Raw genomic sequence first — 288,358 nt, 5'->3', positions numbered from 1 at the left:
ATGGTGGGCATGCATATTGCATGTATCTCTTCTGCTCACACACAGGCTTCGTTTTTCCATCCTGCTTAATTTACAAAACACAAATTCAAAGAGAAAAGCATTAAGGATTTCTATATGCCAAAAGCCGAGCTGAAAGAAGGGTGGGGCTCCTCAGAGGGCGGAGGCGTGTGTGGCTGCACAGGCTGCACGCCTACCCAGAAGCTGGCCCTGCTACCTGACATCAACCTCACTGTTTACCCTTAATCGTTTGGTTAAGGGGGCACCTGCCAGTTTCCTCCATTGTGAACTTAGCACCTTTCCCTTGCCACACTCTACTTGTTAGAAGCAAATCCCTAAATCCAGCCCACACTTGAGAGGAGGGGAGTGAATTTCCATCTCTGGAGGGAGAAGTCTCAAAAAAATTAGGGACACACGTTGAAACCCCCATAGTAGTTAATAAGCATTTTGGAGTAGCTAATGCTGTTTGAATCCCATAACTCAAGGACCGATTTTGGTATCCCATGACCCACGTACCCCACAAGGCTGGCAGGAATGTAAAAGAAAAAGATAAATCTCCCTGCCCTCGGAATGCTGGTCACTCACCAGGAAGAGGGCCTAGGTCTTGGGACAGAAGTGACCCTCAACCCATTTTCCTTGGAAAAATCTCTCCCTTCATCGGCTAAGAGCAGCATGTGCTGAGATGAAGTTATATGCATAGCATCCTCTCCTCCAAGTGGATGCCTGGGAGTCAGTAATAATCGGCCTCAGTGCAGGCAGCTCCAAGCCCCCCATCACCCTTGGCCATCCCAGCATCTCCGCCTGTCCACATTTGCCTCATCTGTCAGATGCTGTCGGCACAAGAAGCTGAGTGCAGGAGAATTATTTCCATGACTTCCTGCTAATTTCAGTACTGTATTCATCCAAGGCTCTCAAAACTGTTAATCAACAGGAATCTGCTAACCTGAGGCTGGGTCACGGAGGGACAGCCTATAGATCTGGGTGGATTGGTGACAGCTGCTGCCCTCTCTCTGAAGAGCATTGGTGTAGATGTCATGGTGGTTGGTGACAAGAGGAGGGACAAGATGGTCTTTTAAGGTCTCTTCCAATCTGGGAAGTCTATGAATATCGCCGCCAGCTGAGAGTGATTCTCTATGCTTTATTCATCATGAAAGTGACGCAAATCCAGAGAAGCAGCTCTTTGAAAGCGAGGTGGCCACTAAACCAGGCAGTCAGACACTTAGCACTCTGAACACACATGCTGAGGAAAGTCCTTTAGTTTACAAAAAAAGGGGGTCATTTTAGGTAAAGATGGAAAAAAATAGTGTACTGGGTAACACATGGGAATAGACTAACTGCTTTTAAGTTCCATAGCAGTGAGCTGTGGCTTCCAGGGAAAGCTATTGTAATTCTAGAGTGTACTAATAGAAGTAAAATCTTTTGGATGAGGAAGGATAATGCCTCTCTATTCCTCCCTGATCAGACCTTATCTGAACCATGTTGCTTCATTTTATACCTGGGAGGTTAGGAGAAACTGAAGATTTAAAGAGGAAGGTACTGCAGATAGTGAAGGGTCTCGGAATCATGCAAATGAAAAAGTCAGGCATGTAAAGCCTGCAGAACTGGGGATGTGTGGACGTAGGACTGTCAGTGTCCCCGCTTGCTCCGTGGTAGGTATAACACACATGTCTTGTACTTGCTTTGAGTCTCCTGAACATCCATGCATCATGAGTCCTCGGAATCCTGTGCTCTTGGGGCATCTGAATGATGTCTGTAAATGGGATGGCAAAGAATGGTGGGCGTGCATATTGCATGTATCTCTTCTGCTCACACACGTGCTCCATTTATGGTGGGCAGTGGTGGCATAGTGGCTCCTATCACACTCATCTGAGGTGGCCTGAGATCATGTACATCATGGGTGCTGAAAAGGGATTTAAACAGCAGGGGACCTATTCTAACTGGAAAGTCTCAATAGTGTACAAAAACCAATTTTTTCCATATTAATCTCCAAACCTGTAACAGTTCCAATCAAGATCTTAAGACTGTTTTAAGAGTTTTCAAATATGTAGCAGAGTTAAAATAAGTTTGTATACCCACCACCTGCATTTTATTATTAATACATTGTTTGATAGCATTGTTAGGATACCATTCACATACCATACAAGTAATATATTTAAAATATACAATTCAATGCTTTTTGGCATATTCACAGAGTTGTGCAACCATCACAATTGATTTTGGAATATTTTTATCACTTCACAAAAACCACACCCATTATCAGTCACTCCCCTTCCCATTCCCAGTTCCCATGTCCTTGTCACCATCCCACAGCCCTAGGAAACCAGTCTATTTTCTGTCTCTATAGATTTGCATATTCTGTTCCTTTCATGTAAATAGAATCATACTATATGTAACCTTTTGTGACTAGCTTCTTTCACTTAGCAGAATCTCTAAGGGTCATCCGTGCTTCAGCCTGGATCATAACTTCATTGCTTTTTATTATCCAACTAGAGGCCCGGTGCACGAAATTCATGCATGGGGGGTCCCTCAGCCTGGCATCCCCCATCCTGTAATCCAGGACCGCTCAGGGGATGTCCGACTGCCAGTTTAGGACATCCCTCTCACAATCCAGGACCACTGGCTCCTAACTGCTCTCCTGCCTGCCTGATCACCCCTAACCACTCTGCCTGCCTCCCTGATCACCCCTAACTGCTCACCTGCCTGCCTGTTCACCCCTAACCACTCACTGGGGGGCAGCTGGCTGGTGTTAGGGGCCGTGGTTGTTCTAGTCTCTGGTTGTTCTGGTCATTCTGCCATTTTGGTCGCTGGGCTTTTATTATATAGAATAATGCTCCATTGTGTGGGTGTGCCACATTCCATTTATCTTTTCATCAGTTGATGGCCATATGGGTTGTTTCCACTTTTTGGCTCTTATGACTAATGCTGCTAAGAACATTTGTATACATCTTTTTGTGTGGACATCTGTTTTCATTTCTCTTGGGTTTAGATCTGGGAGTGGAATTGCTGGGTCATATGGTAACTCTATGTTTAACCTTTTGAAGAACTGCCAGACTATTTTCAAAGCACCATAACATTTTACTATATTTGTTCTATAAAATATGTACCCATCCGTTAATTGATTTTTTTTTTCATTTCTAAGGAAACTGCAAGCATCTGTACATTCATTCTAAAGACTTCAGCATTCATGGCATTAACAGGATTCAGTATTTACTTATAATTTTTTCTTTTGTTTTTAAATTGACAGGCAAAGCAATGCGCAGATCTTGAGGCATGCACTGAGATTTAGCAAATGCATTTCCCTGTGCAACCCAAATCCCTGTCAAGGGATAGAACATTCCCATTATTCCAAGAAGTTTCCTCATGCCCACTCTCAGCCAGTCTCTTAACTCACCCTCTTCCCAGGTACAGCCACTATTTGGGTTCCTTCCCACTACAGATTAGATTTGCCTGTTCCAGAATTTCTTATGAAATGACTTACATGGTCTGTACTTTTAAAAGGTAAGGCTTCTTTCACTCAGTCTATGGTTTGAGCTATCAGTAGTTCATTTCTGTTCATGGATTTGCTAGATCATATGGTGAGTATATACTTATCTTTCTCAGACTCTGTCAGAACTTTCCCCCATAGTAGTTGTGCCACCAAGAATGTAAGAGAACCTGGTTGCTCCACGTCTTGGATCATGTCTAATGTTATCAGCATTTTAGCCATTTTGATGAGTGTATGGTTACATCTCTTCTTGTGGTTTTAGTTTGCATTTCCAAGATGACTAACAATAATGAACTCTTCATCATTTGCTCACTGGTTATTTGTACATTTCCTTTGTGAAGAATCGACAAATACTTTGCTAGCTCTTTATTGTGTGTCTTTTTATTGTTGAGTTATAAGAATTTTTTTATTTGCCCTAGATAAAACCCTTTGAGTCTCTATGATTATTTTTTTCATAGTCTATGGCTTGTCCATTCATTTTTTTTAATGGTATCTTTTGTGGAGCAAAATTTTTAAGTTTTGAAGTCTTATTTATCGCATTTTTTTCCTTTATGGCTATGATTTCTATGAGCTGTTTAAGAAAACTTTGCTTATTCCTGATCTTGAAAATAATGTCTTTATTACTTCAGATGCCTTTTGGGTAAATGTTGACATTCAGGTGTTTTTTTTTTCCATGTGCATATTCAATTTCTTCACTACCATTTGTGGAAAAGTCTTTTTCTTTTACTATTGGATTGCTCAGGTGCCTTTGTTAAAACAAAAATAAGATGAATGTGGGTCTATTTTTGGACATTCTATTGCATTGACCTGTCAATACCAATGCCAGTACCATAGAGTTTGGTAGTTAGGTCTTCCTAATTTTTTCTTAACGACATATTTTAGTTTTCAGAATACAGATGTGATACATGCATTCAAAAGTATTTTCCTAATATTTTACATTTTTATGTTATTATAAGGGGAATTGTTTTTGAGTTTTATTTTCCAATTGCATATTTGTACATATACCAATGAAATTGATTTCTAAAGAAAGCCTAGAGTCCTACAATCTTGCTAAATTTACATATTGCATCTTGTAATAACTTTTTAGATTCCTTATGGCTATCTTTGTAAACAATCATGTCATTTCAAAATAGACAGTGTACTTCTTCCTTTCTAATCTTTATGCCTTTTACATCCTTTCACTGTTATTGAAAATGGTCAGGATTTGCAGTACAATGTTGAATAAAAGTAGTGAAAGTGGGAATCCTCATCTTGTTTCTGATCTTAGTGGTCAATACAATAACATTAAGGATGTCTCTCAGTTTTATAGATGCCCTTATATAGATTGAGGAAGTTTTCTTGTATACTGTATTTTCTGAGAAATTTTATCATAAATTGATGTTAGATTTTGTAAAAACCGGTGTTTTCTGCATTTACTGAAATGATTGTAGGATTTTCCCCTTTATTCTGTTTATATGGTGAACTACATGCTTCGATTATTTTTATTTAGGTGAAATTTACATATCATTAAATCAACCATTTTAAAGTGAACAATTCAGTGAATGTAAAATCAACCTTGCATTCCTGGGACAAGCCCTTTATGTGCATGGTAAATTATCCTGTTTGGGAATTGTATTTGACTTACTAATACAATTACTTTATTAAGGATTTTTGTGTCTATGCTCATGAAGGGAATTGGTCTGTAATTTTTTTGTAATGTCTTTGTGGGTATAAAAGTTATGCTAATCTCATACAATGCATTGGGTTTTATTTCATGTTCCTCTGTAGTTTAAGAGACATTGTGAAATATTGCTATTATTTTTTCTTAAATATTTGGTAGAATTAATCAAATAAAGACTTCTGAGCCAAGAGTTTCTATGTTATAAGGTCTTAGATTAAAAACTTAGTCTTGATAATAGGGTATGTTTCATCCATATTAATTTGGGTCAGCTGTATTATTTAAGGAACTTTTTTGTTAATTCCAAGTTGTCCAGTTTGTTGGCATTAAGTCATTTATATACTATTCTCTTATTACCTTTTTAATGTCTGTTAAGATCTGTAGTGATAACTTCTTTTTCATTCTATACATTTGGTAATTTGTGCTCTTGTACTTGTTTCTTAATTATTCTGGCTAAGAGTTGATCAATTTTGTTGTTCTTTTAAAAGAACCAGCTTTTGGCTTTGTTAATTTTGTATTCCATTGCCTTCTGCTCTTTGGTATTCCCTTTCCTCTATTTACCTTGAGTTTACATTGCTCTCTGTTCCTGTTTTTTAAGGTGATACTTAGATCATTGCTTCTAGGCATTTGTATCATTTTAATATAAATATTTAAAACTATAAATCCTCCTCTGAGCACTGCTTTAGCTACATCTTGCATGTGTGTGTGTGTGTGTGTGTGTGTGTGTGTGTGTGTGTGTGTGTATGTATGTATCAATTTGAAGTACTGGGAGAGATACTTGCAACTGATATTACAGACAAAATATTTATATATAGAATATGTAAAGAGTTTTTAACAAATCATTAAGACAAGGCCAAAAACAAATTTGAGAAATTTGTCAAAGCTATAAGCCAGCAATTAAAAAATGGTCAGTTACCATATGAAAAGCTGATCAACATCTTCACAATTAAAGAAATGAAATGGAAGCACAATGGAGATAATACTTTTCATTAAGCCAAGCAAGTCTTCATGTTGCATCTGTATCTGCTAGGCAGATGACACCTGCAAAAATGGTCTAAATTGACCTTCTCCTCGTCCTTATAGCAGATACATTGGTACATATTCTGTGTCTGTTGTCATTTCCTTGTACCTGGTGGGTAAGCAGGAGGGTGGCTCATGTCTCATTAAGACGGAACCAAAAAGAGACAATTGCTGCTCCTTCCTCTAGCACACAGTGAGGATGGGCTGTATTGGTTTTCTATTGCTAGTGTAACACATTACCCCAAACTCAGAGGCTTAGAACACAGAAACTTGTTATCTTACAGTTCTGCAGGGTAGAGGTCTGACACGGATCTCACTGGGCTAAAATCAAGATGCTGACAGGGCTGTACTGCTGGAGGCTCTAAGGGGGAATCCGCGTCCTTGTTCATTCCTCAGCTCATGGCCCCTTTCTGCCATCTTCAAAGCCAGTGACGTCGAATCTCTCTGAGCACTCTTCTGTGTACACTCCCTCTGACCAGAGTTGGGAGGATTCATATGATTAGATTGAACCCACCTAGATGATGCAGGATGGTCTCTCCATCTCACGTCCTTAACTGTCATCCCATCTGCTAGTTCCCTTTTGTCCTGGACGGTAACATATCCATAGGTGCTGGGAATTAGGACTTGGACGTCTTTGGGGACTATCATTCTGCCAACTGCTCGGAGGCTTCTTGCTAACTCAGTGGGACTTTTAATATGTTCAGATGGGATCACCTGCTGAAGGCTTCTTCCTGCAGGCTCTAGGCTGACAAACTGGCCCCCTCAGTGAGAACACTGCAGGTCTCCTTGCTGCTTTGATGCGAGTTAAATTAGTCCTCATGCCTTTAAGTTTGTGCTCTTTACTAACGTCAGAGGCGCTCATATCCTTTGCCTGTGCCTATTGACATTGCTCATCATAACAGTCCTGTGAAAACCACGCAACTCATTCAAATAGCAAAAAAAAAAAAAAAAAAAGAATCTTAAAAATTGATGATATTCTGTGTTGGTAAGGACTCAGAGAAATGGTATTTCTATATACTGTTGGTGAGTTTGTAAATTGGATCTGGCCCTTTTTTTTGGAGGGCAGTATGGCAGTAATCTACCAACATTCCAAACATCTGACTATTTCTTAGGTGTCTAATCCTACAGAAAACATTGTCACACTATGCGAAGGCGGGTACAAAGATGTTCTCCTTGACATTTGGTTTGCTAAGGCATCCAGTAGTTTCTCCTTATCTGCAGTCTCACTTTCCACTGTTACAATGATCCATGGTCAACTGCGGTCTGAAAATATTAAAGGAAAAATTCCAGAAATAAGCAATTCATAAGTTTGAAATTGCGTGCCACTCTGAGCAGTGTGACGAGATGCTGTGCTGTCCGCTCCGTCCAGCTCTACCGTGCTTCGTCATCCCTTTGTCCAGCCTCTCCATGCTGTATGTGCTCCTGACCCGTTAGTCACTTGGTAACCTTCTAGGTTATCAGATCCACTGTCCTGGTTTTATAGTGCTTGCATTCAAGTGATCCTTATTTTACTGAAAGGTACCCCCAAATTGCAAGGGTAGTGATGCTGCAGTGCAGGTGTGCCACAGAGAAGCCATAAAGCGCTTGTCATGTGTGGTCAAGAGGTCTCCATCCTGGTCTGACACTAAGCACAGTGCCTATGGCATTCACCCACTTCATCTCATCAAGGAGGAATTTTATTATCTCATGTCATCCCGAGAAATACAAGATGTTCTAACAGAGTGAGAGAGACCGCATTTATAAATCGTTTATTGCAGTATATTGGTATAATTGAACTATTTTATTATTAGTTGTTTTAAATTTATAAATTTTATCATAGGTATGTCTGTATAGGAAAAAAAACATAGTATATGTAGTGTTCATACATTCATGATCTCAGGGGTCCTTGGAACATATGGGTAAGGGGGGTACTGTATCTGGAAGAATTGCAGTGATCATTAAAGGAGCTAATGTTAAATGTACTCTGGCAGATTCACACTTAGGAATACAAAAGACTTTAAAAGGCTAAAATAGATCTATGTAGACCAAAATGAACAGACCAAGATATAGCAGAGTACAAGAGCAAGCTGCCATCTGAAAGAATATGGTCGTGTGTATGTGGAACACATGCATAAACATAAAGTCATGAAAAGATGTGGAAAGATAGAAGCAAACTTTCAACAACGATTTCCATTGTGGGGAGAATTGATTATGGCATTAGGTGTGAGGATTTTAAAGGCAGTCTTTCATTTTTATTTGTAATTTAAAAATTGTGTTATAAAATGTATTTTAAGATGAGGGAATTTAAAATGATGGCATACAATAGAGACAACAAACCCATCTCAGAATCATAGAATCAAGAGATTATTTCCACTGATCTTACTCTAGGGATAAGGATTATTATGAACTGACTTTCCCAATAACCCACAGCTCACTGATAGCAGACTTGAAGCTGGAAGAGGGATCTCAGTTCATTCATAACCATAGCCAATATGGCATTGCTTTCGAGCCGCAGGCACGGTTTCTAGACACTTTGCTGAGTCCCTGTGTTTTAAGTGCGGCCTCAGTTCTTCACTCTGCAGCCACACCATGTACTTTTGTTCCTCCCACAAAGGGTGAATGCTCTTTCCTGCCTCTTCAGGCTGAGCTTGACCATGTGATTTGCTTCGGCCAATGGGATGCTAATGGTCCCAGGTGTTTGAAATGCGCTTGTTCAGTGGGAATTGTCCTATTGAGCTGCTGCCATCTCCAAGAATAGAGCCTCCCCCAGGTAGCTGCTGTCCCTTCACACTGGGCTCTAGAATAAATGCCAGGGGAGCAAAGTCGCCCCAGGTGACAACAGACATGCTGCATGGAGAAGAATCGCCCCCAGCTTACCCACAGATCCATAAGTTAAATAAAGAGTTATTCTTCTATGCTCCTAAGACTTTGTGACTTTTTATATGTCCTTTATATCAATCAAGTTCAACCAGAGAAGCAGACCCCAGAGTACATATGCACACGCACACGCACGCACACATGTGCGCACACACACGTGCATATACATACAAATCTCTGTTACAGTATCTGACCTTGTAGAATTATGAGAGCTGGTTAAGCATCTTTCTAAGGTGTTTTCTCCACATCCATTGCTGGAGCCCAAAGCCTAGAGGGCTGGAAGTCAGGAGGAGAAGATGGATATAAATTTGGGGATCTAAAGTTGCAGGTTCAACTTACAAGCATAAACTGGACCCCATGAGAATGGACTGAAACCCTTGTTATTTCTGAACTGCCTTTGGCCTTGGTGATGTAGGTATTCTGCAGAAGGAATTGGCATCAGTTGTCACAGAGGCGAACATATGCACCTGGCCCAAGAGTGGGAGGCGTTGAAGGAGGACTCGGGAAGGCCTGCTGCTTATGACATGGCGCCTGCTCCCTTTCCGCCCTCCGGAATTGCCAAGGGTCTCCCTTGTGCCATATCGCACCCAAAATCATACAAGAAAGGGGATTCTGGAAAGAGTAGTTCAGACTAGCCAACATGAAACATTGTAGAGCCTTCATAGACTCTGAGAGTCCCATTTAATAGGTAAGGAAAGAGTGTCCTCAGGGGTGTGTGGGACATGACTCATACGCTGATAATTGGTCAAAGGAAAGCTTGACTCAAACCTCCTGATCAAGCACCATGTGATTCCCATCCCACAAATTATGAGTGAATCTTTCATACCATTTTGATCTGTGACAGTGTCTCATGAGTGAGAGAGGGGAAGGGTTGTTGAGGGGCTGGGGCATTTAGGGGAAGGCCGACCTAGGGGTGCAGGAGAGCAGGCCTCAGGAGCAGCCAGAGGGCGGTGGGTTTTTAACCCTTTGAGTGCCAGCCAATATCCTAGGAACTATGCTAAAATTGCCAAGGCATTTTTGCTGATTTTACAGCAGTTTAGGAAATCTGCACTTAGGTGCCATCTGTCAATAAAGAGTGAAATACTAGCATCTAATAGTGACCCTGCAGGAGGAGCATGATAGCGCTCCCGGCACTTTTGGCGAAAGACAGGAGGAGCTCGATGGTGCTCCCCGGCACTCTAGGGGTTAAGGAGTGAGCGATAAACGGAGAACACACCTCGGTCTGGTCCCTGTGTTTCTCCATCGTGCTGATGATTTGAAGTCTGATAAACCTTGTGAGGGATGGGCAGGCTAAGGTGACGTGCAGCAGGGGGAGGTGCAGTGCAGGAGGGATCGGTCCAGAGCAGCAGGAAAGACACCTCGTGGTAGAGCCAACAATGAGATAGTCAGTGTGGGGCCTGTGCAGCCAGCAGGGCCCCCTGTGAGCATGGTGGCAGAGTCTGTGGTGCTTGCCTGAGAGCCAGCTGTATGGCCAGAGCAAGAGCTGGAAGCGGATAGGAGTCCAGGGCTAGGTCTCTCACCACCAAGTAGAGAGGGAGGGAGAAGGAGTGTGCACTTATGTCTCTAACATCCTGGGGCAGGGGTAGGGGGGGATGTGCTGCAGGGTAGACATGCTGTAGGAGGGTGTGGGAGTCCTCACTGCTTTGGTTACCACTTTAACACTAATTAGCATGGTCCGCGGCATGGCACATGGTAGTCACTCAGAAAGCTCCTAGGAATGAATGACTGTGTATCAAAGGCTTTGGTACAAAAGAGCTTCAGATTCGAAATTCCAGCTCCATTACTAATGGGTTATAAATCCTTGAGCAGTGTAGGTGATCTGTCTTGGCCTCCATCTCTTTATTTTGGCCTCTGTTTCTGTCTGTAATATAGGAATACAGTGTCACTCGACATCTAGGTAAACAATGAAAATGCAAGTGGTAGAGGATGCATACAACATCTGGCTCATAGTGGATCAGGTTAATTTCCTGCCTTTCTGGTTAGAATCGCAAGTCAGGGGCCTGAATATAATCAAAAGACACAGTTATCAAAGCTGAAGTATTACACAAGGGCTTGGGTGCATGAAAAGCACCCAGTGGAGGCGAAGGAAAACGCTGGATGGGAGCTGAGTTACCTTTGGAGCTCCTGAGGGTTAATGAAGGACTCACGTACACTCCCCACCCCCGCCCCCACGTCAGGCTGGACCCAGAACTGGAGCAGGTTGGGAGCAGGCAGGTCTGTGCGGGTCCCATGCTCCAGAGCTGCCTGCCTCTGAGCCAGGGCCCGAGGGGAGGTGGCGGTGGCTGCGGCAGCCTGTGAGTGTAGGATGATGCAGTGGGGCTCGGAGCAGAGAGCAGCTAAGAGACTGCCTGGTGATTTACAGCCTTTAAATGGCTCTCCCCTTCTACAAAACTCTTAATTTAATAGACAAACATCTTGGGATAAGGGCTCACTAGAGACAGAACTGATGGGATAAATGCTGGAAGATTAAAGACCTGCAGAGGGGAGTACATAATTCTATTATGAAAATGAGAAAGAACTTTTTCTGCCAGGTAGCCTTCCCATCCCCTCCTCCCAATGGCAAACCTGAGACTGACAAGGGAGCCAGGATAGTGACTGTTAGGAGAACCAACTCACTTGTCATGCTAAGTTGCTGTATTGCTCATCATCTCCTCACCTGAATATTTCGCAGGTGAGGAAACTGAGTCACAAGGAGTTGAGGTGTCTCTCCAAGGTCAGCTGTCAGCAGGTTTATCCTAAGATTTTGGTGTCAGTCCATTTATTCCACAGTAGACAGTAAACTCCTCGCTCCATCTTGCACACTGCCATCCCCTCGGTAGCTAGCAGAGTCCGCACACATAGTAGGCTCTTCATAAAAACTTGGTAAAGAAATGAAGTATTTGTGGGGCTTTCAGGAACACCCCCTGAAAACCCATCCCCCTCCCCTGAGCAGGTGGCCTGAGGTTAGTGTGAGGGAGTTGACTGTTTTGGTCCTCATCTCTTCAGTGCCTGCTTTCCCATTTGAATATCGCCCACTTCCAACCAGCCCGTTGTTTGTCTCAGAGTTATCGTTCTTCATCCCAGTTACCTTTCTATAAGCCAGGCATCAGACCCTGGCCTGTACATAGAAGTTGGAGAGCCAAAGGAGAGGTGGGCTGGCTCAGGTAAGACAGTGGATCACCTAAGTTGACTATGAGTAGGATGGATGTGGAGTTGGAAGGCGATCCAAAGTCGTGAATTTGATGTTGTCAAGTTAATTTTCAGTCTAAACATTAATAAGTGTGTAGACTACAGACAAAATATATCAGAATTGGCAGGAATGATAGAACACACAAGATTAGGGGACCTGGAAACATTAAGTATGTAGAAAACCCAGATCAGGCTCTTTGGAGAGGAATCTGACCTAGCTATAACCCCCAGGGGTTCCTTTATTTGTGTGTCAGTAATGACACTTTGAGTCTTGATCTGGCAGTAAGAGTGTAGGAAGGAACCCCTCTAAGTTCATATACAGACGTTGGTGGACACTGGTCGCAGTGATATACCAAAGTTCAAGTTCTATGTACTTTGACTGTGTGCATGACCTAGAGCCATTTATGTAACCTATATGACGTTCCGTTTCCTGTTTTATACAGTGAGCATGACCTTAGTATCCACCTCAGTGGGTTGGGAGATTAATGAGATAGCAGAATGCCTGGCCCGCCCTGTTGCTCAGTGGGAGTTAGCTAATGTTAACACCTACATGTGGTGAGGGGCTGCTTTATTTTTGGTCTCTTCTCCCTCTTGCTCATCAAAGCAACCTCAGAAGGCCATCACTATTGGCTATCAGCCCAGAGCTATTTTAGGGAAAGTGCTTTATGGACCCTCCTAGTTTTAGAATGGGTAGTCTCATTTCAAATACTGCTACACCTTCCGGCATTTGACTTCCATTGAGAATTTAATTTGTCTTTACAACACTGCATTCCCTATCATCAACATTTGTCTAGAAGATTCTCTTATTTTTCTTGTGTATTTTCTTTTATTTTTTAGAAATCAGGTTATTTTGTTCATTGACAGGTGATAGGTATTCATTGACCACCTATTATGTGCTCAATGTGGTATCTTTTATATAACCTACAATGCCTTATCTTTGTACACTATAGTAATTTTGAAGATTAATAAAAATAATTCAGGTTATAATTATGTTATATGTAGACTTCATTCTTGATCTTAGTTTGTAACACGTTAGCTAACAGTAGGAGTACAAGGAAGGTTTATTGATTAAAACCTTCCATGGTATGAAGTTTGGAGGAACAGCCAATAATAATAATTAGGATTCAACAAATGCTTGGTAAGTGAGAACACAGGGTCAAATCTAAGTAGATCAAATTAAATATGGACCAATCTCAAGTATTCACTTGGGTTCAAATCCCCAACTCTATAAATATAGGCTGAGGAAGCTATTGTTTAGAAGAAAGATCGGTTAAAAGTCTGAGATTGTAGTTTTATGTAATTGTGGCATGAGTCAGCAGTGCACTTTGACTGGAACCAAAAGCCTCAGTGCTACTACAGGCCAACCTAAGAGTAATTTCATGCTTGGTGGAGGTAAGTGATAACTTTCTCTTACTTAACCTTGGTCCAACCATATCTGCAGTTCTGAGTTTAATCTCAGTTTAGGTTCAGTGATGATGAACCAGAGTGTGGCCACAAGTAGCAGAGGAAGAGGAAATCAGATACCCAGAATGACTGAAGGAACTTCAGATTCTTACCTGGAGAGGGGAAATTTTGGGAGAAGTAACTTGGTAGCAAACATCTGAACACTTGTGCAGGAAGATACTAAATGTTAGAATTGTACAATAGATAGAAATTGCAGAAAAACGGGTCAGCTCAATATGAAAAATAATTTCCTAAAAAATTAGCTTTCTGCTCCAGCAGTTATCTGCCTTTTCAGTCCACCAGTCATACAACCATCTGGTGTTACAGAGGGTGTTAGGGGTTATAGAGAATGTTGGAACAGAATTGTATAAAGTCCAAGACCATATCTTAGACATTTACATGCATGATACATCTATTTGTTAAATGGAGAATTAACAGCTAGCAAAATTGCTTCTTTGAGTAACTGATATGCTTAATTTTTTAAAAGGCAAATTTTCATTACCATGGAGAGATGGATTTTGAATGGGTTAATTAAAATTTTTCAATTGGAGGAAGGATGGATAGAGAAAGGTAGTTCAGCAAAGTTGAGGACGTGAGCCATACCATGAAGTGTGAACAAAATACCACTGATTATACACTTACATAGAGCATTTCAGAATTTATAAAATCACTCGGCTCCATGAGTTGTGATCTAAGCATCACCTACGAAAGTGATACAGGACGATGCTATCCTGTTACTGCCTCCTTTTAACCGATGAGGGAACTAATGCTCAGCCTAGTGCATGAATTGGCTATGATGGCGTAAAATTGAATTTCAAAGACTAGATGTTTTTGTGTTTTTTCCTAAATCCTAAGTTTGAAAAAAAACCCCACAAACAACTCTGAAGAGACCCTTCCTCGGCCGCCAAAATGCCTTACGTTGCCTCCTACCTGCTGGCCACCCTCGGGGCAGTGCCTCCCCCACCACCAAGGACATCAAGAAGATCCTGGACAGCGTGGGCATCGAGGTGGATGAGGGTCTGTGCAACAAGGTCATCAGTGAGCTGAACGGACAAAACGTCAAACATCGAAGATGTCATTGTCCCGGGTATCAGCAAGCTGGCCAGTGTTCCCAGAGGGGCTGTGGTGGTCTCAGCTGCCCCAGGGTCTGTAGCCCCTGCAGCTGGTTCTGCCCCAGCTGCTGTAGAAGAAGAGGAGGAAGAGGAGGAGGAGAAGGAGGAATCAGATGATAATTTGGGATTTGGCTTGTTTGATTAAGTTTCTCATTTCCCGTTTCTCTACAAATATAACCCTTTTTACATAAAAAAAAAAACAACAACAACAATCCCTTAAAAACAACAACAACTATCACACCAATATGGGACTAAAGAAGGGAGAAATTCTTTTTTTAAAAAAAAATATATTTTATTGATTTTTTACAGAGAGGAAGGGAGAGAGATAGAGAGTCAGAAACATCAATGAGAAAGAAACATTGATCAGCTGCCTCCTGCACATCCCCCACCGGGGATGTGCCCGCAACCCAGGTACATGCCCTTGACCGGAATCGAACCTGGGACCTTTCAGTCCGCAGGCCGACGCTCTATCCACTGAGCCAAACCGGTTTCGGCGAAGGGAGAAATTCTTACTTCTAATATGGCACAGGCTGGAAATAGAAGTAATTTCTAGACCTGTATTTTAAATAAAATAAAAATGAGGGTATCATTCCAAGCAAGAAAAGCTGAGAAACCATGAGGAGAAAAAAAATGAAGGAACTTTGGTTAAAAAAAAAAAAAAAAAGCATTCCTATGGCAGTTGTGCAGGGTGGGGAGCACAGCCATGAGGGGGCTGAATTCTAGACGCTTGTCCTGGACTCGATGCAGCCAGCCCACAGTGAGGCTGGAGGCGGACAGCATGATGCTTCCTTTGGGAGCTAGGCATGGCTGCTTTGCTGTGGTGAACAGTTAGTTTTGGAAATTATACACTATGGAGGCAGGTGATTTATTTTTTTATAAATTGTGAGCACTGAATTGAAATGGAAGGGGAAAACCACATCTGAAATGATTAGGAAGGAGTAACAAGGGAGTGTCTGCCTGGGGCCCATGTGACCAGAACCCAGTGTCACCTGAGGAGTCCCGCATGCTGGCCAAGAGCTTTACAGGATGGTTTATGCCTGAGTCCCCCACGCCGCTCCCTAGCACCTTCCAATCCGTTATTGTAGGACATGTCACAGTGTGTTATAATCACCCCCCTCTACCTGCCTGTTCTGCTTCAGCGGGGGAGCCAGCCCTGGGCCTCAGCCGGCTCTGGACACCTAACCATGGTGAAGACCAACTCTGTGCTGCATTGTTGGCGCCTGAAGAAGTGAATTGTGAAAAATGAATTTCTGGCATTACAGGTGGAGACACTGCAGGCCAGAGAAGAGAACTGCAGGGCTGAAGGAAATCAGGGGGGAAATGTATTCTGGTGCACTGTTTCCTGTTCAGTGGGGAGCCACGTTGACCTTACTCTCCTGGAGCTTACCTTCCGTGGAGCAGACAGGCAGGAAGTCAGTAGGGCAGTAATAAGCCCCGATGTAGGAAGTGCTGCAGGGAAAATTCAGGGCGGGGCGGGAAGGCTTCATAGGAGCCTGGAGCTTCAGGGCATTATTCCTGATGCCATACAGTCTGTCAGTGCCAAAGTCAAGGCCAGCTCCTCAGTCTGCTTAATGGCATGCAGTCATTCCTTATGCAGGGTGGGCAAAAGTAGGTTTACAGTTGTGAGTATGCAAAACACAGAGTTCATTCTTATATTACTATTTATTATTGTACTAGAGGCCCGGTGCACAAAAATTTGTGCACTGGGGGGGGGGTCCCCCAGCCCGGCCTGTGCCCTCTCGCAGTCTGGGACCCCTTGGGAGATAACGACCTGCTGGCTTAGGCCTGCTCCCGGGTGGCAGAGGGCAGGCCCAATCCCTAGGTGCAGCCCCTGGTCAGGCTCAGAGCAAGGCCAATTGGGGAGTTGGGGTGCCGCCCCCTGTCATGCACAGAGCAGGGCGGATCGGGAGGTTGCGATGCCACCCTCAGTCACGCTCAGGGTAGGGCCGATTGGGGGGTTGGGGCACCGCCCCCTGTCACACTCAAGGCAGGGTCAATGGGGAGGTTGCGACGCCACCCCCTGTCGTGCACAGAGCAGGGCCAATCGGGGTTGGGGCGCTGCCCCCTGTCACTCACAGAGCAGGGCCAATCAGGGGGTTGGGGCACTGCCCCCTGTCACTCACAGAGCAGGGCCAATCAGGGGGTTGGGGCGCTGCCCCCTGTCACTCACAGAGCAGGGCCCATCAGGGGGGTTGGGGCTCCGTACCCTGTCAAACACAGAGCAGGGTCAATCAGGGGGTTGGGGAGCTCCCCCCTGTCACTCATAGAGCAGGGCCGATCAGGGGGTTGAGGAGCTCCCCCCTGTCACTCACAGAGTAGGGCGGATAGGGGAGTTGGGGCACCGCCCCCTGTCACACACAGAGCAGAGCCAATCAGGAGGTTGGGGCGCTGCACCCTGTCACACTCAGGGCAGGGCCAATGGGGAGGTTATGGCTCTACCCTGTCACACACAGAGCAAGGCCCGTGGAGGGGGGTTGGGGCGCCACCCTCTATCACCCACATAGCAGGGCCGATCAGGGGGTTGGGGTGCCGCCACTGTCACACTCAGGGCAGGGCCAATGGAGAGGTTATGGCTCTACCCTGTCACACACAGAGCAGGGCCCGTGGGGGGGAGGGGGGGCTTGGGGCGCTGCACCCTGTCACACACAGAGCAGGGCCGATCAGGGGGTTGGGGAACTCCCCCCTGTCACACACAGAGCCGCAGGGTGATCAGGGGATTGGGGAGCTCCCCCCTATCAGGCACAGAGCAGGGCTGATCAGGTGGTTGGGGCGCCTTCCCCTGTCACGAACAGAGCAGGGCGGATAGGGAGGTTGTGGCCCCGCCCCCTGTCACACACAGAGCCGCAGGGCGATCAGGGGGTTTGGGCGCTGCCCCCGTCACACTGATCCCGGTGCCGGGAGCCTCGCTGTTCCGCTGATCCGGTGCCAGGAGGCATATTACCTTTTTACTATATAGAATAGAGGCCTGGTGCACGGGTGGGGGCCGGCTGGTTTGCCCTGAAGGGTGTCCTGGATCAGGGTGGGGGTCCCCACTGGGGTGCCTGGCCAGTCTGGGTGAGGGGCTGAGGGCCGTTTTCCAGCTGGCGGGTCACTGAAGCTCCCAACCGCTCCTTTTTTTCTTTTTCTTTCTTTTCTATTCTGAGCCAGCTTTAGCTCTGAGGCCTCGCTGCTGAAAACATTGATACAATGTTGCGGTCAGGCTGGCTGAAGCCCGTCAGCCGGTTTCTGGGGTTTTGTTTAGCTTCTATATTTGCAACATAGTTGCTTAGAGTTGCAGCTGAGAGGCCAGCAAGTTAGGCGGGGAACGTTGGATTCCGCAGTCACTGGAGCAAGCAAACCTCCCTGTTCGCTTCAGTGCATGGCTGCCAGCCGCCATCTTGGCTGACAGTTAATTTGCATAAGGATATGCTGATTAGCCAATGGGAAGGGTAGTGGTTGTACGCTAATTAGCATGTTTCTCTTTTATTAGTGTAGATTATTGTCCATACAAACAACTGTAAACCTGCCTGTATTTTTTTTTTTAAATAACTTTTAAAAATTCTCTTTGCCAAGGAGGTCACGGTTTGATTCCCAGGGGCACATGCTCAAGTTGTGGGTTCGGTCCCCAGTAGGGGGCGTGCAGGAGGCAGTCAATCAATGATTCTCTTTCATCATTGATGTTTCTATCTATCCTGCTCTGAAATCAATAAAAAATTATTTTTTAAAAATTCTCTTTGCTCTAAACTAGGGATTTTTAAGAATTCTGTGGCTCATAGGTCCCTCTGAGAACCTGATAAAAGATATGAATTATCTTTTAAATGCACATATATACCCAACATGTAAACTTGGACATAATTTGGAGGGCCAGTCATAGACATCTAGGCTTTGAATGTATGTTTTGAGCTCTTTTGAAGTGACTTCATCGACTCCTAGCTCTCCTTTCTTTTGGATCATTCCTAACCTGGATCTCCAGCTCAGCCATCTCTCTTGTAATGCAGATGCCTGGGCAGCTGTCTACCGAACAGCTCCCTAAAATTCCACCCGGCTGTACTACAATTAGGATGTAGCAAAAGCCACACTTGGTAAACAGTTATGTGTGCTGGGGTTGGAGGTGACAGTAGCATTGAGGGCCTAGGAGAGCAGATTTATGTTGATAGAAATCTTGGTGCACAGGTGGAGATGGCTAACAGGCAGTCATAAAATATGTGCCTGGTGCTCAGGAAAAAGCTAAGAAGAAAATGTCAAGCTAGGAATTGTTAGACTGAAAGTGGTAGGTTAAGCCCGGAATTGAGTGTTATCATCACAGGGGAGAGTATAGAATGGAAAGAGAAGTCTGGGGAAGAAAAACAGAGGAAGAGGAAGGAAAGAGAAGGAAAAGGGGAAAGAGGAGGGAAAAGTAAATTGAAGGGAAAGAGAGAAGGTCAAAGGTACCCTGGGGGAACATCAATACTTACAAAGTCAATAAAGGAAGAAGAACCTTTGTAGGAATCTAAAAATCCTAGGAAGAAATTGTTTCGGGAAGTAAGTTATCAGTACCAATGGCATAGACATCAAATAAGAAAAGAAGCCCTAGCTGGTTTGGCTCAGTGGATAGAGCGTTGGCCCTTGGACTGAAGAGTCCCAGGTTCAATTCCGGTCACAACCAATTGATGTGTCTCACATCAATGTTTCTCTCTCCCATCTACTCTCTCTAAAAATCAGTGGAAAAATATCCTCGGGTGGGGATTCACCAAAAAAAAAAATAATAAAAAAAAAATAAAAAATAAAAAAATAAAAAAAAAAATTAAAAAATAAGAAAAGAAGCTAAAAATGTCCATTGGGTTTTGCAATTAGGTTTTGAACGACCTTTTGGGAGATGAGATCTGATGTGATTGGGTTGGGGAATTAATGGAAAATAGGAATGTAGGAACAGTCAAGGTAGAGAACCTCTTCACACACTCACCTTTGAAGGACTGAAGAAAGCGGAGGCGAAAGGGGAGCATGGCTCCAGGTGTGGCTGCTGTGGGAGAGGTGGTTACTGAGAGGAAGACAGGAGTCGGGAAGGAGCGTCAGGCATCTCGGTGGAGTCCAACAGATGGAATGAAGTCTTAGAGGAGGGTGAAGAGAGAAGTTCAAATACATGAATCGGGGAAACTTAGGTAGCTCCAGGTCCTGAGCTAGGAGAGAAGGGAGTAAGCATAGATGCAGTTACATATGCAGGGAGGATAGTGAGGCGGCGGGTTGAGGAAGCTGCGACTGAGATCCGCATGGTGTCTGAGTGGTTGGAGGCCCCTTCCCTTGTCCCCACTTTCTCTTGCTGCAGCCGGTCCCTGCTGGGCCCACCACTGCCTTTTGTGGGGAAGGCGCTCCGTTTGCAGGGCTGCTTTTAAATAGCCCTGCAGTCTGTCTCAGAGTCACTGACTCACCATGAACTCAACCTTTTTAGAATACAACCTTTAAAGAACCTGTAAACTTTAGACATTGAAAACAAAGGGAAAAAATGTTTTCCCTGATGCTATTTGCAAATGTCATCGTAGGGCTGAGGAGTCCGGTTGGAAAACTGTGAACCCTGTTTTCCTTTCTGAGGTCCACTCCAAAGTGTGGAGAATCATATGCAAACTTCTGGAACTTTCCTTCAGTCCTTGAAGGGGCTGAAAGAGCCACAATTTCTGCTCCTGCACTGGCTGTCACTTCCTCTCTCTGGGTCTCAGTCTCCTCGTGTGAGCCCTGTGACACTGTGTGTGGCCATCTCTGAGATCTCTGTTAACCCAGGGGAAGCTTCTAAGACTTGAATCCATAAAAATCACTTGGTACCCAAAGTTTCCATGGAGTGGCACAGTTCGCCATGAGTCATATTTCACAAGATGGAGAAAGGAAAGGAAATGAAGGGATAGAACCCTGAGCAAGAAAATAAATAAATAAATAAAAAGTAAAAGCAGATGCTGGATCCTTATCGCATCTTTCCCAGCAAAGTTCAGCACTTTTTCAAAGCCTCAACACAGAGAAATCCTGCCATGTGCCGCTGACTCACAGGGGCAGACCAAAGCTCATCTTGAATCTGTTTCTTCACCGTAACCTGAGAAAGAAAGAAAGCTGAAGGCAAAAAGGGTAAGTACACAAAGGATCAGGCTGAGGGTGTAGGACAAAATGCAGCTAAGAAGGCCAAGGAAACCTACAGATCCTGTCTACATTTCCCATCATTCCAGGGGGCTTGAGATGGGGACCGAGGACCTTACTGCCCCTCACGGAGTTGTCATCCATGCCCTTTTTTCCACTTCAGGAGGAATTGTGAACAGGTCCCCGGGGCTGTGAATTAATTGTCTGAAGGTTTAGTTTGAAATCTGATTTGGCGGCAAAACAAACTGAGTGATCTTGGGCCACATCAACTCCTCAAATTTCCATTTTGTTAATTTAAATGGGAATAAAACATAGTTACCTTTCAGGATAATTTTAAAACCATATGGTATATGAGAAGTTTGCTGACATTGGACCCCAGTGGAACTGGATTTGAATTCTACCACATTTCCCTGATCCACTTATCATGATTATTTTGTCTTTCTTTTCCTCGCATCTCCAGCATCTCTCACTGATGTCTCACTCTTTGCTTAGACTTTGCTACCTATTTGACTAGGAAGCCAATGAGAATACCTGTGCACCCCACTTTCAGTACCAGCCTACTGGAATTTGTGTCCACACACTTTGCTTTCCCTCTTGTTACTACAGATTAGTTGTTCATACTTTTATCTGAGGGCCATCTGTCCACTTCTTCCTTTAGATATTGCTCCTACTTCTCTCCCACCCCCCTAGTCCAACCTTTGCTCAGGGTCAGAGCTCTTATAATCTAGAAAGCATTCTGGCTTTTCTGAATCATTCTTCCCCCCTTCTGGATAATCTTACCAATTAACATAAAAACATGAAACAGAGCCCTAACGGGTTTGGCTCAGCGGATAGAGCATCGGCCTGCGGACTCAAGGGTCCCAGGTTCGATTCCGGTCAAGGGCATGTACCTTGGTTGCGGGCACATCCCCAGGGGGAATGTGCAGGAGACAGCTGATCGGTGTTTCTCTCTCATCGATGTTTCTAACTCTCTATCCCTCTCCCTTCCTCTCTGTAAAAATCAATAAAAAACAAACAAACACGAAACAGTGACTCTCACGCTTAAAAAAAGTTCCCTGGAGTCCAGAACCACCTAGATGTCCCCCTGTATAGTCAATGCCAGCTCTGTTCTTCCAGTTCTTCGGACCAGAACTCTGGGCCCATTCTTGACTCTTCTCTCACACATTCTACCTCTAACCTGTTAGTAAATCCTATGGACTCTCCTTAAAAATATATTCAAAATACGAACACTTTTCATAACTTCTGCTGCTAACTACCATCTCTCTAGGAAGAGAACAAGAGGCCCTCATGGGTCTCCCTGCTGCCACCCCTGAGCAACTCAGTCCATTGTTTTTCACAGCATCCAAGTAATTATTTTAGAATATGAACCATATTTGGCATTTCTCTACTTAAAAACTTCCTCTAATTAATACCTTCTCATCTTATTCAGAGTAATAAGTCCTCACTATCACATACGTGGCCCTGCCAACCTGACCTCATCGGGGTAAGAGTTCTCCCTTCCTCTCATGTGCCTTCTTGCTGTTCCGTGACCCCATCACGCCCATTCTCTCCTTAGAACTCTGGCTTGTGATGTTCCTCCACCTACAAGCTCTTATCCCAGATGGCTTCATGTACTGGTTTCTCACTCGGTGCTGCTGCTCAGTGAAGACTTTGCTAGCCATCCCGTATAAAAATAGCACATTCTACACACACTCCCTGCACTCTCTATTTTTAAACTCTTTTATATTTTTTTCCCATGGCACTCATCACCTTTCACATGATTGATTTTTATTGATTGATTCGATCATGATCTATCTTTTCCCATGAGAATGGAAGCAGGCCACTTTGCTATATTCCTAGCCCCTGGAACAGTGCCTGACATATAGTGGAAGCTACAAAATTAAGAAAAAAGATAACAGAGTGGCTTCAGGTAATCTATTTAACCTTCCTCGATCTTGGTTTCTTCAACTCTAAGAGTGGATGTAATATTGGCCACTTTGTAAGATTGCTATAAGGCACAGAGGTGGCATACATGAAATGCATGGCACAGAGCAGGAATGCAATAAACATGCATTATTATCAATGGTGTGCCGATTAACTGGGTACCACATGCAAAGCCTCTGCCATGCTGTATTTCTCAGAACTAATATTTTGATTATTTACACAAGACTTACTGATGGCAGGAAGTCGGATGACAAAGCTCAGGTTTTGTGGCTGCACAACTTTGTTCACATTCTGATTCTGCTTTGAAGCTTTGCTATTCCTATATGCCAAACACTGAATTTTTTAATATTGTCCTCTCACTTAATTTTTTTCAAACTTTGTAAATTAGGTTTCTTTATGATTATCCTCCCTAATTTAGGGATGTGGAAGGCAAGGAGCAGAAACTTCCCTATCTTCTATACCCACATTTGGCAGAACTGGGAGCCAGGCCTCTGCTGTCTGCCTATCGGCCAGGGTTTCTCCATCTTGGCACTACTGACATTTTGGACTAGATGATTCTTTGTGTGGAGAGCTGTCCTGTGTATTGTAAGATACTTAGCAGGGTCCCTGGACTTGACCCATAGATGCTAGTTGCATGTCCTCCAGTTGTGACAACCAAAACAAATCTCCAGGTGTTGCAAATGTCCGCTGGAGGGGAAGGGTGGGCAGAACCACTTCCAGTTGAGAACCGCTGCTCTAAATCGTGCTTCTAACCCTCCTCATGACTCTTTCCTCGAGTGAGTGGAGCCAATCCTTGTATATGCTAGCAGCCTGAGAGGAGAGTAGGATTGAGGCAGAGCTGGGGCCGGCCTGGGTGCAGGCCCCACCCATCCAGCAGGCTCCTCTCAGGACTCACTCTTCAGCAGTTAGCCCTTCCTCTTTTCAGAAGCTGCAACCTCTGTTATGAACTCAGCCTCCTCTACCAGGTTACAGTCCGAGAGGAGCAGCCAGCTCTCCCAGGGCATGAAAAGATGGCCCCAGAGCAGAGAAAGCTCCAAGTTGGAATGGGTTTGCTATTGGTGGCGGGGAGCTAAATATTTCATCTTCATAAAATAAACATGGATTGTCTCATCATGAAATATACATAAAAATGTTTAAACATGTTAATTATTAAACCAATATTGATTCATATTGGATGAGGCATTAAGGGAAAATTAGCTAATGTATTTAATATCTCCTCCACGGTTGACTAGTATCAGAATTCATCATATCTAATCACCAATAATCATAAAAGTGGCAGGCGATATTTATGATCAGGCCTGAGTGAGTGCCGGGCAGGAAGTGACGGGGATGGAGGAAATATGAGAATCTAAAACACAGAGCCTGTCAGATGTCACAGCCCATCCTCAGGATTTCAGACATAAATCACTGGTGCAGTCACATCATCAAAGTTTGATCAACCTTTCATATTGGGACGGTTAATGAATATCACTTGGACCTGGCTTCTCTCTCAGAAATAACATGGGATGGCAGATGCAATGGAGAGGCAGAAGCGAATGGGAGCAGGGCTTAAAACCCTGAGTTTGAATTCTGTCTCACTGCTATTTTACAACGTTTGCCTCTATTTATCCATCTGCAAAAGGGGGTGCTAATATCCACCAGATGTCGTTTTCCTTTGATCATTTATGTGTTTGAATCTTTTTTTAAATTCTCACCTGAGGATATATTCTCATTGATATTTTTTCTTTTCTTAGAGAGAGAGAGAGAAACATTTTTTTTTAAAATATATTTTATTGATTTTTTACAGAGAGGAAGGGAGAGAGATAGAGAGTTAGAAACATCGATGAGAGAAACATCTATCATCTGCCTCCTGCACATCTCCTACTGGGGATGTGCCCGCAACCCAGGTACATGCCCTTGACCGGAATCGAACCTGGGACCTTTCAGTCCGCAGGCCGATGCTCTATCCACTGAGCCAAACCGGTTTCAGCAGAGAGAGAAACATTTATGTGAGAAAGAAACATGGATCAGTTGCCTCGCGTACACGCCCCAACCTGGGTATGTCCCTGACCTAGAATTGAACCTACAACAATTTTCGGTGTATAGGATGACGCTCCCACCAACTGAGCCACCTGGCCAAGACTATGTGTCTTACTCTTATCTCACTAGCTAGTTTTCAAATTCCTTAAGGGAAGAAATCTTTCTCTTGGTATTTTTCCCCCATATCCTGAAAGTAGGCTAATTTAGTCACTTAAAAACCTGCTCTGGAATAGGAAAATATCTGGAACTGAATTCCAGATCTTGAGAAAGTTACTCTTTTTCTTTGTAACTCGATTTCCTCACCTGCAAAATAATTCACTGACCACATAGACTTGCTATGAATATAAGTGGTAAAACATTAGCATGTAGGGGCTGTTAGATCTTGGATGATGGTTACTCCTCTATATTCCTAAAGCGATGATAAAGAACTGAACAGTTGGCAAATATTCTGTGAAATTCAGTAGATTTTTTAGATGAGTAATTTGTGAACTTTTAACACCAGAAATAACTTTAAATATCAGCCACTGTGAGTAACTCCTGAGTCGTGCAAGCAGCTTCTGGCACAGCCTGAGAGGGCCACGCCTTGGGAAGGACTCTGCTTGATGTGCCAGCAAGTTCTCCTTCCGCCTCCCCACAGGTCCCCGTGCGAGGGGAAGGTGGGAGCATGTCTCCTCAGAGGAAGATGTGCGTGGGAAGAGCTGCGTAGAGCCCCACCTCTGCCACCAAGTCACCTGACCTCTGTAGAAAAGAGAGCAGACGATGTACCTTGCAGTCTTATTGTGAGAATGAAAGGAAATGGGAAAATTAACACAACCACATTTTGCCAATCTAGACAGATCAGATAGCATAGCTTCTAAATTTTTAGATATATTCTTTTTTTTGGTCATTTTTTCAACATTTTTAAAATTGGGATATGTCTTACAGTGGACATGTACATTTATGTAGCGCTTATGAAATCACGAGTGTGTGTTATCATTGGAAATGTCCTCCAAAAATGGTGAAGCAGTATTGTTATTCATCACACCATAGGTGAATAGACCCTCCTAAAAACAGTGCCGACTTACCCTAAATCATCTACTCTGGGGTCACGTGGTTGCTAATAACTGGGGGTGGGGGGGAGGAGAGAACTTGACATGTTCTCTGATTTTCTTCTGCAGCAAAGTATATTGACTTGCTGTGGAACATTCCTCAGCTGGGAGGTGGGGACAATGGCAGACACATGGACATTTCCCACACGCGTTTTCCTTAGACCCATCGTGTCCTCTGGGAAAAGTTGATGAGAAGTGGCCTCTCGTTGTCTATCAGGACCCATCAAACTCTGAGATTGAAAACCTCATCAGCGGCATTCCTCAGCTACCAGATGTCGCACAGCTGCATTGTAAATTGTTATCAGAACTCAAAAGAGAATAAAAGAGAAGATTGTTGAAGCCATGAAGGCATATGACATAGTAAACGGTGCATTTAATTTCAACTTAATGTGAGAGATAGAGTGCGTTGGATAAATATTATCCGATCATTAAAAACATATTTATGGAAGTTTAGCAACTTTGTCAGGGATGTGTGACTAATAATACAGAGTTGTGAGGCCCCAAAAACATATTTGTCTTAATCGACTGGTGTTTAGTTTGGATTATTGACTGTTAAATCAAAATGAAAGTTTCCACTTGAGATTTTTGCATTTCATTTGTGACGGATTTGTCTTCATCCAGATACTCCTATTGGATACCCAGTTTGCCCACAGAAAAGCCCCCTCTAAAGAATCATAGAATTTCCATATTGGAAAAGTTCTTAGAAGTTCAATCTCCTTTCAGCATTTTTTTGGTTCCAGTGGTATCATCTGTTTTGAATTGCAACTACATTTTCTGGGTAAATGTAGTATTGCCACACTGGGGAAAATTTGGAAAAGAAAAAGGAAAAAAAATGTCAGCTATATTCCCTTCACCCTGACAATCCCTTCTCTTTCATTGTCTGTGTATCTCTGGGAGGGTTAAATAAAGTAATCCATGTTAAACATTTAAAACTGGAACACAATGAACAGTCCATAAGTATTAGTTAGTATGTTAAGTCACCTATGAATATTCTGATATATATTTTCCCCCAAAATGCTGAAACATGTCCTCAAGGGGAATTCCCATAAAATCTCATACCATGGCCCAGACCCTTTTTGATCATTTCCAAAGTCAAATAATCCGTTACCTCTTGAGACATTTTATTTCAATTATATATTTGATATGACTTTAATTATTGGGAGTTTCTTCTTCATGTTGAATCTGGATGGGTCTCCTACTGAATCCCATGCAATGACTAGGTTCTACCCTTGACTTAATGAAAATTATTTCGATACATTGAATCTCAAAGCATGTTCCTTGAGACACTAGTAAGTCCCCTATCCATGCCATTCAAGTTCTAATGATTCCACCTCCAAAATGCCTCTTAAATCCACCTACTTGTCTCTATTTTCATTGCCACCGCCCTAGGCTAAGCCACCGTCACCTCCAGTCCTGGTTATAGCAGTGACCTCCTAATTGATTTTTACATCTGCTCCTGGTACATGGCCACCAGTCTGGTCTTATACCAAATGCTAGTCTGATCACAAAATTCATCTATGCAAAGCATCCCCTTTCTCAGGCTCACATCTGAACTGTTCGTGGTGATCTTCTGAGCCGCACCTGAACTTCTGTCTTTCTCTCCTCTCTCTCCCTTGTTCCCCACAATCCAGCCACAGGCTCTTTCTCAAGTATCCCAAGCTCTTCATGGCATTTGTAAACATTGTACCCTTTGCCTGGAAATCTGCCCCCTTCTCTTATCTGGCCGTCCTCTCCTTATCCTTCAGGCCTCTCCTTCTATATAAAATAGGCCTTTCTGTTTATCAGAGCACCTTGCTAATTTCCCCTCAAAGTGCTCATTAAGACTTTGTAATCATACATTTACTTGTGTGTTTATTTGTATAATCCCTCAATGAAGTAATGATTTGCCAGCTCAAATGCACTTTTGTTAGTCACACCCGAAAGCAAGTGCAAACCATGGTCGGAGATCATTTAACATAATCTCTTCTCTGTTCCGAGAGCTGGAATGAAATAACTGCAGTGATGTTTTCTTGAGCATCGCTATGTTCCAGAACCGTCCTCGGCATTTTCAATATACACTTTTATTGCCTACGAGGTGAGCACTGATACTGTCCCATTTCGCATGTAGAAGGGACAGTAATGTGCCCAGGGTCACAAAGCAGGCAAGTGGCAGTGCCAGGATTTGAATCCAGGCTCACTCTAGGGACCATGTTTCCAACCCCATACTAGAGAATATACATGTTCAAGAACCGTAGCTTTGTATGGAAGGAAGACTCACAAAGCACGTGAAGTATTCTACCTTTTGCACACAACCATGAAGAGAAGTCATCCGTTGATGCAATTAGAGGTAGAATATTGAAAGGGATGTTAAATGAACATTTGAAGGTAAAGTGTTGTATGATTAAAGTGACATGTTTATCCCAAAAAAGAAAACATGAGATCAACATGTCAAAAAAGGAAGCACACCAGTGCTTTATGAATGACATTACGAAAGAATTGGCTGCAGTAACATATATGTGCAGTTAATTATTACATAGTGTGTTCATGTGTGTGTGTTTCTCTATATCCATACACATTTACCCCATGTATACATATAGAAAATAATGCAATAATTAATAATATTACAAGAATAAACTGTTTCATGTGCTCACAACTGTACACCTACTGTTGCCCCACCCTGTCTGTACATAGATATGGATATGTTAAAAGAGCTACTAAAAGGAAGAAACAAGGCAAATAAATAGATATTCGCTGCTGTGCCTTTTTTTAATAGCTCTTTTTGCTATTTACAAAAGTACTACATACTTAGTGCTTAATTAATCAAAATGTTTTCCAATCTTTGGGCCTCATGTGCTGCCAGTGTCTAGGGAGGGAAGGACTGTTATTACTTGGGGATAAGAGATCGGAGGCCCTGAGTGGGAAGGAACTTGTCTGAAGTGAGTTAAGTGAGACACAGCCCCAGCTCTGAGGGCAGAGGCAGGGAGAATGGTGCAGACAGGGCGGACCTCGGAATCCGCGGAGCAGTAAATCACTCGTGCTGAATCCTGGACCTCTTTAAACCTTCTGACCACTTTCTTCATCTGTATCGCTGGGTTTTAAAAAATATATATATCTTTATTGATTTCAGAGAGGAAGGGAGAGGGAGGGAAAAAGAGCAATATCAGTGATGGGAGAGAATCATCGATCAGCTGTCTTCTGCACCCCCACACTGGGGATAAGCCTGAAACCTGGGCATGTGCCCTGACCAGAATCGAACTGTGACCTCCTGGTTCATAGGTCGATGCTCAACCACTGAGCCACTCTACAGCAGCTTTTAATGCCTACTTTGTAAGGCTCCTGTGAAGATTGATTCAGACAATGTCTGGGAGGCACCTGAACCAAGTGTAACATATATTATCTGTTTAACATGTGAGGTTTTTTCTCCTCCCCACCATCCTGGCCCCTTTCCCCTTCTCTTCTGGCGCCTCCTTCCAAAACAGCTCAATTGAGATGATGTAATGCCTCAATTGCCTGACCCGGCCCTGCTGTGGGATCAGGGCCGTGGCCTTGCCTGATAAAAGCACTACATAAATACAGCTCCTGGAAATGCTGACATAACCTCAGTTACCAGCAGGTGACGCCTTGGAAGGAGAAAAGATGGATGGCTTGGTCTCAGCTTATAACTCTAGTCTAGAGGGAACTGGACATAGGTGCAGCGTCTTCTCCTGGCATCTCTGAACTCACGGCGTTAGTTAACCCAAGGCCCATTGCATCACATCCGCAGATAAAAGCTCTCTGTGGATGGATCTGTTTTAAGTTCACCCACAGTTCCTTCCTTCTGACCCCTCTTTATCTGCAGGGCATGTTTGGAGAAGTACAGAAAGGACAAGGTTTGGAAGTTCAGGTCCCTGCTCTGTAATAACTTGCTGGCTCAGTGACCGAAGACAAATGGCCTTCTTTCTCTAAGTCTCAGTTTACTCCGAGAGGGAGGACAATTGCCTGGGTCATGGGTTCAGTGAGATTCAGACTCAAAGCTTCCTCTGGAGGAGAGGGTGGGTGAGGTGTTCTCTTCCTCACGTGGTTTTATCAGGAGGGTATCCGATGGGGGTGACCCTGTGAATCCAGGTCCTCAGGTCTCTCTGGGTAAGAAGTGGGGGCCACTGTCCCCAGATATCTGAGCGTACGTAGGCCCTTTGGGAGAGGGCCTGAAGGGCCTCACTTTGGATCCTACCCGCCTGGGTAGGCCTGGACTGAGTAATGCAGACAAGGCCTCTTGAAGCCACGCTGCCTGGCTGCAGCTGGCTCATCCTGGGACAAGAGTCATGCAGACTTGGGAAAGCCTGGCCGCCTGGCAGAATGCATTCTGTCTTGAGTGTGCTGGCAGGTAAGTAATAAGCCAGGAGCTAAGGACCAGACTCAGCCAATGCCATGCACTGTGGATGGGGCGCAGGCCCTGAGAGGCAGGGCTGCACAGCAGTTGAGAGAGAGCTCTGCAGTCAGCCTGATGGGGTTGCAACCTTGACTCGCTCTTCTTAGCTGTGAGCCTTGGGACAGTTGTTTCACCTCTTTGGTCCTCAATTTTTATTTCTGTAAAATGGGACTGAAGAGGCATCTACCTCTTGTTTATTAAGATGTGTTACTACATATCAACCTTTAGAATAGCATTTGCGTCTAGTGACTATTATCTCATAACTAAGAGCTACCACCGACTGGCTGGGCCTTGGGTACCAATTTCTGGGCTAAGCCCTTGACCCACATTTTCCTCTTTTTTAAAAAATCCTCACTTAAGGATATTTTTCCATTGATTTTTAGGGAGAGTGGAAGAAAAAAGGAAAGACAGGGAAAAACATGGATGTGAAAGAAACACATTAACTGGTTGCCTCCTGCTCGAACCCTGACTAGGGCCTGGGCGGGGAGGAGTCTGCAACTGAGGTACATGCCCTTGACCACAATCAAACCCAGGACCCTTTGGTCCTCAGCCCTACGCTCTATCCACTGAGCCAAACCGACTATGACCACATTATCCTCTTTACTTTTTACAGCAGCTCCAGGAAGCTGGCTCTACCCGTCCTGTTTCACAGATAAGGAAGAGGAGGATAAGATAAGAGAGATGGCATCACCTGTCCAAGGTCATGCAAACCCACTTCATCTTGGTCTGATCCCAAAGCCTTGGCTTTGAACGCCTAAGCCATATGCAGTGGAAACTGATATTTTCACCTATAAAATGCTGATAGTAATCATCTGTTGTTTAAAGTCCTTCACATATATTCATTTATTTAATCTTCACAACTTTTGGGGGTCAGTGAGATTATCATTCCTATTTTTTAGATGAGGACGTGGAAAAAGTAATCTTGAAAGTTTTTTTTAAAAAAATCTGTAATTAAATTCAATGCTTTCTAAGGGTTTTCACTTTTAAGTTTCTCTATAAAATAAAGGCTTCTTTGACAAATATGTTTTGCAAATTCTGCCCAGGAAAGCCCCCTCTCAGAGATTCTTAGTGCATATTTGCATAGCACAGGGACAGAGGAGCCCTGGAGGGAGGGATCCTGTTACACTTTGTTTAACCCGGTGTTTCCCAAAAGGATTTGACCAGGGAAGCCTGCCACCCCCTTGGCTCCTGCCTCACACTCCTATACAACATCTGTCAACATTCTGCAAATCCTTTTGGCAAAGTTTATTCTACTTCAACTTAACCTGCATTCATGGAAGGTCAGGTCTGTGCCCACCCCTGTCACTGCAGGGCTTTAAAGGCACTGGGGGGAGTTCTCCTTTTCTGTGAGTTCATTATCACCTTGGTAGGAGAGAGAAATGTGCATAGTAACGATCCAGAATATCATCCAAATCATGAATTTAGGTGTTTGATGGCAAAGATGCCAGAAAGACAGGACTGTGGTGGGATGGAACCGAGCAGCCTGGTGGAGGAGGGAGTCAGGCTTCCTTTTTAGACCATGCAGAATGGACACCTCAGCCCGCTCTGCAGAACCAAGACAAGGACACCTCCCATTGTCCAACACTAATTGATCCATGGTGAGGGGAGCCCACTCCTAGGAGTGGAATGTTTCATGCTAGCAGCCACAGTTCTCCCAGGATTTCCAATAAAATCCATTCCTTATATTATCATTAGGATTGTAGTTATGGTTACTAAATTAGGTGATTACAGGGTTATAAAATCTGAACATCTTGAGCCAGTCCTGTGTTTGATTTCCTCCATGATTTTTCTAACACCAGCTCAAGCTTTATGACTCCTGCAGGCTTCTTACTTATCCTCCTCACTTTTGTCACCCACTGTTTTGATGAACAAACTCTCTAACAAAGGAGCTGTGTGAGTCACACAACCACCAAGAACATTCCCCTTTCTCTTTTCAGTGTTGCTCTTCATCATCCCTGTTGCTCTGAACTGCCATCACTTTAGAACCAATGGCCATTCCATGGAACTCACAGTTCCTAATTAATCCCCAATACTTGGAACTTTTTTCTTGAAAACTCTGGAGGATAAATTGCTCTGTTTGATTAGGTGATCAGAGAGGGTGTGTGCACCCACCAGTGGGACCAGCAGAAGCAGCCAACGCTGGGAGGTGGGAAATAGCACACCTAGGAGAGACTAAAGAAGGAAGGCCAGGCTCAAGTTCTAGGTGTGTGTTGCCCAAGGCTGGGATCCCCACTTAGCTTTGATAAGCTGCTGAGTTCATAGCAACATCTCACCCCCTGTCTGTGTTTCCCCACCGTTGCCCGCTTCTTTATCCAGTGGTTCCAGTGCAGCTACTTTCTCTGGACATATGTTCATCCCCTGACCTGTCTGTGGACACTGGTGTCAGATCAGGCTCCTCAATGGAGCTTTCGCCACATCCTGTCTCATCTTCTCCATGTTGAGTTTACTGATTCCAGTGTTCTTTGGAACTTTGGCACTAAATGATCAAAACTTTGGACCAACCTACATGGCTTGCAAGTCATAAAGTATCTTTATTTATTCAATAATTATTGTGTCTAAAATACAGCCTGTCTAATATATGTATCAGTTCCTGAGTGCCTAATCTGTACTCAGCTGGACACTAGAGATGTGAGTGAGAGTTTCTATCTTAAAGAATCATCAATTGGAAAGTTAGCCCATGTTTCTGACCTGATTTGATACATACTCTAACATAAGTGATATCATCTGAAATAGGAAGATAGCAAAGACGGATTCTGTCAGGAATGGATGCCCAAATTTATGTCAGAGGTCACATTCAATTGTGCAAAGAGGGTGAAGGGGAGAATGAGTATCAATAAACATACATGAAAAGCCCAAAGCACCTCCTTGCTTAGGGGCCCGAGAGTGGAGTACAGTGATGAAAGCAGAGGTTCTGCAGCCTACTGCCAGTGTTCAGAACCCTCCTCTGCTGTTAGCCAGCTTTGCCATCTGTAACTGGGGATGGTCAAACTCACAGTTCTTGGGAGCTTCAGTTTTCTCTCCTGTACAGTGGGCATAACAATAGCACTAACCTCATAATGTTGCTGTAGAGAATTACAATTAGTAAATGCACATAGGGCTGTTAGAACAGTGCCTTGGCATATAAGTATTGAGTAAATGTTAGCTAATATCATTAAACTTAGGAATTAAATAACAATTCTGACTATGGACCCGTCACAGTTCTAGGGGCTGGGATATTGCAATAAGACACAGAGAATATATCCCACTGGGGGGTGATGGGAAATAAAGCATTGTTTAAAGGTAATTTCTGATGATGCTGAGTGCTATGCAGAAACACGGGGTTCATGATGGAGCTGCTGTTTAGGTTGGTCAGGAACGCACTCCCTGCGGAGGTGACATTTGATTAAAGACCCCGATATAGTGAAGAAGTAGCCATTTGAAGATTCTGAGAACAGAGGGTTTTAGGAAGAGAGATGGCAAGGACATAGGCCTTAGGTGAGAACAGACTTTCCAGGTTGAGGAACGGAAAGGAGGCCAGGGTGGTTCAGGTGGACTGAGCGAAGTGGGAGGACGTGGTAGGAGATGAGACCAGGGAAGTGAACGAGAGCCCAGGCGGCAGGGCTCATGGTGGGCCAGGGGTATTGGCACTTATCCCCATCACGAGGCCAGCTAGCTGCAGAGTCCAGTGAGAAATGGGACCAGGCTCAGCAGACAGCGGGGCTGTTTCTGAGTGCTGGAGTTCACTAGACCTAAGGATTGAGTACATTTTTCTCCTTATTTGTTGAGCCACTTTGACCCAGTGGGAATTCTCTCTCCCGCTTCCAAAACCAGGCACCTTCCATTAATTAAAGTGAGACTATCAGTAGCCATTGCTCTCCGTTTAGCCCCGATTGTATGCCCTAGACGGGGAAGGGAAAGAAGGAAATTCTGGTTGAAATAGAACCATGCCTTTCCTCATCCTGTAGCCTTCGTTGCCATCCCATTAATCCCGCCAAGTATGGTGTAAGGGAAAGAGCTGACCTTGGAAGGTGTTGGCTTCATCCATCAGCCAGGGTCCTGGCAAGCAACAGCTGCCACACTTAAAGGAGTGATTGAAGATGGCTTAATGGGAGGGTTGCTGACAAAGGTGTGGGGAAGGTTAAGGGCACCACCAAGGGCCATAAAGCAGCCAGGAGATAACAACCAAGGGAAGCAGTTACCACCCCGGGCCTGATGGAACAAGGGCGGGGTGGGAACCAGAGGAAGCCTTCGCATAGGAGGGGACTGCCTAGCAGAGCTGTGGCCTGGACAGACTCGTGCAGCTCCTGCAAAAATACAGCACAGTAAGGAGAGAACAGGGAGCATAAATACCTGGACCCTGGACCGACCTCTCTTCCCTCCCTGATCTCTTGCCAGTGCCCGCCCCACTCCCCTATCCCCTACCCCCAACCCCACTGGCTGGACCCATTAGAAGTTAGAAAACAGGAGGGCCATGGGGTGCAGAATACTGGCTCTCAAAGATATCTGTGTCTTAATTCCCGAATCTGTGACTATGTCAGGTTGCATGGCCAAAGGGAGTTAAGGCTGTACGTGGAAGTAAGTTGCTAATCAGCTGACCTTAAGATTGGGAGATTATCCCTGTGTTGGAATCTGGGTGGACCAGTGTGATCAGAAGGGTCCATAAAAGTGGAAGAGGGAGGCAGAAGAAGAACACTGGAGAGATGGCAGCATGAGACTTCCACCAACTGGAAGTCTCTGAAGGGGCCAACGACTGCAGCTGGGAGCTGGGAGAAGCAAGGACATCGACTCTCTTCCAGAGCCTCCCGAACGATCAGAGCCCTGCCGACACATGACTTGAACCCGCAGACCCATTTCAGAACAGTAAGAGAATACATTGTTGTTGCCTTTAGCCACCGAGTTTGTGGTAATGTGTTATAGTAGCAGCCACGAAAGACTGATATAAAAGCCTACCTAATGCATTACATAAAAGGGCAGTGTAGGATGGGGGAGGGAAGGAAGAAGCTGGGGTACAATGGAGAATATTCTGCACCCCTGGGTTCACGTCTAGGCTCTCCCCTTACTATACAGCTGTGGTCAAGCCATGTCACCTACCTGAGCTTCAGGTGCTTGACCTATAAAGGGAGGGCCATCCTGGTCACTTCCTGTGCTTTGCGAGGATCAAATGGCAGAGTGGATGTGAAAGTGTTTTATAAACTAATGTCATGTGGATGTAAGTCTTCTGCAGTCTAAGGACCACAGGGAAAATGATCCAATGAGAAGTCGCTATTTTAGCCATTCCTGAGTTTAAAGCTGTATACCTCTTGCTTACATGATTTCCCCATTATGGCTTTTTTTTTTTAACGTGAAAAATTAGGACATGTCTCTAATGCTTACTTTCCCATGGGGCCTGGAGCCATCCTGGCTGGGCTATAAATCTTTTCTTGCCATGTAACGATTTATGGTTCTTGTTGGAAAAGATAGGTTGCAACATGCATACGCATAATCATGCACCCAGACGCACTTGCATGTTTTAGAAAATGAGACTGCCCCTGGGAGACATAAATAGGGAGTTCATGACTTTTTCATCACACATCCCACGAGCAAATCTAACACTTTCATGTGCATACATACACCACAGATATTCATGTTAATTTGTCTATTTCCCATAAAGGGCACCCAAATAATTGAACCTGCTGGCCCCTTTGAAGCACATGGATGATGGGGTCATAGATGCACATAGACCCTGCGTTTCCCTCACCATCCCTGGGCCCACAATGAATTTTGAGGCCAAATAAATGCTTAACACCAGCAGAAATGTGTCTCCTGTATGACAGTCATGAGGAAAAGTCAGATTGCTTTTCATGACTTTCAAAATGGCTTGAGGAAGACAAGTTGGTTTATGTATTAAATTTATCTGGAATTTACATTTTGATTGGCCAACAGTCTGGGCAAATTCCACAGTAACCTATCGATCTGACAGAGACATTTGACAGCCCTGAACAACTGCCGAAATGGCTTTTAAAACCCAGCCAGTGAGAGCCGGGGAAATCTTCCCAGAGCGTCATCTCATTCATCTCCCATCAGCTCCCCCACCTCCCCAGCAGCCTTGGGGTGGCTGGCAGTGAAGCCAATGGAGACGTTATTTCCAGAGGTGCAAGATGAAGTTCTTCCTGGAGTCTTCCTCCACTGTTCTCCTTCACTTCCCCCCCCCACCACCCCCCAATTTCACCCCTGATCACACTGGCAGACTTTTCCTCCTTGTGAAATCCACAGTAGTTTCAGGGTCTGCTTGCTCGAGACAGATGGAGACAGTAAGTATGTCTCCAAATGACCAGTCTGGCATCTTTCGGAAATGCTCTCTCATCTCTGTGACCCCAGCTCTGGACACTGAGCCAGGGATCACCCTGGTTTCTCTCCTTCTGTCTGAAACATAATCTGGCATCTAAATTGTTTTATTATCATTCCCAACCCATTGTGACTTCTTACACTGTATGTCTGTACCAGTCATTTCTCGCTTATCATACCTGTGGTTTAATTTGATGAAAAATTATCAGCTTCTATGTTTAGGATATTGCTAAACGTTGAGACAGGCCTTTTAGAACAATGGTTCTCAATGTGGTACCCAGCTTAGTAGCCATCAGCCTCACCTGGGAACTTGTTCGATAGGCAAATTCTCCAGACGTACCCAACACCTACTGAACCGGAAATCCTGGGTGTGTGTTTTAACAGAACTCCAATGTGATTCTTATGCAAGCTAAAGTTTGAGAATCAGTCCTGTAGTATTTGAGGCGTATTCACAAAAGCTGGTATTGATTTCTGTAGTAAAGGTGTGCTAATGGAGATTCAAGAGGAAAGCTTCATAAACTCTAGGAGGCAAGGTAGGGAGAATTTGGAGGACCACAGGAAGGCTTCAGAGAGGAGAGGTCCCTATTGTGTGCTGTGAAGGATGATCTAAACCAGTGGTCGCCAACCGGTGGTCCGCGGACCACTGGTGGTCTGTGAGGTCCGAAAGGTTGGCGACCGCTCCTCTAGACATTATAGACGAAGGGTGGGAGCTAGAGAGAGTGGGGAGGAATAATGCCAGCATGGCAGCTATCTAGCACTGGATCTGCCCTTGCTTATTCCCTGCCTGTGGCAGATGTTACTAATAGATCACAGTGCTTTTTCCTTTTGAGTGCTGTAATGGTCTCAGGATCTTTCTAAGCACACTTTTCTGGGTAGCCAATAGCAAACAATTAAAATCGGCAGATATCTGCCTCTGTTCTGTTTCTGGAGAAGAGTCAGAGACTAAAGGCATGTTCAGGCAATGGACCTTTTATTGGGGAGACTCGGAGGAATGAGGTCTGGTAGGTACTAGGTTACATTGGGCCACAAATGCCAACCAGGAGTTTGAATTTATTTCCACATGCAGTAGGGAAGCCATTAAGGATTTGATCCAGGGAAGTTATGTGGTCAGGACCCTTTAAGGATTAGTCATTTTGTCTTCCTCTCCCTTTGAATAGTAGTTTCCAAACGTGGCTGCCCATTAAAATCACTGGGGGAACCTTTAAAACTCCTGGTGCCAGACCACACCTCAGACCAATTATATTAAATCTCTGGGGTGTGATCTGAGCAGCAGTGTTTTTTAAAGCTCCCGGGGTGATTACAATGGGCAGCCAACTCTAAGACCCAGGAGTTTAAGTTATAAATGTATTGCAGTGGGGATTCTTTGTTATCCATCAACTCAGGTAGCTTGCATCAATCTGGCGTAGGAACGATTGCCAGTGTATTAAGTCAGCATCTAATTGGTTGATGAGATGTTCAGTTACCTTCCATATAGAATTGCCTTCCTTTTTCTGGTGGGGAGGTTTCAAAAGAAGCACAAACCAAACATCTTGCAATCATAGCTGCATTTTCACCCTAACCTTAGTGGTCCCCCGCTGAGAAAATCAGGGGCCCCAGAGTTCACCAGCATTGAACAGGCCATGGTTCTCTTTCTGTCCTTCTGAAATGGCTCGTGGAGAGTGAGAAATGTGGCAAAATGGGAGAAAGGGTCAGACAAGCTGAATGCATGGAAAGAATGAACACATGGAGAGGATTACATGGACGGATAGGTTAGAAGGATGGAGGAGAGGACGCAACTGGGAGCCAATGGTGTTTTCTCTTTGCCTTGTTTCTCCCTTACCCCCAAATCTATCCCCACATCTCATTGTTTACTACTTAATTACTCATCTCTCTTTTAGCATAAACTACCAATTTTTTTTTCATGCTTTTCCCCCCCTAAACAGATGATAATTTCCCCCTTTGCATCTCTCACAGTAGTGTTTAACCCTAAATTGGTGTTTCTCATATCTCCTGTTGTGGAAGTTGGTGCTACCAGGAATGCCCTTCCATGACCTTCCCCCAGAACCCACTTCCGGGAGCTCCAGTTGGAGTGTTTCCTCCTTGACTCCTCCAGACAGATCTGGTGTCTTGAAGCAAAGGCCTGTATCAAAGCTCTTATTCCATATAGTCAGAGGATTTCCCCACTTTCCTCTCTCTTTCTTGCTCCTGATTATAAAAGCAATATGTATATCTTTGCACATATACTTTAAGAAATGGAGAAAAGGACTTTAAAAATTTCGAGAGTCCTCAGTGATACTGTCTCCCAGATGAAATCACTGACAGTGGTTCCATGTTCAGAGTGTTTTGCTGTGTGTGTGTGTCAACTAAGTTGAGATCATAACTTACATGGAGGACTGCTGTCTATTTTTGAAAATGTGATATTAATAAAGACCTTTTAAAAAAGAAAAATCCTCCCCAAGTCTCATTTGCAATGCCTACATTAATTTCCATCATACGGAATGTACCACAATTTTAATCAGTTCTTTCTTTCTGAGTGTATTTTTGCTTCTAATTATGCTATTAGTCACATGTGCACACATAAGTCTCTGCAATGTATATCTCAGTGTATTTTTAGTCTGGGGTGCAAATTAGCTTCTTTGGATCTTATAAATGGGAATACTGCTTTAAAAGATTTCAATATATTTATCTCTGGGTACAATGCTTGAATTGCTCTCTCAAAAGATACATATTTATGTTCCCAGTAGCAGAGAGGTTGCTTATCTCACGTGAGGTCCCCATTTAAAGGAGAATTTTGTTCCCTCATTTTGCTAATTTGAGAGGTGAGGATAATAGCTCATTGTTTTAAGTTGCATTATTTAATTGCTAGTGAGGTTGCCTTTTAAAATCATGTTTATTTAGTATTTATATTTTCTTTTCACAAATAGCCTCTTGTGACATTTTATGGCCAGTTTTCAATTGGAATCTGAAAGTTCTCTATCAGTTTCCTTTATGGCTTATGGATAGCTCTTATTCTGTTATGTTTGTATAAAAATTTTCCAGTTTGCCCCCTGGAATTTCATTTTTGTCATTACTGTTTAAGTCCAGGTTATTTTATATTTTTACATAATACCTAATTTTTATTCTCGTGGGTAATTTCTTCCCTTTTTAAGTTAAAATATCCTCTTTCCCTTTGCCCCTCATATTGATTAATTCTCACTATTACTTAATTTTTTTCTCTCTTTATTGATTAAGACATTACATATGTGTCCTTATCCCCCCCCATTGCCCCTTCACCGCCCCCCCCCCCCACTCATGCCCTCACCCCCCTGGTGTCTGTGTGCATTGGTTAGGCTTATATGCATGCATACAAGTCCTTTGGTTGATCTCTCCCCCTTAACCCCACCCTCACCTACCTTCTCTCTGAGGTTTGAGCATCTGATCGATGCATCTATGTCTCTGGATCTGTTTTTGTTCATCGGTTTATGTTGTTCATTATATTCCATAAATGAGTGAGATCATGTGATATTTATCTTTCTCTGACTGGCTTATTTCGCTTAGCATAATACTCTCCAGTTCCATCCATGCTGTTGCAAATGGTAAGAATTCCTTCTTTTTTACCGCAGCATAGTATTCCATTGTGTAGATGTACCGCAGTTTTTTAATCCACTCATCTGCTGACGGGCACTTAAGCTGTTTCCAAATCTTAGCTATTATAAATTGTGCTGCTATGAACATAGGGGTGAATATATCCTTTATGATTGGTGTTTCTGATTTCTTGGGATATATTCCTAGAAGTGGGATCAGTGGGTCAAATGGGAGTTCCATTTTCAGTTTTTTGAGGAAACTCCATACTGTTCTCCACAGTGGCTGCACCAGTCTGCATTCCCACCAGCAGTGCACGAGGGTTCCTTTTTCTCTGCATCCTTGCCAGCATTTGTCATTCTGACAGGTGTGAGATGGTACCGCATTGTCCTTTTGATTTGCATCTCTCAGATGATTAGTGACTTTGAGCATGTTTTCATATGTCTCTTTGCCTTTCTTATGTCCTCTTTCAAAAAATATCTATTTTGGTCCATTGCCCATTTTTTGATTGGGTTGTTTATCTTCCTTTTGTTAAGTTGTATGAATTCCCTGTAAATGTTGGAGATTAAACCCTTATCGGTGATAACATTGGCAAATATGTTCTCCCATTGCGGTAGGCTTTCTTGTTGTTTTGTTGATAGTTTCTTTTGCTGTACAGAAGTTTTTTATTTTGATGTAGTCCCATTTGTTTATTTTCTCTTTAGTTTCCAATGCCCTAGGAGCTGTATCGGTAAAGATATTGCTTGGGCATATGTCTGAGATTTTGCTGCCTGTGGATTCTTCTAGTGTTTTTATGGTTTCCCGTCTTATGTTTAAGTCCTTTATCCATTTTGAGTTTATTTTTGTGTATGGTGTAAGTTAGTGGTCTAAGTTTGATTTTTTTTGTATGTATCTGTCCAGTTTTCCCAGCACCATTTATTGAAGAGACTGTCTTGACTCCATTGTATGTTCTTGCCTCCTTTGTCAAATATTAATTGAGCATAGTAGTTTGGGTCAATTTCTGGGTTCTCTATTCTATTCCATTGGTCTATATGTCTGTTCTTGTGCCAGTACCAGGCAGTTTTGAGAACAGTGGCCTTGTAATACAGCTTGATATCTGGTATTGAGATCCCTCCTACTTTGTTCTTCTTTATCAGGATTGCTGCAGCTATTCGGGGTCTTTTTTTATTCCAGATGAATTTTTGGAGAGTTTGTTCTAGATCTGTGAAATATGCTGTTGGTATTTTAATGGGAAATACATTGAATCTATAGATTGCTTTGGGTAGTATGGACATCTTAATGATGTTGATTCTACCAATCCATGAACACGGTATGTTCTTCCATCTGTTTATGTCTTCCTCTATCTCTTTTTTCAGTGTCCTGTAGTTTTCTGAGAACAGGTCTTTTACCTCCTTAGTTAATAATTTTTGTTTTTAACATTTTAAAATATTTAATTATTTTATAAATCTGTAACTTTAATGTAAATAGGATGGGGGAATGCTTCTCTATACTCCAAGACTTTTACCCCCTTGTAAAAGGGCCCCATAACCATGCATTAAAAGTAATTTTCCCCCACAAATTTGTGAGACATTTTAATGATCTGTTACATTTCTGAGTGTGTGTGTATGTGTGTGTATGTAGACCCACTCCTATTTTTGTCCATTGACATGTCTTTTTATGCCAAAACTATAACATTTTTATTATGTTTGCTGTGCAATATAGGAGGGTAAATCTTACTAATAATTCTTATTTTCCAAAACTGGCCTACCTCCTTTTACCTGTCACGATTGCAGATGATCTTCAGAATCATATTGTTATGTTTCCAAAATCCTGGTCAACATTTTGATTGGAAAATATGATAAACTTGTAAGTTAATTTAGGAAAAACTGATCTCTTTACATTATTGACCCTTCTGTCTAGAAATGCTGTTCATCTTCCTGTTTAGTCATGTACTTTCTACATCTCACAGTAAAGTTTTTTGGTTTCTTCATAAGCACCTTGTATATTTCTTGCTGAAGCTACTTATACGCACTTTAGATTTTCTATTGTTGTGAATAAGGTAAAAGTCCTATTTACAAGTACTGAAGGCCAGTAAAGAAAAACACTATTATTTTGGTATATTTACCCCATAACCAGTCTCTCTGCTGAGCTTTCCTATTAATTTTTTTTTCATTCTTAAAAGATCTTTATTGTTGAAAGTATTACAGATGTTCCCCTTTCCCCCCATTGACCTCTTCTAGACTGCCCCTTCCTATTAATTTTAATAGTTGATTCTCTTGAGTGTTCTAGGTATTTTTTGCAAATAATGATAATTTTGTCTCTTTGTTTTAAGCCATTATTATTCTAGCAAGGCTATCTTTATGCAGAGACTGGAAACTGACCCTGTACAGCACAGGGGAAGTGAAAATGCATCTGATGGGGGTGGTAGAGGCTGTTACTGAAAGGACAGACCAGGCAACACCATGGAAACAAGCCTACAGCGTGGTCTCATGGGAACTGGAGCTAGGCAACCTATGGAAACCAAAGCCACTCTCGCTGTCTCTTCAGAGTTACATGATATTTGCCTCCCTCGGCTTCTTGAGCCTCTGATTTCTCCTTGTCCCTCATCCTCTTTCTTAGAAAACTTTCTTGGCTGGCAGATGCACCTACACGTCTAAACTCTCCTAGTACCGACATGGAATATGGACCCGTGTTCTCTCCCATTCTGTTTCCAACAGCTCACAAGAGAAACTGTTAGCTGCTGGCCAGCCACTGGGTTAGCTGACTCTGGTTCAGGGGCCCTTACCTGGTCCAGGCAGCGCTGCCAAGGTGGGGGCTGGGCCCTGTGGTAGGAACATTGCCTCTGAAGTCTGTGAATCGTGTTTGGGACAAGTTTTGCTGATTTCAGACCATGAATGAAAGAACGGTTCGACTTCTCTGCCCTTGGAGCAGCTTCTAAAGTATAAGAATGATCTGCTTCTTGAAATGTTGAGTGAAATTACCTGGCAAAAATACTCTTGGGAATCAGCAGCCTTCGGAGAAGTGATTCCTTGATAACTCTTTCAATTGCTGCCGTAGCCATTGCTCCAATGAGACCGGGAGTACATCTCGGTTCGTTTCTTCACTGGACCATGGCCTCCTGACAGCCAGAGCCTGTTTCATTTGCCTGTTTGATTCCAGGCCCAATTCCAGCCCAGGGCCTGGCCCTAAGCAGATGTGTGGTTTGTTGAGTTGGAGTAATTTGAACCAGAGGTGGCAGAGACCATGAAAAGAGGCCTAGGTTTGGAGTTAGAGGACTGGAGTGCAAGTATTCATTCCGGTTTTTACTAATTGGGAGGATTCAGGTCAGTTGCTTCTCCCATGAGTTTTTCTTTCAAACATGTACGTACTGTAATGAAGTTTGGGAGGGGTGTGTATGGAAAGGGACCTCAGAAATCTCCACTTGGTTTTACCATTCTGAATTAAGCTTAGGTGTAAAACTGTATTTCTACCAGGGAAATTAAAAATAAAAACAACAACACTTTTCTGAATTCTTCATTAATCCTTATGGAGTCAGGGTAGTATTAATAAACAAGTAAATAAAGTAAATACATGAATTAGGTTTTATTTACCCTCTTACATTGGAAGATAATCATTTGTTAGTTCAAGCCCTGAGGCATTGCCTTCTAGAGATACCTGTGTGAAATCCAAACAGTTTTGTGAAAATTCCCGGCACAGTATCATTGTATGTGCCTGCTGTTTTAATGGAGGCTCAAAGCCTTTTCTTCTAGCAATTCGTTGTATTTGGAAATTTAAACTGGACCCCCAATTCATGCATTTCCTGAAGATGCTGCCTCGGTGTTGACATTTCTTGGTCAAATTGGTAGGAGTGTGTGTGCACATTCATAATCTCTTCTGAGTTAAGGCTGTTATTGTACAAGGGCCATATATACTGTTCTGGGTCTTGTGTGAGGCCTTTGTTTTCTCAGTCCCACATGTAGTTTGACTGATTGCTGTCAGACTGTGGGAAAGAAGAAGGAGGAAAATGGCCTTCACACATCACATAATTGGGAGTCTTCCTTGCCCCCTGGTGATGACCAAGGACAGTTCCCATCAAGGACACCTTCATTCACAGGAGTCAGCAGTTCCCTGCATGGAGTCACAAGATCGGGTCGCAGGAAACTCCAGTTGCTAACGTGCATTTCAAATCTGAAACATGAGCACTGATTGCAATTCTGAAGACATTTTCATTTCGCCTCAGGCCAGGATTTCTAATTTTAAAAAAATAATAATAAACCTGTCAAGGTCTGCAGGAAAGGCTCTTAGATATTCTGGCCAATTGTTTATTTAAAAATCCAATAATGCAATTTCCTCACAGCAGGAGTTAGAAGGCCCTCTCCTCTCTAGGCTGAATGTCCCAGGAGTGGATTGTAGCCAGATGCACAGCCCGTGAAACACAAGGGTCTTTACTAGTACAAAAGGGTTTCTACTTTGTGGGCCCAGGGCAGGATATTGTAAATCTTTGTCTAAAATAACTATGTATATTGGGAGTAAAACAACCTGGGTTTAGTCTCACTCATTATCCATGTGATTTGGACGTAGATACAAAATTTAAGTGTTAAATACAGAATTTTAAATTTGTAATAGACCCGCCAATCATCTTCTAAACCCCAGTTATGTATAGCCCCACAGCAGAGAAAGGACCTATCTGTGTACTATATAACCCAACCTGTTGATCTTAACTGATTGGCCCAGAGAAGCACCACTGACCCACTGGGCCAATCAGGCTGTATCTCTCAGAAATTTGAAATCAGTACTTGAAAAGGGGACTCAGTTAACTGTGGGCACTAGAGCTATAAGAGCCAGTTATCTAAAGGGCTAAAACAACTGTTTTGGAATAGCCAGGTGGATTATGGTTAAAATGAAGAAGCTGGTCCTTAGACAGAGACTAGAAGACATAAAGACAGAAGCAGAGATGGGAGGCCAAGGAGAGAGGGGAGAGGGAGGTGGAGAGGGGAGCGGGGAGAGGGGGCGCAGATACCCAATGAGGTTCTGGTTCCTGTGAGGCCTGGAAGTTGAGTTCTGTAAGAGTTCTCACTTTCTTCTTGATTTTTTCTGAGTGGATTTTTACTCCAGAAAACAACAAGAGAATTCCATGACTTTGTATCTGAGCAGACTTTAGTTACCTCTTATCTTACCAATTCATTCAATTCACACATATTTTTTGAACATGTTTTATGAACCAGGGTCTCTATAGAAGCTGAGAAAAGACAATGAACAAGACAATGACCTCCCGGAGTTAAGATTTAATGGGGGAAAAGCCCAAAAGCAAGATAGGAAAACAAAATTTATAAATGAACAAGTGAAGGGCAGCACATTAACATATGTAATAAATGAACAAAGGGAACGCGTAGAATTCTGAGGAATAGGTTGATGAGATGGACCTCTTTTCGAAAGAATGGACAGAGAAACTCTCAGAAGAAGTGATGCTGAAGCTAAGACCCAGCGAACGAGAAGGCGCTGACTCTGCAGAGAATTGGGGAAATTGAGTTTCAGGCAGGATTTATGGTGGTGCTTTCAGTGGAAATGAGCTCAGGTGTAATGACCCCCAATTTCAGGCTTTGTTCTTTCTCTTTGTGGGGAAGAAACAGCACCAATTTTGAGCCATATAGAACTGGATATAATTATTGGCTCTGCTATGGAGTCATGGGCAACTCAGTTTGTTCCTTAGAACCTACTTTTCTTATAAGTGTTGTAAAGGGGGATAAGGGTGCCTGACTGGCAGGTCTGTTATGAAGTCTAACAGTGATGTATACAAATATCTAACACAGTAGACAATAAATAGTTGCTCTTACTATTTATGACCATTGTTTTTGAGTCGGCACTCCATCAAAATGTAGGGGCAAGAAGTAACCTAACTTTTTATCTTAACACCCTGGGAAAACAAAACAAAACAAAAAACCTAAATCCATAGTAAGCAGAAGGAAGGGAAATAATAAAGATTAGAGAGAAGAAAAAAACCCATAAAGAATAGAAAATACAGAAAATGAAACCAAAACTTTGTTCTTAGAAAAGATCAGCAAAATTGACAAATTTTTAGACTGGCCAAGAAATAGATAGAGAAGACTCAAGTAAATAAAAGTGGGCTCGGCCAGAGTGGCTCAGTTGGTTGAGCATGATCCTGTGCACCAAGAGGTTGTCAGTTCAATTCCTGGTCAGGGTACATACCTGGATTGTGGTTCAATTCCCGGTAGGGGCATGTGCAGAAGGCAACTGATCAATGTTTCTTCTTTCTCTCCCTCTCTCTTTCTCTCCTCCCCCCTTTGCTCTAAGCATGTCCTTGGGTGAGCATGAAAAAAAAATTATATTAGGAATGAAAAAAGGAGCATAACTACTTACCTTACAGATGTAAAGAGGATTGTAAGGAAATACTATGAATAGCTGTATGCCACACATTAATAACCTATAATAAATGAACAAATTCCTAGAAAGACAAAAGCTACCAAAACTGATTCAAGAAGAAATTGAAAACCTGAATAACGAGATATCAAATTAATAATAAGAATAGAAGCACCTAAAAGAAAAGCCCAGGACCTGATTCACTAGTGAATATTAGCAAACAAACAAAAAAATAAATTATTTTATATATTTTTTCGTTTCCTTTTAAAAAGAATATAACATCAATTCTTTACAAAGCTTCCCAAAAATATAAGGGGAGGAAGTGCTACCTAATTCATTCTATAAGGCCAGTATTATTCTGATACCAAAATTAGAAAAAATATGTCACAAGAAAACAAAGCTACCAATATCCCTTATGAATATAGATACAGATATCCTTTTAAAAATACTAGCAAACATGATATAAATTGTTTATTCACCATGACCAAGTAGGATTCATCTCAGGAATGCAAGATTGGTTCAACACATGAGAATAAACCAAATCAATATGCCCTATTAATAGGATAAAGGACAAATAAAACCATGGGATAATATCAGTAGACACCGAAAAAGCATTTGACAAAAATACAATAGTCTTTCATGATAAAAGTACAACCAGCTAGAAATAATTCCTCAATCTGATAAAGGTCACCTACAAAGAACCCCACAGCTAACAGCACATTTAATGTTGAAAGAATTCAAAGAGAAGGTAACAAATATTGAGAAGAATGTGGATACAGTGGAACACTCACAAGCGGTTGTTGGGAATGTAAAATGGTACAATCATTTAAGAAAACACTCTGGCAGTTCCTCAGTAAGTTGGGTGGTGGGGATGGGGAGTGACTGCTGATGGACATGGCCTTTCTTTTGGAGGTGACGAAAATGTTCTAAAATTGATCATGATGATGGTTGCACAACACTGTGACTATCCTAAAAAACACTGCATTTTTTACTTAAATTGGGTACACTGTGTACTCTGTGAATATTATCTCAATAAAGTTTTTAGCAATATAGGGGCAGCAGTTGCCTTTTAGCAAAATTGTGTGACTGATTATTTGTTTGAATTTGTATTATTGTTGCAAATTATCCTAAATTGTTCTTAACCACCCTAGACTCAAAGTGCCATGCTATTTATAAATGGGGAGGGGAATTTTCTCTAAATGGATTGGGACACTCCTACACATGATATCCAACAAGCAAGGAACATTTTTAGCTATCGGTATTGGGAAGTTCCAAAACAAAGTGGAATTTTTTGTCTTTTTTTTTTTCTCAAATATTTGACAGAAGTGTGTCATAGATGGCATTTTGTGAATAACTGGGGTTTTGAAATAAGGAAATGAAATTGCTAATAAAAGAATGATAGGTATTTATATTTATGACTTTTTTTTTAAAAATATATTTTATTGATTTTTTACAGAGAGGAAGGGAGAGGGTTAGAGAGTTAGAAACATCGATGAGAGAGAAACATCGATCAGCTGCCTCCTGCACACCCCCCACTGGGGATGTGCCCGCAACCAAGGTACATGGCCTTGACTAGAATCGAACCTGGGACCCTTCAGTTCACAGGCCGACGCTCTATCCACTGAGCCAAACCAGTTAGGGCTATATTTATGACTCTTAATGGATGCTTGTGACATATTAAGTGAAATTCGGGCTATACAGGGATGTATTTGTATAACCTCTTTACATAGGTTATATTACTAACATATAAAATATATTTAGATATGCGATATTTGTGAATTACATATTGAAAATATTTGTGAAGATTAAGGTCTCTAAGTACTTATATAAAAATGCTAACTATCTCTGAGTGGATTTAGACAATGATCTTTTTACGTTTGTCTGTATTTTCTCATTATTTAAACACTCTCATTCTTGACTTCTGAACTCGTCAGTTCTCTGGATTAACCAATGCTGTCCATTTTCCTTGAAGATTTGACTAGAGCCCCTGCAAGTGAGCACCCCCCCCCCCCCCCCCCCCCCAGCTAGCAGACTGCTCTTGAATACTCCAGTGCTCTCCGCTTCCTCTGCCTTCCATTAACCTACAATTACAGATCCTGATCTCAACAGATAAGAGGGACTTTCCTGTAATGGGAGCAGGACAAGCGCCCGGTGTTACACAATTAGTAAATGGACTCCAGTCACAGTGGAGCTGCTTTTTGGAGCGAAAGAACCTCGCAGTAAGCTTCAGAATGACCATTCCACATGTTTCTAGGCAGTTATTGCTTTTTTTTTTCTTTTTCATTTTGTTAGTCTTTGAGATTTCCCCCTTTCCTTATCATTTCCTTCATATTGTTAGCTGTCACTCTCTGTAGGGGAATGACAGCAACAACCACCACAAATCAAGCTTTGGTCAGTTAAATCAGTTTGGTTAAAAGAGGTGCTTTAGCTATTTGGAGTACAAAGCCTACAATGGGTTCATCTCAAAAGAGAACACATTGGCGATATTAGGATAGTTTCATCTCATTTTAATTATTCAGAATAATTTGGAAATCCAGGAAAAGGCGAGAAGGCTGATGGCAGATTCATTCATTTTTGTTAATGATTATAAATTGCATTTCTCAGAAAAGACAACACATACACACCCATTCTCTCCAGGGAGCTCAGAGAACGACATTGCTTTTCCAAGGAAGGTCATTAGAGTGAGTTTTTCTCCTTAGGATAATAGATCTCAGAATGCCAGAGCAGAAGAGGCCGCGAAGTATTGAATCCAACGGCCTTATTTTATAGATAAGACACTGAGGCTGAGACAGAGGAAGGTGCTGACCTAAGGTAACAGAGCAAATGACTGACAGACTCCTGAACGGAGTCTCCTGACTGCTGGTCTAGGGCTCTTTCCATTAACAGGGTGAAGCAGCTAAAGGAAATGGGCAAAATTCATTAGAATCAGGCAGTAGGGGACGGTGTGGACTGTGGTGAACTGGAAAGATATGATCTGCCCCCATGCTGGAAACATACACACATCTACAGAATGGTTTGGCTCTTGGCGCTCAGTAAGCATACCCTTGCACACAAGATATCTCATGTAGAAACTCCAGCACATTTATAAATGGCTTAGGTTATTTACACTCAGTGGATGACTTCATGGTTTTAATGAAAGGGCTCTGGAGATCATTTAACTCAGGCTCCAATCTTGTGCAGTCATCAATCTCAACTCCAAACCTTTCAGTGAAGGGGAACTTGCTATCATATGATTTAGCACATTTGATTCGCAGACGGCCTTTGTCATTAGAGTTCTCCTTATCAAAACAAAACAAACTTCTCCGTAACTCCCACATCCTGGTAAAACTGTCACCTTTGAAGCCAAGCAAGAAGGAGTCTCATCCATTTTAAGCTTTTGAAATACATGAAGATGTTTTGCATGCCCTTCCCCATTTTCTCATCTCCCCTAACCATTCTTCATATGATATAGGTTACTCAGCTGGGTGGTGTGTTCAAAACGGTGAGCAAAATAGCTTTTCTGATAGTCCATCATCATGCCTAAAATTAATCCAAGATACTAAAGTATTCAAAGAGATGTCAAAAGAAGTGGAAGAAAGGTTCAGAAAGGAAACACGGGGTGGGTATTTGAAGTTAATATTAATAATAATGACATCTAACATTTATCAGAATCTCACAACATGCTAAGAACTCTGCCGAAATCCTGACACATATCTTATCATGTTCAGTGTGATCCCAATAGATAGGCACTTTGTCCCCATTTTATAGATGAAGAAATTGAGCCTCGGGGAGGTTCACTGACCTACCTGAGGTCACTTAACCCCAAAGTGGCAGAGCCAGGATTTAAATTACATTTAATTCTAAATTAATTTCTCTGACCTGCCTTTCTGCTATAAAGTATTGAGGAGTGTACTGAAATTTGAGTCACAACCCTTGGGGACAAAATCTACCATTGGCTGCCAACCTGAGCAACTTATCTTGCCTCTTTGAGCCTCTGTCTTCTCACCTGTTCTGCATAACTTGTTTCAGTTCTCTCTCTCTCCTTTTCTATTTATAATGATCACTTTCCAGATGAGAACTGGACATTCTTCTATTAAGAACTTTTTGTGGTTCCCATTGGCTGAGGGACAGAGAAGGAAAATGTGTAAACTTCTCTGCAGGAAACGAGGACCTTCTGCTCTACGCTCCTGCCCACCTCTCCAGCCTTTTTTTGGTAACGCTTCCTTCAAGCGCCTTCTCAGTACACTTAATTTCTCGCCTCCAGCAAACTTGCTGACACGCTCTTTCCTTTGTGCTTTTCTCTCTGCCTTGAATGGCTTTTTCTTCCTGGAGAAATTATATCTAATTTTCAAATTGGAGCTCAAATTACCACCACCTCCTTCCCCCTACTTTTACGTACCCTGATCCACCAGCACGAACCCATTTTCTTCTGGCTTCTTAACTGCTTAGTTAATATCTTTATCATCCCAATCCCCTGTGCTATGGTCACCATATATCCCCTAAACTTCACATATTGGACTCCTAACACCCAGTGTGGTGGTCTTGAAGGAGGTGATTGGGGCATGAGGGTGAAGCCCTGGTGACTGGAATTAGTGCTCCTGTAAAAGAAACTGCACAGAGCACCCTCGACCCTCCCACCACGTGAGGATCCACTTAGGTCTGCATCTGGGAAGAGGGCCCTCACCCCACCACCCTGGCACCCTGATCTCAGGCTTCCGGACTCCAGAACTGTGAGAAATGAATTAATTTCTGTTGTTTAAAATCTGTAACAGCCCAAATGGACTAAGTAGACTATTTACCAGCTCCTTTTAGAATATGAATTTCTTGAAAGCAAGAGGCATATTGTGTTCATTAAATTTTTATTTGCAACCTATAACACGGTGTCTTGCACATAAAAAAAATGAAGTTAGAACCTACTCTGTTCAGGATGCAGTGCCTACTACGCGCTGTAGTACTTGACGATTTCTTTCACGAAGGAGCGACTGTACACAATAGAAAGACTAGGCTTCCTTCCTTCCCATCAATTAACATTTTATTAAAGGTAATGAATTCTATTTGCCACAAAACAACGGCCTTTAAATGACTTTCATTTGGATATAGAGATGTAGTTTCACGTTCAGAGAGCAGAAGATAAAATCAGGTGCCCTACCATTATTACCACCACTGTCATTACAGTTATGATGATGAATATGAGATTATTATTATTTTTATTATCTTTAGCAAATGAGTTTTCTTGCTTCCCCCGGAGCTTCCTGGAACATTTCTCATGTGTTTCCAGCTGCCCCGTCTTGTTTTGACACTTCTGCCAGGGAGCCGTGTGGTGAGGGGAGAGGGTGTGGAGGCTGACCTTGGGCTCCGGGCAGGCCTGCTGGCTGCAGACTGCCCCGCGGCTGCCGCCACCCTTGTCTCTCCCTCCGCTGCACTCAAGGCCACCATTGATCAGCTCACTGAGCGCTTTACAGCTGCAGCCTTGGACAGGCCTTCAGGGAAATTGATTGCAGTCGATTCCCAGCAGATTGAGCCACATCAACTTGTCTCCCGGCCCCACCAATGAGCACCTTGACTTCCCTTTTTAATTACCCCAGTAGGCCTCCTGCACAGTGGCCAGGGCACAGGTAGGAGAGAGAGAAAGAGAAGGAGAAAGGCAGAGAGGGAGGGGGAGAGAAAAGCGGGGAGAGAAGTGGGGGCTAAACTGAAATAGCTGTCCCCAGAGTGGAGTGCTTTCTTAACTTGTGCCAGGAAACTGGGTCACATTTGTTCGTTGTGAATTTAGTATGTAGATTAGTAGAGAACTTGATGAGAGAATCAGAAGTGAATTTGAGTTCGAGACTTAACTCAGCCAACTAATTTGGTAAACTTGGCAAGGTATTTCACATAGCTGGGACTCAATTTCACATCTATAAATGAGAAAATTAGGAAGACAACCTTAATAACTAGAAACATTCTTAAATCTGAATGAAACCTTCACCGCTGCTACAAATATGATGAGGACAAAGGTAGTGGCTACTGCTGTCATCTCTTGAGCATTCAGAGGCCCTCAGCCCCATATATGCTTTACGTGGATACTTTTTCTTCTTTTTGTAAACAATCGCTCTATCCAAGAATGGAGGGAAACTATTTTCCTCCATTTCCTGTAAGTGGACCTTCAGGCTAAAAAAGCGTAGGCTATTGTCTGAGTTTACAATATCAGGGATCAAACCCAAGTTTCTCTGCACACAGAGCCCTTGTCCTATGTTTTCTGTATAAAATCCCACTCACATCAGTTCCCCGAACCGCATGTTCAGCCTGCAGCTCTGTGGATGCGTAGGAGGAGGTGATGCATTCGATACAGGCACTTTGGCTTGATAGTCATGCTAGGAAAAAGTCCCTGATCGATCTCTTTCTCACAACAAAAGGAATTCTATGCCCCTGGTAGTTATCTCTATAGCCGCATCTCTGTTTGAAGAGAAACCGGAAGTGTAGAATGATAGTTGCTTCTGCCATGTACATCGCTCTCACCCAGGTTTAGAATCATGCAGTGATGGATTCTGACGGGATGAGCAGCAGACTGCCTGCCTCCTGTCTCCTGGGCACTTGTTGAAAACATGCTCCTGGTCCCCTTCCAGGATTCCTAGGGCAGGGACCCAGGACACTGCATTTAACCAGGGCTCCTGGTGATGGTTAGCAGCACTAATGTTTGGAGAACCGCTGGGAATGAAAACCCGTGCCTCAGCCAGAGCTTGAGTTCAGGGCAGTGAATCAGCCTCCCTTTACCCCAGCGGGCTCTGCGTGACGCCATTTCATAGAGGATTTTAGTATCTGCCTCGCATTTTATGTGACCTGAACTCTGGTTTCCTACCCACCAGCCATCCCTTCCTCCCTTGAACACCTGCTTCCTTGCACATCCTATTCAGTTTCACTGGGGAGAATGTACCCCGCCCTAGAGGATGAATCATGATTTTTTTTCAGAGCTGTGATATCTTTTATGTGAAATGACAGCATGTGACTTCATAAAGTGCCCCATTATGTCTTTTTTCTTTTAAATTTTATTTTTCAATTATAGTTTACATTGAATATTATTTTGTATTTGTTTCAAGCATAACAGCATATAGTGGTTGGACAATCATATACTTTATAAATCGTTCCCCTGGCATTTCTAGTTCCCACCTGATACCATACATAGTTATTAAAACATTATGGAATATAGTCTCTGTTCCCGTGACTGTGTTGTAGCTAACAATTTGTACTTTTTTATTCCTTCACCTTTTTCACCCAGCCTCCCGACTCCCTTCTTCTCTGGCAGCCATTGGTCTGTGCTCTGTATCTAGAATCATGATTTTTCTCAGCCATTGGGCCCTCCCGTTCTCCTTGGCTGGTTACTGGCTATGGCTGAAAATGTGATTAAATTCTGGGTTAGGTGAGACAAAGTCTTCAGGGGGCTTCTTGGAAACATTTTTATTCCTCATTTCTTAAAAGAAATAAGGGGACGGTCTTTTGCTCAATCCCTTTCCTTCCTACTTTGGACACAGATCTGTGATGATGTGATGTTTGCAGGTGCTACATCTGTCTTGGAACTGTGAGCTGACCAACACAAGAATGTGAAGCCACCCTGGTGTGAGGGGCAGGGAGGAAAATGCAAAGGGTCTGTGTTCTTGAAGACAAGTTTAGAGCCACTCAGTCTACCCTGAGTTCCACTGACTCTGGGTTAACTGTATGAACAATGAATGTACTGGGTTACCAACTGGAAGTCAAGATCCTTTATTGTAGCCAAAAAATCTCAACTTTCTCTGTTCTCTGTCTTTCCCTGTAGCATCTCTTCCCCTTAAAATTTAAGAAGAAAATTTATTTTGAGGTTTTATCAGCCTCGCGTGCTACCTGTCCATTTAATTGGGAGAGTTAAATGAAGAGACAGGAACATGGGCATTTGACTCTGCTGTCCAATATCTGATGTCGTAACTAGCGTTTGGCAGATTCTAGGTTGCAGTAAATTGATGGTAGGATCCTTAAACCAGAATTGGTCCTATAGACCAGGGGTCAAGAAACTATGGCCTTGGTTAAATTAGACCCACTGCCTGTTTCTCTAAATTAAGGCTTACTGGGCTTCAGCCATCTCATTTATTTACCTCTAATATATGGTTGCTTTTATGCTACAGTAACAGAGTTTAGTGGTTACCACAGACACCAAATGGTCTAAAACCTGAAAATATTCACTATCTGGAAAAGTTTGATTTCTGATAAAAATAATCAAGTCGCTGATCAAAGAGAGACTCTTGTGTTTCATGCTGGTGATTTCTTTACTTGTCTGTGTTGTAGATGCCAGATGGGGAGGAGGCCACACAGTCATCCCATTGGAAGACTTGAAGAATAAGACCTTTACTCTCATCCAAAGAGAAAGGTAACCCACTTCACCGCAGATGTAGATGGCGGGGGGCTGGAGGGTGGTGTCTGCAAGCAGAACCAGTATTTCTTCCCCTAAAAGAACCTTAGATCCTCCCTAGGCTCAGCTAGGCAGAAGGGTAGAGAATAGCCAGACTCAAGCCTGGATGCTGACCAGAGAAGTGGCAAAGCCCACCAGAGACATGAGCACAGTCAGGAGTGAAGCTGGATCACTTATGGAGATTCAGAAAGGGATGGTACCTTGAGCTGAGTAGGTGTGGCTTCTGGAACTAGAAGCCAGAAGCTACAGGTGTGGGGAATCAGAGGTGGTCAGGTAGGCCAGCCCAACGCTGATGGACTACGGATTGTAGGTTTGGAGTTGCCCTTTACCTTGCTATAACAGGGTGTTCTAGGGCCATCCTCACATAAAAATAGCTATTGTGAATTAAGTTGTAGCTGATGGGGGACCCACATGTCTGGGTAGCATGAGAGACACTATTTGAACCCCATATTTTTTCTTTAAGGGAAGAATCACCAGGTAATTTTTGTAGGCATCCAACTAAATATCATGTTTTAGGCAAAAGACAAGTTGTCTTTGAAAGGGCATTTAAGGCCACCAGAGCCACGGGTGAGGCTTGGTTCAGCTGTGTAGCCTGGGTAACAGCGGCACCTCTGACCCTGTTCTCTGGTCTGTGAACTGCAGCAGAAGGGGGGAGGGGTATTGATAAAGTATACGTTCACGTGCCATGACATTCAGAGACACATGTAGAAAGTGCTTTCTGCATTATAAGGTGCTGTGCAAATGCGAGGTGTCACTGTTATTATTAAATATGGCTACATCCTGATGGGCCTGCAGAATGAGCTGACCAGGAGAGATCCCCTAAAATAGCTGTCTAAATTAACCTGTTGAATGGGGATAATTGGCGACTCCCTTTAAAATGTTATAGAACGTCTGCCAAAACGGGCTCATTCTGCTCAGTGTAATTGACACTGAGGTCCTTGTGACAGTAACTAGTCACCAAATTCAACCTCCTCCAAAGACCGCTCCCTGTCAGAGATAATAAAGCAGTAGTACCTGCGTGGTTGTGCATGCTCACTTTTCTCCTCTCTATGGGGAGCATGCATGCAGCTTGGCCACCTAAGAGCTCTAACATGCAAGTCACAGAGCTATAAAGCTGTTCGAGACCAGAAGTGCATCCATGGGTACTAGGATGCTCATGGCAGCACTATCCAGAAAACTGGACACTATACTAATACCCAAAACAGGTGAAGGATAAATGCCCAGCCGGCGTGGCTTAGTGGTTGAGTGTTAACCTATGAACCAGGAGGTCACGGTTCAATTCCCAGTCTGGGCACATGCCTTGGTTGCGGGCTCAGTCCCTAGTAGGGGGTGTGTAGGAGGCAGCCAATCAATGATTCTCTCTCATCATTGATGTTTCTATTCCTCTCTTCCTCTCCCTTCCTCTCTAAAATCAATAAAAATATATTAAAAACAAAACATAAATATATTAAAAATAAAAAAGAGTTGAAGGATAAATAGGTTGTAGGGCCCTGAGCAGGCTGCACCTGGCAGAAGCTACAGGGTTATGCTGACCATGGTGTCATGCCCGGGGAGGTCAGCGGAGGTAGAGGGAAACAGGCAGCATCTGGGTCATGGAGGTCAGAGAGTTACAGAGACAAGAAGAGTGAACAGGGTGGGACATTTTTGACTCTTGGGCAGAAACAGTTCACTCTATTCTCTATTTGGGGTTCCCGTCTTTCTGAAGAAATTCTTTGAAATATTTTCAAATTCTTAATCATGTGTGTAAGCTTGTGTGCTTGGATTTAGACACAGCCTTTAAAATAACACATGCACCAGGTTTTGAACTTAAAGGGTGTCAGCTGATCCTCCCTCCTTTTACTTTTTCACACATGTATTGCCTGCTTATGTGCACAGCACCAACCCTGTCTCTCCAAGTCTTGAGTGCTGTGATGTTTATTCAGATTCGTAGACTTTCTATGTTGAAGCTTTGCACATGGCCAGGCCCATCCAACACAGGACTGTAAGTAATTCAACACCAAATGCTTACAGCCATGAGAAGGAATGATCTACAGTTGTAGGCAATGGCATGGATGAATCTTACACATATATCTTGAGCTAAAGAATATAGGGACAGACGATTCCATTTTTATCAAGTACAAAAATCTCAAAATAGCCCATGTCATTGAACACATGAGCACAGGAGTCATGTGTCATCAAATACACTGAATCACAATGGTGGTTCCCCTCAGGGTAATAGGAGCTAGAAGTAGCAGCGGAGGGGTCTGGGGGTGTTTTTCTTATTCTCTTTCTTGAGTTAGTTCACAGGTATATTCAGTTTATACAAATTCATCAGACCATGTGTTTATGACATCTCTACTTTTCTGTGCATGTTATACTTAACTAATTTTTTAAAAATAAGTAAGGAGCCATGGATATAAGATAATGAAGCTCTTGAGCTACTCAGCCAGGGACTAACTGTAGCACCTTGGGGAAGTCGTGTTACCTGGCTGAACCTCAGGTAACTCCCTTTAAAGCATTATCTCATTTAATCCTTACTCAGAGCACAGTGAACATCATGGTCATTAACCAGGTTCTTACTAAGTGCTAGGCACTGTTCCAAGTTTTTATTCGTATTTAATGCGTTTCATCCCCACAAGAGTCCTGGGAGATAGGTGCTATAGTTGTCTCCAGTTTATCAATTAGGAAACTACAGCAAAGAGATTAAATAACGTGTCTAAGGCCACACTGCTATCAAGTGACTGAGCTGGGATTCGAACCCTGGCAGCCTGACCCTAGTGCCATTCTCATGCACATTATGTTACGTCACCATTCGGGTTATTTTTATGCCCATTTTCACATGACTTAACTCAGCAGTTGAATCACTTGTTCAGAGTCAGAAAGAGGGAAATACTCTGGCTTGTGTGACGATAGGTTTATGCTCTTCCTCACTCATCTATCTGCTCAGGGCACCTTCCCAACCATGACTGAGAACAAACAAAACTGCAGTCAAATGCCTTAAGGACGAAATGAATAGCAGTAACTATAGCAAACATTTATGGAGCACTTATGTGCTGCTAGGACATTTGTATGTGTCACGTGTATTACATGTGTTAACAACTGCTAAATAACCTTTATGAAAACCTATAATGAGAAGTACAAATGAGGAAACTGAGTCTCAGAGAAGTCACAAACCTAGTAAGAAATCCAAAATTAGGTGTTGGGCGGCTCAGCCACACAGCATGCTGTTATCCTGCCACTCAACCGCCTCTCAGCCCTAAGGAGGCTGATCCCAGGAGCTGCACCCTCCCTCCCCACCCCCATCCCCAGCTACTTCTGTGTCCTCAGTGGTGCCTTGGGGTAGTTTTAAAAGCATTCCAAGTCTTCATCACTGCAAGGAATTCTCAGCTCACCTTTCCAGAGCGGGCTGCTGCACAAATTCCTTCTCCGGTTAGTAGAGAGCCCCAGGCCTCCCAAGAGCAGGTGCTTGCCTAACCCGTGTCACCTGCATCTGATCGATCTCATCCGCCTCGGGGAGAGGCACAGTCTGGCGGACTCCTTCTCCCCGCTGAGCCTGGTGCAGTAGCAGGAGGAGCCAGGGGCCTGCTCGCAAAGGGGCTGGAGAAGCTCCTCTTCCAGGAGCAAAGGAAGAAGACATGGCTCCCCTCCCTACATGCCTCGTGAACACATAGGGCTCTGTTATGCACTAGGAAGGCCAGCAGCCCAGCAGTGCCGCCAGGACCAGCCCTAGATGCGTGGCCGGCAGCAAGAGGAGCTCAGGGCTCCCTTTCCATAAATGTCTCCACTCTCAGTCTTGTCTTAGAGTCTGAAATCCTCCCTACAACCCTTATAATCAAGTCTTTGGGTAAATGACTTGTATTAATCAGGGTTTGAGCTGACAAAGCAGCAACAGAGCCAGTAATGTGTGTGTCTGTCTCTGTCTATCTGTGTATATGCAGGTCAGTAGTGGATCTTCTAGAGCAGGATCTGCAGTCTGTTAATAGGATCGCTTTTCCTCTTAAGGCCTTTTACCTGATTAGATAGGGCCAACCCAGATTATGGAGGGTAATCTCCTTTGAAATCCACTGATTATCCATGTTAACCACATCTACAAAATACCTTCATAGAAACACCTGCATTAGTGTTAATTGCATAACTTAATCTAGCCAAGTTGGCACGTAAGACTAACCATTGCATTCCTCATGGTATATTGGAAAGGTCAGCCAGATAGTGGCTATAACTTTCTGTTATCTTGGGCAAGTCTTTTTTTTTTTCTCTCTCTCTCCCCGAAACTCAGTGTTAACTTCTGTAAGTGGGGGGAGTAAGAAAGTGAAGCATGAGGAAGGCATGAGAGTTGTCCTTGGATATTTGGAAGTGTTGGTCATGGAAGGAACACCTAGGCTTGTTCAGAGGGCAGGACCAGGGCCATTCCTGGAAGGAAAAATGAAGATTTAAACGTCATAATGAAAGTGTGCCTCACAATGAGATTCCACTGTAAGAGGGCTGCCTTGTAAGATAATGACCCCCTTGCTCCAGGAAGAGTTTAAACAACTAAGGGAGGATTTATCAGGGGGAGAACAATGGAGAAGGCATTACATTTTGGACTAGATATATCCCAAAGTGCCTTTCAGTGTGACTATTCTCTTTATCTCCCCTGGGACCCTCCCTGCTCCCAAAGATTGTCAACGGACTTGCTAAGCAACATAAAATGTAAACACGTCCCGGAAGAAGTATTACTCATTGGCAGCCATCAGATGCATTCTCTAGGTTTATCCACAAGATTAACTGTCTATCACCAGGGTAATCTCTAAAACCAATTTAGATACTCTCACCAGCAAAAGCACTGAAAGATGCAGCACTGTAACATTTTTTTATTTGATGGGTGAAACCTGATTTAGTAAAACACATGCGGGTGACCACTGTATGCACCACACTGCTTTGTGTAACGACCTGACATGAACTAGGCAAGGCCCCGGCCTCAGACATCACTGTGGCACAGTGAAGTCCACGGCATGTAACAGATGTACCGTGAGAACTCCAGTTGGATGGGACCACGGTTGGGGACAGATTAATTACGAGGAGGACCAAGAACTCCATTTTCATGAATGGGCAGTTTTAGCTGAGGTGGAAGATGGGAAATCTTGGACAGATGGGTATTCTGGAGAAAAGCATGATGGATGGGGAGTAGAGGTGGTAGAGTCAGGGTTAGTAGGTATGTGCTGAGCTGGATCTGGACACAGTGAGAGAGAAAGATATCGCAAGGGCTGCGGGAATAATAATGATGTGGTTCTTGTAGAACTGGGAGAGAAGATGGGGCCTACAGTGAAGGGGGAGAAAAAGAAAAAAAAGTGGCAATTCCTACTTTTGAGAAATTACCAAGGGACAGCCTTTTGCTAGGTTTTTCCTTGCTATCTGTAAATGCCTCTTATCTGAAGACTAGAGGCCTGATGCATGAAATTCATGCAAGGCGCTCGTTCCCTGCTACTGCGGCAGAGGCCTCTGCCTCGGCTCCCCCCAACCCCCACCATGGCTTCGTCCAGCAGGTCATCCAATCTAATTAGCACATTATGCTTTTATTATTATAGATATAAGGGACTTGCATGTGGCCAAAGACCCCTGTGGCCTTGGTTACCTCTCAGAGCCTTGGTTCCCCAACCTGTGAGATGTGTGTAATATTCCCTGCTCAACAGACTTTCACAGATGCTACTTTGTAAGCTGTACACCTCTGTGCAAACATTCATGTGCTCAGGGACAGATTCTGTTAGCCCAGGGGGAATTTACAGCAGCTTGAGACCAAGTTCAAAACCAGCTACATTTTGCCATCAAAAAGAGAGTGGTGTCAGAGACGTCCAGCTTTCAGCCATCAAAGCCATGTGCTGGGTGTCTGGAGCATGTCAGCTGCTTGGATTGTTCAGTGTGAAATTTAATTTGGGCTCCTGGGTGAGCAGGGAGGAGGGTGTGAAAGATATGACACTGGTTAATTTCATGTTTTACAGGCCCAACAACCCCGAAAGTACATTTCTTGGCGAAAACTGAAAATGTGCAGGCCACTGCATGCAATGATATGCAGTCCAGGGGGAAAATGGAGATAGTGAGAGAAAGAAAAAACACACATAAAGAATATATCATTTCCTGAAATCAAATAAACTCAACAACCTTCCATCTCAATGGGTTAGATTGACAGGCAGAGAGAAAAAGGCGAAAGAGGGTTTCTTTTAACTCTTGCCAATACCTTTTCACATAACTGCAAACACTCCTTAGCTTGACGTTCGAAGCCCCTAGTGACTGTCCTAATCCATCTTTCCCAGGGCAGATCTGGCTTTTATATTACCCTTGCTCAAAATCTTCCTTGCCTGCTACTAGACTATAGCATAAAACTCAGACTCCTCATCATAGAACAAATGCCCTCATGGTGGCACCTCCCTTTACCTCCTGCATCCAACAGAGCTCACCCCCACCCAATGCCTGCTCCACCAGCAATGTGGATTGGTGGGTTCCCAATCTGCTGGCTCTTCCACATCTGTCTGCCTTTGAACATGTAAGTTCCTCCTCCTAAAATCCCTCTACTTTGGATCTTTCCTTGATTTCAGAGAAATTCAGGCCATACAGGGAGCAGCTAACAGCCAAGAGTTTGGCATCAAGTAGACTTGACACCGGTGACTTGATACACTGAATGCTGGCTCCCATCCCATCCTACCGCACAACCTTGACAAGCTATTCACTAGCTCTGTCAGCTTCTAAGAGGGATGGACGAACAAATGCTCACCATCTTTCCGGGTTGTTGTGGGGATTCAGCACAGAAAGCATGGAAAACAAGGCCTGGTATATGGAAAATACTCAGTAAATGGCTTATTTTCATTATTATTTTAGCTCAACTGTTACCTCCTCTACAAAGCGTTCTTTGAGTCCCACATGCAGACTTAGGTGCTGTTTCTATCATTCCACAAATGATTCAATTGCACCTTGAATGTGCATCAATGACTGCAATTATAGCATTGAATGTTACATTTAATAGTCACTTGTGTACTCCCCCATTACACTATGTTTGTGGGTACACAGATCAAGTTTGGCTCTCTCTCTATGCCCAGTGCTTAACCAAATTCCCAACCCAGAGTAGCGATTTGGTACATACTGGCTGAATTAATGAAAGGTAGGATGAATGAATGATCGTATACCTGGACCATCCTGCAAGGCCTAGATCCAGTGCCAGCTCTCCTGTGATGTCTTCTCAGACCCTCTCAGTAGAGCAAAAGGTCCCCTTCTGTGGACACATCTCTTTGCCAAAACCCTCACCAAATCATGATCATGTGGTTAGTGTCACTTAGGAGGCTGTGTCTTATTTGTACCTGTCAAGCCATTAGCAGGGGAGCTGAGACATGGTAAGAACTCAGCATATGTTCTTCTTCACCATCATCATTCTCTTCCTCCTCTGTGTTATTATTATTATCCCCAGGGTGGCTGACCAGGGAGATTTCGCTGTTAGGATAGGGTAGCCACGGGACTGGGTTTAATGCCCAGACCTAATATACAAATGCAGATTGTGTCAGGAGCCTCTGGAAGATTGCCCACGGAGGCCACACAAAATCCACATCCAGGAGCAGCTGTAAAAAAAAGAAAACAGAAAGTCCTTTTCCTAGATGGGTATCCATGAGCAAGAGGCCCGTGTGAGCTTGTGAGAACAGTGTCATAGGCTTTGGTTCTGCTCAGGAAGCTGTCAATTGACAGAGAATTTTGGAACAAAGAAAGGCTTTGGAACCATTCCAGGTAAATAAAGCAGGAGGTAACAATAATTGTTGGATTGGTGCATGTATATTTGGAACTATTTGTAGCATGTATTTGAATGTGAGGGAAAACAAGCCTAACACAATTTAGTGCACATCTATTCCATGCCAGGTACTGTTCTAAACACCTCACATGTATTCACTCATTTCATACACCCAACAACACTATAAGATGGGCATCACTCCCATTTGAAATATGAGACTCGGGTACAAAGAGTAACTTGCTCAAGGTCAAATGGCCAGTAAGTGGTGAACCCAGATTTGTACCTAGGCAACGGACTCCAGAACTGAGGTTGTCAGTGTCTGTAGAAGGGGTCTCTGTGTGTTAGGAATAACTGAGAGGCATGTCTATCGCACACCTACTATTTGTCAGGCCCTGTGCCAGGTTAATAAGGTGATACCTAAATAAAGAGGATGCCGCAGTCCTGCTTTCAAGCTGGTGAGAGAGCAGGCAGACTTGAAGGTGTATATTAAGAAGTTTAATTCAGTTTAATAAACTATTTTTTATCATTAATTCTGTGCTTGACAATATGCCTGGCCCTGGAAAATAAGGAGTAGGACATGACCCAGGCTTTCAAGATGCTCAGAGAATGTCGGAACACGGTGAGATTTATAATAAACACACCAAATGTCCCATGCTTGTTGGGTTCTGACTTCCTCACAGTGGAAGCTCAAAGCCTACTGTGTTGAGCCCATTGCGTATTACCCCAGCCTCCGACGACGTTGTTTTATCCGTAGAAGGAACCCCCTTTAAAGTGTGGGTTTTGGTCCTTGTATTGGCTCCACCTCAGTGGTTGGGATTTTTCCAGGCCCTAGGCCAGTGGTCGGCAAACTCATTAGTCAACAGAGCCAAATATCAACAGTACTTCTTCAAAATAGACTCGCCCAGGCCGAAAACCGACTTCTGTGCATGGGCCACGAAGTTTCAATCACACTGTACGTGTGCCCGCACGTGGTATTTTGTGGAAGAGCCACACTCAAGGGGCCAAAGAACCACATGTGGCTCATGAGCCGCAGTTTGCCGACCATGGCCCTAGGCCTTATCCTGTGTGGATAACCAGGCTGCTAAGGAGCACACCAGTTATTGTGTCCCCTGTGCCCAGCCTCCCCTTCAGACAACACTGCCCACTTACAGAGTCCTGTTTCTTTGGGGCAGACACTCTTTGCATTAGGTGTAATCACCTGACATAGAAGAATTAATTCATTGGCTGGTCGGGAAGCATGAAATAGCTTGTCCTGGGAAGGTGAGCCGCATCTATCAAATGTCTTCTTGGAGAATTCAAACTGGAAGGCCAGAAATTGTTCGTTGGAGGCAGACAGAGAAACAGACCCATTAGATGCGTTGTGGAGCACTTGAGTAAGGATTCGGAAGGTTGCATTACTGCATTGTCTATCAGCTTGAAGGTGGGATAACCAATAGTCCCTGGACTTCCCACTGTGGATCCCTGAAGGAAGTCCCCAGATTTTAATTATCTCCAATGGTTTACTCTCCTTAGAGCCAGGATTGGTGGACTGGACAACACCCTTCCAGTTCAAAGGAGGCAAATGTCAATAGGCCCTCCCTGGGAGCCTCTGTTGATAGTTTGATAGTTGTTGACAGATGATCATCCTCCCCTGCACGCGCACACACACACACACACACACACACACACACACAGCCATTCCTCCTCCCTCTGCTCCAACCTCACCCCATGCCATTCTCTCTCTAATGATTTCAACAGGTGACTAGCCTAGCAGGTTTATTGGGTGTTCGCTCTCCTAAAGACAGCAAAAGCACTTTAAGAGGGCTGTGTAGGAGCAAAAATAATAAAGTATTTCTTGAGCATCTACTGTAAGCTAAGGATACAGAGATCAAACCAATGCCCTGGAGGACCTCCCAGACTTGCGAGAGAAGCAGCAGATGCGCAGTTACAGTCGAGGATGCAGGGAGCTTGGTGGAACAGAGACCTGGGGAGGATAGGTGTGAGTACATGTCACATGGCTGCTCAAGGATAGTTCTGAGGGAGGTGACAAATGAGCCAAGTCTTTAAACATGTTAGAGGTTCTTAAAGCAAAGGACAAAAATGGGCCAGGACATCCTTAGGGATGGGAAGAACATATGCAAACACTTGAAGTTGCAGGAGAACATGGCTGCTCTGAGAACAGCAGAGATGAGCTGCAGAGTGGGCAGAAGGGAGTTTGTAAAGGGACTGTGAGAGCCCCCGGGGAGGCTGCCTTTCCTGAGCGCTGTGGGCTGACTGGCAGCAGGGACGTGAATACCAGGTTTGGGATAGTACAGGCCCTGGATCAGGGTGGACACCTGGCAGCAGGAACCCTGGCAGAGTTCTGTGGAGCTTCTGAGGGTATAAAGAGGGACTAACTTGATCTGAGATGGTGTATGTGCACCTCTTCCGGGGGAGGCAAGGTGTGTGAGCAGATGGCTTGAGGCCAGCCAGACCTGGGTCAAATCCCCGCTCTGTCATGGCCTGAATGTGTACGGTGGGGTAGTCCTGCCACTTCTCAGAGCATTCGTTTCCTTTCCTGGAAGTTGAAGGAGCCTTGGGAATGTCAATTTTGAAAGGCCTTGATGTGTTTGAAAAGGCTATTCATATGCTGCCCATTATCTATTGGTTAATTGTAAGTAGGTGAAGTGGTTTGGGTGAGGGAGGGAGTATGTGTGTGTGTATACACATAGATGAAGGAGGTTTTGTGCAGTTTGAGGGTGAGCCTGACAAGTAGCTGGGATCCAGGTGTATCTCCCAGGTAAGTGGACACACTCTCCTGAAAAGCCCGATTCTCACTCTCCATACAGCTAAACCACCTGCTCTCTCTCGAGGATCTCGTAGACAAATGGGGCTGACGCCAGGCTGCCTCAAGTTCTCTTCATTAAGCAAAGCCTCTGGTGTAGGCAGGTATGTAGACATCATCCACACTTTCATCATTGTAACCACCGGATTCCTTCAGAGACAGTGCCTCTCAGGATGGGAATGACCCTTGGGGGCCACCGTGCAGTGCCCACTTTCCTGACCTCTGCCGGCTCCCACATTCTGGTGAGAGGAGCTTGGGTCCCACCCCAACAGCCAGCCTCATCTCTCCCCTCCCCTCTCCCCCCTCTCCCCCCTCTCCCCTCCCCCCTCTCCCTTCTCCCCCCTCCCTCCTGTCCCCTCTCCCTTCTCCCTTCTCCCAACCACTCCCTGCCAGCAATGCTCCCTCCTTCTTCTTGGGGCCTCTCTTCACTTCCTGTGCCTCCTCCTTGGAACATTTATTCCTGCTCACTTCGCCCAGCTGAGTCAAACTCACCTTTCATGCCCACACACCCATCTCTTGCATCCCAGAGGCCTTTCCTAACCCTTCAGCCCTGAGTCTGGCCAGCTTACCCCAAATGTAAACCCTCACAGCTCCCTGCCCTACTCCCTCACAACATGTACTTGCTCGTATAGTCAGTTTTGTGATTTTTTTTAAAGTATCTTTCATTCTCCAGTGGTCGTCAATATGGTGATTTCGCTCCCAAGGGGCACTTGGCAGCATGTGGAGACAGTATTGGTTGTCACAGGTGGTATGTCTAGTTAGAGACATTGCCACATCACATGCCCTGTAATGCCCAGGATAGGCCCCCTCCCAAGGAAGAATTATCTGGCCCAAAATGCCAGTGATGCCATGGTTGAGAAACCCTACCATGCACAGATGGTGGCTTCCCCTGGGTGGAGACCTTGGCTCTTATATTCATAGGCGCATCTCCTGCATTGGACCACATACACATTGACCGACTTGTTGATAGACATGCACACCCTTGCATCAATCTGTGAACAAACCATGTTCATACAGACTTCCCTCTCAGTGGTCATGCCTATTCTTCTGTATACAGGACCCTTAGGTTATGAAGCAATATAAAGCTACACCTTGTACACACCCACCTCCTTCCACCTGATGTACAGTTCACCTCTCCCTCATCAAATAAGTCCTCTTAGCAGTCTCCCCCCACCAGCCCAACGCCCACAGGCACACATGCGTCTGCACATGTGTGTGTGCACCTGCACAGGGAGCTGGCGCGCTCCCGCTCACCTGTACCTCTTCTCGTGAGACATGCCAATTCCACAGCAAAGGCTTTCTCTTTCATGTCACATGAAACAGGCTCAAAACAACAGGCTGCACAAGCACATGAACACATGCGCCAGCACAGAGGAGCAGCAGGCAGGGCTGGGGGTGTGAGGCCCAGTGCGCGAACAAAAACTCCCTGTGGCCCCATTCAAGCCATGGGACTGTGAAAACATGTGCCGTTAAAACTAGATCTGAAACCAGACTTCAAGCAGAGGCATCAAATCCAACTCTTATGAAAATCTCTCTCTCTCTCTCTCTCTCTCTTTCTCTCTCTCTCTCTCTCTCTCTCTGTCCCTCCCTCCCTCTCTTACTGTTCATTCTCTCTCTCTCTCTCTCTCTCTCTCTCTCTCTCTCTCGTCTTTCACTCTCACACACACAGCTTTACAAATTTTCTTTTTTTTTAAAAAAAGGCAAACTTCAGAAACAATTTTAATCAACATCATGCCAGTGTGGGCTGAGGGTGAAATAGGATATTAATGCTTTTATCTCTGCTGGGGACATGGCTGACTTCACCACCGATCCATTCGAAGCCGCACCCCAGGTGTGTTCCCGTAGCATTTCTGCATTAAGCAGCTGCAAGACCAGGTCTAACATCCTTTATTATCTCGGCAAAGCTGCACGCTCCGAGTGGTGGGGCCATAATGAAAAGATCCAATACCCCATTAGCACAGCTAAATATTTGACTTCTAAACTCAAGTGGAAAATGAAACTCAGAGCCTGGAGAGAAGCGGGGAAGGGGTTGCAATGTCAGGGAACCCAACACAATGCTTTCCCTCTCACAGCACTTTACAGTTTACGGAGCCCTGCAGATGCATCTTTCCACTGAATTTTCCACTTGATGTCGGCGTCATCCTCCCTCCTTCACAGTGAGGGACTAGGGTTGGGAGAGAGGAAGCGACTGTCCAGACCCCGTGTGGGCCCCAGGCAGTGGTGGTGGGTAAAGCACGTGCCACAGTAGCCTTTAATCTATGTTGGTTCCCTTTTCTTCCCCTCCCTCTGGCCCAAACATTCAGTGTTATATTGAGAATTTTCTAAACAGAAAATATGATTTCAGTTTCATATTAGGAGGAATCTTCCTTCTGTCTTGCCTTCTTGCCTTCCTTCTCTCCTTCTTTTCCAACAGAAGGTATTGAACCCCACCCCTCCCTTATGCCCACCTACTATGTGCCAGATCTATGCTAGATGCTTGGGAGGGAGCATTGAGCAGATGGATGCCGTCCCTGTCACTAGATAGGAAGCTCGGTCTATCAAGAAAGACAGGGCCATTTCCAAATCGTAACAGAAAGTGGAGGAACAGAGACATCCAAGGGCTGGAAGGACTGAGGGGATGTGAGGGGTGGGTTATGGACACCTTCCTAAGAAAATGAATCAAAGCCGAAATTCAACTGGGAATCAGCCATGAGGAGGGAGGGAGGGGAGACGGAGAGTTTCCTCTAAGAAGTAACATGTAAATGTGCAATGGTAAGGGACGTGCTGCCTGGGTCACCCAGAGCAGCTCATTGTGTCTGGGAGGGGAAACTGGGAGCAAATTGTCTAGCAAAGTAGGCCGTGGCTAGCTCTTCAGGGCTTACAGGGCGAAGGCTCCTGTGCTGACACAGGACGGGGTTGGTGGTAGCTCTGGGAAAGAACAGAACAGAACTTTCTCACGTTTTCCTGTATAAAGGAATCACCGAGGAGTGCAGGTTCTGACTTAACAGGAGTAAGAAGGCCTAGATCTCTTCTAACTTAAGGGCCACTCGCCACATGTGGCTACAGAGCAGCTGACATGTGGCTGCTTCAAACTGAGATGTAACCTGAGCAGAATCTCCACATCGACTCCAACTACACATTGATAGAAAAAAGTAACAAAGGGATCATGAGTAATTTTTTATTGTTTGCATGTTGAAATGATATTTTGGGTTAAATAAAATATGTCATTACGATGAAGTTGACTTGCTTTTACTTTTTGAATGTGACTACAAAAGATTTAATGACATACATTAATTACATGCTTACCTATTTTGGATCTGTTGATGGAAATAATGATGATTAAGGTGGATTCTCCCTGCTTCTTTTTACTTTTCTAAAAGTGGATACTGGACATTTTAGGTCGCATGTGTGGCTCCCACCATATTTTTACTGGACTGCACTGCTCTGGACTCCCTATGGCTTATTTTCTCATTGTTCTTTTTTTAAAAATATATATATTTTATTGATTTTTTACAGAGAGGAAGCGAGAGGGATAGAGAGTTAGAAACATCGATGAGCAAGAAACATCAATCAGCTGCCTTTTGCATGCCCCCTACTGGGGATGTGCCCGCAGCCAAGGTACATGCCCTTGACCAGAATCGAACCTGGGACCCTTGAGTCCACAGGCCGACGCTCCATCCACTGAGCCAAACCGGTTAGGGCTCATTGTTCTTTTAATATGAGGGGCACCCTCCTGCACTGAGACCTGTCTCCACTGGTCCCCTTCTTAGAAGGACCACTTGGCTATGAATATTAGCCAACTCGTTCATCAGAAGGTACTGGATCACCTTGAGCTGAGTTTCCTAATTTTGAAATCATCAAATCATGGAGGAATTGATGACCTAACCCTAGTTGGTTCTGATTTACACACTTCACCCCAGGTAATTCTAATGTGTATTCCAGGTTCAATACACGACAGGAATATTAACCCTGACGGGGAATTTAGATTTAGTCCATTCTTATTTTGCAAGTGATTAAAACAAGGCTCAGAGATGGGTGTTTAGTTAAGGTCACACAGCAACCCAGGTTTATTGATCCTCATCACTAATCAATCTCCCTTGTAGCCTAGAGTGAATGTCATTCACTGTGGCAGAGCGGCTTCTCCTTCAGTGGTATTTGCATTTGAATACCTCTGTCATCTGGGAAGGAAACAGACAGGGGCTCCTGGAGAGGTGGCCAAATACCTCCACCTATGACCACCATGTCTGAAAGATGGGGCCGCCAAGGCCATGTGCCAAGTGGAGAAATGCCCAGAGGTGTTCACATGCATACATACACACGCAGATGACACACACAGGGATGACTGTATGTTTATTTTATTTTATTCTTGATTATTTATTTTTAATTTTTTTGTGGTTAGACAATCATATTTTACAGAGTGGTCCCCTGATATTTCAAGTACCCCACCCCTGGCCTGTACATAGCTATTACAATATTATTTTTTTCCTCCAGTGACTTCCCACCCCCAGCCACTCCCACCCTTCAGCACATGCCCTCACCCCTCTAGTGTCTGTGCCCATCGGTAATATTTATATGCATGCATACAAGTCCTTTGGTTGATCTCTTACCCCATCCTCCTCCCCTGCCTTCCCTCTGAGGTTTGACAGTCTGTTCGATGCCTCTCTGTCTCTGGATCTATTGCTGTTCATCGGTTTATGTTGTTCACTGTATTCCACAAATGAGTGAACTCATGTGGTATTTTTCTTTCATTGACTGGCTTATTTTGCTTAGCATAATGCTCTCCAGGTCCATCCATGCTGTTGCAAATGGTAAGATTTCCTTCTTTTTTACAGCAGCATGGTATTCCATTGGGTAGATGAACCACAGTTTTCTAACCCACTCATCTGCTGACAGGCACTTAGGCTGTTTCCAAATCTTAGCTATTGTAAACTATGCTGCTATGAACATAGGGGTACGTATATCCTTTCTGATTGGTATTTCTGACTTCTTGGGATATATTCCTAGAAGTGGGGTTGCTGGGTCAAATGCGAGTTCCATTTTTAAATTTTTGAGGACTCTCCATACTGTTCTCCACAGTGGCTGCACCAGTCTGCATTCCTACCAGCAGTGCACGAGGGTTCCTTTTTCTCCACATCCACACACAGGGATAACTGTATCTTTTACTTCATTGGTCAATCATGTAAAAAAACAAACAAACCTGGGGTGTTTCATGAATATGAGGCTGCTGGTTGGAAGGCCCTGGGTACAGGGGATAGGCCCCACCCCGGACTCCTGAGACTGCCATGCCTTGCGGGCTGCCACCTGGTTTGCCAAATCCCTATATTGGTTACAGCTCATCCCCCAAGCTGGTCTCTGTGCAAGTTTCCCTGTCTCCTCCCCTGAGCCCTGAGGGACCTTCTCAGTGATAATCTCCTGAGGAATTTCAGTCTCCAGCCCCTGGTGCCTCCACTGGAAGGGCCCCCTTTCTCGGTAGGCTCCTATTTTAACGTTTGACAAAGAATATTTAGAGGACTCTTCATTAATTCTAATTTTCCATAAACACCCTTCTGGGCAGGAGAGGGGTTTGTAATGTTGTCTAATGACTCCTAATAAATCAGAAGTTGTCTGAGGCTGACATTTGATGGGACAGTTTGTGCCCGGGCTGCATCATTTCAGTTTCATAAAACTCCAGGCCTGGGAAGGGCTTTAGACGTCATTGTTTTTTATCTCCTTATTGTACGGAGCGGGGAACCTCGCCCAGAGGTGAGGTGACTTGGTCAAGGCTACAAAGGCAGTGGCAGAGCAGGAAAGAGTCCGATTTCAGGCCCCCCACCTGCCTTCATGGCCCCCAATGCAATGTTGTTGACGTAAGACCCACGCAAAGATGACTTCAGTGTTTCTCAACCAAAGAGAAACCAAAATGAGCAAAGCATGACTCACCCTCAGCAGGTTTAAATTCTATAGGAATTTGTAAGTGCAAGTGGAGTTGTGATTCCCTCTCATCTTGTTATGTGGGCTTTAGTCCGTGAAGGGCTTGTCTGTTTTGTTTACTCCTCTGTCTCGCTCTATAGCAGTGGTTCTCAACCTTCTGGCCCTTTAAATACAGTTCCTCATGTTGTGACCCAACCATAAAATTATTTTCGTTGCACCCTGACCGATTTGGCTCAGTGGGTAGAGCTTCGGCCTGCAGACTCAAGGGTCCCAGGTTCGATTCCGGTCAAGGGCATGTACCTTGGTTGCGGGCACATACCTAGTAGGGAGAGTGCAGGAGGCAGCTGATTGATGTTTCTCTCTCATTGATGTTTCTAACTCTCTGTCCCTCTCCATTCCTCTCTGTAAAAAATCAATAAAATATATTAAAACACATTGTATGCGGGAAACGTATTTATACGTTTTATGTTGACTGTAAGTAGTAGAGCCACCTGTTACTACCCGCATACAATGTGTTAAAAGAATTATTTTCATTGCTACTTCATAACTGTAATGTTGCTACTGTTATGAATCGTAATGTAAATATCTGATATGCAGGATGGTCTTAGGCGACCCCTGTGAAAGGGTCGTTTGACCGCCCAAGGGATCGGGACCCACAGGTTGAGAACCGCTGCTCTATAGCACCTCCAATGGAAAGATAATGTGAATCGCATCTGCTACCCAGTTGACAAAAGTAAAAAGGAACAGGTGAATGTATTTTTAAGAAATATATTTGAATTGATTTTAGAGAGGAAGGGAGAGGGAGAGAGATAGAAACATCATTGATGAGAGAGACTCATTGATTGGCAGCCTCCTGCATGCCCCCTGCTGGGGATTGAGCCCAAAACCTGGCCATGTGCCCCAACCGGGAATGAAACTGTGACCTCCTGGTTCATAGGTTGATGCTCAACCACTGAGCCACGCCAGCCAGGTGGGCTGAATATAATTTTAAGAATACATTTTCTTTGAATAAATGTATCCAACATGTCACTTCAACATACAACCAATAGAAAACAGTGTTAATGAGAAACTTTGCATTCCTTTTTTCATACTCGGTTTTTTAAATCCAGTGCATTTTATGTTTACTGCACAGGTCAGTTTAGGGCAGCTTCATTTCGGTGCACCGAAGCCACATGCGGCGGGGGCTCCCCCATCAGACAGTTCTGTTCCAGCACTTAGAACAGTGCCTGACACCTGGTAGGAACTTAGGCAAATATTTGTGAATGAATAAGTAGATTGGAAGAGCATCTTGTAGCTCCCCTAATACGGTTCACTAGTGACAGAGAAGGGAACACAAGGCCAGAGAATGGCAGTGAGCGTGTAGTAATTCAGTTACTTGCCTTCTCCAGGACCAGGAAGTACATGCGAGGAGCAGGCCCAACCGACCCCTTGACCGTGGTTCCCCAGGGCTCAGCACAACCCCTGACATATAGCAGGTGCCCCGCGAGTGTGTGCCGAGGGCAAGGTCACCTCACTAATTGGTAAGAGAGTAGAGCAGAGGACCTGGGGCTCCTGCCTCGGGCCTGGGGCTCTTCTCTCTGTAGCCTGCTGTCATGAAAATTGATTTATATTCAGGACCTGGAAGAGTGCATAACAATCGCATCAAAGAGGCGCTGGTGGGGTGCGGGTGCTGAGGCGGTGATTACTGTTTAAATTTCTTTGTGAATAGGTGTCCAGTGGGCACAGTTGGAACTCTTTGTGTCGGGATCTGAATTTGCCTGCAGTCGGCATGCTGGATGCCATTTACATAGCAGAAGACAGGCACCTGCTACCCTGTTCCTTTTAAACAAACATATGCTTTGGGATGTGCCTGGAGCTCGCTGGACTCCAAACCTTCACTCTTCATCCACAGGGGGTCAGGCTGGGAAAGCTGCCCTCTGAAACCCCCTACCCCTTCCACATTAGGCCTCTCCGATCTCCCCGTCCTCAGGACCCAGCCAAGGGCAATGCCTGTGACCCCTTCCCAGCTCCTCCCTGTGCAGCTGGGAGCACTCTCCCTGCTCTGCTTTGAGGAGCTGGGATCCCATCTCTCCAACTGCCCTCAGTGCTTTCCACCTTATCTCACAGCAGGACTGCGTTCCAGGGGAGGTCATCTCTCCAAAATTAAACAACGCAGAGCCATAATCTGAACTCAGATTATGGCCCATCTTCTAAAGCAGCTTCCCAAACTCAGGTGTTTGCATATTACAAATTTCCTTCCTTCCTCCCTTCCTTCCTCCCTCCCTTCCTTCCTTCCTTCCTTCCTTCCTTCCTTCCTTCCTTCCTTCCTTCCTTCCTTCCTTCCTTCCTTCCTTCTTTCCTATTGATTTCAGAGAGGAAGGAAGAGAGAGTGAGAGATAGAAACATCAATGATGAGAGAGAATCATTGATCGGCTGCCTCCTGCACGCCCCACACTGGGGATCGAACCCATAACCCGGGCATGTGTGCTGACTGAGAATCGAACCCTGACCTCCTGGCTCATAGGTCGACCCTCAACAACTTAACCACACCACTGGACTCCCAAATTCTTTGTCATCGCCATTGTTGCACACACAGTAATTCCTTTCCTCTAAATCTTTCTGCTTGCTAAAGTTACATGAATTTATTTCTGAAATAAAGCAGTAATATCTCTGAAAATAAGCACAATGTGCACATCACATATATTCTCCATATAAAAAATATATAGCTATTTTACTGTAATGAAAATATAGTTAATATTTATATGTAACTGTCTCAGTGTATTTCCTCAAACTGACTGTGCCTCTACCAGGGACACCTGTCTCACTCTTAAAACATTTTTTTAGGACCCTGGCTTCCCTGGACAGTGAGGAGACTGAGCCTCAGCTGGGAGCAGGTCCCACAGGATTTCGGTGGCAATGCTGGCTGGGTACTCGGACCTGCTGGCTCCGGACCAAAACCCTATCACATTTTCTCCTTCAGTCCAGCAGCCAGCAGTGAACTCCATGCCTCTGTCTGGCGTTTTAAGAAAACAGGGCCTTCCAAGTCATAGGTTCAGATCCCAGCTGTACATTCGTGGCTGCTTGAGTTTATGACAAGTGTTTAACCCTCCCCAGCCCATGTCCTTTCACGAAGTGGAGATGGTGCACAGCTTGGAGCTGTGGCAACATTTGCATTTTGATGTGGCTGACGTAGGACCCCATTTCACACCCTCGCCTGGCGCTGTCCAATACAAGTGAAAGCGTGACACCAGGTCTTTTGTTTTTTGACTTTATTTTTATTATTGACACTATTGCAGCTGTCCCCATCCCCCCCTTTGCCCACCACTCCCCAGCGCCTGCTACCCTGGCCCCCTTCCCTCTGGCCATCGTCACACTCTTGTCTGTGTCTATGGGTTGTGCATATATGTTCTTTGGCTAATCTCTTCACCTTCTTTCATCCAGGCCCCCTCCTTCCTCCCATCTGACAGCTGCCAGTCTGTTCCATGTATCCATTCCTCTGGCTCTGTTGTGTTTGTCAGTTTATTTTGTTCATTAGATCCTACATATAAGTGAGATCCTATGGTCCTTTTAAACTTTATAATGACCTCATTAAAAAAAGAACAGGTGAAATATATTTTATTCAAAATATTCTCATTTCAACAGATAATCAATATGAAACTATTAATAAAATGGTTTCCCTTTTTTACATTAAATTTTCAAAATCCAATGTATATTTTATAAGTAAAGCATATCTCAGTGCAAACTCTAAATTAAAAAACTTGACCCAGATTTAGGTTTCATAAGATTTATACAGTTGAAAAAGTAGATTCATATACCTGAGATTTCCAACTATACTTAAAAAAATTGTTTCATTAACAATTTTTAAGTATCAGCTTTTGAATTTAAATTTAAATTATTTAAAATTAAAAATTGAATTCCTCATCACACTGCCAACATTTCCAGCTCTCAATAACCACATGTAGCCAGCGGCTCCCATCTTGGACAGCACAGGTGTAGCATTGTACTTTGTTTTTACATTTATTTCCTTGTAAAATAGTCATTACATGTGTGTTGAACTTGAACCTGTGATGGTTTATTTGCTCATCACGACCACTGATGAGACAGGCTGGACAGACACTACTGTACCCGCTGTAGAAACAGCAGAACTGATGCTGAGAGAGGTTAAATGGCTTGCCTCGTGTCGCACAGGCAGTAAACCCCAGAGCCAGGTCTGGAGCCCAGCCTTGCTGATTTCCAGACCAGGGCTCTGCTCAGAATCCTTAATGAAAATTCCAAATTCACCTCCATCCGAAGAGCAGTCAGATTGAAAGACCAGCCTACCCAGTTTACTCCTTTAAAATGCCTATTTTATCACAGAGTTGGCATTATGTGTTAATAGTTTGTGCCCATTTTTTTTTTAATCTAATGGGAACAGAGATGAGGTTATTGCCAAAAATCTGAACTAATTGCCCCTGCCGCAGGTTTTCTTAGAAGGCTCATTTTAGCAGGTGTATTATTTAAGCATCAGATAACTGATTTGTTAATAACTCTTTTCCTCTAGGGAGTATAATTTTCTTTTTGGGGTTCAAAAGGTAAAATTTTCACCACACAGAGGCCTGATTGTAGGGCTCCATCTTTGATCAGGTTTATTCTTATACTAGGTTTCCTGGTTCTCTTTTTCTTTCTTTCCCACAGATTGCAGGGTGTGTGGGAGTGCTAATCTATATAGCATCTTTTTTCTTCTTCTTCTCTGTTTGTGTTCCTTTGACTGTTTTCTCTTGTGAAGGCAAATACAATAATAACATCTTACTTTCTAAAGCTCTTTTCATCCTGATCGAGTTCCGAGCACCCCAGAACACATTGCATTTCAAAACTTATGGAAATGCAGTCTTCCAGGTTACAAATTTAGACAACATGAAAAGTCAGACGCACAGGGCTCTTGAAGCACATTAATTCACTCACAACATGCCCTGTCCCCTGAGCAGCTACAATTAATTGTCTCTGAGCCAAGCCAAGCCTTTTGCTCAAGGTAGCACAGCCTCGTTAAGAGAAAGGGAAAGGCGTTTATTTATGGGTCTACATTTCCATGGGATTATTGGGAGCCCACGCAGATCTGTTGGGTTTAAACCTGCAGTGCCGGGAGAGGTGCTTGTACTCTCCCTGCAATCTTGCAGACAAACCAAGCATTTGCATCTTATTAAAAGCTCCCTTCTCCTGTTTCTTCTCTCCAGGGTTGAGGAGTCCGTGTTGCTTTTACAGGCTGTGCAAAGGCTGCCTGGGACAATTTAGAAAACTACAACCCAGATGCCTACCTTCTTGTGTGAAGACCTATTTGCATAGTATTTCCAAAGGATGCATCCCAAACTATGGATATCTCTCTCTACCTCCATCCACAGTGGGACTTTAAAATCAATATTTGTATTGATTTCAGAGAGGAAAGGAGAGGGAGAGATAGAAACATTGGGGATGAGAGAGAATGCTTGATCGGCTGCCTCCTGCACGTCCCCTACCCGGGATCAAGTCCGCAACTCGGGCATGTGCCCTGACTGGAATTGAACTGTGATCTCCTGGTTCATAGGTCCAACCTCAACCACTGAGCCATGCTGGCTGGGTGCACAGTGGGTTTTTGTCTGGAATGAGCTCCTTTCTGCCCCCAGGCCCTCTTCTTGCTTCTGTCTGTACTTCTGCTGCTGGCTCCTTCAAATCTCCCAGGTCTGGGCTCAAATAGCATCTTCTCAAGTGTACCTGCTCTGTCCATCTGAAAAATGGTATGTTTTCCTCTATTGCTTCTCTTGCAACTCTTCACTATGTGCTTTGTTGTTGTTGAGTTGTTTGATTGTGTAGTGTTTAGTCCTCTTCATTGGAGAATTTTAGCCATAAAATTGAATGTAGAGTGGAAGCCCCAGGAGGCTGTTCTCCTCAGATGCATCACTCTTGCAAAGAGAGCATTTGGGGTTACTCACAGGGGTCTTTACTTAATGCAAATGTAGTGTTTAGGGCTCAAGAGTAATTTCTAAATCTATCTTTCACGTTGAAAAGAATTTTAAAGGATAGCAACTGTACCCATGTCTCCTCCAGTTCGTGGCTGAAGAAATACATTGCTCAGCGGGTCAGATTGATAAGGGAATGTGGCAGGAAGATTTCAAATCACTGACTTCTCCTCCCAAGGCCTTGCCATTATTTTCTTTTGGAGCATCTTACTCAGTGCCCATATTTATAGCTAATTCCTTTCAACTGTATATAATGGGAAGAGAATTAAAGAACTCAACATAAATCCCTTTCACTACACATTAGTTCTACATCAAGATACAAGCTGATTTTTGGTAGAAGAAACGAGCTTGTACTATGCTACAGCCACATAAACTTTGGGGGGAGAGAAGGAGATGGAGATTGGGAAATAGAGAAAATTTACCATTCTTCTTTCCCATCCATTGTCTCATTTAATCTTCAAATAAAGCTGAAATGGAGGTTATCATCTGCATTGTCCAGCTAAACACTGTGGGACACAGACAGGGAAGTAAAGACTTGTTTTGGAAGATTGAAGGATTGCTATCCATACAAAAGGTTGTGTGTGATGGTTTCAACCCAAGTGTTTACTCTGACCTGTTGGTAGTAACTGTGGGGACATCTGTTAGGAAGGATTCTGAGGCTGTATCAGAGTTTAGCCAGAAAGTGTGGCGATTGATTAATAATGTCTGTCAGGGACATGGCATTGGTGGTGAGAAAAGGCAGAACACATGCCATATAATTTAAAAACTTGGTAAATTATAAGTTCCAAAGTACTAGCCATCTGTGTAATCTGGGTTTTGAGTCATTGAGACACGCGGATTCTATTTCTAACTCCTCTAATAATGACCAGTGGGTCTTCAAAGGGTCATTTCCTCCTCGAGGGTCATTATGAGTCTGTAAAATTTGAATATTGTAGTAGATGATTGGTAAGGTTTTATCCAGCTGAAGTAGCCTGTGATTTTATAGAAAGTTTATAATGACTAGATTATTAAAACATGCACCCTCATATAATAGCACATTCCATCCTGGGCTGCCAGTACATTTTTCTCCTCCCTTTCACTTGTATAGATTACTTAAATAGGGTATTTACTCGTATAAACATTGTAGCTATTTAAAATGCCAATATTGATTCATTTTGCGTAAAATGTGAAGTGTGTCATGTGTTTCCTCTAACATATTGGGAAGCAGTCAGATTCTCATTTTTTCTTATTTTTCATGGTGACAACGGTTGACCTACACAATACATTCTGAACATATGCCAATGGTTATGAAAGCTGCACAGTAAAGAAGCAAACTTACAAGAAAAGAGGATCAAACGACACCATGATCCTTGAAGTTATAAAGATTTTTTTTCTACTTCCTGTGACAAAAATAAAACATGTTAATTGGAGAGAGATTAGAACACTCAGAGAAGAAACGGGCAGTTTGAGTCCCTGATACCAGGAACTATGTCTTACTCGCCATCCATTGTATCTCCAGTGATTTGTAGAATTTCTACGACTAATTAGTAAATAGATTCTGAATATATGAATAATTAGATGAATGGCAGTGAGAAGACAAAAAGCACACCTATTGCCAAACCACAGAAATAATATGAAGTGGACCTCTACCTCGACTTTTCACTGACAAACATATACGTGTTTATTTTTTAAAATCAGCTTTATTGAGGTATAATTTACATACAATAGTCATCAAGTTTAAGTATACAGTTCAATGAATTTTGACAAATGTCTAGAATCAAGATTTAAATATTTTCTTTACCTCAATTAATCCCTTGTGATGCTTTGTAGTCAATCTCTGCTCCCTTGAAACGACTGAGCAATTTCAAAGTCATCTGGAATCACACAGTGTGTAGTCTTCATGTCTGGCTTCTTCACATAGCACAAACCTTTTGAGATTCATCCACATTGTTGGGTATCATTGGCTTGTTCCTGATCCATTTTTATGGTTATAGAACAATTTGTTTATCCACTTACCAGTTGATGAACATTTAGCTTTCCAGTGTTGCCTATTGTTACACAGCTCTTAACATTCCTGTACAAGTCTTTGTGTGGACATAGGTTTTTCTTTCGGTTGGGTAAATATCTAGGAATGAAAAGGCAGAGTTAAATTGTAACTGCATATAAAAATCCAGAGTGGAAATTTTCATTTTCTGCAGCAGTGTGAGAACAAAACTTGCTGACGTCATTGTTAATTTCAGTCATTCTAAATAGGCATGGAGAAATATCTCATTGTGGTTTCATTTGTCTTTATCTAGTGCAGGGGTGGGCAACCCCTGGCACGCGTGCCAAACATGGCACGCCAGTAACTTTTGCTGGCACACGAAACCCTCTCTTATAATCTTCCATTTACAATTGTGAATCTTTGTTCTCAGTCATGAATTTTGTTAAGTCTCGTAATAGGAGTAGCCTGACCTGACGGATGAAAGTAGTAGCTCGTGCATATCTCTGAAGGTCACAAAATATAAACCTGACGTAAAATCTCTGTCATCAGTGATGCAGCAGCAAAAATCCCACTGATAATATCAAACGGAGTCATAAAGTTTTCTGTCGGACTATCAGTGTACATGTATACATTAAAAAATAAATGTATTTTTCATCATCATATACTGTGCTTTTGTCGCTCGAATGAATTTTATTATTTCTTCAAGGTTCTTCCCATACATACACCTTAAGAGATATCAAGTAGGCGTAACATGCTCTCAAAAAATTAGGGTTGGCACGCAGAAGAATTTTGAGTCAGAGATTTTGCTGGTTTTGGCACGCACTCACAAAAAGGTTGCCCACCCCTGATCTAGTGACTAATGATACTGATTATCTTTCCCTGGCTTATTTTGCCATCTGTATATTATGTTTTGGTGAAGTATGTGTTCAGATATTTCTTTTTTCCTTTTTTAAAAATGTAGTTGTATACTTTTTTTTTTTACGGAGTTGAATGGGTTATTTATTTATGCTGGATACAAGCCCTTTATCAGATATCTTATCCTAGTGTGTAACTTTCCTTTTCATTTTCATTACAGTATCTTTTGAGGAGCAAAGAAGTTGAATTTTGGTGAGTCCCTATTTGAAAATTCTTTATAGTTTCTCCTTTTGGTATCCTATAGTCATCCATTTTTCTCTAACCCAAGGTCACGAAGATTTCCATAGATATTGTCTTTCAGAATTAGGTTTTAGCTCTTACATTTAATTTTATGATCTATTCTGAGTTAATTTTTGTGACTGGTGAGGTAAGGGTTGAGGTTCATTTTTTAATATGTGCATATCCAATTGTGCCAGCACCATTTGGTTGAAAGGATAATACCTTTCTTCATTGAATTTCCTTGGCTCCTTTGTTAAAAATCAATTAACCAATTATGTTTGAATCCATTTCTGATTTTGTTTTGTTCCATCAATATTACATGTTATCTTTTTACCAAAATAACCCTGTCTTAATTCTGTAGCTTTATAATAGTAAGTCTTCTGTCAGGTAGTTTAAGTCTTCCAACTTCGTTATTTTTTCAAAATTGTTTTGGTTATTCCGGGTTGCTTGCATTTTCATATATGTTTTATAATCAACTTTTTAAGTTCTACAAAAAGTGCTTATTGGGATGTTTATTGGGATTTATGTGCATCTATTGATTAGTTTGGGGAGAATTGACAGCTTAAAATATTAATTTTTTTGATTCATGAATATGGCACACATCTCACTTATTCACATTTTAAAATATTTAGCAACATTTAAAATATTCAGTGCATAGATATTGTCATATTTTGTTAAATTCATCTCAAAGTGCTCATGCTTTTTGATGCCTTTAAAATCATATTTTTCAAAAATTTCAGTTTCTAGATATTCATTGCTGGTATACAGAAAAACTATTAAAATTTTTAAAAATTTATTTTAGAGAGAGGAAGGGGGAGACTGAAGAGAGAAGAAGAGAGAGACAGAGAGACAGAGAAAGACACCCTATATACCCCCCAACCAGGAATAGAACCAGCAACCTGAGTTGAGTATGTGCCCTGGAATCAAACCTGCCACCTTTTTGATGTATGGGATGAGGCTCCAACCAACTGATCAACGCTGGCTAGGGCTAGAAAAACTATTTCTGTACATTTTATATACTCACTTATTAGTTCAGCTTTACAATAGGTAGGGGGAGGTATACTAGATAATCATGTCATCTGCAAATAAAGAAATAAAGAGAGCTTACTTATTTTAAAATCTGAATATCTTTTTTTGTTTGTTTGTTTGTTAATCCTCATCCAAGGATATTTTTTCATTGATTTTTAGGGAGAGTGGAAAAGAGAGAGGGAAACACAGAGAGAAACATCGATGTGAGAGAAACACATCAATTGGTTGCCTCCTATACGAGCCCTGACCAGGAACCGGGCCCAGAAGGAGCCTGCAACCAAAGTACATGCCCTTGAATCAAACCCAGGACCCTTTGGTCTGCAGGCCAACGCTCTATCCACTGAGCCAAATCAGTGAGGGTCTCAATATCTTTTTTTTAAAACTCTTATCTTAGTGCACACTATAAGACCTCCAATACAATAATGACTACTAGTAATGAGAATTAACATACTTGCTTTGTTTCTGGCCTTTTGAGGAATATATTCATCCAGTCTTTTAGTCTTTTACCATTAGATGATCTAATAACAGGATTTTCCTAAATGCCCTTTATCAGGTTGATAATTTTTTTCCTTATTTGCTGAAATTTTCTTTTAATCATTAATAAGTATTGAATTTTTTTCAAATACTTGTCCTACATTGAAATAATCATATAGACTTTCTTGTTAGTCTATTGACATGGTAGATAACATTGATAGATTTTTGTCCCTGGCTCTTGGGTTGGAGAATTTCTAAGCCTTTGTAATTTCCTGATTAATAGGAATGTCTTATTATTCATGGTGGGTCCCTAGAACCAAGCCTGTGTTTACATTAATGAGGTGATTCATGATGAGTGCCTTGATAGTTTCAGGATGGGGACTGGCCTTGCTGGAAAGACCAACCATGTTATTAGAAGCTTGAAGCAGATGATACCAGCCTGACCTCTAGGGAGGGAGCAGTGGTTGGAGATTGAGTTCAGTCACATGCCCAATAACCCAATCAATTCCAGATTTATTAACACACATTGCTGTGGCAGATGCCATGTCCTGATTCAACCGAGGGGGGCCATGGACTCTCCATGTTCAGCATCCTTCCAAACTTGCTCTTAGTGCTTGCTTCTTTGGGCTGGTCCTGATTTGTAGCCTTTAAAGTAAAGTTATAAGTATAGCACTTTACTGAGTTCTGTGAGTTGTTCTAGTGAATTATAGAACCCAAGGTGAAGTGAAAACCCCTGACTTTGCAGCCAGTTGGTCAGAAGTGCAGGTAGCCTGGGAACCCTGCAAGTTGTGGCAAGTTTCTGAAGTCATGGCAGTCTTGTTGAGGACTGTGCTTTTAACTGGTGAAGTCTGTGCTCACTGAGAGTAGTTGGTGTCAGAATGGCTTTGCAATATTACTAACGTCAAACCAACTTTGTATTCCTGAAAAAAGTTTTCACCTATTCATAAAAATTTATCCTTTTAAGATATCACTCAATTCATTTTGTTAATTTTTTATTAAATAATTTTAGTCTATATTTATGAGAGAGATTGTTATATATTTTTATTTTTCTCTAGTATCTTTTCATGGTTTTGATAATCAGGATAATGCTGTATTCATAAAACAGATTGGGAAGCATTATATCTTTTTATATTTATCTGAAGTATTTGTGTACAATTGGTGTTATTTCCTACTTAAATATTTGGATGAAGTCACCTGGGCCTGGAATTTTCTTCGTGGGAAGGTTTCTAAGTATGAATCTATCACCTTTAACAGATATAGTGTTCCAATTATCTGTTTCTTCCTCAGTGAGCCTTGGTTGTTAATGCCTTTCAATCCTTCATACATTTTATCTTAGTTGTCAAAATTTGTCTCACAAAGTTGTTTGTGATATGATATTCTCATTATTTATTGAATGTCTATAGGGTCTATAATGATGTCTCATTTTTCATTGCTGACATTAGTACTTTGTGTCCTCTATCCCTACTAAATCTGGCTAAGTTCTGTTAAAATGTGACCTTTCCCAAAGATCAGATATTTGTTTCATTGATTTTCTCAATTATTTGCTTGCTTTCTTATTTTTTCCAATATTAAATTTTAACTATAATGTGCATGATGATCTTTTAGTTCTTTGTTTTCCATTCTTATCATTAGTATTTCTTTTTTTCCTACTTACATTAGATTTCTTTCTTTTTAAAAAAACTCTTTATTGTTGAGAGTATTACAAATGTCTCCCCTTTGCCCCCCTCGACTGGGTTCCTGCCCCACCCCACGCCCTTACCACCCTATTGTCTGTGTCCATAGATAATGCATATATGCATGTAAGACCTTTGGTTAATCTCCTCTAGTTCCCCCTTCCTCCTTCCCTCTGAGATTCATCAGTCTGTTCCATGTTTCCATACCTCTAATTCTATTTTATTTATCAGTTTATTTTGTTCATTATAGTTCTTGTTCGTTTATTTTGATTTTTAAAGATTCAATTGTTGCTAGATATGTATTTATTGCCATTTTATTGTTCACATTTTTTTATCCTTTTTTCTTCCTTCCCCTTCCCTTGCCCTTCCTCTTCCCCTTGCTCTTCTTCTTCTTCCTCTTTTTAAAGAATACCCATCAACATTTCATATAATACTGGTTTGGTGGTAATGAACTCAGCTTTTTCTTATCTGTGCAGCTCTTTATATGACCTTCAATTCTACATTAGATTTCATTTGCTCTTCTTTTTCTAGTTTTTATGTAGAAGTTAGAGTATTAACTTGAGACTTCTTTTCTAAGTTAAGTATATAATTCTATAAATTTCTGTTTAGGTAGTGGTTTACCTGAAAGCCACATTTTTGTCATGCTGTGTTTTTATCTACTTGAAAAGAATATGGATTCTGCTGTTGTCCTGTGCTAATATTCCTTTTCTAGGACTACTTTATTTGATCATTAATATAGATACTATAGTTTTTTTTTTTCAAATTTAATGTTGGGGTAGTATACTATTTTCCATTATTTTATTTTCACCATATCTTTAGCTTTATATTTAAAGGGTTGTAGGCATCATACAGCTAAATATTGCTATTTTTATGCAGTCTATTTTGCTTTTTTTGGAGTTTTATTATTTATATTTAATTAATGATATGAATTGAGTTTATAGCTACTGTTAGACTTATTTGCTTTCTATTTATACCATCTGTTCCTTGTTTACTTTTTCTTATTTACTTTCCTAACTTTTATTCTCATTCTCTAAGCATTTTCTGTGATTCTATTTCATCTCTACTATTTGTTCACCAGTTAATCCTCATTTTGTTTATTTTAGTGGTTGCTCTAAGGCTTATGATATACATCTTTAACTTATTGCAGTCTATTTTCAAGTAATATTATATCAAATTGCATATTGTATAAAAACCCTATAACAGCTCTAGCTGGTTTGGCTCATTGGATAGAGCATTGGCCTGTGGACCAAAGGGTCCCGGGTTCAATTCTGGTTAAGGGCACGTACCTCGGTTGCAGGCTCCTCCCAGGCCTTGGTCGGGGCTCATGCAGGAGGCAACCAATCGATGTGTTTCACATTGATGTTTTTCTCTCTGTCTTTCCCTCTCTCTTCCACTCTCCCTAAAAATCAATGAAAAAATATCCTCAAAAAAACAAAACCAAACCAAAACAAAACAAAAAACACACACAAAAAAACCCCCAAAACCCTATAACAGCATACTTCCATTTCTCTTATCTCGGCCTTATGCTGTTGTTTTCATAAATTTTATTTCTATGAATATTATAGTCTCCACAAAATATTACTAACATGTTCTGTTTTAAAAAGATAATTATCAAAAAAGGTAATTATCATTTAACAATATTTTAAATTATGAGCAAAAGAGTGAGATACATGAAAATTACATGATTCATTAATTTTAAAATTTATTGTCTAAGGCATGATCTTGCATTAAATTAATTTAGTTAAGTTACCTTTCCTTTCTCAACTTCCATGCCTATAACTTAGAAAAAATGTAAAGGACCCTTTTAAGACAGTGGTATTTATAGTACTTAAAATTTTGTTGTTGTTGTTAATCCTCACCTAAGGATGTATTTTTTAGAGAGTGGAAGGGAATGAGGGAGGGGAAGAGATAGATAGATAGATAGATAGATAGATAGAAAGAAACAAACAAACAAACAAACATCAATATGAGAGAGACACATCAATTGATTGCATCCCACATGCGCCTTGACTGGAGCCAGGAATCGAACCTGCAACTCAGGTATGTGCCCTTGACCAGAAATCAAACCCAAGACCCTTTGGTGCATGGGCCGATGCTCTAACTACTGAGAAACACTAGCCAGGGCAGTATTTATAATACTTTGGTTAGTGCATTCCAACAGTAAAATATCATCAATTACATTCTCTATATATGTGATGTACTTATTCATAAGTGTTATACACTGCTACACACATCTATTACATTTATCATAACCTACATACATTAGAAAATAAATTCAGAGGATGAGAAAAATAGAATTTTAATTTCTTCTCAAAACTCATAATGGATTTTTCTTGCCTCTCTAAGATGTATGCTTACCCACCTTGGAAACCACTACTCTCAAACTAAAGTAGTAAAAATATGGCATGAACAGTCAGGGTAACCAACTTGATGAGTTGACATAACAACTCAAATAAGAACACATTTTATTATTTACATTTTATACATAAGGAAACTGAGGCTGAGATAGTAAGAGTTCATCTAAGATGATATATAAGGTAAATAGAAGAGTCCTATTTAAATATAAGTCTCCTCATTCTGGGTCTAATGTACTTTTCTTTGTACCGCTGTGTCCCACCCTTTGAAAAATGATACTTCATGCCTGATATATATGGACAACATTATCCAACAGCCTCATAACTACCATTAACTCAAAAATCCTTCATAATATGATTAAAACTTTCATTTCCAAAACAAGCCACATAAGATGTTTTATTAAATTAATGCTATTTAATAATGATAAAAGTAACTATATTAGAATATACAGAGATGACATTTAATCCTGTGTTTCTGTATCATTTACTCTTATTTCTTTCTCTCATTTTGTATGAGAGGAAGTGAGGTCAGTGGGAATTAACTTTTCATTTCCAATTAATAAGGGAAGATTTGGGGAGGGGGGAGAGAATTAAGCCTAGAAGAATGCCATAGAATTGGGCTAGAAGGAGGGAGGGAGAGCATTTGGAGACTAGAGAAATCTTTGGAGAATGCCCCAAATCCCAGCTTCTATCTGCCAAGTAATCATATAGAGCAGACAGTGAAAGACTGGACCAGAATCAGTCACTGACCTGGAGATGAAATTCTCCGTTTTCCATTATCAACTCGGCCAGAAACCCACTCCCCCTGGAGCCATACTTAGCCAACTTGCTGTCTCCCTCTACGCTGGCTGGTTCATAAACACAGACTCAGGCATGGAGGTGCACAGACCAGCACTCTCTTCCCAAAGGGCAAACTATTCTTGTATATCACCAAGCCGAGTTCAGGGGCCAGAAATGGTTGTAGTAAATAAAACAGCAATATTAAATCCTGTTTGCAGTTCTGTGAGTGATGGGCAAAAGGAGATAAGAGAAGATGAAGAATCAAAACTAAAAACCCTCAGCCTACTGGCGATGGTAGAGTAAACACATTTTATGAAGGTACAATCTGGTATAGGAGAGAGAGCATGGGTTTGACAGTGGAAAGACCTGTGTTTATGCGCCCAGTTCTACCATTTCCTCTGGCTAGATCTTTAGCATAACACCCCAACTCTATTGGCCTCAGTTAGTTGATATTTCAAATGGAAATGCAATAATTGATGTTACCATAGAGTTGTTTTGCATATTAATGGGAGAAGAAATATGAGGTTGTTGAGTTACCATTTATTATTTACCTTCTACACATTCTCCAAGGCCATGACTAAGCCACTCTGCCCTCTCAGGATCTGATCATTCCTTTGCCATCATCTAAGTGACCATTCCCTTTTCCAAAGTCCTTTGGAACAGCTAGTAGCCACATTAAAAAGGGGGAAATGAAATGGATGAGATTAATTACAATATTTCCTTAAACTCCATATATCAAAAATACCATCCTTTCAATGTGTAAATAACATAAACCTATTATAGACATTTCATATTCCTTTCCCATTCTCTCTGAACAAATGGTATATATTTTATACTCACAGCACATATCAGTTCAGACCAGCCATCCTTCAGTTTCTCAATAACCGCATATGGCTGGCCACTGCCTCTTCCAAGAACTGGTCCAAGAGGAGCCAATGCTTCTCCTTCCTGTAGATGGGATGATTTTCTAAGGGTGGTCAGTCTTCAGTGGCAACAGCCATTCAGTGACCGAAGGAACACTCCATGTTACCAACTCAGTTTGGAGTTTTAATTTTTTGAACTATCATCCCTGAGAGCTGAGGTCCAAACTGTCAGATTGAAAAGGGGATGGAGCAGAGTGCAAGACTTGACCTTTAGAGGACATCGTAGCCTTGATTTAGTGCCCTGTGGATACTGTAAGGCATCCCTCATCTTTCAGATAAATAACGCTGCTGGGAAGAGATGCTTCAGACCAGATTAGAGCCCCATTGCCCTACATCCTATCCAACAATGTTCAGGGGTCGAAATGTTGCTGGATTCGGAGGGATTCTGTTTGTGCAGCATGATTGCTGATGTGCCCGAGTGTGTAAGACCCTCGCTCAGTCTACCACATCCTGAATTTGGCTGGCTCACTAAGGCAGTGAGGATTATGCAGTTTGAATTGGATGAATGTGGTGATGGTTGTTAAAAAATATCATCAACAACAACAAAAATTAAAGACAAAAAAGATTTTATGTTGCACCAATGAAATATTTCATCTCAGCTCTCAAGACTAGACCAAGATCTCCTAGAGCCAGACAGTCCCTACTGGATCTGTTAATCTTGGAATTTTGTAGCTATTAATGTATAGAAAATATGCTTTTGGATTTCTAAAAGCACAGAAACCTTGGGAGAGGTCTGGCCTCACCTGTGTTTCTGCAGGGCCTTGTGTGAGGGATCCATCGCCATGACAATTTAGGAGACAGTCAAGGCCCACTCATCTTTTTGAAGGTAGAAGGTAAATGGCAACACCCCAGGAGAAAGATGTTTGCGCAATGATTTCTGGGCAGTCAAATAGGATCACCACTTAGAGAGGTATTGTTTGCAGAGGAGAAAGGCAGTTTGCATTCCACTAGAGACCTGGAGAGCCATGGAATATCAACACAGCTCTCCAGGAGCCCCCTGGCCTGAGCCCCTGATGGACAGTATAACCATTCCCTACTTGAAAACAATGCATACTGCATAGCTTGAAAATGGGCTAGAAAAATGCCGCCCTGCCTCTTCCCAGATCCCAGACTGCTTTCCTGAAAACAGTAAGAGGAACAAGAAACAGGGTTTGATTCTAGCTCATTGATCAAGGTATGTTGCCACTAGTCTTGTCTATAAAATACTTATGGTAGCCCTGGCTGGTTTGGTTCAGTGGATAGAGCATCAGCCTGCGGACTGAAGAGTCCCAGGTTGGATTCTGGTCAAGGGCACCTGCCCGGGTTGTGGGATTGATCCCCAGTGGGGGATGTGCAGGAGGCAGCCGATCAATGCTTCTCTCTCATCATTGATGTTTCTATCTCTCTCCCCCTCTCCCTTCCTCTCTGGAATCAATAAAAATATATTTCAAAAAATAAAATAAAAAACTATGGGAAATGAAGGGTTTCTTCTTCAGGAAACCCTTTGGTGGCCTTTGGAGATTTGCAGAGCAGGCAGGACCTGTCTTGGCCCATCCTGGGCCTGTCGAGGGTTTGGGGCACCAGCCAGAGTTTTTTCAACTCCTAGGTTCATTTCAACTTACAGGTAGTTATTTTTTATTTTTTAATATTTTTGATTTCAAAGAGGAAGGGAGAGGGAGAGAGAGATGGAAACATCAATGATAAGAGAGAGTCATCTATCGGCTGCCTCCTGCACACCTCCCACTGGGGATGGAGCCCAAAACCCAGGCATGTGCCCTGACTGGGAATCGAGCTGTGACCTCCTGGTTCATAAGTTGATGCTCAACCACTGAGCTACACCATCCCAGCTACAGGTAATTATTTTTTTAAAGAATGAAAAAATATACTCTGTTAACAGAATGTAAAAGAAAAAAAACTATTCTTCCTCTCATATGCTTTGCCTTCCTCACTGTACACAGTAAGAAATGGTAACATTATACATACTAGGGGAGTATTTTTCATTGTTTCACTAGTTTGTTATCTAGGCTACTGTACCAAGCAGAATATATATTCTGGTTGCTTGTCGTATGTTAGAACTTCTAATCCTTTTATGCAAAAACAAAAAGAGGAAAAAGAAGACTAGACTAGATGTTGAATGTAGGTGTGTTGATTTTTTTCATTCATTCACTCATTCACTCAACTAACATTTAGTGAGTACAATTCTCTATGCCAGATGAGAATTTAGGTTCTGAGTTTTTATCTTGGATCTACCATTATAAACCATGCAGTGTAAGCCACTCTGTTAACCTTAATTCTCTTGACAATGAGATAACACAATCTGATTTCATCATTCACTGGACTGAGAATTAAAGGTGTTAGGCATTTTGCCAAGCAGTAGTAGTTTTGATCTTTACTCAGTTCCCTAAACTAAATATTATGGGGCCCATTTTACTTATGAGAAAAGTGGTACTCAGAGTGGTGAAGCAATTATGGCCCAATGAAATGAATGACAGAGGTTGAATTTGAACCCAGGTTTGTCTGGCTGAAAACATGCTCTTTACCACTATGTGGAAATCTTTATAACCACACAGAACTATTTTCCTGCCATATTTTATTATGGTATATCTAGTTTCATATAGTAACTCTCAATATCTATATGAGATCTTAGGAGTTTTGTGAGTGCTTCTACCAGACAGCTTTTAGAAGGTTGGTGATGATCTGGTAAGAGAGAAGTAGATTGCTGTCATCTTTAGGTGCAGTTCATCAGCTGAGATTCTGTTGCCATAGCGCTGAGACCTGGGCATCAGAGTCTGTGCTAATCACAGGACCACGTGGTTGAATGAATACAGAAGCCACCAGGAAACTATGAGCCTCTGAATGTAATTCTTGGCTTCTTCTTACATGCCAGTTCCATAGATCTCTCAATATATTGATTAGACATCGCCATCCATGTGCTTAAAGCAATCAATATACTAGAGCTACTGGTGGAGATAAGAGTGGGAAATGCCATATGCAGGTTATTGCTCATTGTTTTGATATTTTCAATACATAGATACCTGGATTATGCTCTGTAGTCTCTTGAGACAGGAGAAGGAGGCAATTAAAAAACAACAACACATTTCTAGCTCCCACTTTCTAATCACATGCATTTTCTCCTGTTCTTTGTAATGCTTTTGAGTTTGGGCATGTAAATTTATAAAAAGGGATAAAATCAATTTTTACTATCTTTGGTGATGTTTAATAACATCATTAGAATATTTGAAAATTAACTGTGATGGTTGAATTGTAAAATGTGGAAGGTTCAGCAATATTTAAGCTTCTCTCTGTTAAAGTTCTAGGATGCTAAAAGAACCCTAGGAAAGATGTAAGAAAAACATGGTCTGCGTGTTGAAAAAGAGGTATGGGTTCTAAGAGATGAAGATACTGATTCTAAGATTCTGAGGTGGACAGAACTATCCGTGAAGGTGAATATCCTGAGCATCCACTGTTGCTTTTAGGTGAAATATTAAAAAAATTATTTAAAATTTAAATGTGTTTTGTGTGTTTGTGTGTATGTGTGTGTGTGTGTGTGTGTGTGTATTCCTAAGGGAGATCAGCAGCCAGCTGTGATTTGGGCCAAATGTGTTGGGGATGTGGACATTTGTTGCTTTTGTATCACTTATCTTTTTCCCCATATTTCTGCTGATAGCAACCCCAAATTTTCTTCTGAGGAACCACCGTTTCCCCTTAATCGATCTGACTGAGGCAATTGTGAGTTATCCTCTGGATATGGAGCATAGAACACCATGCTAAAGTTCAGTGATGGGGACACAACCCCATTGCAGCCATTTAGACTCCCAGTCTTGGGATTTTTGCTGGGACTTCCAGGAGCAGTTAGCATTCACTCTTCAGCTGCATGTAAAGAACTTCTGCTTGACCACTTAGCCACCCAGAGGAACAAGGAACTGAGAGAGGCAGGCAGGATGGGTCCTGATGACATGAAGTCAAATCCAAGCAAGTTCTGTGTCTTTCTTTTTTCAGTTACATGAAGCAATACTTTCTTTCTTTTTTTTTTTTTTTTTTTTTTGCTGCAGTTAGTTTCATATGAGTTTCTTGTCATTTCTAAGCAAGAGAATGCTAATTGATACTGCCAGTTTGATTAAGTGCTCCTGTTCAAAGCCTGTCTGAAGAGTTGTTGCAGCCCCTGGCGTGTACAGCGACCCAGCAGGATGATTCGCATGGAAACGCACATGGCTTGGTTGGATCCTGGTGTGCTTGCTTAACAGTGTTCGTATCAGCAACAACTAAGGCAGGCACCTGTCCTGGCAGAGAAAAACAATGCCTGCATTCATTAACTGTGGCTTTGTTTACCCCCTCATTGTTTAAGCAAACAGACATTAATTTGTTTCTTGGGCTACCTGTCCCTAGGAAAGCCTGCAGTGCCCACATCCCAATGAAATTAGGTTTGATACCTACAAGTGTGTCTGGATTTCATAAATATTGTATTTTACACAAGCTAGCAGTCGGGACCCGGGCTCCGTAAACAGTTTTTCTGCGCTGACATCTGTAATGAGACATGGGGGAGGGTAAAAGTGACACTGTGCTTGGCCTTCAGGATGGAAAGAGAAAGATATCCTTAGTTCACAATTTAGATAATTCTTTCTATTTGATCTTGCCATCAGACAGGTATGCTTTTATCTCTAGCATCTACAGAGGGCCTTCACCTGTCTCAGCAGAGAACATGCAGGGCTGACACTTGGGTTTCATCTTCCGTGACTAGTCTAATTGATGGGTAGTTGTTGCTGCGAGGGCTGCACTGAAGTGTTTGGGGGTTTTGTGGGAGGGGGTCTCGCGATCCACTGGCAATGGCTGCCCCAGGCAAGAGATAGACAAGAGGTAACACTAAGGAGACACCAAGAAATATTGAAAATCTAAGCATATCTGGTGGTTTGAAACAAAAGGGTGGGGGGGGTGGAAGCAGGAGGGGGGTCAATGGGAGAAAAAAAGGGGGACATCTGCAGTACTTTCAACAATAAAGCTAACTTTTAAAAACAAAATTAGGATTAGCCAGCTAAACTCAAGCTAATTGCAATAGAAGTCCATTATAAACACTGGCAAAAGGATATTTATGTCATAAAATAATAAGACAACCGTACCTTCTCAGGAACAGTGATGCTGACATTGAATGAAAATGTGTTTCGTTGCTACTTTAATGTCACTGGGCGCAAGTAAGTGGGGCTTGCAGTCCTGTGTTACAGTTTGCAAAGGTGCGACCTAGCATGGCTGAGTATAGATAAGCACAGCAATTAAGAACACAGACTCATGGGGTTGGGATTTCAAGCCAAACGTCAGCTCTTGCTAGCTGGGGTTCTTGAGCAAATCATTTTACTTCTTTTTTTTAAAAAAATATGTTTTTATTGATTTCAGAGAGAGGAAGGGAGAGGAAGAGAGATAGAAACATCAGTGATGAGAGAAAATGATCAATCGGCTGCCTCCTGCATGCCCCCTACTGGGCATTGAGCCTGCAAACCTGCACGTGCCCTGACCAGGAATGAAACCTTGACCTCTTAGTTCATGAGTCAACACTCAACCATTGAGCCACACCAGCTGGGCTTATTTCACTTCTCGGATCCTCAGTTTCTTCATCTATGAAAGTGGAGAAAACCTGTGACTCATGGCTTTTATGAAGCTTATTTTAATCAATGAATTTAGTTATATAATATTTGCGAAGCTCTTAGCAAACTTCCTGGCACATTTTGGGCATGAAATATGTGGCAAATAAAAACAATAAAGAAAAACAGCAATGCTAGTGATAGCATTTTGTCTGACCCAGTCAGCCCAGTCAGTGATGGTAACTTGCTCAGAATCTGTCATGTAAGGGGTACTCACAGTATATAAAATTGGGGTATAGGGAAGGATTCACCACTCAGAATGAAATATGTAAACAAAACAACTCTCTCCCTTATCCCATCCCTTTTACTTTAAAGGTATCAAGTGAAAGAGGACAGGGAATCATGGTTAAGTGCATTGAATTTTGGGTTCAACTATATGAATTTATGTCTTACTAATTTTTTTCTCTTTAGGGATGATAGTCATAGCACCTACCTATTGGAATTTTTATGAAGATTCTATGAGTTGACACATGGGAAACAGAGAAATGCCTGGTCCAAAGTAAGTGCTCAATAAATGCTCTTATTAATATTTATGTGATTATTAGTGGGAGGTATAACACCTCTAAGCCTGGCTCCCATTGATGTAGGTACCATATATCAGGCTTTAAGCGCTTATCTCATTTAATCATTACAACAATCTTGCTGGGATAAGGGTTACTTCCTAATGAGACTGTATGCTCCCAAGGGGAATGATCCGTTCACTGCTCTGGACCAGATGTCTGGCTCAGAGAAGGGACTCGATAAATAAATTCCAGGTAAGTTATTGGATCCCCATTTGTCAAAGGAAGACATTGAAACTTGAAGGGTTAATGCTGCATGTGTACAGTTCCTGGTAAGGCTTACTTTGTGCCTTCCTGGGGAATGGTGATGCCAGGTTTGGGTCCAAATCTGTTTGACTTCAAACTCTATTTCTCACATCCACTATACTCACTGACTTGAAAATAATGAGTATTTATTCCCATCGAAGAAAAAAAATGATGTCACCAGATCGGAAGACTGTCTTCCTGGTCGAGAGCAAGCTATGGGACAAATAGACACTTGCTTTCACTTCCCCCACCCCCAGCAATCATGTGTATCCAGATGGAATTAACTTCAAAATTATAAATCAACGGGGCAAGGAAGCACTGGTGGGATAGCTTTGCAAGCTGAGTGGGAGGGATTTTCCCTTCTCTCGCCCAGAAGGTATTTGTGAATAGATGTGAGGTAGGCTATCGGGCATTGAGATATCGTATAGGAACCTGCAGATATTTAGCAGCAGCAGATACTGTCACCTGATCGTGCATGGTCAGATCTGAAAGGGGAGACTGACTGTAGAGATGATTTGATACAACTACCCAAGTTATAGATTATAGTAATTTTCTGTTGGTGTGCAACAAATTCCCACACATTTAATGGCTTAAAAAATAGCCCACACTTACTACCTCACAGTTCCTGCAGGTCAGAAGTCCAGGCATAGAGTGACTGAATTCTTTACTCAGGGTCTCATCAGACTGAAAGCAGTGGGGGAGCTAAGGCTGTGACTGTCATCTGGAGCTTGGTGTCCTCAGCTCAGACATTGTAGGCAGAATCCACTTCCTTCTGGTTGTAGGACTCAGGTTCCTGGTTTCCTGCTAGCTGTCAATCAGAGACCTAGAGACCACCCACTGTTCCTTGCTAGATAATCTAACATAATCATGAGAGTTATATCTCATTATATTCACAGGTTCTACCCCCACTCCAAGGAGAGGGACTATATGAGGGCCGGAGTCCTGGGGTCAGTTCTAGAATTCTGCCTGCCAAATAAGTTGAGAACACACGTCCCAGAAGGACAAATAGGCTTGTTTTGTCTGGAGCACAGGGCTTCCTGGAGACAGAACCAGACTGTTGGCTGGTCACCTGGCTCCAAGTTCATCTCTCTACTTCTGGTCTCTGTAAATCAAGGGCTTCAAGGTTGTGTATCTAAAACTCAATCATCCTGATGGATAATGCTATCAGGATACATTTGATAGTGAGTGACAAAAAGCCAAGCAAACTGGCTTAAATAGAAAGGAATGTTATTGGCTGAGATGGTCAAGTGTCCGTCTGTGACTCCAGGTATTTCTGGGTCTATCTTGTGGATAAGCCTTTCTCCGTGTTGCCTTCATTCCCCGTCAGGCCTCCTCATTGTGGTGACAAAGGTCATCGCCAGAACTCCAGGCTTGGGTTTTAGCAGCTAAGTATGCCCATTCTTATCATATTGTTTTTATGAGTTTTAATAATGGTTCCAGTAAATGTGCCTGGCTGACAGATTGTACCCATCTCTAAACCCACCATAGTGACCACTCGGACAGAACACCCTGCCTGGCTCATCTTGGTCATATGCCCTAGTGCCAGGGCTAGAATCAGCACCCGTAGAACCACATGGACTGAGAGACTTAAAAGGCTGGTTTCCCAAAGGAAATTAAAGGTGGTGTTAGCACAAGAGGAAAATGGATGCAAGGCAGTCAAACCCTACCAACAGCCTATGTAGAGCTCCCCCTAGTGGAATGTGGCAGAGAGTTAGAGCTGGCGTAAGGCAAGCCTATTATTACAAAGAGGAAGGTGAGAAGACAGAGGAGAGTGGAATGGATTGATCCTTAAACCACCAAAACAGTGTTTAACAGAGAAACAAAGAGAGAGCCAGTCCACCAGCCTTGATGAGTTTGAATACCTGGGTCAAGCTGTGGGTCCATCATTACAAAAGTGTGTTCCTCTGTGAGTCATACCACATTCCTGAGCCTGTTTTCTTTTCTGTAAAGTGGGGCTACCTGCCGTGCCTACCTCATCTTTCAGTCATTGCAAAAGTGAGGTAACAAAAAACAAAGCGAAACAAGGGAGCAACTATCTGATATTTCAAAAGGGCTTACATATGCTGAGTTACTAATTCACGTGGACTACTGCAATTGGCAATAGGGTTATCCTTTGACACTAAGCCAACAGGATAGTGTTTTTCTGGACGTCTTTTTAAAAAAACCCTTTTTAGAAATCATATGCCACCAAGGTAACAGCCATGGCAAGCTCGGGATTCAGGAAACAGGAGCTTTGGCAACATGGAAGAGAGAGGGAGTTGCGAGAGAAAGCTAGGCATATCCAAAGAAAGAAGCCTGCACAGTGCTCCTGTCCAAATGCATCCATCCTCCTGGCCGAGGGAGCCTGTTGTGAGACCAGGAGGCATGCAATTCCTCCTCAAGGCATTCGTAGGTGAGGGCATGGCTCCAGAATACCAGTGAGCTTGCTGAAAGAACACAGCCAGTAGCCAGGAGTACCAAGATCACGGTTCACATATGCAAATAGGCATCAGAAAAGGCAGAAAGTGAAGGGTAGCAATATTCTCAAAGATTGAAGGGTTTACGAAGAATTTCTGTTTGTGCAATAAATATATTCTGGGCTCCTCCCATGCAAAGTCCTGGGGCAGCACAGTGGCTATGGGCATGGCTTCTGTAGCGAGGTGGCCTGGGTTTGAATCTTGGATCAGGTATGTGATACTGGGAAATGCTTTTAGCCTCCCAGTGTCTCAGTTTTTCTCATCTGAAAATGGGGCTTATAATCATAATAATAGTACTGATATCACAGGACTATTTGAGGGATGTGAAATAACATTTGTGAAGTACACCGAGTACTTCCTGGGCACACAGGGCACAGTTAATACCTTTTCACTGTATTTTTTTTATGTGCCAGAGTCTCATTGTGAATATAACTTTTAAGCCCTTGAGTTCTTGTTCTAGCTCAGGAAATACATGTTAAACAAATAGTATCACCCATCACTGTTTAATTACAATGATGATACGTGTTATGACAGAGACTTCAGGTGTGAGAAAGCTGATAATAGGGCACCTGGTATCATGCAGAACTAAAGGGTTACTGGGGAGAAGAAGACATGAAAGTAGAAGGACTGGATCTAATTAGGGCTCAGGAAGAGGGGCACTTGGAACTGGAAGCAATGAGGAGTTAATTTTTGTTAACAGTGAATATACAGGGATGATAACTAGGTGTAAATAATACAGTAAAGAACACCAGCCAGAAGATGGAGGGCATTTAATTCTGGGCAGAAAGGTTCTGATTTTAGTACTTTGGTTTGCAATGCAAAATCCTCCAGGTTTTGGATAAATAGAATGGTGGATAAGAGTTGTGTTTTAAGCTTATTGCCCCAGCAGGTTAGGGGAAGGGTGACAGTGAAAAGGAAGGGGTAGGGAGGGGGGAGCAAGAGAAAGAGAGAGAAGACTAAATGGCATATCTCATTTTTATTCAATTAGGACATGCTAATAAAAATCTAGACGAGAAATATATGAAAGGCTTGAATGTTGCTCATACATAGTAATCACTCAGTAAATATTAGTTCTTATTAATTCAGCTGCATTTAAAACAAAGTAAAAATAACTCTTGCTAGGTGCAAAACATTGCATCTCATATAAAGGCAAACCTGTTCTCCTCTTAGCTTCTGCAGCTTTTCCTGTAGATCCTGCCATGCCAGCTGCACACTGTGGTACATTGTGATTGTTTAGAGATAAGTAGGGCTCAGTAATGGACTTGGGCTCCTAGAAGGCAGATACCAGGGAGGATATTTATTTCTGAATCTTCAGTAGGCACTTAACACATGTGGGCTTAAGTTGTTCTGTCTGTTCTGAACCCAAAGAACCCCAGATTAAGGTATTTTAACTCCTTTGAGATTTGTCAGGAGTAGTAAACTTAAGCTTCTGAGGCAGTGGCAGGTGGCTCAGAGTCCTGCACAAATAGGGCTCAATCTTATCTTTATTTACAGAGGGGGAAGTAAAACCTCCATTTTTGTCACTGAACATTTATCTGTATTTCTTGTCTAGTTCTACAAAAAAGGGCTGTTTACCTGCTTTTTTATTTCCCTATTGGCTTCCACTTTCCAAATTCTCAAGCTCAACTATAATGAAGCAACCTATAAAATTTAAGGTCAGGCTGGAGAGCAGAAAAATCATCCACTCTAGAGATCTTGAAGCTGGTTCCAGGTAAACATATCCATGAATGAGACTGGCAAATGAAATGCCATGCAAAACTTTGTAGGCATTTTTGTAAGTATATTTTTCAGAAGAGAGAGGGTCTATTGAAATTGTGAGGTTCTCAAAGGGGTCTATGACTGCAAATATACCATGCTTATCAAATCATCATAATGGGAAAATAAAAATGAACCATCACATTGTCTCATTAAAATGTCCTTGGCAAAGGTCCCATTTTATATCACCCAAGATCTAAAGACAGGAAGTTCCTTCTTAAGTCTACCCCAATTCTTTGGCAGCTTCTCCACATGCAAGCCCTTGGTAAATTCAGTGGAAATAGCAAACAGCTGCTCACCAACTCCCACCCCAAGGAAAGAACAAGACATTTCTCACATATCTCAAGCTGCCTTAAATGTTCTTTCTTTGGCAAAGGAGAAAAAAAAAGAAATATATTTTTGGCCTCTAAACCTTTTCCCACCCGTGTGTATTTCTGCAGAAATGTTACCCAGATGGTCCGGATTGCTTTCTCCATAAGTCATTAGGAATGCTTTACACCGAGAACTTTTCTGATGACCAAGGGGTCTTTGGAGACTTTTAAAAATGGCTCTCTTAGCCTTTCTTCATAAAAACGGGAGCTAAACAGAGCCACGTGCAAATGAAGTAAGACCTGGAAAGGTTGGGGTTTTATTCAAAACTCACAAACCATAGGGTTTGGTTAAGCCTTACATCTGTCCATGCAAAGCCTTCACCTCTTCCTGCAGGGACAAGAGCTGATAAACACTCCATTGGCACAAAGGATGCAATGGTCTCAGCCATTTAAGTTGATATTTATGGTTGAGTGTGGTGGCCCCATTAAAATTCTAAGCTTTTCCAATTACCCAAATGCTTCTCCATTATTTCCAGAAGCCGCAGTAAAGATTTTGGATTTAGACTGGGTGTGGAATTATGCCTTGGCACGCTACTCAAGTGTTCCCAGCTCCCATTTCCTACGACGTAAAAATGGGATAGTATTACCTACCTCATACCTCACAGCATTTTGAGAATTATCAAATATAAAATAGGAAAGCTGCAAATGAAATTCCAGGTGCATGGTAAAAGTTCAAAAGCCCTCTCATTCCCTCTTCTCTTTTATTCTCACAATAGTTGGAACTGGGAAGGGTTCTGTGTTTCCTGAGGGAAATACTGGCTGTGTGGGGTGGAGGAGAGGAAGAAAGGGAAATGTTCCACAGTGTGAAGTCCTCTCTTTCTAAGGCATCTGGACCACAGCCCATCTTGGGAGGTCGATTAAGAGAGAAGAGCTAAGAGGAATCAGTCTGTAACCCAGGCCTCCTCAGAAGCTGCCTAACTAGGTTGTTTCAGACTGATTTCAAAACTACATTCCCAGCAGGGCTGCTGCTGCCTACTCTCACTCAAGGAGCGATGATGGAGAAACACAGAGAAAAGAAGGAAAGAATAAAGGAAGGGATAGGGTAGAGAAAGACGGAGAGAAAAGGCTTGGGAGAATGAAAAAAGGAAGGGGGGAAGACCAGGAGACGTTAACCTGGACAGGAGAAGCAGTGTGTTATGGTGAGTGGTATCTCTTTGTGGTTGGGATCAAAGTCAGAGCTGTCTCAGGAACCACTGCACAAGGTCTGAACCTGGGACAGAAGCCCAGGGAAGGGGAAAAAAAAGGTCCTAAGGAAAAAGAGAAGTTTTCACCTGGCAGAGAGAGAAATCAATCATTGCCATGGTCAGTGGCTGGAGAGCTGTCCGTGGTGCTGACTACCCCTCATTCGGATGAGAATGAAGCCGAAGCAGAGAGGAGCTTTGAACTGTAGCGTTACCCTCTTCTCCCTCCTCCTCCCCCTCCCCCCAGGCCTGTATTGCTGAGACCTAGGCTCATTCTGGTTAGTTCTCTGTCTCCTCCTCATTTCTCACTCAAAAAATGTATCTTCTGTTTTGTTCAAGACTCCTCTTCCTCTAATTCACTTAGCCCCTTGGTCCTTCTGGGTCTCTGTAGTTCTCACACCTCTCCTAGCCTCCTTTGCATAATAATGGCATTAATAACACTAGCAATCATAATTACAGATAACATGCTTTGAGTACTTGCTAGGTGTCGGCAGAATTCTAAGTACTTTTAGCTACATTAACTCATTTCAATCTTACACCAACCATGTTAGATAGGTAGTTATACTCTCTCATTATACAGGTGAGGAATTGAGGCTTAAGAGGTAAGAAGTGTGACCAAGATCACATTAGCTGCAGGATTCCACCCGGTCTAGAGCCTGCACTTTGACTGAATCCGGGATCCTTTAAATTTCTCATCACTTTTCCCTTATTGCTCCCCGCTCCTCCATCTGGTAGCTTCACTGGCGCTGCCTACAACTGCCTAAGCTTCCAGGGGCTAGGAATCGTCCTTGCTGATTTAGTTGATGTTTAAAAACGAAGCGAAGGCAGCGAACAGACTGAATGTGCACCGTGTGAGAATTCCGAGTGTCTACTGGCCTCCTTTTCTGCCTCGGGCAGAGGCCCCGTGTCGGCCACGGCAGCCTGCATCTCAGGCTCCATCCCGTCTCTTTGGCTGCCTCTCTGCGAATGCCTTCGCCCCCGCAGTACCCTCGCCCTTTCCCTGCCTCTGGTTTGATTCAGAGAACTTTGCGTCCCCTCAGCTTCTCACGCCTACATCCTGCCCACCTAGAGAAGCGCTTGCTTAATTCTGGGAGGCTCCGTGGGCTCCTGCCTACACAATCAGAGAAACAAACCGGCTGAAATACTCGTAGAGAGGCGCATAGATACAAACGGACCCACACGGGCACCTCCCCAGACAAAATCGCACTCAGATACACACAGACACACAAGCACCCGCATACCCAGAAACACGCAGATAGTCGTGACTCGCACCGCTACGGACGCGCTTTAAGAACATCACGATGCAGGTTTCACAGTCCCTTTCGCTGCTCACACACGGGGCCGTGCCACCCCATAGCCTCAGACCTAAGAGAGTCCCCAATGGCCCAGCCTCAGCCCACCCAGGCCCCCCCTCCCTCCAAAGAGGCCTCTCCCCTCTCCTCCTCCTCCCCCTCTTCCTCCTCTTCCTCCTCCTCTCCTCCATCGCCTAAAGATGTACAAAACACTACTCAGAATAAACCGGGCTCTGGGATCCTCCCTTCCCACCCCCCACCCCCACCCCCGTCCCGCTCCCCCATTCATTTTCGCCCGTCTCCGGGTAAGCCCCTCCCCCGGCGTAGCCCGGCCTCCTCGCTCCCCGCCCAGAGACCGCGGCGCACTTGGACTTCCCTCTCCATTCGCTCGCTGCCTCGCTCCGGGTCCCCACGGCTGCGAACTGATCTGGCGCGGGGGGAGGAGGGAAGCGCAGGCGAACGAACGCAAGAGAGAGAGAGAGAGGGAGAGCGAGCGAGAGAGCCAGAGCGAGAGAGCCGAGGGGCAGAGGGACTAGTGACCGCCTTCCGGAGCCGGGATTCATGCCTGTCCTCGGGACCAGCCAAGGGGACTTGACGGCTGAGTATGAGCCAGGCTGCTAGGAGCCAGGTACCCTCACGCCTGCAGTCCCCTCGCCGTTCCCGGGATGCGAGCTGGACGCCGGGCTCTCCCAAGTTCCCACCGAACCGAATAAAAAGCGTCCGCCCGCAGCTCTCCGCCAAAGACGGACATTGACTCCAGGTAAGGCGGCCCGGGCGCAGCGCCCCGCAGCCCATCTGCCCTTGGAGACGCCGGGCCCGGCCGCAGGAGGGGCGCCCCCGCCCGCCCCGCCCCCGTTCCTCTCGGCACCTTTCCCTCTCCCCTCGTCTGCCGCCTCCGAGTCCTCTTAGGTTCCCGGGAAGGGGGGTTGGGGGGGCCTCTGTATTCTGGGGTGGAGAGGGTTAAATGCGGGTTTTAGGAAGTGGCATGTGTGCTCCCAGCGCGCTCCCGACGTGTGTACCATGGTAGGAACTTGATGTGGTGCTCGTGTGTGTTTGCGTGTGCAGCGTCGTGCGTTTGATGCGTGTGTGCTTGGTGTGTGTGTGTGTGTGTGTGTGTGTGTGTGAGAGAGAGAGAGAGAGAGAGAGAGAGAGAGAGAGAGAGAGAGAGAATGTGTGTATATACGTACACGGGAGGGGTGAAGAGAGGTCCTATAACCTACTTACGCGGCACGATGTGTGTGTGCATGTTTGTACGTATGTGTTTGTATGTGTCTTTTTAATTAGGTCTCCAGCTTACACGAAAATGGGATCCTTACTATGGGATCACGTAGGCTATTGGGAAACCCGCTGTGGACTTCCTCCTGGGGCTCTGGGCTTGGGGTTTGGGGAGGATTATGGGGATAAGGATGGTGCCTTATTTAGCCCAATATTGGTACCCATGAAGGAAATTCTCCAAAGGATGGAGACCTGCTAAGGCTTGGACTCACCATTTCATATGAAAGAAATGGCCAAACCTTGAGGCAAGGAGATGCTGTCACTTTAAATTCCACACTAGGCGGACTCCAGCATTCTGATGGGAATTGGGAGTCACTGGATAGTGGGTGACAGAGAAAGGGGGAAGTCAGCAGTGGGCTCCTTATCTGGGGCTTGACAAGTCCGGGATAGAGTCTGCCGGCTTCTTCATTTGTAATTGTAACAGCACCTTCGGCTTCTGGTGCTTTGGGGGAGGATCTGGGCAAGTTTGCATGGATCCCCCTAAAGGAAAAGGAGAAAGAGCCCTCAGGGACTTGCTCATCCATCATAGTTCCACAGGATCTCAAATGCCTGCAAATTTCATTGGGGGTAAGCGCTGGGTAATACGAAAGGAGATGGATGGGGTGCTTCCCCACGACAGATCCCTTCTTCCCTTCCCCATTTCAGACAGGCTTGGGGAGCCCAGAAGAATATCTTCTTCCTAAACTGTTCCTCCTCATGGTTCCCCTGGAGTTAGGAAGACCCTGGGAGGAGGCAGAGAGGCAGTGTGTGTGTGTGTGTGTGTGTGTACTGAGGGAGACCTACAATTTGGGAACAGGTTGTGGGTGGGAACTCGTGGCAGGATATGGCGGTAATTGACTTAAATTGCTGCCCTCCTGTCTGTTTGCACCTCACATCTCTTGCTAGGCTCCAAAATACTGCCAAGGGCACAGGGGTGGTGGGAAGGCTCTCAGTAAGGAAGACAGTTCAGGCCAAGACCCTCTCTCCTTTTTCCCCCACCTCCCAGGAGGCTCTCTAGGTAAGTCCCTGGGCCACCCTGGCTAGGTCCTGCTGGGCTGGGACGTTGAAGCCAGCCATTGATTGGATTCCTGGCGGCCTCCTAAAGGCTTGCCCTACTCAGCAAAAATGCTGAGTTTTACTGCTGTTCATGGCTTCCAGATTCGGCAGCTGTTACTTTTCCAAGGTAAGAGGCAGCCGTTTGCCGCTGTTCAGCTCTCAGAAGCAAGGCTAGGGGAGGACAAGGGCTGAGGGGCTGGGACATAGCCTCTTATCTGGCTAGAAAGGGGCTGCTGAAAAGACCTTTTGGGGAAATAAAAGTAGAAATATACATGTCTTAAAAATCATTTATATGTATGTATATATGTATCTTCTGGGGAGAAATAAAAGCAAACGTGTGTTGGCAGGAACCTGCCCTGACGGGTGGGTGGGGGTGCTACCTGCAAGCACTTGCAGACACACCATTCTCTGGCCAGAGGCTGATACCTGAAACTGAAGCCTTCATAGGGCTACAAGGAATCTGTTCCAGAAACTCCATCAGACCAGAGCTCCCAAGTTCATTCTGGGTGGGAGTGTGAGGCAGAGGAGATCCTATGTAAGGAGCTGCTCACATTTTCTCTCTTTCAATCCATAGACAACCAAATCTGGAAGGACTATTAAAGAACAGACAGGCAGGACTCTGTGGCCCAGAGAGGGAAGGAGAATTCTCCAACATTCTCTAGGGAGTTGGTGGTATGCCCAGGGCTAGAACCTGCCACTCAGATCAATGCCACGCTGCCCAGGGACTATATCTTGCTCCTCACCCCTATCCTGCCACTGTGCTCTTACCCAAGACATTCGCTGTCTTCCCTCATCAAACACTTTTCGGAGACGCATTTCAAAGCTGCTCCATCTGGAAACATGATCCGGGAGAGAAAGGGTCTAATGCCTCAATCATTCTCCTCACTAGACATACACACACACACTCACACTCACACATAAACATACATTCTTTCTCCAATGCCTTCAGAGGATTGCACGCAGGCAGGGGTCCAATACGGGCTGTGATTGTAGAGCATCTGAACTGTAACTGAGCTCTTTATGAAGGCATGACTGTGTTCCATAGAGCCAGGTGTATACCCATCCACTGATGCAAATACTTCAGGCAAATTAATGCCTTTATGTTATTGAGAATCTTGCCCTTATGCATATTATACATGTCCCAGTCACAGGAGCCTATGTGGGCACACATGCACTCATATAGGCTTGCACACACAGATCCAGAAACCTTTCCTACTTGCTGTATTCTCCCAAAGCGAACTGCAACCTCCGCACCAAATCGTGTTCCCCTATGTAAAGGCATCACCCAACAGGAAGATGGGGACTCATGGTCACACAGAAGGAGAAATATAAAGGCCTATGAAAGATAGGCTTTTGAGAAGTCAGAATCAGGCCCTCACAGAAGTATGTACCCAGACTCTGAGATGAGTGTTTCGGGGTGCAGGCAAGCACTGAGGGAAAAAATGTGCGGGTTTCAGGACCATCTGCAATAATGCCTTTTGCACACAGGTTTTTCTGGGGCTGGATGGCACTTTGGTTCCCAGAAGGGGGAGCTGTGACTCCATTTCAACCAAGGAGAAGCAGCTCAGAGATTCCAAATCAGCTACTGGGCCCCTGTTGAGTTTAGATGGCCCAGCTGAGGCTGCAATGAATTTATTTGAAGCACTACAGGTGGGGACCTTAACAACACTCTCCCCTGCTCAGTCCAGATAAAACATCTTGGGCTTGCAAGAGTTTGTGCCATTGACCACAAAGACATCATATTTGTATGGAAAGGTCTTTCTTTGCCCAAGGGGCCTTCAGGTGTGTGAAGACACATTTTGTGATTTGCATCCTCTAGTTTGTCCCCTCCCAATTCCTTAGACAAAATCATCAGCGTGTATCCCCTGAACAGGCCATTAAGGTTAGACATATCCTGCCATTCTCTCCCTGCATCACACTTGCTGAATTCCAAAGATTGACAAATTGACCAGTGAAACCCTGGTAATCATGGTTAAGGACAGGTAGGGGTCATGCCTTCAGAAGTAATTCCCCAAATAATCCCCTCATTGTTTTCCACTCTAATCCTTCTGCTAGGAATACCTTTATCTTGTCTCTTCCATTTCTCAACCTCTGCGTCTACTTTTAATAACCCTACCCATATTTCAACATCCAGCTCAAATGACCATTCCAAGAGGTCTTCCCGAAATCTTATTTTGGGATTAAGCTCTTTCTCCCTGGTTCTTTCACAGAAATGTCTCTGAAACTCCATTTTAACTGTCTCTCTCTTTGCTTTGCTTTATAGCTCTGTGGGTGTATGTCTAGCTTGCCCTCTTCCATATGGTCTTCTAATGAGCATTTTTTTTAATCCCCAAGGACTGACACATAATAGTTGCTTTATAAATGTTTGCTATTGCTATTTTCCAGGCTCAACAGAAGCTATAATCTCTCTCTCTCTCTCTCTCTCTCTCTCTCTGCTTCATATTCACTCAAAGCAATGCAATCATGGCTTTAAAATTGTGTCACTATGCCCACAACATAGGGATGGCAATGATGATACAGAAGGTAAAATTCTGTCCTGCTTGAAGAGAGCATTATCCTACTGTGTTCTAGGGTCTTTACACTTGGGTTGCGGGAAACGAGTTAAGTCGGCTCGCGTGAATTGCCCGTACTCTGCGGGAGCCGTCTTAACTCGGTTCATATAGATTTGCGGTGGAGTGCGGGAAACGTGTAAATTCGGGCCGATTGTAACTGCGTATTACCAAATATTTGTTTCAAAGATACCTACCTGCGTATGCGAACCGTTTCATACCCATTTCAATCGAACCCATACTTCAAAAGATATAGGCATTTTAAACTAACTCTGATTTTGCGCGGGAAACCTAAATAATTGCCCGCGCCAGCTTATATTTTGGCGAGAAATTCACCCGACACCGGAGTGTTTAGTTCTGTTCTCATTATCATCTTTCTTCTCACGTAGTGCGGCAGATATAGCCCCCTTTTCACAGGACAGTGAACTCGTGCTGGCTAGTCCCTGGCCCAAGGTCACATAAGCAACAGAGAGAGGATTGGGGCCTAATTCTTGCTTCAGCATCTCTACTCTTTCCAGTGTACCACTGACTTAATGGTAACCACTGTGAATGGCAAACACGATTGGGTTGTTCAATAGATGCTAGGAATAGCGAGGGGCTTATTACCTCTTTGAAATTGATGTTATGGGGGAGTCAGGGAGTGATTGGATCAGAGAATCTGTCTTTTCTAGTTTCTCAGTAACCAAACCTTCCTCCTCATTCAAGAAGCAGGACTCCTTTTCGTAATACCCATAACATATGGCCACTCAGTCTCATTTTTAGTACTTTTAGCAGCAGCAAAGCCATTACCACACAAACCAGCCTTGTGTTGTATAGAAAGAGCTTTATTGGAACCTTGACCCTAAGTCTGCTTTCTAAGTCTGTGAAGTCAGACAGCACAAGTATAATTCCCAATAATCCACTCTTCAGATACTATGGCAGCATGACCATATCACCACCAGCATTCTCTTTTAGACTCCATTTCATAGCCTCTTCTCCTGCAACATTCGTTTGGGTCCCTCACCAAGCTGGAAGTTGTCTTGTGGACATTATCTAGGTTATCTCACTTATAAGGGTTAGAAGCCACAAAATTGGGGAGGGTGACCTGAAATTGAGAGAAGATTACAAAGGGTCATTGATTCATTCATTTATTCAACAAATATTTATAGGGTGCCCACTATTTTCTTTGTTCTAGGTTAATACTGTGAAATAGAACTTTCTGTGATAATGGATATGTTCTCAGGGCTGCCCAATATGCTAGCCATTAACCACATGTGATTACTGAGCACTGAAATGTGGCTGTATTACCGATGAACTGCATTTTTAATCTTATTGATTTAATTTTATTATAATTTAAATAGTTCTATGTGGCTCATGACTGCTGTTAGTAAACAACACAGATCCAGACATGAGAGACATCTCATGGACATAGTCCTATTCTCATGGAGCTCCTAGTCTAATGGGCAAGATGGACAATAACTGAGTCAAAAATATATAAAATAATTTCATTTAATAGTAAATGCCCTGCAAATAATAATTTGGGGCAATAGGCTAGAAAGGAATGTAGATGGTATAATGTTTGATAGGGTAGCCAGGAAAAAACCTTCTCTGAGAGGGTGGTGTTGGAGCTCAGATCTAAATAGAAGGAACCAGCTGTGTGATTATGTGGGGAAAGGATATGAGAGGTAGAGACAAGAACAGAGATGAAGTCACTAAACGGGGGCAAGCTTAGGAAATCTGAGGGGTAGTGTGAGTGAGCTTTTGTGTCATAAGATAAAAATAAGAAAGGTAAGCAGGGGCCACATCACAAGATGAGGCCTTATACAAGATGAGGGGATGAAGAGTTGAGACATTCCTCTCCCCGCTCCCCCCCCCCCCCCCCGCCCCCCGCCCTTGGATTCTCCCCTTTTGGGAAGCAGGTAGTCTGAGGACTTAGCTGAGCAGAGTTTGGAGATTGATAGAAGATCATCACCAAATACTCTCAATGGCTTTTCCCCGTGTCCATATTTCATCAGTCATTTCAATGAACTTTTCTAATCTTCATCTCTAGTCCTGCTCTGAATGCTGCTACATGCTCTGGAAATACCTAACTCTAAAGGGAGGGGGAGAAGCTGGTAGAGGGGAGATGGATAGGAAATGAGGAAGAGAATGAATACCAGGCAAGAAGGTAATTGAAATGAAATCTGGTGAAAAAGGATGAAAGTTGTTTGGATCGGCGAATATTTATTGCATATCTCGTCTGGGAAAGGCCTTGAACACAGTGACTTGGGGGGTGTGGTGGTGAATCCTGCTAGGTGCTGGCAATCTAATAGAGGAGACCTGCAAATTTGTAAATAATTATCATTCACAGTTGACTGGTAATTGTTATTTCTGAAGTTCTCAGAGAGTTTGGGGAAGTGGAAGATTAGCAGAAGTTACAGAGGTGGTGATGGTGAGGAGGAGGAGGAGGGAGGCCATGACGATAAGGTCTTGGAGATCAGAGACTGTGTCTTTCCATTTTATATCCATATTCATTCTAAATGTCAGGTAATAAGAGAACAGGGACTCGGGGCACCTGACTCTAGTCCTGGCTTCTACCACTGTTTATCTGGACCATCTTCCGAACATAACTGCCCCCTTCCTGGGCTTGCCTTTTGCAAAATTGCGATGGACCAAACTATGGCCTCACTATGGAAGGGGCTGGCTAAGCTCTTTGGAAATGTTGCATGATGACATGCCTGTAAACGCAGGGAGAGACACACACCATGGCCCTGCTTCATCCTGAGAGTGAGATGTCTACTTCAAAAGCAGCCAGTCTGAAGGAAGTCATAGCTCAGGGCACATCCTCTGGCTCAAGACAGGGTGGCTGAGTGGGGTGGATGTGCTGCTATGGTAACTCTCACCATCAGAGGGATTGAGTGGTAGCTTGAAAACCACCGTCCTTCTAGAACACAGTAGCCTAAAAAGGCTGCCTGGAAATCCGTAGACAGTCCTTGCTACTGAGGGGGCAAAGAAGACAATTAAGAAGATAATGAGGCTGAGGAAAAGTCAGATTAATTTCTTCTTTTTTTTTTTTTTCATATGAGGGTGAAGGGGATCTTTGTCTCTCAAAGGAACTCTCTTTTAGAAATTGCAGGTGGACTTCAGGAGAATAGACTAAATAGACCGAGTGTGAGAAAGTTACGAGTGGTAAATTACCCGGCCTGTCTGCTCTCCAGCAGAGGACACACACAGGAATAAAGAGAGCCTGGTGAGGGTTCAGAATATATCATTCTGAACAAATCCCGTTCTCCATTGGCAGAGATTTTTCTCCGGGGTGCAGAGCTGCATGCAACGAGGCTGGGACCATCTTGGGAACAGCTAAGAGACTGTCTCCCCCAAGGACATGGAGGTAGAGTCATAAGGCAATTAAAACAAACACTTTTGAGTCAACTGCTAAGGTCGAAGCAGTGGGGGGTCCAAGTAAATGACCCATCTGAACAGCTAGAACCTTTTGTGAGGGTTAGCCCAGTACTGGCCCAGAGAGGTTTCTGAGCTATAATTTATCTTGCCGTCCAGAGGTCCGGCAGCTGAACCAGTGGGAACCTCTGGGAGAAATCAGGGGTCCTGGCGTGATGTGGAGCAGCCGAATTACTGATCACAAGCTGCTTCAGGTGGACAAGGAGCAGGCATCTGGGATGATTGCTTTTCAAAGGACCCACACCTCCAAGCGGTCAATTCTTAGTCTCCATTCCAAGAATATGTGGCCCACAAACATAGGTGGAACCCTGGGGGGCTGTGGAATTCCTAGAGACCCTGAAGCCCCAAGATACACGGAAAGAGCCCTCTGAGAGCTGTGGCACACATCTGCCTTAAGTCCGTTTCCGTTTACAGGTACATAGACAAGCTACATTTCTTGTGGAATGTGATGGGCTCTGAGTTTATAGCCACATCAGGGGCGGGGGGACCAAAAGGAGCCGTGGCTGGCACTTATAAACATCTGCACAGGGACCATTACAACAATAAAACCAGTGTTTTGGCCTGCTTAGGAATGTAGGGAAAGATTGAAAAGTACCTGGCAGGAGGTGGCAATACAGTTTTTCTGCTGGGACAGATTTTGGAGGGTTGACCCTTTGAGATAAAGTGGTTCTCACCAGATGCCATCGCCAGAGACAGCGAGGCAAGGGAGGGCTGAGCGGGGTCATAAGAATTTTATTCTGAATGCGCATCAACAGGACAGCCTCGTTCAAACTCCAGTGAAGCCTTACACATGATTCTGAAACCGTTACCTGATCAGCCACAGTTTCACCTGCCCTATCCTCCCTGGTTCCTGGCAGTGAGGATTACAGATGTAGGCAGAGGGTAGGATGGAATATGAGGAGGTTCTGGAAGGATCTTCTTCCACAATATTTAGAGGTGGCTGAAATGCCACAAGTATGAAACCCTTCTCGGGAGTGGCGAAGCGAATGCGTGTAGCATGTCGTACATTCTTTGTGCCCCAGTGTCAGCCACTCAGAGAGGGCCTCCCCGCCCACCTGCATCTCTGTTATGCTCATCTGACTGCCCTGTGTTTACCTATTTATTTTCCTCACCACACTGTCAGCGCCAAGGAGGCAGGGACAGGTCAGTGCTGATCACTGCTGTGTTTCCAGCTCCTGGAACAGTGTCTGGCACAAAATAAATGTTCAATAAACAATGTTTGTTTGTTTTTCAATGAAAGAACGAAAGTCACATTTCCTAAAAGTCTGTGTTCAATACAGGTTTCCTCCAGTGCCACACAAGAGTGTCTTTTTCCTTTGCATTCTTGCCAAGACTGAATTAAACAAAAAACGAGCAAACAAAAAACCCAAAATGAAAAAAACAACAACACAACACACAACCTATTAATGCTATATGGCGCCACATTGCTGTTTTCATTTTTTATTATTAGTAAACTTCAGTATTTTGAGGTTTTTAATAGATTTATTTGTATTTTTAGCTAGAAATCCCACCCCTAGATCACATTCTTATAGTAGATGAGCTTAGGATCATATCTGCACTCAAGTTCCACTAATAGGGAAGAAGAACTCTGCCATGAACCTTTCCCTATATCTGTTTTTCTTCTCCTCCCTACCTATTCTTAACCCCATTCAATATTCCTTTCTTTATACATACCTACGCATATATGTGTGCATGTATATTTAGAGAAACATCATACATATATTCATATATATATATGTATGTGTGTGTGTGTGTATGTGTATACACACACACACACACACACACACACATATTTTTTCTTGCAACATCAGGCTGTCACAATTCATGCCACCTCCACCTTGCTGCTTCATAAGCTGCTTTTAAAATTGCTACTGTTACCAGAGGTGGCTTTGGTGATTCCGTTCCCAAGAAAAATAAGATCTTAGCTCTGGCCCAGAGTTAGAACAACTGGTCCTCGCCTCAGCAGCACTTGAACCTCCACAGCTTAAAGGCACAAATAAACACACAAAGCTAAGGTTTGCTGCCGAGGCACTGTGAAGTTAAATTACTATTTTAAGAGACTATGAAGCCGGCAGCCAGAAAGCACTGGAAGAGGGGAAGATATTCATGGTGTCGGCAGATAAAGGAGAGAAAGGAAAATTCAGGTCTTAAGGAGATTTAAGAAGCCACCCTGCAGTGGCGCCATTTATAACATCCCCTGAAAGGTGTAAGATAGATGCCTTTCTCATTTAGATGCACAGAAGACCTGGATGCAGGGCACGGCCTGAGTGACAGAATGGTGGAAGATTTGCAACAATGGACCTGACCTAAGACAATATAAACTCAGCAGCAATCATCAACCTTGATTTGGGGAGGCCACCAAGCTGCTAAGAGCTGGACGGATGCCTCAGAGGGGTGGGTGGCAGGAGGGCAGTTCAGTGAAAGAACATTATGTCCAGTGTCTGATGATATGGGTTGAAGACCTACTGCTATCGTTTATTGTATAACTTGGAGCAAATCCTTTCACCCCTGAGCCACAAGGCCCTCGTTGGGAAAACGGAGAGAATAATTCCAGCTTCACAGTGTGACAGGAAAGGCAGATGACATAAAGCACGTTAAGACATGCAAGCACTTGGTGAAATAAATGGTAACAATGAGGAAGAGGGGAATCGTGAGGGAAAGGATGATAAACACAGTTCACACAGAGCGAGCAGCAGGCTATGCTGTCGATCAGCCGCTCTCCCTATGCACTCCTGAATACGCTGCTCTTACGGATTAGAGCACCAAATCAAGAGCTACAATGACATAGGCTGCAGAGGGCTAGGGTATGAGAACCAGCTCAGATACTGTGGGATCTTAAAGAGAAAATAGTTTATATCTAAAAAGTAAGAGACAGTTAAGCTGGACTATGATGAAGATAACTTTCAGCTCCAAAGGCTGATGATCCTATGCCTCTTTCTGGTGCTGACCCATGGGAATACAGAGAGTAAAGACATCTGCCTCAGTTATTTAACATCTTTCAGAGCCTTTTCCTACTTTTAATCTCTCCCCTGATTACTGGTATCACATGGCCATATAAGGGGACAGGGGATTGGTACAAATGATTGAGCAAGCTCCTTTGCAAGGTAGTGCCTCGAACCTGGTAATGATCTCTTTCCTACAAGATATTTCCAGTTGGAGAACATATCTGGGGTCATGGGCAGCATTTCATCTAATGCAACAGAGTGTAATAATAATACAAAGTAATAATAGTTAACATTTATATAATGTTGGTGATCTGCCAGGCAACGTTTGGAGCACCAGTCATATAGACTCATTAAATCCCCACAATATCTCTTTGAGGAGTTGCTATTGTCACCCTCATTTTATAGATGAGGAAACTGGCACAGGAACATCAGGTAATTCGGCCAAGGACGCAGAGCTCGCCAGCGGCAGAGCTGGCATCCAAATTCGAGCATCCCAGCTTTCACCCACACCTTCAGGTCGCACAGAAAGAGTCCAAGTCTTTGGCACATCACTGACTCAGGGTGTGGACTTGGGCAAATGGAGTCACTGTACTGAGCCTTGGTTTCCTCATCTCGAGATTGGGAGATGCAGCATCTGTGCATGAACTTGTTGAGAATATTCACCAAGTCATTCAGAGTGGTCGTAGAGGAGCACATTTATACATTAGAGAGAGGAATGACGATAGAGAACACGTTCTGGAAAATGGGGCTAAGAAATACCTGCCTGGCAGTCTTGAATGTTACATATATATAGCATTTAGCAACATGCCCCATATATAGTAAGTGCTCAATAAATGATTCTTATGGCATTTATCAACATGGACATATATGTGTACAAAATACTATGTATAGCATGGCTGTTTTATAAGATGCACTTACCATTTGGGTGGTTATCTTGGGGTGGTAGGTTAGGAGGGAATTCCATTCTCCCTTTTATGCTTACCTATATTTCCTAATATTTCTCTAATGAACGTGTATTACTTGGGTAAGTAACATTTTAAGTAGTAGAATTTGGGGCATCAGGGAGCCAGCGTGAAATCATACAGAGTAGCTGGTGCTGAAATTGGAGCCACAGCATGTTAGGGAGCAGAGATGAGGTCTGTCGGTGTGAGCCACGAAGGTAGGTGGAGGAAGGGCATTCCATGCAGAGAGTGGGAGAGGAAATAGTTCCATGTGACTGGAGGGCTTGTGAAGGGCTGGATGCTAGAAAGCTTTGGAGCTCATCATAAGTAATCTGTGTTTAGAAAATTGTTGGTAGCTGTTAAGAAAATGCTTGACTTGATTAGATCTGGGATTAAGGAAGATGAGGAGGTGGGGAGGGGGGAGTCTGGTGGCCCTTTAGCAGGTAATGGTCACGGTTCAGATGGCAGAAGATGTCCTTCCAGACAAGGGAGTGGACGGACTGGGGAAACACTGATGTGGGACAAGGTAGAGGGAGGGTTTAAGACTGACTTCCTTGGAGGTTATGCAACATCTAGGCCTGCTTTCTCTAAATAGTGCTTCCACAAACAGCAGGGTCTCAATTATCTCACCCTGGGCTGTGAAATTCTTTAAAAAAATGTTCTCAAAACAAAATTAAGTTTAATTAGCTTTAATTGAAAAATAAACACATGCCATGTACAGCACTCTCAGGAGGAGGAGAAAGAGCTGGGAAATGAAATGAACAGTTGGGTGTGGTAGGCCTTCCATTATTGGAAATCCTGAAAGGAGAACTGGTATTGATTGAAAAGATGAATTCAGAGTTAAATTCAGGGATGGGAGGTGTAGGCCTTCTCTTGAGGCTTTGGTTTTTGGTTTTCGTAATCTTTTGTGAAGTTATTTGTATTACGATTACGAGCATGCTAAGGCAGCTGCGGGATAAACGAAGGAGTGAGTACTGAGCTTGGGGTCAGAGAATTTAGTTTTCATGCTTTCCCTCTCATTTTAATTGTGTGATCATTGGTAAGTTGTTTTATTTGTTAGCCTCAGGCTACTCATCTGTAAAATGGGGATAATAAACCCAGACATCATTGGATCCCAATGAGGGTTATATAAATATTACACATGGAAATTCTAGTGTACTATTAAGAGACGATGCAGAAAGAGGAGGAGGAGGATGAATGAGGAGAAGAAATGAGGAAAAAAGTGGAGGAAGGTTAGAAAGAGGCATGGAAAAGCAAGAAGAGGAAGGGCACTGCAATGTGTCTAATTGCCTCATTCCATTACTCAATAATTATTGAGCGCCTTCTAGATTCAGGCCTCATGTTGACACAGGGGATGAAAAGGCAAGCAATAGCCGAGCCTTGCCTCTGTGGCAACTATATCCTAGCAATAGATATTCTCAATCTCTAGGCCATGGAATGGAGTTCAGGAAGAAGATGGTACTAGATCAAGTGTTTGGAAAGCCTTGAGATATAGTACAGGAGCTCTTATTGGGCATTTTTCTCTCTTTTCACAACCATTCTGTCTTTCCGATTCCTGTGTAGATGCTTGGACCCTGACTTAGGTTCTCTCTGTGTCATGGGGAAGAGTCTGATAAACACATTTGCACCCAGGCATTGGAATTGCAAGCTCAAGATGTCAGAGTCTTATAATGTTGGTATCTGACAATCATAGTGGTAGAATTTTAAGAACTATCAAACCTTGGAATCAGAGAATCTTAGGATAATAAAAACTCAGAGTTAGAATCTCACAGACTCATAGAATATAATATTCACAGAATATAAAAAATAAATCTTAGTACTGCCACATCTTAAAAATCACAGAATAAAAAAAAAAAATCACAGAATCATGAAATTAGAGTGTTTTAGAAGAAAATGGTATTTTATGATTATCTGGTCCACCCTCCTGCCCAGTTCATGGGAAATACTAATATAGCATTAAAAAAATACAATCATTCTTGAGCATCTTGATACAGGAAAAAGGTGTCCATAAGGAAAATAGAATGCTTAATAGCACTAACGTGACTATATTGGCCAGAGGCACTGATGGTGGAGACAGGTGGAGTTTCTGAATATTGTAAAAGTTCATGGTGAGATGACTGCTGACTTTACTGACATCTGCAACAAACACTTATCTTGATAGAAAGTGGAAGCAAGGTAGGAATGAATGACTTTGCTCGCTGACTATCCCTGCTGTAATTATTCATGGGGCCAATCTTAGCCATGCTGTCATTTTGGAAAATAGTCCCCTAGATATTGGTCTCCTTTCTTTGGACTGTAAGCTCCAGGAGGTTAGTAGTGATAGATGTTTCTATATGGCACCTGTAAAGTTCTAGAAGTGTTTTGTATGGGGGTGGGGGGGCTTTCCTGGTGTTCAGTCTTCCTGTCTTTTTCCTCAGAGGTTCCTCTTGCATACACATGGTGCACTATTTGGTCTGCATCCTTGCTGATGTTTCCTCTGAAGTATTGGCTTGTTTTGTCAAGACTTTAAAAAAAATTTTAACCTGGCACCCATTTTGGGTATAACAGTGGTTCCTTCTCTCACAGCACCTCTGATCAAATGTATCGTTTGACAAGTATAGGAAGCACCTGCTTAAAGAAGTGTGTAGGGTGTGTAGAGGTCTTTGCGGTATGCCATGGATGCTGTGTGTGTGTGCGTATGTGATTACGTGTGTGTATGTGCTGCTCCTATACAGTGTGAGTTTGGGTATTTTCACATGAGTATGCAATTGTATTTGAACGTATTCATGAATTCCTATGTGCATTCATATGTGGATAACCTTATGTGGAAAAGAAAGTGCTCATGAATAGGTAAGATATGTAAATGATTATGTGGCTTTTGGCATACCTTTGTTGAACATCTACTGTGTTTCTGATAATGAAGTACGTGCTTTCATGGATGCTTCTCTATTTGATTTTACAACTCTGAAGTAGTTCTTGTAGGCATTACAGTTTCTATTTTGAAGAGGGGTCAACTAAGGCTCTTAGAATTGAAGTGATCAGGGCTGGTATTTGAAATGGAGTCTCTCTATAAAGACTTTTTTGTTTATATGTGTGTTTTTTGCATTTTATTAAAAAAATTTTGTATTTATTTTTATTTTCTTTATTGATTACGGTATTACATATGTGTCTTTATCCCCCCTTCCTCCTCCCATACCCCTGCTCATGCCCTCACCCCCCTGGTGTCTGTGTCCATTGGTTATGCTTATATGCCTGCATACAAGTCTGTTTATATGTTTTTGATTTGAGTGTGCAGGTGTGTGTGTGTGTGTCTCTGTGTGTGTGCATGCGCACTAATGCTCATGGACATGTGGGTAAGCATGCATTTCTTTTTTCACATGCATTTCTTTGTATGCATGGATGTGTAAATATGTGGATATATATATAGCAAATATATATACACCAGCTGAAGCCGTAATCACCCAGCAAAGTAAATTATGTGCTTGGTCTTGGGGGCCAGGGAGTGTGGATGGAGTGAGCTGTAGGGGAGAGCATCTGAGAGACAGGATCTGTACCCAGGTTTTCAGCCCACATGCTTCCCCTCCCCTGCACGTCCCCTCACAATATCCTGTGCTGGGGTTTTCTCAGGCTCCCATCTGAACCCACATAAATCTCAGGCAGTCTGACACCCCGCCAAGCCACATAAACATTCTGAATTCACGGCACTGACACTCCAAGGGGCTGAAATAGAACTTTGAAATTCTCCTTCACTTTTAATTAAAAAAAGATTTAAGCCAACCCTGGGTTCCCGGTTCTATTTAACTGCGACTGCTTTTAACCGGTGTTGTATTTTTATTGTTGCAAATGTGACGCACCGATCCATCTTCCTTGTAACGCTTCTCCGTTTCGGCTCCATCTGTTGAAGAGAAAACATTTGCAGAAATCTCTCGGCTTCTCTCCAGGGGCTGGAACTTCAGTGTAGCAAGGAATGCGGTGCAGGAAATGGGGGTGGCCATCAAGTGACATCAGGAAATTGGAAAAATCTGTTTGAGATATCTTTTTGATTATCCTTTGCCCAAACGAAAGGTTCTCCCGTATACCCAGCCAGTGCCAGTGTGTTCCCCCGTGTATGCTGGGCACCCCACATTTCGGTTTTTTTTTCGTTCTTCTTTTGCAGTGGAACCATCAATTCTGGTCTCATTTTTGTTTGCTCCCTATTCTAAGCTAGATCCTATATAGTTTTTCTAATAAAATATTAGTTTTTAATAAGGACAGTGTTTGTTATGGAAGGGGAATTAGGCTAGGCATTGGAGGACTAGAATTCAAGTCCTTATTTCGCCCTGTTTGAACCTGGCAAATCACTCAAAATTGAGTCTTCATTTGCTGGGAAAGCCCCAAGATGTTGGGAGAATCAAATGGTTCAACTACAACCCAAATGCTCTGTAAAGTGTGAAGTGCTGCACTCATGCTACCCATATCTAATCCTGCTGTTTCTCTGTTGGTTCTGTTCGTTTGTTTGTTCTTTCATTTAGTTATTATTTATGGGAGGTTGCTGGATGAGCACCATGCACCAGGTCCTGCTCTGGAGTGGGCGATGCTGTGTGAACGAGGCAAAGTCCGTACCCTCCAGAAGCCCACATGTATGGCAGCATCAGAAGCATTGACACGGATGCATGCATAGGCTGTGGTTTCCTCTTCCTGGGAGATCACGGGATTCTTCAATATTCAATTCAAGGAGTGACTTTGAACTGAATATTAAAGAATAAGGGGTTTATTAGGTTTGGTATGGGGATAGGATGGGAGAGCATTCTGGGCAGAGGGATTGGCTTGGGAGAAGGTAACAGAGGGGTAACACAGATTGGGACATGCTGAAAATATCTGCAGGGAATCCAGAAAGCAAAGGCGGAGATGCCGGGAAGAGGCATGGCTAATAATGGGGTAAAGTGACACCAGCTACTAGTAATAGTTGACATTCAGAGGGGGGAGGGAGCCATCATAGATGTAATCAAGGAAGTAACCCAATCTGATATTGTGATTTATAATAAGAAATGTATATTTGGTCTGCATCCTTCTTTCTGGCACAGAACTTCGAAAACTCTTGGGATTTCGTGATGAGAGAGATATAGGTGTCTTTTGTTACGTTAATGAAATGATTTTCAGCAAAACATGGGTGGGTGCTGGTTGCCAGTGAGCCAACCTCTGATGAAGGGTTGGAACTCTGAGCTCCACCCCACTGACCTCAGGAAGGGAGAGAGGCTGCAAGTTGAATCACTCAGGAGTGGATAATGAGTGAACCAATCACGCCTATGCAATGAAGCGTCTGTACTAGTGAAAACCCCCAAAAGGACAGGGTTCTAAGAGCTTCCAGGCTGAGGAACATGAGGAGGCTCTGGGAGGGTGGTGCACCTGGAGAGGGCATGGTGGCTCCGTGCCCTTTCCTCATACCTTGCTCTGTGCATCTCTTCCTGAGCTCTATGCAGCTCTCGCTGTTCCTGAGTTATATCCTTTAATAATAAACCAATGATCTAGTGAGTAAATGGGGTTCCTGAGTTCTGTGAGCTGCCATGGCAAATTAATCAAACCCAAGGAGGGAATCTTGGGAACCTCTAATCTATCGCCTGTCAGTCAGAAACACAGGTGATAGCTCAGGCTTGCAAATGACATTTGAAGTGTTGGGGGTTGGACATTCTTATAGGACTGAGCCCTTAACCTATGGGATCTGCTGCTATCTCTGGGTGGATAGTGTCAGAATTGAGTTGAATTGTAGGACACCCAGCTGGTGTCCAAGCATTGCTTGTGGTTGGCATAGCAGCCTTACCACCACCACCCCCCTACCCCCATCCCACATTGAAATAGGTCTCAGCATACCAGAAAAAGGAAACAATCATAATGATAGCTGCATTTTACCAAACACTTCCCTATATTTATGGCAGACACTGTGTTAATGATTCACATTAATCATGTCATCATCGAAGGCTCAAAAAAGCAGATGCTGTGGGAGAGGTACCATTCTGACTGATGTGGGAACCGAGGTTAAAAGAGTTGGCATGACTTGCCAGCATAGACAGGGGGCTCCACTGTTTGAGCCCTAACCAGGCCTGTCTGCCTGCAGTGTCTGCTCTTGTTCTCTTTGCTATGCAAAGTGGCATTGCAGGCATCTCTGGTTAGCTCTGGAAAGGAGCTTCAAAAGAGGGAGAGGCTGAGCAAGTAACAGTTATGGTTACTCCTAGAGTGAGAGATTTTCTTAGAAGTCTAAAAAGAAGTGACTCTGATCGTGGAATTTCAGGTAAAATTTGCAACCTCTACAGGGAGACATTTTGGAGCGAAGAGGAGAGTCTATGTGGATAACTTCCTGGTGCACCCAGGGCAGAAGATGGAAATTGGGAGGAAGTCAGGTCTTCTGGCTTCTGTTAACTAACATTCTGCGCAGTGACTGTAGGGGGTTCTTAGGAGACACCTGACATTTCTGGATGATGTAATGGAAGCTGCCTTCCTTGGCAATTCACCAGAGACAGAACTCCAAAGTGAAAGGGCCATAAAGCAACCCATACACTTCATTTTTTTGTCCTTCGGTAATTACATTTTTATAGCATTTTTTAAATCCTTGAAGGAAGAGCCATAGAATCATATCCTCTGTGTTTTGAAATGATTCTGAGATTTTTAGTCTCTTTCTCGATTTATGAATGCCAGGGTTCCCACCCCTTAGTTTCACCTCGGTCTATTGCCACCATCTCTGCCCATTGGACTTGCCTTTTTGCATGCCTTTTTGTGCTCTTCTCCTTTGGTCAAGACTTGTAGATTGATGGCACTTAAATGCTGGTCTAAAATGTGTGTCTAAATGTGAGGAGCAATCTTCTATTTTGAGATTATGCCCTCCCTATTTTATGTTGCTGGATAAAGTGTATGTTCTCTTATAAAACACTGGTAATAGTAATTGCAACTTCTGTTTAGTTAAATGACCTTTTCTAGAACAAGAATATGTTGATAACTTCATGTTGGTCCCCAAAAAATTGGTTTTATAAATTTGACTTGGCTATGGAGCTTGAAAGACGGATACTGATGCTATAGTCACACAGAATTAGTCTGTTTCTCATCCCGCATTCAACTCCGGAACACTACTATCGTTATCTTTATGTATTTTATCATCTCCTGTAATATCTTGGTAATGTTTTGCCCATGGTAGGTCATCATTAAATGTGTGATAATGTAAGTGATCTCCAGATAATCAAACATGCATTATGTTCCGGGCTGCTTTATGTAGTGAAACATACACAGTAGTGTAAATGAATTTCAGTTTGATATGAAGCTTACAGTCAAGACTTCAGAGTTGAGTAAGTTAGTAGTGAAGGGCTTAGAGCAGGGGTGGGCAAACTTTTTGACTCGAGGGCCACAATGGGTTCTTAAACTGGACCGGAGGGCCGGAACAAAAGCATGGATGGAGTGTTTGTGTGAACTAATATAAATTTAAAGTAAACATCATTACATAAAAGGGTACGGTCTTTTTTTTTTTTTTTAGTTTTATTCATTTCAAACGGGCTGGATTGGGCCCACGGGCCGTAGTTTGCCCACGGCTGGCTTAGAGTCTGGAACCAGCCTGCCTGTCTCACTTGAACTGTAAAGTGGGTATAATAAATGCCTCATATAGAGTTTGTTGTGAGTTTACTGAGGTAAAGATGTTAGAGCAGTGCCTGATACATAGGAAATGCTTAGTAGATGGTAATCTCATCAAGGGTCACATGATCAGAAATGACAGAGTTGGGAGCCCAGGTTGACTTGGATCCAAAGACCAGGTGCATGTTCCTGCTCCATAGCCTGACTGTTGAGTAAACTTGGAAGTCACCTAACATCAAATTCAGAACTAACAGCCAATAAAACTTTTGAGAAAGCTAGTGTGGGTGGGATGGAGAAGTAGAAAAGCCTCCATGAAGAGGAACCTTAGAGGATGAGCATGGTATTGCTGTAGAGGAGGCAGTGAGGTGAGTGGGCCAAAAGCTGATGTAGCCTGTGGAAAAGATGTAGAGCCACCTAGTTTCCTCTTTCCAGAAATTTCTTGAAGAATTAGTCAGATTATTCATTGCACTTAAGGTAGAAGATATTGAAACTATTGCGTCTTTTTCGTAGTGATACCCCTAAATAGAATTTCCATTCTCCCAGGCATTGACTACCCTGATGAAGACCCTTCTTATCATAAGGGGCTGATGAAAAAACGAAATGCACGTTGACAGTGGAATGAAGGGAACTCAGATTGTTCAAGTGTTGTTCAGGGTCTGGAATTATTAGCAAGTACACTTAAGACGGGATCCGTCTGGAAAGGGCTTCTGCATGATGTGCGTGGAATCAGATGTGTGTTTGTGAATATTCAATAAGACAGAGGTTGTGGCTGCTTCCCGCTCTCTGGATTTTGTTTGTTGCCAGAGATTAGGCTGCCATCTGGATAATACCTGCCTCCAAGATGTTGCATGGATTCTTGCTGATTTTCAACAACGTTGGTCAACAGTTCCCTTTGTTTATTTTTGTGCAGAGAGGAAATGAATGCTGGAACATGACGGTGATGAGAGGAGACTGGGGTGGAGGCAGGAAGCCTAGACTCTGTTAGTTATGTGCTTGGGGATCTTGATAAGCCACAGCAGGGGTTGAGATAAAAAAAAAAAAATTAGGCATGAGCAGAGGCTGCTGAAAGGATGATCTGATTAGAACCCCTCTTAGGAAAAGAAAGGCATTTGCACAGTTGCATGGTGGCTGTGGCATTTGAGGTTGAATGTGTGGTGAGAAACTGGGAGGTGGGGGTTTGTTTAAAACCTCAGCACTGGGTATCAGGTAAGCATTGCAACTAGAGCGTCTTGGAAGTCCGTATGTATGCTCAGACATTCACCTGTTTATACAGCGAGCCTGCGTGGAAAGGCTCCTCTTTGTGCTAGAGGCTGTGGTTAAAATGATACCTTCCTGTCTGGAGTTGAGTCAACCGATAAATATATATCATACACAGTAGGTGCTGAACATCTACTGTGTGCTAAGTGCTGGTGATAAAAGTGAGCAAGACAGTATGACTTTGACTTTTAAGGAGCTTACAATTCTGGAGAAAGATTAATATTAATCAGATAGAGGATAATATGAGAGTGCTAGAACGTGAACATGTATATATATACTCCAAATAATAATAATAATAGTAATAATAGTAATAATGTATATTTATTAAGCATTTGCTATGTGCAAGGCACAGTACTAAAATATTTTGTATGTACTGTCTCAACTAATTTTCCATGCCTCCTTCTGAAGGAGGTAGAAAACAGTTATCATCCCTATTTTACCAATAAGAAAACGGTTTCAGGGATGTTAAGTAAGTTGCCCAAGGGAACCAAAGAATAGCAACAGAGTGGGAAACAGACAGGTCTGCTGACTGCAGTGCCCGTCCCCTTAGCTTCTCTCCATCTGTCCTGACTCCCCAACATGTAGTAGGGACTCTGGAGGAAGGGACAACTTCATGGTTGTGTTCTGAGATGAGGCAGAGGCAGGAAAAATGCTTAAGCTGAGCACTATGGGTTTAGTGAGAGCTCATTAGACATCTGGAAAGAGCATTTCATGGTGTGGGAACCACGCAGAGGTCTGAACCATCCCAGACCTTCGAGGAAGAATAATTAGTTCTGAGTAGAAGTTTGGGGGCAGCCAGGGAGTCTAAGCAGGAGAGGGACATTCCAATCCCTCCACACAGCGCAACCCTGGGCAGGTGACAGTGTCTCAGGATCACCGCTTCGGGACCCAGGGAGGGAGAGAGAACTCACTGACCCGATTAGGAGCTACCTCACAGAGATGGAGATAAAGAATGAGGAGGCAGATCTTACATGTAGAAAGATGGGCTTCGGGATTTAAGAACTCCTTTGAGGAGCAGGGGCAGCTTTCAGACAGGGTGCTGTCAGGGGGAGGATACATTTAGGAAAAGTCAGATCCCTCAAGTTCAACGTAAACGCAGTGAAAGTGGGAAATGCCAGTGGATGAGCAGGGGGAAAAGGCTGCGTGGTGCCAGGCGGAGAAAGGAGCCGTTGTTAAGTTCAGGGTTTATGACTTGAAGAACGTGACCCAGATAGCCAGCTTGCTCTTACTGATTTGCTTTTAATCGGATGTTCTTCTAAAATTCACCCTTCGCTGACTCCATATCTCATTCCCCGGAGGCAGTGCGGAGCGATCTGTTTGCATCTGCACTTTCTATAGCTGAGGGTCCTTCTCCTGTCACACCTGGTGGCTCACGTCTTGGACACAGCACAACAGTCGAAGGACCATTATGCTGAATGACCCAGGGGCAGCTCGGCGTGACATGACACTGTGCCCTGATAGTGCACCCTTCCTGTATTCCTGGCGCTCTGCTCGCTGCTTTACATGCATTAATTTATTTGATCTGGGCAGTAGCCCGCTGGATTATATTAATCTCTATTTTATCCATACGTAAACTGAGGCAAAGAGAATAAAGCAACTTGCCAAGGTTACCTAGTTAATGACAGGCAAGCCTGGGATTTGAACTGGGGATGTCTCAGTTCCCGAACCATGTGAGTCATCTCTAGTATATTGTTTGCTTGATGCTGTAGATTTTCCGGGGAGGGGGGAGGGGGAATGGGAGGGCCAGTTTTGAGTAGTGCTGTAATGATAGTTATGTTTTGAAAGGAATCTCAGGTCTTCACAAATACCATTGAGTTAATTTTTCTCACAATTTGCCAGTCACCCATAGGTGGAGTCTTACTGGTCTCATGTCTAGAGATCTCCCAGGTGCAGAACATCTTAACTCAGGGTCTGGCTCCAGGCCATGATACAAAGGCAAGGGAGATTCCCATTCTGTGCATATGCCGATGGAGGCTTAGATGGGAGATGTAATACGCCCAAAGTGATTGTGGTAGTTGGCAGGTTGGGGGTTCAAACTAAGGCTAATATGGCTCCAAAGCCCATGTTCTTACATGGTATTTTGTGCAGGCCACTATCCTTGTCTTTGTCTCTGTTTCTTTGTGAATGTTTCTGAAATGTCAGTTTTCCAGGTGCCACCTTAACTTCCGTTCTCTTTTTGTCTCAGCTGTACTTTTAGTGTTTTTCCTTAAATTAATCCACTTCTTACAGAAATGCATACATTTACAAAGGAAACTTCCTATCACTACCACTATTTTCTTTTTTTAAAACGTCCTTGGCCAAATAGATGGTACAACTGTACAAATAATATGAGTAAAACAAAACAGTGCAATGATATTCTAGTTTAGAGCCTCGCTTCTATATTCAGCCATATTCTCCCCTGCCCAAGGATCTGATCTTTAGGCCTGCTTTCTTTGTGGTGAAAAGGAATATTTGAAAATGTTAGAGAGAAGCTAAAGATGTAGTAGCACCAAAATGAACCTTTCTCTTTGCCTTGATCAGGGTTGAGACAGAGTAACAAAGGGATTTTTTTTTTTTTTTCTATGTGAGTTAGTATGTGAACCAGTAATCGGGTCTCCTCTTAAAACCACGTCTCTTCCAGCCAGCGTTGACAGCCACAGTTCTATAAAATACTGGACATCTTCTCAGCCCTCGCATTTTTTCACTCTAAGAACTTGCTAAGGGTCCTCACATACTTCGAGATCCGGTTTGCAAGAAGTAGGCTTGATTGGATGATGTAGTGAAAGGTCTGAGTCTAGACTGAGACATGGAAGAAGGGAATAAAAAGAGAGCAGTCGCTATGCTGTGGCTACCATGAGACATCCAGAAGGGAAGCATGGATTGGAGTCTCTGGAACACCCATTCGAACCATCAGCTCCCTATTCTCTATGGCCTTTCCTATGATTCTTACCTACTTTCTCTCCCTTGTTCACCAGAGACAAATGATATCAGGGCTGATATCCATTTTAAAAGCGATGTCTGCCCTGGCCAGTATGGCTCAGTTGAGTGGAAGTCATCCTGTGCACCAAAAGGTTGCTGGTTCTATTCCTGGTCAGGCCACATATCCAGGTTTTGGGCTCAGTCCCCAGTAGGGGGCATGCAGGAGGCAGCTGATCAATGTTCTGCTCTCACATTGATTTTCTTTTTTTTTCTCTCTCTCCCCCTCTCCCTTCCCCTCTCTCTAAAAATCAATAAAGATAATTTTTAAAAAGCTATGTCTAATAAAGATTTTAACAATTATGTAGGAGGAATTAACAAGAATCATGTGTTCTCTGTTCCCATCTTTGGTTGGGCATTTGTCGTATAGAATTTCCCTTCCCCCAATAACTCAGTGAAGTAAGCAAAGGTGAGCATCTCATTTGACACATCAGAAAGTTCGATATGGGGAATGTCAGTCAAGTCCCACAGCTTCTGAGGCCTACAGAGTCCAACTATCTCAGAACCTGTGCTTTCTCTCTGTTACTGTGACGTGTTGAAGATTTTCTTGGATTGGGGAAAAGGAAGCTCTTGGATTGGGGACCTATCCCTACACCTGGGGGTAGGGCACAATGTCACACCTCTCATCTCAGCCTATCTTTGTTCACTGGTGGAGGGATGATGTTAATGAGATCCTACTCATGGATTTGTGCCCCTTGGGGGCCAATTAACTTCACTTTACTTCAGCTGCCAGGAACCTCAAAACTGAATCCAGATCAATTAGCTCTTCCCAGGAGCCCGGTAGCATCTCTTCCTTCACTCATTTTAACTATTCTTTGCTCCAGTTTTATTTTTAATTGTCTTGATTTATATCTTATTTAACTTCGTAATATCACTTTAGCCATGTCTAGGGCGTAGGTGGGGTATGAATTCTAAGTAAATAAGTAAAAGCATTTTAGAGCCATCTCTGGAGAGGAGAACAGCTTTCTGGTCCTCTTCTGGATGGAAAAGCTGAGGTTGCTCCCAAGAGGGTGACTTGGGGAGGTGAATCCTTTCTGGAGGACAAGGTACTTGGGGAGGGGCCAAACCTGGCCCACTGCCAGTTTTTGCTAATAAAGTTTTATTGGAACACAGCCATGCATATTTTATACTGATTGTCAGTGACTGCTTTCATGCTAGAATGGCAGAGCTGAGTAATTGAAACATGGACAGTATGGTCCATAAAACCTAAAATATTTACTATCTGGCCCTTTAAAGAATATATTTACTATTCCTCCTCTAGAGGAAAACAAGATTTGTAGAAGCTGCTGTCCAGGTTTAAAAAAAAAAAAAAAGGAGCTAAAGTTTTCTTTATTCCCCCCGCCTCTATTTAGTGTCTCATTTTTTTCTTTCCTCCCTAATTTCTTTTCTCTTCCTTTCCTTTTTTTCCCTTCCTTTCCTTCCTTTCTTTCTCCTTCTTCTATTTTGATTTTATTTATTAAAAATTTTTATTTATTGATTTTAGTGTTGCATAGGAAGGAAAAGCAAGGTTAGGGAACTAGGATCCATTTAGTTAAGGGTGAGGCTTGGGTGTTTAATTAAGTTATTTGGACTCGATCCTGTAAGACCAGAATCACAAACATGCATCTTTTCGCACTTGGATGTGTTGTATTTGACCCTCACCTGTCAGGGGGAAAGACCATTTGTCCATGCTTAAAAATGGAGAGATTTCATATAAAAATCTAGATTTCCGGCTTCTCCCAGAAATCAGGTGAGTGGCAGCCTAGAAATATCATCCCCACATGGACACAGCCTGCTGTCCTGGACAGGATGGTGTCGCCATACTCCCTTCTTAGGCTCCAGACCTCGCCGCCCCGTTCCCTCTTGTTTATGTCCTGGGCTGTGGAGTTTACATGAAGAAGTGGTGATGTGCTAAAAATTCGTCATTATCGATGTGATGATATCAGTGTCAGAGGCTGTTTATTTGCTCATCAAACATTTAGTAAGCATCTATTTCCAGCCAGGCTTTTAAAGGGAAGGATTCATTCAGGAGATGAATTAGGAGGCTGGTCCAGAGGTCCAGACGAGAGAGAGGATGAAATCTGCTTGGGAAGAGACCATGGTGATGGGGAGGAGGTTGGGCTCTTTCCCTTCAGTCCCCATAGTCCTCCTTTTAAAGAGAACCTGTCCCATCCCATTTCCATAGAATCAGGTACCTGTCCCTTTAGCCCCCTTCATCTCGTTTCTTTTATATTATACTCATCTGAGAAGAGGCATCCATCCTGCTTCGTTCTCAGATCTTCTCTCCCACTCTCATTCTCATCTGGTCGAGTGGGTACATCCCGCCTGGCCCTGATTCCAGGCAATTCAGCCCCTGCATACAGAGTAGATGGCCATCAACCTCCGCGTGCCTCCCAGACCTGCCAGGAAGAGCCAGGCTGGCAGCATCCACCTCAGAGCTGCCTTTCAAATCAATACAGCTGCTTTGTTTCTGTCTCTGCATCTGACTGCAGCATTCCCGTTCCCTCTGCTCCCCAGCGTGCTGCTTGCTCTGCATGTGGCTCCCACCCTCCCAACCCACCCTCGTCATCACCTCTGCAGGGTGTCCCCCAAAGGCCCAAATGTCTCCCTCCCTCCGGTACATCGCAGTATGATTGCTCTCAAAGTAATGAGTTGCTGAATTTGGGGAAGTTGGCTTCACTTGGAAATGGTCTGTATGCTAAAACAAAACAAAACCTTAACAAAAAATAAATAAAAAAATCAATGCCTGCAGGAACAGGAGAGGATGCTAGGAGTAGAGAATAGTATGCAGGAGGAGGCACGAAGGCTCTGTCTTTACTCTTGGTGTCTACCATTAACTAGCTGTGGGACATTGGGCAAGCCTTGGTTTCCTTTTTCCTAAAATGAAGCAGCTGGACTTGATCCTCGGTGAGAGAGCAGACCAGATTTCTTTGGGTCCTTCCCCACCTCAGGGGAGTGTCCATAATCTCACAGACCGCCAAATTTAGGCTCATGAATGTCAGTTACCTAATCCCCTAGTATGTTACTTGGCCCATGAAATGTGTCCCACAAGTACCTGTTGAATGAAAGAAAGTCACTGGTATTTGATCATAGAAAGCCATAGAATGCCTGCATCAGAGAGACCCTTAGAGACTATTTAAAACTTCGCACTGTTTCCTACATGGTCCGTGGACAGGATGAGCCTTGTCCCAGACCACACGGACCGACTCTCATTGCATCGCACATTGTCACTGGGCTCAGTCTCAGGTTCACCATTTCCAGGGGCCCTTGTGGGTTTTGCGTTAATGATCTGAGTCTTTTGGGGGGAGGCTGAGCTGGTGAGTTCTCACCTGCTCCTGGGCTGCATCTTTCTGTTGGTTGCTGCCAGGAGAACATGATCATTTCTCCCTGCTCTCCAGCAGCACACGCCACCCATCACTCAGGCTAACAGACCCTGCTGGGCACCCACCGTGTATCTGGAAGCCATTTTCTGTTGGGAAGTCAGGGGCGGCCAGCCAACATTTCAGTAATATTTGCTTTCCTAAGGCTTAGGCAAATCAGATCCAGCCACTTCTTCACACACTCTCTCGTCTGGCATTATTTCCCTGCACCCAAGGCAAAGCAGAAGTGAGCATGGTTCTCTCCTTCCCTCTTTCTTCTTCTCTCTCTAGTGATATGTAAATTTCTTCCTTCTTGCACCAATATGGAATCATAACCTGAAACAATGTTAAATTTTGGAAGAAATCGCCCGAGCCCACCGCCCTGATGCTAGTAAGTACAGAGACCAGGTTCCTGAGACGCGGGGTTATGTTACCCCGTCTTGCTTCTGCAGTGGGATTGGCCCGGGGCTAGAATTTAGACTCAACCTAGTCCTGTCGGGTAAACCTCATGGCCTCCTCTCCTTGATCCTCCATAAGCAGCGCGGCCACAGGCTTCATCTCTGCTGACGGCCCGAGAGCTGGGGTCCCATCAGGAAGGAGCCGAAGACATGTCCACAGAATCTCAGACTTGGGGACTTCAAGTCTCGGGAGCTGGATTCCTTGTCTATGAAGTGAGGGCTCGGTTTCGTCACCCGCACATAGTGAGGGGATCAGATGGAGTCCTTTGTTCCTGATGGTGCTAGGCTGCTAGGCCTGCGCTTCTCCTGCTGCTTGCGGTCATTGGGCCTCTCCCGTGAACGGGGACTTTCCATGTTTCACAGTTGTGTTTATTCTCTAAGGAGCATGGCAGCGGGTGTGGTATTTGGGGGCAAAGCCTGTCTTTCGGGAGCTCTCTCCTTCATCTCCCTGCCTACTGTATGCTCGGCCTGTCCCAGCCCGGAAGCAGCCCTCCTCTGGGACTGCATGAAAGCCGCCTTGGTCAGGGGCTGTCTCAGCCAGAAACAGACCAGTGGTTTCCTTGGAAGTTTCATAAAAATGGATCCTTTGGGTCAAAGGCTCCTTAATCTGCAAAACACAAGCTGTTTGCCTGACTTGCGGCCTCAGCAGACTTCCTAGGCACCAAGGGGCTTTGGTATGGAAAAATGGTTTGTGTTTTGAAGATTAAGGGCCCTTTCATCCAAAAGATGCATTTTTTTTTTCTTATTTCCTCAAGCTCCCAAAGAAACACTATGTTCCTTTCTGGTTTAAACGCTGCAGCCTCCTTTTGTATGCGGAGATGGATTAGAGTGCGCTGCACACTCACGGGCTGTGAGGAAAGAACTCAGTGACCCCCCAGTCCCCCCCCTCTTTTAGGACTGGCCCTCCTCTCCAAGTCCCGGTCTGGGCCAGTCATCCCTGCAAATGCACTCAATCATCTGGGAGTGTTTTCAGACGGCAGATTCTGGGCCCTCGCCACCAGAATTTCTGATGAGTCTCAAGGAGAAAATGCATCTTAAAAGCAGAGACTGCTTGGGACTCCAGCGTAAAGATAACCTGGCTTGGGGACCAGAGCCCCCAGCCCAGTAACTGTCAGTGCCGTGTGGTGGTGAAGGGCCTACGCTACGGAGAGATCTAGACTCAAATCACAGCTCTGACTCTTACTACTCATCATGTGACTTGGGACAAATTACTGACCTTCACTGACCCTGTTGCCTCAGTACAAAATGGGAATTGTGTACCTGCTAGCTACCCTCCCACCACCACCACTGCCGATTCAGTGGCCTTAAACAGCTGGCATCTATGATCACAGCTCATGCATCTGTGGGTCAGCGAGGGGCCTGCTGGTCTAAGCCAGCCTTCATGGTCTAGGGTGGGCCACTCTGGCTCCTCAGGTTCAGCAGGGGGCCCTGCCCTAAGCTTGGCTGACTGAGGCACCTTAGCAGGTTGGTCTGTTCCACATCCTCATCCTCCTTCTGAAACACCAGTCACATCCTTCCTGTGGCAGAAGAAGTACAGGAGGTGATGCAGAAGCCCACGAGGCCTCTTGAGGCTCAGAACTGGCAGGCCATCACTCCTGCCTCATTCCAAGAGCCACAGGGACTGACGGCGGTGAGCTTCAGCGGGAGGAATGGGGAATAGCCTTCACCTCTTTAGTAGAAGTTCAGGGGAACCTCATGACAAAGTGCGTGGTCACAGGGAAAGGTGAGGACGGAGGGGCATTAATGTCTCACACCTATTCCATAGGTGGTGGTGAAAGTCAACTGAGATCATATCTGTACAGTTCCTGACATGGTTCCAGTCAAACACTAAATGGCCTTTAATTGTCTTCATCATGGTCATGACTATAGAAAGGACTCAAAATGGTGGCTAGAATTATTAATCTAGAGTTTCCAAATCTCGCAACACAGATAGGAAAACAGGTGCTCAGAGGGGTGATGAAGCTTTCTCAAACGTCACACAGATGCGGCAGGTTGAGCCCTTAGAAATCAGACAGCACAATGCTGTTTTCTTTGGGATTTGAAGGACGATAGGAAGGACCTTGGTTGTAGCTTATTGTGATATCTGACATTCCAGCAATTGCAAGGCATTTCTTAGAGTTAGGCAGTGGCCTCAGATGATCCTGCCCGTCTCCCTTCCCTGCCAGGACGTGGGTCTTACAAGAAGACCTGACTTTAGCATACACAATATTCACCTGGGGCATTGATTTAAAATGCAGGTCCCTGTACCTTTCTTGCTAGGGATTGCAATTCAGTAGGTCTGGTGAAGGGTCCAGAAGATTAAATATTTGTTAAGCATCTCTAGTGATTTGGACAGAAGTGGTCTGTGACCACTCTTTTTTGAAACCTGAGGAAAAGAAGTACTGAATCACTTGTATCTTTTTCTGGTTAAATCTCACATTAATAGGACCAGAGATCATCTATGGCAGCAGGACAGCTCTCAGATCTGGGGGAGCTTAGAGAGTGTTGGAAAGAGACAGTGGTGATAGAGGAAGATGGACTTGACCATGCACATACTTACCCAGGAACTCTCATGGCAGCAGGAGCACCCCAAAGCAAGAACCACAGAAGGGGTAATGAAGTAACATTAGCTGAGCAAATTTTATGTGGGTTGCAGATGTGTGTTGAAGAATCACTGTTATCTGTTAGGCCTTCGTGTGTTGGTAGCAATAGAGAACCAAACTCACACTGGATTAAGTTTTAACCCCTATAGTGCCGGGGAGCGTGATCGCGCTCCTCCTGTCTTTCGCCGAAAGTGCCGGGAGCGCTATCAAAGCTTCGAAATGGTGTCCAGTTCTAAGTCTGCTTTTGTTAGTGATGATGATATTGCTAAATATGTCAATGTAGTAAGGTTTCCTTAAGTTTTAATATGTAACTTCATTTACTTGTGATTCATAATTTTTTTCCTAAACTGCTGTAAAATCAGCAAAAATGCCTTGGCAATTTTAGCATAGTTCCTAGGATATTGGTTGGCACTCAAAGGGTTAAAGAAGCAAAACAAAATAACACACTAGCTTCCCATAAATAAATTACTGCATCTTTTTGGACCAGGTTTCCTCTCCCATTAAGTGGGAATAATAATCAAACCTTCTTTGGAAGCTTATCTTAAGGACTAAGTGAATTACGTGTGTTTTATTTAAATAATTCACTGGTGTTATCTCGCTGAAGGTTTATTTTCTCACTTCTGGAATGAGAGGTAGAAATCCCTGCCCTGTATATGTTGACAGTGGCTCTGAGATCAGATGAGAGCTTAGTCCCTTTGCAGTATGAAGTCTTGCTGGAATGCAAGGATGGAATGAGGAGTGTCTTGAAAGAGTGCAGGCAAGAGAGGGCACTTACAGTATCCAAAGTGACCATGTTTTTATAACATTGTTACTGCCAACCCAGTAACTGCTTAAATATTCAGAGTGTGTCCCCTGCCTTCTGCCGTGGGTTCCATGATTGTCATGGACAAGCAGCAGTGGGAGCAGTCCTTTTAGCTCATCATTTAAAAAGCGCTGCATAAGAGGATGAGCCCATTGCACAAAACTATCTGAGCCCAAGGAGCTTCCATCCAAATGCACCCGCCAGGAGCCTTTCAGCTGTTTTCTTTAGTGACCTGTTAGAAACATCAAGCCGAGGGTCAGAGCTCTTGATGAGTAAATGTTGAAGTTTAGGTTCGGAGGGAAACTTAAGTGTTTTATTTATTTGCTCCACTGAATATTGGGAATAGATTAGCCACAGGGAAGAATTTAGAGCCATTAACTCAGCAGAGCACTGTTTATTTATTGAACAGTTATATTTTGAGCACCGGTGTAGTGCCAGTTCCCGTCTGTCTTGGGCATCTCATTCGAACTCCGGGCTCTGTAGTATGCCTCTGTAGAGAGAGCATCCTTTCCGTACTCATCTCTGTGTCCAGTGCGGCATCTGACTTACTGATTTGCATATACTCGGTGGGTTTGCACGAATCGATGCCTTTTGCTCCCACTGGTCCCACTAGCTGAAATGTCTTCTATGAAGTCCTTTTTCTCCCTTCAGCTGGAAGTCACCACTGAGCCATCAGAACCCGAGGACAACCTCAGCACCCCTGAGAAACTTTGAACTGGCTCTGTTTGAATTACTTTTCCCCTCATTCATTCCAACACTTTGTTTAGGTCTCCAATAAAACTCAATTTGGCCCTTCCAGTGTGGCTCAGTGGTTGAGCATCAACCCATGCACTAAGAGGTCGCTGGTTTGATTCCTGGTCTTGGCACATGCCAAGTACTAATTTTCTTTCTCTTTCATATTTTTATTTTCTTCTATAGCTATTCTCTGAGTTTATAAATACCATCCTCATCTTTCTAAGGAGGAAAAAATCCTCCATGGACTCTTTGCTTCCTTCTCTAATGGAGGGAAAGGAAGCACTGGCTACTGCCTTAGGGGTATTTTTCTTTGCCAAGTACTCTGCACTCTATGCTTCCATTTATTCATGTCCCATTCATTACTTAATCTCTTTCAATGAATCTTCAGTTCCCATTAAGACATTGAAACGCTGTCAACCACCTCTGGATTCTTAAGTGCAAGAGGCATTTTGAGTCCTTCTCATGTTGTACCACTCTGCAGTTTTTTGAAACTTGAGACCCTTCTCTTCTTAAATGTTTCTGTTCCTCTTGCTTTGTTGATATTATTCTCTCATGGTTCTCCTCCTCCTCCTCTTACAATCTTTTCTTACTGTACTTCATGGGATTCTTTCCCTTTTGATTCTTCCTAAACATGAGCATCGCTCCATAGTTGTTTCCGCTTCTCTTGTCTCACATGTATTCACTGGGTGTTCTCATCCACCTGCAGAGCTCTAACACCACTAGTTCAAATTTTTTTACAAATCTCTATCTCTCCGTTGGCCTCTCTTTTGGTTTGGACTCAAGGAATCTTCAGTCTACTGAAAATTCCGACTTAAATGTTCAACAGACACCTCAAGCTCAACAGGTCCAAGAGGGAACTTGTCATCGTTTACTCTAAACCTATTCTTTTTTATTATTGTTTATTAACATAAATGACATCGTCATCAGACTGATCATCAAACCAGATAGAGGAGTCATCATTGGCATCTTTCTTTCACTACCCCATCCACCCAGGCATCAACTCTTGTTAATTTTGCCTCTCCATCTTTTTTCACTCTGTCAAATGTAAGATATCTTGTTCAGGCCATATCTAGCATATCTAGCCCAAACTATCGTGATATCCTCCTCCATTCTATCCCCGTTCCTCTAAAGTCTACCCACTACCCCTACAGTTGGAGTAATCCATCTAAAATGGAACTCTAAGGTAGAAATCCTCTGTTTAAAAGCCATCAATGGATCCCCATGATCCCACAAGGCTCATCCTGGCTCTAGATTTGTTCAGTTCATTCATTCTTTAGGTACTGATTTAATGCCTACCATACAACTTGGACATACATAGGAGGAAAGAGGGAAGAATCTATATCTTCAAAAAACTACCAGTCATGCATAAATATCTATCTATCATAATAATAAAAGGCCAAGAGGCGTCACGACCAAAACAACCAAATGACCGGTCACTGTGAAGTGCATGGAGCACCTCTCGGCCCCTCCCCTGCAGCCCATAGGCTCCAATTGCAGCAAGGCTGGTGGCTGGTGGGCAGGTGGGGTGGCAGGTGGGTGGGCGTGGCGAGGCGGGTGCAGCAAGGTGCACATGGCGAGGCAGGCACGGCGAGGTGCGCGCAGGTGGACGGGGCTACGAGTGTAGCGAGGTGTGTGCAGGTGGGCGGGGCTGCAAGTGCGGCGGGGTGGTGGGCATGTGGATGGGGCTGTGAGCGTGGCGAGGCGGCAGGCGGGTGGGCAGGGCGTGCGCAGGTGGGCGGGATCGTGCGATTTTGTGCACTGGGCCTCTAGTATATATATAAAAGCCTAAGTGTCTGAACGACTGGTTGACCAATTGCTATGAACTGCACTGACCACCAGGAGGCAGATGCTCAATGCAGGAGCTGCCCCCTAGTGGTCAGTGTGCTCCCACAGCCAACCTCCCGTGGCCCCTCTCCCTAGCCAGCCTGCCTGGGCGGGCCAGCAGGGGGAAGGGCTGCAGGAGGTTGGCCACTGGCCCCCATTAGGACTGGACGAGATGGCCCCAATAGGCCCCGATCACTGGCCAAGCCAAGAAACCCTACCTGTGCACGAATTCGTGCACCAGGCCTCTAGTATGATTATAAAACAAGTCACCCCATTTAGCTTTTTTGCATTATCTCCTGTCACTCTCTCCCTTAACATTCCACTGCAGTAACTTTGAAATGTTTATAGATATTATATTCATACCACACTTTTCCATGATTTCACATACTTTTGTCCTGGCCTGAAATGCAGGGCCCACATGTTGTCACCTCACAAAGTTCTTATCCTCTAACCCAGGGGTGGGCAAACTTTTTGACTCGAGGGCCACAATGGGTTCTTAAACTGGACCGGAGGGTCGGAACAAAAGCATGGATGGGGTGTTTGTGTGAACTAATATAAATTCAAAGTAAACATCATTACATAAAAGGGTACGGTCTTTTTTTTTTTTTTTTTAGTTTTATTCATTTCAAATGGGCCGGATCCAGCCCGCGGGCCGTAGTTTGCCCACGGCTGCTCTAACCCCTCACCTGGATGCCATCTCCAGGAAGCATTCCCAGAGACCCTCGCTTGGGGCTCTGTGCTCCACGAACACTGTGTACACCCTGTGTTTGTCCTGTTATATTTAAATTACCTGTTTCTTTGTCCATCTCCTACTGTGGATTGGGAGAACTAATTAAAATAGTAGGGACTCAACAAACATTTGTTGAATTTTATCAAACTGACCCAGAAAAGACATTCCAAAAATGTTAATTTCACTTTCCTTTTTGAAAGATCTCCTGCAAAGACTGTTGATAATTTGAGGGAAAGCTTAAAAGGCAGTTGCCCTGAATTTAGATCTTTGCATTTCTAAATGTGGCTCAAATGAAATATTTATGAGGGAAATTATGCTATACATAACTTATAGATGTATTGTTAATTACAAAAATATAGAGAGAGTATGATCAGGAAAAAAAAGTTATTGATTCTTGTTTCCCACTCTTGAAACTTATTTTTGGATCAGGCATCCCTGTTATTTGAATGAAACTTAAGACAAGGCCATCATATTTTCAAGTGACATTCAGCATTTTTCTGTTCACCTCTATTCCTCACATTCAGTCTTGGTTCAGCAATTAAGGTGTCCAGTTCAGTATATTATAACAAATCAAATTTTATTTAAAGGGGAAGCTTCACTATTCCTCCAGATTTTTATGATTTTGCCTTATCTCCTCAGTCTTGCTGACCTTGATCCTGATTTCTTCAGGGTCCAGAGTTTTCTCACTATACCGAGGCAAAGAGGTAGCAAGAGTCTTCCTACACTAGTACTTTCTCCTCAAGTTAGCATCAGTGCTGTGAGGGCTTGGCAGGTGTTCAGGCTAACGTTTTTCACATGCAGTGTATTTTTGGTGGCATCTGGAGCTTCTCTTTGTCTCTGGTGTCACTTGTGATTCCTTTGATGAAGGAAAATGCACCTCTTTCCAGCTGCTCACTGACCAGTCATTGCTGTGTCCATTGTAAATTACAAGGCAATTTCAGGTCCTTTGGCTGGGATCCCCTTTCCCTCCAGGTCAGGTTCTAGGGTGACCTCTCCTAGCTTTCTGTTGCATGTGGCCCACTCTGATTTATGGGGGACACATCCTTTTACACATGAGCTAAGCAGTTACCTCCCAAATGGCAGCCCCCCTCTGCCACCAGGCCTCTCTTTAGCTTTCCCTCCGTAGAATTCTTTTTTTTTTTTAGATTTTTCCTGTGTGAGTCAGACACCAATGCACCCTGTTCCCCTAATCTACACGGGGGCATTTTTAAAAAATATTTTTTTTTTTTATTGATTTCAGAGAGGAAGGGAGAGAGAGATGGAAACATCAATGATGAGAAAACCATTGATTGGCTGCCTCCTGTACACCCCAAACTGGGGATTGAGCCTACAACCCGGGCATGTGCCCTGACTGGGAATCAAACATTGACCTCCTGGTTCAACCATTCAGGCACACCAGCTGGGCTCCAGGGGACATTTATCATGTTGATTGTGTGGTCTTGTTGAAGCTCATGGTGAGGGGCTTCTACCCTGATTGTGCCCCCAAGTTGTTTGGGGATGGGCAGGAGGATTCGCCACATGCTGTCTGTTCTCACTCAGACGCCATTTGTGATCTCTGCCATCATGTGACGGGAAGGTTGAGAATCTCAGAAAGCTCATTTTGGCTACCTTTTTAGAGATCCTAAATAGTGGTCACCCACCTCTCTTTAGAATATGGTATCTATTGTCTTGGGATTCAACTAAAACCAAGACTGAAATAGTTGCATTTAAAATCCTCTTTAATCCTTCTCTGAACCCCACGAGGTACTCAGCCTCCTTTTATTGCCCTCGTTTGACAGATGTGGAGACTGAGTGCTCATGGTCACCCGGCTTTGTAGGTTTGTGTCTCCGGTGAGGAGTCTTATCCCGAGATCCAGGTTTCAAAGGCGAAGCCTGGATGAGGTCATCAGGTTGACCCAGGCTCCAGGGGTAGGCACTGTGGGTGATCTCAGATCCGGTGACTTGCCTTAGGAACCCTGAAGGTGGGAGACAGAGGAGGCAGTCCCTCCACCCTTGGCCCAGAACGTGGGCCACGGCTCTGCAATGCATACAGAACCAGCGGAGGAGCTTGGTGACAAAGCTACAGAAGGCCCTTCTCTCATCTCTCCTGCGTGCTCCTCGGATGTAAATAATTTACAGTGGCAACAGTGAGAGAATGTGCTCTGTGTATGATGAGCCTGATTCCCTTTATTACTCTATAGGCTTCTATATAGCATGGTTCAGCTGAGGGTCCCACATGCCCTCCATTCTACAGCCCTTGTCAGTGCTCCACATCTTCCGGGACACCCTGCAGTAGAGGCCTGGGACTCACAGAAAGTCACGGGGGGTGGAGTGGGGATGGGGGGCAAGGATAGCACTGGGAATAGAAACAGCCTCTCTTTCACAGGCTCTGAGCCCAGTGGCAGGAAGTTCCCTGTATGATTGTTGGGAAAACACCAGCTCTGAAATGCATGGTGTATATATCCAGGCTGAATCTAGGAGGTGCAGATTGGGAGGGGTGGCCCTTGAATGTGGAAGTGTTTGTTTGTAATGTATTTAATGTCTGTCCATTTATTGATTTTGAAGGAAGGAAGCAAGTGCTCAACCAAACAGTTGCAGAGTGAAACAGGTCCTCGAAATATTGATAGTAACGTGGAGGTGACCCTAGCTGGTTTGGCTCAGTGGATAGAGTCGGCCTACAGACTGAAGGGTCCCAGGTTCGATTTCGGTCAAGGGCACATGGCTGGGTTGCAGGCTCGATTCCAGTAGGGGGCATGCAAGAGGCAGCCGATTGATGATTCTCTGTCATCCTTGATGTTTCTATTTCCCTCTCCCTTTCCCTTCCTCTCTGAAATCAATAAAAGTATATTAAAAAACAAACAAAAACACGTGGAGGTGGATGAGTAACCTTCTCAGGTAGTGTCATAGGGCAGATCATAAAGGCACATCTAGCCCCACACTGTCCAGTAAAAGTAGAATACCATCTACATATATAATTTTAAGTTTTAGCAGCCACATTAAAGCAATTAAAAATATACAGGTGAAATGAATTTTAATCATGTATTTTATTTAATCCAATACATCCAAAATAGTAATATTTCAGCATGTAACCAGTATAAAATATTAGTGAGATGTTTTACATTCTGTTACTCCTACTAAGTCTTTGACATCTGGAGCTCTGTATTTTAAGCTTGCAGCATACCTCGATTTGGAGTAGCCACATTTCAAGTGCTGAGAGCCACAGTGGCTCCCAAACTGGGCAGTGCAGACTCCATCCTAGCTCTGCCATTTGCCAGCTCTGATGTGTTGGACCAGTTACTTAAAAGTTCTGAACCTCAGTTTCCCTCCTCTCATGTATAGTATGGAGATCATAATCTCTCATAGTATAGAGAGGAGGTCACATGTGTAAAGCAACTAGTGTGGTTCATGGTATATAGTAAACGCTCAGTTAATGTGTGGTTCTTTCCTCAAACTGATTTCCATGGCAACTAAACTGTAAGCTCCTTGTGGGAGATGGACTCTATCTAGAAATAAACCAGTGCTAACCCTCTCTCTCCCTGTTCCTTCTCCTGAAATCCCCGCCTCTCCCTCTCCCCACCCTCCTACCCCCGCAGGCATTTGCACCACTTGCCTTCACTTCCTTTAGGTCTCTGCTGAAAAACCACTTAATCTGAGAAGCTTTTCCTGAACACCTTGTGTGTAAAGTGGCACCCTCACTCTCAGTTTCCTCTTATCGGCTTTGATTCTTTGATTTTCTTTGGAGCACTTCTCACCATCATAGATACAGTTACTTCTCATTTGTTTATTTCTCCCAACCCAATAGAAAATAAACTCCCAGCGGGCCAAGGTTGCTCTGTTTACTATATAATGTCCAGCTAAATATGTTAATGGATGAATGAATAAATTTATTGGACATCCCCAGTGCTTTGTCCTTACCATGTAGCACTGAATTGAAATACACAAGTCTTGCTTGATGAGAGAGGAAAAGAGAAATATGGTTGATCAAATGCCTCAGGGGCCCTTATTCTCACTAAAACTTCTGCTACCCTGTGTCCTACCCTCTCCTACTCCTAGACTTGTTTTATGCCACTTGCCCCGCTGGAATTTCCTTCACTTCATCTCTGCTTAACAAAACCTCACCTGCTATTTAAGGCCCTGCTCGAATACCACCTCTTCTATAGGATCCTTTTTAGATCTCCTGGTTGAAAACATTATCTCTGGCCTCTCTTCCTCCACTGGATTTTTCCCTTTTGCTCTAGTATTTATGACAGCATGTTTCACATTCCAATTTCTCGTAGATGAGTGTGACTCCTCACAATATATTGAACCTGTGGAGGGAAGATCCTGACCTCAGCTGGGGTGGGATGCGGGTGAAATTGTACAGTCTTTGTGATGAGAAACCCAGGGGTTAGAATCTTCAATCTAATACTTCAGAGTTGTGGGCTTGGGAAAGTTTTTCAATGTCTTTATGTCCCAAGGTGCTCATCTGTGAAGTGGGATAGCTGTGGCCACCTCATGGAGTAAACCTTTGTTAAGATCTACTCTGTACTGAGTGCTTTAATTACTACCAAGATGGCGGACACAGATCTAAGCACACAGTAGTTGCCCAATAAGTAGTCACATGACCTTTACATGATCTCAAATCTCTAGTTCAACAGGTGCTAATAGGGGTTTGTTTGCAGAATGGGAGTCACAGTGTCTATGGTAATACTAGTATAACATGTAGGTAACACATCTATTGGCACCCACTAGAATGAATGGCTCTTGTTCTTGCCCACTAAAATATCTGCATCTAATGAAATTCACTGTATAGAAAATTTTGATTTCACTTTTGGTGTTCTGTGGATTATTGTGATTTTTCTAAGTCACTAGAGATATATATTCTGACTCCTTCCACAAAGCACTCATCTCTACTTGCTCCAGTGTAGATTTTATCATAGGCTGCACAAAGGTTCACACACAGCCATACACACCCACTGCACTGTTGAGGCAACGTGCCAAAATGAAAACCAGGAGCTAAAAGGTAGACGTCTAGTACAATTGGCCTCTGAGGTCATGATCTGTAAAAATTAAAATGCTGGATTAGAGCAGGGCTTTACCTTTTGCACCATTGCCATTCAAGCCCAGTATTTTTTGTTGTGGGGAGCTGTGCATTTGTAGGATGTTTAGCAGCATCCCTTAGCCCAGCCGTGGGCAAACTACGGCCCGCGGGCCAGATGATTCAGCCCGTTTGAAATGAATAAAACTAAAAAAAAAAAAAAAAAAAAAAAAGACCGTACCCTTTTATGTAATGATGTTTACTTTGAATTTATATTAGTTCACACAAACACTCCATCCATGCTTTTGTTCCAGCCCTCCGGTCCAGTTTAAGAACCCATTGTGGCCCTCGAGTCAAAAAGTTTGCCCACCCTTGCCCTAGCCTCTACTCACTTGATGTGAGTAGCAACGCTCAGTCATGACAATCAAAGCTGTCCCTTGGGAGACAAAATGGCCACCACTTGGGAAGCACTGGGTTAGATCTTTCAAACTGCAGCTAATTCTAGGACTGCGGGCTGAGGGCTCACTCACTGCTGTTCCATGCATAGCTTCCTTCCACGTTGGAAAGCTGCAGTGTTCTGAATCGTGTTTCCTTACAAACAGTGTAACAGCCAAGCATTCCCTCACAGGCTCCCACCCACACCCACTTACAACAGAAGCCACGTGGAAGGTTTGTATGGGTGACACACTGCGATTTCAGTGTGTCGTAGCTCCCCACCGAGATCTCTGAGCAGTCGCCTCCACCCCCTGCTTGCCACTCAGGTGGGCCTGGCAGACAGTTTTGGCAGCTGCAGCTGTTCCAGTTCTGCACTCAACACGCATGGCTTTGTTTGAGGCTCTAAACAAAACTTCAGGCCACAGCTCCTGACAGCCACTCCTCTGCTCACGTGCCTCTCTCCTGGCCGTTGACAGCTATGGCTCGCGGGGCCAAGCAGATTTCTGTGGCTCCTCATAATGCAATTGGGCAATGGAGGGAAACATCTAATTGAGTAGGAAATTCCTATCTCCTTTTTATTTTCTTTAAAAAAAATATTTTTATTGATTTCAGAGAGGAAGGGAGAGGGGAAGAGAGAAAAATGAGAGAGAATCATTGATCGACTGCCTCCTGTACGCCCCACCTGGGGATTGAGTCTGCAACCCGGATATGTGCCCTGAATGGGAATTGTACCATGACCTCCTGGTTCATAGGTCGATGCTCAACCACTGAGTCACACCGGCCGAGCTCCATCTTTTTTTTTTTTTTTTTTTCTAGCTTGGGTTTTCTTCCCATTTCAGTTGGAAGCGTAGACAAATAAGATATCATATCTATTCGTGTTTATACATCCATTTTACGCTTGGCAAGATGTTTGTGTCCTTGCCGCATTTTAAAATAAAAATCTAAGATCTAGAGAGAGGACATAACTGTCCAAAGTCACACCACTAGCCATGAGTAGAAACAGTCTTTTAAAGGTTCTTGCCAGATACAGGCTTACAGCCCAGTGAGCAAGGCAGACACAAACAATTAAGTGTAATGAAAGATAATAAGCACTAACATACAGTTATATAAAGTGAGCAACTAGAGTGGGGAGGAAGGACCAACTAACACTTCTGGAGATGAATAGAAAAAGGAAGTGACGTTTGAGGACCTGACTCAGCTGGCTACTACAGGATGAACAGGACGTGGCTGCGCAGGGGGACACTATGAGCAAAGACACTCCCAGCAGGAAATGAGCGGACACCATCAGCACCAACATTCATCATTATCATCATCTTCATCATCACGGAGCACTTGCTACATGCCAGCCACTGGGTAGAACGCTTCACATAAATTGTGTCATCGCATTTTAACATTAGGTGCTATTGTTGTTGTTTTTTTTATATGTATTTCTTATTGATTTCAGAGAGGAAGGGAGAGGGAGAGATAGAACAGTGATGAGGGAGAATCATTGATCAGCTACCTCTTGCACACCCCACATTGGGGGTCAAGTCTGCAACTCGGGCATGTGCCCTGATTGGAAATTGAACCCTGACCTCCTGGTTCAGAGGTCCACGCTCAACTGCTGAGCCACACCCTCAACCGCTGAGCCGAGCCAGCCTGGCCTTAGGCGCTGTTGTTAATCACATTTTACAGACAGGGAAACTGAGACTCAGAGAGGTTAGATGACTTGCCTGAAGTCATACTTTTTATAACTGACGAGACCTGGATTCAAAGCTGCCTTTCAATATGGACTAAAATGAGCTCTTCTAGAATAAGTGGGGTGGGGGACATAGACAGCACAATTATAGGCTAGCAAGTAGAATTTTGATGAAATGATAAAAACAAAATTTATAAATTTTCAAAAGGCAAGGTGTGGCCATGTAGTCTCTCTTCTCTTCTCCCCTCCCTCACAAGGAGCCTCTTCTAAGCTCCCCTTTCGTAAGCATTTCTCCAACAAGGCGCCACGGTGCTACTCTACCATCCCCCCAATAAGAGGTGGCTAAGGCCCTACCTAGTTTCTGAGCATCTGGGAACCTTGAGGCTCAGAATCACCAGCAGGTGAATCTCAGTCACGTTTCCTTTGGGGTGAGCGAGGGCCCCTACTGAGCCCTGTAGAAGTGACTCTAACAGCTCCACAGACGCTTCCCCTGTAGGCATCCCACCCAGAAAGCCATGCTCATAATCCGTCCGAGATGGTGTGCATTCATGTAGTCGTGCAAAGTGCACATTCAGCAGCTACGTGTCTGTGTGAGAGGAGGCGAGAAAGGAATGCTCATTTACCGAGTCCCTGTCCTGAGAGGCGGGTTGTTTGTGAAGATAGTGGGTGGGCCAGACACTTGAGTTCTGTCTCCACATCCCTGAGACTCGGTCTCTGCATTCGCTCATTTCATACATTCTTTCAGCACGTAAGCCTTGAAGGTTTTCCATGTACCCAGTGCCTAGATATAGCACTTAAGCTCATCCTATGTTCTGCAGGTGAGGAAACTGCATTCCTAAGAAGTTAAGCATTTACATGTTCATACAGCATGTGAACAGCAAAGCAGGAACGTGATGCTGTGCTCTTAACCAGACACTGTACTGAATTTTGTAAACCTTAAAGTACTGTACTGATGCAGGATAGTATTAAGAAAATGTGTTAATACCATTTTCTCCTTTGTCTTTCTTCTCTCTCTCCCTCCCCCCCTCTCCCCGTCTCTCTCTCCCACCCTTCCTCCTTCCCTCTCTCCTTTCTCCACAGGACTCCACAGAATGGAGCAAGAATGAGAGGAAAAAGGCCGGCAGAAAAGCATGAACTGGAGGTTTGTTGAGCTCCTCTACTTCCTGTTTATATGGGGCCGTATCTCAGTGCAGCCCTCCCACCAGGAACCAGCTGGGACAGACCAACATGTCTCCAAGGAATTTGATTGGCTCATTTCAGACAGGGGGCCTTTCCACCACTCCAGGAGCTACCTATCCTTTGTGGAAAGACACCGTCAAGGATTTACAACCAGATATAAAATATACAGGTAAGCTCGGGGCTAAGCTGGTCCTTGCCTTTCTTTCATTCATAGAAAGCTTCCGGGCTCAGCCATTGGCACAGGCCTTACTGTAAGGGGGAATGTCTGGGCCACGGAACCCTTCAGCAGGCTGTCAGCCACTTCTTCACTCACTCATTTATTTATTTATTTATTTATTTATTTTTCACTTTGCACAAGAGATTAGCAATGACAATGAGAATAACAAAGAGTTAACATTTATTGAATACTTACTGTGTTCTGGGCATGATATATACTATCTTGTATAAACCTTATAAACCATCAGAGATAGGTTCTGTCTGTTCTCTATACTTTATAGATGAGGTGACTGAGCTTCAACGAGGTGAAATAACTTGTGTTAAGTCACATTGGAAATGGTCAAATATTTTTAGTCAACCACATCAGGTGTTGGTAGTGTTGTTTTACAAATGCTGTCAATGCATCCATTAACCTACCCAAACACATGCACACATTTGGACATAAGAGAGGACACTCGGTGAACCACCTTTTCTTGAGAAGATCTGAACTGGTTCTTGGCCTCTTGGGATCCTACTCATACAATAAGGACTTACCCCAAATTCTTTTCTGCTTAAAACCATCTCAGAGTCTCCTCATTCGACTGGATCACCCTCTCTTTGGTATTTCTATACTTTTCTACACTTATACCTCTTGAGTTTTAAACCATTTGCAATTACTAGTAGAGTGCATATTTCTTTCTTACCTAACTGGAAACTCTTTGAGGGCAGGGTGCATATATATATATATACTAGAGGCCTGGTGCATGACATTTGTGCACTGGGCGGTGGGGGTATCCTTCAGCCAGGACTGCACCCTCTCACAGTCCGGGACCCCTCAGGGGATGTCTGCCTGCTGGCTTAGGCCCGGATCCCCCTAGGGCAGTGGTTCTCAACCTTCTGGCCCTTTAAATACAGTTCCTCATGTTGTGACCCAACCATAAAATTATTTTCTTTGCTACTTCATAACTGTAATGTTGCTACTGTTATGAATCGTAATGTAAATATCTGATATGCAGGATGGTCTTAGGCAACCCCTGTGAAAGGGTCATTCGACTGCCAAAGGGGTCTCGACCCACAGGTTGAGAACCGCTGCCCTAGGGGTTCTTAGCACTGCCTCTGAGGTGGCAGAGGCTCCTGTCACTGCCGCTGAGCTCGCCAGCCGTGAGCCCAACTTCTGGCTGAGCACACTGACCACCAGGGGGCAGCTCCTGCATTGAGCATCTTCCCCCTGGTGGTCAGTGTGTGTCATAGCGACTGGTCATTCCACCATTCAGTCGATTTGCATATTAGGTTTTTATTATATAGGATGTAAAATTTCATTTCTAGATGCCCAGAGTCACTTTTGTTCTGCCTTGTATCATATGCACATAATAAATGTTATGGACATAAGTGAATTAGAGAATGCCTAAAGTCTCTAGAGGTGTGGTTTTTATCTTAAAGCTCAAGGAAGAAGGACAAATCCCTAATATTTCTGGGCCAGTTAGGATAAGACAGCCAGGAAGCATAGTGAAGGCTGTAATCTTGGCCTGCAGCTGGGAAAGCATGGCTTCAGGTCTTATATCTTCTATATACTTGATATGAAAATACTCATGTCTCCTTTGCACATTTTGTGACATTATGGGCTAATAATGGGTTATTCATGAAATTTCTACCAGCTGCCAATACTTCTGCTTTTATGCTGAATATTCAAATTTTAGTTTGAAAGTTGGCCCATTAATGACTGGGGTCTTGCATTGGTTCCATTCGTACAAGTTCACAGATGAACTTTCTGTGAGCCTTGAGGAGCTGTAGAGAATCTGAGTTATTGGGGGGAGGTACTCTGGGCATGATGAAAAGCAGGGTCACAAAGGAAAATGAATAATGGATGTGCATGAAAAGAAAAAGAACACAAGGATGAGAAACGTGGTGCATCTTCTTTCAAAAGAAAAGAATATCAGAACCTGAAAAAAATAATTACTGATTCAAAAAAATATAGTTATTGAATATAAACTATTCCTTAGGAGAACTATTTCTAAATCACCCCAGAACAATAGTTATCTACTTAATTTCAAATTTAGATTCTTAAAATAGTTTCTGACACAATACAACTATTGCTTTCAGTGAATATGCATAAACTAAATAAGGATGTTCATTGATTACTCAACCAAATGCTTCAATATCTGAAACCCCTGGTATTGGGAAAGACATTGGCTTGAAATGTTGGAAGAGAAGAAGTAGTAAAGCCCCAGTTATTTGTGATTTGTCAGATAATATTGACGCCTTGACTTTATCTGTGCCTTTCTCTTCCATGTGAGCCTCCTGAGGACAGTTTAGAGTTGGGATAACTGGGGCTCAGATTTCCATTTTAAAGATCAGGAGGTGATTGACTTGAATAAAATTATGTAGCTGAGAAAAGTTGGGGCCTGAACTGGAAACAAAACCTGAGGATAGGTTCATCCATATGAATAAATATGCTAGAACTAAAAGCATCCGTTCATTGTTTACAAATGTTTCTTAGCAACTATGGTGTGCCTGGCCCTGTGCTAGCCAGTAGGGACAAGTTGGTCATGATTGACAGGTGATGGTCACAATGGAGGCTCACAAGGGAGCTATCAGGCTTGTGAGGTGATGAATCTGTGTTTGATTGCTGTTGAAATAACCTAGACTTACACCGGCATCCTCAGTAGAACCACAGCTCCCAAATGTTCAATAGCAGCAACCTTTTACTGGGAGGTCAGTCAATTCTCACACCATCTTCTGTGAGATGAGCAGTGTCTTGGCATTTTACACGTAGGAAACCCAGGACTTGGGGAAGCAGAATGCATTGCTCTAGCCCAGTGATTTTCAACCTTTTTCATCCCATGGCACACATAAACTAATTACGAAAACTGTGCAGCACACCAAAAAATGTATTTTTTTTTTTTTGCTGATCTGACAAAAAAAAAAGGGTATGATTTTGACTCATTCTCGTTAGACAGCTGTTGTGCTGGATGCTCTCATTTTTTTATTTGACAATCTAAGGGAAAAGTAATCAGGGCCTCTGACTAAATAGTCAGGTATTGCATGTTTTACAAATTCTTGCGGCACACCAGGGTGCCGTGGCACACCTGTTGAAAATTGCTGCTGTAGCCCATCTATCTGGTGACAGGTGGAACTGGGGACCAAACACAGCCCTTCTGTCACCCACTCCTCTTCCAAACACTTTTTTCTCACAATCATTTTGTCACCATTTCGGCGGTAGTTTTAGAGATGCTAAGAAGTGAACGGTTGCTAATGAGGTTGGGGGTCAGGACCTCTGGGTACTCATTCCCACTCTGCAGACACTGGGCTATTGACATCAAGCAAGTTCCCTCCGTTCCGGGATCCCCCTGTTCTTACCCATTAAAGGATAGGTGTGATGTAGGTCAGATTGTTTTCCACCAATGCTCTTTGAAATCCTGAGGGTCAATAAAGAAGTCAAAGGAGCCTGGCTGGCGTGGCTCAGTGGTTGAGCATCAACCTATGAACTAGGAGGTTCGATTCCTGGTCAGGGCACATGCCTGTGGTTGTGGCTCGGTCCCCGATGTGAGGCATGCGGGTGGTCGCCGATCAGTGATTCTCTCTCATCATTGAGGTTAGGTCTCTCTTCCTCTTCCTTCCTCTCCGAAACCAATAAAAAACATTTTTTAAAAAGTCATAGGAGCCAGTGTAATGTGAAAACACAGGCAAAAGGCAGGAGGCCGGCAGGCAGGATCCCAGGCCTTCCCCAGCCCCTCGGTGAGAGGTTTGCTGCTTCTGCTTCTGTGTGCAGGCTGTACGCATGCTTTCCTTCGGATTCCGCTGCTAAAACAAAGTGTGCAACCCCCCAACATGCTGATTTCTAAGCTCCTTTCTAGCTCTAAAATCAAGTATAAGCTTTCGCCAAGGTCACATGGTTAATTAAATGATGGAGTTCACCCCAGAAGTCGGGCCCCTGGTCATCTAGTTATTTCTTCCTTCCTTTATTTAATCCTCAAATAATTACTAAGCACCAACGACAGGCCCAGTGCTGTTTTGGGGCAGATACAATGATGAGTGAAACAAACATGGTCCCTGCTCAGAGGAGAAACTAACATTAATTAAACACACACACACACACACACACACACACGCACGCACACGCAGTGTTACAAAGAAGAAAGAGCAGGGTAGGCATAGCTGGGACAACAGTAATACCATCCACATTGATCTGGAACCTGTTATGTGCAGAGATTTGGTGGGGCTTCTGTCATGATCCGCACATGGACATGCAGATAGGGACCCAGAGACCTATGTGCCTCTGCAAACCGGGTTCAGACCAGAGCAAAAGCCAACTAGTGCATGTTCATCAGGTGGCTGTCAATCAGCACTTCCTCCCCATGGCATGCCGCTTTGTTGAAACACTAAAGCATGGCCCCCCGTGACTTCCCCTGCTTCCTGTGTGCTAACATGCATGTAGCACATTAGAAACTGGACATCCGCATCAGGAAAGACAGGCTTTCCTACCAGAATGTGCCATGTTGTCACATGCTACCGAGCAAGCCCCATGGAAATGCTCTAGACCTCAAGTTCTGGCCAGTTTCCCCCGTCCTGAGTCCAGGCTAGAGCCCTGAGTGATCTAGAAGCTTCCGAAAGACGCTGAAGTATCCCCTCCTCATTTAAGTGGGTTAAGGCCATCTCCATCCTCATATATATGCACACAGAGGCCGATTTCAGCTCAGAGAGTCCTGCTGGGGGGACAGTACCAATGGCAACACTGAGAACCTTGCAGATTAAATCTCAGCAGAAGCCCTCTCTCATGTCGCTTCACAAACTGAGCAGTAATGTGTGCACCAGCAGTGATTTGGGTGCACGAGGCACACGCTCTGTCACGCACAAGCCTGAGCTGGCACGCGGAGGCTGGGCGCGTTTTCTGCTGGCTTCTGCCAGGGTGCAGTGGCAGTAACACTGATGTGGGCTCAGGGAACCCGGCACTGGCCCTGGTCACTCACCTCCCTGATGTATGATTTCAGCCAAGTAATGGAACATTTTTGTGCCTCTGTTTCCTCATCTGTACAATGGGATTGTTAGTTAAGGTGGTTTCCAGATCCAGGTCTGAACTTCTATGATTCTGTGAAATATTGCCAATTGAAAACAGAACATGGGGTAGCAGAGAAGACCCTGGACTTGGGGTCTGGAGACTCCGGTTTTGTTTAGTTTGGAGCCGCTTTCTGGCTTTGTCAACCTGGGCAAATTCATTCATTCACCATTCAGAAATCATTCATACATCCATTGCTTTAGAACCTAACACAAATCATACGTTGTAAGTTGTGCTATGATTGAAGGTAAAGAGTTGAGCAATAGAAAACACTAAAGCACACACACAGGCACACACAGGCACACACACAACACACACACACACACACACACACACACACAGTGGAGGGTAGAGGAAAAAACGATGCCATAAGCAACTCCTCAGAGACTCAGTTTTCTCGTCTGTAAAATGAAGACACTGTTAAATATGTGGTTGTGGTGAGAAATACCTTAGCTACCAAGCATACTGAGCTTGGAATTTTGCAGGAGCTGCATAAATACAAGTTCTTTCCTCCACGTGGGAGAACTGATTGCATTCATTGCTAGACATTATTTCTTTCTTACGCAGGTGAATGTAAAAGTCAGCTTGCTCCAAAGGTGTTTCCTGTGTTTCCACTGCCTTGTTGTGTTTTATTGGTTTGATTATTTACCCTGACTTTGAGATCATTAGTTGCTATAGATTTAGCAATTATTTCAGAGGTGGGTTTCCTGGGGGTAATGTGGTACCCTCTGGAGGCTTTGGTTCTGGAGAGCCAGGGCAGAGGGGAGGGCTTGATAATGGCAGTCACTGTGCCATAGAGGTGGTTCCGTATAGAGTGGTTTTCCATGTGGGTTGCAGAGCAAGGTTTGTGGCTTAGGGTACACCTTTCTTTGAGCCTTAACTAAGTACCTAAAACTTGAGTATAAACCAAATCTTGGCACACCAAGTCTGATTACCTAACTTTCTTGCACCTATTCAGTGTTGCATTAAGTCTCCGTTTTAGTCTGCTCTCCTGATGGTGCCTCATGTGTTTCACAAAAATATCTCAGTAGGTTTTGTGGTGAAGCTACTAAATGAATGGGGCTGGGGCTGGGTGGATGGTTCTATTGCGATACATGAGATGTGGTCCTTACCCAGAGATCATTCAAGTACGCAGGCTGGATGCTGTGCGCAGGGGAGATGATGATCACAGGGGCTAACAGACAGGTGGTGGTGAGAGAGAAGTCCATCCCAGCACCCCTCAGGATGCTTGTGGTTGAACTTGAAAGGAAACCACCAACCTGTGGATTCCAGTTGGAATCTAAGTATTACATGGTGCAAAGGTTGTATTTCTATTCGTGAGGCTAAAACTAGTCTAACTGAGCACTTCTTAAAGCACGTTATATGGATCTCTAATGTGATTTTAAAAGATGTTTTCTGGGGGGAAAATGATCCAATAGTCAAATAAATAATAACAGTAATGATAATGATAAGTTGGTTGCTAAATGGAAAGCCTCCCAAGTGCTTAGCATGGACACAGTCTATAAAAATTATTCCAATTGATTGATCCTCACAATAATCCTGTGCCTTAGGTATTGCTGTCATCCCCATTTGCATAACTTGTCCCAGGAAAGGGCTAATTCACAAGCAAGCAGATTCCAGAGTCTGCATGGTTAACTATGCTCTGTTGCCTCCCAAGTGACATAAATCTATTTGTTGGAGAAACGGCTCACTCCTAGAATATCTATAATAATAAAAGCATAATATGCAAATCGAATGGCCGAACAGCAGAACGACCGTCCGGACAACCTTTCGGAGGAAGCCAGGGCTGCGAGGTCTGAGGCAGCTGGGGCTGTGAGGGCCAAGCCCCTTGCACGAATTTCTTGCATCGGGCCTCTAGTTTAATAATTTTTGACTAGACCTCTTTGACTGAACAACCACCTCTCTTTCTGAGAATGATTGGAGTTTGGAGAGCAGGTTTGAGGGGTCACTGGCACTCCCTGGCATTGGCAGCTCGAATGCAGTCTCTTTGGATGCCAGCCCATGTCAAAGCGCTCTTAAAGGGCCATCTCTGCAGCTTGGGAAGCTGGCACCTGGCCTAGGAGGCCACCCTCCCTGTTGAGCTTTTCTTTTGAGCACTTTGGACTCAGTCTACCTCCTGGTTTATAATGAGAAGGAATGGAATCGGTAGCTTCAGTTTTCCTCTCACCGGAATCGCCTTATCTTTTCTTCTTCTCCCTTTTCATTGCTTCTGTTTTTGCACTCTTATTTCTAAGTTTGGCTTTCCACCCTGTGGTGCAGGGAGAGGAACTTCAGCAGAGGCCACAATTGAGGAGTAAGGGAAGCAAAGAAGTGGCTCCACATTAGAATCACCTGCCAAGCTCTGAGAAAACACCAGTGCCTGGGTCCTTTGTCATGTGTTTGGATGTCATGGGTCTAGGACAGACAGGAGAACCTCTGACCTAGGGCAATGCTTGTCAATTAGGGGTCATTTCTCTTCCTGGGGGGGAGAGGGGGTATTTGGAAATGTCTACGGACAGTTTGGGTTGTGGCCTCTAGGGGGCTGAGGCCAGGGACCAGGGACACTGCTAGCCACCCTGCAGTGCGCTCCGGCCCCCTGCAGCCAACACTATGGCTCACGGTGGCTCCTGTAGAGGTGGAGAAACCTTTCTCCAGGGCAAGTGTTTTGGGACAAAAAGGAAAACAGGGTGGTGGGAAGGATATTAGAATAAATGGTCTTTGATTCGGGTCATGAGTTTGAGTTGGAAGGGTTGAAATACAGGCACCAGCATACGGCCGGGTTCCCAGCGAGTCTGGCTGCAGGACGGAATGAGAAGGGGTTCCCTATGTTTTCAGACGTGGCCTCAGTCGGGGTGGCCCAGACATTGCAGAAGGGGAGTCGAGTTTTGCTTCCCGCTGCAGAGAGGGAGCATGTAAGGGAAGGTGGTTTTCCACCCCAGATAAAAGTTGCCCTTCCTTCCAGAGATCCGGGAGGGCTGGTGGCTTTCCCCTTTGGCTGCAAATTCCATAGGAAATAAGAAGTTCAGACTTTGTAGGATGTTTCAGATACGCATTGCCTGAGTCATGCTAAAACACCAGCCGGGGCCAGGCCTCTGGGGCTCAGTGGTTGAATGTTGAACCACTAACCAAGAGGTCACTGGTTCGGGTCCTGGTCAGAGCACATGCCTGGGTTGCGGTTGTCCAGCTTTAGTCAGGAGCAGCGTCTGAAAATAGACCAGCTTGCACGCCGCCCGCACATGGATTGATTGACTGACCCCAAATACGGCCACCATGTGACCTGGGAAATTAGGAGGAGAATGGAAACAAACCTTTGGGGCTTAGGACACTATGTTGCAAATCTCTGTTAAAGAAAAGAGGGACTGGATCCAGGATCTAAGTACCTATTACATTCTCATTCACTTGAAAAATCTTTGCTGAGTTGCAGACTTCTACTACCCAGACTCTGCCCTGTTTCCCGGGGAAAGGAAGAGGAAAATCTTGACCCCTGCCCTCCAGGGACTCTGGGTATCTTGAGGAAAACTGCCTGAAAGACAACTAAGCACAGTGCCTCCTGCTGAGCTGCCTGACTGGGCGTGCCCTGGATGCTGTGTTTGGGTGGGGGAAGGGCATTTCCTCCAGCAACGGAATCTGCAGGCGGGATGGCTGGGAGGAAAGGCAAAGCTAGGAAGGCATCCTGGAGGAGAGAGTGTTGAACCCAGGCTTCAGGGAGGATTCCATTTCCTAGGAAGGCTGGAGGGAGAAAAGCAATCCTGGCAGGTGGGGCAGCACCTGCAAAGGCAAGGGGGCAGGAGAATGTGGGATGGCAAATTGATTGTAACCAACCTTCAAACTGGTTCATTGTCAGAGTATTACCACGTAGCTATTTAGAGCAGCGTTTTTGTTTGTTTTGCTTTTCCATTTCTTGACCCTAACTCATGCAACAAAAAAAATGCATTTTAACATTGGCACTCAATATACCTAGAGAGATGTGAAATGAAAATTCATGAAAAAAATCATAACTTACTACCTGTGATGAATCTCAATATTTCATATTCTATTCCATTCTAACCTAATCTATTCCTTTCTGATTCATTTATTTTAAAAAATGCAGGTGTGCACTAACCAAATAGACTTGAGCCTCCACTAATGGGCTGGGCCTTACCATTAGAAAAACACTGTATCTATGTTTCGGTCACATTTTTCTCTTTTTTTTAAAAAAAAATATTTTTTTAATTGATTTCAGAGAAGAAGGGAGAGAGAGATAGAAACATCAATGATGAGAGACAATCATTGATTGGCAGCCTCCTACACTCTCCCTCCCCCCCCCCCCCCCCCAACCCCCAATCAGGGATCTAGCCTGCAACCCGGGCATGTGCCCTGACCAGGAATTGAACCGTGACCTCCTGATTCATAAGTCAACACTCAACTACTGAGTCATGCCAGCCACTGTGGTCACGTTTTGGCTCAGAGGAAAACTGTCCCGTGTTCGGCTAGCAGAGTGTGCCATGGGTCCAGGGTAAGAGGTTAGAACCTGAGTCTTCTCTGACTTGGGCAATAGGAAATCAACCAAGGGTCTGAAACGTGAGACAGGTATGGTCTGACAGGCATTTAGAGACACCACTCTGCCCGCAGCCCGAGGAATGCATGGGTGGGAGTAAGAGGGGTTAGAAGCCCGTGGCAGTGATTTAAGAGAGAGAAAGGGAGTGCTGCGACAGCAAAGATGGAGTTCATTAACTCCCAGGTACCACTCAGGGCCACCAACAGAGCTGCTTGGTCTGCCTGTCAGGCAGCTCGCTTCCTCCACCGCATCCGGGCTTACCTGCCCCAGTTCCATCCTGGGCACCCCGTGGCTGGATGCCTTATTTTATGTAGCGTTCTACCTCGGCTGGATACTTTTGTATCTCTCATGAAAGGAGCCAGAATGCCCAAGCTTCTGCCTCTAGGCAATTTCTTTCTCTCTCAAGGCCTTCTTTCTGGGCATAAGAATTACTGGGTCTCATTAGCAGTGGATTCCCAGACTGGCTTGGAGGAAGGCCTTGGATTCCACTCTTTACCTACCCCTGACTTGTCCCTGCAAACCTTGATGGAAAGTTACAGCCCCAAGTTAGCAGCTAAGCTTGTGTGAACCCTGAAACAATCGCTGTAGCTTAGTGATGAAGAGCTGTTCTTTAGGTTCAGGCCGACCTTGGTTTGAGTCCTGGCTCTGCCACTTCCCACTCATGCGATCCTAGGCATGCTGCTTAAACTTTTTGAGCCTCAGTTTCTTCATCTGCAAAATGGGGAGACATTCCAAGATAGTTGTGAAGATCTAAGCAGGCAGCCTGTGAAGGCATTCAGCAAGGAGAAAGGGCTGGAGGACTGCTGTCTGCAGCACCAACCCCTGGACATTCAGCCACAAGACTGTGTAAATGCTTAGGAGACTCCAACAGGCGGGAAGCTTGTGTGCTGTGTGGCTTAGTGCCCTGTGGAGACAGCGTTGCTCCCTTCTTAGACTATTGTTGGGAGGAAGATGGAGAAAGGGGAGCAGAGAAAGGAAGGGTTCTGATGCCCTGGGGCACGTGGAGCAGGAATCCAGAGGCCTCCACACTGGCACCGTGCCCTTAAGCTGGCAGCTTGGGTTGACTCATGTAAACAGCACACGTCCATGATTTGCAAGCGTCTCATCTATTAATCAGCCCAGGTGAGGGGAGCAGTCTGCGACATCTCATCTCCAGTTCCCATTGCCTGGAGCCCGCCAGGGTGTCTTTGATGTCTAATGCTCAGGAGACACTGTCCCTCAGGGATGGCTCTTCACCAGGCACCTTCACAGCAATCACCCACATTGCAGGATGGGGTGTGTGGGCGGCGGGGGAACTCTGCTTCTGCTCAAATCACAGGCGTGTTGTTCAGAGCAGGCAGCAAGGTGCAGCCTTCATCCTGAGCACTTGCGACAGCCTCTCTGTGACTGTGGCGTGACACCCGGGTTATAGCGCAGTGATGGGGGAGTGTGGTTTGTGTGAGAAGGAAGGGGGCGAATGCAAAGGATAGGGATGTCTGGGCACTGCTAAATGGTTGGGGATGGTCTGTCCATGAATTCAGCAAGTATGTGTTGAGTCCCTACCATGTGCAGGGACTACATTAGCCTCTGATGACACGAAGGCATTACTGAGCTGTGCCCTTGAGGAGAACCATAAAGAGCCGGGAAGGGGAGGCCATGAGCAGTGGATTGCTGTCCCGCATGAGGAGGGCTGGTCATAGCACAGAGAAGGGCACTGGAGTGGGCCCTGCAAGATTAAGGAAGGCCTTCAAAAAGAAGATCTTTTTTTTATTTTTTTAAATATATTTTTATTGATTTCAGAGAGGAAAAGGGAGAGAGAGAAACATCGATGATGACAGAGAATCATTGCTTGGCTGCCTCCCGCATGCCCCCTACTGGGGATCGAGCCCCCAACCCAGGCATGTGCCTTTGGCCGGCTACAAACCCAGGACCCTCCAGTCTGCAGGCTGACACTCTGTCCACTGAGCCAAACCAGCTAGGGCTGTTTGATTTGTTTTAAAGTTGAGATCTGAATAGTAGGAGTTAGGTGAAGGAAGGTATTGGTGTGTGTGTGTGTGTGTGTGTGTGTGTGTGTGTGTGTGTGTGTTCTCAGGTGGTGTTTCAGAAAGGGACAGACATAAGTGATAGGCAGAGAAAATGTTCGCTGCTGGCCAGAGAAGTCGGGGAGTAAGCTGGGATGGAGCCCGGTGTCTATTGTATAAAAGACTTGGAGCTTTATCCTCAGATGGTGGCTCCCACACTTGCTCATTTCAGGATGCCCTCTTAATGTCTCAGTGATTTTGTTATGGGTCCCCTAGGCCAGAGAAATACTAATAATTCTGCTTATTAAGTAGTTAGGACCAAACAACTTAATGAAGTGTTTATGTCCCAGTAAGTTTAGTGGCTATTTGACAAGTAATACATGCAAATCTAGAGAAAAACAATGTTTTTCTTTTATCCACAAATAACCACAGTTACTACTTCTCAAATCGTGCAGTTGGATACTGCCACCCTCATTTCCTGTCCCTCATTAATTTTTCTCAAGTACTTGGTAATTGTACCAACTACCTAAAACCCAGCTTCAGAAAAATATGCCATCATGGAAAGATTCCAGAGTGTTTTCATATTGAAACTGTGCAAGACCTCAAGTTAGTAGGTTTGGGGATGCCCAATAAATGTCAAGTATAGCTCATTTCCCTTGAGCATTACAATGGTCCTCTGTGCCCTGTCATGTGCCATGGTGTCAGCACACAATGTGGGAACCAGGGCCCAAGGCTTTTGCCCATAGACAGAGCAGATTCAGGTTGTCCTCTTAGGAAGATCACTCCTGCTACACAGGAGAGAAGTGGACTGATGGGGGAAAGTTGGGCGAGGGTGCAAAGTGTGTGGCAGGAAATAGAAGGCTATGGCAGTGACCCAGGCAAGGAGGAGGAGTGTCTTAGACTAAAGTGGCTTCCATGGGGATTTGAGATTTTTCTTTTAATTTTTATTTTGAGCCCTGGCCGGTGTGGCTCAGTGGGTTGGCCATTGTCCCATGCACCGAAGGGTTGCCGATTTGATTCCAGGTCTGGGCACATGCCCAGGTTGTGGATTCTATCCCCAGGAGGGGGCGTGTAGGAGGCAGCTGATAGATGTTTCACTCTCACGTTGATGTTTCTTTTCTCTCTCTCTAAAAATAAATAAAAAATATTTTTAAATGTTCTATTTTGAAATAGTTGGAGATTGGCAAGAAGTTGCAAACATAGTACAGAGAGGTCCTATTTACCCTTCACCCAGTTTACCCCAAGGGTTACAGGTCACGTAACGGTGGCACAGTAGCAAAACCAGAAGATTGACATGGGTGCAATGTGTGTGCATGGTTCTATGGCACTTACCACATGAAGATCCATGTAATCACCACCCCAGTGAAGATACAGATGGTTCCATCACCACAGAAATCTCCTTTCTGCTGTCCCTCTATGGTGACACCCCTTCAATCTCCCCTACCATCCCCAACCCTGACAGCCACTAATTTGTTCCCCATGTCTATGATGTCATCATTTCCAAATTGTTACACAAATGAAATTATAGCTGGAGATACTTTAAGGAGAAGGAAGACTCCGTATTTGAGCATGAAGGTGGAAAGGGAGGGAAGATTCGGAAAGTGGGGGACTTGGCAAGATTGCACTTGAAGTGACAAATCCTTGCATTTGGCCACATAGGAAGAAGAGGGGGACATTTCTTTAACTTGGTCAGCCAGGTGGGTGGTGGTACGTTCCATCAAGCTAGGGAGCCCTGGAAGGCAAAGAGAGACTTTTGGGGGTTGTGAATGTTTGAAGATGAGTCAGCTTTGGAAATGTTGAGTTTAAACTACCTGGAACATCCAAATAAAGACTTCGTAGGCAGTTGTTTTATAAATGGTTCTGACCCTCCAAAGAGAGAGCTTGGATGAAAAATGATGGTATTGAGAGCCATCCGGTTGGCAGTGGTACTTATAGATCTATCTCCCCTGGGGATGTGCTCACTCATGGAGGAGCCTATTTAGCATGCGCAGAGACAAGCTCTGCCGCGTTGAGGAATGGCCAGCGGTAAAGGAGGAAAATCAGGGACATTGGGTGCCCTGGAAGCTCAAATAAATGAATGTTTAAGAAGGAAGGTGTAGGTAATCAGAGCCATGGTTTCTGATATATCACATAAGATTGGAACTGAAAGTAATCTTTTATACTTAAATCTTGACCTTGGCAAGAGCTGTTTAAATGGAACATTAGGGGCAGAAGTCAGATTGCAGTGGGTTGAAGAGTATGTGAGAAGCAAGAGAGTAGACATTTCTTTAGAAAAGAAGCATAGCTATGAAAGGGAGCAGAGACTTGAAATAAAGAGGGTTTCTTTTTGTTGCTTTTCTTCGGTTTCTAAGAGGGAAGAGACCATTAAGAGAGGAAGAGATGCTGAGGGGCAGAGTAGGGTTATTATTGAAGAAGCACTTTCTCAAGAGGCAGGGAGGGAAAGGATAACAGCACACAGATGGCGGTAAAAGGAGGGACACCTTTCCAACGACACAAGAAGAAAGGGGGAAAGAGGTGTGGGTGCAGATAAGTCTATTGATTTTACTCGGGGTTTGAAGGGACTTCCGATGCTTCTGTTCTTTTTGTGAAGTGGGTTGTGAGGTCAATCACAGAGGAAGGGGTACTGGAAGTGCAAATAAGGTTGGCAGTGTGTGGAGAAACTTTGAAATAGTTAGTCTGCAGAATCATAGAGGGGTCTGATTAGGGAATGTAAGAGGATCACCAGGAAGCAGTGAGGACTTTGATAATGTTGGTGGCCACCACTTTTTAACAGCTATAGGAGATTGTTCTCTATAAGAACTTGAAACTTTGAGAAAAGGAAATGGGTGGTGGAGGTGGGTTCAAACCGGGCTTCGGTTTGTCAAGGAGATGGAAGGACAATGGGTAAAGGAGCTAAAAGAATTGGCCAAAAGTAAATGTAGAGATGGATCATTGGGTCGAAGGCAGTAGATAGTAGATAAAGGGAAAGGGGATTGTCATGGGCCTAGAGGTCTTGAAGAGGTAGGGAGCAGGTGTTGTGGTAGACAACAGAGACTGGAATGTTTTAATACAAGATGTCAGAGTTGGAGGGGCTTTGGTGATGATGCATTCTAGGAATAACCATGGAAAGAAGAAGGAGGTTGGAAGAGGTTGAGGGTGAAGATCAATCATTGAGATGGAGTATGAGAGGCTGAAGGTATTGGACGTTAGGCACTTGGGGTTAAGGCACAGTGTGAAAATTAAGTGCTGAAGCATTCAATTAACATGAAAGAATACCTTGAAAGTTGGTTATTGAACACAAGGAAGAAGTGAAGAAAGAGGATGGGGTGGAGGTGATCTCACTGTGCAGCAGAAGATTTGCATTCACTTTTTTTGTCTTTCTAAATTAGATCTTTGAATAATGATCCATCCCCACTGAGCCTCCCTTCCCTTCACCTTAAATAGAAACTTACCATGTTTACCTCCTTGTAGAGTCCTGAGGCAGGGAACATGGAAGGAAATGTGCTTGGTGAGCCCTGCACCTTAGTGTCAATACGGGCCCTGTTGTTCTTGCTTACAGGCACCCAGCACTCACTTTAGATTCCTTCCACTGCTCAGACAGAAGCAATCATTTGGTGCCTAATGATTGCACTTGAATGGCCTGATTTCAGAATATCACTTCAGGGTAACAAAATGAACGGCAGCTGTAATATTGGAGAGGGCTGTTAGATGTGCAGAGTGAATATGGGAGGACAGTTGACCCAGACAGATTGACCGACGAAAGGATAACTTGTGCTTTAACATAATGAGCTCAGTATTTTTTTGGTTTACAAAAAAGCACTGGGCCCCCCGGGCCCGGATGCTTGTCAGCAAAAGAGAAATGTAGAATGTGTTGCATTTCCTATGGACAACAGCATTCTCACTCTCTAACAGCCTCAGCCCAACCTCCTTTTAAAAATAATAGCAACTGTTGTTAATAGTTATTGTTATTAATAACTATTATTAAGATGCAGTGCTTCACCTTGTACATGCATAAGGATTCAGAGGTGATATTTAAAAGGAGGAGGAATGAGGCATATGCAGTTCTTACCTGGTGTGGTTCTGTGGGTCCCTTGGCTTCTCAAAGATTTCAGAAAATTAACTCGCAGCAAGTATCATCCCCTGAATCTAAGAACAGAGCATTTTTTTCTAAGCTTGTTTTCTTAAAATGAGCAGATTGAAGTGGTATCATTCAAAACAACCAACTCACCACAGTTAGGGTCTCTTGATGATGGGGGACAGAAGACATGACATGCATAGCTGTGCCTCTTACGCCGTTCTGTTTCAGTCTACACTATAATTCTCTCTCTCTCTCATTTTTTTTTTTTTTTTTGGAACTTATTCTTTTACCAAGCACCACCCACCTACTGCTGGGAGACAAGGCCATGTGAAAGACATCTTCAGATGTCTCACCTTCCTCATCCCCTTGTCAGTGGGTGCTGGATTTTCAGGAGTAACTTGGAAGCCTTGTGTACAGGCAGGACTCTGAGGTGCAGTTCGTTTTCTTCAATCTTTTTTCTCAAAGAGAACCAGAGAAAGTAGCCCGACACTGGACCAATGTCTACTATGTGCTGGACGCTGGTGAACTTATATCCCCAGAGCCTAGGATCAGAGAGCTCCTCCCCGGCCAGTTCCGGGAGAGAATTGGTAGTGGTCACTGGAAGGCAGTCTTCTGAGTGAGAAGTTTGTTGTTTTTCTTTTAATTTTTATTAACTAATTAATTAATTAATTTATTTATTTATTTAATCGATTTCAGAGAGGAAGGAAGAGGGACAGAGAGAGAGAACCATCAGTGATGGGAGAGAATCATTGATTGGCTGCCTCCTGCACACCCCACACTGGGAAGGGAGCCCACAACCTGGGCATGTGCCCTGACCTCCTGGTCTAAAGGTCGACGCTCACTCACTGAACCATGCCGGCCAGGTTACACTTTCTTGATTACTGGCTGGAAATTTCATTGGGATTTTGTTGCATCTATAAATTTGGAGAGAACTGGCATCTTAACAGCAAGTCTTCTGATCCATGAACGTTGTTTATTGCTTCATTTATTTAGATATTTAATTTTATTCAGTAATATTTTACAGTTACTAGTGTGTAAGTCTTGTACATGCTTTATTAAGCATATTCATATTTGTAATGGTACTGTAAATGAAATTCTAATTTTTATTTTTAATATTTTCATTTCTAGTATATAGAAATATAATTGAATGTGATATATTGTATTCTCCAACCTTACCATTTTTACTAAGTATTTTGGTAGCTTTTTTTGTAGACTCCTTAGGATTTTCTACACCATCTGTGAAGAGTTTTGCTGCTTCTTTTATAATTTGTATGTCTTTTATTTCTTTGTCTTTCCTTATTGCACGGGTAACAACCTCTGGTAAAATGTTGACTAGACGTGTTGATAGTGTAAATTCTTGCCTTGTTACTGATTTGGAAAGGAAATCTTCTATTCTTTCACTACTAAATATGATGCTAGCTGTAGGGGTTTTATTGACACCTTTGTTTCTATCCTGCTTGAGCTTTATCCGCTTCATGTAAGCTAATGTTTTTAACCAAGTTTGGGGAGGTTTCAGCTATTATTTTCTTAGATATTTTTCTCCTCTGTTCTCTCTTTTCTCTTTGGTCCTTGGAGTACATGTGTCTTGGACTACTTGTTTACAGACAGGACCCAGCTGCAGTTCCTTTTCTTCAATCTTTTTTCTCTCGTTCATTGGATTATATACTTTTTAATGATCTCCTTTCAACTATATTCCTTTCTGTCATCTCAGTTATTCTGTTAAGTCTCCATTGTGAACTTTTAAAAGTGTGTGCTTTTAATTACTGTTCTTTTCATCTATAGAATTTCCATTTTTACCCATAGTTTCCACTTACCTATTGTGTTTCTCTGTTTATTCATTGTTTTCTTATTTCCTTTAATCTTTTAAGCATATGTCTTATATTTATACATGTCTTATATTTATAGTTGCTGCTTTGAAGTCTTTATCTGATAAGTCCAACTTCAGGGTTTATTTGAAATTCGTTTCTATTCCCCCCCCCCCCCCCCCCCCCCCCCCCCCCCGTTTCATGGATTACATTTCTTTTTTTCTTTGCAAGCATAGTCATTTTTGGTGGAAAACTAGACATTGCAATAACATGATGCAGTACCTTTGGATCATGTTGTATTTTTCTGGATGTTTGTCATTGTTCTTGTATGCTGTTAACTTGTCTGAACTTATTGCTGCAAAATCTGTCTCAGCTATGGCGTGCAGGCACAATATTGCTACTTCGCTTTTATGAGTTCCAGCTACCGCTTTCTCAGCTTGGCCCCCGCAAGTCTTCTCTGTACCTTGCAGTTTTGTGGTCAGCCAAACGTTTGGGGAGAGGTTATAATTCAGTTTGGAGGAGCCCTCTTTCTTCGGCTTTCTTGTTTCTAAGGCTTCTCTCTACATTTAATTTCCAGCTGTTCTGCCTAGCTTTGGTTTTGTCTTCTGAAACTTCAAGCCCATGAGGATTCAAACTTTGCCACTTAAAGTGTGCACGTATAGAGTATGCACTTAGTATTAAAAAGCAGCCAATGGACAGATCTTTCCCTGCGCAGTTCTGCGACTAATGGGGAGATTCTTTGCTGTGCTCGGCCATCTCTCTCACCAGGTCCGTAGGGGTCTCTTCTCCACATGTGTCCTTTAGCCATCAGCTAATGATTTGGGCAGATTTTGGTTCTCACAGCTTTAGCAGTTGTTGCTGCCAGGACTCTCCCTTACCGTTTCCCCCTGCTCTCCCATTCCTGACCTCTGTTCTCTGTTGCAGATTTCCAGCACTTTTGCCTTGGGGCTGAGGAGCACCCTCAGGCCAGAAAACCATTGACTTGAAATTTTTAAGTTTCAGTTTTTTAAGAATAAACTTTAAGATGGCTTTTGTCTGCTTTGGCGTACTTTCCATTATCTTTAAATAGTTGTTGTTGTGTTTACTTTAAAGCCTATCATGTTTTTCTCATTCTAATCTGGAGGAGACTTTGCTTGATGACTGTCCACAGAGGCTTCTACTGCAAGTTCCTGAGTTAGGATTTAAGGGTCACTGTAGGTAAATCTACCAGCAGGGGGAAACTATAGAGTGTAAAGCGCGGGCCAGGTGAGGCTGTCAGAATTCCAGGCGGGAGACAGTAGTGGTTTGGACTCAGTGATTTAGAGGAGTTTGCGAGAAACCATCTAACTCAGAACGCTGAAGATGAAAGGATTGCTGCGTCAAACCGTGTGGTCAGTCACAGGTGGAAAACGCCACAGTCTTCCGACTTGTATCCTTAGGTCATTGGCAAACGCATGGGTTCTTCAAGGTTTCTGAGCTGATGAGAACTTAGAACAAGTAACTGTTGGGACACTCAGCACCCTACAGACATTATCTGTGGTGGCTGAGGCTCTGTATGAGATTCTATCCTTAAGGTGTTTGTGCAGAAGATTAATTGAGACCTTAAACATGTCATATGACGTGGGGCATCAAACACTGCTGCTCCTGATTTCCCCTTTCTGCCCTCTAATTCCCCAGCCCTAACAAATGCTCTCAGCGTCTCTCAGCCCCATAGGTACAGTGGTCTCCTAGTTAGATACCTCCTTGCACAGAACAGCTAGACTTCACCAATTTCCTAAAATCAAGCTCAAACCATCCTTCTCTATCATCTTCATTGGCTTCCAGTACTTACAAATATAAACCCAAATGTTCTAGCCTCATCTACCAGTTATTTCCTTACTATTGCATTTCTTTACAGAGGCAAGGCCATCTCTGGTCACTTACCACTCCCTGAATTTCATTCTCACTGCTCTGCCTCTGTGCCTTTGGTCATCCTGTTCTGCTCTTCCTCCTTCCTCTCCATCCTCTGCCTTTTGAAACTGTATTAGGCTTTAAGAACTGGTTTAAATTACACTCCCTCTTTGGTGCATTCACTTCCTTATATTTGGTTCAAATATTTTACTGAGCACCTATTATGTGCCAGGCATTGTGTCCTGTTCAAAGGCTATAAAATTGAGTAAGAAGCCCTTTCCTACCACTTACTGAAGATATCACCAAAAAATGGCTTTTCTCCTCTAACTCCTATTACTCTCAGCCTTTGTTTTACCTTTGATACATAACACATAGGTACTCAGTGCTTGTTGCTCAATTAAATGATTGCTGAAAGACACTATTTTGCTTTCTGTATTATATTTTTGCTATTCTTTTCCACCTCTTCTCATCACAAGGAGTCTATTGGTTGATGAGGTCAAGGTTCATGTTTTAGTTATCCATTTTTTTTCTCCAAAACATTTAGCATTATATTTATATGCATCAGATCACAAAGTTATATTTCAGCTTTGCAAAAGTTTTCCCCAAAAAATGAAATAAAGAGAGTACTGAGTGGTGACTGTCACCTCATATATTCGGCGTCCAGGAGTCACATACTGACAACATCATTCACAGTGGATTATTAATAGAAAGCTACTTAGAGGTTGAAGTCATTTGTTTTCCTTGAATGAATCTCTTCAGATGAGATGAGAAGAAAGAAGGATGGTGGGAAGAAGTCCTTGCATGCAAATAGACCAGACATTTAACAAACCACCCACGCAGCTGTTCTGGTTCTGCAATGTAATATGTAGACCTTGACCCAAAGACAGGACGTGTTTTTGCTTGGCTCATAGTGAGTTTTTAAAGGGAATGATGACAAATCCACCTATCCTTTGATTGTCGTTTTTGATTGGTAAGTCTGGCAAGTTTTTGTCATTATTTGTGCATCTTAACAATGGGCAGGAACCCTGTTACAGCTGTTGCCTTCAGATGTGGATAGTGATCAGACTTTACCACTCAGAGAGTGGAAAGTTTCTATGCATTTGAGCACCACTTCCATGGCTCTGAAAGCCTTGGAGATTTTTGCTTCCTTCGGTTATTTGTATTACCTTATTTATAGGTCTGTTTCTGTGATTTTCAGGGAACAAGTCCGGTGTAGCAGGCTCAGTGTTCTGATATATATCACCAGTCAAATAATCATAACTACTCTACCACAGAGATAACATTTCTACTGATGAGGTGTTTACAGTTCAGAGAGGTTAATCAACTTATCACAGGTAACACAGAAAATAATGAGGAGAGCTAGGATTCAAACCTAGAGCTGTCTACTCCCAGAAGAGTATGTGGAATAAAAGTTAAAAATGCGAACCATCTCGGAGCAGGGATAATGAGGACATTTCATCTTGCAATGATATGTGAAGGATGTTATTCAAGAACTGTTCCTTGGAAGCAGGTTCCTCTTACGAATGAACACTCTCAAAGGGGAGATCTTAAAGCACCATGTGTGAATGATGGAAAACTAAAGTGCTCTGTACCCTGTAAACAGAATTTCGAATAATCTAAGATTGGGTCCCCAGAGAGGAGAGATAAATCAGATGAGATCTGTTAGTTGGGTTTTTCCCTCTCCTGTCTCAAATTTCTCTGTGCCTCTGATTTCTTTAAGGTGAAATCAACCGGACAATTTGGCTTTTTTTTGGGGGGGGGGGGGGCGGGGTCGGGGAATGCAGCCAACCATGTTAGTGCAATTCAAGTGTTTGAAGAATGTTGAAGAGTCCTTAGCCTTAGAAAAGAATTTAACGTCTATCTAGTACTTATTTTCCATTGAATCAACTGAGATAAGAGTGGTTATAGATGACTTGATCAAAATTCTTCATGTATGAATGACAGACACAGGCTAGTATGGCCTGCCTAGCAAGCTTCCCCTGTCCTCTTGGGTAGCCTCTTATGCAAGTGGACTGTCTCTGATCTTTCAAAATACCAAAACGCCCTCTTTGACATTTAGAATCAGACCTTGTATTGTTAATTATCTTGCCTGTTATGCCCAGATTTCAAGATTCCCAAGAAGCCACCAGGGAGCCATCCAATCCGATGCAAAAGCAAAGAGTCTTTTATTTTAAGCCCGGGCTTAGCTCCTCTACCTTCCTTACTGACGCAGCAGCAGGTGGCAAAGAGAGGGCAGTCTGCTCGAATCAGGGGTTTCATAGAGGGTTGGAGTAGGGGCGGGAGAGGGACCGCCGATTGGCCAGGTGCAAGCTGGTGACCCATTACACAGGCACTTCCCTTGATTTCCATTGGTTAGTCCAGAGAAATGGTGGGTGTGGCTAGCAGAGGCTCCTTCCGAGGGGGAAGGAGCCTTCGCTGAGCACATGGTTCCATACAAAATGGAGGTCCCTTAATGGATGGGAAGCCAGCCACTCGGCTCCCATGCAAGGCCTGCCGCCGTGGGCGTCACCCGGGAGGCGGGCCGCCCACCACCCCACCTGGCCCTTGGGTCGCCCGCTGCTCGGCCATAAAGTGACTCGGAGGCCGAGGAGGGCGGCCCGGGTCCTTCTGGGCGTCCGCGGGCCTGCGCCTATCTGGTCAGGCGCTGCCTCGGCCATGGCTGCCCGCCATCCTCCCTGTCGGATGCCTGCGGGGCCACGTGCCCCGCCGGCCCTTTCATTCCCCCCCTTGTCTTGGAACTTCCGGCTCAATCATGAGACGGACTGCATTTCTATTTTACCAGAACTATCAACTGAATTATCCCTATAAGCTTAACAAATGGTTCAGTGGAAGGGAAAGAAACCATTTCAGATTTAATAAATTCTATTGAAATAGGATTTTTCTTCTTAAAATTCCTCCATGGCTATCAAAAAGCCAAATCAAGATTAATCCCGATGTTTGCATAAACACAACAAGAATGGTGACTGACTACCTTTGCTGGAATCTCATGGTTGAATCTTAATGTGCCCCGTAGGGCCAGGAAGCCACGCCACCCAGCTGCCATCAGGCCCGCCTGCAGTATCTGCTGAGTTAGGTGAACCCCTCACCTGTAGCAACTCCACCTGAGCCCACGCTCCAGGCTTTAAGGCCCATCTCAGTAGCCCTCCTACCTGTTGCAGTCCAGAGTGCGTGGGGGTTCCGCAGGAACGTAGAGGCATCCCTACTGCTCCCCTTCTACTCTTACCAACCGCCAGTGATGGTAGGGCATCGGCCTGACACTCCAGCGCCAGCCATCTTCAGGGCTTCCAAGCAGGATACCAGGCTTTCTTCGTGGCATTCTTACTGGCTTCAAGTCTTTAGAGCTCAGACAGGGCTCTTTAAAACATGATACTCCAGTCAAAGTTTTCCGTTAATAAAACCACTATTAGGAACCGGTCTTATTGAATCTATGCAAAGAAACGTATTGCCATGTTAGCATTGCCAAATTTCGGAGGAATTACATAAGAAGAAAGACATATTGATCTACTCTAAGATTTTCTGACTTTCCTTGCCAATTCTTTTTGATAAAACAGTACTTGTTGGCATTAAATTTTCTTTCTATGCATAATCATACCTTAGACCTTCTATTCTAATCAGGACTTTTCCAGCTTACTACCCCTGACATGGGCATCGTCACAAAGGCCTGCAAGACAGTATTACAGGCTGCCAACTGTTAGCTGTCTCTCAACAGAGACCAAAACCTGATGGGCACTGTTCCTGCCCAGTTGGGCACCTGCCCTCTTGGCAGCCAGACACCCTCTACTCTTGGGGTTCACCCCACACAGTCCCCTTCCAGGACAGCCAACATAAATTCAAACCTGCAAGAGAATTAAAGGTTAATGTGACATATCAATACAATGAAACATAATATAGGCATCATGGCCGCTTTAGGCAGCCACATCTTCTGCTACTAAACATGTGATACTAAAGTCTATTCTTGACCTTCCTATGAATTGTCCTTGTCTTTTTGGAGCCATGTCCATGAAGACGCAGGCATTATCTAAGTCTATTCAATGTTACCAGCATCAGGCAGGTCGATCACGCCGTAGCTTGACGAAGTCTTTCCGGATCATGGATGGGTCCGCTGACCGGACGTGGGTGTGATGGACCCAGGTCGCACGTGCAGGGCTGCCAGGGCCTCGTCAGGCTCAGGACTTTCTGGCAGAAGGCTGAGGCTTCGGGGCTGGCTCCCGGTCGGCGTAGCACACAGATGGGCACCAGACTGCAGATGAGTGTGAGCACCAGCAGGAGCACCAGGGCCCCCAACTTCACCTCCAGGCCCACAGGCAGTGGGGGAGCCGAGGCTACTGCCTCTGGGCGACACACCAGGAGCTCTGGTTCTCCCCAGGACCCCATGGTGGCCGGCTGCTCCAGTGACTCTCAGACCTCGCGAGGGTTTCACTCCATGGCCCTCACCAGGTTCAGCAACCAGGCCTCTTTCAAGGGAATGCGCTAGGACCAAACCCTTTCAGTACATTAGACCAGCTTCATTCCCGCTTATTTTTATAGATTTCAAGGCCCATTGTTTTCCTTTACAGGCAGGGGGAAAGGCCCATTAAGTCTTTGCCTTGGGGAACTGTGAGCCCCATCCTTAAATGTTACTAGAAAAGCCACAAAATACCTTTTAAATTACCCCAGAATTCCAAAATCCCAACCCAGCACAGAATATCACATAGAAAATCAAAGTTCCCAGTAAACAACAGAGATGCTTATAAACATCAAATAAACATTTACACTTACACCTTTTCAGTGAACAAGTATTTTTACAGCCTTGGGCTCTTGAGCAGATAACAGGAACACCGCCGGAGCCCCCTGATGGGGGCCTGACAGGAACAGATGTGAGGGTCTTCCCTTTCCCACATCCCAGGACAGGATTCTTGACCTATGTCTTATTTAGATAGAAACGGTATTTATCACAAACAAACAAACAAATCCAAAACCAAGAAAATCAAGGCCAGAAGTACCCTCTGATGTTTTAGGGGTACCAAGGAAGGAGAAGTTAGGCAGTGTCCAGCCCTTCTCACAATCCACCACCAGTGACCAGTTCCAGCTTACTGGCCTATCATCCATTTAACATTTCTTTCCTCCCATCACACCAAAGCCATGCTTTCCAGTTAAAACTTTTAGCCTTAATTTTTAGGTGACATGTAAATAATTAACATTCCTCAGATTAACAATACATTTAAATTTAACAACAAGGATACATATTTAAGCAATAAGGACAGATCAATTTACAGAAACCAGTTTCTACCTGAAATAATTGTACTTTTACTTTAGAAATTGGATTCAAGCACACTTCCTGCTTCACAGGTGATTTGAACTTAAAAGTTTTAAGTTTCCAGCCAATAAGCCTGGCATAGCTGCTAAATTTCAAAATGGTCACAATTTTCCTGCTGGGGCAAACCCCATAGCTATCCACATGTAAATTTGACTATCAACTTCCTGGTGGTTTTAAAACTTTTACATTTCTAGCTGGGGCGATCTCCATGGGAAGAGGCCGGCTAGCATCCAGAGCCGCAGCCGCCCCCGGCCTCCCGGGTGTCCGGCCCGCAGGCTCCGCGGGGGACCTTCCCCCGGACCCGATGCCGACGGGGGCCTTCGCTGCTCCCGCCTCCCTTGAGCGACGCGCCGGCCCCGCCCCCCGCGCTCCACCTGGCTCCAATCACTTGCCACAAGCCCGGGGCCAACGCCAGCCAACGCCGGCGGCTGCCGCCGCCGCCGCCAGGCTCCGCGAACGAGTCCGCGCCCGGCCGCCGCCGCCGCCGCCGCCTCTCCCGGCCTCCGGCCTCTTCCAGGCCCCGCCGCTCGGGCTCCGGCTCCGGCCCAGCGCCCGCCGCCGACCAGGCCGGAGGCCGAGCCCCCAGGGCCGCCGCCGCAGCCGGGCTCTGGGGCAGCCGCGCGCCGCTCCTGCACGCCTGCCCCCGACTGCAGAGCAAGCGGCCCCTGCGGCCCCAGGCACAGTGATTCCCAGCTCACCTTCCCTGCCTGGGAGGCGCGCGGGCGGGGAGCCCTCCCCTGTCTTTACATTCACATATTTTCACCAGACATTCATTTAGAGTTTAAACAATCCATTCAATTCCTAACAACTTCCCAATTTCTGAGGGAGTTCTAAAGCCTCCCGCAATCTCCTTGAACTGATCAATCACAATACCCGAAGGACCAGTCTGAGTCCGTCCCATAACATCCGTCCAGTCCACAGAAAACAAAAACACAGACAGACAAACAGGGCCCCAAAGAACAGCCTTTCAACTCCATGGAAGTAACTAGACGATGGCATTACGCCAAACCCGGCGGGAGCTAACCGCCTCGTCTCGTCTCAAATCCGCGAGAGGAATACACATCTCTCATGAGGGGGATACACATCCCTCGTGGGGAGCAGAACGTCTTCTAACTCTCCCCCGCCTGTGGTCGTTCACGGGCGCGTCCGCCCTAGACCCCCTCAGGCACCGATTCCAGAAGTGAGCTCACACAGAACAGAATACACAACATACAGACACTTACCGCGGCCAAGCAGACTCTACGGATTGAGGATCCCTGCATGGTCCTGGGAACCCCGGGCGAGCCCCCAAATGTTATGCCCAGATTTCAAGATTCCCAAGAAGCCACCAGGGAGCCATCCAATCCGATGCAAAAGCAAAGAGTCTTTTATTTTAAGCCCGGGCTTAGCTCCTCTACCTTCCTTACTGACGCAGCAGCAGGTGGCAAAGAGAGGGCAGTCTGCTCGAATCAGGGGTTTCATAGAGGGTTGGAGTAGGGGCGGGAGAGGGACCGCCGATTGGCCAGGTGCAAGCTGGTGACCCATTACACAGGCACTTCCCTTGATTTCCATTGGTTAGTCCAGAGAAATGGTGGGTGTGGCTAGCAGAGGCTCCTTCCGAGGGGGAAGGAGCCTTCGCTGAGCACATGGTTCCATACAAAATGGAGGTCCCTTAATGGATGGGAAGCCAGCCACTCGGCTCCCATGCAAGGCCTGCCGCCGTGGGCGTCACCCGGGAGGCGGGCCGCCCACCACCCCACCTGGCCCTTGGGTCGCCCGCTGCTCGGCCATAAAGTGACTCGGAGGCCGAGGAGGGCGGCCCGGGTCCTTCTGGGCGTCCGCGGGCCTGCGCCTATCTGGTCAGGCGCTGCCTCGGCCATGGCTGCCCGCCATCCTCCCTGTCGGATGCCTGCGGGGCCACGTGCCCCGCCGGCCCTTTCATTGCCTACCCAGCCACATCAAAATTTCATCTATGCAAAGACTGTACACTTTATTTTTTATATTCCCCGTGTGTAGTAGGCTTGCATTCAGTGTGATGCTCTTTGTTAAAAATGATCCTGGTGGTGACACTCTTGATGCCCTCAGCTCTGCAGAGAATAGATATATTCTTTATGTCGAATAAAGTTGCTGATGATAGTAATGTTGGCGAAGACAGAGAGTAGAGATGGCAGTTTTGTTGGTGAAACAGTAATACCTGCAGCTGGTTCCAGTGCTGATGTTCATATTAATGATGGCAGAAGATGATGGCAGCGATGGTTTGGGAGGTGCTGCTATTGGAGGAGGGTGATATGTATGATTCTGTTTCCAGGTTGCCCAGCTTTTTGCACAGGCATGTGTGTGGTTCTGTTGGAACCCACTTGGCTCTCCTTTCTCGTACAAGCAGGATCCCCACTTCTAAAAAAAAAAAAAAAGAGTTGGCACCGTACCACTGCTGAAAAGTCAGAAGGAGGGCCCCCAGCTGGAGCCTCTAGGAAGTTGAGTTTCTTACTGAATGATAACAGATATCATGACTGAGGGATCAGAAATCCATGCGGGACAGACACAGAAAGTCTGATGGGTACTCAGAGGAGGACACATGGAGAATCAATAGATGAAGAAGGAAGGTGGGGGGGGGGGGGAGGGAGGGAGGGAGAGAGAGAGACAGAGAGAGAGAGAGAGAGAAAAAGGAAAGAAGGAGGAGGTATAAAGAGTCTGAGAGCCCAAAGGCCTGAATTTGAACTTCTCTCTATGGTATTAATCCCAAAGGACAAAACCTTGCCAATCCCATGAGTCATTAGATTAAGGTTTCGGAGGACGTCTCTGGAGTCAGAAATATCTAAATTGAAATTGTGCCTCTACCACTTCCTAGCCGTGTGGACCTTGGGTACATCCATTCGCTGCTCTGAGCTCCGGCACTACCCTATCCACAAAATGGGGACATTCCCATTGAACCTGCCTGCTGGCGCGGGTTAAATGTAGGTAAGTGCTTGAAGCCAGTCTCCTTAGTGGCTGCTACAGGCTGCACTTTCCTCATTGCTTTCTTTCCCGCTGTGGTCCCTGTTCTATTTTGAGTGTGCGGGTCCATTCTGCTCCAGCCCCAGGAGAACCAAGAGGCGCTCTCTCACTGGTTTGTCCATGATTCTCTGGAACTCTCTCCTGCCGCCAAGGACTGATTAGTATGCGGAGGCGTGGCCTGCCCACTTGTCTCTGCAGCAGGAACCAGGGCGGTAGGAGCAGAGTGAGGCCTTGGGAACTGTGCTTGCGTTCCCAAAGGCAGAAAAGCAGACCTGGACAAGCAAAGCTTTGCTTGTTTCAAACACTCCGTCGTAAATTAACGCAAAAATGCTCTTTTTTCCTTTTTCCTCACCAGCCAGAGGGCGGCGAGTTGCAGTTGGCAATTAATCTTGGCTGATCTATATTAAATATTTATCTGCTGAAATGAGCCCAGGATTGTCGTGTTATTTTTCATTATAGAACTTTGTCATTTCCAAAGAGATCTCCATGTGCCGGCTCCCTTGTACATACGAAACCCAAATTTCCTGTGGAGTGACACATCTTTCTTGGCGACAACCTTTTCTCTCTGCAATATACTAGCTACTACTACACTGGAATTTACAGGGCGATAAACACATTTATTGAGAAGGAGGGAGTGAAGCGATCCAGTATTTGCTTTCCTAATAAAGCCCCCAGGGACAGGCTTGGGGATGTGGAAATGGGTGCCCTTATTCAGCAGCAGGGGGTGGGGGGCCAGGAATTGAGATCTGCTCTGGAAACAGCCCTGGGGAAAGGGTGAGGCAGTGCATGGCTCCGGTAACAGTTATCGCCACTCCTTGCATTTGAATAGGGTCTTTTACATTCATTTCCTTCATCACATTTTATTCTCACAACCAGCCCAAGGAAAAGGCGTGATATCTCCATTGTAGAAAGGAGGCTCTGAAGGTTAAATGCTTTTGTCAAACACGGAGATGGGGCCCAGCTGGGACTGGAAGGAAGGCTGAGTTCAGGACTCTGGCCTGTACCACACTGCCTCCCACAGGGAGAAGAGAAAAGTGCAGCTTCAGGAGCTGGCCCGTCTGAATACGAGATCTGATGTTCGTCACTGGACAGTGTGCGGCTTGTTCAACGTGATAGTCAACCCAGGTCTCAGCCGGGCCTCTAGAAAGCACAGGCATTTCCAGGGGTGGCTGAAGGAAAAACAAGAGTGGTGCAAAATGAGCGCCGAGGAATCAAGAACGGGAAGGAAGGAGAGAACAGAAGAGTTCTGGTGGCAGGTTGCTCACACGTGAATGTGTGTTCACATCAGCTCCACCTCTTATGAAAAATGCAGAGTTGGAATCAGCGGTCCGGATGACAAGGACGCTGTTGGTCCCAGGACTCGGATTTAAGCAGCAAGGCGGTGAGACACGGGAGGAAGCAGGAGGGATGATCACACCAGCTGTCACCCTTAGCCTGGAAGACCCAAGGCTAGGAAAGTGTTTCATGTCACGCATCTCCCCTTTTTTGAAATCCTTAGGGCTAAGCTTGGGTTCCATGAAATTCACAGGTACTTTTGTGGTCTTTTGGTTCAGCAATCCTCAAACTTTAGCCTGCATCACAGTCTCCTGGAGGGCTTGCTTAAACAGCCGGGCGGGACCCCACTCACAGAGCTCCTGAGCCAGTCGGTCTGGGCAGGGCCAAGGGTTGTGCATTCCTAGCAATTTCCCAGGTGCTGCTGCTGCTGCTGCCGTCCACCCAGAGACCTTGACAACCCCTGTTTCCTTTCAACCCCTTCATGTGAGAGAACATCAGAGGAGGCCCAGAGAGGGGAAATGACCTTGCTTACAGTTGTGGGACCAGTGAGGGTCGGATTCAGGCCTCAAATTCTGTTAACGCCTAGGTGGCTCCTTATGTATCCTTGGTCAGGTGCTGGCATCGATTTCTGCCCCTAAACAGGTTTCGGAGGACCCTAAGCAGGGGTGGCCAGTGAGGAGGGTGACTTGGGCCGCTGTGATTCATAGGGCCTTGAAGGGAAGAGAACCCGCCTTCTTCCGGGGCAGAGCCCTGCTGTGTCCGAGGTTCACAGGGAGACACAGGGCGTGAGAGGCGAACTGTCACCTCGCTGCCCCCCCCTGTGACCAGCTATTACTCTCCCCTTGGTCTCGCTCAACATGAAACACGTTATTTCTGGGCAAAATTAAAGGAGGGGGTTTTAAAAATAAAAGAACAACATCCTTGTCCCTGACGTCCCTCCCAGAATTCCTTTCTCTTCCCTCCACAGGTGATAGCTCCTGGCATTGCTCCTATTGCATTTTTAAAAGGCTTTTCTGTAACAGGACTTATTCTTCACTGCTTCCGTTCTTTGGCTTCTCTGTTTTTCTTTTGTTACCCATTTTTCTTCTTTTTCTCCATTACTTTTCCAAGTTCCTTTCTCCCTCCCTCTATGCTTTCTCTCCTTATTCCTCTTTTTCCTGGGATCACTAGCTGTCTGAGCCAAAAGAAACCCTCAGTCATCAAGTCCAACTGACTTGCCTCCTAGGTGGAAAACCCAGGTGCAGAACTGTCAGCCCCAGCTGCTGGACCGTCCAGAAGGGGCGGGGCCAGGCTCTCAGCACTGCTCCGCTGCAGGGCAGGGCCTGACCCCGGTCTTGGCGCCTTCCCACCTTGAGTCTCAGCCATTTCCCATTCAGCACCGTACACGAGTTTAGCACACTCCTCAACAGGACGTCTCTTCTACATGTGCTAATTCTCGGGCAAGGGACACGGGTGGGGTGAGATGGGGTGAAAGGCCTTGTCGGAACTTTTCAAACCTTTAGGATGTGGAGAAGCCAACACTGCCAGCCTCTACTGCGAGAGAAGTGCCGATCTGTGCTTTGGAGAATTCAGTGTCCCTCCCTGGTGGCTCTCTAAGCCCACTTCAGGAATCACCAGCCAGAAATGCGATGCACACAGAGATTCGTCCTCCCGGTGTCTTTTCCTCAGCATTGTTTGTACCAGCCAACAAAGGACAAACATGGGAACAACTTTAATGTCTCTCAGTAAGGACTATTCAAATAAATCAGGCCCGTCCTCATAATACCACAAAGCCAGAAAAAATAATGAAGACAGTCCATGTGTCCTGATCTGGAAAGAATCATGATAGAACGTCTTATGAAAAACAAAGCATGTGGTACATACACACATGACTTGATTTTTGCTAAAAGACAAAAAAAAAACTGTCTATAGGGATAGATGCTAGATTCATATATGCTCAGGTAAAAGAAATAAGAGAATGACAATGTATAATAAACCAGTACAATGATGAGTGGTTTAAAATGTTTTTCCAAAGCCCTGGCCTGTTTGGCTCAGTGGATAGAGCATCGGCCTGCGAACTCAAGGGTCCCAGGTTCGATTCCGGTCAAGGGCATGTGCCTTGGTTGCGGGCACATCCCCAGTGGGGAGTGTGCAGGAGGCAGCTGATCGATGTTTCTCTCTCATCGATGTTTGTGACTCTCTATCCCTCTCCCTTCCTCTCTGCAAAAAATCAATAAAAAATATATTTAAAACGTTTTCCCAAAAATCTGCCCTCCCCCAGGCTTCCTATTCCTTGACAATGCTGATTGATTCCCCCTGGCCCGGAGAAAATCCTATTTAGCCCTACTGTCTCTCCCCGCTCCCTCCTGCTCTCTCTCGCCATCTCTCCATCTCTCCCTTCCTCCCCCCTCCCTCCCCTCTCACGCAAGCTGCATAAGTGATTTCTGAAGGCTGGCATCAATGCTAAAAGACCCACAGAGGAAGAGCACTGGTTTCCTGGTAGCTCTTCCGCACAGGCAGGCTGATGGATTGCAGATTGCACCCAGCTCCAACTTTCTGTCCCAAATGACAAATGAAGAGCTCTTCCAAACAGAATAAAAGATCCCATATGAGGAGAACTGTCTCTGCCAGGCCAGGCATGAAAGGCAGTGAGCAATGAGAACCGTGTGTAATTCCCGACCTACCCGTAGCCTGTCTCATTTCTACACCCGCGGAACCCGTGTTAGCGGTGCTGGCTGGGCTCCTCGGCTTGGCTCTCAGGGTCCCTCCACCATTTATCCCCAAACCACAAGGATCTCCATCACCTCCCTTGCCTGCGCCCTCATGCAGGTGGCTCTGTGTGTGTCCCCTTTTCCTAGACCACACTCTGTGGCTTCACTCACGTGGCTTCCATCTGTTAAAATCCTAAGCAGTCTTAAGACCTGGCTGACTGTTCCTTCCTCTGTGAATTCCGCTTTCAGGATTAAACCAAACCCCACTTGCTCCATTGTTAGAGCAGTTATTAATGTTGCCCTGTATTACATTCAGTTGATGCCAGTTCTTCATCCCAGATTGTTCTTGAGGATAACAATCACGTCATTGCTGGCCAGTTGGGCTCAGAGGTTAGAGCCTCTCGGCTTGTGGACTGAAGGGTCCTGGGTTAGATTGTGGTCAAGGACACATACCTGGGTTACAGGCTTGGTCCCTGGCCTCGGGGTGAGTGTGGAGGGCTACCAATCGATGTGTCTCACTCACATTGATGTTTCTCTCTCTTTGTCTCTCTCCCTCTTTGTCTCTCCCTCTCTCCCCCTCCCTTCCACTCTCTCTAAAAAATCAATGGGAAAAAAATATTCGTAGGTGGGTGAGGATTAGCAACAACAGCAAAAGAGAATCACATCATTTTCTTTGTATCCTGAGTGGCTCCTTATACATAGTAGATGTTCAACGAATGAAATAAAGGGTGAACGAGGAGGAAATGATTAGGCAATAAATTGAGTAGCGAGATTCCTGGTTCAGTTAGGCCTACTACATAATTACTACTAAATTTCAATTGGGCTTAAATTCAAAAGCATTTTAAAATACTCTCTGTTTCACTCATGTCGCCACTATTGGAAACCACTGGGTTCTTTTCCCTTTCATGTCACCATATAGCCACAGCTCTAACATTAATTTTCTCAACACTTGCCTGGGTTCAGAAAAGTCTCTCCTGAGATGATCTCCCGCTTTCCTTATGTGGGACATTTTATTTTATTGCCATCTTTTCAAAATTATAACCGTGGCTGTTATGATCCTCCTTGTGCACATAGCATTTTTCTTCTTTTGAATTATTTCCTTAGGATAGATTCCCAGGAGAAGGATTATTAGGTCAAAGCATATGAACGTTCTTACAGACCTCATTCATTTTGACCCCACTGATTCAGACCTTGTGCCGATTTGGGCAGGTAGTGAGCTTTCTCTTACTCTCTCTGGAGGGAAGGCTGCTAACTAATAAATTGGCATGAACACAGTTTTCAAGGTGCTATAGACGGTATTTCATGCCAACATTTTAGGCATTTTTATGGGCATCTCTTTCTTGCATATGGAATTGATATGTTAATTATAATTTATTCTCATCAGTTCATGAGGGCAGCCTTCAATGCTCAACACTTGGTTAACTCATTCCCACCTTTTTCTACAGCATTGATGTGCATGAGACATTGGCTACCTGTGTTGGGTCCCCCACTAGTTTCATGGATACACATGTATTGAGCACCCTAGACTTGCTGGGTACTATTTTAGGTGCTGAAAACTGGTATATAAGACAAGGCCCCTTCTCTCTGGGAGCTCACATCTCCGAAGGGAGACTGGCAGGCAGACAAATGCAGCACCGTGGGTGAGAGAAATGGTGGATGTGGGCAGCACCTCTGAGGGCACCTCACAGAGCCAGGGGCCAGGCAGAACTCGTGGCTAGTCCTGTGGCTGAGCTGAGCTCTAAAGGACTGGAGTTGACTAACCACAGACTTTAAATGGGACACGTGTTTCAGTTACTTTCTCTACTCAAAGATGGTGTTTGCTTTCAAATGTTAAATTACTTTCCCCAAACAATCTGAATTTGTAATGCTTTATTTCCTCCACAAAGAACCTTGGGGAGAACCCTAAGATCACAGTTCTAAGCTTTGCTCTGTTATTGATCAGGGTATGAGTCTGAACCTCAGTTTTCTCATCAATAAAATGAAAACCTGTTTCTTTAGTTGGGGCATTATGAGTACAAAAAAGCCATAGAAAGAAAAATGCTTTAAATGTATAACAAATAGGCAAGGGAAATGCATGTCTTAATTACTCCATTGATACAGGGCCTCCCTAGCTCTTCATGAATCCCTCATCCTTCTCTTCATTTGAAGCTCCCTGTTGGAGAAGGATCGCAAATATCGCCTGTGGAACGTGAAACTGGTTTCCTAATAAGCTCTAGATGAGGCCAGAGGAAAAGTGCCAAACAAAATCAGCCAACAATCAGTCAGGGAGGCAGCGCTGTCTCTGACTGTGTGGGGAATGGTTCACTGCTCGGGAAGATTAGGCTCTAAATACAGCCTGGGCCTGGGTGCAGAAGGGCTAAAGGAGGGGAGGGGAGGCAGGGAGGGAGTGAGGGGCTCCCCGGGACAACTGGGGTGGGGACTCAGGGGTCCTGGCAAACAAATCCCAAATTGTAAATACAGAAGAAGGTCGGGGAGAGAGAGAAAGAGAGAGAGAGAGAGAGAGAGAGAGAGAGAGAGGGAGAGAGGGGAACAGGGACAAGATTTGTCTCCTTGGCCCAAGCACTGGGCAGAGGAACTAGGGGCCAAGGACATGGGGTGCAGCTTGAGTCATTATGGATACAGTCTGGTCCTGAGGAGGTCCCGAGTTGCCAGCTCCTCCCCACCGCCAGGTTTACTGAGATAAAATTGCCAACTATGAATTACGTATGTTTAAGGTATACAATGTGATGGTTTGATACATGATACATTATGAATGACCTTGGGCACATCACTCTCATGTCTAAGCCTCCGTTTTCATGAATATAAGTGGAGATATGATTTAACCCACATGGTCATGATGAGCATTAAGTACTGTGATTGTGTAACATATGTGTTTGTGTGTGTGTGTGTGTGTGTGTGTGTGTATAATTACATAGATATTTTATACAGACTATACGATATACTTTTATTTATATTAAAGATATAATACTACATATATACTGTATACACAGTATGTATTATTGTATATATGCTACATATATATTTTATATATAGTACTTGTATACATGTTTGTATATGTACTACATATATAGTATATATGTGTGTAGTATGTGTATATGTATGTCTATATGTCCATATCTACACCTATACCTATTTCTATATATCTATATCTATATCTATATCTGTATCATCTATATCTGTATCTGTATCTATTTCTATATCTATCTATAATTTAGTTAGATCTTCCAAGACAAGTGCTGATTTGCTCTCTGTGACTTGGCACCACCCACTCCGATGCATTATGATTCTGACCGATCACTTACCCCTCTGAGCCCATTTCCTGTTTTGCAGCTTGGCTGTGCACTTGATTCCATGCACATCTCTCACTTGCCCTGGTAGGCAGGGCTGGACTACCCCTCCCACTTTCTGGAGAAGGACCCTGGTGCACAGAAGGGACTTTCTCAGGGTTGTGCTCCTCCGGCTCTGCACATGGTCTGTCCCAAATCATCCAGTGAAATGAATGCAGGCCCATCCAGCTCACCCACTGGCAGGAGCTCATGGGCTCCTAAAGGCTCTCTGTCATCTCCACCACACTCATCCCTTAGCTGCTGTGGTAGAGCCATTTAACTTTTATCAGTCATTGTGTTTTTCTTATTAGAGTTTGCTTCTCCCTCACGTGTCCTCTCCTGGTGCCCTGCTTTCCAGGGCTGGGTCACTCACGGCCAGAAGAGGGAAGCTGGCTTCTCCCTCCACCCTCATCCCCTGCGGTGTGCTCCCTACTTGACTGGGCTGGGGAGCACCTGCCATTCAGAGAACATAGCTGGTAGGTGCGGGGGAGAGGAGGGCAGAGGTTTCCTCGGCTGGGCAATCGAGGGAATGACTCAGGATAAACAGACAGTGATGGACTCAGAAGGGTCAGCTGCCAGTCACATTCACTCCCCGCTTTCAGCTTCCAGCCTCTGCTGGCTCTAGTCTGCCCAGGCATCCGCTATCCTCTCAGCTTCAACTCTGGACCAGGCCCTCGGAAGACAGAGGTAAAGGTGGCTTGTCCTGGGGAGCTCTTCATCCTGGGGAAATATAAGCCATGGACACACAGAGTGAATAGTCACAAAGATCTGGTCTAACGGGTGACCTTGGGCAAGTAACATCACCTCTGAGCCTGCTGTTTTTCCCATCTTCATCCTGGCCTTTTGGCTGAAACAGTTGAGTGAGACACTCTTTGAAACACGTGGCTCAGGGTGGGTGGTCAATAGTTGGTATCGACTAATGTGTAGGAAGGAGGTGAACTGATTGTAAGGCACCAATTCTGGCTGGAGAGGGAGCGTGGCTGTTGGAGGTCTGGAAGGCTCCTGGCGGAAGTAGCACTGTGCATGGCCTTGCAGCGTGACCAGGACAGAGTGGCCAATCCTTGCATGTCGGTTTCACCCCTGCCCAGCCCTCCCCCATGTTGCTTTCAGTTTAGCCTCTGTGCCTTGCTCACAAGTCTCCCCACCCCTGACATTTCTTTACCCCTTTTCTTTGCTCACTCAAATCCTCACCAGCCCCCAGACCCTTCTCCTGGATGTTGCTCCTGCTCTAGCCCTCCCTTCTCCAGTCAATAACCCAGGGCAGTGTGCATTTCTGTTACATTTACTCATGTTTAGAAGTAAAACTGAAGTGATTTGAGCTGGGGGTAGTTGTCAGGTCAGAGTATGTGGGTCCCCGGAGAAAAGTGCGTAGGAAATTTCAGGTCCCTCCAAAGAGCAGGTTCTGAAATCACACCTGCCCAGCGGCCTCGGGTGGGCCCTGTGGTTCCCAGCACAGTCCTAGCAGCTGTCAGCACCCACGGCCCAGGGAGTAAGTCAGGCACCCGAGACATTTACAATCCACACAAATAAAACTCGGAAAGCTCTGGGAACAGAACGAATCCAGAATCCTCCTTCTGGTTCTGTCATCAAAGAGTTCTGTGAACTTGGGCCAGTGGTTTCTTTTTTTCTGGGCCTCAGTTTCCCATCTATAAAATCGAAGGTTTGAATAATATTTCCCTGAAGTCCTGGTCAATATACACCATGATTCTCTGACACCATTAGAGAACAAATGCGTGGGAACCTTGGGGAATTCTGAGTATGAATCCAAAAGGAGGCCCGAGAAGTTCAGACTGGCCAGTGTGGCCGCCCAAGCCCATTTGGCCACTGGGAAAGCTGGTTTTTCATGTTTGTTGCGGGAGCAGGAAATGGTGCCGGAAGAAAATGACTGGAAGTAGCAAGTTCAACCCACACAGGGGCTGGGTCCCGGTGGGGCTGCCCCCCTGTGCCTGGGTAACTGGTTTCCTTCTGCCTCCTCCTGGGAGCTGGCTTGTCAGGAGTTGCCGGTGGCGTCCCTGAGGCACTTGCACAGCAGACTGGGAAGTGATGGTTTTATCTGCTGTTATGAATTCAGCACAGGTCATCCTCACACTCATTACAACCTGGATACCCAGATCAGTCCCCTCAATAGGATGTCACTTTGAAGTGCAATGTATATAATTGTCTTTAAAAATAACTTTACTTTGAAAAATGTTTTTAAAATATTTCCACAAAAGTTGAAAATTTTGAAAAATTTTGAAAAAATGAAAGAGAAGAGATATCAACAATTGTATGCACTTTACTAGATTTGAGAATCATGAATGTTTTGCTACATCTGCTTCCTCTCTCTCTCTTTCTCTCTCTCTCTCCCTCCCTTCCTCCCTCCCTCCCCCTCCTCTCTCTCTTTCTCTCTCCCCCAAATCAATGGAAGTACAGACATTATGCCATTCCCCATGCAATATTTCAGCACACTTCTAGGAATAAGGTGTGCATAAATAATAAATACATTTATTAAAATAAATAATACATCCTCTGATAAATATGGAATGCATACATTTCATAATAATTATATCAAAAAAACCTCTTAGAAACTAGAAATAGTTCCAACATGCAATCTAATAACTAGTCTATATACTTAAATATCCATAGTGTTCTCCAAGACTATTTCAGTGCTGTTTCTCCTTTTGGACTCAAAGTTCACACATTGCATTTTTGTGTGTGTGTGTCTCCAGTCTCTTTCAGTCTGTAATTGCCCACACCAGCCTTGATTTATGATTTTTTTTTAAATGACATTGACTTTGTGAAAAATCCAGAGCAGTATTATATAGTGTTCCCATTCTGGATTAGTCAGATTGTCTCCCCTCTGACCCCTGTATTTCCTGTAAACTGGACGTGAGATCTAGACTCTTGATTGGATTCAGTATATTCCGTTTTGGCCTGGATACTTCATGGGTGATATGATGAGTCTCCCAGCCCATATGTCTGGGGCTCTTCCACCGTCTCTTATGACATCACCTCTCCTGCTGTGTGCACATCTACTGAACATAAACTCTATATCAGTTGCCACTGCCTTCAGCAGAACATGCTTGTCCCACCATATAAATTCCCAATATGAATCCCCATGCTTTCTTGTCTTAAAAAATATTAGGGTGTGTTTCCATAATATTCATACTGAGGCTAAGCTCTGGGGATGATGCAGTATGCAGAGCAGTCCTGGTGGTCCCTGATGTTACAGAGCTTAGAGTTTAGCTTTCTCTACTGGATTCAGTTCCTTGTGAAGGAGGATTGGTCTTTTGGACCTTTATGGTCTAGTATTCAGCAAAGAGTTTGCTGGCCAACACATAGTGGTCATCAGCTGGACCAGCCATATTAGTACCATTCTCTAGCGCAGTTCCTAGTGAATGGTAGGCATGTATTGGTTGGTCGAATGAGTCAGTCTTCACTAAGATCATTTTTGAAAGTGAGTGTGTGTGTATGGCGGGGGGCGGGGGGTGGGGTGGGGATCAATAATATTTCCTGCTTAAACCTCTCAGGAAACAAATCCAGGTTTGTACACCCAACTACACACTGGACATCTCACCCAGATGTCAAGGGGACATCTCAAATATATTGTGTTCAAACCTGCACTGCTGACGGCCCCTCCCTGTTACCAGCCAGATCTATCCTGCTCGTAGTTTTCCCATCCAAGTTCATGGAAGATCCATATTTGCAGTTGCTGAAGCCGAAACCCATTTTACTCTTCCTTGATTCCCCTTGTTCTCTCACATCCCTCATGCATTCATTGGCAAAGTCTATTTCTACCTCCTTGAAAATACAAATCGAGAATCTGACCACATCTTATCTCCTCTCCTATTACTCCCCTGGTTCCTGTACCGCCCTGGACTGTGGCTGAAGCCTCCTGCCTAGTTTCACTGCAACTGCTCTTCGTCATCCTATCCGCAGGATGGAGTGATCTTGTAAAACTTGGTTTAGATCATGTCGCTTATTCAGCTCAACGCCCTGCAGTAGCTCCCCATTCATTTCAGAATGAAAACCAACATTCTCACAGTGGTCAGGAAGGTCTTCAACAGTCAGACTCCTGTAGCCGCTCTGACATTCCCTCCTGCTACCCCGCCCCCAGTCACTGCTCTCTAGTCACCAGGACTCCTGGTGTCCCCTCTGCTTGGAAAGCTCTTCCATCAGGTGTCAGTATACACAGCTCACTCCCCGCCTCCTTCAGGTCTTTTCTCAGTGACACACTGACCCTCAGCATCCTATTTGAAATTGTGCCTCCTTCTGCGGGCACTTCCAATCTCCCTTACCCTGCATCACTTTTCTTTCTTTCTATACCACTTATTATTTTTTTGTATGTTGATTCCCCTTAGAAAAAAAGTTTCACATTTGTGACAGTTTTGTTCATTGATATTTCTCAGGCGCATAGAATAGTATCTGGTGCGTAATCAATTATTTGCCGAATGAGTGTGGGAATGAATGAATGAAACATTCAATGAATTAATGAATGGCGTGGCAAAGTGGAGAGAGCCGAGAATTCAAAGCCACATGTACCTGGAGTCATGTTGCCTATAGAGCTTCTGTTTCTACATTTTAAACATGGAATAAGTGAAAACCTCTACACATAGAACAGCTTGAGGATTAAATGGAGGTATTTGAAATATTTGCAAACTAGAAAGCATTGTATAATGTTAGCTTAACGGGGGCAGGGGAGAAAAAAGAATAGGAAGAAACCAGGAGGTAGGCGTGACCAGCAGGGGACTATGTGGGCAAACTCCCACAGTCCCAAGGAAGCACGGAGGGGATAAGACACTAGTAAAGATGAAGTGAAAGAAACACAGGCTAAAAACGCTTCCTGCCCCCAGGAAGGGGAGGCCGATTCATTCTATAAGCGTTCACAAGGAATTTGGAAATTGCAAGTCAGTGCACTCAGAGTTGAACTGGTATTGATGGTTTCACAGTGTTTGATGGGGTCAGTCCCCACATGGAAAAGAATTGCAATCCAAGGTCATGAGCGGTTCAAGTGCCTGCTTGGGGAATGCAGAGGAGGCAAGGATAATGATTAGGAGATAATGCCCTTTATGGTCACCTCTGTGTGGCCAGCCCTTTATGTACATTTTGCCAAACAGGAAACCTGTGGAGGAAGGACCTTTATGATCCTCATGGTACAGGAAACAAGCTCAGAAAAATGTGTGAGGGGTACCGAGCCACCCAGCTGATTAGAAGCAGTACTGGGGCTTGGACCCCATTCTGTCTTGATTTCCAGGCCTGTCCTCTTTCTGCCACGTTATTGTCTCTCGTGTTTTGCTTTGAGATGGAGGTGTTAGGGGAATTTCTGTAAATGAAGCAGGATTTTTCTTTTGGGCACCTCCTTAGTGCTGGATACAGTTAATAGGCTCATACAACGAACAGTCCAGTGAATAAGACAATGTTTTTATCCTGGAGATTATGTTGTAGGAAGGGGAAGGGCTGAGGCCTGGAGAATATATGGCCTCTTCTCTACATGTACCTGTGCTTTGATGATCTCATGTTCTTATTTGTTCTCGTGGCCTTACATGATCTATCCTGACGATTCAGATTTGTATCCCCACAGTCTAGACCACTCTCCTGAACCCCCAGACTCCTATACCCAACTATTTAATAGCTTTCTTAACTGTGTCATATCAAATTCTGAATTCTTGGTTTCTCCTTTCTAATGTGCTTCTCTACCAATGTTTCCACTGTCATTTAATGGCCTCACTATTGACACAGTTTTTGCACCCCTGGCCTAAGGCATTCAAGACTCTTCTCTGGCTTCCATATCCCAGACCAGAAAATCCTATAGGTTTTACTTATAAAATACATCTGCAGTATTATTGCCATCTTGACCACTGCCACCCTCATCCTGGCCACCGTCAGCCTCCGTCCGGACCGCTGCAGTGGCCACCTGGTGCCATCCCGCCTGTTACTCGTGTCCTATCCCCACCTTCAGCTCTGCTCACTAAGCAGCCAGAGGGATCTGAAATAACTCACCTTCTGTCACCCTTCCCAGGCTCCTCAGTGGCTTTCACTACACTAAATACAGAATCCAGAGTCCTCATCAGGCTTCACCAGGACCTACTTCAGGTCGCCCCTGCCACCCCTCCCCACCTCTCCAAACTGACCTTCTGGGCATTTTTCACTTACTCTATGTTTACTCACAGCATTGGGCATTTTGAAGTTGCTTTTCCCATTGCCTGGAACAGATCTGAATCTCCTTTACCTCATTCAGGTCTGCAGTTGTATTTCTCCTCCTTGGACAAGCTTCCACTGCCCCATATAAAAATGTACTGTCTCTATCCCTGTTCATTTTCTGTCCTTTTACCTTGTTTTATTTTTCCATGAGACCTAGCATTGTCTAGCACTTCATGGCATATTCATTGCTTTATTGACGGGCACTCCTACTGGACTATAAGCTTGACAAGGACCACAGTTTGCCGTTGTCACTGCTGTGTCTACTTCCTATAGAAGACTGCCTTTAACATAGTAGGCGCTCAAATGTTAGTGGGCTGAGCGAATACCTGGGAAGTCATGGAGCCAACATGACAGTGACACGTTCATTCTTTCCTCAGATATTTCAGACCTACTCTATGCCCGGCCTCCAGCGAGGTGCTGAGAACACTCTGCACAAGTTACCTCTTTTATTCTCATGCAGAATGCATCATGTAGCAGGAACAGAAGGAAGTAAGCAGGCAATTGTAGTGCAGGGTAATGCACACTTTCATTGGGGAAGTGCAAAGTGCTATTGGTGACTAACAGTGAACCAGCAGAAGCAGGGAGTTTTTTCAACAGGTGGGAAAGCCTGGAGGTCAGAGTGGGTTTGCACACTCAATGGAGCTCAATAAAATAGTAACGAACACGCTGTGTACCTGCGGGGACCAGGGGGAAATTAGGTGTTAAAATGAAGCGGGAGGGTCTCGGCAGGACAGGCCATGGAAGGCATTGTACTCAGAATTGCGTGCTTTGGGCTATATTTCAGGTAGGGGCTAGTAGTCTCTGGAAGTTCGTTAAAATCTAAGGAAAAGGTGAAGGTGGGTCCACAGAGCAGTTCAGTTTGAGTGGAGTAAGGCTGTGGTAATAGAGGAAGGAGCTGGCAATCTGAGGTTCAACTCTGGTCATGGGGAAGCTTGGATAGGAATTGTGTAGACAGCGGGGATTCATTGATGGTTTCTCAACAAGGTGGAGGAGGTGTGATGAGCCAAGCCCTACTCTGAGAAGAGAATTCTGGCTGTAATAATGAGGAAAATTGTAGGGTTGTCAAGGTGGAAGCGGGGAACCAGGTGGGTGGCAGTTGCACCTCCATGTGTCTTGGCTAAGAACCTTGTTTTAGTTAATCCCATAAGAATCTATCCTGCAGATCTTTGGATTTATTAGACGTGCTACTGATTAGAAAAGGGGAAAATGAAAGCACTAGGGTGTTAAGGATTAATTCCAAAACTTCTCACTCCTGAGGCTTAAATTGCCACCTTTATCTACACATGGAACAGGGTACAGTCATAAATAGAAACAGGAAGTCACTGAAGGCTTGGGCAGTTTGAAAACAGAGTCCTAAGTTAACTTGCCAGATTCCAGGGGCTGAGCGTTGGCACGGAAACGATCTGATTGTGGGTGGTGCCTAGAAACATGAGTTTCTTAATGCTGGAAAGGAGACATCTATGCATAAACTCACTCGTGCTGTCTGCATTTATTTAAGAATTCTTTATTGGGCACTTTATACGTTCCTGGAATGTACTAGAGCTGAGCAAACTAGATATAGTCCCTGCCCCGTGGAGGGGATGACAATAAAACCATCACAGAAGAATATCATTGCCAGGTACATTCAGTGGTTCGGGGGACATGAGCTTGCTGGGGGCGTCGGGAAAAGTTCCCTGCAGAAGTGACTTCCAGCTGAGGCTCAGTGCGTTGGGAAGGAAATGACTACGAGGGGATGCAGGAGAAGACAATGCAAAGCAGGGGAGACCTCGGGGGGCCCATCAGTCCTGAGGTTCTCAGTTTTACTCTGCAGAAGCGTCCCTCAGCACCTTGGTCAAAAGGCAGAGACAGAGCTCTGACTTGCTGGGGGGAGTGAGCTCTTGTCTCTGTATTTTAACATGGATTTCCATCGAAGTCTGATGCAGATGGCCTGGGGACCTCATTTCACAAAGCACACACAGAGTCCGACTCTGATCGGGCTCCGTAGCCTGAAACATAGGTGGTGAGGGGAGAGACAGGGTTCTGTGTCCCTCCCCATTCCCAGGGAAGTTCTACTTATGTCTACTTTTCCTACTTTGCAAAATATGTATTGAACTATTATTATTTGTGTTTTCTCCAGCAAAATGCAAATTCGTTGTCTATATGGTTCACTTCTGTCACCAAGCACCTAAAATAGAGACAGACAGATGCTCCAAAATAAACAAACAAAAATACATACTTGAAAGAATGCATTGATGAACCAAATGTTTCAGATCTAAATAAACACTTGAGGTCCACTAAGCCAGTCCAGCTGTCCATTTTACAAATGGGAAAAGTGAAATGCAAAGAGGATGTTTGTCTAAGGTAGCCCAGAGTATCATCGTGAAGTAGACGGTGGATTTATGATGCCTTTGCTTGAAGTTCAAAGCTTGTTCCTCTGGACCCGATGTCAGCCTTTAAGGAGGCCAAAATATTGGCAGCACATTGCCAAAAATGCAAGATGTGGTTTAAGAACAGTTCATATATATTTATGGACTTGAGGTTCATAATAGGCAATGAGTTTGCTAGACAGAATCTTGGGTTGAAAGTCATCATAAGTCAAATCTAGTGCCCATAGTGTCATAGAGTTATATCTGGCTGGGTCCTTGAACCCTAGTTTCTTCATATGTGCAAGGGAGATGATTATAACCATCTCCCAGGGTGCTTGTGAGTATTAATGCAAGGCAGCTGGCCCATATTAGGGGCCAGTATAATTTATGCATAGGCATATGGATGTGAAGCATCAAGCATGTCCAGTGTTGGAAAATAGGTATTATTTGTGCCTGAGTCTGTGGAGTTAGGTGTCTAAGCCTCTGCGTGAGAGAGGGGTTGGTACTCCCTGGAAAGTACCAGTGAGCTTGCAGTGGCTTTCATAGGATGTGGCCATTGAAATGTTCTTATGCCCAAGAACAATGACATTTGCTAGTCGTTTGTGGGGATAGCAAAACGGAGGACACAAAGGACCACTCAGTGGAAAGGAACCATCTTTATGTGCTTTAGGAGAAAGAATAGAATTGAAATTCAGATTCTGGGGGAAGCCATGGGGTAGACCGGGGCACTGACCTCTCAGTGTGTTTTGGACTATCATCCCACTAACCGGAGCTAAAAGCAGAAACATAGGGACTCTCTCCCATAACTGTCATCTGTCACCTGGTGTGCCCATGTGAAACTAACATACCTGTCAGCGGTTACAGTGACAAGCTCCCGCTGAAACATTTCCAGTTCACCTGGGCGCACAGAGGACAGTAACTAATGTTCCATACACGGTCTCTTTCCTGAAACTCCTTGTTTCTCCAAGTCAGTAAATACAGCAACAGCAACATTTCCAACCACCCTGTGGGCTCTGAATTCCCCCTAATAAGCATCTCCACCGATCAGTTACTCGATCTCCACTTCCATATCTTCAGACAGGGGTCTCCCTACTTCCCAGGGCAAGCATGTCAAACTCGCGGCCCGCGGGCCCCAGGCCTCATTTATTTGGCCCGTGTTAGCCTTTGAGTTTGACATGCTTGTCCTAGGGCATCCTGCCCTCTTCTGATTCAGAAAGACTTGCTTTCTTGAGTGGGGCTTTGCTTTTCTGTTGGTGTCTCCCAGACCTCCTAATTCTGGCTGTCAGAGCCATGTTTTCAGGGCCTCACAGTGTGCATTGGGTTGTAATGGAAAGTTGGTGCTATCTTTCTTCTTCTTGTGGTGTTTGGGCGAAGACCTTTGAAAGTGCCTTAGGCGCCCCAGATGGTATTGTTTCATCATTGCATACATTAAACCAATTACCATGTTTAATCATCAAATCATAAATTCCACTTGAAACAGGTTTATTTCCATACTCAGGTGTTGTGATCTTGGCATTTTTTTCGATCAGTTCCTTCTAATTTATATTTTAAAGGGTGACTTTATTTAGGCTCAAAGGTGCTCCAAGCAGGCGGTGTGGGAAAATATCCTTGTTTGTTAATTTGCTTTGGTCCAGTAGTTTTCAAATATTTTTAAGACAAGGAAGCCTTTTTTGTTAAAAAAAAAAAACAAAAAACAAAACCCCACAGAATTTACTGATCTACTTTTTGAGTAATTCAATCTATAAATCTTTGACCTGGCATATCCTTGGTATTCCCTTAAAACACATTATTTCACTGACTAGGTCAATGGGATAAATTAGGGGCAGCAAACTGTTCCTGTAAAGGGCCAGAGAGTAAATATTTTAGACTCTGTGGGTCCAGTGGTCTTCGTTGCAAGGATCTTTTTCTGCCACTGTAGTGTGTAAGCATCCATGGGCAATACGTAAACAAATGCAGTGACTGTGTCTCAATAAAAACGTATCTACACAACAGAGAGTGGGACAAGCCTGGTCCGTGGGCTACAGTTTGCCAACCCCTGAGTTAAATCGTTTTTGAGGATTTTGATGCATTTAGGTAATGGATGGCTTCATATCCCAACTTTTTGACATAAGACGAGAAGGCCAGTGAATGCGTTGAAGAAAAAGATATTTCTTCACTAGTTTAGAGCAGGGACAGGGGAGCTTGTTTAACTATCAAATCATAAATTCTGGAGGGAAACCAAAGAAGAGCCTAAGTAGGACTGTGGGTGTGGGCAGACTCTGAGATGGCAGCACACCCAGTGGAATATTTCTTGCTGGGGAAGAAGCTGCTCATTTTTTCTCCTAAGAGATGCACTGTGGCCGCGGGAAGCGACCAGAGGTCTGTGTGGGCATGAGCTCGGTTTTATTCCTTTATTTTTATTTTTAAAACATATTTTTATTGATTTCAGAAAGGAAGGAAGAGGGAGAGAGAGATAGAAACATCCATGCTGAGAGAGAATCATGGATCGGCTGCCTCCTGCAAGTCCCCCACTGGGGATTGAGCCCACAACCCGGGCATGTGCCCTTGACCGGAATCGAACCTGGGACCTTTTAGTTCACAGGCCGACGCTCTATCCCAGTGATGGCGAACCTATGACACGCGTGTCAGAGGTGACACACTAACTCATTTTTTTGGTTGATTTTTCTTTGTTAAATGGCATTTACATATATAAAATAAATATCAAAAATATAAATCTTTGTTTTACTATGGTTGCAAATATCAAAAAATTTCTATATGTGACACGGCACCAGAGTTAAGTTAGGGTTTTTCAAAATGCTGACACGCCGAGCTCAATAGGTTCACCATCACTGACTGCTCTATCCACTGAGCCAAACCGGCTAGGGCATGAGCTCGGTTTTAAGCCAGCTCTGCCCCTCACAGCTGTGTGTCCCTGGAAAGTCATTTCCCCTCTCAGGGTCTCTGAGTTTCCATCCGAAGATGGAAGGCAGCACGAAGACCTTCTCTGTGGTCCCTTGGAGTTCTCAGAATTTGTGATCTGAAAGAGAGAATCTGTATAATTGCAGTGTTTAATGGGATTTATGATAATTGGAAAATAATTGCTGCTCCAAACTTTTATTAATCTATATTTAGTTATGAGTCATGCTTTCACAATAGATGCTTTGGAAATAAGCAGAGAGACAGATCGAGAATTTTAAATATTTTATTTATATGCAGTTTGTGTAATCCCTGGAGCCCATGGGCATATTAAGATTATTTAAAGGATCCATTAAAAGTTATGTGTTATGCTACAAACTCCCATTTTAGAATGCCTTGCCAAGGGGAAATAGTGAACATTTATTGAGTAGCTACTACTGCCGGATTAATTGCATTCATTATGCTCACTCCTTCCAGCATCCCTGCCAGGTAAGATGGGATTCCTGTTGCATGGACAGGAAGCTCAGAGACACTGAGCAGTGTGCAAGGGGTCACTCAGCTCATGAGTGGCTTTCTGCTGGGATTCAAAGTCAGGCCTTTCTGACTTCAGGCTTAGCTCCTCCCACAGTGCCAGGTCTCTGGGAAAGGACCTGTTGTGTGTCTCCTTTTCAGATGCTCAGTGAACGAGCATTTGCTTTTTTTCGATGTCGTGTAGATCACCCTTCTCCTGCAGAGCACAGGAGGGGCTCCAGGCAAGGTGGATTGGGAGAGCTAACACTGCCCTCCAGGGATGGTGACATGTGTCTCCAGTGGCCAGAGGAGGAGGAGGGAGCAGGAGGAAGCAGGGATCCTTGAATCTGAGTTTCTGGCCCATCATTGGCGTGGGTTTGCCATATGGCCTTCTTGGGCCTGGGCCTCAGTTTCCTCCACTTCCGATGGGGATAGCAGTACCTTCACCCCCATCTTCCAGGTTGTCAGGAAGATGGTGTATGTGATGACAGAACTCTGTAAAGGACCGAGTACTACAGACCCCACAAAATCGAGGTGAGGGGATAGCACAGTGGATGGGGATGGAGAACACTGGATCTGAGACCAGGAACCCAGAGCCCGGTTTCTCTTACCCCTGATGGTGCTGTGGCCTTGGGCAAGTCCCTTTCTCTCTGGGCCTCAGTTTCGTCTTTTGTGAAATGGCTGTGATCTCCTTGGATGATGACTCCGAAGCTCTTCCATCTGGCTGGATTCTGCATGCGGAGCAGGGAGGCAGCTCAGCTGACTGGGGGCCTCTCAGGAGACTCCAGCCCCTCCGAGGAAAAGAAAGCAAGCTGCTTTCCCGGGATGAATCCCCATGACCCCCATAGTGGCTCCTGTCCTCAGTAATGGTGCTGCATGGAGAATCCCCTTTGCTCTTCTGAAAATGGTCCATTCGTAGGAGAGTTGGGTAGCTCCGAGTGTGCTTGTTGAGTTTCTATTGTTCCCTCTCAAATCTCTGCTCAATGAGAAGCAGGGAACTCCTTCCAGGAGCTTTCCTTGGATGAGCTTCCCCCACTTCTCGGACCTTTATTCTCCCAGCGCCTTCAGAGTGGCTGCTGGGGTTAGTGTGGCTCAAAGTGCTGTTGCTGAAATGAGCACACTTTAGGCAATGGGAAGGCTTATATGCATATTGTAAGCAAGGGTTGTTAAGCCAATGTTTTTTAATTAACATAAAACTATTCATATGCATGTCTCCTCATCCCTCTGGGGCCAACATGTCCCAGAGATCTACCTGGCTCCCACTTGTGTTCTGGGGCATGGAGCAGGCAAGAGATGTGTCCCAGGCAGGTAGCATGTTGTTGCGGACTCCCTACTTGTTAAGATGTATCATTTCCACTTCACATGTGCCCTTGGGTTCACCTTTCCCCAAGTGTGTCTTTCTCTCTCTCTCTCTCTCTCTCTCTCTCCTGCCCTTGTTCATCTCTGGGGATAATTTGCTGTTCACAATAACTGAAGTGGTCCTAGGGTCCTCACCCCCAGCACTCCTTGTTCAGAGGCTTGTTTTTATTCTACTTCCAAGTGATTTGTTAACACAACCAATGGGATAAGCCGCCAGGAGTAAACAGTGCAAACATCCTATAACCGTAATCAGTCATGCTTTCAGTAAACATTTATGGGGACCACAGTGTCTATAAACTGCTCTAAAATGTACCCTTGGATTAAATCAGACCACTAGAGAGCTACATATTTAGACTGTAATACATTTGACTCTCATGGAATTGCTCTACTGTATGGTTGCTTTGGCATATGCATAAGGCTATAGTGAGCCCATCGAATAAACAATGGGGTATTGTTGAAGACACCCCCTACTGGCATCCACTACATCCACTTCTTTATTTGAAATTATGGAAGACTGTTGTGTCCTAACATAATATCCAGAACATCTGTGTTTCTACAGCAACTTTGAGCAACTGCTCAGTCATCTTCTAGACCAGCGGTCGCCAACCTGTGGTCCGTGGCCCACTGGTGGTCCATGAGGTCCAAAAAGGTTGGCGACCACTGGTTTAAGGAAACCTTGACTGTGTGGCTCTTTTGGATGGAATTCTCTTTTCCCTTTGGCTGCAGGGAAGCTCGGAGACACTTGTAGTTCATTTTGATCAAGTGTACAGGACTCCATAGACTGAATTTTGCATGTTCATCTTAACCCAAAATTTATTTCATTTTTCTCTTTATTTTTTTTTCATTTTTCTGTACTTTGAGTCTATATGGAATGTGTTTTTGGAAATCACCTCCAATTATTTCCATTATGAGATCAGATTTAATTAAAAAACAAGCTGCAAAACATGCTCTGTCAAGAAGAGCAGAGCTTCCCCTCTCTTCTTCCCTCATCGTTAGTAGCCTCAGTTCTGGAGGAAACTCACATTCTCCAGCACTCACCCTGGGGGTGCTCTCTCAAGGCCCCAAAAAGTAGAAATTGTCACCCCCCATTTTTCAGGAGGAAACACAAAAGGAAAATATAAGCAATAGAAGCATTATTATACATGTGCCCTATGCAAATAATAAAACAATACCAACAGCAGCTTACAATTGTGTGTACCCTGTTGCAATTTACCAATAAGTTTTCCAACCATTATTTTATTTAACTCAGCACACTGCGTGGAGATGCTTGTTGTTGGTCTGCATGGCATATAGGAAGAAACAGGCTGGGAGGGAGCTTATAAACTGTTGGTGCGTTCCTTCAATTCAGACTCAGTACTTGTACCGTACATCACAAGGTTCAAAGCCCACCTATCCCAGAAGGTCTACCTACTGATGACATTTAAAAGATCACAGTTGTTTCCCTCTCTCTCCCATCCCACCATCCATCCACTGTCACCCAACTTCCCATTGTAGCCTCTCCTGTAAGCATAGTGACAGCTAGAATATTGATAATGCCTTTAATGCTAGAGTGTTATTGAGGCCTTATTATGTTCTAGGTACTGACTGTGTTTCATGAATGAATGCAATTCTAAACCCATCCCTCTAGGGTAGACATGCGTCCCCTGGATCACATCCACATTTCACAGACTGTAAGCAAACTTGTCCTCTCTCTCAGCGCTCGCCAACTGGTGGTCCGCAGACCACTGGTGGTCCCTGAGGTCCGAAAGGTTGGTGACCGCTGCTCTATCTCACAGATTTCTCCCTCCAGATCCCAAGCTAAGAGATACAGAGCTGAAGCCCATCTAATATATCAGCTTATTTCTCTAGGGCACAGAGCCAGTTCCCAGTTCTCCTGTCTGTCTTACCATATTTTCCCCTTCAGTGCCACCTCATGCTCAGTGTGTCATTGAATGGGTGTGTGTGCATCTATGTGTGTGTGTGTGGGGGAGGGGGAGATGCACACACGCACACAGGAGAACAGAGCGTTGGTAAAGAGGATGAGTGAGCTTTCCTACCCAGGTGATGCTAAGCGTTGGACTGACCATCTTCTCTCCAACCTTATCTGAAGTCCTGCCACCTTGACCCCAGTCTCCATCCATCCTCTGCCTCTGTCATCAGATGCCTCCAGCTTCCACTCCCTCACTGGGATGGGCCTTGCTGCAGCTACCCCCTGCCCCCCATCCAGGATCCCTTTTTAATCTCCATCTAATTGGTATGCCTGTCCTGCTGGGAGGCCTAATTGGGCATGAGTCCACAGATCCTATGCCTTTGTGAGTGCTCCTTCCCCTCCAAGGGGAATCGACTTGCGCTGTGGGCGCAGAAGGAAGGATACATGTTCCATTGTGCTCAGTTCCCTGAGAACTTACATGACATTGTTCCTGGGCCAGCAGAGCAGTTGGGCAAGATGACGAGCAAGGCTTTATCACTCTCTTTTATTTTTTACGTGTGTGTGTGTGTGTGTGTGTTTTAAGGTGGAACATTGCAATGGAAAGGGCACTATAGTTGGAGTGTTGAGGTAAGGTCTGATTTCAGCCCTGCCAGTCATTGTTGTGTGATCTTGGGCAAATAACTTAATGTCTTTGAAATTCAGTTTCCCCATTTGTGGGTTGAGTGAGTTAAATTTGATGACTTCTGTGAAAGGCGTCAGTGATGCTTTTAGAACAGGGGTCATACTCCCTCTGGGCCAAATCCGGCCTGCCATCTGCTTGGTAAATAAAGTTTTATTGGAACACAGCCATGCTCACTTATGTATGTATTGTTTATGGTAGCAAAACCAAAATATTTACTATAATGGCCCTTTACAGAAAACAAGATTGCCTGCTCCTCTTTTCAAACATAAGTGTGATTGGCTCATTGTTCAAAACTTTCTATTGACTTTCTATATTACTTAGAATTTAAAAATAAAAAAATCTTTATCAAATCTAACTTATCTTTTTGAGATCTTTTAATTCCATATTTTGAGGGGTTTTTTCCCTATAACTGTTTCTTTCATCTTATCTTGACTTATCTACTCATCTAGACCTGCCTGCTCAGTGCTCCCTAAACCTAGCAAACACATTTCTACCTCAGGACCTTTGCACCTGCTTTTTTTCTTCCTAGATCACTCTTCTGCCGAGTAACTCCATGGTCTCTTCATTTCCACCAAGTCTCTCCTGAAATGTCATCAAATCAGGAAGGCTTTTCCAACCATCTATATAAAACCACACCTTCACCCACCCCTGGACATCCTAATCTCCTTCCTCTGCTTTTTGTCTTCATATCATGTACGTCCCTCTGACACATTACACATTTGTCTCTTTGTTAGCTGTCCACCCTCACCTGCATGCATGATCCTTGATAGCAGGACTTTAATTTGTGTACTGCTCTATCCTCTGATCTGGGAAAATAGTAGGCACTCAGATTTTGAAAACCTAAATCCATCGGTTCAACTCCAGTGTTGTTTAATTCAACTTCTTAATGGCTCTGGGTCCCATAAAGCCCTTCACCTGTGTGCATTTTGGTGAAGAGTACACAGTCGTAGAATCCTCTGACTACCAGTCTTTGCTCCAACATCCCTATGATGTCAGAGTCACGTGAACTTATTCTCTGAAAGGTGTTAGTCTGGATTGTTGGCCAATAAGAATAGTTTACAGACAGAAGTCTAATAACGAAGTTTGGCACACAAGGCGCTTTGTCATGTGGTCCCTGACAACTTGTCTGTCTCTACCTCTTATCATTTTATACATCCATGCATACACACACACACACACACACACACACACACACACACACGAATGCTGCACACACACACAAATGCTGCACACACATGACTGCTGCACACACATGCATCCCTCTCTCTCCAACTATCTTACCTTCTCTCATTCTCCTCCATTTTTGCACATAGATCTCATTCTTCCTAAACCATCCTTTCACTATCCTTGCCCAAACCCTACATGCCCTTTAAGATTCAACTTATACAGAGAATTCTTGGACAGGTCTGCTTCCACCCCAGCCCCTCCTCCCGACTGGGTCAGGGACCCTCCTGTCCGATCGCTGTGTGACTAAAATGACCATTGCCAGTAGCACACCGCTGTCACGTGGCTATCCTAGTCATCCCCCTTTTCCAGGAAGATGGGTTCCTTAGGCTCAGAGCTCCATTGGTGATGTTGAGCATGGAGAGCCTGACACAGAGCCAGCACTTCATAACAACCCACCCCGAGACTGGGCCCCTCCCAAGAGCCTGGCCCTGCTCAGCAGGCCACCACTCCCCCCGCCGCCACCCCCCCCCCCCCCCCCCCCCCCCCCGACGCCTCAGGCCTGACATCACCTGCCAGGAGGAGTGGGAACCCAGCCTCAGCTTCCTTCCTAGTTTTCAAGGAAGCAACACAGAGGGCAGGCCCTGGCGTGGAGCTGTGCATATTGGGAAGACGATGGAGGCTGTTAAAAAAAGCCAAATGGGATTGAGTCGCAGGCTTGTGCTTTGGTGGTGGGTGGCAGATTCCTTTGGGCCAGTCCTGCTTCTACTGTGGTTTTCATATCTACCTTACAGTGTCTACATTGAAAGGGTGATTTATGAATCAGGATACCGGTTTCCTACTTTCAGCTCTTCCACTAACTGGTAGAGTCTGTGACTTTTGTCATGTTGTATAACCTTTCTGTGTGTTAGTTTTAAGGAATGTAGACATAGTCACATAAAAAAAAAGTAACCCAGGGTCATAAGTTATAAATAAAAGTGATATGTATGTGATATAGTATTATAATGATAATATATAACATATAAAACTATATATTCAGCTAGTATATGTCTATGTAATAGTTTCTATACATATATATACACATCTATATATACATCTATATATATATATATATATATATATATACACACACACACACATATATATATATATATAATTCCATAGCTAATGTATATAATTTAATAAATTTCAGGGATAATCTGATGAGGAAAGAATATTTTCTTCAGAAATATCTGATGATTCTCATTGCTTTATATTTTTACTCCTACCCAAGGATATGTTTCTTTTTTAAAAAAATCAGAATTATAGAGAGAGAAGTGGCCATATTGTGTAACCTAATCGTGAAAGTAACATTCACTCTCCTTCCTATTCTGTTCTTTGGAAGCAAGTTGCTGGGTCCACTTGTGCCCACACTCATTGGGAAGAGATTGCATGGAGTGTGAACACCAGGGGCCTAGGGCCTGGGATTCATGTCCAAGCCACCTACCACACCTATAGAATTCCTCTCCACTAGCTCTCACATCCCCATATCTGGTCACCCCGCTTGTCCCATCTTGTCAACATCTTCACCCCTTCTTCCTGCATTCCCATATGCGTTATGTATCCCCCTCGCACTCACTGTGCTCCTGCCCTTTCCTCCACATGCTTAGCTGTGTGTGTTTCCTTGTGTTAATAGCATTTCCGTTTGTCTCAGTCCCGTGGGAACTTCAAAACAATAGTTTAGGTGTGACCTCCTCTCTGGAGCACCCCCAGGAGACCTGAGACGTCTGGGTTCCTTCTTCTGAATTCTGTAGTCCTTGATTTGCAATAAATTGGAAATTTCTCTTCCCTGCCAGACTGTGAACTTCTTCAGGCCATGGGACCGTGACATGCCCATCCACCTTTTGTAGACATGATCCTTTGTGCCTTGCAAGGGTTCATTGAGTGCAGCGGATTGACTTAATAAGTACCCATGTCTACGATACTAAGCTCACTTCATTTAGAATTTGAACTATGCTATGAATTGTGGACAGAGATTCCTTAAGCAGACATAGACTGTAGCTCTGAGGCTTGGAAACTTATTCCGATGTGAAAGCTTTCTTCAGACCCAGTCTCCTCTGCGTCAGGGATCAGACGCCACCACTGAATTACCTGGGCAGGTCCGGCAGGATTCCCACACTCTTCTGCCTCTTCTTGCTCCGTGCCTCGTCCTTCATTTGTCTCTCCCATCCTGTGGCAGGAGAGAGAGACCTTTTCATTAAACTCCGGTTCCCATCGTTTATCTATGCTGACCTGACACTCCTCTTGGCTGGTCTGTTTTTCTCAAGGGACCTAGAGCTTGTAACTCAGGCAGGTTGGAGAGCTGATTATTCCTGGGTAACTTCGTCTTTGGTAAGAACGGAGGTCATTACTAAAGCAAAGGGCACCTGAACCAAGGCCCCTTAAGTTCCTACTGGGATTCAGTGTGCATGCTCCTTGTCCATCATCCGGGAACCTTTAATGATTTTGGTGTCTGGAATTTGTGAGGGAATAATGCTATGAAGCAATGTTTCACACTGAATTAGTGCCTGGCAGTTTCCAGAGGCATTTTCACACCCTATGCTTCATGGAACCTGTGCTTCACAGGAGAGAGATACTCTTAGTTGGATTTTTTAGATGAGAAAGGTAGGTCCAGAGAAGTGACATGCTCTGTTCAAGATCACATCACAGTTTACAAGAGGCAGAGTGAGAGCCTGCTGAGTTGGACTCTCACATTCAGTGTTCTCTGGTCTTGATCCATCTTATCATTAGTGAAGGGAAAGACCGAACCCCACCCCGCAGCCCCCAGGCTTCAGAACCCAGCTTAATTTCTTCTAGATTATAGTTGCTCAATGAATTCATGTTAATTTTTTTAATTAAACTGAGCTCTGTGTTTATTTGATTTTGTAATTGTCTTAGAATAGGTCTCAGTTTGCTTGGTGCCGTAGATCTTGTCCATTGTTACATAGCCTGCCTCCCCCTGCCCCGCCCTTCTTTCCTTTCATCCATTCATTTGTTGGTTTATTCATCCAGTTAGCATTCTCATGAGTCCTACCATGTAACATGCACCATGTACCTAGGACTATCCCATTTCTGTGGTATCATTCACAGTCTAGTGAGAGAGGTGGATAAGCATGGAGACAACAGTGATACGTTTATATCCCGGCTGCTCTGTAAGCTACGTGAGAACACGCCTGTGTCTCTGGTTCACCAAAGTCTCCCAGGGATGAGAAGTGTGTGCAATAAATATTTGTTGGCTGAAGAGGATTGAGAGCTCCGGCTCTAAGTATCACTTGACAAATATGAAGAACAATTGTAGTCACTCTCTCCCATAAGAGGGGTGTCTGGATGGTGGGTAGACTTTGGCTTGGGGTAGAGGTGGTAAGTTGCAGAGTCTCACTCATCTCTCCTGCCCAGGGAGTTTGCCCGTTGGAAGGTGAGGAACACAGCCATCGAGAGGAGAGACCTGGTCCGTCACCCACTGCCCCTCATGCCGGAGTTTCAGAGGAGCATCCGCCTGCTGGGTAGGAGGCCCACCACTCAGCAGTTCATCGACACCATCATCAAAAAGTACGGCACCCACCTCCTCATCTCTGCCACCTTGGGAGGTAGGTCAGCAGCCACGGGGCCAGAGACTTGTCATGACTTTGGGTCTGGGACGGAGAGGAGGGTGGGATGCCCTGGGATCAAAGCTGAACTGACATCTCTGCCATGGCCCATCTCTCCAAAGCGGATATCACCACAGAAGCCAGGTGGTCTGGGTTCTCGTGGTCCTCTCAGAGCAGTTGATTCTGTTGTCTGGGACCATCTACCTTGACAGTTGACTAACTTCCGTGGAAGCATGGCTCCGCCTTGGAATTAGCTCAGTTTGTTGTTGGGAATGCTCAATTTGGTTATTGTATTCGTTCCTTTTGCAAGGTAGTCTAATCTGGGGAAATAATTAAAATGCAGGTGTTGTTTGGAGAATTGCCTGTGTTAATTTAAGTCTGCTTGAGGGACTGATAGTTTGAGGTTCGAATTTTACCAAGGGGGTATCGTTTGCATCTTCTTGGAGGAGGTTACTAGGAAGGCCGATTAGCTCCACCCTGCTCAGCCTTGCCCATCCCTCCCAAGTCCAATCAGTCTTTAGGGGGTAAGGAGAAGAGGGGAGGGTAAAAGGCAGCAAAGAAATGCAAAAAAAGGGGGGACGGTAGAGACGACTGCAGTTAGATGCTCATGGGTCTTGCCTGCATGCATCATGTTATGTTGTAAACTGCCATCCCTCGGTCATCAGTTTTCTTCTACCACAGTGACGGGGTCCACTGAAGTTTGAGAAAACCCTTTGGTGGTAAGTCACCATGCCACCTCCTCAGAGGTGCTGAGTGGCCTTTGGATAGGGCTTATGGCAGCTACACAAGATACTAGATGTCTTCTCCTTCAGAGGAGGGGTGAGCATCATGGGCCGCCGTGGTTCGTACACACGCAGGGAGGAAGTGGCTGTCGGGTGGACAGGAGCTGACCAGGTAGAGGGCAGGAGGGAAGCTTTCTAGGCTGAGCAGGCAGTTGCATTTTGAGGAAGATCAGATTAGGAAGTTGATGATGTGAGGAACGTGGATTGGTTTGGCAAATTCATTCATTCTCACAGTAATAGCTACTAATATTGAGTACATACTCATACCACACATTGTATATTGTCTTTCATCCTTCAAAACTGCACGTTAAGTCAGATTATCTGCATTTTACAGATAAAGAGGCTAAGACTTAGAAGAGTGTGGCTAGTATGTGACAAAGCTAAGTTTCTTTTCTGGTTTGGTTTTTTTTTTTTTTTTTCAAATTCAGTATATTTAAACAAAAACAGAAAAGTTAACCCTTAGCTTTTAATTTAGGGCTTTCAGTCCACAAAGACTGCACTAGTTTTCGACCCAACACCAGCCATGCATTGGTAATTCATCCACCAACCCACCCACTCCCCAAAACAGCCAAGCAGCCTGGATTTGTTGCTTGTTTCTAGTCAGGGATCAGGTGAAGTCGGACTATGAATGTTAAATCATGGAGTATAAATTCTATTCTCTTGTAAAGTGAAAATCACTTCTACATTGAGTGTTGCATTAACCTGTAGCCCTTTTTTTAAACTTCTCCTACATCCCATTTTACCTGAAAAATAAAATTGTTGCCACCAATTCAGTTCTTCCATTAGAGGCTGTGTTCCATCTGAGTCTCTGGAAACCCCAAATGACAGACCTTTCTTTTGCGGTGAAATATATTTTTAATTTTCCAAGGCGAGGTGGTGAATTATTCACAGAGCCTTGCTCCTCTCCTGTTTCCACAGCACAACATTTTAAAATATGCGAAGCTTTGGAGTGAGTTTTGGTGTTGGACAGCGGGCCCTAGATGTTCCCTCCACGTGGAGGAGTGGGCAGGGGGAAGGGAAAGATTGACTGTTGATTGAACACAAGGCACCAGGAATCCTGTGAGGTCCTTCTCACACCATCATTTCATTCATTCATTCATGGCAGAATATCTCTTAAGGGCCCCCTCATGCAGAGGGAGGGGAGGGCGGTGGTAAGTTGTAGTGAACGAAGGGGCAGGCTCTGGGGTTTGATAGCCTGGGTTCCCACCCTCCCGCCTGCTCCTCACCAGATCTGTGTCCCCTTGGCAAGTTACTCTTCCTGTAAGCCGTGTCTTCCCCTTGTATAAATAGAGATAACGGTAGTACTTCCTTCATTTAGATTGTGAGGATTACATAAAATGATGCATCCAAAGTGCTCAGTGCAGTGTTTTGCACCTAACAAAGTGTTGCTATTGTTGTGGGGATAGTGATTGTTGATATTATACTTAGCATTTAGTGGGCTAAGGAACCGCTCACTAGATGAATGGGAGACACTGAACAAATCATTTTTCTGTCCGGATGTGAGTTTTCCTGTCTAACTATAGGAGTTGTAGAAAATTTTATTCACTGTAATTTTTCCCAAGGAGAACTCTGTATCCGTTTAGGAGAAATGCTTTGATAAGCTGTTTGAGGTGTCGGGTGAGTTCCTAAGGGCAAACTCAGACAACAACTGCAATCCGTAAACTGTCACACGTGGGACAAGGAAATGCATTTGTATGGCTCTGAGGGAGAGGAAGTGGAAGAAAGGGAGTGAGAAAGAAGACGCGGAGGCGGTGGGAGGGCTGACAACTAAGACAAATCCATGGGATCCTCAATTTTTTGCTGAGATCTATTCAACTCCTAAAATGCTTGGCATGAGTGATTTTCTTATGGAGGGTGGTGAAGGGAAGTTTTGGGGGTGGAGGGTGACTCACAGGAATACCGGTTTCCCTTCGTTCCTCAAAAGATCATATTTTGGCCCAAAGGAAGCCCCCTGGAGCCTGGGTGTGTCTGTGTGATGTGCATGATAAGCTTGCAACACGCATAGACAGGTGTGTGCACATGCCTACCTGCGCTTGGATATAAGTCAGCCCGTGTGTGGACCTCCCTGCACACTCAGTGCACACAGGCTCACTCATTGGACTTGTGCTTGTGGGTGCAATGTCCACATATGGGTATATGTGAGCTTGCACATGCACATGTGTGTACATTGCATGAATGTTTTTTTATGTGCCAGGGTTCATGTTTTTGTACTTGTGTATGTTTGTATGTCTACTCATTTTCCACCCTGCATTGTGGGATATCTCCCCTTGGCTAAGAGGAAGGCTGAGAATAAAGTCACAGGGGTTCTGCAGGGAAGGATGAGGGGTACCCAGAGGCTACTAGTAGAGTTCAAACCCCCACCCTCCATCTGGAAGTTGTATCCCCTATTGACTGAGAAAGCCAGGTGCTCAGCTCCCACCTCAGCCTCCCCCCCCCCCCGCCCCCCCGCCACACCCTCCAAAGTGGCTGAGTCCACTTTTTTCCCCTCGACAAGTCTGGCTGCAGAGAGAGAGGCAGGGCTCCCCGAGGACAGATGCCTAGGAAAGGCCTCTGTGAGGTGAAGAGGCAATTTGCAGCAATGCCCTAATGGGAAAGCAACTCTAAACAGAACATTCTCTTAATAAACAAGAAATTAAGTCTTAATAATGTAGCGAGAAGCCCATTAACCCCTCCTGATCTAAAGTTTGCTGCTGCCAGTCCTCAGTCCAGAGGGACCTGGCTGATTTCACCTCCTCTCTCACAGGCCCTTAGAGCCTGAGCTTACCCTTGGAAGACTTATTTCCTCTGCCGCTTGCCTCTACCTTCTAACATATTCGTTTAACTTAATCATTTACCTTTCCACCCATCTATCTCTTCATCTACTCAGTCAATCATCTATCCACCTATCCATCCATCTACCCATCCATTTATCCTTCAGATGATAATGGAGCATCGGCTCTTCTTCTGACCAGGAGAAGCACTGAGTCTTTGTTCCCCCAGGCCGCCACCCACCACCCACCACCCTGAACTCTAAGTCTGATTGCATCTAAAGTCATTTTTAAGCCAAACCTCTTCAGGCCGCTATGCTGTTCAAAGGATGCAAGATCATGTCCTCTTTGATAACCAGTGAGGGCTTCATGGGAAACTGCAGACAGGAGTGTCTTATTCTGAACTTAACTCAAGTGGAGGCATGGGAAACCCAGAGAGGAATTTTGATGTTGGTGAACCTTCTTACTGGGATATAACCTCTTCTCCACTGCACTCTGAGAAATACAGTGCCTCGTATATGTAGGTAGTTAAGGAAAAAAAAGATTAATTATTTACTACTATCTACGATATGCTGAGTACTGGGCTTTGTACAAGGGATAAAGAATTGGCTAATATAGTCAGTGTCTGACTTCACAGAGCTCACAGTTTAGATTTTTTCTGTAACAAGCACATTTTTTTCTATCTCTCTCAACTATATCTATCTATCTATTTGTCTATCTACCATCTATCTATCTCTTTGGCTTTCCACTATTCCATCCATCCATCCATCTGTCCATCTAGGAAGGGGTAGCAGAAAGAGAAGGAGAGAAAGGGAAGGAAGGAAGAGGTGAGGGGAGAGATGAGAAAAGGAAAAGGAGGAACTTGATGATGAGGAGGAAACAGAAGGAGGAAAAAGGAATGGGAAGGGGCCATCTATGACAAATTCATCAATTTACAGAAGAGACTGAACCTCGAAGAGAGGAGGTGAGTCGTGAGATGCTGCTGGTAAGAAATACAAAGTGGATTAGTAGGAGTTGGACTGGATGACTAAGAACTTTTCTGTGATCTTTGTCTCAATGGGGCTTAGTGCTCAAAGCACCTGTGGTCTATTTCTCTTTCATTGTGCTCTTGATTTTCATTGGCAGAAGGAAATTTGGGCGAAATCAATGGGAGGCTTGAGGGTCTTTTCAGCCTCCACGGTCTGGAGCTGTCCCTTCCACCCCGAGGCTAGTAGGGCTGCCTGAGCTTCCTTCCTTTCTGTGCAGGGGAGGAGGCCTTGACCATGTACATGGACAAAAGTCGCCTCGACAGGAAGTCAGGGAATGCCACTCAAAGTGTTGAAGCTCTGCACCAGCTTGCATCGTCCTACTTTGTGGACCGTGATGGCACCATGAGGAGGCTCCATGAGATCCAGATATCAACTGGAGCAATCAAGGTACAGCCTGAGGGTGGGCTGGGTGGCAGGTTCCTAAGACAACAGCACTGCAGCCCAGTGTTCTGAGAGTTGATGGGCAGATACAATCCCTGGCTTCACCCCCAAGGACCTTAACAGTACCCCCTGACTGATGTGGTCAAGTGCATGGGCATTGTCATTGGGATGACCATCGGTACTGACTCACTGGGACAGCCCTGGCTATGGCCTTAGCATACTTAGCAACAATCTTGTCATTCACTCTCAAAGTTCTCCTGTATGGATGATTTCCAGGCTCTGTCCTAAGAGAGGAAACTTAGGCAACAATGGGTAGATGATTTTCTGAAGGTCACAGAGCTACTGAATTACAGTAATTTCTTTAACATTTGCTCAGGGGTTCATGGATAGAGAGTACCTTAACAGGGACTAGAACTCTAGTCTCTAGACCAGGGGTCAGTGACTATTTTCTGTAAAGGGCCAGATAATAAATATTGGAAGCTTTGTGGGTCATATAGTCTCTTTGCTACAACTCAATTCTGCTGCTATTACACAAAAATTAGCCATAGACAATATGTGAACAAATGGGTGTGGCTGCATGCCAATAATACTTTATTTATAAAGACAGGCAGTCTGTCAGGCTTAGCTACATGATGCATTAGCCAATAGAACTTTCCAAGATGATGGAAATGCCCTGTGTCTGGTCTGGCCAAGACAATAGCCACCAGTCATCAGGGGTCGGGGAGCCCTTGAAATGTGGCTTCGGAGAAACTAAATGTATACATTTATTTCATTTTAATTAATTTTAATAGCCACACTAAATAGAGCAGCTGTAGACTTGTAATTCAGTGCCTTACTGCACGGGAATTTAAAAAAAAAAACCAGATTCCATTTTCAGTGCAATAAATTCAGGGGTTTCCTTTATAAAGAGAATAAGGGAGGAGGACCTTTTTGATATAATTAATCAATTCTGAGAGTTTCAGTGCAGATGTTTTGCCTCTCAATTTTTTAAAACCACATTATACCTGCCTTGTGCTTCTCAGTCTTCAGTCTAATTTTTCCCCTGAATAAAATGCAGACCTCGTCTGATATTAAGACTTCCTACAATGTCCCTAGGAAAAAAGTGTGTGTGGGGGGGGGGGGGGGGGCGGGAAGGGGGGCTGGGCGGGGGGCAGTGTACGGGAGACCCGGTCAGAAGAGTCAGAAATTGTGGCAGGCAAGAGAAAAATGTGGCGGGAGAGAGTTGCTGAAGAGGGGGAGGTAGGAAGGAGAGAAATAAATCAGTTCAACAAACAAAGAGCCAGTTATCCTCGAATCTCCTGTACTGGGGGATTATGTGGTTGGGGAACTTGGCACAGAGAAGCGGATCTTGATGAAGCCGTCAGAGTCAGAGTGAAGCAAAGGCCTGGTTTTTATTATCATCAAATGGTTCTCTCCCCACTGGAAGGGGCCGGATTGAGAGATCGAAGCGCTGTCACCGGCTAATCCTCTTCTGTGCATCCAGGAAGTGCAGCCGGAGCGCTTTCTCAGAGAAATCTCAGCCCACTCACCGAGCCCTTCCCACAGGAGCCCTGTCTTCCCCACTCACCTGGGGCCTTGACTTTCCCTGACATTTCTTGACACTCCCTGGAGACCCCACCGGCTGTAAGACACACGGCTGACCGACCCGGTGGGGAAGTTTTCCCCATGGTTTCCTTTCCCTGGGCATCTCTAGCAAAATGAATTGGTAGTTTTGATTCTCACTCGATAACAACTATGTTCTAATTACTACATTATTATTCTGCTCCCAAAAAAGGCATGATTTGTTAAAACCCCAAAGCGAATGGTCCTGCATTTATTTATTGATTTCTAAGAGCTAGACACTTCAAAAATATGATCCCTTTACTTACTGAGGTGAGTGAGAGTATTAGTGACATTTTGTAGATGGGGACGCCAAGGCTTAGGAAAGAAAGTTCCAGGTCCAAGGCCCCACAGCTGGCAGGGGCAGAGCTGGCTTTGGGAGGTCCCTGAGGCTGTTTCCCAAGTCATCACTTCCTACAGCAGCCAACGTTGGCTTTAGAGTTGGGTGCAGATCTCAAAGCAGTTCTATAAGTGCCCGTGTTAAATGATGGGAAGTGAAGGCTAAAGGGCTGACGAAGCCTCTTTTTTTCCCACTAAACTGTTCCTATTCCACAGTTATCTTTCTGAATAGCTGCCCTCCCCTCCCCGCCCCCCAGTCCACCACCTCAGTTATTCTAGGACAGTGTTTTAGAAACACACTAGCAAAGCATCAGACGCTTTGTGTTGCTGTGGTGGTGATGGCGCTCCTTGCTGAGTTTATTTTTAAATGGGGACAATTTGATTGTTCTCTCCTGATAATAATGCATATGCGTGTATTACAATTTCCAGAGACTTTTGGCAGTAAGATGCCCATTTTTGAACGAATGTCCTATTATCAGGCACTTACATCCATCACATCTAATCTCGCCACCTTCCAGGTTAGAGAAGTGAAGTCATAAGTGGACCAGCTGGGATCTAACACTGGTGCTCCGGATTCTAAAGGCCGTGCTTTTGTACTGTACCGCTTTCACTTACTAGTTCCCATATTACTTAAAGCGACTCTGTGGAGTACCATGGACAGAGCCTGTGCCTTCTGCCTCCTGCCTGCCTGGCCTGCCTTCTTGTCCTCCACTTGGTGACAGCAGGCATGGCCCTTGTCACAGGCAAGCTGCTCAGGAAGCAGCCGTGGGCTTGGGGCTAGGGTCTTTCTCTGCTGGCTTTGCTCTGCTGGGGTCTGACTTTGTACAAAGGGTATATGTCTCACATCTGTCCCCCTTGATGTCCACTCCAGGTCACAGAGACACGCACTGGGCCCCTGGGCTGTAACAGCTACGACAATCTGGACTCTGTGAGTTCTGTCCTTCTGCAAAGCACCGAGAGCAAACTTCACCTTCAAGGTAGGTGCTGGTGGCAATGGTGGGACCAGAGGGTGGAGAGGCAGCCTGGTGGGGAGGCAGCCTGGGGAAGGCAGGCTGTGCTGGGAGAGTGAAGAAGAAGATGAAAGACAGAAAAACAATAAAAACTGAGACGTTTATGATGTAAAGTCCTTTAAAAAATTTAACATGGACAGGACATGAAACTCATGGTTATTCATTAGTTTTCAGATACCAAGTATGGAAGTGCGAGCTTTATCAGATTATTTTGATGAAAATGTCTAAACGGTGTTATTGATAGATGCTCTAGATCTAATATATATTAAACTTTCCTATCATATCAGCTGGATTTCATATGTTATGGTGTTTGATTTTCAATGTATTTTGGCAGGTGTTATTTGAATTCTAAGAGCTATAGGAGAGTTTGAGGAGTTTTTGGTTCTATGTAATTTTTTTCCTTGTTCATCATTGGTGCTCTTCAGTATATTCCTACACACATGTGTTTGTGCATGTGTATGTGCTTGTAGCAGAGCTGACAAATGCGAACACTCAACACTGCATGGGGTATAGAGAGCTCTTTGGCATTGTAGTGAGAATGGAAAAATCCTAAGGATTAATTTGTTGCTATATTTAAATATTTGTATTCATTTCATACATATTATATATCAGGTCCTGTTAGATGCTCCATATATACTCATGACTTTATAATAATATAACCTTTAAAATAGTAATTTTACCCTTATTAATTCATCATAAAGTGTAGAGGAGATTGTAGGGGAAACTGACAAGGCTTTAAGTACAGATGGTTCTGTTTTAAAAAGCATAATTTATAATAACAGAGAAACAACATAAAGATCTCAATTGTTCACATGAGGAGACTGAGTTACTGTAGCATTCATACAACATTTGGCAGGTGCTAAAACATTGTTTATAAGGAATTTCCAAGTGTATGTGACAATGATTGGATATAATGTTAATTTAAAAATGGATGGTTTCCAATTGGATGTATGGCATGACAATGTAAAAGAATAAGAAAAAAACACAATATTGTAATATTGTAAGGAAATACTCTGAGATGTTAAAAGAGGTTACCTCTGGATGATTATGTTATATATTATCTATTTTGGGCTTCCAGCTCCTTTTCTAACTTTTCTAATGTGATCATGTTTTAACTTTATAGTCAGGAAAAGAAGTGACATGCTTTAACTTTGAGCAGACTCAAAATGTGACCTTCTAGTAAGGTGATTCTGAATGTCAGTGGGAGGAAAGTTGGGTTGAGATTGGCAGATTGAGCTAAGCAGGGCTTGATATGACTTTTATATTCCGGTTCCTTGACAACTCTTTGATGCATGCTCTTGTTAGAGAAGATGGTTGGAAAATGGTTCAGGGAGGGCTTGGAAGTGTCACTGAGGTGCAATGAATGAAAATCCTCAGGGAAATTCAGGCCAAGAAAGTGGTTTAGTGTTAGAACAAAACATATCCTCAAATACATGAAGAATAACCCTACCTCCTTTAGTAAAGAGTAGACAGCTGGGTTTGGTAATGCCTAATAAGAAGGTCTGAACTCACTTAGGTGTGCCAGCGATGTCAGTTCCTGTGATAGCTACAGCAACCTTGAAGTGCCAGCAGGGTTTGAACCCAGGAAATTTGGGTTCAGTCTGCATTGATCACCCTGCTGTGCACATTAAAGGTGGAGAGACCTATGAGTTAGCATTGGGATAAATTTAGGAGGTGTTCACAGGATGTTAGTAGGAAGTTATTAGATCATATGGACATTTAAAGGCTGATTTACCATAAATCTAATGAAGCTTGAAGTCCAGGGTTCCCTCACCTTCTAAATCTTCATCTTTTCTCATTCTAAATGTTCACTTTCATATCTAATTTTGAATTACTTTTCTCTATAAGTCTCAGTCCCCCAAAACCCAGGTCTGCCTTTGGTTACATTATTAGAAGTATGTTATCCACACAAAAAGGAGGTGACAGGTTGGTCCTAGTCTCAATTGATCAGAACACACCTGAAGCATTGGATTCAAGTCTGCATATCACACTTCAAGGGGGATACTAAGAAACCACAGTGTGCCTGAAGGAGTGTGTCTTAGATAAATAGCTGAAGAAGGTTGACTGTGAACAAAACGTCTTGTCTGCAGATACCTAAAGGATTGTCTTGCAGAAAAGATAGTCAAATTCATTAACATGGATAAAATGGGCTAAGCCCAATCTACTGACCGGAAACTCCAAGGACCCCAGCTTTTAACTGAGATAAAATAGATCTCAGTTTAAACTCAGTTTAAACTAAATCTTCTAATGCACATTCATGCCGAACCTAGAGTGGCCTGCTCAAGTGTGTGATGGCTCCGAGTTATAAGTAAATGACATTTGGTAGGAATGTTATCGAGATTATTTAATCATCATTCCATTGGGTTGATGATTGCAGTGAGTGGTCTTTAAGGCCTTCTCAATACTGACTCTAGGGTTCTATGAAGACTTTTCTTGAAACTGGCTATGTGCCAAATTTAATGTTAGACCATGGGCATCTGAGAACAAATCAGTTCATTTCAATTCACTGTATACAGGGTGGAGGGAAAGTAAGTTTAAAGTTGAAAGCATGTAAAACAGTTTATTCTTGCACTATTTATTAATTTTTGTATTATTTTTCATACCAATAACTATACAACTGCTTTTGCCCTACCCTGCATACATATATATATATATATATATATATATTTTTTTTTTTTTTTTTTTTTTTTTTTTTTTTTAAAAGAACCATATTGGCATTGAGCTAGGGGTGGGCAAACTTTTTGACTCGAGGGCCACAATGGGTTCTTAAACTGGACCGGAGAGCTGGGACAAAAGCATGGATGGAGTGTTTGTGTGAACTAATATAAATTCAAAGTAAACATCATTACATAAAAGGGTACGGTCTTTTTTTTTTTTTGTGGTTTTATTCATTTCGAACGGGCAGGATTCGGCCCGTGGGCCGTAGTTTGCCCACGGCTGAGCTAGGCACAAGGATACAGTAACGAGACACAGTTTCTACCCCAAGGAAATATATGCTCCATCAGAAAAGATGGACTTAAACAGTAATAAGCATCATGCATTTTAATGGGGGGAGATATGAGTGTTTTATGGTAGCAGTTTGTATGGGGACTTAACTTACTAAGGAGTTAGGGAAGTTTTCTTGCTAAAAGAGATGCATAGGATGAGACCTGGAGGAGGAGAGGAGGACAGGGTCGTGGATATGGAGCAGAGGGAGGAGTCTTTATGAAGGGCATTCGAGGAACTGAAAAAGTCCTAGAGATGAAAGCTGAGACACCAGTGATGAGAAAGACAAAGGAATCCTTCAAATCCTGGAAGGCCTCAGCAGCACATGAGTGAGTTGAACACTATTGAGCGCACTGGGCACCATGGAAGGGGTTTTACAGGGGAAGCAACATGAGAGATTCATGTTTTGGAAATCCACTCTGGCTCTGGAGTGATCTGTTCATTAGAGAAGGGCGGGTTACAGGTTGGTGACTGGTTAGAGGCCAGTGCAGTACTTGCAATGAGAGGTCACACATTTAGATATGAAGGGAGCAGTCGGGGTGGAGGAAAAGAGACCAATTTTAGAGTTACTTAGAAGGCATCATGACCAGGACTCAGCAAAAAGACCTCGAGGAATTTAGATAATTGAGGGAATGGAGTGTGGGGATGAGAGAGAAAGGATGGACAGGAAAATACATATGATTCAAGGTGATATATAATAGAGATAATAAAAGTAATGCATACTATTATGGAGACCCAGAAAGGGGAGTAATTCATTCTGTCTGTCTAAATAGAGGAATCATAGGGAAAAAGTGGTATCTGAGGGAGAATAATCTTCTGGCGCTGGAAGGTGAAAGGAAAAGGCTTCTTAAATATCAGACAGAAGACTACCATCCCAGGACTCTTCAGTAGTCTGATACTTACTCGGCAGAGTATTAAAAGCACTAGGTGGAAGAGAAAGGTTTATAGATCGGACTATATTGAAATTAAGAATTTCTCTTCATCCGAAGCTGCTATTCATAGAATGAAAATGCAAGCTACTGAGTGGAAGGAAATGTCTGTGATATATGTGTCTGACAGAGAACTCCTGTGCAAAACATATAAATAACTCCTAAAACCAATAAGAAAAAGACAGACAATCCAGCAAGACAAGAAAATGAGTAAAAGATATGAACAGGCACTTCACAAACAAGAATATCAAAGTGGCAAGTAAACATTCGAGAAGGTAATTAACTTTCCTAATCCTCAGAAATGTGCATTAACACCACAATTAAATGTCATAACCCAGCAGTCAGTCGGGCTCAAATGAAGAAATATGACAATACCAAGGAGCGACAGTGCGGAGCCTGGGAACTTACATGCATTGCCAGGGGGCGGGGGCGGGGTGATAGTGATAAGTGAGTACAATGACTTTAGAGAACTCTTCTGTGGTATTTACTAAAAACTCAGCATGTCCTCACCATCTGACCCAGCAGTTACAACTCCTAGGAATATGCCCTGTGTATTCAGCTCTTCCTATGAGAGGGACTGTGCTCATTTAGTTTTAGTACATTTATATTTATTTTAATTTAGACTTATTTCTATTATATAATTGTATTTATTACTTTTTGTGTGTGTTAATTCTCCCCCGAGAATATTTTCCAATGATTTTTAGAGAGAGTGGGACACAGCTGGGGGAGAGACACACAGAGAGAAACATCCACATAAGGGAGACACATCTATTGGTTGCCTCCTGTACATGCCCCACCTGAGCCTGGGAATCGAACCTGTACCCCAGGTACCTGTCCTTGACCAGGAATTGAACCTTCGGCCCTTTGGTGCACGGGTCAAAGCTCTAACCACTGAGTGACAATGGCCAGGGCTGTATGTATTACGTTTTTAATCCTCACAGCTTTGCTACAAGGAAGGCACGAATGACATCCCCATTTTGTCAGTGAGGAAACAGAGCTGAGAGAGGTGACTGAGCCAGAATTGTAAGCCTGGCAGCCTGACTCCAAAGCTTCTCCTTTTCAGAAGGGTGTTGCTCTCAGTTTCTCTCCTAATCCCTCCAAGTGGGGCTGGAAGGGGAGATTCTGCAGAGGTTTACTATGATGGATAGAGATGACAATGAATGACGTTTTCCTTGTGGTGTTTCATAACATGCCCACAAAACAGGGCAAAGGTGAGGGAGATAGGGAGGAAAAAGAAAGAAGGGGATTAGAGAAGAAAACTAGAAATGAGGAAAAAAGGATCATAGAAATGGTCAGAAGCTATGTCCTTAAAGAAGCAACAGCTTCGAGTAGTAATAATGCTAATGGCATACGAACTTCTTATTTGTATACTTCTCTCTCCAAGAAGCCCATTGAGCGTTTTCCTGACATTGTCATGTAATTGAGTCTGGTGTCCATCTGTGGGGTATAGAGAGCGCAGAGCTCTGCCTCAGTAGCTCACTGATGTGGAAAGGGATGCAGAGAGAATATTTTGCTGAAAGCGAGGAATGATCGGGAAATTTTTTCATTCTTATATTTAGCAGGATTTATTGAACTTTGCCTATGCATCAGGTACTGCTTTAAGAGCTGACTATGCAGCAGTGAATAAGCTAAGTCTCAATGATTTGGGGGCTTATAGTTAGTATGTGGGGGGAGCAGGCAGTAAACAAGTAAACAAAGAAATTTATTTCTTTACAATCTGAGCTAGTGAGGGAATGGGTCATGTAGAAATGTGTAGACATGGAAAGGTTTTTAGGGATTGCTCAGGATGGAATGAAAAGCCATTGCAAATGCAGACAGTGGAGTAACGGGACCTGACTTACATTTTTAAATGAATCACTGTGACTGTTGATGAGGAGCCTGTGGTCAGCAAACTGCGGCTCGCGAGCCACATGTGGCTCTTTGGCCCCTTGAGTGTGGCTCTTCCTAAGCCTTATAAGTAGCCTAATTAAGTTAATAACAATGTACCTACCTATATAGTTTAAGTTTAAAAAATTTGGCTCTCAAAAGAAATTTTAGTCGTTGTACTGTTGATATTTGGCTCTGTTGACTAATGAGTTTGCCGACCACTGTCTATCCAATAGACTATTAAGGGAGAAAACACATACAAGGAACCCAGTTAGGAGGGTGTTGTGTTTATCAAGGTGAGGGAAATGGTGGGCTGAACCATGGCAGTGGTAATGAGGGTCGTGAGAAGTGATGGAATTATGATATATTTTGTAAGTAGCACTGACATTATTCAGTGATGGGCTGAGACACTTGTGAGAGAAAGAGGCTCAGAAGATGGTCCCCAAGTTTTGCCTGAGTAAATGCAATGATGGAGTTGCCTTAAGGGACCTCTGTCCTCTCTTCTATCAAGTTCAGTTCATCTTTCAATGCCCAACACAAAGGCCTTTCCCTGTCAGGCATCCTTCCTTCTGCACCCTGCCTTCGTTCAGCTCCTCCACCCCCCTCATTTCTCCCTTCCACGGGCCCCCTGCAGTGATTGCCAAGCCAGCCTCCTGGATTCTGATCACTCCTGCTTTCCATCCCTGTAATACACGCAAACATGGTCTTCTTAAAGTGAAATCCAATACAGTCACTCACCTGCTTAAAACCATCACTTCCTTTGTAGAGTTTGGGTAGAAGGTTTAGACTTTTAAGCTTGGCACCAGGCAACATAACCAAACCCTTGCCTAACTTACTTCTTTCTCGTCTTTTTCTTATTCCACCATCCAGCACATACCCATATTTTTACCCTAGGCCCATGGGATTTCTTACATTTCACTACAGGCATGTTTTTAAATTTTTATTACTTTGTACCTTTGCACATTGTCTCTTAAATTCATGGATTTCCACTTCTCCCAAGATAGCTTCTCTTATGTTCTAGGTTATTAGGCATCCTACCCACCTTCTTCCCTAGGATATCTCTCTCTCTCTCTCTCTCTCTCTCTCTCTCTCTCTCTCTCTCTCTCTCACACACACACACACACACACACACACACACACACAATCATTGTATTACAAATCTGACCCTTCCATCAAAGTCTAAATTCCTCCATGGTAGGGACCGTCTCTATCTCTAGCATAATATATAGAACCTGCTCTATAAACAGTGTTCAGAATACATTTGTTGCATTTATTTATGAATGAATGCATGAATAATTAAATGAATGAATTGCCCAGGACATAGCAAGCTCTGCTTTTTCTGAACTCTTACACGTCTCACTCCATACTGGATCCAGGTCAACCTAATGACCATTTCCTGAGGGCCTACTGTGAGGGAGAGAAGCAGCACCAACAGTCTCTTTCCTCAGCAGCTAGGCAAAATAAATGGAGTGCGCATGATTCTTTTCAAAATCATCTTGCAATGGGAGGTAGAAAGAAAGGAACAGAGACGGTAGAATTTTCAGAAATAACACTGGTTTGAGCTGCTGCTCCTTTTCAGGCATGTGCTTATATCCACTAGCTAATTTGTCCCTCCCACCAACCAAGGGATAGGGATTATTCTCCCCATTATACAGATGATGAAACTGAGGCTCAAAAAGGTAAAATCTCTTCCCTAAGGTTCCCTGGCTCTTGGTTTTAGTCACCTGGGCTCCTCAGGCTACTTTACTTCTCTGGGGGAGCTGGGAGTCAGCACAGCCCATTCTAGGTGTGGGTAGGATGGTAATCCGGCCCTGCCCGACTGTGGTAGTAGAGGGAGAGGGCAGGGCATGATCAGGTCTCCTGTTCATAAGCTCCCTCCTCTCCCACACCCGTCACCTCGTGTGGCCCTGTAACCCCAGGGAGGATCGCTGAGTGACCGTGGCCAGTGCATCCTTGGGATGCGACCCTATTAGAATCAGCCTCATTAGAATCAGACACTGATTATGACTGAGGTCCTTCTCGCCCCATTAGCAGGGCCTGGGAGGCACCGATGGGAGTCCTGTTTCCGCCTTTGCATGGCTCTGTCTATGAGGCCTCTTGAATAAAAGAGCAACACCTCATGCCAAATGGGGTTGCCAACCTTCACCCAGCTGCTGACATCCAAGAATTGGTTTTCCTTTATGAGCCACGGAGCTCCCTCTCCTCTTCGTTGCCAGAGGAGAAGCGGAGCCCCTCTGAGAAGTGAGCTGAAATGCCAGTTAATGACTCAACCAGAAAACAAAAGGATGGGGGAGGATCAGCAGAGCACACCTGCTAGTGAAAGACCTTGGACTAGTGAATCAAGTCTCTGAGCTTCTTCGGGACTTCTAATCTGCCACATGGGGATAAAAACACCTCTTCCAGGGAGCTTTGATTTGCACTTAATAGGAAAATATGTAGAAAGCACGTTGCCTGAAAACCAAGGGTGCTGAAATAAAATAATAATGATAGCTACAATTTACTGGATAATTCTCACGTGCCAGGTACAGAGCTCATATTTTAACGTCCATATCTCATGTACACCTCAACACAGATCCATTTTTCAGATTTGAATATTGAGGCTCCCAGGACTTAAAACCATGTTGTAGGTGGCAGAGCAAGAATTTGAAGCCAGGTACATTCAATGCCAGTGCTCTTATACTGTACACCGTATTGTTTTTCAACCTGGAGCATATAAATCATAACCATGCTTTTTAGTAGAGCACGTGGTTATAAGTTCTGCTAGTTACTTTAGAAAGGCTGTGATTTTTCTGAAATTACTTGGCAACTTGTGTATGTGGGTAGGTATACCCTTTCCATAGCTCTTCTCTGAATTACCCAGGCCAGAAAAGATCAAATGCCTTTAGGATAGTGACTGAGGCCTTGCAACATTCTGCTGACTGGACTTTAGAAAATGCTGCCTCTAACCTGAGGAAATCTGGAATCATCTGGTGACTCAAGACTTAGTCGTGCACAAAGAGGTGGAAATTCAGATGGAAGGCTGATGATGACAGAAGGGGTATCAGAGCACTTACCTCTTTTAAAATACATATATATTTTGATTGATTTAAGAGAGGAAGGGAGAGGGAGAGAGACAGAGAGAAACATAAATGATAAGAAAGAATCATTGATTGGCTGCCTCCTGCATGCCCCCTCCTGGGTGATCAAGCTGAAAACAGGGCATGTGCCCTGACGGGGAATTGAACTGTGACCTCCTGGTTTGTAGGTTGCCACTCAACCACTGAGCCACGCCAGCCAGGCCCAGCACTTACCTCCTGGTGCACAGTCATATGGGGCTATACCTGTCGGTGAACTCTTGGCCGAGTGTGCACGTGGGATCCTGTGGGATGGGTGGTCAGTGTGGTGATATGCTCTCCATTAACAACCAGGTCCCTTTCAGTTCCTTGTTGAGCTCATTGACTGTGCAGAATCCAGGCATCAAGATGTGAAAACAGAAATAAATCACTTGGGAAAGTTAATTCATTGACTCTGATAGATATGGTACCAGTTTATTTTTTACGATGATTAAGTCAATCCTTATTCCTCCTCCCCCAAATCATCTCAGTGAGAATTAAACTGTCCTTTGGCACTGCACACAGAGCAGTTTCGATGTGCCTGTATTCTGTTCCAGATAGATTTACCTCGTCTTAGGTGCACAGTTGTACATATTGGCTACTAAGCTGTAATTAAGATCCCTGAGAGAAGAGACCATATCCCTTTTTATTTGTTTATCATCCGCTTCTCCTTACTTCAGTGTTTCGCTCTTAGTAGGTACTCAACACATATGTACTGATTTAAGTCTATTCAAACTGTCAAATCAGTTTTGTTTTGAATCTTCGTTTTTATTGTGGTAAAATATACATAACATAAAGTTTATGTAACCATTTTAAAATGCACACTTCAGCGGCATTAAGTATATTCACACTGTTGTGCAACTGCCATCACTATTTAATTCCACCCCAAATGTGAAATTCTGATCCATTCAGCAGTCATTCCCCATTCCCTCTCCATTCAGCCCGTGGCAAGTATTAATCTGCTTTCTGTCTCTGTAGATTTTCTTATTCTGCATATTTCATGTCAATGAAATAATACAATATGTGGTTTTTGTATATCTGGCTTGTTAAGTATTTTCAAGGTTCATCCATGTGGCAACATATCTCAGCACTTCATTTTTTCCATGGCTACTTACACTTCATTTTTATGGTTGTACTACATTTTGTGTTCAGAGTCATAGGTTGATGGACAGTTAGGTTGCCTCCACTTTTTAACTATCATGAATAGTGCTGCTGTGGACATTTGCGTACATATTTTTGCTTGAATAATGCTCTACAATTCTTTTGGGTATATACCTTAAGAGTGTAATTGCTAAATAATATGATGATTTAATTTTTTCCAAAAAGATTTGGTTCAAAAATAAGTATACTTGGTGGTCAATTACAGGATTGCATTGTTCACTTCCTCTTGGAGGATTGCCAGGGCATTGGTGTGTGACTGGCAGTGCTGTCCTGTGGGAGATGCACACTTCTCACCTAGTTGACATTGGACTTGGCCATGTGATTTGCTTTGGCCAATGGGCTGTGAGAGGACAAAATGCCTGCCTCATCTTAGGAGACACTTTGGGAGACCTTGCCTTGGCTTTTGCTATTTTCCTTCTGTCAGATGAATGGCTTATACCTGAAAGGCTGTCCTTCCGCCTAGATCCACAGAGAAGAAGACGCCTGGGGAAGAATCAAAGCCCCGCCAACATGAAACGAGCGATAAATAAACCGTTGTGGTTAGAAGTCACTGAGACTTTGAGGTTATTTATTACCTCCCAGTAACTTAAGGAGACTCAATAATGCTGAAGCCCTGGATTAAATGACATAAACCACATTTACTTACATACTTACTGCAGGCCTTCTCAGTGCCTTAACTGTGCTAATGTGCATTATGAGTCTCAAGAGGTGGATTAAATACCCAGAGTGTCCTGAGGGTATTTGATTCTGGGTACACTTGCAGATTTATGGTTCTGTGGCAAACAGCTTGGCAAATGCTGGACCACTCGGGTTCAATTCTATCTCCTTGCCTCTTGAGGTCAGAAATCATGTCTAATTCATTTTCCATATCTCCAGCATCGAGGACAACACCTGACTTAATAAAATGATGAGGGAAAGGACTTTCCGAGTAGTTGCTAGATTGAGCAGTTTTATTTTTGCACACCAACTGTGACCTGGCACAGAAACAATGCAAAGAAATATTTGTTAAAAAGCACACACACAAAGCAATCATAGTCCTCAAGAATCATAATGTGTAGCCATGGATCCAGAATGAAATACCTGCTGAAATTAGTGGCCAGGTCCTTTCGTATCATCTGAGCACCTGACTCTTTCTCCACTGAGTTGAAGTTAAAATAGCATCAGGTTGCAAGCTGTGCTGTTGGGAAAGATGACGCAGGTCCTGCTCATGAGGGATGGCTCGAGAGAGGTGATCATGCTAGGCACAGAGCGGAGAAGCACAGCCCTCTCCAAAGCACATTCCATCTACACTCGCCTTCATTCAAACACATTGACTGGTGCCCATGTGTGTGCCAGGCGACAGGGAAATTGGGAGATGAACGAGGCATTGCCTTTTCCATTCAAGGAGCTCACAGGTCGAGAAGAACACAGACAGAAACACACATAATAAGATGTGATCAATGTTCAATTAAAATCTGAGGTATGTGCAAGATGCTTTTGGGTGCCAACAGGGGCATGCCAGAGGTGGCCAGAGGCCTCCAGGGAAAGCAACAGAAAGCAGGTGAGGCCAGGAAATGACACCAGTCGAACAATTGTCGTGTCCTAAAACTATAAGTTGTCATATAGTTGATTTTGTTTTCCAATTCATGAGGTATAATTTACATCCAGAAACATTTACCCTTTTGAGGTAAACGGGTGCTATGATTTGACAAACACATCCAATCATGAAGTCAAGGTACCACCATAATCAAAATGTGAAATTGTTCATTTAATGTTTACACCAGCCCTACAAGGGAAGCCTTAATGAGGAAACTGAGAATCAGGGAGGTTAAGCCTCAGCCTTAATGTCCCAAGGTCATGCAGTTAATGACAGCTGGGCCAAACTTGGAGTAGGCGAGAACTTGGCACTCGGGGGCAGAGGCAGAGGAGCTGCAGGTGTAGCGAGGAAAGGCCATAGGTTAGGGAAGAACTGGGAGACACCTGCTGATCAGGCAGCACAGAGGCTTATAAGTATCAAATTTGTGTTTTTAATCATGAATTCTATGAAGAAGCTTTGATTTAAATGGAATCAAATTCTTCTTGAAGGTAAAGGGTATCTTTATGTTGACATTTTATGAAATTTAATTTTAAAAAAGTATAGTCACCTGTTTATCCTTGGTGATTTCCATAGTGTAGAGCACATTCTTTTTTTTTTTTTTTTTTACTTATAATTGGCATTTAGAAGTCTTCCTGCCCCTAACACCTTTTGTCAGGATCAGTCCTCCTCTGTTCCTATTCATTTGTTTATTTGTGTATCACCCTCACTGAAAGTAGGTTCCATGCCAGGGAGGACTTTGTTTCTACTTCCCTGTCTTTTCTCCTGGGCCTGGAAGAATGTCTGACACAAGAAGATCACCATTGATCTTTGCTTAATACATGAGCGAATGGCAGCACAGAGTAGACTCTTAGAAAGTCAAGGTTGAAAGAATCTTAATGAGCAATTCGTCCAGGGGCTGGTAGGCCTTTTCAGGAAAGAGCCAGATGGTCTCAGGATTTGTGGGCCACACTTGGTCTCTGTTGCAAGTACTCAACTCTCATTGCACTGTGACCGCGGCTATAGGCAATAGTTCAGTCTGTGTGGCCGTGCTCCAATGCAGTCAATTTACAGAAATAGGTGGTGGGTTAATTTCACCCCTGGATCATAGTTTTCTAGTTTCTGTATCTGTGAGTGTAGGCCAGGTTATGCTGTGCTAACAAACAATCCCTGAATCTCAGTGGTTGGTGAAAGGAAATGTTCCTTTCTTACTGACGCTATGATGTGGTCACCGTTGTTGGTGACTCTTCTTGTCTGGTGGCCTCCATATGGACTATGGCTATTCCTGTGGGGATGGGCAAAGACAACCTGATGAACCCGCATGTTGGTTCTTTTTAAAATATATATATTTTTATTGATTTCAGAGAGGAAGGGAGAGTGAAATAGAAACATTAATGATGAGAGAAAATCATTGATTGGCTGCCTCCTGCACGCCCTACACTGGGGATCAAGTATGCAAGCTGGGCATGTGCTCTGACCTGGAATCGCCTGTTGGTTCTTATAGTTTCCTTTTGGAAGTTGCACACATCACTTCCACCCCATTTCATTGGCCCAAACATGTCATGTGAACACACCTGAGTTCAGAAGGTGGGGGTGGGTAATGTTTTCAAAAGGAGGACACTTCAGGGAGGGGCAATGAGTCTGAGTTCATGATAATCCAATCTGCCACGTGCCGTTTGGACCTTGGGTTCTTTTTAAAAAAATATATTTTATTGATTTTTTACAGAGAGGAAGGGAGAGGGATAGAGAGTTAGAAACATCGATGAGAGAGAAACATCGATTCAGCTGCTTCCTGCACAGTCCCTACTGGGGATGTGCCCAAAACCAAGGTACATGCCCTTGACCGGAATCGAACCTGGGACCCTTCAGTCCACAGGCCGACGCTCTATCCACTGAGCCAAACCAGTCAGAGTGGACCTTGGGTTCTCTAGAGCATTCTTACTGCATCAGTTTTCTGGTTCTGTTTGCACACTTTCAATGAGGAGAAAGGAGTCCTCTACTTACTAAAGCTCTACCATCAAACCTCAGAACTTCTGATAGTTGAAAAGGTATTGGTGCTATCCTGCTGAATTTCACTTACCTGCATCTTTTACTCAGTGGTTCCAAGTCTGCTCCATGACTCCACAGGTGATGATACTGATGATACTGATGATACGTGGGAACACAAAAGTTTACTCTCTCCAGAAGGGGGCACCAGAACCTACCCACTCTTCCCCCAGGTAGCTGCCTTTCTTTATTTCCCAGAGAGCAAATGACCCATCACGGAGACAGGGCTGAACTTCTGAATGAGCTCATAGCCTTTTTGCCCTTTCTGCACAGTTTCACCCAGTGAATTATTGTCTTATTTTCATTCCACTCCAATGAGCTGTCAGCAATGGATACCGTAATTCATAGCAATAGAAACACAAACAGATGGGTAATTGACCTGCATGCTTTCATTACGCTGGAGTTCAGAATGGCTGTTGGAGCCATAAAGTCCTCTATCTGCCAGTCTGAAATCCCTGGGCTTTCACAAGGAAGGGGATCAGGATGACTTTGTGCAAAAGGTGCAGTCCTTGTTGTTCTTCCCACCTCGTGCTTTTCAGAGATAGACAGAATTTGACAAGCAGAACTTAGCAGATACAAGATAACAGCTGGAACTTGTATAGGGCTCAGAAGTATCTACAGGGGGGCACATTCTGATGCAAGAACAGGATAGAAAAATGTTTATATTCAACCAAAATAGAACCTAACTTGTATTTTATCTCTTCCTCTTAGCACTGTACAAGATCATGCATTTAATATTTAATAAAATAGGTCAGAAAAGAGAGAATCCATCAAAAACAGTACTATGTTCAGCAATTAAGGTAGAGATTAAAATAAAACAAAGCTGAGGGGGAAAAAAACACAGGAAGATATATGGTCCTTGCCTTGAACAAGACTTAGATTGATCCATGCTGTTCACATACTAATCTTTGCTTATGGTAAGCCCTCTGCATGGAACACAGTGGCTGCCCTTTATCTATTCAAGGCCATGTTCATGCTTCAAGACTCTACCCACATCCTACACACATCACAAAGTTTCCATAATTACTGTCTCCAGGCGTATTCTCTCTCATCTTCATAATAAATCACTGGCACTCAATATTTGAAATATATTTATTAAATATGGTGTGATGCCATGGACCAGACATGATGCTATGTTTTATGTTTTAATTATCGATTAAGTTTTTTTGTCTATTATTTTTGGATTTTGTACTTTAGTTTTGAATCTCCAAGTAACCCCACTATGTGCTTAGAGGGTAGGAAGCATCTCCTCCAACAATTCCCTGTGTACTTCTGTTGAAGGAAGGAGGAAGAGGCTAAGAATTCCTTATCGACAAAAGAGCAGGATCTGGGTCAGAGAGGAAGGTCGGACTATAATCTCAAGTCTTAGGGGTACTTTTAGCTTTTGTTGATTGGGTCTTCTTTTCCAGACCTTAAATGCTCCCCAGCCTCACTGAATACAGTCACCTAAATCAGGGGCTTGCGTTAGACAATAATAGTATTGACAACATTATCAAAGGTCTCCAGGAATCCAAGGTAGGGTTTCCCTGAAAGTTCTTTTTACTTTAACGGCCCCCCTAACCCCAATGGTCAAAACTCAACAGCACAGTGAGCCCTTCTCTTTTTCCCCCCTCATGAATCTCAGATATATTCCCTGTCTGTAAGGAACAAGGATTCTTGACTTTTGTTGCTGTAGAAGTGCTCTTCCTCTAATGAGTGACAGATCTCTGCTCTGTGCCATTCTTTCCTTTAGAGTTGTGATCTTCTCTGAGGCATCAGAACTCTTTCTTCTCTTCTCTAGGGAACTTGGAAACAAGCAAGCAAACAAAAAATGGTGAACCTTAATCAGAGAGGAAGGTAATTGCTAAGTTGGGTCTTAATTGGAAGTTCTACCACCTGAGACTTTTGTCCATGGTGTTTTCATTTTCTAGATGACTCTACACGTGGATCCTTCACCCCCTAATTTCTGTTAATCCATTAGGTCTCAGGCTAAATGTCTCTTCTTCTAGGAGAGCCACTTTGAGTACCCCTACTCCATCCTGGATTATGTGTTCTTCCTCTTGTTTCCCAAGCAACCTTGCACTTCTGGTAGAGCACTGGTCTCACTGCATCCAAACAGCTTGGTTACACACCTGTCTCCTTCCTATACTGTGAGATCTGCAAAGGCAAGGAGTTGCCTGCCTTATTCACCCTGGTAATCATGGCAGGGTACCTGGCACATAGTAGGGCTTAAGCAATATGTATGGAAAGAAGGGAAGGGAGAAGAAAAAAAATAGAAGGGAGGGAGGGAGAGGAGGAAGGAAGAAGGGAGGGAGGAAGGAAGGGTGGAAGGGAAGGAGGGAGGGAAAGAAAGGAAGGGAAGAAAAATGAAATGAGGCAGTGAGGGAGAGAACTTTCTTGTGTCTTCCTCTTCTTATAGGGGCACTAATCCTATCATGGAGGCCTCACCCTCATGACCTAATCACCTCCTAAATGCCTCACCCCCTAATACTATCATATGGGTGGTGAGGGTTTCAACATAGGAATACTGGGGGGATGCAAACATTCAGCCCATGACAGCCAGGTTCTTGTTTAAGTGGTGTTTATGCCTTTTCTCCCCTCATTTACTCTCATAACTGCCCTGGAAGTGGTTATTTAGATTTTTACGACACAGGCAAGAAACCTTAGAGAGGCTACAACATTCCCAGAGGCCCTGCTGCGCCAGAGCTACCATAGGAACACTAGGCCAGGATTTTGTCTCCATTTTCCCACTGGAAATGCAGAAGGGCCCTCATGTGTTTCAGAACTCAGTAGGAATTCCTGGATTTGAGTCCCAAGTCTGTTACTTTAGCTGTGGAGCTTTTGAATTCTAGCATCTTCTAAATTAGATGAGGCAATATGTTTTTCCATTGGGATAAAAAAGAGGATTGTTGGTGGTGGTTTCTTCCATTTAACAAATGAGTTCATGGAGCCCACACTGGGCTTGGCCATGATTTACACTCAGGTCTGTAGTGGATGGGCAAGGCCTGCCCCCTAAAGCCCACTTTCTAATGGGGGGAGATGCGCACATAAACACGAGAACAAATGAGTAAGATAATTTCAGTAAGTGATGAACGCTATGAAGAAAACAGAAGAGGCATTTTCAGTGGGGTGGTCTGGGAAGGTCAGAATGCCTGCAAAACAAGGCATTCATGCAGAGATCCGGGAAAGAATATTCTAGGCTCAGGGATGGGCAAGTGCACAGACTGTAGGAATGACATGACTGGCACATGGAGGGATTGCAAAAGGGCAGGATGCCTGGTGTGTTCTGAATAAAGAAGAGATCAGAGGAAGGAGGGAGGCAAGGAGATAGAGCTATTGCACCAGGTGCCAGAGAGAAGGAGAAATCATATCTCAGACTGTATGGAAAATGCAAAAAAATATTGTGAGATGTACGTGTTGGACGTGAGGTGGGAGGAAGGTCTGAGGAAAATGGGGCAAAAAGCAGGAAGAGAGAGGACGACGTGGGTGTTCCCACATCTACATTGCCCACTCTCTCTGCGGAACATTGAAACATTCCATTTTAAAGTCTAACAAGACTTTTTTTTCCCAAAGTATAATGAGATTGGGGGGAATATTCCATATGTTCAGTGTGGGCGAAATGGTGTTCAAATGAAACTCTCAACTATTGCCTTCCTGGGTTTTGTGAAGCAAAATTTATATGCTTAGCAATAATGGTGGCCTTTTCTCTCTCTCTCCCATTCCCTCAGTTTTCCTTTCTCTCTCTTTCTTTCTTTCTTTCTTTCTTTCTTTCTTTCTTTCTTTCTTTCTTTCTTTCTTTCTTTCTTTCTTTCTCTTCCTTCCTTCCTTCCTTCCTTCCTTCCTTCCTTCCTTCCTTCCTTCCTTCCTTCTTTTCTCTCTCTCTCTCTCTCTCTCTCTCTCTCTCTCTTTTCTCTCTCTTCTCTCTCTCTCTCTCTCTTTTCTCTCTCTTCTCTCTCTCTCTCTCTCTCTCTCTCTCTCTCTCTCTCTCTCTCTCTCTCTCTCTTTGGGAACTGTGGGGACAGAATATTCCAACCCAGTCAGCAGCTGTATATCATCTTTCACACAATCGTTCTAGAGGCCAAATCCCCCTCCAAATTATTTACAACGCCCATTGAAGCCCTCGGGACTCAGGCGCCCATCTAGGAGGTCAGCCATGGGCCTCTTTGTTGGACACAGGTCATTGGGAGAGCCTCTGGCGGTGACTGCTGTGTGAACCTCCGCTGCTGGAGAAATGGTTATGTAACTTTAAACAGTAATGACATTTCGCAGAAAAGTGCTTTTTAATTGCTATGTCTTCATTATTCTCTTTCAAATTTGCCCAGGAGGTTCTGCCTCAGAGACAGCTCACGTGTCCTGAGTTTCCATTTTTAAAGAGCAGCCGGTTTTGTGTTTCAGCTGCTCCCCGAAACCCCCCACCCCCAAACTTTATCTGTGTTCAGTGCATTAAGTGGGGTAGGTAATATGGCCTTTTGTATTCTTGCCAAACGGAGAAATGATTTGACGCAGTTTTCTAAAAATGCTCTCCCCAAATTCCGTTTGGGCTGGGACCAAGAATAGAATATTTTATCCCCTACAAAAGGGAAAAAGAAAATGATGAGCAAGCTAGAAAAATAGGACTATGAGTATAGTGTATAGAGTTCCTTTAAGCAACAGAAAGTTAACCCCAATCCATAGACTCAGAAGCCTATAGGGGATTGGGATCAGCTAAAAATAAATTTTGCTTTGGAAGTGAAAATTGCGAGACAGATAAAATGGCTCAAGAATGCATACTCAGAAAGAATTGTAGACGTGGCTTAGAAGGGACTTTTCTGCTTGGTTTGATTTGTTTGGCCCACCTTTTGGTGTTCCTATTGTATCCCTGTACAGTAAGTTCTTCAGAGCAGTCACTCAAACTCACATGGACCCCTTGCTCATTGGTGTGGACCTCACCTAGGCTTGCTGAGGCCCAGTGCCCAAGCTGTGCAGCCCTATCTGCTAGCACGCCTTCCAGACATATTCACGTAGCATCCACCTTCCTGAATAGCCTCCCAAATTGTTGAAAGTATTATAGATGTCCTCTTTTTTTCCCCTATGGACCCCCTCCCCTCAACACACACACCCTCCAGGCCTTAACCACACTATTGTCTGTGTCCATGGGCTATGCATATTTGCATATACATTCTCAGGTTAATCTCTCCCCACCAAGCCCCCCAACCCCGCCTTCCCTTTGAGATTCATCAGTCTGTTCCATGTCTCTGTGTCGCTGGGTCTATTTTGTTCATCAGTTTATTTTCTTCATTAGATTCCACAGCACTGTCTATTTCTGATTAAATACCAGCAGCTATTCATTTATTCTGTAGGTTTGGCTGAAACTTTAAAAGACTTTAATCAGAGGAGGAACATTATCACCATCATCATCAAAAATAGGAGCCATTAACATTTACTGTTTGTTTGCTATGTGCCAGGAACTGGTCTAGACATTTTGCAGGGATTCTTTCACTTAGTCCTCCCGACAACCTTCTGATGTAGGTACTCAAAATATTCCCATTTTATAGAGAAGGGAGCGGAGGTGGAATAACTTGCTTGAGAGGACTCAGGCAGGAAGAGGAGGAACCTGACTCCAGCGGTGCTCAGCTTCTACCGACCTTATTATGGTTTCCCACCATATGGCATGCTCCAGGCACAAGCTTCCTTCCCACAATGCCCCTCTCAGATAGTCTTTTTGAGATGTCATCTGAAGACAAGTCAAAATGATGGAGCTTCGTTTTTTTAAAAAATAATTTGAAGGTGAGAGAGGGGAAGATAAAAATCTAGAAACATGACTGGGAAGTAGAGAGTGAGAGAAATGCTGAGCTTGTTCAACACATCCCTGGCGAGCAGGGTAGGGGGTGTCCCTGAAGCATGAGTGATAAAACTTTAATCCGAATGACAGCTCTCTTTTACACGGTGGGTAGTAAAACCATGAGGCTCGTGTGCATTGGTGGCTGGAACTGTTAGCAGCTCCAAATGAGGTGGAAAGGAAGGTCCCTGGTGAAAGTACATTAAGGAACGAATTTAGCCCCAAGTTGTCCTTCCGTCTGGGCACCATGGGCAATAGCCTGCTATGCCGACGTTTCAAGGGTAAAGGATTAGTGCTCATGCCCAGATCAACCCCTCTCCATCACTGGCTCTGAGGAATAAGGCTGATTAGCAAGTATAGAGAAAAGATCATGAGCTGTGGTCAAGAATGCTATTCCTATAACCAACCATGGGTCAGTCACATTCCCTTAGTGGGCCCTGGCTTCTTCATTTTTAGAGCAAAAAAGAGAAAACTAATTCTCTCTGATATCATTCTTCACTGATTATATATATATATATATATATATATATATATATATATATATATATATATAATATACATATATATATATTCTTTAAAGAATAGTTTATTGATTTTTAGAGAGGAAGGAAGAGGGAGAGAGAAACATTGATGTGAGAGCACAACATCGATCGGATGGGCTGCCTCCTGCACGCCGCCCCCCCTTCACCCCCCGACCAGGGATTGAGCCCACAACTGAGCATGTGCCCTGACTTGGAATCTAACTGGCAACCTCCTGGTGCATGGGACGATGCCTAACCAACTGACCCACACTGGCCACGGCTACTATTTTATTTTTTATGATACAGTGGTCTTATGAAATTATATCTCTCTTCAGATATCAGTCTTACTTTGAAATTTACCAAAGTATCCCCTTTATCTGCAGAATGAAGTTCCAATTCCTTAGCATATAATTAAGCTCTCTGCACTCTGGCCCCTGCTCTTCTCTAAAACCCGTTCTCCTACTGCAGGCACCCACCCAGCCAAACTCGTTTCATTCACATTCTGTCTTTATTCTTGCGGTTCCTCTCCTCAGAATGTGTTTCCTGTTCTCTGTACAGGATGGTCTCTGATTCACTTTTCAACCAGCCCAGTACCGTCTCCTCTAGAAAGGTTCCCCTGCTCTCCGGGCAGGGCTATTTGCAGCCCTCGGCTGCCCGACGCCTCACCTGCCCTCCCTGTTTCAGGCCTATAAAGCTGTGTGAGGATGATGTGTGTCTGTGTCTTTCCCTGCTGATTATACTGTAAACTCCCCAGAGACTAGCATTGTGTCTTCTTTATCTCCATAGACCTAGTGCCGAGCTCGGGACTTGTGCTTCATAAATAGGGCTCATAAATATTTGAAGAAAGGAAAAGGAAAGAAATGAAGGAAATAAGAAAAAAAACAACACACAACAGTAATCCTCTGCTTTCAATAAGGGTTTTCTCCTCCCCAAATGGAAAAGGTTTATACCAGATCTCAGTCCTAATAGAATGAAATAGAGCCTGCATTTCAGAGATGGCCAAGGTCATGACCTGAGAAGTTTAAGTAGAAGCAGTGCAACCAGGGGCCTGTCTGGATCGAGGCGGGCTCCGAGATATTTTGGTTACAACACACCGGGAGACAGCTAGCTGCTTCAGATTCCTCCCTGTCACCTTTCGAAGCTGTTAATGAAACACCTTTTCTAACCTTTCCGTTTCCCCGTCTCTTGCTCCTCTCAAACAGGCCTGCAGATCATCTTCCCTCCGTACCTGCAAGAGAAGTTTGTCCAGTCGGCCCTGAGCTACATCATGTGCAACGGCGAGGGCGAGTACGTGTGCCAGAACAGCCAGTGCCGATGCCAGTGTGCCGAGGAGTTCCCGCAGTGCAACTGCCCCATCACCGACATCCAGATCATGGAGTACACGCTGGCCAACATGGCCAAGTCCTGGGCCGAGGCTTACAAGGACCTGGAGAATTCAGGTAGAGATTTGGCTTAGTTCTGCTGCACGAATGGCCCTGAGCCAAGCCTAGCAAAGGCGCGGGTGTCTAACTGGGGTGAGGGCTGCTGTGAGGGAATACTCACTGAGCACCCCCCCTCCACTTTGGAGAGTCCAGGGCAGGGTCTCGTAGCTGTCAGGGGGTAGGCACTCAATAAATCTCCACGGGATGGAATAATGAACAGTGCAATCAGGTTTGTGGGCCTGTGATGGATTGTCTCTGTTGTACCCGGAAGACAGAGAGAGAGATGCCCTATAGCACATAGGACGCCTCTGCAGAGTGGAGAGTTCAAAGTATTTGTACAAATTCCTGGAGTCTGTGAGTCTATCTAAATTAAGAAACACACATATATGTGTATATATGTCTGTGTCGATGTACATCTCTATGTAGATATTGATACAGTTATCCAAATAATTGACCAACTGTCAAAGCTGGAAGTCACTGCTCAGGTAACGTAGCCATTACCTGCTTCCCATGGTTCAGGGGAGGAAAGTCAGTCACCTAAGGCCGCAGCGGGGCTGAGGTGCAAAGTTGGATCTCGGTCCTCATGCAGCTTCTGCTTCATGGGAAAGCCAGGCATGAATCATATCACCGTGCCAGTCACTGACATTTTAACCACATCTGTGTGGAGAATGAGAAGCTGCTGTGAGCAAAGAGTGTAGAGCTGGAGGTTGGCGTGGTCAGGGGTCAGGGAGGCCACTGGGGGAGAGCAGGGTCCACGTGTCTGACTGGGGCCAGAGGTCAGAGGGTGAGCACTCAGCCAATGGGAGGCCACCTCAGGCACCTAGGAGATGTGCCTGTGATGTGGGCTGGGGCCATGGCACAAGGAGTAACAGTGGGAAATGTGCAGAGAGGCTGAGCTATTTAAAGGGAGAATTTGCAGGACTTGAGAAAGGAAGGGCGAGAGGAGATCCCCAGAACTCCTCTTGGGCATATTTGTCAGGCACTTTGATGGATGTCGGTGCCGTTCGCTGAGCGAGAACACCCTGCAAGGTTTGGAAAGAAAACTGTATTCTGTTTTGGACATGAAAGCTGGGGAATCCTCGAGACTTCCACGAAGAGATGCCAAATAATGGCCTATAATTTGTACTCAGATATCTGTTAAGTAAATGGACATATAGAGAGAGCATTACTGTTTTTAAAACAACTTTATGTTCCTTAAATCTATTACGAGAACTGCATTAGAGTAAGTAATGGTGTTCCTATATTGTAGAGCAGGGAGGGTGCCAAGACCCAGTGTCTTCCCCAGGGTTACATAGCAAATGGCAGAGTCGGTAATGGAATCCCTGGTTCCAGACCCAGTGCTCACAGCAGCTCTTGTACCTTATTAATTCCACTTTCCCCCCAGTCCTCCGTTCCCTCATCTAATAAATGAGAGGACATGTTTATGTGTTTAATTTTTGAATTTATTTAAATATGTAGCCAAGAAACCCTTTGATCAAACAGAATCATACCTCGGAGCCACTGTGTACCGCAGATAAAAGCCGAGCTCCGTGGAGCTGTGTTTGGAAACCACTGGTTACCGTGAACTCTGAGTCCCCAGCCAGCCCTGAGCGCTCAGGACGCATCAGTGACTCTGCTCTTAGAAGGTCATGCAGCTCCGGGAGCTGTGGGGGCCTTAGGAACCTGCACCCATTAGTCCATTTAAAATCCTGGGAACGCATCAAAGGGAGGGGTTCAAGATGGAAATGGATTGTGATGGCTATTTGGCCTCAAACAAAAGAAGCAATTGATTAAATGCTTTTGCAAAGAGATTCTCCCCATTGCTATAAAGCAGAGGGGGACGGCAGCCATGTGCATGAGCAGAAGGGTCTTTAGCGTAGAATCTTTACACCCAAAGAAAAGAAACTACTTGGAGTGGGCGGGTGGGTGAGGGAACAAGAGAGCTGAGATGCTGCAGAGTAAGCTGGATGGTCCACGGGAGTTACTGGCGCCATGCTTCCCCCCATAGGAGCACATATTCACTCTAGATACCATGTACTTAGCCATTTGAAAGGTTTTCCCCCATTGAGACAGATCCATCCACCCATCCACCCATCCATGTCCATGTGGCTTATGCATGTGTCTCTTCCTCCTCATTATGAGCTTGTAACCTTAATGACCCAGCACCAGGTAATTCCAAGGATTCACAACCAGCCAAAGGTAAAAGCCATTGATGCCTTGATGGCCCTGGAGTGTTGGTGGTCAAACAGGACCGACTTCACACACACAGATGGGGGTCTGCGTGTCCTCACTGGGGGGAACCTTCCACTTTAGTCAAGAAAGTACATCATCTTAACTTTTAAGTTACTTTTTCTTATCTGACCCAAATTCGGGTTTGTTGAAAGGACCGTTACCTCCCTCGAGGTCAGCAGAGCCGTCTGTAGGATGAGCTGCATCTATACTATAGACTCTATAGCAGAAGCTGCGTGTCTTCCTTGGGAGGAGCACCGGGCTGGTGAGAGCAGCAGAGTGGAGCCCAGTGCCCTGCCTGCAGCCTGTGCACCGAATACATCAATCTGTGCAGCCCTGTTTTATTCTTTCCATGTCCCACAACCATCCGTGGAGCACCTTCTGGATTTGGGGAACTATTTAGGCAGATACGGTTCCATGTCACCCTCTCAACATTTGAATTAGATGCTGTTATACCTGCTTGACAGATGGAGACACTGAAGCATTGAGAGAATAATGGTCACACAGCTGTGGGTGGGCGAGATGCAGTTTGCAGGCATGCATGTCTGGCTGTTTTGGAGTCAGAGATGGGTTTCCTGTACGCATGTTTTTAGCACCTTTCACTTCATTGTTTCTCCCATGATCCTCTTTTTGTTTTTTTTGTTTTTTTTTTTTTTTATTTTTTTTTTATTTATTTTTTTTTTTTTATTTTTATTTTCCTCTTAAAGTATTACAAAGGGTATTACATAAGTATCCTTTCCCCCCCCCCCCCCCCGCCCTTGACAAACCACTACCCTCCCTTACCCCCCAGTGTCTTATGTCCATTAGTTATGCTTATATGCATGCATACAAGTCCTTCGGTTGATCTCTTACTCCCCTCCCTCCTGCCCCCCAACTCTCTCTGGCCTTCCCACTGCAGTTTGACAATCAGTTTGAGGCAGCTCTGCCTCTGTATCTATTATTGTTCAAAAGTTTGTAATGGTCTTTATTATCCATGAATGAGTGAGATCATGTGGTATTTTTCCTTCATTGACTGGCTTGTTTCACTTAGCATAATGCTCTCCAGTTCCATCCATGATGTTGCAAATGGTAGGAGTTCCTTCTTTTTAACAGCAGCATAGTATTCCATCGTGTAGATGTACCACAGTTTTCTAATCCATTCATCTACTGATGGGCACTTAGGCTGTTTCCAGATCTTAGCTATGGTGAATTGTGCTGCTATGAACATCTGGGTGCATATATCCTTTCTGATAGGTGTTTCTGGTTTCTTGGGATATATTCCTAGTAGTGGGATCACAGGGTCAAATGGGAGTTCCATTTCCAATTTTTTGAGGAACCTCCATACTGCCTTCCATAGTGGCTGCACCAGTCTGCATTCCCACCAGCAGTGCACAAGTGTTCCTTTTTCTCCACATCCTCTCCAGCACTTGTCGTTTGTTGATTTGTTGATGATGGCCATTCTGACAGGTGTGAGATGGTACCTCATTGTTGTTTTGATTTGCATCTCTCGGATGATTAGTGACTTTGAGCATGTTTTCATATGTCTCTTGGCTTTCTGAATGTCCTCTTTTGAAAGGTGTCTATTTAGATCCTTTGCCCATTTTTTGATTGGATTGTTTATCTTCTTTTTGTTAAGTTGTATGAGTTCCCTATAAATTTTGGAGATTAAGCCCTTATCAGATATGACGTTGGCAAATATGTTTTCCCACGAGGTGGGTTTTCTTGTTGTTTTGTTGATGGTTTCTTTTGCTGTGCAGAAGCTTTTTATTTTGATGTAGTCCCATTTGTTCAGTTTCTCTTTAGTTTCAACTGCCCTAGGAGCTGTATCAGTGAAGAAATTGTTTTGGCATATGTCTGAGATTTTGTTGCCTTTGTATTCTTCTAGAATTTTTATGGTTTCCTGTCGTACATTTAAGTCCTTTATCCATTTTGAGTTTATTCTTGTGTATGGTGTAAGTTGGTGGTCTAGTTTCATTTTCTTGCATATGTCTGTCCAATTTTCCCAACACCATTTATTGAAGAGACTATCTTGGCTCCATTGTATGTTCATGCCTCCTTTGTCAAAAATTAATTGAGCATATTGGTTCGGGCTAATTTCTGGACTCTCTATTCTATTCCACTGATCTATATGTCTGTTCTTGTGCCAGTACCAGGCAGTTTTGAGAACAGTGGCTTTGTAATACAGCTTGATATCTGGCATTGAGATCCCACCTACTTTGTTCTTTCTCAGGATCGTTGCAGCTATTCGGGGTCTTTTTTTATTCCAGATGAATTTTTGGAGAGTTCGTTCTAGATCTTTGAAGAAGGCCATTGGTATTTTAATGGGAAGTTCGTTGAATGTATAGATTGCTTTGGGTAGTATGGACATTTTAATGATGTTGATTCTACCAATCCAAGAACATGGTATGTTCTTCCATCTGTTTATGTCTTCCTCTATCTCTTTTTTCAACGTCCTGTAGTTTTCTGAGTAGAGGTCTTTAACCTCTTTAGTTAAGTTTATTCCTAGGTATCTTAATTTTTTTGGTGCGATGGTAAATGGGATTGTTTTTCTGATCTCCCTTTCTGAAAGTTCACTGTTGGTGTATAGAAATGCCTCAGATTTCTTGGGGTTAATTTTGTATCCTGCTACATTGCCAAATTCATGTATTAAGTCTAGTAGCTTTTTGATGGAGTCTCTAGGGTTTTGTATGTATAATATCATGTCATCTGCAAATAAGGACAGTTTTACTTCCTCTTTTCCAATTTGGATGCCTTTTATTCCTTCTTCTTGCCTAATTGCAATGGCTAATACTTCCAGTACTATGTTGAACAGGAGTGGTGAGAGTGGGCATCCCTGTCTTGTTCCTGTTCTTAGGGGAAATGGTGTTAGTTTTTGTCCATTGAGTATGATGTTGGCTGTGGGCCTGTCATATATGGCTTTTATTATGTTGAGGTATGATCCTTCTATTCCCACCTTTCTGAGAGTTTTTATCAAAAATGGGTGTTGGATTTTGTCGAATGCTTTTTCTGCATCAATTGATATGACCATGTGGTTTTTTTCTTTCAATTTGTTTATGTGATGTATCACATTTATTGATTTACGGATGTTGTACCATCCTTGCATCTCTGGGATGAATCCTACTTGGTCATGGTGTATGATCCTTCTGATGTACTGCTGGATCCGATTTGCTAAGATTTTGTTGAGGATTTTGGCATCTATGTTCATGAGGGATATTGGCCTGTAATTCTCTTTCATTGTGATGTCTTTACCTGGTTTTGGTATTAGGGTGATGCTGGCTTCATAGAATGAGCTTGGAAGCGTTCCTTCCTCTTGAATTTTTTGTAGTAGTCTGAGGAGGGTAGGTTTTAGTTCTTCCTTGAATGTTTGGTAGAACTCCCCTGTGAAGCCGTCTGGCCCTGGGCTTTTGTTTGCTGGAAGCTTTCTGATGACTGCTTCAATTTCTTCCATAGTTATTGGCCTATTGAGGTTTTTAGATTCTTCCTGATTGAGTTTTGGAATGTTGTATTTTTCTAGGAATTTGTCCATTTCCTCCAGGTTGTCCAGTTTGTTGGAGTAGAGTTGCTCGTAGTATTGTTTAACAATCATTTGTATTTCTGTGGGGTCTGTTGTTATTTCGCCTCTATCATTTCTGATTTGGTTTATTTGGGACCTCTCTCTTTGCTTCTTGGTGAGCCTGGCTAGGGGTTTGTCAATCTTGTTTATCCTTTCAAAGAACCAGCTCTTGGTTTCATTGATTTTCTGTATTGTTTTTTTGGTCTCTATTTCATTGATTTCTGCTCTAATCTTTATTATCTCCTTCCTTCTGCTCACTCTGGGGTTTTCTTGTTGCTCTCTTTCTAATTCTTTGAGTTGTAGAGTTAGATGATTGACTACCATTTTTTCTTGTTTTTTGAGATAGGCCTGTAGAGCTATAAACTTCCCTCTCAGGACTGCTTTCATTGTGTCCCAGAGGTTTTGGATTGTTGTGTTTTCATTGTCATTAGTGTCCAGGATGTTTTTAATTTCTTCTTTGATGTCATCGGTAACCCAATCAATATTTAATAACATGCTATTCAGCTTCCAAGTGTTTGAGTATTTTGGGTTGTTTTTATTGTAGTTTATTTCTAACATTATGCCATCGTGGTCTGTGAAGAAGCTTTTTATGATTTCAATCTTCTTGAATTTGTGGAGACTTTGCTTGTGACCCAATATGTGGTCTATTTTTGAATATGTCCCATGAGCACCTGAGAGGAATGTATATTCCGCAGCTGTGGGGTGAAGTGTTCTGAAGATGTCAATTAAGTCCATCTGATCTAGTGAGTCATTTAGGATTGCTGTTTCTTTGCTGAGTTTTTGTCTAGCGGATTTATCCAGTGATGTCAGTGGTGTATTAAAGTCCCCTACTATGATTGTATTGTTGTCGATCTCTCCCCTGATATCTTCCAGAAGTTTTCTTATGTATGTGGGTGCTCCTGCATTGGGTGCATATATGTTTACCAGGGTTATATCTTCTTGTTGTATTGATCCCTTTAGTATTATGAAGTGGCCTTCCTTATCTCTGGTTATGGCCTTCACTTTGAGATGTACTTTGTCAGATATAAGTATTGCTACCCCAGCTTTCTTTTCCTTTCCATTTGCGTGAAAGATATTTTTCCATCCCTTCACTTTCAGTCTGTGTGAGTCCCTTCTAATGAGGTGGGTCTCTTGTAGACAGCAGATGTATGGGTCATGTTTTTTTATCCATTCAGCCACTCGATGTCTTTTGGTTGGAGCATTTAGTCCATTTACATTTAAAGTTATTATTGAAAGGTATTTGTTTGTAGCCATTTCTTTTTGTGTGTGTGTGTGTGGCTGTTTTCTTTCTGAGCTTGATATTTCTTCTTTTTACACCAGTCCCTTTAGCATTTCTTGCATGGCTGGCTTGGTGGTGATAAACTCCCTTAGCCCTTTTTTGTCTGTGAAGCTTCTTATTTCCCCTTCAATTTTGAATGATAGCCTTGCTGGATAGAGTATTCTTGGATTCAGTCCTTTGCTTTGCATCACTTTGTAGATTTCCGTCCATTCTTTTCTGGCCTGATGTGTTTCTGTTGAGAAATCATTTGATAATCTAATGGGAGATCCCTTGTATGTTACTTTCCGTCTCTCTCTTGCAGCCTGTAAGATTCTCTCTTTATCCTGAACATTTGCCATGGTAATTATGATGTGTCTTGGTGTGGGTCTTTTCGGGTTCACCTTGTTTGGGACTCTCTGGGCTTGTGTGACTTTTTTCTTCCCCACCTCAGGGAAGTTTTCTGATATTATTTCTTCGAATAGGTTTTCTAATCCATGTTCATCTTTCTGTTGTTCTGGCACCCCTATTATTCGTATGTTGTTTCGTTTCATGTTGTCCCAAAGCTCCCTTAGGCTCTCCTCCTGTCTTTTAATTTTTTTCTCCATTTGCCGTACAGTTTGAGTGTGTTTTGCTTCCTTGTCTTCTAATTCACTAATTCGGTCCTCCGCTTCTCCCAGTCTACTGTTGATACTTTCAATGGAGTTTTTTATTGAAGCTATGTCACTCTTCATTTCTTCTTGGGACTTACTTAAGTTGTTGATTTTTTCATCTGTTTCTTCTAGCTTCTTGCATAAGTAGTTGAGTTTTTCATCTGTTTCTTCTTGCTTCTTGAACATGTGGTGCATGTACTCTAGGAACCTTATTCTGAATTCTTTTTCCGTCATGTTGCATATCTCTGTCTCACTTAGCTGCTTTTCTGGCGAGTCCTCCTTTTCTTTCCTTTGGGGGTTTCTTTGCCTACCCATGTTTGATCTCGCTGACATATGTAGATGTTGAGGTGTTCAGTGGCTGCTCCCTGGGTGGCAGGGGCTCCTTGGGTTGTGGTTGCTGCTCAGACGGTTGCGGTAGCAGCTGCTTTCCAGTTGGCAGCAGCTCCTCTGGTGGGTGTTGTTCACAGCTGTGTTGGCTCTTCTGGCTGGTGGGGGGAGGCTTCACGTACAGTTGCTGTTCCACAGACAGAGGGTGTGGTGATCAGGAGGCTGTGGTGATCAGGAGGCTGCGGTGATCAGGGGGCTGCTGTTGCTTGGATCTGCTGCGTTGATTTAAAGGCACAAAATACAACAGAGCAAGGCACAACGTACCAGGCACTGAACACAAGTATATTCACAATATTAATAACTCCAAATAAAGGTGACCACCCGAATTAAGAGAATTAGGGGATAAGGGAGAAAGAAGAGAAGAAGATAAAAGAGAGAACAGAAAAGAAAAATAAGAAAAAAACAAACAAAAAAGGAGTGCAAAAATAGAATTGGGAAAAAAGAGGGGGGAAAAAAAGAGAGCGAAAAAAGAGAATGAAGTAGAAGTGGGGAAGAGACTCCCCGTATGAGGAGCAAACTCCAATAGAACTGCCACTAATCTCGACAAATTCCAGCAACAGATCCCTGGAGATGAATGCAAACTACAAACCACCAATAATATCCAGAGGGGTAAGGGAAAACAGAAGCACAAAAATAACTGGGGTGGGGTGGGGGAGGGAAGGGAAAAACCAGCAGAAAAAAAAAAGAAAAAGAAAAAGAAAAAGAAAAACAACCTCACAACCAGTCCTAAAAAAGAAGAAAAAACACAAAACAAAACAAACAAACAAATTAAAAAAAAAAAAAAAAAAAGCCCAATATATTCAACAATCAAGAAAACAATAGAAAGATAAGAGAGAAAAAAAATGGTTGGAAAGTGAAGAAGGATAAAGAATAGGTGTATAAGGATTTAGAGCAGTAGATTGGAAATAGGATATATAAGTAGGGTGGAATTAGACAGGGGGTAAAAAGAGGGAATTGGGAAAGTCTGGAGCAGGAATAGGGTAAGAGAAACAGGACACCAAAAGGGGAAAAGTAAGGAAGAGGGTTTTAGCAAAGAGGTGGAATTGAGATAGGGAAAATTAATGCTAAAGGAACGATGAAAATAGAATGGAGAACACTAATCCCAAAAGAAAATAAAGAGAAAATAAAATGGCACTTTAAAAAATGGTAAAATGGTAGGAGTAATAATACTGGTTAAAAATAAAAATGTGGTAATTGAAAGGGTAAAATCAGGTGATGGAAAAAGAAGAAAAAGAGAAAAAAAAATTGGTTTCTTAGTAAAAAGGTGAAAAAATTAAAAAGAAAAAGAAAAAGAAAAAATTTGCAGTAGTGATGGTCTTTCGGTTCTTCTACTCTTCAGCCTGGTTCGCCTTAGTCCTGCCAGGTATTTAGGAGAGTGTTGAGTTTGCCTGCATTACACTGTTCCTCCGTGTTGTAAATCACAGTCCTGATTTTAAAGCAGGCCGTATTTGTGATCCAGTCTGCCTTAATTTGTATTCCCCTAAGAGTCAGTTTGTGGCTCAACCTCTGGGTGGCAGTGTTTTTGGGTTGGCCTCTGAGGCTATACAGCTTCTCTATCCTTTTTTAATCCTTACCCTGCTCTGTGTTGTTGGTGGGACTGAAAATCCCTCTATAGGCCAGACCCTGGTAACTCCCAGGGACTAATCAGCTTGTTTTAGTCCTTTATCTCATACAGGGTGGAATCTGGGTGTGGCTGTGCTCCTTGCCTGGGGGGCTGGGGGGAGGAGTTCCACCCTCTGGAGGAATGGCTGCCCCAGTCCTGGGCCCAGGGGTGTCTCAGCACTCAATTCGCTGCCACCTCCTCCGGCTCCCCCTCTTTCCTCAGCCTCTCCCCAGATTCCCCTCGTCTGCACCTTCACCCTCTCTTCAGCACAGGTGAGTGTCTGTATCCGAACTGTCCTATGAGCAGGGTTCAGTGAAAACAAAGAAACAGACAAACGCCGGCCGGCCGCGGAAACGCTCCTCTCTTACCGGTCTGGGAAACGCTCCTCTTACCAGCACTGCATGGTCTGGGAAACGCTCCTCTTACCAGCACTGCATGGTCTGGGAAACGCTCCTCTCTTATGGGCACTGCATGGTCTGATCAGTTCCTCAGGATGCCCCCTTTAGTCTCAGTTCTCCGCAATCACAAAATCCAAATCTCAAATCTCCTGGCGCCAGCAAACCCGCGGAACTCCTTACCCTGGTCAGGGTCTGTGTCTGTCCCAAGAGACGCGGCTGTCTGCCATGCGGTCTCCCTCCGACCCTCTGGGCTCAGGTCTGGCAAACTTTCCTGCCCAGATCCCTGGTTTTTAACCTTTCCAGGGGAGGTCTGCCCTTCCAGGCTGCAAGCCGTCTCACCAGCTGAGTAAATTTGCCAATTCGGGGTGGGTGTTATTAGTTTCAGCTGCTTACTCCGTTTGCTCCGGGACAAGACCTGGGACGCGTCTGCCTATATCGCCGCCATCTTGCTTCCTCCCGATCCTCTTTTTGTATAGAGAGTAAGTGTTATATGGTAACTCAGAGCATCAGATTCAGAGCCAGTCTAGAGCTGTAATTCTGTCATTACTGGCTATGTGACGTTGGCAAGTTAATGAACTTCTCTGTGCCCCAGTTTCTATGAAATGGTGCACCGACAGTACCCACTTCACAGGTTTGCTATAAAATCACTTACATGTTTTAGGTGTTTAAGACTGAGCCTGATGCTTAAAGAGAGCTATGTAAGCATTTTTTTTTAAAATAAAATGAATGCCTATTATACCTGAAATTTTCTTGTAGGTTTTGTAACAAAGTGAAAATAATAGGCTTAGGATATATATATATATATATATATATATTCACTTTACCTTTTTACCTGCCAAAAATTTAACCTCTTAATTCTTTATTTTTTCCAATAGTTGAGGGGGGCATCGCCAAGGCGGGCCAGTAAGAATTAGATGGGAAAACAGCAGCTCTGGTTTTAGTCCTGCCCGGGGCACTCACGGGTTGTTCTACCTCCAGAAAGTCCTTCCCTCACTTTGCACTTCAGTGTCCCTATATGTAGAACGAGAGAGCTGACCCAGATACTTTCAAGTTGTCAAGTTGTAGCGCTTGCTGACACCGGGAAACTTAGCATCACGCAGACAAAGACCTTCCCCCGGGAGGCTCTGGAGTTTGTTCCCATCTACTTAAGCTGGAGTCCCTCCAAATGGGACTTGACATAAGATGGCAGGCACACACGACTTCCCGTTAGACTAGGCCCCGCAGTGGGGAGGCTGGTCCATTCAGCCCTCCGTCACACCTGAAGATCACATCAGAGAGAAGGTTTCCGTGGGTGCAAATGTGCTTTTAACACCTATCGACCATTTGCTACTTCTCTGTATTTCAGAGTGAGAGCAGGTACAGGGGTTTGGCCATGTAGCAGGGAACAGTATCTGCCTAGGATTGATTAACATTGCTTCCGCCCTACTTATGTTTATAGCTCCCATCCTACTGGACGCATGTGGTTTTCTATGTAGAATTGGACAAAAATTGGGTGTAATCTGTTCTGAGTAAATATAAACACGTGGTATGTGGGTATTGCTGTCCAGTTGGCACTCAGACGACACAAGTTTGTCGTCAGCTGGAGGCAGGGTCACTCCTGGAGCAGCAAAGCCAAAGAGCCTTCGTGTTGACACGTGGCCTCTGCACCCCTCCCTGGGAGCGGAGCAGGCGAGCGCCCTGTTCCCTGGGCCTCCAGCCAGGCAGTGTTCCTTGCAGGCCGCTTTCTTGGTGAGCGACCTCAGCTGGGGCTTGCAGGCTCAGCCTTCTCTCCTGGCCTTTGTCTCCCTCCAGATGAGTTTAAATCGTTTATGAAGCGTCTGCCCAGCAACCACTTCCTGACCATCGGGAGCATCCATCAGCACTGGGGCAACGACTGGGACCTGCAGAACCGCTACAAGCTCCTGCAGAGCTCCATGGAGGCCCAGCGGCAGAAGATCCAGCGCACGGCCCGCAAGCTCTTTGGCCTCAGCGTCCGCTGCCGCCACAATCCCAACCACCAGCTGCCTAGAGAGAGGTGAGTGCTGCCTCCGCCTACCGCCTCCGCAGGCCCGGGCCTGGTGTGAGCTTGCGTTTGCTTGCTTCGGGGGCAAATGCAATGCAGGCGATGCCTTTGGAGGTGGCAAGCAAGGCCTTGTGGGGTCCAGATCATCCCTGGCTTCTCCGCTACGGTTCCGGCTGCCCTGAAACAATGGGTGTCTCACTGTGGCCTGAATATGCCCTGAACTTCCAACCTCTGTGTTCTGTCTGGTCCCTATTAGCTTGCTAGGGCTGCTGTGGCAAAGTACCGCAGACAGAGTGGTCTAACAACATTGATTTCTCACAGGTGTGGGGGCTAGGAGTGTGGGCTGGGGGTGTGGACAGGGTTACTTTCTCCTGAGCCCTCTCTTCTGCTTGTCGATGGCCATCTCTCCCTCTGTGTGGGTCTGTGTCCTAATCGCTTCTTCTTTTAAGGACACCAGTCCTATTGGGTCAGGGCTCACCTCAGTGGCCTCATTTTAATTTAGTTCCATCTTTAAAGACCCCGTCTCTAAATAGAGTTGTATTCTGAGGTGCTTGGGGTGAGGACTGGAGCATGTGTATTGTGTGGGATGTCATTCGGCATAAACACCATCTGGCTTTTGTAAGATCTTTGAGTGAAGAACTGTGCACCTCAGGACCCACCAGGCCGGATCCAAATCGTGTGGGAAAGGGTAACAGTTCCCAGGCTGAGAATAGAACTGGCTTCAGTTTTGCTGGTTGTCACCTTAGAGAACAAAGTGGAGGGTCCAGAGGCCCTCAGACACCAGAAAGACATTTGCTAAAAGTGAGAAGAATGTGCAGGCACAGGGCACAGAGCACGCAGGGTGTGGCAGGTCTAGGGAAGGCCTGGGGCAGCCCCAGGGCAGTAGCTAGATAGGCATTAGGAGGGAGGGAAGAGGGGCAGGACTGGGTGATGGAAAGAGCCCTGGAAATCACCCGGGGGCTGAGGTGAGAGCAAGTCCACCACTCGCAGCTCTGTGACCTGGAGCAAGTCCATCACTTCCCTGAGCACAGACGCCCACACCTGAGAATACTTTGCTCTTCCTGTGCAAGCCGTCAGGGGTAGACAGCCAGAGATGTCCTCCCGCTCTAGGGCCTTCCAAGAACACCTCGCAGTGTTGCCTTCTCTGCTCCTGAGATGAGAAAGTGCAGGTAATCATACCTAGCATCCCTCCTCCACTCGCCCGACTCCCACCTGGGCAGGTCAGTCCATTACATCCAATAGCATCCCCCCTCCACTCACAGGAGAGGAGGGACTCCACCTGGGCAGGTCAGTCCATTACATCCAATTGCATCCCCCCCTCCACTCATAGGAGAGGAGGGACTTCCACCTGTGCAGGTCACTTGGCTGCACTCACTTAAGGGCTGTTGAGTGCTAGTCCTGGGAGGGGAGAGGCACAGGAATGCAGCCTGTGCTGGTCCCTCGAGGCTGACCTGCTCGCTGCTGTGGGCCGCTTCCTGACATCCGAGTTGAAGGTTAATGAGTGCTTCTCACGCCAGCAGGTAGGACAGCTCCCTGCCACGAAGCACTGGCAGACAGGGGTGCTAACCCTGGGGATCTAGGGCCATCTGCGCCGAGGGACTGGAATTTGGAAGCGAACTGACTGCTGGGCTGCACTGTGTGCCGGGCTCCGTGGGAGACGAGGCCACCAAGCGGAGGCTGCCACTACCACATGTGTCCCAGGGATTTGAACTGGGGTCCCAGGGGGTGGCGTTGTGGAGGTTGGGTCAGTTCCTGACTCCATCATCTCTCAGCCCGGAGGCTTCGTGTGCCTCCCGCACCTCATTTGCAGTGCGGCATAATGACACTTGCCTTCAGGTTCAGTGTGAGGATTAAGGTTTTAAAATGTAGAAAGCCTAGTACAGTGCCTGACTCAGTTAAAAGAAAATGGAAGAGCTGCTAAGAGGGTGGGGTTGGAGAGAGAGCAAAAGAAAGAGCGAGAGAGTTGTTACTTCGTATTCTAAATGCCAGGCACTGTTCTACGCATCTTATCTGAATTAACTAATTTCCTCCTCACTGCAACCTTGAACTAGGTAGTCTTACTATCTTAGTATTTTTATTTTATACTAATAGATAAGGGAACTGAGGCACAGAGAGTTAAGTAATATGCCTAAGATCCATAAATCATAATTATTATTCCTTGAAAGAGGTGTTTTACCTATAAACTTTAGTGAGAAGTCAAATACAGATAATTAGAACTCTGTTTCAAGGTGTGCTGGGACCTGTGTATTGGGCTGGAAGACAGAGCAGGTGTTCTGCTTATCGGTTGATGCTAAGCAGCTCTCTCTAAGACTTAATGGCTCAAAACAATGCTTTATCATCTGGCATGGTTCTGTAGGTGGACTGGACACAAGTCAGGGGTAGGGGTGTGTGTGGGGGCGTCTGTCAAGTTGGTTGGTGCTGGAGTCATCTGGGGGCTTGACTGAACTTGACATCCAAGGTGGCTCACTCCCAGAGCAGGCAGTTGATCTGGCTGTCACCTGGGAGCTCAGGTGGGACTGCCAGTGAGCACCTACACCTGCTCTCTATGTAGCCTGGAGTTCTTACAGTATGGCAGCATCCTGAGACTAAAAGGAAGCTGTACAACTCCTTACAACTTAGCTTTGGAAGTCAGAGAGCATCACTTCTACCGTGTTCTGTTGGCCAAAAGCCAAGCCCAGGATCCAAGGTATGAATACTGGGAGGTGTGGGTCACCGGGGGCAGAGGGAGTCTTCTTTGGAGTTATGTACCGCAGGATAAATTGAGTGTAACTGGAGCTAGAGATGCCTATCCTATAGGTAGGACAAATAAGATTAGTGATAACAAACACAAAGCAATAACAATTGCTATTGAGTAGCTAGTGTAACAGGCAACAGATCTGGCAAATTGTAAAGATTCGGGAGCCAGACATCCTGGGTTCAATCCCAGCATTGCCACCTGCTCCAGCCTTGGTGAATTTACTACCATCTTTGTGCCTCAATTTTCTCATCTGTAAAATGGGTTTAATAATATTGCCATCCTCATAAGGGTATTTTGGAGGTTAAATGCTGTAACCCACATGAAGCGCTTACAAGATTGTCTGGCAGGTGGAAAACAATACATGTTAGCTACTTTTCTTATTGCTATTTTTTAAAACGGGCATTGATATTTTGCTTATAAATAAGTTGTTTAGCCCACCTTCATGCACATTAATTCTGAGTGTCGATGATGATGGCACAGTTTTTCATCCAGTCCTCACACTATCTTGGTGAAGTTGATGCTATTGGATTTGTTTCATAGATGAGGGAACCGATGAGTCGGAGATGGAATTAACGTGTCCACAGTCACAGGGCAGGGGAATGGCAGGATTGGAATTGTCTCGCCAACTCCATTGGTGGGCGTGGTAGACCAGAGCCCTGTGCAGGCTTTACTCTGTGTGCAGCAGCAAGCAGAGAGAGGCAGCTGTGCTTGGTTGGGTTCCCTGGTTTGAGTGTATGTTGATGCCAAAGGCAGGATTAGTTCATCAAGGTCATGGGAGGGAGAGCAGGATTAGAGTTTTATAGTCTCCCATGTGGTGTGCTGAGATTCCATTGCTAAGGCCTGAACCCGTTCTGAAGTCCAGGCAGACACATCAGGCACATGCCCCGTAGTTAGAGAGAAGAGGCCGGGGTCAGTGCAGGTCAACGCAGCAAGCATCTCCTGGGAGTTTACTCTGTGTTGAGCTCTGCAAGCACTAAGATAAGTCAGACTCATCTATCCCAGGGCTCAGTGCTTATTGGGATGTGGGCAGCAAGGCTCTAGACCAGACCTGCCAATGGGGTGTCCAACACCCAACCAAATGTTTATTGGGTGCCCATGATGCACAAGGATTTTGGGGGGACCCTAGGGGCACCGTGAAAGATTTAGCCTTTGCAAGAGCTGGCCCTAGTGTCAGACCGTGGCACCATGGTTGGACAGGTCAAGGGGAGGCAAGGACCGACAAGGGAGGTTTCTGAGGATGGTTTGCTACCAGGAGATACTTACATTGTACAGTTAAAATGTGGGAAAGATGGGGAAGTAGACTTTGACTTACTGACACTGAGACTTCCTGAACCTTGGTTTTCTCATCTGTAAAATGCACATAATAATTGTTCTCTGCTGCCTTGGAGGGTCTGTGTCTGTCTCACCTGGGATGGTGTGCTGGGAAGTAAGTACTTTGTAAACTCCGAGTGCTCTGGGAAGAGGGGCTATGCAAGTGGGGTGAACTGGAAACCAAATTCATCAGAAGAGACTGAGGCTGACTCTAGGTCCAAGGCAACATTGAATAGCAGACACTTCTACAGCATTGACCATGGGCCAGGCGCTGCTCTGTGTGCTTTCACCTCATTAATCAGGTAGCTCTCACACACCTCATCTTATGAATGGGAAGTCAAGGAACAGAGATGTTCAGTGACTTCATGAAAGCTGCACAGCAAGTAAGAGGCAGCTTCCTTTCCTGTCACTTCTGTGCTGTTCTACCGTCGGAGGCAAGATGATCCAGGTGATGGGTGACCTGCCCAGAATAAGCACTGTCTTATGGTGGAAATTACCTCTCATTGCAAAGAAGGAAGGAGGGAGGGAGAAGAGAGAGAGAGAGAGAGGAGAGAGAGAGAGAGAGAGAGAGAGAGAGAGAGAAGGAAGTTAGGGAGAGAAGAAAAAAGCCCCAGTCAGCATGGGTGATGCTGAATTAGCTGACTTCTGTGCATTCCTTAAATATCTACTGACCACCTGGTCTCCCAGTCCTGCCAAGAGGCATTTACAGACACTAGCAACAGGGCCTTTGTCCTCCAAACCTCAGTCTCTAGGCTCAGGGCATGCTGGAGAGGACACTGGTGTGAACCAGGGGTCTGAGTTCAGGTCCCGGCTCTGCCCTGCATGGGCCGGACTCAATCCTCGGGGGCCTGGGGCAGGTGCTCCGGGAACCCTGGCCGCAATAGCCGCGCCCTGTGCCCTGCAGGGGCGGGGTGCAGCTTGAGTAGGGAACAATGGCCCCTCACCTCTAGTGCCACCTTTCATCCATTTTCTTTATGGATTTGTGAATTAAAACTCATTTGGGAAATTAAGGTGACACTTTATCATTTTCTCTACAACAATTTGGAAACAACTGGGCTCATTTTCTCCGAGGTCCTTCCCAGCTCCAGGAGAAATGTCACAGAGAATGAGAGAGCAACAGCTCAACTCCAAAATATTGGTACAAGGTCAGTAATTGGATCTGTGAGCAGTATCGCTCTCAGATGATGCTAATTAGTCCATTTTAATGAGAAGCGGAGAGTTCAAACTAAGATCTTTCTTCCTCCAAAAACACAATGGCCTTTTAACTAAGTCTCCAGATCTAATCACTTTCCAATCTATGTTCCAGGAGGCAGTCAGAATTATGATTTAAGAATCAAAGTCTATCTCGCCACCTGCTTAAAACCTTTGGGTGACTGATCACCGCTCTTAGGAGAAAGAGCAAAAACTGAAGATGATCTACAGGGCTGCCGGGACCTGGCCCTGCCTACCTCTTACTCCTGTTTTAATGAGATAGCCTTTTATTGGCTATCTCAGCTGCAACCCCACTAATCTTTCTGTTTTTTAAAAATTAAATGTATTGGGGTGACAGTGGTTAATAAGATGGAATAAGTTTCAAGTGCATGGATTTGTAATGTATCACCAGTGTATCTCCTTTCAGTTCCCCAGGTGTTCACATCTCCCTCCCCTTCCCCAGGCTCCACACAGGCTGTTCCCTCCACCTGGAACCAGCCTTCCGGGTTCCTTCCTGCAGTAGCTTCCATGTGTCCTTCAGATCTCAGTGCATAAGGCTGTGATCCTTGTACTGAAAGGCTGTGTTGGGACCGGTGTGGTATGCTTTCCTAGCACTCTGACTTCCCAAGTGAAGCCACATTTCAGTTTACCATTCCTTTTCTATCTACTTAATAATGCCTGTGCCTCCTGTGAGACCATCTGCTCTGGGCGTGTACCTGTACCCATGTTCTCCACCGAACACCACCATCACTCCTAGCACCTTCATTGGCTTGCAGGAGCTGTTCAAAATCTTTGTTTGATGGATGGACACATCATTCATTTTCTGCTTGGAATGGGGTCCCAAAGACATGTTGACATAATCTTTTAAAATCATGTCCCATTGCCATGTAAAGAATCTATAGATTTTCCACCTGTATACTATGTTTCTCTCATCTTCCTCATTCACAAAGGAAGAAACTAAGGCTAATGGGCATTAAGGGACTAGCTCAGAGTCACTTGGGGGATTTGTGAATTGACCATGACTAAAGGTCTGTGATGGTCCAGACAGCAGGGTAGAATGGATACTGTAAGAGGAGATGGTCTTGTTGACCTGGATACAAATCCTGAAAGTAATTCTTGCTAACTCTGTTACTTTGGGAAATATACCTTCCTGGGGGGGGGGGGGGGGGGGGGAAGAGGGCAAAAATAGATACGTCCCAGAGTCTATTAAAATCAATGAATGAAGAAAGAGTCCTAGCACCAAGTAGGTGCTTGATGTGAGAGAGTGATTTGATGTTTCCTCCCTCCATCCCTCACCTGGTTTTTGTGGAGGCAAAGCAGATGCATGGGACCTCAACGTGAGGGCAGGCGGAATCATTATTGGCATTTTCCAATGACCCTCGGTCTTTGGTTTATTTTTACTTCCCATATTCACATGGCCTTGACCCCGCAGTCCAGGCCCTCACCAGCCACAATGTAATTATGCATTGTTGAGATGAAAACCTCTTGGAGGCATCCTCGTCATCTCCAATCCTGGGGCCATAGCTTCTGAACCCATGTCAGCTTCTAACACGTTTCCTGTTCCATACAGTGTTTAATTGGTGTCTGTGGCAAGTTTCTGCCTACCAAGATAGTCATTATCTCTATTACGATGACCCTCAATATCCATGCTGATTTTGATTCTTCTCTCTGAACCCTATACTTACTTGCCTTGGGATTTTATCTCCATAGACACACTCAGGGGACCAGACAGAGGTGACTTCTTATATTTTATTGAACTAAAGTCAGGTTTGGTTTATTAGACTGACAAAGCTATACCACTTATTAGATGCATGACCTCCCGAAGTCTCTCAACCTATCGGAGCCTTCTGTTTCCTCATCTGTATGATCGGGATAATAAGAGTAGCTGCCCCGTGGAGTTTCATGCCCCAGTCAATTGTATGATGTATGCGAAGACTCTTCATAACCTGTAAAGAAATGAATAGATACAATGCTAACATAATCAAGAACACAGCAGTAGTAGACCCTAGGTGTTTGGTGAAGACGCTTTCATCCAGGAAATGGATGTTTCCATTAGAGAAGATCAAGCAGGAGCCCCACAAAATGTAGTAAAACAGCAGAGAGGCTGTGGAACTTCAGGTACTTAGAGTTCAGATGCTGAAGTCTGACAGGCCAAGGTGTGTGACTGCCGTCAATGGTATGGCAACCTTGGCACTGTATTAAGGTGTCTGGGCTTCAGTTTCCTAACGGGAATGGTGCAGATAAAAAGAATACTTAGCTTTTGAAAATCAATAAAAAACATATAGGCCACTTGTAGCGTATAGTAAGAATTCAAAGCGCACGGCTCCTTATCAGACAAATGGGAGACCAATAATTTGTTGGTTAATTGAAAAAAAGTACGGCAAAGTGGGGGATCCTAAAATGTATACATGCTGCACATACATGAATACATTTTACTTTAACTTAACACATAAATGCATATTCCGCAGTCAGTCTTTTCAAATAGGGTTAAAATATTTTTGGAGGGTGTGCATATATTTTATTTTACATTATGCATGTATGTATCTTTGCATACATCTGACCAATAACTGTAGAATATTTCCAACTTTGGTTTATTCAAAGTGGGTCAGTAGTTTAAAGACTCTTAAGAAATGATCTACATGTTTGTAGAATTTTATAAATCCTTCCAGTCTTTCTTGGATCCTCCCCCTTTATTTAAATGGATGGGAGTTTTTCTCAGCAACTGGACTTTGTAGAATATTTTCATAGAATTCAAATTCCACAGAAAAAGCTCATATTTCGTCAATTTATTTGCTTTTAATTCCATGATAAAATGATAGTAAGTAGAACTGGCATAAACAGGTTTGGGAACACTCAAAACTGACTCTCGGGTTGTAGGACCGCAACCATCCAGCCATGAGTATTGATTGCTCTGTGATGGTCACACACCACATGTGCCTGATGGAAGGGAGTGTGGCAGGTCACTTACATGGTGGTCAGTAATGAGTTTGTCCTGAGACAGAAGCTCTTATTCCTAGTAATTTGCCACTATTACTGGAGCAACTTGCTCAAGGTCATATAGTGAGAAAAAAAAAGATGTAATAGTTAACATGGATTGCCCTTTATTATGTACCAGACAGTTTTCAGTGCTTGCATATATTTACTCATTTAATCCTTACAACGTCCCTATAACCCAGATTCCATTATGCTTTCCATTTTGTAAGCTTACAAAGGTAGGAAGAGAGAACTACATTCCTGCAGGGAAGACCGGGCTCCTCAGTACGCAGCCTTGGAAAAGAGTGACTTAGCCCAGATTAAGAGGCAGTGACCCAGATGATCCGGCGTGGTACCTCCGGTGGTGACTTCCCTTCCTGCCGCTAGAGATGCTCATCCTCAGCTGGTCTTAAGCAGATAGATGCTGATGGCTTTGTATCCCAGCAGGTGCCGCTCCTGCGGAGAGGTGGTGTGACTGCTAACCAGCAGCAGCCAACGGAGCAGCAGGAAAGCCCTCGTTTTCCACTGTAATTAGAGAATAGATTTACACCATTTGGCTTAGGGAAATAAACTATTACTAAGACAATACCTCATGCACAGGTTATTTTAAAGTTGGCCAAGGGCTCTCATACCAGTGAGCTTACCTGATCCTTGTAATTCCCCGTGAGGGAGCTAGAGCAAGGGTTAGTCTCCCCATTTACAGGTGAGAAGACTAAGGCCCACAGAAATTAATGACCGGCCCACTGCTGCTATCCTGCATTGGCACAGCCCTTTGTTCTTGTCAAAGAATAATCACGGGCATATTTATACGGAATCTTCATTCATCCATTCATTGTTCCATTCAACAAATATTTAGCTAAGTTCCAGGTATTATGCAAGGGGTGGGGGTAGAGGGGTGAACAAAACAAAGGGTATCTCTGTTTGCAGAGAGGTTGAAATCTAGTAGATAAAATTGGCACTGAATGGGTCCTGCATCCATGCCTTGCCTTAGGAGGCTGAGACTCAGGAGGGTTAAACCTAAAATTACAAAATCATGAAATGCCATGGCTGTCAGGGAACCTAAAATATCATCTAACCTATTTCTGTCATTTCATTAAAGAGTAAAATGAAACAGTGGGAAAGTGTTTGGCCAGAGTAACTATATGAGTTTTGTATTGCTGTGTAACAAACCACCAGACCTTTAGAGGCTTAAAGAAACACACCCATTCATTTTCTCACCGTTTCCACGGGTCAGGAGTCTGGGCAGGTGTAGCTGGACCTTCTGCCTACGTCTCACAGGCAGGAACGAAGACGTTGAGGTTCCGGGGAAGAACCCATTTCCACGCTCATTCAGGATGTTGTCTGAAGTCGCTTCTTTGTGGTTGTAGGACTGAGGTCACCTTTTCCTTGCTGGTTGTGGGAGAAGGTTCACCTTTAGCTCCTAGGGGCCATTCTCAGGTCCCTGGCCAGGTAGGTACCCCTCCATCTTCAAAGGAACAAAGATGCAGCAGGTCTTTCTCAGGCTTGGTCTCTCAGAGTTCTCCTGCAACAGCCAGAGAAAAAATGTTTTTAACTGGACACCTCTGATGACTTTAGATCCCCTTAGCTAATCACCCCAGGATGTAGGTCAGCTGTGCCATATTAGAGGGCACAGGCCTGGAAGGGATTTTGTAGTCACAGAGCCTGAGGAGCAGAGCCTGGAATCTTGGGGAAGGAGGGCCCATGTTAGAATTCTGCCTAGTACAGTCACTTACTAGAAGCCTTGTAGGAACAGAATGGGGAAGAGAGATCCTGAGTTTTCTCTGGGGCTCATTGTATGTAGTAGTTTGAATATCTATTTCTGTATAACAAATCGACCCAAACTTAGAGGTTTCAAACAATGGTCATTATATTATGCTCATGATCGATGGGCCAGGAGTTTGTGCCAGGATTGGCCGGGCAGTTCTTCTACACATGGAGTTGATGGAAGGCGCTCATTGTATTCAGCTGGCAGAGGCGCTGGGCTGGAGGTTCCGAGAAAGCGGCACTCACCTGTCTGCTGCCTTCACAGAGACGGCAGAAGGCTGGGCTCAGCTGGGCGGACCCCTCTCTCCAGGGTCTTCCCAAGTGATCACTCCAGCAAGGTGGTCAGATTGCTTATAAGTGGTCTCAGCACTCCAAGAGGGAGTTTTCCAGGAGGGGAGGGGGGGATGGAAGCTGCTAGTCTCTTGAGATCTGCATCATAAACTGTGTGAATCGTGTCTGCCTTCTTGTGTTGTTCTAAGCAGTGGTAGAATCTGCCCAGACTCAAGGGTCAGGAATATAGACCTATGCCTGAGGGAGGAATGTGGAAGGATCCGCGCCCACCTGCCACCCAGAGTGGGTTTTCCATTCATGTATTTTCCCATTAGCATACACTTTAGGACAGAGGGGCCTGCGCTCTTCAGAGACCTACGAGGAAGCATTTTGTAATAGAAAATTGGCCTGTAGACCCCTGTCAACCAAGATTGTGGTTTAGTGGATTTATCTTAAGTTTATGCCCCTTGCCACATGCCTCAACCTAAGGGCACACTTTGTTGTTTTATTCTTTTGGGAGCTGGTTAACGGGAGAGAATGTTCCACAGTGTTATTTTATCATTTGGTGGGTACGTGTAGAGTGTGGATACCGGAAGTGGGAAGGAAGACGATTCTGCCAGTTCCTAAGGATTCCAATTAAGGAATAATTCCAAGTGTGCGTTCGGGAAGCAGGGAGCTAACTACAGGCAATAACCCCTGGACCCACTGGGAGAGGACTTGCGCTAACACTCATTGATCACCTGGCCTCCCTGAGCACCTGTTCTGACCGGTGCCACAGTGACACTGTTTGTCTCCTGGAATTAGTTTAGAGCCCGTGTCCAGCAGTCCTTGGACAGTGTGAATATTTCCTTTTCTCCAATGCACCATCACCAGGTAAAATGCTGCCGTCCCTTTCGGAGAGGCTGGTGGGAATGAAGAGTGTACATGGGTGGCCTTCCCCAAGGGCTTCCAGGTACCACTTGTGTGACCACAAGCAAGTCATGGCACCTCTCTGGGCTTTTCCCCATGGACCAGGCTTGTCTAAGCATCATTTAGCTCCAGTGTTCTGGAAATTGCCATCCTAAACCCACAGTTTCCCCAGGAGTAAATTGCTACTTTGATAGTCCCTGATGTACTGATTGTTGGGGGGTGGGGTGGGGTGAGGTGGGGAGGATAGGAGAGAGGGTGGCCATTTGGTGACAAAGACCTATTTTAAGTGAGTACTAAATTGTCCTACTGAGGAAGAGGTAAAAGCCCACAAGAAGCCCCAGGCTAGCTGGGGGCAGCTGTCAGTCATAGGAGCTTTCAAGTGTCCTCCTAACCATGGGGCAACAACGCTTTTACCTAAGAATGGCTTTGGCATTGCTTTTCTATTTATTGGGGTAAAAAGATGGTAGCCAGTGAGGCTGAACCCAGCGGCCACCCAAGGGTGTATGACCCGGACCAGGGCAGGGTTTGTGCGATGCAACACCAGGCCTGTCTCTCATTCTGCACATGTAGCAAGGAGGGCGGTTGGCTCATCTGCTGACACAGGGCAAGAAAACCAGCATCTTCAGATGATTTTTTGTTGTTTTTAGGTTGTTGTTGCTGTTGTTGTGTGTGTGTGTGTGCGCGCGCATTTTCTTCCCTTGAGCCTGGAAGTGGCTTCCTGTTCAGAATAGAATCTGGAGGCTCAGAGCACCTAGTCAGAAATAGAACTGGGTCCTAGCTCTGGTCAGTTACTCAGTGGATAGAGTTTTGGCCTGCAGACTGAAAGTTCATGGGTTCCATTCTTGGTCAAGGGCATGTACTTCAGCTGCAGGCTTGATTCCCGGCCCAGGCATGTACAGTCAATGGATGTGTCTTTCTCTCTGTGTCTCCCCCTCCCTTCCACTATCTCTCTAAAAATCAGTGAAAAAAATATTCTCGGTTGAGGATTAACAAAAGAACAAAAAAAAAAGAGAGAGAGAAATAGAGCTGGGTCCTTACAGCTTCTGTGGATAGTTCCTTCCTATCCTCCTCCAGAGCCATCTCCCAGCCCGCCCACCTCGAACCTCAGCAGGGCCCCAGCAAACCCTCACACGGGTGAGTTACAGTCTCAGTGATGCCAGAGGAAGCCACCGGTGACCTTCAGTAAGTCACTCTGCTCTCTGAGCCTCGTTTTTCATATCGTTCAAATGAGATCCAGATTACCCTCTCCACTCATCCCATGACACACAAAAGTTGTGAAGGTCAAAATTATGGAACCACTGGTGTGGGGAGGTCAACTGGGGACAAAGGAGACATATGTAAAACTTTAGACAATACAAAAAGGAAAAAAATAAATTATGGAACCACACCGAAGAGCTTTAGGAAGTTTAAAGGTGACATAAAAATATAGAGTTTAACAGTGAAAAATGTAAGGTGTCACATTTTAGTAGTATTCCACTTATCTTAAAGGATGATTTTGGGGGTAAATGTTTTATGGGAGTATTACCGATAGAACATGAAAACATCCTAAGTGTACAGCAACATAAATGTGCACAAAAGGAATTCACACGTGTGGCCCTGCAGAAACCCTGCTCAGTTTTGCCTCTTTCTATACAGAATGGACTTGTGTGTCTGGTTGCTTTCACCTTTTCATTCTTCTGTGAAATCCCTCCATGTAGTGTTGTGTAGTTTGGGCTCATTTATTCTCAAGAATATTTTTTTCTTTTTGGAAGTCTGTTGTACTGCTGATGGTCACTCTCACAGCCTCCAGTTTGGGGTTATGATAAGTAGTGCTGTCGTCTTACAGGTGTCTTTGGGTGACCCCCTATATGCATTTTGTTGGGTACGTGCTAGGAGCAGAATTGCTGGGATGGAAGAGTATTTGTAGGTTCAATGTTGTAGATTCCTTAGTAGATACTTCGTTTTCCTCGAAATTTGCTGAACTAATTTTCCCTCCTGCTGGTAGCATCCTTGCAAAGACTCGGTGTTTCCCATCTTTTCTATTTTTATTTGGGTTTAGCCATCCTGCTGCAATCGTGTCACATTGCAGTTTTAATTGGCATGGTCCTGGTGACTAAGGAAGTGGAGTTTCGTGTGCTTATTGGCCTCTCAAATATCCTCATTGAGGAAGTGCCTATTCATATCATTCACCTATTTTCCCTCTTGGTTATCTGACTTTTTCTTACTGATTTGTAGGCATGTGTTTTTTTCTAGGACAAATTACACTTATTAAATAATTCAGTGAGAACCTTCTCAAGATAACTATAGATTGTGATATTTGCATCTACTGTGGTTTAAAGAAACCCAGAAAGGGGTGGCAAACCCCAGGAAGCATAAAATGCCTTTGACTAGCCCGAGAGGCCAATCAGTGCAGGAGTTACCTATTACAAATAGTCTTTGATTGGCTAGAGGTATTGAAAATACATTCTCTAAGGGTTGCCTTTTCACTCTTTGAATGGTATCTTTGATCAATATGTTTTAATCTTAATATATCCCTATCCCTATTAATTTTTTTTCCTGTATAGTGTGCCATGTTAAGAAACCTTTGCCACCTCCAGTATCATAATGATGCTCCCCTGTGTTTTCTTCTAAACCCTGCCTTGTTGATGTTGGTACTGTTTTTATTCTTTACTTTTCACATTTCGATCTGTAATCCATCTGCTAATGATTTGGGGGTACATAAGAGATGAGGTGTCAAGAAGAGGTTTTGTTCTTGTTGCTGTTTTAATATCAATATTCAACTGACCCAGTAACATTTATTGAACTATTTCCCTGGATTTTTAAAGCAACAATTACCTGTTTCAAAGGAACCGTTTTCTATGTGAGCTCAAGAGAAACACAGTAGTTTGTTTTCATGGGGGACACTGTGTAGGAAGCTTTAACACATTATCTTATCGGAGCCTCAAAACAACCCTGTAAGTACCGTATTGTTATTCTGTTCTGTGGTTGAGAAAACTGAAGCTTAGGAAGGAAAGGCAATTAGCTCGAGGTTAAGTAATGAAGAGCAGAGCTATGATTCAAGACCCAATTTTTCTGACTCCAAAGCCCACGTCGCTAGCTCTTTCTTCAAGCATCGAGGAGACAGTATTCATTATACACTGTGGAGGGTGAGGAACCAGTGAGACTAGGATATTAATCTGTAATCAGCTGGCCTTTCTAGTCAGGGAGAGGAATATTTTTACCTGGAACACTGATAAAACAAAGCATTCTTTACCCGCAGTAACAATAATGGTTAATGGCCAGTCAGAACCTCCTTTCACCGCCAACCTCCCAGCAGCTCTGCCCATTCAGTTCTAAAGACGAAAGTGTAAGGTAGGCATTGCCTTCCCCACGAGACAGATGAGAAAACTGAGGATCAAAGAGGTGAAGTGACTTATCCAAGGCCAAATCGTGGACGGGCTGAGTCCAGCATGTCCTTAACTGACTCCCACACCTACGGTCACCCTTCTTCCTGCCCAGATCATTGACCTTGAAGAACATTCTTGTGGTCCGGGGTTAGCCCCTTCTCACTGTCTAGCTTTTTGTTCTGAGTCCCTGGTTCTCCTGCCTGAGCACCGCCCAGGAAGAAGGAGCCAGTCTTGCCCCTCCGCCCCGAGCAACCTGCTACTTTTAGATTTGCTGCCAGCCCTTCCTTCCCTTTCTCCAGCACACCCATGCCCCACAGCGAAATGCTGCATTTAAATATGTAGCTGATGCTGCCTGTCACCTTCTTGCAGACACAGAACTGTATAATTGCAAAAATTGTTTCATAATCCTCCCCAATTAAGCTCCTGACAACCTAATTGGAAAGAGCCCCCTATTGGATTTTTACTTGCTCTTCTCCCCATTCCTCCCTCTACCCTTCGCCTCTGTCCCCTGCAGACACCAAACTAGAGAGTATCTTTGTCCGGGCAGGGGACCACAGAAGTCTTCTTTTGGCCTCTCCTTCTTATTGCTTGAGCCGTTCACAGAGGCTCTGACATCCTGTGAAGAACTGAGAAGAAGGAGGGAAAGCAGGTTATTAAGGCAATGATAGAAACTCAAGAGGGGAATGATTAAAAGGCTACATATTTATCTGGGAAAAATGAACACAGAGTGGGTCCGACGGCCAGTTATAATGCATACAGCACATCCATAAACCCGGGCTGCTTTCGGTTGAGCCCCAAGCATTCTGGCACCATTGATGTACGCATCTCTTATTAGTACCATTTGTTCAACACACACGTGCTTGTGCATGTACACGCATGCACATACACACACACTCGCACAACCAAAAAACAGTACATCACCAGAAACCTAAAAACAACTGTTTGTCTTCCCAGTGTAGCCGAAGGTCTACAGAGTATATATACATTTTGTGAGTCTCACGGAATCACTCAGACACCCATTACGATGTCAGAGACACACCAAGGATGAAGCACAGGGCATAAATAACACAGTAAATCAGAACTCCACTTTTTTTTTTTCATTTCCTCTCCACTTTTAAATAAACACTTCTGGTAGGCCAATGGGAATTATGGACTATAGGTTTCTATTTTAGCCTAGGTCTGTCTCGTCCCTCCCCAACCCCCACCCCCCATCCTTGGCACCCGATTTGTATGATCTTCCCTAAAATGCCACTGGCCCAGGCTGCATTCCTGTCTTAGGCAAAACCTCCAATTAAAATCAGCAGGGAGTTTGCTTGAATTAGGAGTCCCAGCCGAGGCTCCCACCCAGGTGGCTCTGAGAGGGAAGTGTGTGCCTTTGAAAGCACTGATGGGAAGCCCTGGGTGGCACAGCCTCCGTCCTCCAATGACGAGCAACTCCACGCTGTGTCACTGGGAGACCTGTCATGTCGCCAGAAAATCCTGGCTGAGGCAACGACGGGGCCTGCAGGCAAGCAGCGGTGTCTCCATGGCCCGGAGCCTAGCTTCTCCTCCGTTCTGGGGTTTAGAAGGTAGGAAAGGAACAGCAGGCGAAGTGAGGGAGCACTGCATTTGGATACAGAAATCCTGAGCTCTGGTGTGCCACATCCGTGCTGTGTGACCGTGGCAAGTCACAGCCCCTCTCTGGCCTTCAAAGCCACATGAGTAAAGTGGAAATCACCGGGGAGTCCTATCTCATGGGCCTGATGGGAGGAGAGAGGGGCAGCTGCCGTGATGTGGAAAGCACTCAAGAAACGTGGGTCCGCCCAGGTCTCAGTGCTCAGTCTGAGCAGGAGGGAGATGGCAGGACAGTTCCAGGGCAGCGTCTCGGTCTTCCGCTTCTGTGGTCCAGGCCGCTTCCTGTGAGCCTCAGAGGGTACACGCCAGTGGGCTTTAGAAATAAAAGCACCTTTTCCTGCCCTCCTTCCTCCCTCCCCTCAGGCCCCATCAGAATGAATTGAAACCCCATCCAACAGAAAGATGCTGATGTAGATGTATTGGAGTTCAGCTTTGGCTGCGAATGGAAAATGCCTTGGATCCCCAGGGACAGAGAAAAGCATTTTAAAACTTGGTCCTCGCTACCTCCAACTGACTGCCTTGCAGTGGGGCTGTGTCAGGCCCCGGTGAGCCCCTCCCTCCAGCCGGCCTATTAAGCCATCCTCTGTTGCCAGGGTTGAGGCAGGCTGTCACCAACTAGCCGGGGAAGTGGTATTTATAGATCGTAGTCCCTCCTACCCCTGGTCCCCAGCCTCTCCCTGTGCACTAGTCCTGAGCTCCAATTATCTGTGAATGGTGGAGAAGGATCCTGGCAGGTCCAGAGGAAGCCAGGCATGTGATAATAGGCCCTTCCCGTGCTCAAACTTTCCATTAGTTCCATGTATCTCTCTCTCTGTGGCCTGCTCACTTTTCGCTTGCCTCTTGTCATAATTTTACACTGTGGTACGTGGTAGAAAGTGCGCCCGTGCTGGAGTTAGGGACCCCGGAGTCACTTCCTGACTTGAGACAAGTTATCTCACTTCTCCAGGCCTCGTTGTCTTCATGCAGCTGGTTGGCTGTGCTGCTCCAGCACAATGCCTGGTACACAGTGAGTGCTCTGTAGTTGTCAGCCACTGATTGCCTTGGCCCACTTAGGGTGCTGCCTTCTGTTGAGCATGGCAGGGTTTCTGCCCATCAGTAATGACTACCGAGAGCCCTGGCTGCAGATGGAGAAGGGATAGGAGGGTGATCTGATTCAGGTGGCGTCCTCATGGTTGGAAGTTGCTTGTTAAAAACAAACACACAAACTGGAATGAGTCTGTATCTCTGGTTTTGTTCTTCTCAAGGTTATTGAAAAGCAAAGGAAAGGTCACTGACCTTGGGAATCAGAACTCAATAATAACACTGCCTCCCATCTGGCCCCCTCCCTCAAGGACCACTCGCCCTCACATAGCCCATTGAGTGACCATATTCCGTGAGTTATAACAGTGGCTGCATTTCTTTCTGTCCTCCCCACTCTAATTTCCTCCCATCACCTTTCCCCTCTCCAGGTGCCTCCTGCATTGCCCTGTCTGCACATCCAGCTCCTTCATTTCCCCCATCAGCTCCAACACCGCATCCTTTTCTCCTCCCTGATCACCCTTCCCCGCGCTCCACCTCTCTCCCTACTCTTCCCCTCCCTGCACGCTGCCTCTAAGTCCTCTCGCTGTATCATTAATGCCTTCATTGATGCAGCCCACAACCTCCTGATTATTCTGAGGTCAGGAGATGCAGGTGCCAGGCCGCTCGCTCACGCGCCTCAGAGGGCCTCTGTCCGCAGTCCCTCCCGCCAGACTGGGCTGGAATCCTAATGCGCCACTAGCCCCTTTGCCTGTTGCAGCATGACCAGGAACTTTCATCTTTCTAGTCCCCCCCCTGAGGATTCCGAGAGTTCAGCCACAATCAAGCATTGATTCAAGGAGTGGGGGCTGCGGCCCTGACAAAGGACCCCAATGATGAGACACGAGAAAGGGGGCGCTCTGCGGGGTTATAGAGTGCCTTGCAGATGGGAACAGAGGAGCTCTAAATGGGGTACTGTCCTGTCACTTGGAGAGGGAGTGACAGGGGCAAGTGTGGGCCATGTGAAAGAGGCATTTTGAAATTAGGCTCTCCTCAGATGGAACCGTGCAATCGGAGACGTGTGGCGGGTCCCCGCAGCTCACAAAACTATGGGATGACTCATAGCCAATATTCAGTCAATGTTCTGGTCTGGGAGGTGGGAGCCACAGAGCTCATTAGCATTCCAGCTGCGTGGCCTGAAGGCAGGCCGGGCCTTCTGCTGTTCTCCAGGCTGGGATGGGCTTGGTCTCACGCAGCGGAGACTGGGGCTGAGCTGTGTGGGTGGATGGTATCGAAAACTAATACTGCAGTCCGGAGGGGAGAAGGGAAGGTAGGTTTTCTTAATGAAAAACAACAAAAATATTAATTCTGTTCATTCACTCAGCAAACACTAATACGGAGCCAGTCTCTGGGCTAGATGTTCAGGGAAGGAGCCCCCCCCCCCCCCCCCCATAAGCCTTAGAGCCTGGAGGGGAAACTGACAAGAAAACCTATGTTCTGAATGTGATGGGGGTTTTATTGCCAGGGGCTGGGTGGTTCTATGGATTTAAAAGGCAGAGCAGTTTCAAGGAGCTCGCTAATTATGCCTCCATTCCTCTCAGCTGATAAGCAACTCATTTCAAAGCACAGCATCCTGGGAAGCTGGTTCAACAGTATCGATTTTCAAATGTCCCATATGAAAAACTGGTTTTCCTCAAACTCCAGAGAGATAGTGAAATCCCTGAGTGCCTCAATACCTTCAAAGGAACAGCTTATTCCCTGGGATAAGAGTATTATTATTATTACCTCTTCAATAATTGTTCTTTGCCGGGCTCCTGCCTTTAAATATATTATCTCACTCAGTCCTCTCACCCACCACAGAAGATGGGCTTTAAGTGACTGGTTCCTGGTTACAGAACTGAGCTTGGAACTCGCTTCTACTTGGGCCAACACACACACTTTTTAACCTTAGGCTGTAATGCCAAACCAGCGGTTCCTGAGCGTGGCCATGGTGGCTTAACCATAGGAATGATTGGGTAGATCGGCGGTTCTCAACCTGTGGGTCGCGACCCCTTTAGGGGTCGAACGACCCTTTCACAGGGGTCTCCTAAGACCATTGGAAAACACATGTATAATTACATATTGTTTTTGTGATTAATCACTATGCTTTAATTATGTTCAATTTGTAACAATGAAATTGGGGGTCACCACAACATGAGGAACTGTATTAAAGGGTCGCGGCATTAGGAAGGTTGAGAACCACTGGAGTAGATGACGGTTGACCCTTCCTCCCACAGGCAGTACAATGCAAAAGGGCTTCTGTTTCCAGCTTCCTAAAGTGGGGATCATGCACCACCTTTGTCGTCATCACCATCACCACAGCCCATTGCAGCCTTAAGAAGGGCTTTCTTCACTCTTGCTTGACACTTAATGGAAAAAGAAAAAGCCAAAGCTCTGAGCCAAGAGACTTCTCTATTCACTCACTTAGTCCGTCCTTTCATCTCTGAGCTTCTATTGCCATGCGTATAAAATGGAGCAGGGCAGTCCCTTTGCAGGAATCATAAGAGCTAACTTTTATCGAGCCGTCAATACCTATCAGGTTTGGGGCAAAGCTTTCACATAAAAATTCATGTAATCCTCTCTGCAGCCCAGTGTGGGTGGCATGATTAGGAAGGAGAGGGAGATGCCCAGCACCACTCCAGCTAGTTCCAGGGTGTTGTGAGCCTCAAGTGAGAAAATGGGAGTGAATGTGCCCCGTGCAGGGTAAGAAGCACAAGGCGTGTGTAAGGAATCATTCGTAGCTTGAAAGACAGCCAGGAGGTGACTTGCACAGGAATGAGGAAAGAAGTGAGGTGCTAAGCTGACTGCCTTGTGTATTTTTACCTATTCTCTTGCTTTCTGTCTGGTGGAGTATCTCTTTCCTGGAACGTTTCCGTGGCTGGAATTTGGCGACAGGTTGGCTATCGTTTACACAGCATTGAGGGGCAGTGGGGAGGGAGACCTAGACATACAGGCTGTGATGGAAATTCCACTGAGTTGAGAAGAGTTCTGGGAAAATGGGAGTAACGGCATCTTTCTTACCTGTTGGAGAAGCCACTGTCAGGATCATATCAGGTCATCAGTATGGTAGCACTTCGACATCTGTAGAGTGATATAAAATATAACTTGTTTTTGTTGAGGCTGAATGGTATATAACCGCCTGGGAGAATCTGGGAGGGTTGAAACATCTGATGCAGGTTAAAGCTACTTTCTATTGCTGATTTTTCCCTTTTTTCAATCTGTTGTCATCCAGCAGGGGTGTTTGAATTTATACATTTTAATTTTCTGAATCAAATTTATGTGGGGCAAATGTATAATGGAATCAAAGAGTTAGAAAGGGCCCAAAGAAGTGTACTCCAACCCTTTCACCTTATGGATTGGACAATGAACATACAGGGGAAAGCCCAGCATCCTATAGCTGGCCTGTGGGTTACAAGGACTGACAATGCCCTCCTCCTAACTTCCATTCAGAGCCCTTCCTATTCTAACTGTTCTCCCCAGCCCTTTCATTCTTAGGGCGTCTCCATGTACATTATCAGTTGGACAATCGTCACTCACCGCCTGCCCGTGGTGGCTAACATTCTCCATTCTCCCTCTGTCCCCAGGACGATTCAGCAGTGGCTGGCCAGGGTGCAGTCGCTTCTCTACTGCAATGAGAACGGGTTTTGGGGAACCTTCCTGGAGAGCCAGAGGAGCTGCGTGTGCCACGGGAGCACCACGCTGTGCCAGCGCCCCATCCCCTGCATCATCGGCGGCAACAACAGCTGTGCCATGTGCAGCCTGGCCAACATCTCGCTCTGCGGCTCCTGCAACAAGGGCTACAAGCTGTACCGCGGCCGCTGCGAGCCCCAGAACGTGGACTCGGAGCGCAGCGAGCAGTTCATCAGCTTCGAGACCGACCTGGACTTCCAGGACCTGGAGCTGAAGTACCTGCTGCAGAAGATGGACTCGCGCCTCTACGTGCACACCACCTTCGTCAGCAACGAGATCCGCCTCGACACCTTCTTCGACCCGCGGTGGCGCAAGCGCATGTCCCTCACGCTCAAGAGCAACAAGAACCGCATGGACTTCATCCACATGGTGATCGGCATGTCCATGCGCATCTGCCAGATGCGCAACAGCAGCCTGGACCCCATGTTCTTCGTCTATGTCAACCCCTTCAGCGGCAGCCACTCGGAGGGCTGGAACATGCCCTTCGGCGAGTTCGGCTACCCGCGCTGGGAGAAGGTCCGCCTCCAGAACAGCCAGTGCTACAACTGGACCCTCTTGCTGGGCAATCGGTGGAAGACGTTTTTCGAGACGGTCCACATCTACCTGCGCAGTCGGACTCGGCTCGCCACCGTCCTGCGGAACGAGACCGGCCAGGGCCCCGTGGACCTGTCCGACCCCAACAAGCGGCAGTTCTACATCAAGATCTCGGACGTGCAGGTGTTCGGCTACAGCCTGCGGTTCAACGCCGACCTCCTCCGCAGCGCCGTGCAGCAGGTCAACCAGTCCTACACGCAGGGCGGCCAGTTCTACTCCTCGTCGTCCGTGATGCTCCTCTTGTTGGATATTCGGGACCGAATCAACCGCCTGGCCCCGCCGGTGGCCCCCGGGAAGCCCCAGCTGGACTTGTTCTCCTGTATGCTGAAGCACCGCCTGAAGCTGACCAACAGCGAGATCATCAGGGTGAACCACGCCTTGGACCTCTACAACACGGAGATCCTCAAACAGTCCGACCAGATGACGGCCAAGCTCTGCTAACCGGCCACTCCCGGGCCACGGGACGTTCCCTTTTGTTGTACAAACAGTAACAGGACGAAAACCAAGCGAAGTACATAAAAAAAAAAAAATTTGTAAAATGTAATTACTATTCGAAGAGACAGAGGAAACATCTTCATTCGTTGGACACTGAACACGTTCTAGCGACTGTCTGAAACCGTGGGGCATGTTTGTTACTTCTATACTCTGTCAGGAAGAAGGGGTTCAGCCCTCGGAGGAGCGTGGAGGGAGCTGGAGTTGCTTCTTAGGCCTCAGGTGCTGGGTGGAGGGGGAGGCGGGGAGAGCCTATGCAATGGATTGTAAAGGTCTCTGCTGTGCAGGTGCTAAGGTGACACGCGAAAGAGAAAGCGAGCTATATGTAATGTACAACCGACACTGCCATTTTTCCTTGTGGGAGGAAATGGACATAGATAAAGAAGATATTTCTTCGGTTATGATTCCTTCCCTCTCTATGCTTATTTCTTTGTGGTTCTTTTGACTCATTTTCACACCAGGGTGGCGGATGCAGTAACAGGGCTATCTTGCCTACCTCACGTCTTTCATGGTGAATACACTGAAGCTGGACAACAGATGGGACTGGGGAGAGCGGTATTCCCATAATCACACAGGGCTGAAACAAAAACTACCTTAGATGTCAGCAGTCGAGGGCCTCGGTTTCTCTGGGAATAGACTCAGAGAGAAAGGCATGCCCCTGGCTACACGCAGTCACTGCCTGCATGAGGCCTGAGTTCCTGGGCAGGCCCTCCTAAATCATGCTGCCATGTTCCTGTGTTCTCCAGGCTAAATGCCAAGGGACAGAGTATATTTCAGTCTCAGGTTGTTTTCATAGGTGTTTTTTTTCCTTTTAGTCATGAAACCCCTTTCACCTACTTTCTCCAAAAACAGAAATTATGTCAGATTTCCTAGAAATACCACACATATTAAAATTTAATTTGAATAAAAATCAATAACCTAAATAAAAAATAAACTAGGGTAGGCTTAAATAGTGCATTGGTCTGCCAAGCTTACTTCCCCAAGGAAGTCTCTAAAAAATTATTTTTTTGATTAACTCAATACACACACATCCATAATATAACACTGCCATTTCTTTGGCATCTGTGAAAGCTGAGAAGCCTCACATAGGGCTTGGGGATCGAGTTGGGTGGAGAGGCTCAAGAAGGAAAGTGATTGCAAAGCTCACCTCTAGAGGATTTGGGCGGGGGGCACTCCGGTGCCAGAAATGCTGTGTGGATCCTTTTGCTAAGGAACTTGCTGGACGTGCTTCTGAGCATCTGGATCTTCGCTTCTGTATTGGCAGAGAAACAGGATGGCACACTTTCGGGCTGGAAAAGAGAGCAGGACACCTGTGGTCTAAACATCTGCCCAGTGCAAATACCCCTTTACCATCTTAGGGAGATGCCTGCTGTTGGCTGACTGGGCCATTTCAGGGACAGGAAGCTAATTCGTGCTATCTTCCGCTTTCTGTGATTACTGAAGGGGAGCAGTCGTGCTCATTCCAGGCTGTGTTACAAAAATATCTTAACTATTTGGCAGTCATCTCATACCTCCTAGCTAAAACACAAAGACCTATCTCAGAGGTCACCGGGGTCTATGATAATGCGACTCAAAGAGAACACCAGTCCCAATATAGTTTATTTTAAGGTGAAAGAAGCTGAGGCCTGCCGTGCATAAGAAGTAGAGAATTATCTAGTTTGTGTGTCTAGGGGGTATTTTTTTTTCATAATGGTAAATTCCAATTTTAATATTCTAGTTTCTTTAGTACAAATTAACATATTTCTAAACCAGTTTTAACACTTGACATGCACTTCCCATTAATACACTTTTTTGGACCTCAGATTCTGAGAGGATTTGGTGTTCACTTACGTTGGAAATTCTTCATTCCAGAGGGCACATAGCAGTTGTTCACCAAGTACAAGATTTTGCAGATCATGAAACATGTTTACTACACCTAGTCCATGAATGGAGCATGTCAGAAAAATGAAGATTTGTAAGAAACGGTCCATGCTTTTGTGTCACTCACAGACTAATGAAAAAAGACAGACATAGGCAACGATTAAAAAACAAACAGTAATTACAGTACACCATGATGAGTGCTATTGTGGGGCCAGGCACACAGAGAGGACCCCTGAAGAAGTGATTGACCGTGTTCATAGGGTTAGGCAAGTGCATTCTGAGTGTTCAAAATGAATGGGACTTGGGCAACTCAAAAGGAGCAAAGGGCCAAGGAGCAGAGAATGCAAAAGCACAAGGGTGTAAGTGTGCACAGGGCACTCGAGGGTCAGTTACAAGAATAGTTACAGAAAGGTGTCATTTTAAATGGTAAGCTACCAAGGAGAGTGAGGATTTCAACTCTATATCAGAAGTTGAAATAATCATTCATAATCCTCATGAGCTGAAGAATGAATTTAAGGCTGATCATCCCTCAGTTGTCTCTCTTCCTCCTCCCTTTCATTTCTACCTTCCAAGGACTCATGATCTAATAATCCCTCTATTTACACAGCACTTTACAGATTTCTAGGCAATTTTCATATGCACTGTGCTACCTAATCCTTATCACAATTCAGTTAGAGCCTTCAAACTTCAACTGTGTGTGTGTGTGTGTGTGTGTGTGTGTGTGTGAGAGAGAGAGAGAGAGAGAGAGAGAGAGAGAGAGAGAGAGAGGCCTCCCCCCTTCACCTTGAAAATATTCCATATTACAAAGAGAATACATTGAAAAGGTCAGGGCAATAGAGAAATTTTGAAGGAGCGAGATTCAGACATCAAAATATTTATTCAAAGGCGAAAGGAAAATACTTTGCTATAAAAGGAAACAAAGTTCTGTAGATTTCAGAGTGTCTCCTGTTTGATTCTGACCCTTTCAGCTAACAAAGTTCCCCCTGAGCTGGGAGGGAAAAAAGCCTGATGCCTTCAAGTAAGATTTTAATTCAATTAGTGTCTTACCAATTTGATGCAGCAACCAAGGGCCTGTGGTGTCTGATTAATATGCTGATGCTAAGGCAAAAGAGTGAACAGAATGCCCATTTGGATAAGGACTGGCAGCAAAGCGTGGCATTGCCATGGAAACCACAGAAGGTCATTAATTAGCTATCAAATAAAATCATTGGAAAATTCTGGACCCTGGCTTATCTGCTCCCTTCAAAGAGGAGGCCAAGAAGAGGTCACACTAACAGCAAGGCTTCCTTAGGTGATTAATATCATAGTGGCACAGAGACTGCATGTCACCAAGTGGGAGAACAACTGGGAAGTAAAACAAATGAAATGGACACAACAGAAGGAAAGAGGCTTTGGGTTATCCAGGTACAAGAATATAATTTTAAATATGAAGTATCTTGTTAGGTTGTCTATGCTAATGTAATTATCTCCCTGACAAACATTTTCTCCTATTCTCTTTTCTGTGGAAAGGAGGAATAATATGGATCCACTAGATGGTGATAAATGATTGGAGGAAGAGATCACAGAGTCAAAGGGTGAGAAGTGATTAACCTCTACAGTACAAGCTATAGCTTGTATGACTTAAATTAATAGGAGGGGGGGGGGGCATTTTACAAATGAAAGCAGAAAATTATTAAAATAGCTGGACACATAGACATAGCAAAACTTACCACACCAATAATCACAATAAATGTAATTGGACAAAACTGGTCATTAAAAAGACAGAGGTAGTCAGCCTACAAACTATAAACTAAAAAAATAAATAAACCGAAAGAAAGGTTGAAAATAAAAAGATGGATAAAGACAAACTAGACAGATATTAACTAAAAGGAAATTAATGTAGCACTATTAATATCAGTAAAAATAGACTTTAAGGCAGAACACATTATTGGGTTTAAAGATGACCAATTTACCAGGGAAAGTGGAGAAGGGAGTGGGCTTTTAGAACCACAGATTTGTAGGACTACAGGGGTCATTAAAGATCTGTCAATCTTCAACTTTCAGAGAGGAGGAGTTATACCCAACGTCATTCTACAAATTTGAACACTGAGCCTGAATTGAGTTATTGTTTCACTATCGCAAACATTTTTTTTGGTCTAAATTACATATCAAGTTAATGTAGTTCATACAGTAGAATCCTGCCCTCAGGGAAGGCAGTTTTTAACATAAGGATGAATGTCTTATGGTAATTATGGTCACTTTAATAAAACCTAACATACATGAAATCCCAAACATATTAAGTAGACATATTCTTTGTAAGTACTAATAAGAAAGAAGTATCTAAACTGGAAAGTGACATGCTTGGTTAAAGGATGGGCAGGAATACATTGATACATATTGCATCACCAGTAGTTACAGACCCTAGTTCACTGAACCTGGTACAATGGTACATGAAGTTTGAAGGACAGAGTGCCTGTCTTAGTCAATTCAGTATACTATAACAAAAATACCACAGACAATAAATATTTATTTCTCACCTTTCTGGAGGCTGGAAAGTCCAAGATCAATGTCGTGGCAGATTTGATGTCTGGTGAGAATCCATTTCCTGGTTCGTAAAAGGCCATCTCCCCACTGTGTCCTCATATTGCAGATGGGGCAAGAGAACTCTCTTGGGTTTGTTCTATAAGGGAACAAATCCCATTCATTAGGACTCCACCCTCATGACCTAATCATTTTTGCCTCTTCTAATACCATTATCACCTTGGGGGTTAGGGTATCAACATATGAATTTGAGGGGAGCACAAACATTCAGTGTGAAATTATTAAAGGAAAATCCTCCACTACGTAGCTTGGAAAAACAAATGAGCCTCATGAATCACAAGTTGAGTTGCTCTCTGAGTTGAGTATATGACCTCTATTCCCAAACTTCCTTGCTTGATAGGTGACCACCCAAACTGTATTGGCTCCACCCAAGGGCCAGTACTTCCCTGAGAATGAATGAAGTGGGGAGCATCTTCACAGTCAGGTTTTCACATCTCTATAAAACTTCTAAATGGAGTCATTTACCCCAAGAAATAGGTGGCTTTGATTAAAAATACATGTAACTAAAAGCTGCAGGAGAAAGAAGAGATACCCAAGATGCAGGTGGAAATTGTCATATTGCCGATGATTGTCTTTTCCTGTCAAGAGATCCCTGTAAGCCTTAACCAGGGACTGAAGGTTGGTCTGACTTTGCCACAGGCTTGCATGAGTGAGGAATGTTCTTATACATTAGAGGCTGATTATAAACACTGCCAAGGGATTGTTAATTATATGGTATTAATTATATAACACATAATTATAAGGTAATAATTACATCACCTAATATTTTGTTAGTGTACAAAATGATGCAGAGCTTAAAGCCTAGCCCTGGAGCTGGGTTTTTCTGAATTAGCAGGCACCTGCAGAACCGGAATTAGGATTCAAATTTCCCAGTTCCCAGGCTAGTGTTTAAGCATTACATTCAACATGATTCCTGACATGAAAAATACTGACAGCATAGTGCTCCGGCTAAGAGCTCAGCCCTGGACACAGGAGCTCATTTACATTCTACCTGTGCAATGGCTGAGATAGTTAACCTCTCTGGGCTCCCCTTCCTTTTTCTGGAAAAATGAGGCTCTTCATAGATCCTGGCTAATATGGTTGTTATGTGAACTAAGTGCATTTAAAGAGCCTAGAACAGTGACTAGTATTTTGAAAGTTTATCTGTTTGTTAAATAAATGACACAAATAAAAATATGCTTTAGATAATATGCAAATTAATAATCTTTATAATAATAGCTAAAAATCAATTGACCTCATGTTACAGGCCAAACAATGCAGTAAGAACTTAATGTGAGTTACTCATTTAATTTCCTGGCAACCCAATGGGGTGGGTCTAATTATTGCTTCAGTTTTACACAGGAAGACACCGAGTCTTAGAAAGATGAAATTACACGTCTGTGGCCACACAGCTAATGATGGAATTTTGATTTAAGTCTCCAAAATCAGATCTCCTAACTATGCCACACAGTTTCGCCAATAAGAGCAAACAAGCTACCTAAAAAAAGCTATCATAAGAATAACCCAGACCTTACAAGTCACCTGGCACCACTCTTCATATATAACCATGAAATTCCTCTATGAACTAGAGTCAAGGGTATCCAGATAGTGTTCCGTTCATCACAGAATGGGCAGTCTAAGACAGATTTTCCATCTTTAAGAGCCGGATGAGGCTCAGGGCCCAGATGCACTTTATACATGTATAAAACACCTTCTCAAACCTCAGGGAAGCCCACTGGCTCCAGGGAAGGAGAAACACTAAAGGGGTGAAATGGGCAGGTGAGGAGCAGGAGATGAAAGCCTTAGTCCAGTCCTCACAGCTGTCTTACAAAGAGGAAGCCTTCCATCTCCAGCCTGGCCAATCCCCACATTCAACAGAGTGGGTGGAGCTGGAACCAATTTGATCCAAGGCTCCTGAAAGCCCATCCCAGGCCTGTCCTGTGTAGACTCACCCCAGCCGCTGGAGGGGATCTTTAGAATGAATGGGAGGAGGGGGGAGTAACTTCTCCAAACAGTAGGCGGGACTCTGTGAAGGCATCGCCACCATTCCTTGTTCAGCTTCCTGCTATCACCACACTTTCTCACACTATTTGCATCTCCCTCATCCCCGAAGTCCCAGACTTCTCTTACAGTGGCAGGAAGACAGAAAGGCAGAAGGAATGAACTACATTGTGATGAAGGGATTTTAAGTATTTACAAACATCACTTCTCTATGCATTTTCTCACGGGAGCCTATGGAAGGGGGACTATATATAAACACCCATCTCACCTTCTAACCTTGTAAGGCCACCCGGGTCTTAGAAAATAGGACTCAGCACATGTTTCCAGAAGGGAAAAGAAGGTATGAAGTGTATACTCCGCCTCAATTTGTTTGGGTACTTAGCATGCAACTCAATCCTCATAAATCCCTAAGAAAAAGTTCCTACCTATATCAGACAGGTGAGGAAACTAGGGCACCAAAAAGGTCAGGTAACTGCAGGCCAGCTTCACAATTGACTTAGTTAGTATAACATTAAGCGGTAAGATGGAGTGCTGAGCAGCATGAGGCCCAGGGCCAGGAGAGTTCAAGTCTTGGTTCCCTTTACAACTTCCGTGACCTTGGGAGGTTCCCTAACCTCTGTGTACCTCAGACTCTTCACTGTCACGTGCGGAGAATAATTACTCCCACTTCGTCGGGTTGCCATGAGGATGTTTATTTTTTTGGAGTATTTCCACCCTTCACATGAGTCAGTGCAGGCGAGGGCCTGCCCCGAACTCCCTGCTACATAGTGAGCACTCAGGAAAGGTCAGCTTTCATTCTCCCCTGGGCCGGGTGTGGCTCATGCCCCGGGCCTGGCTTCCCCGGTTGCACATGGGGCTCCTCTGAAATCAACAGCATAGGGACTGAGTGGAAGATTCAGGCAAATCTCTGTCTTCTGAAAGTTCACAGACGACTAATAACAACACATACATTTAAAACCCGAAATAGGGGGGAGGATCCAATCCAAGAAGGTGCTGTTTCTCAATGATAAAAATGGAATTAGGGAGAAGGAGAATGAAAGGTTGAGTTTGTAAGAGGAGTAAGGACGGGAAGCAGCTCCCAGTGACTGTTGTTCCCTGCGCCCTCCCTGACAAAGCCTGGTACAGCCTCACCCCATTTCCAGGCAAGCAGGGATGTTGCTTAGCAACCCAGCCTGCAACAGCAGAGCAAGCTGAGAGCTCCCTGGTGCAGTAAGGGCTGCTACTGGTGTCCTGAAAAGGACCAAACTTTTACTTAAAACCCTGCCTACAGCACAAGGGACACCTGCAAGGGGGAAGCACCTGGGAGGAGAGGCTCCTCAGCAAAGGCAGGCTGAGCAGGTGGCAGACAAAGGGGCGGGGGGGGGGGGGGGTGGGGAGGGAACTCACTCTAAATTAGTGGGAAAATAGTACTTTTTCATTTCTTTCAACCACTGCAGACACTTGGTGTGCTAAGAACAATTTGCCAAGCTAAGGACTTGGTGAGTGTGCTTCATTGAATGGTGATGTGGCAATTAAGGCCAGCAGGACATGCCTGGTTTCCAATTCATGCGGGCTGCCTCTCCCAACAGCTGCAGTCACCGGAGTGCCACCCACAAGTTCACTCTCAAAATCAGATCTGGAGAAAATATTGTTCTCAGTCAGTAGAGACTGAAGGTGTTAGAGCCCAAGTCTATATTCATTCATTCCACAAATATTTTTTGAAGTTGGCAGTTTAAAAGGGGGAGGGGAGACAGGCATTCACTTTTAAGTGTGATACGTATTAAGGGAGGGGGAGTATAAAGTGCTATAGGAGTACGAAGCCTGGGCCCCTAACCTGGATTGGACAGGAATGGAGTAAAGCCATGGGAAGCAGCCAGAGATCTGATGTTTTAGAAAAATCTTGAATGATAAGTCATTGTTGAACAAAGGGAAGAAAACATTGTTCCATGTGCAGTAGTGAATGCACTGGTCCAGTTCAGCTAGAGGAGAGAAAGAGAAAGAGAGAGGTGGAGAGAGAACTGGGGATGGGGATGCGGAGGAGGAGGAAGAGCATTATGGAGTCATATGATGAAGGGTCTTGCAACTCATATGAAGATTCTCGACTTCATTCTAAGAGCAAGTGGCAGCCATCACAGAATTTCAAGCATAACATGTGATCAAATGTACTAGTACCCAATGAGTGCTTCTGCTACCTCACTCTGTGCTGGGATTCCTGTACTTGGGTCCCTGGTCTAGTCTCTCCCTAGCTTGGTCTTTGGCCTCTTTCCCTGAAGAATGAAAGTTTTGCTTTTGAACCTGAGCACACATATCATCCATTTGCCTGCCTTCCCTTCTGAGTACATATGTTAAGACTCAGCCACAGGGCTTCCCCTCCTGTTGGTACCCATGTATCAATATGACTTCCCCTGATGCCATTTGCTTAGACTACCTCTCAACCACTCACTCTCTCTTCATCCTGCTGATACCTGATAGAACCCACAAAGTGCTCATCTTCCCACAGCCTGCCCAGCTCTGCGTGAACCCATCCGGTGCCCAGGAACCGATCCACTTCAGCAGACTTATCTCACACCAAGTTTTAGGCAGCCTAGTGGTGAAGCAAGAATCCATCCAGTCCACCACCTCTTTGGAATAGGGATTAAGGGCACAGACTCTGGAGTCAACTCCCCCTGAGGGTGAACCCTGGCCTACACCCAGCCTTAGCTGATGACCTTTGGCAAGTTAGTTTACCTATGAGGCTGGTTTCTCATCCTTATGTGAAGATACTAACCCCCACCTCATGGGAGCTATGAATATTAAAAAAACAAACACAAAACACACACACACACACACACACACACACACACAAAGACTTATGCAGAAAAAATGCCTAGAGTAGCACCTTTCACAGAGTAGGAGTAAAATAAATATTTATTCCTCTCCATCCTTCCTCAGAAAGTGCATTTTCTGCTTACATTTCTGATTTGGATCCTTACAACGACTTCTTAAGATTGGAGGATTAAAAGAGATTATGTATATAAGGCACCAGGTACATAGTAAACACAAGCTATTATTATTAATTATCATCACTAATGAAGCAAAATATCCTGACTGACATTTAGCTGTGTCTTATTTTCTTGAATACAGGCTCATCGTAAATGAACAAGAAGTAACCACCCACCATAAATGTCCTTTCCGTGCATTCACACATACCACCCACAAAGTTCGGCCTTTGTCCTCTAAGGGCCCAAGGTCACCTGCATTCTAAACCAGTGGAGATTCTGATGATTAAGCAGTTGAAAATTTAAATATTACCAATCACACTGATAAAGGAAAGGTTGGAGGATATGGTTTAGGTGTGCACCAGAATTATGGATATATAATGGCAATGGACAGGCCTCTCTCCTTAAAGACAAAGCTTCCATCCCAAGTGTTGGCATGTTCTGGAGAAGATCAGTGTACTGTACACTGATCCCAGATCCCAGAGAAGAAAGGCTACTCAGCCTTCCAAACACAACACTTAGAACACTCATTTCACTGCTATGTGAGGTTATAAATGACAAGGTAAAGAGTGGCCTGGAGCATGCTTCTTATTAATGAACTAGGGGCCCAGTGCACGAAGATTCATGCATGGGGGGTGGGTCCCTCAGCCCAACCTGCACCCTCTCCGATCTGGGAGCCCTCAGGGGAGTCCTCCCCAATCCAGGAGTTTCTGTCTGTCTTTGCAATCATATAAGCGAATTGTCTGAGACTCCAACCCAGTTTGGTTTTGTGCTCACAGAATAGTAGAGGTCTTTTTTTTTTCTTTGCTCCATTAGTGGAGATTTCCTAGAGGTTGCAGGACACCTTCCTTTCAATTTTTCCTCGACACTCTGACTTTACTTATGTCTCTCACCTTTGCTTTCCCTCCATCCCCCACCCGCAACAGTAACTTGCTCCAGGCTCATTTTGCTCTAGTGTTTAGGAGATCCCACAATGCATCTGCCACCAGAACTAGAATTCCCAGCATTCCTGGTGCTCCCCGTGTTCTGGACTTCTGCTTCTGGTCCAGGGGCTGCAGAAATGAAAAGGACTGGAAACTTCAGCTGCCCCTAAGCCAGGCTAACAAGACCGGACACTCCAGTGGCATCCCCGGGACCCAGGACACTCTGCGCCTGCGCACGTAGGCTGGGAGCGGCTGGGGGGGGGGGGTGGGAACACCCCACTCCTCTGGCTGCTCAGTATGTGCACACTGCCCACAGACAGGCCATAGCGACACGAAGGGTGCTCCTGCCCCGCCCCCAGCCACTTGGTGCCTGCTCTTATAGGCCCTGAGCAGCCAGGGTGACGCAGCAGGTGTCCCGCTCCACCCCCCTGCTACTCAGCGCCTACACATGTGCGCGCTGCCCACAGGCCCGCCATCTTTGTTGGTTTAATTTGCATACTCACTCCTGATTGGCTGAGGGTGTTGTGAAGGGATGGTCAATTTACATATTTGTCTATTATTAGTGTAGATGTCCTTCTGCTTGGAATTAGTGAACCATGAAGTAAGTTATGCTACCAGGACTAGAATCCCCACGGTCCTTGTGTTCAGGATGTGTCCTCCAACACCATTCCACCTTGACTCCTTGGCAAGCTCTATGCTTTTCATTGTTGATTTCCAAGTCTCAGGGTCTTGAAGGTGTAAGGTACTGCAGAAATTTGAAATGTAAAAAGCCCTAAGTCACCTCCATTTAACTTAACACACCTATTTAGGAAAACCAACTCACCTCCCTTCAGACCCAGGATGATTTCCTAAAGTCCATACCTGATACTCAAGATAAGCATAAACCTTCAATGGTGCTCAAATTGCTCTGCATCATAGCACAATGCAGCCAGATATTCGAGATCAACCACTTCTAGCCCTATTTCAGCTCTTTCCTCCTTTAAACACTAAAAATGCTCTTCTGAGACATAGGGGTTCTGTGTCTCAATCTCATTCCTTCCTTCATTATTAAATGAACATTCACTAAGCATTAGCCATGTGTCAGATGTTATTCTATTTTTTGCAGATACAACAACAACTAAGTCTTTGCCTCAAAGGATTTACTTTTGGTTTTAGCAAGTTGGGTATACTTTCAAATCATGCAAATAGGTATACGGAGATTGGGACTGACGTCTCTGCAGGAGAAAGTCAAGGTAGAGATGAGGGAGTGGTCCAATCCATGCGTTACAAAAACATCTATTCTTTTTCTGCCTTCTCAGCCTGTTTGCCTCCTCAATTATTCCCAATATCCACTCATGATGTGGCCAGTGTCTTCAGTATCTAGATCCCTCACCAACCCTAATGGTTTAGACCAAATACTCCACTGAACACCAGCCTGATGCTCAATCTGTATCAAATTCAAAGTGCCATTCAAATTTGGGCTGGGCCTGCCTTATCTTCTTTTGCTGCAAGGTTCTTGCTAACAGAGCCCAAATTGTACCCCCGGAGACCTAGTGCCTGTAGGGCACTTTCCATGGCAAGCTTGTGCTCTGGAATTGCTTATCCAAGCTGAAACACAATCCACTCACCTCCTGGTTGCGGGGTGAGATTTAAAGTCTTAATGGTGTCTCATTGATTTCTTAAGGCACGCAGCAAGCTGGCACTCTGCTGGTGCATATTTTAATCCTTAGTGTTTTGTTCTTGCATTCAAGGTGATTTTATCAAGAGGAACAACATGCTTAAAGAAGCTGAATCCAATACAAGCAAACCTCATTAATTCAGACCCCACTAATTCCGGCTGGATGAAAACATAACTTTGTGTTATCTAGAAGTGAAAAGATTTCCCAACTAAATTAATGATGGAAATAAGACTATAGGTCGAAGAGAAGGGTTCACCCGTGTAAAAGGTAGTGTCCCCAAATATCTTCAAAGATTCCAGAAGGGCCATCAACACATAATTTCCCCTGTGTTCATTAAAGCCAAAGATTTGTTCTTCCCAGAATAGTTTCCTATTTGGCAATGTTTTCTTTAGTTTGTTAATCTGTGGAGTTGAAAAACAATAAGGCTATATGGCTTTCAAAACAGTCATCAACTCCATTGCCCTCCACAATGCTAAATACATTGCAGACACATTGTACCCACACATAAATATGTGTGTCTGCATGAAAAATGCAATGCAAACATCTTAAAATGAAGTAGACTATTTATGGTTGGTAGAATTAAAGGTGATTTTTATTCTCTATATTTGTAAGAGTTTCTGTAATTTTTATCACTATAAAAATGTAAAAAATCATTAACATTTTCTAATATTTAACAGGATTCTCCCCCAAATAGCTTATTTATATGGAATTGTTTTTTGGGGGGGGGTGTCTACTTTACACCTTTTGAGTTCTTATGGCTGGGCAAATCATAACATCAACACAAGACCAGATTACCAGGAGAAAAACTGATTTCATATGTGCATGTAGGAGATCATAAATGATCATCAGAGAAGTGATCAAAATAGGCAGCTTTTTATACTTTTTAGACAAGGAAGCACTGAATTTGTGAAGATTTGACAGGACAAAGAAATTGAGGTTTGGGTGCTTATTAGTAAGAAATATGAACAGAAGGATGGCTCAAGTAGTAAATCAGTAAAGAAGTAATACATTTTGTTTATGTAGGCTCTTTGACTCTGTCCTTCATCTGGCAATTGGAGTGTCTCTTCCAGCCCCCCCCCCCCCTCCCCCAGGGCACCTTTCACAAGGGAGATTTATTTCCTGCATTCAAGGAAACAAAGGAGGGTCAACTCACCCATCTAGTACAGGTTGCTTTTCAAGTAAATTTAACTCATAATGATCGATGTGCCATTGTGGGCATATTTTGGGGTGACCCAGCCTGGGCCCCAGCAGAATAAAGTTGAGCCCTATTCAGCATTTATGAATAAAAAGACTTGGTGGGTAGAGTGAGAAGCCAGCTTACCACAAGGTCACAATCTATCTTCGCACCGTCCTTGTGAGTGGCAACTCGATCCTGAAGTCTGTCTAGAATACGAAGTGATCCAAGATGACTTCTTATTTTGTATCAGCAATCATCTGTTATTCTGTGGTCAGGATTGAGTGAAGTGAGGAGGACAAGTGGGTGCTGCCTTTATGTGTGATCTCCAGGAGCTCACTAGCGTCAGTCACAGAGACAGCTCACACACAAAGCAGTAGACCATGTGGTTACTTGTTGTCTTCCTTGTAAGCCATAACGAGCCCTAACCACCTCCAACAGAACTGCGCCAGTGACTACAGGTTACCATTATAATTGTTGCAGCTGCATTGCAAATCTTACTTGAGTTGATAAATTTCCATGCATTTTTCCAGACAGAGTTTACTTTTTTCCCCCCCAACAAATAATCACAGTTGGATGCTCAGGGATATCAAATAAGTTGCCCAGGTTCCCACAGCTGATAGATAACGGAGGTAATATTCCAACCCAGTCAGCCAACCCAAAGGCCCTGCCATGAACACCATGACGCGCATCAGTCACAAGCCTAAAAGCTAGATGGCATTCTGATGGTCGTTCTTACATTTCAATGTTTGACTCTTGAGATAAACTTGGGTTTGGATTAACCAGATAACTCCACTTTTGACTGGCACATAATTTTAGGCTCAGAGAAAAAACAAAAAACAAAACAAAAAAGTCATTTAGTAAGAGTACTGGACTAACGGTCAGACACTTTGAATTTTGAGCACCAATTGTGTTATCAATTAAATGTATGATCTTTGAGTGTTGTGCTTAATCTCTTTCAACCTCAATTTTCTGTAAAATGGTCAACATATACAGCTGAGGAGGAGCACAAGTGGGATAAAGTGTTTTATAATACCTAATACCTTTCTTTTTATTACTATAATTTCTAATGAATAGCATCTTCATCTTCATGATCACCTACCCCTCCCAGGTGTAACATGCAATGCCTAATTCTCTACACACACGCCCTTGTAGAAAACTCTATCTACTAGAGCACAATGTGTGCGAGCAGTTTCCTTGTCTTTTGTCTTCTAGGCTCTACTCCTTTCTCAATTAAGTCAGCGGTTTCTCTCCCACCACCAGGAGGTTTCACTGAGGAGGTTTCATACATTTGTAATATAGTTTAATTCTCTTGTCACAGTGTGCATTCCTTCCTGGAATGACCAAGCTTCTAAATTATTTTTTAATTTGCATATATTAAGGTCTGCTCTTTGCCTGTAAAGTTCCATGGGTTTGACTAACGCATAATGTCATGTAGCCACCATTGTCCTCTAAGACAGAAGGGACTTGCTGTTCTAAAAATCCCCTAGTTAACCCTCCCTCTTCCATCTCCCCTGGAAACAACTTAGATTTTTATGGTCTCTATTGTCCTACCTTTCCCAGGATGGCATAAAGTGGAGCTCATACAGTATGCAGCCTTTTAAGACGGGATTTTTCACTGAACAGTATGTGTTTACGGTTCATCCATGCCCTCAATGGCTCGATAGCTTATTGCCTTGAATTGCTCCACTTTATGATGTTACCGCAATTTGTTTATCCATTCACCTATTGAAAGATATCTGAAAAGTCCCCAGTTTGGGACAATTATAATACAGCTGCTGTAAACATTCACAATGCAGATTTTATATGGGCATACGTTTTCACATCATTGAGGAACAGCCGAGGTGCACAAATGTTCCCTGGCATGGTGAGACGATATTCGATTTTCTAAGGAACTGCCAAACTATCTTTCAAAGTGGCATTTGCATTCATAGCGGCAACAACAGAGAGTTCCCACTGTTCTGTATTCTTACCAGCATTTGGGATTGCCTGCTTTTTTGTGGCAGGCCTTCTAATAGCTGTGTGGTGGCTGGGCATCTTTTTAAGCTTCAACAATTCTGGGGTCACCGTGGGAAAAGCCTGACAGTTTTTTTAGCTGAGGCACTGACAATATTTGCTCTAGGCACGGGTGTGGGGGCAGCTGGTAAGGTGATGATATGAAGGGAGAGATGATTTCACTCATGACGATTAGATGAGTTACTGCACGGAGCTATGTTATAGAAGATGCTCGCTCATTACAAGCCTGAAAAATCAGATGGCGAAAACTCTGACCCGGAGCATCTCCTAGGACCTGCAGCCGTGTCCTTCACAGCGGTCTCTGAATTCACCTCCCGCATACCTCTCTGGAACACAGGTTTGCTGCTGGATCACCTCTGTCATTTTTTTTCACACGGCATAATTAGCTGAACAAAGAGAACCAGATCTAAGTCATCACCTAGACAACCATGACCATATAGGGATTGAAGGGAAGCACAAGAGAGATTCTTACAGAAACAGAGAAATGGATCACCAAGGAGAGGAATAAACCCAGGGAAGAGGACTTGCAAATGAGTAGAGGAGAATAAACGAATAATTAGAATTCCATTATCAAAATTAAATCATCATGAGAAGTTTTTAAAAACGAGAGGAAAGACTTCACTGAACACCAAAAACCAAGTTACAGGGGACAGGTTTAGAAAAAATAATATAAAATAACATGAAAAAATAAAAATAGTAAAAGTGATCATAAGAAAAATTGAGCTGTGAAATAGAAGAGGGAAAAATATGGCTGATGAATGTTCCTGAAAAAGGGGACAAATTAGACAAAAACCCCAATATTTTTATAAGATGACAGAAAAAATGTTGAGTTGAAGAAACACCTCCTCCAGGCATGCTAGCACACACACAGGCCCCCACAGAGAGGGCGCGAGGAACAGATTGGCTTCTGCTTTCATCTGGGCAACACCGGGAGCTTGCAGGCAGTGAAGCCCAGTGGATAGCCATGTTCACCCTGGTCCAAGGGAAAGAAAGGCAGCGCAAGAATTTGATACCATAAAGGCAACTGAAAGGCATTTTTACTAGAATATGTGGCAGAAATCAGGCAATGTCATCCATGTGCCTTTCTTGAAAAGAGACATGCTCACAAAATCCAGTTGACTAAGAAATGAAGCCAACTAAAATGCATAGAAGGGAAGAATGATGGAAACAAATGCTTTTGCACTGACTTTATTCTGTATGCAGAAGTAAAGTTAAAGAATTGTGAGCATTTAACTGCTATAAACCCTGAAGATACATAGGTCAATGAAACTAACAAAAATGGGAAATGTGAATATGGGAGGTGGAAGGAAGAGTGTGCATGTCTGAGTATATGTATGTGTGTGCTAATTTTTCTTATTTTCACTGTGGTGGGAGGATCCTATAAATATTACTTATGTTTGTTATATTGAGAAAAACATATTTAGATATATTATTACTAACTATAATTGTAAAAAATAGGTTATTATTTTTATTGTTAAAAACATTTCCCAACTTATCAGGAGGAAATCAGAAATACAAAATTAATAAAAGAAGCACATATCCAAAAGCAAATAATGGGAAATCTAATGGAAACAAAAATAAGATGTTAACATAAAATAACATGATAGAAAACAAAATTGAGACATAGTATTTAATTACAATGAGAAGTCCATAAATAAATTATCTAAAAAGACCATCCTATTGAATCAGTAAAAAATGCAATTTAAAAAAATGCAGTTTAAGCAGTTAAAACATGTGCCTTTGAACGATTTTAAAATACTGAATAAAGGTATATTATTCAAAATAAACCAGGGATTAAGTTGCAAGCACAAATCAAAATCAGGAGAAAAAGAACCAAGTAAGGCAAATAAAGGTACTTTCTAATGATACAATGATAGAGATCTCATTGCCATGGATATTTATGTTCCAAATATCACAGCATTTATATTTTAAAAAATGTGGAGCCCAGCCATTGTAACTCAGTGGCTGAGCATTGACCTATGAACCAGGAGGCCATGGTTCGGTTCCCAGTCAGGGCACAGGCCCAGGTTGTGGGCTTGATTCCCAGTGTGGGACATGCAGGAGGCAGCTGATCAATGATTCTCTCTCATCATTGATGTTTCTCTCTCTCTCCCCTTTCCTTTCCTCTCTGAAATCAATAAAAATGTACTTTTTTTAAATGTAGAAAATGTCAAAATTAGTATATAAACACAACATTGGTGAGGCTTCTTAACTGAACTCTCAGATTAAGAAAGACACTTTTCTTCTAGCAAATAGAAGAAAAAAAAAAAATAGATGAGATACTGCCTAAATAGTATAACCAATGAAGCAGGAATTATTACTTTTATACCAGTGTACAGCTAGTAGCCATTCTTTACAAGTGCCCATGGAGCATTTACATATCTCAAGCTTGAATTTGTTACTATTAGAACCTCAATAACTGATCAAAAGTCGAAACAGAAAGATTATATTTTCTGGTCACAATAAAGTCATAGTGGGTTTGCAAGGACAGGGACAAGATTGGAAATCCCACAACCCCACCCTCTTCTTTGAATGGCCCCAGAACAAAGAGAAAAGCACAGCTAAAATTGCCAAAAATAACAATAATGGAAATTCCAGGGCTAGGGCCTTATATAATAGAGTTATAATTATGTTTGGAGAGCAATTCATAGCTTTATACACACCATTATATAAAAAATGAAGATAAGTGAATTAATTATCCAACTTAAAAGCTTAGAAATAATCTAAGATGAAGGCAAAAGGTGAGAATTTATAAGTAAAAAACAAAATTAATGATTCTTAAAACAGAAACACAATAGGCTTAATAAATAAAATGAAAGGTTGTTGTTTTGGGGGGAAAATAGACCATTCATTAACTATCAACTTAAAAGAAGTGTATGTTTGTTTGTGTGTTGAGAGAAGGGGTAGGTGACTAGAAAAAAAGACAATATCAGTACCAAAACCAGATAATTAGGACAAAATAGAAAAATGCAGGTTAATCTCATTTCTGAATATTGACATAAAAATCCTAAATTTTTAGCAAATATAATTTTTTAACTGAATTCATACATAACAACAGATAACCAACTAGGAAGGAAATTATTCAAGATTAAGTATTAAATTAATATTACTCAATATCTTAATATATCAAAGGAAAAGAGACTCAGTATGAGTTATCTCAATACTGAAACAGGTAAATGTTTACATTTATCTATACCTCACTTTTATGAGGCTTAATAAAATATAAAGTAGATGGATACTTCCTTAACCCTACATCAAGCAAAAGGTTGTTAATTTTGTAACAATAGAAGCATGTCCATTAAAATCAAGAACAAGGCAAGGAAAATACTGTGTTATTATTTAACATGCTCTGGAAGTATTAGCCATTGCGCATAGAAAAGAGAAAAAATAAGATATATAAAAATGGAAAGATTGAAAATTATTATCAACCCATAAAATAACTATATATCATTAAAAACTCAGAGCAATGACTTAAATTATAAAAAGTAAGATAATTTATAAGATAATTGGTTAAATTGTTAATAAGAATTCAGGAACACATAATTGTTAATATAAATTTAATGTGAGAACACACCTCATCTATAAAAGTAATAATAAAAATTAATTGCCTAGATCAACTTAACAAGATATGTACAAGGCCTAAATGAAAAACACCTTTAAAACTCTACTGATAACCATGAAAGAAGACTTCAGTAAGTGAATAGACATACCTTATTCTTGTATAAGAAGGTATAAAAGGTTTAGAAAATCAATTATATTCATCTACATATTCAATGCAATCATAACAAATACATTAATATAATATTTCATCTGGAAAATAAGCATGAGGAAACTGCCAGAAACATTTTGAACAAGAAGAGAAATGAGAGGGGCCTCTAATGCACAAGGATACAGCAATAAAACTGTGTGTTACCGTAGCAAGAATCATCTAACTACTTAATGGAATTTAATAATTTCTCCAAATAGGCCCAAATGTACCTTAAAAATTTGAGGGGGAAAGATGATCTATTGAACAGAATTTCTTTGGACAACAAACGAAACCTTTGGTGTGAGGAGAGGAATAAAAACTAAATTATTATCTTATTTCTTTCGCACCAAGGTAACTTCTAGCTGGAGCAAAGATTTGAGATAAAGTGTGCAACTGTGAACATAAAGAAAAAATATCCTTAAAGGAAATTTTGAGGCAGGAAGGCCTTACTATATTTAACCTAAGACTACAAACTACTCAAATATAGGTTATTAGGTATACCTACATAAGTACTTCCGTGAGATATTGAAAACTATATCCAAAATAAAAAAAATAAAATATGAAAACTTGATTTGCAACACACAGGGAATATAGCTAATTTCCTTAATCTATAAGGAACTCTTGCCAGTCACTAAGAAAAAAACAGCTACTGCTCAATGGGAAACTGGAAAGGACATAAAAGAACAGTTCACAGAAAAATTCACTCATGCACAGATACACATACATAGCTAGGCAACATGTATAAGAGAAATATTTCCAAAACGTCTCATAATTTAAGGAAAGCAAATTAAAATAACATCTAGATACCATTTTTTATTATCGTTTGCCACAGATCAAAAAGTGTTAACAAGTATATAGGAAATCAAGCATTCTCATGTACTGCTAATGAATGCATGTATTACAGCCAATTTGGCTATCTTAATTAAAATTAAACACATACAGATTATTTTACCCAGCAATTTAACCTCGAAGAATTTATCCTGTAGTTACTGTTGGTCACATGCATATACAAATTTTCTTAGAATGTCCATACAAGACTAATCAAACTAATAAAGGTATACAAGGTATATTCATACAATGGATATTTTACTGGTATAGCCATTCAAAAGATTAAGAAATTTTTTTTTGGTGCCATGATAGAAGGATTTTTAATGCACATTTAGGGGAAAATAAGATAATCAATGTCCAGAACAACAGATAGTATGATCTCTCCTGTTTTTAACAAATTACTTAAAAGATACATACCCTATACTTGCTTGTGCTTTCAACATTTCTGGAAAGATTCACACACACACACACACACACACACACACAGAGTTGGCAGTAGTATTCTTTGGGGTGTGAATATGAGGCAGACTTTTTACTGAGACTTGTTTTTTATCATTTCACCATTTAAACCATTTAATTTTTTACCATATGTATGCATTTGTTTCATAATAAAAGTTTTAAAAGAAACAAAATGGCCTTTTATTTCTATGAACAGTGAGAGTTATATGACGATATTATTTGTAAAGAATAGTTCATAGCCTATGTTAATCAGTTTACAGATATAGAAAATACATTTCATCTTAAATAAAAGGAACTAATAGACAAGTTATAAAATATTGCATGGTGGTTACAGGATTAACCCATAGAGGCGTACAGGCATTGGCTGGGGTTCTTGGCCTGTCACTAAAACACACATGATCTGTATTCATCCAGTCAATGAAGAAACTATGCTCTAGGCAGCTTGCTTACTTTCCATAAACCTTGATTTCACATTAATATGGGGATACCAGTAATAGTATTAGTGATCATTACATTAATACCTACCTCATAAAACTGTTATAAATTAAGTAAGCAAATGACCATAAGCTCTTAGCACAGTTCCTGACACAGAAATTACTTATATTAACTATAATAAAAAAGAATGGAAAAAAATGACAGCCATCAGCCCACTCCAGGACTACAAATGAAGACAATACAGAGTGAGAGAGAGACAGACAGAAAGAGAGAGAGAGAGAGAGACAGAGAGAGAGAGATAGACCCATGTAATTTATCTTCTAAACACAAAGTGGGATTGGTATTATTGGGAAACCTACTTTCATGCCTTAGCCTACATTGCCAATATCTTCTATAAGTACAATCCCATCCCACTGCCAAGCCTTAGTTCAAGCTAATATATTATCTACCTGAATCTTTGTAACAACCCCCAACTTATTCCTCTGCCTTCATTCTTTCCCATGTTCATGTTTCTTAACCTCACAAAATTCTCCAAGCATCCCCCATTGCCCACAGGCTCCAAGGCCATTGCGTTTGACACTAGGCTTTGCATGATCGAATCTGCGTGGCTTTGGCTCCGTTGCACTCCTCCATGAACTTGAGGCTCCTGCTCACCTCATACAGCAAAGAGAAGTGCTCTAGCACACATCTCTCCAGCAGGCAGTGTGGGGAACACACACGTGGACAGCACATAAACTTTGGGTCCAGATCGACCTACATTCTTTTCTTTTAGTTTGATAAATGTAACATGTTACAGTTTCTAAATCTAAGGTGTGCAGTGTTACATTCATATATTTATATATTATTAGAGGCCTGGTGCACGAATTTGTGCACTAGTGGGGTCCCTTGGCCTGGCCTGTGGGATTGGGCTGAAACTGGCTCTCTGACATCGCCTGAGGGGTCCCGGATTTCGAAAGGGCATAGGCCAGGCCGACAGACACCACCAGTGCATGATTGGGGCCGGGGAGGGATGTGGCAGGTTGACCAGCCAGGAGCCTGTCTCGCTCAGTCCCAACTGGCCAGACCCAGCAGCAAGCTCCTACCAGTCAGAGCATCTGGTGGTCAGTGCACATCATGGCAAGCGGTTGAGTGGCCTTAGCATATCATTAACATATTACACTTTGATTGGTTGAACAGCCAACCAGACAATTAGCATATTAGGCTTTTATTATAGAGGATAATGCAATTTCCATTGAAGCAATATTTATTACATTACATAATTATAGCACAGTATTATTGTGTATGTTCATCATACTGTGTGTTAGATTTCTATGGCTATTTACTACCTGTCACAAGTTTGTACTCTTAAGCACTATCAATCTTATGCCCCCATCTCCCCATCTTCTGGTAACCACCATTTTATTCTCTGTTTTGTTTTTAACAGGCTTGACTTTTTAGATTCTGTATATAAGTGATATACAGTTCTTGTCTTTCTCTGACTTATTCATTTAGCATAATGTGCTCAAGATCCATCATGTTGTTGAAAATGGCATGAGATCCTCCTTTCTCATGGCTGAATGAATAATAATACTCCACTGTATATGGACCATATCCTTGTACATTCACTCATCTGTTGAAGGGCATTTGGGTTGTTTCCATGTCTTGGCTATTATAAATAATGCTGCAATAAGCATGGGTGTGCATAAATCTCTTTGAAATCCTGTTTTCATTTCCTTTGGGCATACTAGTATACCCAGAAGCAGAACTGCTGAGTCATATGGTAGATCTATTTTTAAATCTTTGAGGAACCTCCATTCTGTTTTCCACAGACGAACCTACATTTTCATCTTGGTTCCAATCTCTCCTGTAGTGTGACCATAGGTAATTCACTTGACCTTATTCACTAATCAAGTTTGTTTTTGACGAGACAAACTTTTCTAGTTTCAACATCAAGGTCATTATTGGGTTTATAAGCCAGAACATGATGATAATTAACAAAGAGTACAGTCTTCCCCACTTAGTAATAACTGGCTAAATGTTTTTTCGCCTAGAACAGCTGCAGTCTGTCTCACAGCTGGACTTTCTTTTTATCTCCACTATCAGCACCTTAGTTTCCTTGTTAACTTACCTGGACTATTACAACAGCCTTCTAACTGATCTCCCAATCTTCATCTGGTCCCTCCTCCTATACTTTCTTTTGGACTCATTTTTTCTAAGCCTTTTCCTGACCATGTTGTTCTGTAGTTCAAAAGACTTCACTATCTCCATCACCTCCAGATTAAGCTTCCATCTCTTGCCAACTGATGCTTCCAGGCCTGTGGCATTCCATTTCCCTCCCTTCACCTGGGCTCCAGGATCTCCACAACTTTCCCATCCCTGTGCCTGTGCTCAAATTGTTAACTGTTTCCAGAATGTCCTTACTCTAACCACTACCTGCTTGGGACATCACTCCACCTTCATGCTCAATTTGCCAACACTCCCATGAAGCTTTCTTTGCTGCCATTGGTTTTCCATTGAGTCTGCAGAACATTGGTTGAGTGTTTCCCACATGTCTATTTCCTGTTCTGCCTTTTTGAAAATCATCACTTGTTACCCGGAGGTATAACATTCACCTCTGCCTCTGTCACCTGGAGCCATAGTTGGACCACAATGGTAACTTAAAAGAATACTCATTCAAAAAAAGAATAAGTGACCCACAAGCATGAATTCAACTCTCACTCACTACCAACACTGTGTAGTTGAAATGCCGTTAAAGTGCTGTTTTATTGTACAGAGGGCATAAGAGTAATAATATCTAACATTCTGGGGTGCATGGTACTGGATATGTTATATCTATTTTCACGTTTCGTCCTAACACCCAGTGAGGCCTATTTCATGATCCCTATTTTACAGATGAGAAGACTGAGACGTTTCAACCGGCTTGCCTTGCTATTCATATGCTATATCAATATCTTATATAACATAGGGAAATAAAGTGCCTTCTTATGGCACAGCAATGATACGCCAACTACTATGTCTGGCCCCTCACATCTGTTTGTTCTTATTATTATGCTTATTTTAGGACACAGGATTTCAGAGATTCAGTGATTTTCTCAAGGTCATTCACTAAGTGAGGAAACAAATATTAAATTGGTATGTCTCACTCTAAAACTTCCAGGCCTTAGGTTAGACTGGACAGCTGCCTTGAATGACACACTGCAAACAATTTTATTCCACCGACTGAGATAGGATATGATCATCAATGTGTTAGGCTGGTTCATGAGGTCCACGTGGGAGCAAGTTAAGAGACAAAGTATATACGAATGAGATGCCACGGGCTCAGCCTGCAGATGGTGCCATTTGGATTCACTCCCAGAAGCAAGAGAGAGGCACGAAATCATTTTAGCAGGGGCACCCACAACTAGGAGAGAGACCCACTGGGGCTCAGTGTCAATAGTGACAACCTAAGGAGAAGGTGGCAAAGACAGGGATGGTGGAGAAGAAATGACTGAGTCGAGAGATATTTAGAAGGTTGTCTATTTAACAAGTTCGGCAATTATCTCTTGAGCAAACTTCATGTCACAACATGACCTTCATTACAGCCTCTGATGTAACTGTTAAAACCCAGGTGACATTTGTGGTGACTGTTTCCTAGAGGCCTAAAGTTTATTCTGTCACCATTAGCTGGGAGAAGAGCCCTTCTAACAAGGAAAATGGCCCTTTTATTTCACCACGTTATCACCTCCCTTTAAAAGATGCCAAGATACGGCGCTCACGTGGGTGGACCCGTCGGTCTCCCCGTTGTAAAGGGATCGATAGCTGTGCTCCGAGCAATGGCTACAGAGCACCTTTTAAAACTAATAATGGTGGAAGAGCTGAATCCTTCATCATAAAATCTTTAAAACCTTTATAAAATTCCTCTGTAAAGCCATTTTCCTGGGGAGACCTATAATTATTGAACATCAGCCCATTTGACATAAACATGGATGGTAGAGCCCCAGCCAGGAAAGCCGAGGCTAGAGAAATAAAACCTAGATGAGAAAATAAACCAGGATCAATGCTTCTTCCCAATGTATTTTATTGTATTCAAACGATAAAGCATAAACAGCTTCTATTTCCCACCAGACTCTGATAAATTTGTTTTTCTAAAAAGGCTGTGGCTAACACTGAATCCTATCATTCAAATACACAGGCCACGTCCACCCTCCACACATTCCGCTGCCGTTAACCCTATTCTCGTGGGGGACTGCTTCTCATATTTCTTGAATTTTTAAATTCAGACATTTAGTTAGCATTCAGAACCTTATTTTCTCTTTGATCTTTTAAAAATCCGAGTGGCAGGGGGTGATTATACCCCTGCAATTTCTGCTCAATATATGTTGTTTGTTCAAAAAGCAAAGAAAACAGACCCCGGTTCAACACAAGTTCACTCCAACCACCCTTGTAAGCCATGCTCCAACTTTCAGCGAGCTTTTCCAAGGCTATCCTTCCAAAAAAATAAAGTCTCACAGGACTTGGGCAAGTCTTGTTCATTCATACCATCAAGGCAGAAGAAAAAATAAGAGGCCAGAAAGCTAAAACTATGTGTGACCTGGGCAATCCATTCCATCACCTGGGTCTCAGTTTCATTATCTCTAGAACAAAGGAGCTGGACCAGACCTTGGAGACCAAACCACTTTAACGTCCTGTTACAATCCCGGTCAATCAACAGTGACTGACAGTGTTGCCTAGATTCTGAGTGGACTCCAGGTTCAGGAGGAAAGAGCATTGTGATTGGTGACTGACGGCTACAAAGGATGTGGTAACATCAGCATGAGTGGCAATATTCTGACATTCCTAGGATATGGTGCTTTTATTTCCCATATGATTTCTATTTCCTGTTAGAAAAGAGGAAAACTACTGTACGCTGGACTAAACATGATGACTCAAGTGTTGTGGGAAGGTGAACTCAATGTTCTAGAACAAGATGACTAAACAGGGATTAAAAATAGAAGATAATCCAGAGATGAATTATTGATCCTGAGACAAGAGAACCAGGGAAATGGAAGTAGAGATAAATATTCTGTGCAGGCACATAAGTGGTAAGATCTGTTGTCTGCAGTTTTCTCCCTGGTGTGATGCTTGAAGGATGGCTGTGTATAAAGGATAAGGGGGGCGGGGGGAGAGGGGGAAG

At 44.2% G+C, this 288,358-nt stretch overlaps 1 protein-coding gene and 1 pseudogene across 2 annotated transcripts; both read left to right on the top strand.

Annotated features, from left to right (window-relative positions):
• Window positions 1–14,534: 14,534 nt before the first annotated feature.
• On the top strand, window positions 14,535–14,882 carry LOC139020409 (large ribosomal subunit protein P2 pseudogene; annotated as a pseudogene).
• Window positions 14,883–101,353: 86,471 nt separating this feature from the next.
• Window positions 101,354–263,016, top strand: BRINP1 (BMP/retinoic acid inducible neural specific 1). 2 transcript variants are annotated; one of them, XM_070430792.1, is made up of 8 exons: window positions 101,354–101,726; window positions 143,568–143,835; window positions 199,180–199,370; window positions 204,145–204,314; window positions 207,118–207,223; window positions 228,408–228,644; window positions 240,454–240,676; window positions 261,418–263,016. In XM_070430792.1, the coding sequence occupies exons 2-8, from the start codon at window positions 143,618–143,620 to the stop codon at window positions 262,556–262,558; spliced, it is 2,286 nt and encodes a 761-aa protein (XP_070286893.1). In that variant the 5' UTR covers window positions 101,354–101,726; window positions 143,568–143,617; the 3' UTR covers window positions 262,559–263,016. The 2 variants fall into 2 exon arrangements, with proteins under 2 accessions (XP_070286893.1, XP_070286894.1); XM_070430793.1 differs by lacking the exon at window positions 101,354–101,726 and adding an exon at window positions 103,316–103,403.
• Window positions 263,017–288,358: the final 25,342 nt, after the last annotated feature.

This window comes from Myotis yumanensis, unplaced genomic scaffold (assembly GCF_028538775.1).
Source record: "Myotis yumanensis isolate MYYU_CA2020_CCGP unplaced genomic scaffold, mMyoYum1.0.hap1 SCAF_12, whole genome shotgun sequence".
Classification (NCBI taxonomy): Eukaryota; Metazoa; Chordata; class Mammalia; order Chiroptera; family Vespertilionidae; genus Myotis; species Myotis yumanensis.
The sequence above is the reverse complement of the archived record's forward strand: the minus strand, read 5'-3'. Positions and strand labels throughout refer to the sequence as shown.

Bases quoted from the DNA above. Each gene is read 5' to 3' on its own strand.
- BRINP1 (XM_070430792.1), top strand. From the start codon at position 143,618: ATGAACTGGAGGTTTGTTGAGCTCCTCTACTTCCTGTTTATATGGGGC. The intron at 199,371-204,144 runs GTAGGTCAGCAG...CTTTCTGTGCAG, and splicing joins CATCTCTGCCACCTTGGGAG to GGGAGGAGGCCTTGACCATG. The intron at 207,224-228,407 runs GTAGGTGCTGGT...CCTCTCAAACAG, and splicing joins GAGCAAACTTCACCTTCAAG to GCCTGCAGATCATCTTCCCT.